This window comes from Aotus nancymaae, unplaced genomic scaffold, assembly GCF_030222135.1.
Source record: "Aotus nancymaae isolate 86718 unplaced genomic scaffold, 86718_ANA_hifiasm-v0.15.2.pri h1tg000016l, whole genome shotgun sequence".
NCBI lineage: Eukaryota > Metazoa > Chordata > Mammalia > Primates > Aotidae > Aotus > Aotus nancymaae.
This window is the reverse complement of record NW_026988428.1, coordinates 52,053,513-52,316,464: the sequence shown is the minus strand read 5'-3', so window position 1 is coordinate 52,316,464 and position 262,952 is coordinate 52,053,513. Positions and strand designations below refer to the sequence as shown.

Below are 262,952 nucleotides of genomic sequence, written 5' to 3'. Positions count from 1 at the left end.
AGGTCACTATAACATTTGCTTTATTAAAAATGCCATGATAGTCTTTGTTTCTTTATTCTAAGCCAACACGGTCACTTACATAGATTGTGTCAGATGTTTGGGGTCAGTCTGTTCCCTAGAACCCAAAGTAAATGGCAGAAAGTTAAGCCGAAGAAGCACAAATGACCCACCTTGCAGTACATGACTTGCTGAGGATAGCTCAGGAGAGTGCTCATTGGCTGAGAGTCTTAGCAACATAGTACGGTTACCTTCACTGACTGCAGCAAACAGTGCAGCTGCCTTATCAGCCCTAATTGGTCATGACCGCAGATAGCAATATGAACAATATCGTACGAGATTGTTATATACAATGTGGGGTTGCATCTTTAACTCACTCCAGCTCAGACAGGCAGATAGAAAAGTAGTGCTTTAGGCTGGGCATAGTGGCTCACACCTGTCATCCCAGCACTTTGGTAGGCTGAAGTGGAAGGATTGCTGGAGCCCAGGAGTTCAAGATCAGCCTGGGCAACACAGGGAGACACCATCTCTACAAAAATAAAAAAATTAAACAGGTGTGGTGGTGCATGTGTGTGGTCCCAGCTACTCAGGAGGCTGAGGTGGGAGGATCACTTGAGCCTGGGAGGCCGAGGCTGCAATGAGCTATGACCTCACCACTGTACTCCAGCCTGGGAGAGAGAGCCAGATCCTGTCTCAAAAAAGAAAAAGAGGTGGAGGAATTAAATATTAAGAATTTGATCATGATTCTATAGCATAGGAATAATTAGTTCACTGGAAAAATACATAAAAATTTCCAGGCCTTTCCATAGCTGGAAAGAAATAGTTGCCTAAATTAGTCTACTCCCTTACTTCTCATTATAAGGCACCTAAAAACTTTTTGCTAAGCTATCTAATTTCACAGGTACCTTGATGCAAAGAAGGAGATGTTCATAGAAAGGAAATGCATAGTCCAGGCAGATCCACCTTTCCAAATTAAGGAACTGATATTCTGGTGTATAAATCAGTCTCTTTAATTGGTTTTTTAAATTTATTATTATTTTTTGAGACGGAGTCTTGTTCGTAGCCCAGACTGGAATGCAGTGGCACAATCTCAGCTCATTGCAACCTCCAACCCCCAGGTTCAAGCGATTCTCCTGCCTCAGTCTCCCAAATAGCTGGGATTACAGGCACCCACCACCACACCTGATTAATTTTTGTGTTTTTAGTGGAGATGGGGTTTCACCATGTTGGCCAGGGTGGTCTTGAACTTCTGATGTCAGGTGAGCCGCCTGCCTTGGCTTCCCAAAGTTCTGGGATTACAGGCATGAGCCACGACACCCGGCCTTTTTAAAAAAAATGTTTGAGACAGAGTCTTGCTCTGTTGCCCAGGCTGGAGTGCAGTGGCACGACCACAGCTCACTGCAGCCTCAACCTATTGGACTCAAGCGATCCTCCTACATCAGTCCCCCAAGTAGCTAGGACTGCAGGCAAGCACCACCACACCTGACTAATTTGTAAATTTTTTTGTAGAGACAGGATCTCCCTATGTTGCTCAGGCTGGTCTCAAACTTTTGGGCTCAAGCAGTCCTCCTGCCTCAGCCTCCCAAAGTGCTAAGATTACAGGTATGAGCCACCATGCTTGTCCTCTTTAATTGTTTAAACAGCTCAATCCATACAGTTTTCTTAATTTCTAATTCTGTGATTCTAACTCCAGGGCTTTCGCATCTGGTACATAGGGTACTCAGTACATTTGTTGGATGAATAGATGGCCATACCACCATTGTTGTTTTGTTAGTTTCAATTTTTTTTTTCCCAAGACAGAGTCTCGCTCTGTCACCCAGGCTGGAGTGCAATGTCGCGAACTCAGCTCACTGCAACCTCTGCCTCCTGGGTTCAAGTGACTCTCCTGCCTTAGCCTCCTGAGGAGCTGGGATTACAAGCTTGCACCACCATGCCCAACTAATTTTTGCATTTTTAGTAGAGACGGGGTTTCACCATGTTGGCCAGGCTGGTCTCAAACTCCTGACCTCAGGTGATCCACCGACCTTGGCCTCCCAAAGTGTTGGGATTACAGGTGTTAGCCAGCGCGCCTGGCCAACATTTAAAATTTTAATGGTGGGTGGATCACCTGAGGTCAAGAGTTCAAGACCACCGTGGCCAACATGTGAAACCCTGTCTCTACTAAAAATACAAAAATTAGCTGGGTGTGGTGGCAGGCGCCTGTAATCTCAGCTACTTGGGAGACTGAGGCAGGAGAATCGCTTGAACCCGGGAGGCAGAGGTTGCAGTGAGCCACGATCACACCATTGCACTCCAGCCTGGTGGACAAGAGCAAGATTTAGTCTTAAAATAAATAAATAAAATAAAATAAAATTTTAAATTTTATGAATTACAGTCATTTTCTTCCCCATAGTATTACCGTGTAATGATTTGTTTCTGCAGAGGGATACAGGCTGACAGTTTGAGGTAGAGCTAATTACATTTAAGGCAGATTGTAAACATCTCATTCATTTCTTCACTCATTCAATTGAAACTTGCTAAGTGCCTGTAAACTTGGATGCTCAGCTCTGGGGAATACAATTATCATAATTTTTAAAAGAAACTGTCCCAGCTACTCAGGAACCTGAAGTAGGAGATCACTTGAGCCAGGGAGTTCGAGGCTGCAGTAAGCAGTGATGGTTTCACCACACTCCAGCCTGGGTGACAGAGCAAGACCTTGTCTCAAAAAACAAAACAAAAACTATAGCTCTTTTTTCTTTCTTTCTTTCTTTTTGAGACGGAATCTCGCTCTGCACCCAGGCACATGCCATCACACCTGGATAATTTTTGTGTGTGTATGTGTTTTTAGTAGAGACGGGGTTTCACCATATTGATCAGGCTGGTCTCAAACTCCTGACCTCACGTGATCCACCCACCTTGGCTTCCCAAAGTGCTGGGATTACAGGCGTGAGCCACTGTGCCCAGCCCAAAAACTGTAGTTCTTATATTTAACCACAGTGGAAGGTGGAAGGAGTTGCAATTGAAAATAGTTAGATGTTCTAAGCAGCATATTGAAAAAGGTGGGGAACCGATCCATGTGTACTTAGAAATGGGAGGAGACTAGTAATCATTAAATAGAGAGTTCTATTGATCTCCAGGGTCTCACTCAACCATCAGAGGTTTAGGAGGCAAGCATAAGGTTAAAAATCCCGGGCCTTTCCAGAAGACTGGGGAGCCACACAGACTGGTAAACCAAGAACTGTTGGACATTAGTTACTTTCCCATTGTTTTTTGCTATTATCAATAATGTTGTTTCTAGGCGTGATGGTGCATGTCTACTCAGGAGGCTGAGGCAAGAGGATTGCTTTAGCCCAGGAATTGGAGGTTGCAGTGAGCTATATTTGCACCACTGCACTCCAGCCTGGGCAAGAGAGCAAGATGATAATAATAATTGTCATCTAAAAATGATAATAATAATGCTGTGATAAACTTCCCTGCACAAAAATCCTTATGCAGGGCTGGACATGGTGGCTCATACCTGTAATCCCAGTACTTTAGGTGGCCAAGGCCGGAGAAATTACTTGAGGCCAGGAGTTCAAGACTAGCTTGGGTAGGGGCGGGCGAGGTGGCTCAGGCCTGTAATCCCAGCACTTTGGGAGGCCAAGGTGGGCAGATCATGAGGTCAGGAGATCGAGACCATCCTGGCCAACCTGGTGAAACCCTGTCTCTACTAAAAATACGAAAAATTAGCTGGGCATGGTGGCGCGTGCCTGAAGTCCCAGCTACTTGGGAGGCTGAGGCAGGAGAATCACTTGAACCCTGGAGGTGGAGGTTGCAGTGAGCTGAGATCGTGCTACTGCACTCTACCTGGTGACAGAGCAAGACTCTGTCTCAAAAAAAAAAAAAAAAAAGAAAAAAAAAGACTAGCCTGGGCAACAAAGAGAAACCTCGTCTTTACAGAAAAATAAAAAAATTAGGGCCGGGCACGGTGGCTCACGCCTCTAATCTCAGCATTCTGGAAGGCCGAGGCAGGTGGATCACCTGAGGTCGGGAGTTCCAGACCAGCCTGACCAACATGTTGAAACCCTGTCTCTAAAAAAATTAAAATAAATAAACAAACAAATAAATAAATAAGCATGCCAGACTCAATGACATAAGCCTGTAGTCTCAGCTACTCAAGAGATCAGGAGGCTGAGGTGGGAAGATGACTTGACCATGGAAGTTTGAGGCTGCAGTGAGCTATGATCTTGCCACTGCACTCCAGCCAGGGTGACAGTGAGACCCCATCTAAAAAGAAAATCTTGTTGCACATCTTTACTTTCTTGGGATAAACTCTTGAAAGTGGATTTTCTGGGTTACAGGGCACGAGTATTTTTGTGGCTACACAATTTATGGCCTCATAATGAATGTAAGAGGGTACTTGTTTTCCCACACCCTTGACAGAACTAAATTTGGAACATGGATTTGTCGGTGACTCTGAAGATTAAAATGTTTGCCAATTTTATACATTTAAAAATTTCACTTAAGAACAATTTCAATCCATTGGAAAGAATTGTAGAAAAAGGAATTTGCTTTGTGTTGTATTTCAGTGACTGCTGGGTCTTTTTTTTTTTTTTTTTTTTTGGTATTAATATTCCCGAGTTGAAGTAGAAGTGTTCATCAATGCTTTACCTTGTGGACTTAATAGTGAAGTGTGATACAAGGAAAAAGGGGTGGTGGAAAAGATTTTTTTAAAAAATGTAACAGGCTGGTTGTGATGGCTCACACCTGTAATTCCAACACTTTGGGAGGCCGAGGTGGGCAGATCACCTGAGGTTAGGAGTTCGAGACCAGCCTGGCCAACATGGCAAAATCTCGTCTCTACTAAAAATTAGGCGGGTGTGGTGACACGAACCTGTAATCCTATCTACTTGGGAGGCTGAGGTAAGAGAATTGCTTGTACCTGGGAGGCAGATGTTACAGTGAGCCAAGATCACGCCACTGTACTCCAGCCTGGGTGACAGAGTAAGACTCCATGTCAAAAAAAAAAAAAAAGTAGCATGATAAGAAATGAAGGCAGAAAGAACACACATGGGAAAGGAAAATGATGGGAAAGCAGATGGGTCTGGACTCCGGCTGCCACACGGGCTCTTGCCTGAACTTGCCCGTTTGCTCGTATCATTGCCCTGTCTGATGTTTTCAGTTTACAAGTTGAGCAACTGCAGCTTCCTTTATCATTAGAAGAGGAAATGAAAGAGCAAGGGTAAAAGAATTACTGGAGCCGGCACAGAATGTTTTTTGTTTGGTTTGGGGTTTTTTTTTTTTTTTTTTTTTTTCTGGCGCCTTGTTTTGTTTTTTTAGATGGAAAACCCATGTGTTGCAACTTGTTTGATCACCAGGATTTTAGTCCTCTGACCTTCAGACGTTAGTCATTCCTGCCAGTTAAACAGTTCCCTCCCTAGTTTTGTACTGGCCCTTGGGTTAAACACAACACCGCCCTTCTAACCTCTCAGAAAAGCCTGAGAAATGAATTCAAATTCTAATAAGCAGCATTTCTGAATGTTAAAATGTGTGTGAATTGGCTACATATTATTTTTATTTTTTTCTCTTTTTGCATTAAACAGGTACACCACTTACTAACTGATATATATGTTATAAGTTTCGTTCTCTCAGGATCTTTCCTATTTAGTGAAATTCACTGAGCTAAAATGTAATGTTAAATACTTACAAGAGGCTTTGGTTATAAAATGACTGAAGAGGAATTTCTCCATAAATAGGTTTGGGTTTAGAAAACCTACAATAGCAGTGGCTACACCTAATGACCAGAAAATGACACAGCTTCTCCTCTTCATCTTCCTCCTCCTCGTCCTCTTCCTCTTCATCTTCCTCCCGCTCCTCTTCTTCCCCTTCCCCTGCTAAGCCTGGCCCAAACTGGAAGCCCCAACAAGCCACGCCCTGGCGAGCGGAGGTCCCACAGCCCCCGGAAGCCAATAGACTCCCTTAGGGACTCTCGGTCCCTCAGCTACTCGCCTGTGGAGCGTCGCCGTCCTTCGCCCCAGCCCTCGCCACGGGACCAGCAGAGCAGCAGCAGTGAGCGGGGTTCCTGGAGAGGCCAGCGTGAGGACAGCCGCTCCCCCAGCCACAAGCACGGAGGGAGACGCCTAGCCCTCGGCCCACGCGACACCGCTCCTCCAGGTCTCCATAAATCGTCTTTGGGGGATTCCACCACACTCCATGCTCTGGAGCCACAGGGAGTGCCCCCTCTTCCCCCAGGAGAGCCGTGGGAGGGTCCTTCTCTGCCCTGCTTTGAGCCTTGGCAGCCCTTGGACGGAGGGCTCCCTTTCCTTCCCTTTTTTTCTTTGTTCCTGTGAAATGTTAATCTCTGTGAGTTTTTCCTGGTTCACATGTTCTGGGGGTTTTGGGGTGGGAGGGAATGCAGATGGGAGTTGGGGGAGGGGAGGATAACAGTTCAGGACACCCCAGCCTGGAGTCAGAAAGGGCCAAGGAGGCATGACCCCGCTTGGATCCAAAAGTTCCGAGGGTGATCGTGGTTTGGGACTGGAGGTTGTGTGAGGTTTTCTTGGAAGGAAGGGGCAGGAATTGGAATTAGTTGGTCCCTACTGCCCCCCATGAAGTTGTGTACCCCTCCCCACAATTTTTCTCATTTCTTAAAGGCATTTTGGTTTTTTTAAAACTGTACAGCAAGAGCAACTTTTTCTGTCAAATAAAAATGAGAAATGCAGGGAAAAAATATTTTCAAGCTTAGAGGCCATCATGCACTTGAAAAGTAAAGTTACATGGTTTTTATCTCACCATCTTACTTAAAAGTGATGCAGATAACTTAAAAAGTGATTTGAAAACATAACAGCACATAAAACACATAATCCATAAAACACAACACCTAAAATATGATAGAAAATTATTTAATAGAGTAATTTTAAAAAGTAAATTGTAGTTATTCTTAACAGAAGACTAGAGTCTTTGCCACATTTTAAAAACAAGTAAGGTTAAAAAGAAAGAAAAGTAAACTAGAGTCCAGACCATACTAGACCAGAACTTTTTCGGCAAAATTGAAAACAGTTATTTAGCTGATTGTGAAAAGATAAATCCCATGCATCATGTCAGAAGTACACACATGATCGCCAGGCAGGATGGCTCATGTCTGTAATCCCAGTGCTTTGGGAGGCTGAGGTGGGAGGATTGCTGGAGCCCAGGAGGGTGGCTTGAGACTGCAGTGAGCTGTGATTGTGCCACTGCACCCCAACCTGGGGCTCAGAGACCCTGTCTCAAAAGAAACAAAACACAAAAAAAATCCCACAACAACAATAAAAAAGAAGTTCACCATCAACCAGTTTATTGATTTACCACCATTATCTTCTTGGCCAAGTATCAAAATATTTTAAGCATGAATTCAGCTGTGACCCTTAATTCATTAATTAATTCGTTTACTTTTAGAGATGGGGTCTCACTATGTTGGCTAGGTTGGAGTGCAATGTCTATTCAAAGGCACAACTATAGTGCACTACAGCCTTGAACTCCTGGGCTGTAGTGATCTTCCTACCTCAGCCTTTCAAGTAGCTGGCACCACAGGCTCACACCATCATACCAGCAATTCATATATTTAATGAATATTTACTGGCACAGTGCAAGGCATTTGAAATATAGCCTGATTAAAACGTACATAACCCTTGCCTTTTTTGAGCTTGCAGTGTAGTAAAGGAGAAATAAAAGCAGCAAATAAATATATAATTGCAAACTGGGATGAGGCATTAGAAGGAAAAAACTGGGTTGCTAAAAGAGCCTAGTAAGGCTCCCAGAAGATTGAGAAGACTCTGACTGAGATACCATGAGTAATGATCACTTAATTACTCAGAACTGCAGCATTTTGGTACAGTTGGTGGTATGTTAATATTTTCTTCTTCATATATGTGTCCTTGCATAACCTTTTAATGCCATGTTCTTTGGCCTTTAAATTGAAAGCTCTGTGGTGAAGGGCACTATCTTCCACTTCTTCCTACTTTTCAGGGTATAGTACAGGGTGCTGTATGCAGAGGAACCTTAACTCATGCTCCTGACTTAATAAAGGACTATTTCTTTGAGTCTAATTAGTTGGGAAAGACCCCTTGCTTAGATTGCTTTGCCTAAGAATTTTGTATTCCTAACATCTAAGAGTGCCTGACGGCCAGGCACGGTGGCTCATGCCTGTAATCCCAGCACTTTGGGAGGCTGAGGCGGGCAGATCATCAGAAGTCAGGAGTTTGAGACCAGCCTGGCCACATGGTGAAATGCTGTCTCTACTAAAAATACAAAAATTAGCCATTCGTGGTGGTGGGTATCTGTAATCCCAGCTACTTGGGAGGCTGAGACAGGAGAAACACTTGAACCTAGGAGGCAGAGGTTGCAGTGAGTTGAGATCACGCCACTGCCCTCCAGCCTGGGTGGCAGAGCGAGGCTCTGTCTCCAAAAACAAACAAACAAAAATAAAGAAAGAGAAAGAGTGCCTGACATAATCAGTGTTCAATAAATATCTGTGGTATAGTGAATAAAATACCAAATGGATGATTACACTTTTCACTATACTGATATACCTCTTTTCTTTTCTTTCCTTTTTTTTTTTTTTAGATGAGGTCTCAATCCATCGCCCAGGCTGGAGATCAGTGGCACAATCATGGCTCACTGCATCCTTGACCTCCAGGCTCAGGTGATCCTCCCACCTCAGCGCCCTGAGTAGCTGGGACCACAGGTGCACATCACCATACCTGATTAATTTTTGTATTTTTTGTAGAGACAGGGTTTTGCCATGTTGCCCAGGCTGGTCTTGAACTTTTGGGCTCAAGTGACCTTCCCAGTTTAGCCTCCCAATGTGCTGGGATTACAGGTGTGAGCCATGGCGCCCAGCTGATACCCTGTTTTCACGTGTCCAGTTAAATCACTCATTTAATCATTTATTCAACAGATAATTATTGAACACATACTAAGAACCAGGCATTGTGCCAGTACAGTACTGGGGATAAAAAGGTAAATAGAAACAGACAAGATCCCACCCTCGTGGAGCTTATACTTTAGTAAGTACTCCAAAGTCAGAGGTAGACTATTGATCAAGCAGATATAGTACCTTCTTTATTGTCGAGAGAGAAAAGGAATGTGTCCATACCTTATAATTCCCAGAAGTTCAAAGCAGGGCTCCTTCATGAGCAGAAGCTGCAGTCTGTTATTAGGGCTGAGATGCAGGTAGCCACACCCTGGGGTGTGGTCTCTTGGGTTTAGTCTCTTAGAAAGCAGTGTGGTTTGCAGTTCTGTTATAAACAAAGAACAATGAACTGCAGAACTGAACAGTCCACTCTGTGACAAGTTCCTCTGTTTAGGTTGGTCATTGTGTGACTTTTCTAACTTCTATGATGGTCCAAAAAGGGGTTGCCTACCATGAAGGAGCAAACCTGATCTCAATGATAGGGACCTATTAAGCTAAGTTCCATCCTTCACCCAGTGCCTGTGGATTGGGATGGGTGGAGTGGGTGAGAGCAGGCTGAGAAGAAGCAAAGCTGCGACGATTCCACAGTGTTAAGATTAAAGAGAAGGATCAACACAAACACCTCGAGAATGTGATGTGGGGGGTGGTCTTATTGTTCCTTGTTTGGGAGAAGGTTGCCTTTTCTTACCAAAGCTGACAGCTGGGTTCCCTCACCCCTGAGGGTGATTGATGTTTGTTTCTAGAGAGGGAACTACATCCTTCTTGCCTGTCTATATAGGCCTTACAATAGGGCGTCATACCCTTGTAACATCTTTTTGGACCATCATGGAAGTTAGAAAAGTCACACAACCTATACAGAGGAACTTGTCACAGAGTGGACTGTTCAGTTCCGCAGTTCCTTGTTCTTTGTTTATAACTCAGAATAAGATAGAGCTTCAAAAAGAAGCAATGCATCTATGACTGCTCAAATTGAGAGAGGAACTTTTCAGGGGAATTATTCACAAACTCCTTTTCACTGAGCTTATGGCTACTATTCCTCCCTCAAATGACAGATTCCAATAAGGTATCAGAATGGCTTTGATAGCTTCCAGTTCTCCAGACCTAAGGCAAAGAGGGATAAATAAGATCACCCACCCACACACACACACACACACACACACACACTCTCTCTCTCTCTCTCTCTCTTTTGTATGCATTAACAAGGCAGTTTTAATCCACTGAGTGATTTTCTCTAAAAGAGGCTTTAAAGATTATGAGTGTAGGTTCTGTGGCCACACTGCCTTGGTGTTCTAGCTCTGACACCAGTTTCTGCATCTGTAAATGGGTTGTTGGCAAGGATTAAACATGTTAACACATATACTATTATCGTTTTTAATGATAATAACATGGAATCCTCCCTGAAGGCATTTTTTTGTTTGTTTTTGTTTTTGTTTTGAGTTGGAGTCTCACCCTGTCACCAGGCTGGAGTGCAAGGTGCAATCTTGGCTCACTGCAACCTCCGCCTCCCAGGTTCAAGCAATTAGCCTATCTCAGCCTCCTGAGTAGCTAGGATTACAGGTGTGTGCCACCATGCCTGGCTGTATTTTTAGTAGAGATGGGGTTTTACCATGTTGGCCAGGCTGGTCTTGAATTCCTGACCTTGTGATCCACCATCCCTCGTGATCCAGCCTCCCAAAGTGCTGGAATTAAAGGCATGAGCCACTGCACTTGGCCTCAAAGGCATTTTAGGGGCCATAAAAATACTGCTGTTATCTAGCCTGACTGCTCTCATTCTTGTCTCCCAAATGCCAAGTTCTGCCTCAGACGTTTTTCCTTGCCAGGTCATCTTCCCAGAAACTTCTTCCCAGTTTTGTGCATGGCAGACCTAGTTTCTCATCCTTGAGCTTTGGGCTCAGATGTTGCTTCCTTAGGGAAATCTTTCAAAAGCCGCCCCCAACCCCCAACCCCTAGTGTCTCCATCACATTCCCCTTGTTTATTCTCTTCATGGACCTGATTATCCTCTAAAGTCATCTTAGTCGCTTCTCTACTTGTTAAATGTTTGTTTTCTTAAAAATGTTACTTCCTAAACATTTGTCGTCTTAAGCTCCACGGGGACAGGGCCTTGTGGTCTTGTTTACCATGTCACCTAAAAGCTTAGGGCAGCTATTCCCAAAGTGTAGTTCATGGACCCCCAGAAGGGTCTCATGAGATGAGAGCTCTCATAATAATACTAAGGCTTTACTTTTTTTTTTGCACTTTTTTGACCTTTGCATGATGGCACAAAAGCAATGGTGCGTAAAACTGTTGTTACCTTAGCACAAATCAAAGCTGTGGCACCAGCTGTATTAGCAGTCATTGTTCATCACTACGTACTCAACAGTTTAAAAAGCCAGTTTTTCTTAAAACTCACTGAAGAATGTCCTTGAAGAAGCAGTCACAGTTACTAATTTTATTTAGTCCTGCTCCTTGAGTGCACATCTATTTAGTATTCTATATGATGAAATGGAAAGCACATATAATCACTTCCATACACCAAAGTATATCTAGAGCTAACATTGGTTATCTCAAGAATAACCTTTCTAGAGATTGAATTCTGTGCTGCAATACACTGCCTTTTTCATGGGACACCATTTTGACTTGAACAACAGTAAACTAATGGACAAGAGCACAGAATTAAAGATTTGGATATGAGAATTATCACCTTAAGAGATTATGATGTCTAAATGTATGCAACACTGTTTTACCCACTGGGGACAGACAAGTGTTTTGCTCCCACAGAGTTACTAAGACGATAAAGAAAGAATAGAGGTCAGAATCATGGTGTGTTGAATATTTGAAGTTGAGCAGCTAGGAGGAAAAAGGTAAGAAGGCAACAACTTTAGAAAACACACTAATGGGCTGAGCATGGTGGCTCACACCTGTAATCTCAGCACTTTGGGAGGCCGAGGCAGGTGGATCATGAGGCCAGGAGATCGAGACCATCCTAGCTAACACGGTGAAACCCCATCTCTACTAAAAATACAAAAAATTAGCTGGGTGTGGTGGCAGCACCTGTAGTCCCAGCTACTTGGGAGGCTGAGGCAGGAGAATCGCTTGAACCCAGGAGGCAGAGGTTGCAGTTGCCAAGATCGTGCCACTGCACTAGAGCCTGGGCAACAGAGTGAGAGACTCTGTCTCAAATTAATTAATTAATTAATTAATTAATTAAAAAAATAAGAAAATACACGAATGAAGCCGGGTGTGGTGACTCACTCCTATAATCCCAGCACTTTGGGAGGCCGAGGCAGGGAGATTGCCTGAGCTGGGGAGCTCAGACCAGCCTAGGCAACATGGAGAAACCCCATCTCTACAAAAAAAAAAAAATACAAAAAATTAACTTGGCATGGTGGTGCATGCCTGTGGTCCCAGCTACTTGGGAGGTTGAGGTGGCAGGATCGCTTGAGCCTGGGAGGTGGAGGTTGCAGTGAACCAAGATCATGCCACTGTGCTCCATTTTGGGCAACAGAGTGAGATTCTGTCAAAAAAGAAAGAAGGAAGGAGGAAGGGAAGGAGGGAGGGAAGGAAGGAAGGAGAGGAAAGGCAAAGACACGACAAGACATTAATAAAAGAAACATCTCTATAACACAGTACTGGTTTATTATTAGCAAAACAGAGTAGTCATGGGGGCTCCAAGCCAAAATGTAGAAACAATCCTGATCTAACTGTAGCTATAAAGGTTTTATTCAGCAAACTGATTATACTTACATAAGGAAAGGATCTTGCTTTTTTTCTTTTAGAGAGAATCCTCAGCATGAGAACATTCAGAATTAATTGCCCAGTGGCAATATGACAGATATCCCTAATTAGAAATACTTTGTCAAATCTACAATGAGAATGATGATTAATTTTTCATTTGTGTCACATACTTTTTTTATTCATTCCCAAAGTGATTTAAGTTTATATTATAATCACAAATCTTATACTTTCAAAAACAATGCTCTTAATAAACTCATCCTGAATTTTTCTTCCCCAGAGAGATTCACACCAACCACAGTATAAACAAGGCTTTCCCACTTTTCCCTACTGCTGTGAGTAGTGTTCAGTCAGTGTCAGCCCCAGGTCTGCCTCTGTTCCCTCTGAATCAACGCTCTGTCTAAAAGGCAGGCTTTGGAGAAGACTGACCTCCTTATCATAGGCTGAAGAGCAGCAAAGTACATTCCTTCAGCCTTAGGCCTGATGGAGGGAATGCTTCAAATCAGAAGAGAGGCAAGGCTCTCAGAACAGCATGCAGACATTTTTTAAAATCTTGAATAAAAAAGTGTAACTAGGCCAGGCAAGTTGGCTCATGCCTGTAATCCCAGCACTTTGAGAGGCCAAGGCGGACAGATCTCTTGAGCTCAAGCATTCAAGACCAGACGGGCAACATGGTGAAATCCCATCTCTACAAAAAAATACAAAATAAACTAGCCAGGTGTGGTGGTGCATGTCCATAGTCCCAGCTACTTGGAGGGGCTGAGGCCAGAGTATTAGTTGAGCCTGGGGGGTCGAGGCTGCAGAGAGCCATAGTCATGCCACTGCACTCCAGCCTGGGTGATAAAGTGAGACTCTGTCTCAAAAAAATACAAAATAAATTTTAAAATGGGACTTTAGAAATAAGATTTAAAAATAAAATTTTTGAGCAAATTTAAGTAAAAAGAATAACTGGTTTAGGGTTTAGGATAACCAGATGTCCTGCATTTTAGGAAGAATATTAGAAACTGGGGCCAGAGAAGTGGCCCAATTGTCCCTCCTGGTCCCTCCCTCTATGCTTTACAACATAACTCATTATTTATTTACTTATTTTTAATTTTTAATTTCACTTTTAGAGTCAGGGTCTCACTTTGTTGTCCACGCTGGCATGCAGTGGCACAATCATGGCTCACTATAACCTCAAACTCCTGGGCTCAGGCAATCCTGTCTCACCTTCCCAAGTAGCTGGGACTACAGGTGTCTACCACCATGCCTGGCTAATTTTAGAATTTTTTTTGTAGAGATGGGGGTCTTGCTATGTTTCCCAGGCTGGTCTCTAACTCCTGGCCTCAAGTGAGCCTCCTACCTTGGCCTCCCAAAATGCTGGGATTACAGATGCAGGCCACTGTACCTGGCCTCATATTCATTTATTAATTACATTTTATTCATTTATTTAACTTTCCTGTGAAGTTTTGCAAATGGCTTCCTCAATTCTCCACTCTTAAGCCTTTTTCCCTTCTCGAACCATGCTTATATCCTTTCTGGTTCCAGTCACATATTTTGGGTCAGACAGTCTAGTCCTCTCACTGTACTTTTAATATCACCTGTAGTGACTTCAGAGACTACTTTGAAGCCAGAAGACCATCTGGTTCAATACCAATATTTTGAATCTAATCACTATTCTAAAACATTCTCAATATTAAATATCTTAAAGATTGTTTAAATACTTTTTAAATTTAAATAAATGTATGGAAAACAAAAGTCTTTTCATTTAAAACCTACCAACTGCCGGGCATGGTAGCTCACGCCTGTAATCCCAGCACTTTGGGAGGCCAAGGTGGGTGGATCACTTGAGGTCAGGAGTTTGAGACCAGCCTGGCCAACATGGTGAAACCCCATCTTAAAAATATATATATATATATTAAAAAAAAACCCAAATCTACCAACTATAGCCAGGCATGGTGGGGCACACCTGTAGTCACAGTTTCTCAGGAGGCTGAGGCAAGAGGATTAGTTGAGCCCAGGAGTTCAGGACTGCAGTGCACTGATTGCACCTGCAACAGCCTGGGCCACAAAGACCAGTTTTTGTGTGTGTGTGTGTTTTTTTTTTTGAGACAGAGTCTTGTTCTGTCACCCAGGCTGCAGTGCCGTGGCACAATTTCAGCTCATTATAACTTCCGCCTTCAAGCGATTCAAGTGATTTTCCTGCCTCAGCCTCCCAAGTAGCTGGGATTACAGGGGCACGCCACCACACCCAGCTAATTTTTGTATTTTTAGTAGAGATGGGGTTTCACCATGTTGGCCAGGCCAGTCTCAAACTCCTGGGCTAAGTGACCTGCCCACCTCGGCCTCTCAAATGCTGGGATTACAGGCGTGAGCCACCATATCCAGCCACAAGAGTGTTTCTTTTCTTTTCTTTTTTTTTTTTTGAGATGAATTTCGCTCTTTTGCCCAGCCTGGAGCGAAGTGGTGTGCTCTTGGCTCACTGCAACCTCTGCCTCCAGGTTCAAGCAATTCTCCTGCCTCAGCCTCCTGAGTAGCTGGGATTATAGGCACCCACCATCAAGCCTGGCTAATTTTTGTATTTTTAGTAGGATTACAGGAGTGAGCCACCCCACCTGGCCAGCAAGACCCAGTTTTTAGAAAACAAAATAAAAAATAGGCCAGTGCTGTGGCTCACACCTGTAATCCCAGCACTTTGGGAGGCCAGGTGGGCAGTTCATCTGAGATCGGGAGTTCAAGACCAGCCTGACCAACATGGTGAAACCCCATCTCTGCTAAAAATACCAGAAATTAGCCAGGTGTAGTGGTGGGCATCTGTAATCCCAGCTACTCGGGAGGCTGAGACAGGAGAATCGCTTGAACCCGGGAAGCAGAGGTTGTGGTGAGCTGAGATCGCGTCATTGCACTCCAGCCTGGGCAGCAAAAGCAAAACTCTGTCTCAAAACAAAACAAAAACAAAATAAAAAATAAACCTACCAACTATTTGTAATATGATCTCTGTTCATCTTTACTGTTATAAATGTTTCTCAGGCACTTGAAAGGAGTGTGTGTTCTATGCTTGTTGAGTACAGATAACCTATTAGACAAGGTCACTAACTTCCCAGCTGCCTGCTCTATCAACTTCTACTAGAGGTGTTTAAAATCTCAATTTTCCTTTTAATTTTTACTGTTTTCTGGGTTGTTCATGATTGCTTATGTTTGTGGTGTATTGTTCTTAAAAAAAAAAAAAACCCTCTTTGATCCTATTAATACTTTTTGCCTCAAATTCTGTTTTGTCTGCTATTGATATTACTACCCTAAGTCCCCTTCCCTGCCATTTTTTTAAGACAGGATCTCACTCTGTCACTCAGGCTGGAGTGCAGTTCACCATCATGGTGGCTCACTGCAGCCTCGACCTCCCTAGGCTTGGGTGATCCTCCCACCTCAGCCTCCTGAGTAGCTGGGATCACAGGCATGTGCCACCATGCCTGGCTAATTTTTGTATTTTTTTATAGAAATGGGGTTTCACCATGTTGGCCAGGCTGGTCTCGAACTCCTGACCTTAAGTGATCTGCCCATCTTGGCCTCTCAAAGTGTTGGGATTACAGGAGTGAGCCACTGCACCCGACCTGCAGCAAACTGTTTATGGACTGGCACTGGTGCCCAGACCATACCTTGAGTGGTACTGGTCTAGAGGACTTAATTAATTGCATGATCCAGGAGTAGTTCATAAATTCTGTGATGGTCATTCTTTGGGTGAACTCCATTTCTAGCAGATTCCAGATAAGCAGCATAACTTCCTCTGATTCTCTGACACCTGAGGGTGGGGAAATTAGACTGTCCTACTTGGGTTGTGCATCTCCACTGGGGAAGAGGGTGAGACCAAAGTTGCGTTGGAAGGGAGATAAATGACAAAATTCAAGAGCTCCATGGTAATAGCCCTTGTTTTTCCTCTCTGGGGCCACACAGTGCAGTGTGGGAGAGGAGTGGACAGAAGGAATGTCAGCATTTCCTTGGCAGAATCTCTGAGTTTCAGAACAGCAGTGAGCTTTTTGGAGTTCTGAGAGAGTCAGAGGTTTGACATCCTGGTGAGGAATGCCGTTTGAGTACAAGTACTGGATGTCTTCATGACGTTCTGATTTCAGAATAGTCCTGTGTTTGGCTGAAAAGTTCTGCCTTCAGTCACTCCAGGCCAATAAGCAGACATTTCCTCCCAGCACAGCTGCTCACCAATGTTCATGGTCCTATGGTCCTATGGCACTGGGAGGCCGGATACAGCTCTCTCCCACTATGTCTTGTGAAATTCCTGGAACATTATTAGAGTGAGTTTTTCCTGATGATTCCTAAAGGAAATCCTCATTGAGATTCCAGGAGATTCCATCTCCTCAGTAGAATAATTGATTTTGAGCCTCCCACCTCCTGAATTAAGGCCCACCCATCCTTCTCCTGCACCGAACGGTAGACTCTTTTTTTTCTCACAAAAGTTTATCCTTAAATGTACAACAGACTCCAAGGCAACACTACATTGTAGCTATAGGTAGCAAAATATGTTATGGCAGAGAATCCAAATGTTTAAATAGGAATGGAATCAAAGGTCACCGCCCCAACACAGAGAAAATTTATTTTTTGCCAGGTTTCTTTAATTCCACCTGTGGCTGGGGAAGGCTTTCACTTTGAGCTCCTCTTTTTGTTTCCGGTGGAACATCCGATCTTCTTCACTCACTTCCTTGGCCTGCTCAGGCTGTCTCAGTGCTTCTTCTTGCCACCTTTGCAGCTGGACATGGCACCTGCCATAGGCCGCTGACTAATTTGAAACTGAGAAGAGGGGAATTGAGAAAACAGGAAACTGACTTTTTTGGGGGGGAAGAGTAAGATAAACAGGAAAAGGAAAATGAAGACACGTGGTTGATACAGATCGCTGGATTTCAAAAGGAAAAGTCTATGGATAACTGAAATAAATAAATATTTAGAAATATATAGACGTGGCTGGTTAAATAAATATCCATGCTTGTTCTTGTGGCATAGTAGTTATGAGTCATTTTTAGTTAAACGGAAAAATCTGAATTACTATGGTTTGGGTGATACGCTGTTTTCCAAATTAAAAGCAGCATAATAAAAACATTCACCAAATACTCATAAATAATTCATTGAATTAGCAATAATTCACCTCCTAATGACTTCATATAAAGTATAAGCAGCTTTGATACATCAAAAGAAATCCTATTTTCTAATAGGAGAAAGTAACATGAAAATTAATTATATTTAATGTGTCTCATATATGTTATAAAAATGTCATCTATGAGTAAAGAAATGCTTGTGAACAAGAAAATCGATCTTATAAAGGTCAAACAAACCAAACCTTTCTGATTAATTTATTTAAATCTTCTCTTAATAAAAGCAAATTAGAAATTACAATTTTAATCTGAAAAAGCAGAATCAGGGGATTTTGAAGTTGGACAGTCCCCTGGAAACTGTTTGGATCAAAGCCCTCATTTTGTAGGTGAAGAAACTGAGAAGTAAGGTTTGAGCAACTTGCCCAAAGGCTTTGCCAAAGGCTATACCAGCGAATGGCAGTCCGGACTGGAAGTCACAGTGCTGACATCCAGGCTAGACCTGTTCCACTGCACCCTACTTGCTCCCAGATTAAGACCGGCCTTTCTCTTGGCAAGTTTCTTTCTTTCTAAACAACTAATTTTTCTATTTTTTGTAGAGACGGGGGTTTCACCATGACGCCCAGGCTGGTCTCGAACTCCTGACCTCAGGTGACCCACCCACCTCGGCCTCCCAAAGTGTTGAGATTACAGGTGTGAGCCATCGTGCCCGGCCCACAGTTAAGAATTTCTACATGGCACAAATTAACTCAGCAGTTAAATGAGCTCAAACTCCTGAGCTCAAGAGATCCATCAGCCTTGACCTCTCAAAGTGTTGGGATTACAGGCATGAGCCACAGTGTCTGGCTCCTGTTTTCCTCCCACCTTTTGGTTCCTTCTCGGTTTCTTTTGCAGCATTATGTTCTATTCAGAGTTCCTCAAGCTTCAGTTATAGTCTGTTCTTGCTTTATGCTATCTTCTTCACAAACTCATCTTGGTCTGTTTTCCTCCCTATCAGGCATACCCTAGTAACTCCTAAGTTTTATCTCCACTCTAACCAAAAAATTTCCTGCGTTCTGGGCCTCTATAAACTGATTATTTCATTAGCATCTTTTTTTTTTTTTTTCCCTGAGACAGGGTCTCATTCTGTAGCCCAGGCTGGAGCACACTGGTGCTATCTCAGCTCACTGCAGCTTCTGCTTCCAGGATTCAAGTGATTCTCCGGCCTTAGCATCCTGAATACCTGGGATTATAGACATGCACCACCACACACAGCTAATTTTGTATTTTTAGTAGAGATGGGGGGGTGGGATTTCACCATGTTGGCTGGGCTGGTCTTGAACTCCTGACCTTGAGTGATCTGCCTGCCTTGGCCTCCCAAAGTGCTGGGATTACAGGCATGAGCCACCGTGCTCGGCTAACATCTTTAATTGGATATCTCAATATCAAGAAGGCCCATAATCTTCCTCTGCCTCATCCCTCTCCTAACTCAGTCCTCTTCTTGTTTCCCAGTTCAGAGAATGGCACCATTCTTTATCAAGCTGTGCAAATCACACATGTGATTTTGCTGTTTTTGTTAAGACAGGGACTCACTCAGTCACCCAGGCGATAGTGCAGTGGCGTGATCATGGCTTACTGAAGACTCGACTTCCTGGGCTTAGGAGATCCTCTCACCTCAGCCTCCCGAGTAGCTGAGACCACAGGCACGCACCACCACGCCCAGTTATTTTTTGTATTTTTTGTAGAGATGGGGTTTCATCATGTTGCCCAGGTGGGTCTCGAACTCCTGGATTCAAGTGATCCACCCACCTTGGCTTCCCAAAGTGCTGGGATTATAGGCGTGAGCCACTGTGACCAGCTGAAGTGTGATTCTTTTTTTTTTTTTTTTTTTTTTGAGATGGAGTTTCGCTCTTGTTACCCAGGCTGGAGTGCAATGGCGCGATCTCGGCTCACCGCAACCTCCGCCTCCTGGGTTCAGGCAATTCTTCCTGCCTCAGCCTCCTGAGTAGCTGGGATTACAGGCACGCGCCACCATGCCCAGCTAATTTTTGTATTTTTAGTAGAGACGGGGTTTCACCATGTTGACCAGGATGGTCTCGATCTCTCGACCTCGTGATCCACCCGCCTCAGCCTCCCAAAGTGCTGGGATTACAGGCGTGAGCCACTGCACCCGGCGTGATTCTTAACTTCATTCCTTCCCATGCCCTCCATTTCCGATCCATCTTCAGTCCAGTTGATTCCAGCTACTCAATTATCTGGAATATTTCTACTTATTTCAGTCTACTACCTTTCGAGCTACTGCCATCTCTCACTACAGTCATCTCCCAACTAACTGGTCTCCTGGCATCTCTGTGGTTCTCCTCCACTAATTTCAAAACAAAAAAAATTTACTGTGACAGTGCTCATAACACTTCACCTTGCTCTTACTAAAGATGCTTACCAGAGCTTCCAGGTGTTGTATGGTCTGAGGCCTATCTACCTTTCCAGGCGCATGGCACATTGTATCTCCCCACTCCCAAATTTAGTCTCCAGACTCCATCCTTTTTACAGTTCTTTAAAATCATCACGATTCTTCCAACCAATGGACATTTGTATGTGCTATTCCCTCTTTCCAGAATGCAATACCCACCCTTTGCCTAGCTAGCTTCCATATATCTATGATTGCAGCTCAAACTTTCTTCATGGACTCCCGCTCCAACTGTGAAGCCTGGGCCATATTCTTTCTTTTTTTGAGATGGAGTCTCACACTGTCACCCATGCTGGAGTGCAGTCGTGCAATCATCTCTGCTCACTGCAGCCCCCACCTCCCAGGTTCAAGCGATTCTCCTGTCTCAGCCTCCCAAGTAGCTGGGATTACAGGTGCCTGCCACTACGCCCAGCTAATTTTTTGTATTTTTAGTAGAGATGGGGGTTTCACTATGTTGGCCAGGCTGTTCTTGGACTCCTGACCTCGTGATCTGCCCGCCTCGGCCTCTCAAAGTGCTGGGATTACAGGTGTGAGCCACCACACCTGGCCAAGACTCCTTTGTTATATGCTCACAGAACCATGTTCCCTTTAGCTTTCACTGAGTTTGCTGTTTAATTATTCCTATTTGCTTTTGTTTAAGTAGTCCTATCTCTTATGCTAAATGCATGTTCCTTAAGATCATAGGAAATATAGGACTGTCTCTGCATAAAAAGTGTTTTATGTCCATAGTGCCTAGCACAGTACCTGGCACACAGTATATGCTCAATAAATCTTTGTTGAATGAATGAAAAAATTATCATTATATTCCTGACCTTAGCAGGTATAATCCAGTTAAAGTTTTGGAACAGAAATACAAAATGACTACATCTAATAAATATGGTCTCCTTTCTTTTATTTATTTATTTTTAGAGATGGAGTTGTGCTGTCGTTGCCCAGGCTGAAGTGCAATGGCATGATCTTGGCTCACTGGAAACCTCCGCCTCCTGAGTTCAAGCAATTCTCCTGCCTCGGCCTCCCAAGTAGCTAGCATTACAGGCACCCGCCATCATGCCCAGCTAATTTTTTTTTGTATTTTTACTAGAGATGGGGTTTCACCATGTTGGCCAGGCTGGTCTCGAACTCCCGACCTCAAAGGATCCGCCCACCTCGGTATCCCAAAGTGCTGGGATTACAGGTGTGAGCTACTGCACCCAGCCAAGGTCTCCTTTCTTTTTGGCCATTCTGCAAAGTCATTCACCCAACAGTTATTTACTGATGGAGTGCATATAGAGTGCTTGATGAATGTTGCTGCTTTATTTTTTTGGAGACAGAGTCTCGCTCTGTTGCCCGGGTTGGAGTGCAGTGTCGTGATCTCGGCTTACTGCAACTTCCACCTCCTGGGTTCAAGCCACTTCCCTGCCTCGACCTCCCAAGTAGCTGGGACTACAGGCATGCACCACCACACCTGGCTAATTTTTGTATTTTTAGTAGAGACGGGGTTTCACCATGTTGGCCAGGCTGGTCTCAAACTCCTGACCTCAGGTGATCCACCGTGCCCGACCTAAAGTTGCTGCTTTGAAATAAAATTTTAAAAAGTCATTAATCAGTTGAAAATAGCAAGATTTTAAAACTATTTTAAAAGGTGAAACAGAAGAATGCTTGCTTCATTTCGCAGAGACAGATTTCTCCTTTATGTTATTTTTAAAAGGAGATGGAATTTTGTTTCATTCAATTCTGCTTATTTGGACAGGCCAAATACGAACAGCTGAGCAGGCCAGCGTTACCATGCACATGTTACATAGATGCTATCCTTCTTCCATTGGCTCTCCTATGAAATACAAAAGTAAAAAGAGGTTCTCTTTATTTTTAACAGGTAAAAATTGAAGTTCAGTCATTTAACACAGAATAAACAATAATTACAGTTATACTGGTAAGAACGGACAGTATGTTTTCTTTGAAAGCACTGTATTCAGTATGTCTCCGTGCTTGGTCCTAGTATCTGGCACATTTTCCCTGGGTGTTTTCTTTTCAGTGGGATGATTATCTTCAGGGCAAAAATGTTTATCAGACTCAAGTTCTAGCAGTACTTATTTTATCCATTTATATACATGTGACCCCATCCTGTCTTACTCCAGTCTTCTTACTGCATTCCTACTGACACATATAACACTTTCCCCAAGTTCTATTTACAGTTAAGAATTATTTTATTTTTTATTTTTGCTTTGAGACAGAGTTTCACTCTTGTTGCCCAGGCTGGAGTACAATGGCACAGTCTCGGCTCACTGCAACCTCCACTGCCCAGGTTCAAGTGATTCTCCTGTCTCAGCCTCCCGAGTAGCTAGAATTACAGGCGTCCGCCACCATGCCCAGCTAATTTCTGTATATTTAGTAGAGACAGGGTTTCGCCATGTTGGCCAGGCTGGTCTCAAACTCCTGACCTCAGGTGATCAGCCTGCCTCAGCCTCCCAAAGTACTGTTATTACAGGCATGAGCCACTGCACCCAGCCCACAGTTAAGAATTTCTACATGGCACAAATAACTAAGCTGTTCTCAGTGCAGATGTCAAATGCTCACTGTGTTGAAACTTTTCTCAGCTTTTGGGAAATAATTACAATTTAAACATACACAGAATGTTTCTTAGACATAATACTCGAGGCTTATCTGGTAAAAACTAATTGCTCTGTCCTTCTTAGGACAAAAAACATATATCTTTGTAAAGTGAGAAGAATTGAAGAATATTTAAAACAAAACAGGAAGCCACACCACATGTACTAATTACACAAGAGACTGACTGACAAATTGGAATTCTCCAAAACAGATTTTCAGTGAGGATTCTCATTTCAGAGTCTAGGAAAAAAAAATCCTAAAAATCCCAAAGGTATATTATATGTGTGTATACAGGTTTTATTGTTAAAAAACATATAACATAACATTTACTGTCTTACCAAAAAGTATATTTTGTGGCTTTTTTTTTTTTTTTGAGACAGAGTCCAGTCTGTCGTCCAGGCTGAAGTGCAGTGGCATGATCTCAGCTCACTGCAACCTCCACCTTCTGGGCTCAAGCAATCCTCCCACCTGAATAGGTGGGACTACAGACACGTGCCACTAGGCCTGGCTAATTTTCGTATTTTTTGCAGACAGGGTTTTGCCATGTTGCTCAGGCTGATCTTTGTCCTCTTAAGAGTCGCTTTCTCCATCAAAGTTTACAAATAACATTTAGCAAAGGAATTATTTATTATAAGAGTAATGATCTGTCTCAATTTATTATATGAAATTAACAACTGCTTTTAATATTCAGATGTCAAGAATGTGAAAAGGAGAAACATGTGGCATTCCATTTCCTTAAGTGGAAATCATGTATTTCCTCTAATATCCCAATTTTTCTACCTAATGTCTATATGGCTTTTGTCCTGACTTGCTGTACAAGAATTTTCCCCAGCCACCTTAGAAAGGTTGCATATAGTTCACTCCAAATCCACAGTTCACTCCAAATCCTTCAGTACCATAGAAAGCTCCATGGAAGCCACAAATGTATGCGCTAGGCAATAGAAGCAGGGAGGTAGGATTAAGAAATTACTGGCAGGCTGGGCGCAGTGGCTCACGCCTGTAATCCTAGGACTTGGGAGGCCAAGGTGGGCGGATCACGGGGTCAGGAGTTCAAGACCAGCCTGGTCGACATGGTGAAACCCTGTCTCTACTAAAAATACAAAAATTAGCTGGGCATGGTGGTGGGTGCCAGTGTAATAATCCCAGCTACTCAGGAGGCTGAGGCAGAAGAATGGCTTGAACCTGGGAGGCAGAGTTTGCAGTGAGCTGAGATTGCACCACTGCACTCCAGCCTGGCCAAGAAAGCAAGACTCTGTCTCGAAAAAAAAAAAAAAAGAAAGAAAGAAATTATTGGTCAAGCGTGGTGTCTCATCCTTGTAATCCCAGCACTTTGAGAGGCCAAGGCAGACAGATGGCTGGCACTTAAGAGTTTGAGACCAGCCTGGGCAACATGGTAAAAACCCTGTCTCTACAAAAAATATAAAAATCAGCCAGGTGTGGTGGTGTGTACCTGTAGTCCCAGCTACTGGGAAAGCTGAGGCAGGAGGATTGCTTGAGTTCAGGAGGTTGAGGCTGCAGTGAACCATGACTGTGCTACTGCATTCCAGCCTGGGTGACAGTGAGGTAAAATAAAATAAAATTACCAATATAAAATGCTCAAACAGCTGGGGAAAATTACCAGGCTAAGAAACATGTTCAGTTTCATTTATAGTCTTTTCTTTGAGCCATTTAAACATAGGGCTTTTTTTTTTTTTTTTTTTTTTTTTAATGGAGTTTTGGACTTGTTGCCCAGGCTGAAGTACAATGGCACAATCTTGGCTCACTGCAACCTCCACCTCCTGGATTCAAGCGATTCTCCTGCCTCAGCCTCCTGAGTAGCTGGGATCACTAGCATGTGCCACTACGCCCGGCTAATTTCGTATTTTTAGTAGAGACAGAGTTTCTCCATGTTGGTCAGGCTGGTCTTCAATTCCCGACCTCAGATAATCTGCCCGACTCAGCCTCCCAAAATGCTAGGATTACAGACATGAGCCATTGTGCTTGGCTACTAGTTTGTTTTTTAACTCCATATATAGTTTCTATAGTTCAATGAAAACTCAAAGAGATGACCTATAAATGTATGAATAATGTATGACTTCCTACATCAATTTTCTACTAGAAAAAAGATTATACTTTTAGAATTGGATTTTGTCTTACAGTCATCTTTATTATACTTTATAAATGAGATTTCATTTCTATAAATCATCAGGAAGCTAAACTAAAATAGAAACACTAGATTTAAATTCTGATTTGAATACTCTGATCCAAATAACAAATCTCACACTGGGAAACCATCTATCAGCAAGCAGAGAACGACTGTGTGTCCTTCCTTAGAAGAGTATGAACACCGAGAACCCACAGCACATTTCCAGTACAGCAACAGCAATTCCTTTGTCATTATCATAGAACATTAATTTTCATGTGCTTTGCTTGGAATAACCAAACCATCCTCTCTCTCTATATATATATACACACACACACCTATATATATCTCCCACATATGTATATATGGGATGGTTTATATATAAATATATGTATGTATGTGTATACATATGTGTGTGTATATATATGTATATTCACACATACATACACACACACACAGACATATACACATATTTATATATATATAGAGAGAGAGAGTTAGAGAGACAGAGTTGCTCTGTCGCCCAGGCCGGAGTGCAGTGGTGCGATCTCGGCTCATTGCAATCTCCGCCTCCCAGGCTCAAGCGATTCTCATGTCTCAGCCTCCCGAGTCACTGGGACTACAGGCGTGCACCATGACACCCAGCTAAACATCCCATACATTTCATATAATCATCTCTGAAAAGAAGCATGAACCATTTTGGTTTTAGAGAATTAAGTTTTTTTTAAAAAGAGACTAAAAAAAAAAAGTCATTTTATGAATAAAATTTCCTTTGTGTTAATTCTTACAAATCATTCAATCATTGAATCAGTCACCATTTTTTTTTAGTAACTTGCACATTTAACAATTTTTTTTATCTTCTTGGGACAACATTCTTTTCTTCACAAAAAACGAATTAAGGACGTTGTGCCAGTTTACTCTTACTTCCTTCCTGTTCACTGAGCTTAAAGTGAGTATAGGCGAGAATGCCAAATAATGTACATAAAATGCCAAGGGCCTGATTAATGGACAGTGGATCCTTAAATAAAACATATCCTCCAAATAAAGTAATGCAGAACTTGAAGTGTCCAAACATGTTATAGCTGAGGTTTTTGGATAAGGATAAAAACGAGTAACAAGATAGATGTTATATTTACACACACACACACACACACACACACACACACACATAATGCATAAAACAACTCAACAGCGGCCCACCTCACATAAAGAACAATGGGACCAGGCGCAGTGGATCACACCTGCAATCCCAGCACTTTGGGAAGCTGAGGTGGGTGGATCACTTGAGGCTGGGAATTTGAGATCAGCCTGGCCATCATGGTGAAACCCTGTCTCTACAAAAAATGCAAAAATTAGCTGGACGTGATAGCGCACGCCTATAATCCCACTTGGGAGCCTGAGGCACGAGAATCGCTTAAACCCAGGAAGTGGAGGTTGCAGTGAGCTAAGATTACACCACTGCACTGTAGTCCGGGCGACAGAGCAAGACTATCTTTTAGCAATTAGAGACACAACACTGCCTCAGCCATTCCTACTGACCCCCAAAGAAGAGAAAAGGGATACAATATAAAAGGAAAGACAATCAGAACAAGGTCCAGGGAAGATATTTTGTACAGCAATTTATGATTGCCAATTTATGACTGTTTTGTAGTAGCGTTTCCTTGGCAAATGAGGGGACATATATAAGGTACCAGAGAGCTCACTTGAGTTCAGGTGGGAAAAGGGGTCATACTGATCACCAGTTACATGCCAAACACCATGCTGGGCGATTTACGTGAAATCATCTGAGTTAGGCATCACGTTTACCTTCACCGCAGGCTCACTGTTCCCATTTACAGTTGTAGAGGCTCAGAGATTTTAAGTAGCATGCCCCAGATTAGAGCTATTAAGTAGCAGAGTTGGAGTCCAAACATAAATGGGCCTATTTAACTCCAAAGTCCATGTTCTAATCCAATATACCTCCAGTAACATGCCACTGGATTAAGGTTTTTCCAAATCATCATTCATTTAAAAAGCAAACTAAATACACACATGCACACCTTTTAAAATTACTTATATTTAAATATAATTATTTTTCTATATAAATGAGTGCTCTCTTGTTCTTCAGATGTATGATGTGTGCCTATGTGCTTTTCCTAATTACAACACTAGAAACAGCTACCACTCTGTGCCTCAGTTTCCTCACTATAAAAGAGGGGCAAAATAATACTTCCCAGGGTTATTGTAAGGATTAAATAATATACACAAAGCTTCTAGCATATAGTAAGCACCATATGTGCTAGCTATAATAACAGTTACCAACGGCAGTACTTATGTGTCATAAACACCTGCCAGGTGCTTGACACATTCTCTCAAATACAACCACCCAACATCATAGATCCTACTTCCTCCACTTCATACATTTCCTAAGTGATCAGAGTGAGACCCTGAGAGTTCCCGCACTAGGTCAGGCCGACAGGTAGTGGCAGAGCTCGGTGCTCACACCTGGACCTGTCTGACCTCCAAGCCCTCTGAAGCAGCCTGGAAGTCCCCGCTGAGCAGAGGCAGTGCCTCAGGAGAGCACGGGCCATGTCACCAGGTGCATGTGCTAGCTTGATCCCATGGAGGTGACTTCCTGAGCCACAGAGGATTTTCCCAAGGTTACTGGCAATAATCAAAATAAAATATGTTTTATTTTCAATTATGAGCTTTCTTCATGTGCACTGGCTCTAACACTTTAAATTTCTTTACTCCTCGCCTTCTCTTTTAAGTATATTTATACTAGAAGGAAGGCAAATTTAAAGAAACTATTCATGAATCCTTCTGTAAAAATGACAAAAAAAGAGCAGTCTACATGTAGTATTTCCAGTTCTGCACTTTACTCCAGCAAGGCTGTCACCCCAATCCTCAGAATGTTCTGGTCAAACCCAGTGCCCTCCACCTCACTCAGCCCCTCATCAGTGACCAGTCTTCCCAAACTTGGCCTGCCAGTGGCATTGGACACAGATGCCAACCCCTCCTCCTCCTCACTGGGGTTCTGTACCACTCTCCTCCTTCCTACCTCTGACTGTTCCTTCTCGTCCTTCACCTAGTTCCTCTCATCTCTCTGAATTCCAAACACTGGACTCAAACCCAGCTCTCAATCTTTGGACTCCTTTTCTTCTACTTGTTTGCTTGGTAATCTCTACCAGTCTCACCACTTTAAACCACAGCTTCACACTGCTGACTCCCTGTGATGCCTCCTGCCAAGACGTCGCCTTCGAACCCTCAGACTTGTTTATCCAAAACTGAGCACCTGGCCGGGCGTGGTGGCTCACACCTGTAATCCCAGCACTTTGGAAGGCTGAAGTGGGAATATTGCTCGAGCCCAACAGTTCGAGGCTGCAGTAAGTCATAATCACGCCACTTCACTCCAGCCTGGGTGACAGAGCAAGACTTTGTCTCAAAAACAAAAACAAAAAATACTCCCCAAACTGAGCACCTGATCTTCCTCTCCAGCCCCAAACCTCCTTCTGGCTATCCTATCTTAGTTAATGGCAACTCCATTTTACCAGACGCTCAGGTCAAAAATCATGTGAATCAGTCTTGTTTTCTCTTTCTCCACATCCAACGAGGCAGCAAAACCTGTTGGTTCTTCTTAGAAATATATCCAGAATCCAATAACTTCTCACTATATCCACTGCTACCATCCTGGTAACCACTGTTACTTCTAAATTAGAATATTGCAGCAGTCTTCTGACAGTTTCCTGTGCCTCTTTCAGTCTACCAGTTCCCAACCATGAGTGATTCTGCTTTGTGGGCAGTATTTGGAGGCATTTTTGGTTGTCACAATTGGGCAAAGGGTATGTATGCTACTGGCATCTAGTGGTAGAGCCCAGGCATGCCGAAAACATCCTCCAGTGTATTAAACAGGCCTGCACTAAGAACCATCCAGCCTAAAAAATCAACAGCCCAGAGGTTGAGAAATCCTTCTTTAGCCTATTCTCAACACAGGAGCCCTGAGTGACTCCATTATTTATTTTGTTTTAAAAAACATTTTGTAGAGACAGGGTCTTGCTATGTTACCCAGACTGGTCTTGAACTCCTGGGCTCAAGTGATCCTTCTGCCTTGGCCTCTTAAAGTGTTGGAATGACAGGTGTGAGCCACTGTGCCTGGCCCACTGGGTGATTCTATTAGAACGTAAGTAAAATCATGTCATTTCTCCGCTCAAAATGCTGATGGCTTCCCATCTTACTCAGTGTAACAGTCTTTACGTAAAGGCCCTACTAGATTCAGTTCCGTGCTACTTCTCAGCCTACCACATTCCCTCCTTTGCTCAACCTGTTCCAACCTCACAGGCTTCCTTGGTTTTTTTTAGGGCCTTGCACCTGCTGTTGCCTCTGCCTGGAATGTTCTCTCCTGATCTGCATGGAGCAACTGCATTTCCTTCAGGTCTTTACTCAAACGTCACCTTCCCACTGAGGCCTTCCTGACTAGCCCTGCCTAGGACTTCAACACTGTCTACAACATTTCACATTCTCTTCCCTGCTTTACTTCTACTCCTTGGCAGTTAACACCATCCTATACTGCAGATAAATATTTGTTTTCTATTTCTAGTCTTCCTCACCAGAATTTAAGCCTGTGAGATTAAAGACTTTTGTCTATGTGGCTCATTACTGCATCGCTGGTGCCTGGCCCAGAGTAGAATGTTCGGTACATAAATATTTTAAAATGAATGAATGGTTTAGTGGGTATTCAATAAACACTTATTGAATAAATGAATGTTTTTAATCAGAGCACATATTTGGATGCCTTGTTTGGGTAGGATGATGTACAAATTTTGGAACTAGACTGCATGGGTTCAAATCTGGACATCCCATTTGTCAGCTGTGTGGACTTAAGTGAGTTAACCTCTCTGTGCCTCTATTTCTTCTAGAAACTAAAATGACGGACTTTACCTCACAGAGCTGCTGTGAGAGTTAAATGGACTAATATACACAAAATGTTTCTAACAGTATCTGACACAAAATAAAGAGTTGTTAAGTATTGGTTTTCCAAAAAACTTATCATCGTTTTTCATTGATAGTTGGCTAATATCCTACTTATTTACTTCCTGGAGAAATTCATTCTTTGCATTTGCCTAAGGGTGGGGGCAAAGTGAAATGTGAAGAGAAACAGAATGACAAGCAGAATGGTGTAAATGGACAGTTGAATTTGACCTTTAACATGTGACTTCCTTCTTTTTCTTTTTTGTTTTTGGTAGAGATAGAGTCTCCCTATGTTGCCCAGTCTGGTCTCAAACTCCTAGGCCAAAGTGATCCTCCTGCCTTGGCCTCTCACAGTGTTGGAATTATAGGCATGAGCCATGGCACCCGGCTAATGACTTCACTTCTTGACTTGAAATAATATTGAGAAAAACAGGTATACCCATATCCAAATAAGTACAAATACATACTCCATAGCCAGATGCCAGTGGCCTAAAATTATCTTTCGTTATTTGTTAATGATTCCTCTACTTTGTTAATATAAATACCTGAAAATTGTTTGAAAATCCAAACCTCTACCTCACTACTCATTCAAAACATATTTATTTAATTGCACTGTCTGTAAGAAATGGTACTCTAAGTTAATTTTTGCAAGGGAAAAGGTCACCTATTACATAAGAGAATTAAAAAACATTCATGACACAAGAAGCTCACCCATTTCCTCAGTTCATATTTCTTTGTTTTCTTTTCTTTCTTTTTTTTTTTTTTTGAGACAGAGTCTTCTTGCTTTGTTGCCCAGGCTGGAGTGTGGTAGCACAATCTTGGCTCACTGTAACCTCCAACTCCTTGGTTTCAGCAATTCTTGTGCCTCAGCCTAAAGAGTAGCTGGGATTACAGGTGTGCACGACCTTACCCAGCTAATTTATGTATTTTTTGTAGAGATGGGGTTTCATCATGTTATTCAGGCTGATTTTGAACTCCTGGCCTTGAGCAATCCACCCACCTCAGCCTCCCCAAGTGTTGGGATTTCAGGTGTGAGCCACCACACTCACCCCTTCAGTTCATATTTCTTTAAAATCCTTTAGTGTGTAAAGATACAGTAAAAGGCTAAACATAACTCTCTCTACTCAATTTAGACCATGCAATAGTGTGAGATTCAAATAAGGTAATAAATGTGAAAGTTTTGGAAAATATAAAAGATGATGCACTTGATAGTTATATAAAAAGGATACGTGACAGGTGAAGTGTTCCCAATAATCCAATAAATTGATAAGTTCACCATGAAAGCTATTACTCCAGATAGCAGCACCATAAGCTAAAATAAACCAAAAGAACCATTAATGCAAAGCACTGCAATCATTATAATTATCAAGCAAAGATACATTTCATTAGGCATCTTAAAAAACATTCAAATATCAACCATTAATAAATAAGATTAAAAAGAGAGTTTGGGAGACAGAATTGCAAGTAAAAGAGCAGAATGAACAGTGTTTAGAAAAAATACAATCTTTTTCACAAGAAAAAATGAAAAATATTGCATAACATCCTTTCTGTGACTGTCAATTTCCAGGCTCATTTTTCTCATTAATCTAAAGAAAAAGTATACATATGCATTATTATTATGATAAATCAGAAAATAAAGATAAGCAAAAATAATATAAGGAATTCTTATAATCCCAACCACCCGCACGTTAACATCTTGGCATATATCCTTCCAGATCTTTTTCCATTGAATTGCTCATTTTTATTCTTTTTTTTTTTGAGATGGAGTCTCACTCTGTCACCCAGTCTGGAGTGCAGTGGTGCAATCTCGACTCACTGCAACCTTCGCCTCCCAGGTTCAAGTGATTCTCCTGCCTCAGCCTCCCAAGTAGCTGGGATTACAGGCTAGTGCCACCATGCCCAGCTGATTTTTTTGTATTTTTCACTAGAGGGGTTTTTACCGTGTTGGCCCAGCTGGTCTTGAACTCCTGACCTCAGGTGATCTGCGCATCTTGGCCTCCCAAAGTGCTGGGATTACAGGGGTGAGCCACTGCATCTGACCTTATTTTTTAGTCTTATTTAGCTCAGTAAACTTTCATTAGATATCTACAAAGTTAGGGTAGGCCTTGTGAGAAACGCAATATGTACAAAGTTCCTGCCCTCAAAGAGCTTAGAAATCACTCGAGGACATAATCATGATGATCACAGCTTACACTTACATAACACTTGTTATGCACCAATAATTGTTCTGTTTTACATATAGTCACTCATTTAATTTTCACATACATCCACAAAGTAGTTGAAAAAATATTATTCCTTTTTATAGATTAAAAAAGAGAGGTAAAGTAATTTGCCTAAGATCACACAGCTAGTAAATGACAGTGCTGAGATTTAAGCCCAAGTAGTCTGGTTCTGGACTCCTTCCTCTTAACCTACTCTATGCTACCTCTCAATCACATGAAAGACAGTGCAACACCAGAATTACAGCTCAGACAATAAAAGAAAATGAGTCCTGGGTTCTACGTCATTCATAGGCAAACAGACAATAGATATGAATCTCAAAGCAGAAGAGATCATTGTGGGCTGAAATGGAGAGAGGGAAAAGTTTTTAAATCTCAGAAGTATGTTCAGATTAAAGAAGATGGGGTGGGCTGGGCATGGTGGCTCACGCCTGTAAGCCCAGCACTTTGGGAGCCCAACGGAGGCAGATCACTTGAGCTTAAGAGTTCGAGACCAGCCCAGGTAACATATAACAAGACCCTGTCTCAATATTAAAAAATAAAATAAAATAAATAAAGAAGAGAGGGTAGCGTTCCGAGTAGAGGGAACAGCACAGGTCAAAGTGTGAGGGCATGAAAGTACAAGATGTGTTTCTGTGATAGAAAATAAAGCAACTTGGCTGAGCACAGGGGGACAAACGGGTTGTACCACTATATACACAAACAACGTTCAGTTCAAATCTATCCCATGATTTTATCCAAAAAGTTATAGAATCATCTTGTTTCTGAATGTAGATAAAATAATATTCATGATCTAAACTATTAATAAATTAAAGGTCCAAAGAAAACATGTCATATTTGAAGATGCTTGTTGTCCCACACAGGGTTTTGCTGTTTTGTTTTTGTAAAGACAGGTTTTTACCATGTTGCCCAGGCTGGTCTCAAACTCCTGGGCTCAAGTGATCCTCCCACCTTGGCCTCCCAAAGCGTTGGGATTATACGCATGAGCCACTGTGCCCAGCTCCCTGTAGGTTTTGTCAGTTTTAAATTCAGTGCAGTCTTAAGAAGGCCAGAGGAACTGGATTTGTGTCTTACTTAGGTAAATATAGTAATACCTCATGTAATTTACAACAGAAGGTCTGTTGAATAGTCAACATAGAGAAATTTGCTTAGAGATTTTAAAAATAGTTTCTAGAAATATATCTAAAATATATCATTGCTAATTTTATTGAGTTCACAGAATGCTACATAACCTATTTCTTGATACTTGGTACACCATTAAAAATAAAATTACTCTACTTTGTTAGGGACTCCGAGGACTATAAAGAAGTTAGTTTTGGGCCGGGCGCAGTGGCTCAAGCCTGTAATCCCAGCACTTTGGGAGGCCGAGGTGGGTGGATCACGAGGTCAAGAGATCGAGACCATCCTGGTCAACACAGTGAAAACCCGTCTCTACTAAAAATACAAAAAATTAGCTGGGCATAGTGGTGCGTGCCTGTAATCCCAGGAGGCTGAGGCAGGAGAATTGCCTGAACCCAGAAGGCGGAGGTTGCGGTGAGCCGAGATCGCACCATTGCACTCCAGCCTGGGTAACAACAAGAGCGAAACTCCGTCTCAAAAAAAAAAAAGAAGTTAGTTTTATGAAGAACTTTATATTCCTTATATTCTTCAAAGTCCCTAACTTTGAAGAGGAGTGGTGAGAGTGGGCATCCTTGTCTTGTTCCCGTTCTCACAGGGAATGCTTTCAACCTTTCCCCATTCAGTATTATGTTGGCTGTGGGTCTGTCACAGATGGCTCTTATTATATTAAGGTATGTCCCTTGTATGTCGATTTTGCTGGGGTTTTAATCATAAAGGGATGCTGGATTTTGTCAAATGCTTTTTCTGCATCTATTGAGATGCTCATGTGATTTTTGTTTTTAATTCTGTGTACGTGGTGTATCACTTTTATTGACTTGTGTATGTTAAACCATCCCTGCATCCCTGGTTTGAAACCCACTTGATCATGGTGGATTATCTTTTTGATATGTCAATGGATTCAGTTAGCTAGTATTTCGTTTAAGATTTTAGTATCTATATCCATCAAGGCTATCTATCGATCAGTCTGTAGTTTTATTTTTTGGTTGTGTCCTTTTCTGGTTTGGTATTAGGATAATGCTGGCTTTATATGGAAAAAAAAGAAGTTAGTTGACATAATGCTCTACTTTGAGTCAAGGATGCCTCCTAGGGACATTAAGGAATGAAGGTAACTTTCCCTCACACTAAATGGACTCAGCCTGCTGTCTTGATTTCTTCGACTTTTTTTTTGTTTTTTTGAGACAGAGTCTTGCTCTGTTGCCCAGTCTGGAGTGCAGTGGCATGATCTCAGCTCACTGCAACTTCTGCCTCCTGGGTTCAAGCGATTCTCCTGCCTTAGCCTCCCCAGTAGCTGGGACTACAGGCGCCTGCCACCATGCCTGGCTAATTTTTTGTATTTTTAGTAGAGACGGGGTTTCGCTATGTTAGTCAGGATGGTCTCGATCTCCTGACCTTGTGATCCGCCCGCCTCGGCCTCCCAAAGTGCTAGGATTACAGGTGTGAGCCACTGTACTGACATTTTTTAAAATGGCTTTTCTGTTGCTGTCCTCTTTTTAAAACCTGTCAGAAAGGTACCAAAAAAATCCTCTCTCTTTGTAGCATAAGGTGTCTAGGCTGCAATGGTTTGAAATAAGTAACCAGGATGGCTAGGACTTTTGTAAAGTAAGTGGAAATATTATCTGAGAGATGGTCCAATGACCTCTACTTTAGAAAAAAGTATACATGGTAAAAGATATGAATTTGAAACAACTACTGGTCTACTTACAGGAAGCAGAGCGGAGCACTGAAGAATATAGACTTTGGAGCCAGAATGCATGGATCCAAATTGTGGCTCTGCTTATTAGCTGTGGGATCACAAGCCAGTTACTAACTCTCTATCTCTTGGTTTCCTTATCAATAAAAAAAAATAATAGTGATATAGTTTGGATGTTTGTTCCCTCCAAATCCCATGTTGAAATTTGATCACCAATGTTGGAGGTGAGGCCAAGCAGAAGGTGTTTGGATTATGGGGGTGGATCCCTCATGAATGGCCTGGTGCCTTCCCCAGGGTAATGAGTGAGTTCTTGCTCCATTAGTTCTCATGAGAGCTAGTTGTTTAAAAGAGACTGGCATCTCCTCCCCTCTCTTTCTTGCTCCCTCTGTCTCCATGTGACTGACGTGCCTGCTCCCCCTTTGCCTTCCGCCATGATTGTAAGCTTCCTGAGGCCCTCACTAGAAATAGATGCCAGCACTGATGCCTCTTGTGCAGAACCATAAGCCAAAATAAACCCCTTTCCCTTATAAAGTACTCAGTCTCAGATATTCTTTTATAGCATCACAAAATGGACTAATACAAATAGTATTAGTTTAGTATCAACCTAATAAAGTTATAAAGATTAAATAAGTTAATATTTACATAGTGCTTTGAATAGTGCAAGGAAAAGACTAAGGGCCACGTAAGTGCTTGATAAATTGATACATCAACAAAAAAGCCATTCCCATTGACTGTGTTCCAAAAGTTGTGGGAACTCTTATGGGAAGCAGGAATTCCTGATAAGTAAGGTGTTACGGACTGAACGTTTCTGTCCCCCTAAAATTCACATGTTGAAATCCTTACCCCCAGTGTAATGGTATTGGGAGGTGGGGCCTTCAGGAGGTGACTACGTCATAAGGGTAGAGCCTTCATGAACGGGATTAGTCCCTAAGATAAGAAGAGATACAAGAGAGCTTGCTTCTCCTCTTCCTCGCTGTCAAATGAGGATACGGCAAGAAGACTGCCATCTATAAAGTGAGAAAAGGGCCTTTACCAAGAACCTAACCATGCTGGCAGCCTGATCTCAGACTTCCAGACTTCAGAACTGTGAGAAATGAGTATTTGTTGTTTAAGCCACCCAGCCCATTGTAGTTTTGTTATAGCAGCCTCAACTGATTAAGATATAGAAGGATTATACATTCTAACTTAAAATGTCCCCAAAGCATTAGTTCCAGCTGCTGGGGAGGCTGAGGTGGGAGAATCACTTGAGCTCAGAAGCTTGAGGCCAGCCTAGGCAACATAGCCAGAACCTGTCTCTAAAAACTAAAAGTCCCCAAAATACATAAGCCCTTGATTTGCCAATTCCACTCCTGGGACTCATTTCCATAGGAAAAAAGGTATCAGTACATGAAGACACATGATGTACAAGGATGTTTATCACAATATTGTTCATAGTGGTCAAGAACTGAAAAAAAAAGTGAATATGCAAAGGGACTATTATACAGACACTGGCCGGGCACGGTGGCTCAGGCCTGTAATCCCAGCACTTTTGGGAGGCCGAGGCGGGCAGACCGATTGAGATCAGAAGGCCAAGACCAGCCTGGCCAACATAGTGAAACCCCATCTCTACCAAAAATACAAAAAAACTAGCCAGGCATGGTGGTGCACACCTGTAATTCCAGACATTGAAAAGAATGCTTTGGAGAGATTTTTAGGAGATATTATTAAGTCAGAAAAGCAAGATACAGAAATGCATATGTAATAGAATTCTACTTTTGTCAAAGAAACAGATATGTAATTGAGATATGTGTGTGTGTGTGTGTGTGTGTGTGTGTGTTTATATGGATATATATGGCATGGAGAAAAATATGGAAGAACAAGCACTAGAATGTTAACATGACTTCAAGGGGCATGGATGGGGGGTAATGGAATGTGGAAAAGTGTGTGGGTAGAAAGGCTGAGGAAGAGGAATCCACAATAAAAACAGCATCTATGATATAATTCCAGTATCTAAAGTTATACACACACGTGCATGTGTACCTATGTGTTTATACAAAAGAGATCCATGAAATGATCCTCACTAAAATGGTAAAGGTGATTACCTTAGTGTGACAGGATTCCAGGGGCCCTTCACTTTCTTTTGTTGTTGCTGTTGTTGTTGTTTTAGTTTGGCTTTTTTTGAGACAGGGTCCCTCTGTTGCCCAGGCTGAAATGCAGTGGTGCTATCTTGGCTCACTGTAGCTTTGACCTCCTAGGCTCAAGTGATTCTCCTATCCCAGCCTCCCACATAGCTGGGACCACAGGTGCATGCCACTATACCTGGCTAATGTTTTGATTGTTTTATTTTTTTGAGACAAAGTCTTGCTCTGTTAGACAGGTTGAAGTATAGTGGCATGATCATGGCTCACTGCAACCTCTACCTCCCAGGTTCAAGCAATTCTTGTGCCTCAGCCTCTCAAGTAGCTGGGATTACAGGCACATGCCATCAAGTCCAGATAATTTTCTTTTTTTTTTTTTTTTTTGACACAGAGCTTCACTTTGTCACCTAGGCCAGAGTGCGATGGCGCATTCTCAGCTCACTGCAACCTCTGCCTCATGGGTTCAAGCGATTTTCGTGCCTCAGCCTCCTGAGTAGCTGGGACTACAGGTGTGTGCCACCACACCTGGCTAATTTTTGTATTTTTAGTAAAGAAGGGTTTCACCATGTTGGCCAGGCTGGTCTTGAACTCCTGACCTCATGTGATCTGCCTGCCTTGGCCTCCCAAAGTGCTAGGATTACAGGAATGAGCCACCACGCCTGTCAGCTAACTTTTTTGTATTTTTAGTAGAGACTGGGTTTCGCCATGTTGGCCAGGCTGGTCTTGAACCCTTGAGCTCCAGTGATCCACCTGCCTTAGCCTTCCAAAATCCTGGGATTACAGGCATGAGCGAGCACATCCAGCCACTTTTTAAATTTTTTTGTAGAGATGATGTCTTCCTATGTTGTCCAGGCTGGTCTAAGACTCCTAGGTTCAAACAATCTGCCCACCTCAACCTCTCAAAGGCTAGGATTATAGGAGTGAGCCACCATGGCTGCCCTTTACTTTCTTTATATTTGTATGTATGTTCAAAATCGATATAATGATTATAAAGCTATATTTTCATTATAAAAAATTCTAATTTAAATGTCCAAATTATTTGTGGGCTCTAGCTTGACACGGTCAGAACAGTAACCAGGCATCAGAAGACATGAACTATAGTTTTGCTTTTACCACTGAGTAGCTGCTCACTCTAGGCAAGTCCCTTCATTTTTGTGTGCGTCAGTTTCTTCATCTGAAAAATAATCCTTACCTTACCTCCTTACATGGTAATTATAAAGAGTAAATGTGAGAATAGATTTGAGATAGTGCTCTGAAAACTAAAAATGACATTAATAATGGAGGGATTATTATTATACTTTGTTTAGACATCAAAACAATTAGAACTTACCAAAGCCGAAACTGACCAGGGACCAAATATTCCTCCTTCTCCAAACACTGGCTCGAAGAAGGGCACGGCGGCCAGCAACATGGCAGATGACATCGGAGCCTGGTAGTACAGCAGCTGCATTGAGTTCACTTGCAATTCATGCTGTTTGGCTCCTACCCACTGAAAATTAGGAGATAAACATGTCAGGCACAAAAAAAATAGCATCACTTAATCAAAGATGTGACAACTAGAGTCACAAAGATGGGAATGTGGGGTAATAGACTAGGGGAAGAGAAAATGCCTAATTATTCTACAGGATTTCAAAGACCAGCAAGCTATATGAATGTCCTTTAAGCATCTTGGATAAAAAGAGCTCTATAAATTTAATTTCTGATAAATCTAGTTTCTTCCCAATTCTTAGAAGGGGGAAAAGTTCTCCATTTCCTTCTACTTGATCCTAGTAAATGGGGAAAAGTAAATGCATATAAGGGCCTACAAGGATAAAAGATCTTAGGAAAATAAGGGAAAAATGGAAATTTAGGTGATTAGGAATACAGATGCAGTGTCGGACTTTGTTTCTTTCTAAAAATGGCAAAAATTTTAAAATGGAAGTCAGGAGCCAGGAGCAGTGGCTCATGCCTGTAATTCCAGCACTTTGAGAGGCTGAGGTGGGTGGATCACATGAGGCCAGGAGTTCGAGACCAGCCTGGCCAACATTGTGAAACCCCATCTGTACTAAAAATACAAAAATTAGCCCAGCGTGGTGGTGCGTGCCTGTAGTCCTAGCTACTCAGGAGGCTAAGGCAGGAGAATCACTTGAACCCAGGAGGCGGAGGTTGCAGTGAGCTGAGATCATGCCACTGCACTCCAGCCTGGGCGACGGAGCAAGACTCCATCTAAAAAAAAAAAAAAAAAAAGGAAGACAGGGGTTGGGGTTGGGGTGACAGGATGACAATGGGGCATGGGGCAGGTTAGAGGTGGCTGCCAATGCATGTGGCTTGAAAGGTATGTGGTCTTGTCAGTTGCTTTGGAAAACCTAATCAATGGTAGAAGAAATTTTCCTCTCTCTGGATGACTTTTCTGTGGATCCTATTCCTCATCCCCTACCAATATACCTAGATACATTAGATAATCACTAACCCTAAAATACCCCGCCATTCAGTAGAAACAACATCTCAAGACCTCAAATCCCATCTTTCCAGAAAATGCTTCACAAATATAACTGAAAAAGAGGCTTTGAAGAAGCTTTAACAGGACTGTTTGGATCAGATCTGGCAAGAACAGCCAGGCTTTTGAATGACTTCTACATATCTCTTTTTCCTGTAGGTTTGGGTATCTTGTTACATAAACTCTAAGTCTATAGAAATTCATCAGGACAAAAATAGAAGGGCAGGGAATTTGAACCATACTCCTGCCAGCTTTAACTAAGAGTCCTCTGTGAATATGAAGCACAAAGAACCGATTCTTCTGCTGCCTGCTCCTCCGGGCGCAGCAGTGAGCAAAAATGGATACAGAGGGTGGGTGCTCACCCCGCTTTCCTTTCGCAACCTCTCCAGGCAGCTGTGTGTCTCAGCCGCGGGACTGCCTGGAACAGCAGGGGCTCTCAGGCCTCCACTGTACTTCAATGCAGCACAGCCTGGCTCCTGCTGCCACCCCTCTAATGCTCTTTTAAGGGCACCATGACCTCCATGGCCACATCCAGACTCCCTGTGGCTCTTCCTGCGGGACCTCCTTGCAAAATCTGCAAGTTTCCCTTGGAAGAACTACTCTCTGGTTTGCATTCCTCCCTCACCACCTCCTGCACTTACAGTTTTTAAGGCAGACATCCGCCTTCCTCTTTGACTGCCCTGACTAATGTCTTTTACTATTTGCTGAGATCTACTGCTCTTCCCTCATCACTTGAGCATCCTTAACCTTATATCAGCCAGTCTCCTGGCCATCTCTACTTACATCATCTGCAGGAACTTGTTTAAAATCAACTAGTGCCTTCCTTCCACAAATGGGCTCCTCTTGTGTGGTTCCAATAATTGATGATATAATCTCCCTCAGGGATCAGAGCCTTCCTTTCCTCACTCTCACATTCAGCCAGGTCCTGCTATGTGTTTTCCAAAATGCCCCTGGAGTACCTTTTAACCTTTCCCTATCCATTTTCACTGCCCTAGCCCAGGCCCTTCCTGACTGCCCCTTGAAGCACAGGTTCCTGACTGCTCTGCCTTTCATCCTTCCCTCTTACGCACCCTTCATTGCTACCAGTTATTTTTCTTAACCAGGGGAATGACCGGTCACGCATGGTGGCTCATGCCTGTAATCCCAGCACTTTGGGAGGCTGAGGCGGGTGGATCACCTGAGGTTGGAAGTTCAAGACCGGCCTGACCAACATGGAAAAACCCTGTCTCTACTAAAAATACAAAATTAGCTGGGCGTGGTGGCGCATGCTTGTAATCCCAGTTATCGGGAGGCTAAGGCAGGAGAATCACTTGAACCCGGAAGGTGGAGCACGCAGTGAGCTGGGATTGCACTATTGCACTCTAGCCTGGGCAACAACAGCAAAACTCTGTCTCAAAAAAAAGAAAACAGGCCGGGCGCGGTGGCTCAAGCCTGTAATCCCAGCACTTTGGGAGGCCGAGGCGGGTGGATCACGAGTTCAAGAGATCGAGACCATCCTGGTCAACATGGTGAAACCCCGTCTCTACTAATACAAAAAAATTAGCTGGGCATGGTGGCGCGTGCCTGTAATCCCGGCTACTCAGGAGGCTGAGGCAGGAGAATTGCTTGAACCCAGGAGGTGGAGGTTGCGGTGAGCCGAGATCGCGCCATTGCACTCCAGCCTGGGTAACAAGAGCAAAACTCCGTCTCAAAAAAAAACAAAAAACAAAAAACAAAAAACGAGAATGATCAAGTCAGTCCCTGTCTGAACTGCTCTCCTGGTGTGTGCTCAATAAAGACACACTTCCGGGGCTGGGTGTGGTGGCTCACGCCTGTAATCCAGAACTTTGGGAGGCTGAGGCAGGTGGATCATGAGGCCAGGAGTTCAAGATTAGCCTGACCAACATGGTAAAACCCTGTCTCTACTAAAAATACAAAAATTAGCTGGGCATGGTGGCCCATGCCTGTAATCCCAGCTACTCAGGAGGCTGAGGCAGGAGAATTACTCGAACCTGGGAGGTGGAGGTTGCAGGGAGCTGAGATCGTGCCACTGCACTCCAGCCTTGGCGACAGAGCAGACTCTGCTTCCTTAGCACGGCTTCATAATCCTGACAGCTGGTCTCACCCACTTCTCAGCCTTGTCTTCCCACAATGCACCTACCTCACCAAACAAATCAAGTTCTCCAGAAATGCTCCAGACTTTCACACACACTGCAAGGAAAAGACCAGCTGTCCTTCACTGCTGAGCTAATTTCTGTGTGCCCCTCAATTTAAATAGTGCACTTTCCCCTAAAGTGTTACCTCACCGCCCCTCTTGCCACTTCCTCCTTGGCGTTCCTCAGAACTTTCCTCCTACCTTGGGGTACATACGCTACCAGCGGCCGCCACGTGTTTCTACACTGCTGGACTGTAGCTGCTTTTCATCTTTGTATCCTCAAGGGTGAACATAACACAGAAAAGATGTCTGCTGAATGAATGAATGAGTCAATCATCTTCTACAACTCAAGCTAATAGCTGGTCACTCGTCTTTTCACTCCTTTTAATGTCTCCAGCAGTATAAGAGAAGCAATACAGAAATCATGCCAAGATATAGTGGGCAGATACAACTTTGAGAGGAATGTTTTGGGAATATATGTATTTTGTAGTAATACCTTTACCATTTACTGATAAGAAACTGTCCATTAGTCTACAGTCATTCCTTGGTCAATCTCATTTCAAATATCTACCTTAGGGATACAGAATCTTTTGATTTTAATCTATAGCAATTTTGAGACTTGTGTGAACAAAAATGGTCATAGTGACATAAATGGTGAGTACTCTGAATCCATTACATATAAGGAGCACAATTTCTTGCTCTGTTTATTTAGCCTATACTAGGCAAAAACAAGTGCATTTAACAAGAAAGATGAGGCCAGGCGTGTCCCAGCACTTTGGGAGGCGAAGGTGGGTGGATTGCCTGAGGTCGGGAGCTCGAAACCAGCCTGACCAACATGGAGAAACCCTGTCTCTACTAAAAATACAAAAACATTAACTGGGCTTGGTGGTGCATGCCTGTAATCCCAGCTACTCAGGAGGCTGAGGCAGGAGAAGCACTTGAACCCGAGAGGCAGAGGTTGCAGTGAGCTGAGATTGTGCCATTGCACTCCAGCCTGGGCAATAACAGCAAAACTCCGTCTCAAAAACAAAAAAAGATGAATAGAAATATTCACTAGCCTCTCAAACAAACAAACAAACAAGAAAGATGAATAGGAATGTTCACTAGCCTCTTTCTTTCTTTCCTTTCTTTTCTCTCTCTCTCTTTCTTTCTTTCTTATTTTTTGGAGATGAAATCTCGCTCTTGTCCCTCAGGCTGCAGGACAATGGCATGATTTTGGCTCACTGCAACCTCTGCCTCCCGGGTTCAAGTGATTCTCCTGCCTCAGCCTCCCGAGGAGCTGGGATTATAGGCGCCTGCCACCACTCCTGGCTAATCATTGAATTTTTAGTAGAGATGGGGTTTCACCATGTTGGCCAGGCTGGTCTCGAACTCCTGACCTCAGGTGATCCACCTGCCTCGGCTTCCCAAAGTGCTGGGATTACAGGCGTGAGCCACCATGCTCAACCCTCTTATTTAAACTGCTTCTCTGTCACTGGAAAATGTATTTCACTGCAGAATATTTTCATAACAATGTCTCTGACATTATCACTACTAGAATGGTTAAGATGCTAGGGCTCTTATTGAACTCCTAATATTGCTAATAAGAATGCCTTAGTTTAATAACCAGTGAATGTTTGTGAAAAAAGTAAAATTGGTTACACATTTTGGATTTGATTTCCCATGCAGGCACACCCAGAATTTTCAGACCAAGGTTTTCAGTATAGAGAGAATACCGCTTCACTGTCCCCTACAGCAAGTTATTTTTTCCCCACTATATAAGAAACAAAAACCCTACTTGATAGGATTTTATGGTAATGAGGTAGGTGAATCCATGAACAAATTTTTAATGAACATCTGCTTTAGGCAAGGCACCATGCTTGCACAAACGGTAAAATATTCATTGATATAAATTACTCTATTATATTAATATTATAATAATCTATAGTAGATAAATTATTAAAAGCCAATAAACATATTGTAACAGCAATATAATTTTGGGGGCAAAAAAATCTAAATTTTTTGTTCCTCTTCAGATTTCTGGAAGTGTACTCACTCCTTCACAACATCAAAAGTAAAGAGTAAACAAAAAACATAAACTTAGGAAGTAAAAAGTCTTACTACATATTTTGTAAAGATTTCCCAGAAAATAACTTCACCCAAACTGAGATTGTTAAGCATGGATATTTTACACTTACAAACAGGTAGGTATTTGGTGAGCATCACACACCCAAGTTTCTCTGTCTCCTTTCTTCTCTTCACCTTGAGTCAGACAATTTATGCAATTATGCTTTCTTCCCAACAGTCTATTGTCTCTATACTGTATTTTCTAAACCTTGGAATACAGCTTCAAAATTTATGAAATCTGCTAAAAAGGCACATAAAGAAAAAAAATTACCAACCACTTGATAAAGAGATGTAACTAAAACACCAAGAGCAGCAAACACCATTCCAAGGAAATTAAACTTCACATCGTAATAAGAATTTAGGATTACACCTAAAGTTATAGGAATCTGTAACGAAAAAGAGGTAAATGTTGTTCAGATTAAATTCAAGAGACAAAAAGTTAGTATTCCTTTCACAGTGTCTTACAAGGCTAATCATAAACACATAACTGGGAAACGATGAACCTGTATAAATGTTTTCTTTTTTCACTTGGGAAAACTGGTTGTTAATCCTATTTCCTAAACATGAAATATGATAAATCTATATTGATGTTCACATTTAATTCCATTTTAAATTTGTGGTAAATACATTGCACTTTGCAAGAAAATACCACATGAATACAAAGGTGGGTAAATGGATCCCCAAACTAGTGTCTAAACAGCATAAGCATAAATATAAAACAATAAAAGCATAAAGATCTTAAATATAATAAGTTATTAAGTTCTAAAATTGAGTCCACCTCCTTTTATTTAAAGATGCAGACAGCTCTGCAGTATGGTGCTGCAGACATTTTGAGACCTACTTTATGTTAAATCTTTTCATGTTTATCATACACGATTTGATTACCCTGGGGGAGAAAGGCTGTTTTGCAGTTTGAGCTTTTGCAGATATCCTGATAACACTGGACTGTACCACCCAATACAGCCTTTTTTCTTAGGATCACAGTATTTAACGATTTCCATCAAATGGCAGCTACTAAAACTCACATAAGCCCACTCTTCTGGGTTACGAGCCCAACAGAGTGACAAGATGGACTTTTCCCCCTTCCCAAAATAAGCTTGAAGTTCACACGCTCACAGATGACTCATTTGTGGATTTCAAGATAAAGGGAAAGAGCGTGGCGAAGGGTTAACCAGTGTGCATTCGAATTTCCCGGGGCCGGTGCAGGAGGTGGGTCGGAAGGGCGGCGCCTGGAGAACTGAAGCTACTTACCAGCGTGAGCTGGATTCTGGTGGAGAAGGTTTTCTGGTAGCAGAAGGTTTGGATGGCTATGATCACCGGTGTGGTCATGGCCTTGGCCAGCTGATAGGTGCCTATGGTGTTGTTTTGCAGAGAAAGGTTAGTGAAAACCACAAAGCCACAGAAGCTGAGGGCCAGGAGGAAGACCCTGGAGGGCGGCAGACTTTTGGGAGCAAAGATGTCCAGCTTCTGGCAGATATACAAGCCCAGCCAGGTGACCACGAAGTGCACCAGAGTCAGGCTCATGTTGGGGAAGCCGTGGTGCACATAAATCCATTTGTTGAGGAACACGATGCAGATGGACACCAGCAGGTTGAACAGGAGCCCGACAGCGATTCGACCGTGGCCCCGCACTCGGTCCACCAGCGATGCCATGATCTCCGTGAAGCCGGGGCGGTTCAGCCTCCGAAGGGCCGCCTGGCCTGTCTCCGGCTGCCCTTCTCCACCGCCGCGTACTCGCAGGCGCCGACCTCACCGCCTGACCCGGGAAAGGCATGCACAGATCAGACCTCGGGCGAGTAGCACTCTTAAGGGAGGACACACGCCCTGCCGTCGCCCCTTAAGCCAGCGAGGTCTCGGCGGCACGTCCCCCGCCCCGCCCATCGCCTCCCGCGACCACGTGACTCGAGCTCCGGCGCTTACGAGGAGCTCCAGCGCTTCCGCCCTCGAGCCGCGGACTGAACGGTCGCTACCCTGCGCAGGCGCGCTGGGCCCTGGGCGCGTGACGCTGCGTCTTTGTATCCCATCCTTTCCGTCCCCGACCCTCTTGGTCACCTAATGCCTACCTGACTGGGCCATTCTTGACGTTTGTTTCCTGTGTGTCATTGACTCGATTTGCTAGACAACTTCTCTCTGGCTGTGCAGACACTTTGGCCAATTTTCCGTGTTGAATGCTGAGCAATTTAGTCCTCGCCAGAGAGGGGAAAGAAATTACTGAAAGCATATTTTTATTTTATTTTTTATTGTTGTAAAAAGATTAAAAATTCACTTTCCGGGCCGGGCGCGGTGGCTCACGCCTGTAATCCCAGCACTTTGGGAGGCCGAGGCGGGTGGATCACGAGGTCAAGTGATCGAGACCATCCTGGTTAACACGGTGAAACCCCGTCTCTACTAAAAATACAAAAAATTAGCTGGGCACGGGAGCGCGTGCCTGTAATCCCAGCTACTCAGGAGGCTGAGGCAGGAGAATTGCCTGAACCCAGGAGGCGGAGGTTGCGGTGAGCCGCGATCGCGCTGTTGCACTCCAGCTTGGGTAACAAGCGCGAAACTCCGTCTCAAAAAAAAAATTCACTTTCCAACAGACAGCATCATCGGGTACAACTGCAAGGGTTTCTCCTTAGATCATACATTCATAAAGCATTATTAGCTCAACAGTGAGAAAATGTGTTCTCTGTAAAGATGTCCCCTTGACATTATAAACGTGCAATTATTGTGTTCACTTACAATTCAAGAAACGCACAACTTGGCATAACTATATATATACGGCTGTCTCTAGGGGTGCATATGTATGTGTGTGTGTGTGTATATATATATATGTATGTTTTGGATCCTAAAGTCAGGCGCAATGACTAAGAGATAAAACTTTAAGTAACAGTCTTGATCGACATTGCAATAAGGTCCTTTCACACCAGAAGTCAGGTTCTTCCTTTCTCCTTCCTCCTTAAGTTGAATAGAGCAAGATTATATATTGTAGATACTACAGGTACAAAAGGGGATTTTTTTAAAAAGGAATCACAAAGGCCGGGGGCGATGGCTCACGCCTGTAATCCCAACATTTTGGGATGCCGAGGCAGGCGGATCACCTGAGGTCGGGAGTTTGAGACCAGCCTGACCAACATGGAGAAACCCCCATCTCTATTAAAAATACAAAAAATTATCTGGGTGTGGTGGCGCATGCCTGTAACCCCAGCTACTCGGGAGGCTGAGGCAGGAGAATTGCTTGATCCCAAGAAGCGGAGGTTGCAGTGAGCCGAGATCACACCATTGCACTCCAGCCTGGGCAACAAGAAGAGTAGTGGGGAAAAAAGGAATCACTAAAACATCTTGAATGTCCAGTTCTTCCTACCAATATGTCAATTCTTAGTTTTAAGACAGACTCTAGGATTAATTCAGCAGTCATAAAAAGAAAGACCGTGGTACAAAAATTTAAAATAATTAAGGAAGCAGGGCATGGTGGCATGGGCCTTTAGTGCCAGCTATTCGAGAGACTGATGTGGGAGGATTGCTTGAGCCCAGGAGTTGGAAGCGAGGCTGGGGAATATAGTGGAGACCCCCATTTCTAAATTAAATAAATGAGGCAGGGAAATTAAAACTTTCACACCCAAGACATGCCTGTTCCAACTTCAGAGCCTTCATGCAGTACTCAGGGAAAAGTCCTCATAATTCCTCAGCATAAGTCACGCCAAGAAAAGTTTTCAAAAATCAGTATATCAGAAGGCTGAGGCAGGGGAATTGAACCCGGGAGGCGGAGGTTGCAGTGAGCCAAGATTGCGCCAAGCGACAGAGCAAGACTCTGTCTAAAAAAAAAAAAAAAAAAAATATGTGAACCTGTGATAGGAAACAGGCCCTTCCCTGAGTTTCTTCTCTAGAATGAAAACCCACTTCTTCAATAGAGTAGGCACTGATGAACTAAATTAAGTTGCCTGAAATTTCCCACTCAGGTGCCCACCACTTCTGGTATTCAGGAAGACAGAGGCATCTGGGAATTGTGAGGATTACATTGGCACTCTTGGGCTCCAACTGAACTGTATTTACATAAACAGCAACACACACACTGACTCCCTAAGGACTCAAAAAAGTCCATTTGGCCGAATGTGCCCAGCATCTTAGGAGATTGAGGCAGGTGGATCATTTGAGGTCAGGAGTTTGAGACCAGCCTGGCCAACATGGCAAAACCCCTTATCTACTAAAAATACAAAAATTAGCGAGGCGTGGTGGCAGGTGCCTGTAATCCCAGCTACTAGGGAGGCTGAGGCAGGAAAATTGCTTGAACCCAGGAGGCAGAGAGGTTGCAGTGAGATGAGATCATGCCACTGCACTCTAGCCTGGGAGATGAGCAAGAGCCTGTCTCAAAAATAAATAAATAAATAAATAAATAAATAAATAAATAAATAAAAATAAAGTCCATTTGAGGGCATCCTAATTAAGAGTCTAAAGTTGAAATAATTTTGTAATTCTACAACCTTAGTTGTAGAATTCTACAACCTTGGTTGTTTCTTAAAGTACATTCAAAAAACAAAGCAAAACAAAAGATGAAGAGTGGGGGGCATGCAAAACAAGTTCCTAAATAGATGACAGACCTTGTCCATTTACATGGAAGCATACAATATTCCTCCTCATTTAAGCTAAGTAGTTTTCCACTGTGGTTCAACAAATAGGTGACAGTCTTTGGAAACAGTCACCCTAGGTTGTACAAAGTTTCTCTATATATGGTTTGTTGCAAGTAACAAAATTACTTTTAAGACTCACATTTCCTCTTCCTCCCCTCAAAATCTAGTCTGTATTTGTTCTGGTATGATTTTGTTTGTTTTTATTTTTTGCAAAGCAGCATAGCAACAATCATGATTATAGGACTGCATGAGCTTTAAAGATCATTTGCATGTCAGTAAGAATAAAAAAAACAGGAAGACAAGACGGATTTTTTAGAGAAACAACAGGCTGGGCTTGGTGGCTCACATCTGTAATCTCAGCACTTTGGGAGGCTGAGGCGGGCAGATCACCTGAGGTCAGGAGTTTTAGACTAGCCTGACCAACATGGAGAAACCCTATCTCTACTAAAAATACAAAATTAGCCAGGCATGGTGGTAGTACATGCCTGTAATCCAGCTACTCAGGAGGCTGAGACAGGAGAATTGCTTGAACCCAGGAGGCAGAGGTTGCAGTGAGCCGAGATTGTGCCATTGCACTCCAGCCTGTGCAACAGGAGCAAAATCCATCTCAAAAAAAAAAAAAAAAAAGAAAGAAAAAAAGAAAAACACCACCAAAACCACATCATGTAGAGTTGAACAAATTCTATGATCCCATCTCAGGCTTCCCAAGCCAGCTGTCTCTAGGGTTGGCATCTATAAATACATATTCAATAAATTCCTTAGATGATTAGCCAGTTTGGGTAATTGGTGTTTTCTATTAGAGTCACATTCTTTTGTCTCCTGTTTATAAGTCCTACGCTCTAGCCTATTTGATGTATTTGTTGGTTCATAAAAATGCCCAGCGCTTATCATTTCTAGGTCTTGCTCATACTGATTTCTTAATCTATAGAGCCTCATCCTTCTTGTGCCTCTCTTTGCTTTGCAAATTCAGTGCACTACTCAAACTCCAACCCACTACTACTTTCTGAGAGTCCTTTCAGCTGGAGATAGTGTCTTCCTGTTCACACTACTTGTACTTTTTTTGTTGTAGACAGTGTCTCACTCTATCCCCAAGGCTGGAGTGCAGTGGCGTGATTTCGGCTCACTGCATCCTTTGCCTCCCAAATTCAAGTGATTCTCATGCCTCAGCCTCCCCTGGGTAGCTGGGATTACAGGTGCCTGCCACCATGCCTGGCTAATTTATTTAATTTTTTTCAGTAGAAATAGGGTTTTGCCACGTTGGCCAGGCTAGTCTCAAACTCCTAATGACAGGTGATCTGCCCACCTCGGCCTCCCAAAGTGCTGGGATTACAGACGTGAGACACTTCGCCCGGCCACTACTTGCGTTTCTTAATGACACCTTTTAAATGTACTTACGGTATTTCCTCTTCTAGAAGAGCTGGATTTGTAATCTCCAATGTATTCCAGGCTTACTTGTGTGCCAGGTACTACACTTAGTCTTTATATGCTCTTATTTGGATAGGAAGTTTGCTAAATGAAAGCTAAACTAGAAATGTCTTCAAAATAACTAAAATAATAATAGCATGTTATATTAGAAAACATTCTTGTTATAGTCATCTTCTTAATTCTAATACTCAAAAAATACCAAATTTTATGATAAATAAAAAATCATGTACCTGGCTTAAAAATAAATCTTTCCATAATCTTTATGATTTTAAAATATCAGCTTACAGAAAAAACTAGAATAGGAAATTTAATTTTCTTATTACATGATAAAGAGACAATCCTGGAATTTGTAAAAACAGAAAATTTTAATTTTTATATAGTTTTATTAATAAGCACAGAGAAACACTGATATACATACATTACATTTTCAAAGCGTCACCATAATATTCCGAAAAGTACAAAATTCAAATGTCTAAATTTTACATGGTGCAAAAGAAAAAATTACTAATAACAAGTATATTTTATTAAAAACGTCATTTATCACAAAAATTAGTGAGATTACAAAGAGTAGATGAACTATAACTGAATTTCATATCCTAATGGGTCAAGTCCCTGGTCTAGGAGCATTAGCGAGGACTCTCTTAGCTTCTGCAGCAACTTCCTTAGCTCTTCCTTAGAAAACACCTGATTTTTAAAAAGAGAAATAAGAATGAGAACAACGACAAGTATGAACATAATTACCTAATCAATCTGATTAGCTTCATATAAGAAGAAATTCCTCTTTAAGATTTATGTAGCCAGAGGCTAGTAAATTAGAGTGGTTCAGGAATTTCAAGGCTGTTTCTCAGAGTCGGTCTATATATTTCTAACTGCTTACAAATATAAACACATTTTGGGAAAAAAGCACAAACATTAAAACTGGACTATTACTTTAAGAAAATTCAAGAACAACTACAAATGTAAACACATCTTCACCAAATTAAATATTACTACAGAGTATATAAAATCATTAAAATTTAAAACTACAATGCTCTAGAACTTACCAGATACAGTTTGTGGCGCTCAGAGGATACCATATCTGCTAACTGTAGACATTCCTGATACTGACCAGTACTATGCAATATTGTATGAAGCAGAAAACACAACATTGGCAGACAAAGCTTTCTGAGTAAAACCATTTGATGTGTTCTTTCATGGTCTTCTTCAGCATCCTACAAACAGATATCGATAAATCCTTTTAACAATTTAAGGTAAAGATCCTTATAAAAAGAAAAGCCAAGTGCTGAATCAAACCCAAAATGTAATTGGTAGACAAGATTTAACAGCACAAAAGTATAAAGATGAACAAAGTAGACTACAGTGAGGTCAGAGGTATGAGTGAAAATAAAATGCTTCTGAATTTGTATTTCTAATAAACTTACTACATCCTGAATAAAAACATGCATAAAATGAATGAGTTAGAAACTGAATACAATTAGAGCAAAAATCAGAACAGAAGACAATCACCACTCCCTTGGATGTTTACACAGACACATAAAGACAGCTCTAAGGAGGTCTGAGAGGACACACCAGACTGACAGCAATCACTGCTGCTGGGAAAAAGAGGATGTGGGGAGGGGCACACAGGAAGGGTCAACTTCATTGCAGATTACTTTGTTTATAAACAAGGAAAATGGAATTTATGATTTCCTTATATAATTTTTAAAAACAGAAAAACAGAATAGATTTGAATAATACAATTAATGAGTCAGAACATATATATGAGGAAAAAAAGGAAAAACAGTTGGCATTCCTTTATACATACATGGATCTTTCTTCAAATCTATGTGAAGAGTAAAAGTACAGAAAAAAGAGTAAACTTCTTATGCCCACTACATTTACTTACAACAAATCTGAAAATGAAAATAATTAAAAAGTACCCAACCACATGATTTTTTTTTTTTATTTCATTTTTCTTCTTTTTTGAGACGATATCTTGCTCTGTCACCCAGTCTGAAATGCAGTGGTGCAATCATGGCTCCCTGAAGCCTTGACCTCTGGGCTCAAGCAACCCTCCTACCTCAGCCTCCCAAGTAGCTAAGAACCACAGGCATGTGCCACCATGCCCGGCTAATTTTTTTTTTATTATTTGTAGAGTTGGGGTCTCCCTATGTTGTCCAAGCTGGTAATCAAATTCTTGGGCTCAAGTGATCCTCCTGGCTCAGCCTCCCAAAGTGCTGGGACTACAGGAATGACACATACAATTTCTGAAATAATCTTAAAAATAGAAAGGAAATCAACAGCAGTAATGCAGAAAAAAAAAAAAGAAAAAAAAAGGACGAGCTAAAATAATAACTGCTCCTTTGAAAAGCCTAATAAAATATTTAAAAATATCTTCATGTGAGAGGCTATATTAAAATGCGAAAGCATTTTTCAAATGGAGATATAAGTGGAGGGGTTAATCAATAACAAAATATAATCTGGTAATTATACCAAGGAGTAATTATACTAATTTAGCCTAATTTAGGTCAGTTTTCCACACATAGGAAAAATTACTATCAATATTTTGGTCCTGTTTGAAGCATAAATACATATGAGCAAGTATTAAAGTGCTTCTTTATAAGGGAAAACACCTTTATTTCTGTTCTCAAATAGATACTGGCTACCTTCAGAGGTGGATTTCTTTTTTTTTTTTTTAAAATGGGGTTTCACCATGTTGGTCAGGCTGGTCTTGAACTCCCAACCTTAGGTGATCTGCCCGCCTTGGCCTCCAAAGTGCTTGGATTACAGGCATGAGCCACCATGCCTGGCCCAGAGGTGGATTTAAAATACTTCAAGGTTTTACGTAAATTCATATTAGTGATCCCAACCTAGAACCCAGTAAGAATAAGAACTGCTTCTTTCTGGACCGTTCATTTGTGCTCCAATGTAATCCTTCTATGTTAAAGAGGCCAGGTGCCCCTGGTTCCTGACTCTGTGTTGCTTGAAAGTAGCAGCAGGTTACTTTCTCATCTCATACGATGGATCCTGACTTGCTTTTCCTAAATCCTGTTGCTGCCACAGTATCAGAGTGTGCTGCAGTTGATCTCTTCTGCTAATTATAATGAATTCCTATACTAGCAGGTGGGCTGCCAGCAACCATCCAGGGTAATGGCTGACATACCCAGCAATTTGCCACAAGGAAAAGCAAATAAATAGCTCTGCTACAACCAAAGACATTTTTCTCATCTGAATTAAGAAAAGCTTTGAAATAGCCCGTAAATATGTAAAATAGAAAGATTATTTCCACTAGAGATATATAGTGCCTTATGTGTGAGAAAAACTCATTACCTAATATGTGTTGATAGCAAAAGTTGATTGGTACTGATATTATAGCTATTCCTTTTATTTATTTATTTTTTTTTTTGTTTTAATTATTTTTATTTACAGAAAACTCATCAGTGTACATTTAACCCAGTTTTGTGGCAAGTTCTTTAGCCTTTGCTTTTTCAAGCTTGGCGATGCGAGCCACAGACTTGGGACCCAGGACATTGCCTCCCCAGTGACGGCGGATCTCATCGTATCTGTCATTGTAATTGGTGCGGATAGCTTCCACCAGCTTAGCCAAAGCACCTTTGTCTTCCGAGTTAACATGTGTGAAGGCGACAGTGGTGCAGGTCTTCCTGTGGACTAGACGTCCCAGTCTTGCCTTCCCCTTGATAATGCAGTAAGGTACTCCCATTTTACGACACAGGGCAGGCAAGAAGACAACCAGCTCAATGGGATCCACGTCGTGTGCAATCACCACCAGCTGAGCTTTCTTGTTTTCCACCAAGGTGGTGACGGTGTTAACTCCTGCTCGAAGGACAGGTGGTCTCTTAGTGGGGACGTCCCCTTTGCCAGCCGCTTTCTTCTCGGCCCGGGCCAACAGCCTCTGCTTCTTTTCTTGTTTTGTCTCTGGTCTATACTTGTGGGCCAGCTTAAGCAGCTGAGTAGCTGTTTGGCGGTCCAGGGCCTGGGTGAACTGGTTAATTGCAGGGGGCACTTTCAGCCGCTTATAGAGGATGGCTCTCTGCCGCTGCAACCTGATATAGCGGGGCCATTTCACAAAGCGGGTGAGGTCTCTTTTGGGCTGGATGTCCTGTCCAATACCAAAATTTTTAGGCCTTTTCTCAAATAGTGGATTCACCACTTTCTTGGCCTCCTGCTTCTTCACGACAGCAGGGGCCGGAGCCACCTTCTTCCCCTTGGCCTTCTTTCCTTTCGGCATCTTGGGCGGCGGGAAGCCCTTTTATTTTTATTTTTATTTTTTTAAGGTGGGGTTTCACCATGATGGCCAGGTTGGTCTTGAACTCCTGACCTCAGGTGATCCACCCACCTCGGCCTCCCATAGTGCTAGGATTACAGGCAAGAGCCACCGCGCCCGGTCTTAAACTCCTGACCTCAGGTGATCCACCCACCTCGGCCTCCCATAGTGCTAGGATTACAGGCAAGAGCCACCGCGCCCGGCCGATATTATAGCTGTTCCTAATCTAAAGACAGTATCTTCACCTCAGTAATGCAATATCATTCATTTACCAAATATCATTGAAAGCCTCCCATGTGCTCACCTCCCATGTGCTCAGCATTACTTTAAGTGCCAGAGTCAAAGAAATAAATAAAACAAGGTTACTCCCTTCATTATGGTTATATTCTAATGAGGGTAGACATACAAAAACCAAATAAACTAATATGTATTATATAAGATTGTGCTAAGTGCTCTGAAAAAAACTAATGTAGGCTATGGAGATTAAAAGGGACAGGAGTGTGTGTATATATATACATGCATACATGCTATTTTAAATAGGGTGGTTGGGTTGGGGAGAGGTTCTTGAGGGAGATGGCATTTGAGCAGACTGCTAAAAGAAGTACAAAGTATCCATGCAGATATCTTTGTGAAGGAGCATTCTAGGCAGAAGGGAACCAGTGAAGAGGCCTAGAAGGCTAGAATATAGTGAGGGGGGAACAGGACACAAGATTAGGGGGTTAGTTTAAAAAAAAAAAGTATGTATACTCTTGCACATCAGGAAAAGAAAGATGGATTTTATTCCAAGTGTAATAAGAAGGCATCAGAAAGTTCTGGGTAGGACGGTTGCATATATTTCATTCTAAAAGGTTCACTAGTACATCTGTATAAGGAACGGACTGTATAAAGAACAGTGAGAAGCCAGGGAAGACAGTAGAGGCTTATGCTAGAGGTAGAGGTAATGGAGGTGGTGAAAGGTAGGTAAAGATGAGCTGCCTGCTCCATTCTCCCTGACATCCCTCTGTGCCACCAGCCCTAACACTAAGGGGACTATTCTACAGCTATTTAAAAACTTGAGGCGTAGCTATATGAAAACACCGCATAATGCTAGGGCTATTGCATACAGCCGTGCCTTGCACAAGGGTGGCTGGCTAAGCAAGTTAGTGGGGCTGAAATCTAGCCTGTGCTCTGTTCTACATGTCGTGTGGACTGGCCATGGAACCTATTGTGTGAGGGAAGGGAATTACAATTTTTTTTTTTTTTGAGACAGAGTCTCCCTCTGTCACCCAGGCTAGAGTGCTGTGGCACAATCTCAGCTCAATGAAACCTCTGCCTCCAGGTTCCGTGGATTCTCCCGCCTGAGCCTCCCTATTAGCTGGGATTACAGGCACGAGCCACCACACCTGACTAGTTTTTTATATTTTTAGTAGAGATAGGGTTTCACCATATTGGCCAGGCTGGTCTCTAATTCCTGGCCTCATATGATCCACCTGCCTTGGCCTCCCAAACTGCTGGGATTACAGGCGTGAGCCACTGCAGCCAGAAATTACAATTTTCTAATTCACATACAAGTGACACGTGTTAGCAGGAGCCTTGAATAGTGCCCTACATCATCGAATATATAAGAGCATCAGGCTTGACTCAACAAAGGTGATTAAAACATCATTATTAATTATTTAATTGTTCAAAAAATCTCTTTTCTGGATTAGTTTTAAAGAAATAATTGAGATCAAACATTGATTTTAAAACCCTTGATGAAATAAAATGGTATCATTCATTGCCTTCTATCTAAACTTTATTTATTTTTTTTTTGAGACAAGGTCTTGCCCTGTCACCTTGGCTGAAGTGCAGTGGCACAATCTCAGCTCACTGCAATCTCTGCCTCCTGGGGGGTTCAAGTCATTCTCCTGCCTCAGCCTCCCTAGTAGCTGGGACTACAGGCATGAACCACCACACCTGGCTAATTTTTCTGTATTTTTAGTAGAAACGGAGTTTTGCCCTGTTGTCCAGGCTGGTCTCAAGCTTCTGACCTCAGGTGATCCACCTGTCTCAGCCTCCCAAAGCGCTAGGAGAACAGGCGTGAGCCACCACACTTGGCTCCATTTTTATAAGACCCCAGACTATTTTGTGGCTTTCACTACCTAATCTACTTAGATTAAATAATAATTAGAATAGCAAAGATTTACATACAAATAAAGCACTGAAGTCTTTTCAAAGTTTAAGTATCACTTAATTAGCATTTTGCAACATTAAAATTTTATCTTCAAGAGAATCAGCATAAAAACCTGTGCTTTTCTTATGGCACTTAATACTTCTGTAACTGGTTCTCAACACAGGCTGTATATTATATTAAAGCACTCCAGGTGATTAAAAAAAAAAAAAAAAACAAACTCCAGCCCTACCTCAGACCAATTACACCAGAATCTCTGGGAGTGGAACCCTGCAGTGTTTTTAAAAAGTTTGCCAGGTCATTAAAATGGACAGCCCAGAGGTGACAGCCCCTACCTCAGCTATCAGTAACTCAAGTTACCTTCATATCTGTAAATTGAGTCACATACATGTATAATAAATATTTAGGTCCAGATTTTTTTAAATTAGATTTTTGTATCCTGTGTAAACATAGTAAATGTGAACTAATAGTTTATCCAAGAATCAAATATTCCCATTCCCTAGCTAGTATTTTTGGCTTAGCTTAAAATATGGGATTTAGCTATATCTACAATTATATAAAATCTGTAGATGCTCCTATTTGGAGACAGAGCATTTACACATGGTGAGTGTTTTGGTTTCTGGCTATAAACAATGCACACAGCTTACCTCTCTAACATCCACAAGCCACCCTCCATCAACAAACAACAAGACGTTATACATTTTCTCCTTCACATCAGCAGTTAGGGCGTCTAAATGCCCTTTCCAAATACCAAAATCCATCTGCAAAACAAACATAAGGTAGACATATAATGGATAAAACCCAATAAATAATGTATTTGTAAAGTACAGACAGGAATATACATATAAAACATCATTCTCAAGAGTTGACATTTAAGTCTGCCAAATATAAAAATAAGTATCAACAGACTGCAATTAAATAAAATGCTGAATAAGGTTAACTTTGTAAATAAATGTTCATGTCACCTGAAGGCATTTTTCATGTTTGGTTAATTACCTACAGAAAAGTAAGTAAACAGATTGCGTCTTCCAAAGCAGGACATTAACAGGAAGATTATCTGTTATGATAGAAAGATAGTTGCTGAAGAAATGATCTCTTTAAATATATAACATACAGTTATAAGATGCAGTAGGTACATCCTAGATCCATATTTAACTTACTTCATATTTCTTTTCTTTGTGTTCATGAGCTACTTTCTCAGTAAAAGTTGGTTGAGGTATCAAAGTAGGTTTCTGTGGAACTGAATTCATGTGCTTAAACCACTCATTAAAGGTTTCATGGGCTTCCTAAAATGTAAAATAAAAAAACGCAAAATATAAAATAACCAAAGTTTTCACTTTTGTTTCATCAAAATTTTTAACATTTGATTCTTAATTTTGCAGCATCAAGAAACAAAACTGTTCAATATTTATTTTTTGCATACAAAAAGGTCATACCATGAATAAATATTTTGTCAAATGACAAACAACAGCAAGGTATATATATTGTGTTTTCTGGCATATTCTCCAATCTCAGCACCAGATCACATATTATCTTTACATTTATCAATCTGTAACATATGCATGTGTACTTGTCTTCTTAACTAGTCTATTAGCTTTTAGAAGGCAAGGATAGGGTGTTATCCACAGATTTGGCCCTACTACCTAACCTACTATAATTATGTAATTATTTATGGAATAAAAAATTTTTTTTTTTGTTTCTGAGACAGGGCCTTGCTCTGTCATCCAGGCTGGAGTGCATGATCTGATGAAGACAAGGCATGATCTCTGCTCACTGCAGCCTCAACTTCCTGGGCTCAAGTGAACCTCCCACCTCAGCCTCTCAAGTAGCTGGGACTACAAGTACATGCTACCATGCCTGGCTAATTTTGTTTTTATTTTTTTGTAGAGATGTGTGTGTGGGGGTGTCTCACTATGTTGCTCAGGCCAGTCTTGAACTCCTAGGCTCAAACATTCTGCCTTGGCATCCTAAAGTGTTGGGATTATAGGCCTGAGTCACCATATCTGGCCTTGAATGAATTTTGAATGAGTATGCTGTTATTTTAGTCATAACAAACCTACAGCAGCTTACTTTTTCTCAGTTATTGATAAAAGCAGAAATTTTAAGCTGAGACAAGCTTTTATAAAATCTTAAGAAAACATAACTTCCGGACATCATAGACACTGTCTACCATGTGAGATGATCCTGGTTGGTTAACAGATTAGAAAATCATGCTAATGAAGACAAGGTCACAATGTCAGACCCCCTGTGGATGAGTCAGCACTATAGTCACAAGAGAGGTAAGATGCATTAACACTACTTCTAGAAAAAAGTTCAAACTCTGAGAGTGAATCAGAAAAATCATCACGAAGCACATCTGTGGCTTTCTTTTATAGTCTCACCAAATAAGCTCTGATGCACAAATGTTCTCTGATAGCATTATCATCTTCAGCAGGAAGTGGACTTTCCATTCCTTGTTCCTCCCACTGATTATAGATTTCTGCTATAGAATCCTGAGGAATTTTCACAAATACTTCTTTTGCAGCTTCGTGCTTTTTTGATGCTGTGAAAAAAAGATACACAATTTTAAAGACCTATGGGCTTCTGTGTAATGGTTTCTAAAAGAGTCAAATCACTGGTTTACAACTTTTACAGTGACCTGTAACTATTTCAGGGCCTAAGGCACTCTGTTAAAGGTCTTGGTGATCTTTCTACCTAATAGACTGGCTTTTTCCTATCTCAATGTGATACTAACACAAAAGGATACATCAAATACAGTTACCTTTACATATTTCTATGTCTTAAAGAAAGCAATTACGTTTTTCAAAGTCTGATTATTACTATTTGCAAAATTGATTAGGACAATGAAAATTCACCATTAAAATGTTTTGTTTCATAATACCAGGTTTGATAGATAAATATCTAACTGGTTTTCTCCTCCCTAGTGGAAGGACCAAAAACAAAAAACAACCCCCCAAAAAATTTAAAAATACATGAATTTGAACAAAAAGTTTTTTTTTCAAGGAGACATGAACAAAATTATTTATTGGAGCATTGTTTGTAATGTAAGATATTAGAAACAACTTAATCATTCACTACTGAGAGCATGAATCAATAAACCTTGGCTTATTTCTATAACAAAACTTTATGCAGCAGCAGAAAGTAACACTGACTAAACTAGATCTATCACCTATCTATAAATATGAATAAATCTTTAAAAACTCGTCAAATTAAAAAAGAAAATTGCGTAAGACTAGTATCATGTAGTAATAGTAATCTAAATTTTAAGTACTTCAACAAATATTCTAAATACTCTCAAATAATACTATCTTTTTCTTTTTTTTTTTTTTGCTTTTCTTTTCATCCTCTCACCCCCTGCTATCCCTCCGTTAGCCCCCCACCCACCAACAGGCCCCAGTGTGTGATGTTCCCCTCCCTATGTCCATTTGTTCTCACTTTTCAACACCCACTTATGAGTGAGAACATGCAGTGTTTGGTTTCCTGTTCTTGTGTCAGTTTGCTGAGAATGATGGTTTCTAGCTTTATCCATGTTCCTGAAAAGGACATGACTCATCTTTTTTTGTGGCTGCATAATATTCCCTGGTGTATATGTGCCACATTTTCTTTATCCAGTCTATCACTGATGGGTATTTGGGTTGGTTCCAAGACTTTGCTATTGTAAACAGTGCTGCAAAAAACATATGTGTGCATGTGTCTTTATAATAGAATGATTTATAATCCTTTGGGTATATACCCAGTAATGGGATTGCTGGGTCAAATTATTTCTATTCCCAGATCCTTGAGGAATTGCTGCACTGGCTTCCACAATGGTTGAACTAATTTACACTCCCACCAACAGTGCAAAAGTGTTCCTATTTCTCCACATCCTCTCCAGCATCTGTTGTCTCCTGATTTTTTTAATGATCGCCATTCTAATTCGCATGAGATGGTATCTCAATGTGGTTTTGATTTGCATTTCTCTAGTGACCAGTGATGATAAGCTTTTTTCATGTTTGTTGGCTGCATATATGTCGTCTGTTGAAAAGTGTCTGTTCATATCCTTTGCCCACTTTTTGGTGGGGTTTTTTTTTTCTTGTAAATTTGAACAAAAACTTTTTAAAAAAAGAATAAAAGGCTAGGTATGGTGGCTCATTCATATAATCCCAGCACTTAAGGAGGCGGAGGTGGGAGGATTGCTTGAGGCCAGGAGTTTGAGACATGCCTAGGCAATATAGTGAGACACCATCTCTACAAACTTTTTTTTAAAAAGTAGGTGGGTGTGGTGGTGGGAGCCTATAGACCCAGCTACTTGGGAGGCTGAGGTAAGAAGATGAATGGAGCCCAGGAGTTTGAAGCTGCATAAAAATATAGCATACCCAAGAATTTTCTCATAATTGCATTGCCTTGTTTCAGTGCTTCTGCTCTCTGTGCTGGGTCAAATACCAACCAGTCGATTACATCAATTTTTAAGCGATCCTCCTATTTATTAAAGAGGAAAAAAAGAAAAAGGAATATCAGGTTTTTTAAAAAAGATATTCTACAAATTAGTAGAATTAACTTACACCTGTACTTGCAGTAAACATCATTTTTCCTCAAGTTATATGAAATGATGATAACATCTAACTTTTCTTAGTGTATTATCATATTTAACAGCTCTCTATTAAATTATAGAAAATACTGCCACACATGGTGGCTCACATCTGTAATCCTAGCACTTTGGGAGGCCGAGGCAAGCAGATCCCTTGAGCTCATGAGTTCAAGACCAGCCTGGGCAACATAGCAAAACCCTGTCTCTACAAAAAAATATAAAAAATTAGCCGGGCATGGTGGCACATGCCTGTAGTCCCAGCTGTTCGGGAGACTGAAGGAAGATGGCTTGAGTCTGGAAGGCAAAGGTTGTAGTGAGCCGAGATAGCGGCACTGCACTCCAGCCTTGGTAACAGAGCCAGACCTTGCCTCAAAATAAATAAATAAATAAAAATAAATTATAGAAAAAATTTACTGAATTATTAATTTGGAATTATATATTGTATGTCTCACCAACTTAACCATGTGATTCCTTTAAATGTTACTCTAAAATAGTTTTCTTAGATATAACTTTCTATTCCTTTCTGAAAATATGAGTAAGCAAGCTACATAAGTTAGTGATTAACAAGTATTTAAAATAACCTGATGAGCAACAAACCAAAGCTGAGATTTTTTTTTCTATTAAAGAAGCTTCCTTTAAACATACTATAAGTAATCCTTTACATAAGACTTAAAATTTGCTGCCAATTTTTATAATTTAACATGTCTGGGCTGACAAAGAAACATTCTTAAAAAAGAAAAACTAACATAGAATTTCTTTTACAAAGGGAGAAATTCACCAAGGAATAACATAAAAGATTATTAGAAGTTACACAACACCTTTGCCCCCCATCCTAAATTACCTCAGTAGTGCCAGTATCTAGGGCTGGGGCCAGGTCATGATGACTAAATTCACCGTTATCTTTCTTTCGAATATTCTCAACTACGGTTTTTGTTATTGTTGCAACATCCAAATCTAAATTATTTTTTGAAGAGACAAAAAACAAAGATTAATCATTGATACTAATATTCTCTAAACAGTCACAATGATTTGGTAAATTTGAAACAATAATTTCTTAAAAATGAAATACGTAAAATATGAAAGATATTTATATAAGAGAAAATGCCAAAATTAAAATATATTTTACATATGAGTTACAATGTAAGTAACATTAGTCCTAAAACAGAAATTCCCTGAAAATTCTATTACTTTTTTCCCCTAAAGAGAAATAAGATTTAAAACTAGGAAAAATATTACTACAGCCAAAATGAGTATTTGCCTACAAAGGTCAATAGACAAAGTTTTCAACCATTTTTACCTGCTTCTTTAGCCAACTCCAAGCAATGGTGGCGCTGCTCAAATTCTGTAACACTTTCCAAAAATAAAGCATAATGGGCAACAGCTAGGTCTTGAGGCAAATGACAGGTATAAAATGCTATGAGATTTGTATGTTTCTCACTTATTAAAAGCTAAAAAACAGAAAAAGATCAAAGTATGTCAGTAATAAAAAAGTTTACTTCAAAATCTCAAAGATATTCAGGAGAGGTTCATACAGATATGGATTTGTGTTGCTAAACATAATTTCATTTTATATTTGTTTATTTGAGACAGGGTCTCACTCTTGTCACCCAGGCTGGGATGTAGTGGCACGATCATGGTTCATTGAAATCTCTGCATCCTGGGTTCAGGTGATCCTCCCACTTTAGCCTCCCGAATAGGTGGGACTACAGGCACATGCCACCATGCCCTACTGATTTTTTGTATTTTTTTAGTAGAGACGGCTTTTCACTATGCTGGCTAGGCTGGTCTTAAACTCCTGGGCTCAAGTGATCTGCCCACCTTGACCTCCTGAAGTGCTGGGATTACAGGCATGGGCCCCTGTGTCCAGTCCAGAATAATTTTAAATTCTAAAAAGTGAGTGCAGTTGGCTCTTTAACAGCATATGTTTGAACTGTGTGGGTTCACTTACATGTGGACTTTTTTCAATAAATATATTGAAAAATTGGCTGGGTATGGTGGCTTGTGCCTATAATTCCAGCACTTTGGGAGGCTGAGGAAGAAGTATCACTTGAGGCCGGGCATGGTGGTTCACACCTGGAATCCCAGCACTTTGGGAGGCTGAGGCAGGCGGATCACATGAGACCAGCCTGGAGAACAAGACAAAAACCCCATCTCTACTAAAAATACAAAATTTATCCAGGCATGGTGGCACATGCCTGTAATCCCAGCTGCTCGAGAGGCTGAGGCAGGAGAATCATTTGTCCATTTCAGACAGACAATTCATCCTGTAAACAGACAGCATAAACTTACAGTACTATACTATAAATGTAGTTTCTCTTTCGTACGATTTTTATTATTTATTAATTTTTTAATTTTTAAAAGTTATTTATTAATTTTTTAACCTTTTTTAAAAAAAAGACAGGTTCTCGCTGTTGCCCAGGCTAGTCCTGAACTACTGGGCTCAAGTGATCCACCCACCTTGGCTTCCCAAAGTGCTGGGATTACAGGTGCAAGCCACCATGCCCGGCCTGATTGTTTTTTTTTTTTTTTTTGAGATGGTCTCACTCTCACCCAGCTGGAGGGCAGTGTGGTGAGATCACAGTTCACTGCAACCTCCATCTTATGGGCTCCCTCAATATTCCTCCCTCAGCCTCCCAAGTAGTTGGGTTTACAGATATGAATCACTGTGCCTGGCTAATTTTAAATAATTTTTTGTAGTAGAGAGAGGGATCTCCCTATGTTGCCCAGCTGATCGCAAACTTCTGGACTCAAGCAATCCTCCAGCCTCTGCCTCCCAGAGTGTTGGGATTACAGGTATGAGCCACCATGCCTCGCCCTTATGATTTTCTTTTTTTTTTTGAGACAGAGTTTCGCTCTTGTTACCCAAGCTGGAGTGCAATGGCACTATCTCGGCTCACCGCAACCTCCGCCTCCTGGGTTCAAGCAATTCTCCTGCCTCAGCCTCCTGAGTAGCTGGGATTACAGGCATGTGCCACCATGCCCAGCTAATTTTTTGTAGTTTTAGTAGAGACGGGGTTTCACCGTGTTGACCAGGATGGTCTCGATCTCTTGAACTCGTGATCCACCCGCCTCGGCCTCCCAAAGTGCTGGGATTACAGGCGTGAGCCACCGCGCCCGGCTGATTTTCTTAGTAATGTTTTCTTTAGCTTACATTATCATAATACAGTACAGTTGAGCTTTGAACAACATGGGTTTGAACTGTGCAGGTCCACTTATGCACGAATATTTTTCAACTCAACTTACATAGAAAATATAGTATTATCTGGATGTGAAATCTGCAAATATGGAAGGCCAACTTTTTATACATGCAAGTTGTGCAGAGCCAACTGTGGACATGAGTATACACAGATTTTGTTATATGTGGGGGTCCTGGAACCAATCCCCCAAGTATACTGAGGGATGACTGTATATAATACGTGTAACATACAAAATGTGTTAATTGGGTGTTTATGTTATTGGTATGGTTTCTCATCAGCAATAGAGTATCAGTAGTTAAGTTTTTAGGGAGTCAAAAGTTAGAGTGAATTTTTGATTGTGCAGCGGGGAGGGGTGTTTTCCTAATCCCAGCGTTGTTCAAGGGTCAACTGTGCTGATAATTAAAAGATCTCTTATGGATTCTGATGCTTTTTTATCATTGAGAATTAAAATAGTATTCTGATTTTTGTTTTCATTAAAATAGTAAAAAAGAGTAAGTTTGTAGGTTCTCAAAGTTTACCTGTATGTATGTCTTTAAAACTTCAATAGAAACTTCTTCCTTCATAGGAAAAAAAGACATAATAATTATAAATTCAACTGCTTATATTAAAGAGTAATAAAATTTTTAATACAAATTCTGCTATTAAATAATTTAATAATTGCAATGTTTACCATTGAGCAGTAACTATACACCAAGCTAAGTGCTTACCACAGTTCATCTACCGCATGATTTAACCTTACCATAACTCTTTTTGGCTAATTACTATTATTGTTCATATTTTACAGAGGAAGAAATTAATACCCAGGGAAGTTTTATTTACCCATAATTACACAGATAGAAGCTGCTGAATAAGGGTATAAATTCAGGACTCTTACTCCAAAGTCCAAGCTTTCAATTACTTTATCATTCACTTTGTACATGTACTCTGACCAAAATGTTATTATTATTTTTTTTTTAGAAAAAAAGCAACAAAACAACCAACAAAGTTTTAAAATCTCACATAGCACTTAGTTTGTTTAGTTAGCTTAGCTGGTTGATTTAAAGGTGGGTACAGACAAGGATAAAATTATGAGTTTATTAAAAACCAGGTAACCAACAGCATTCTGTGGTCACAGACTAGAACTCTAAAGCGTCACTCACTGAGAGTGAGTTATCGTTGAGTGACTATACAAGGCTATATGGAAGACATTTGATTCATTATCACCATTTCTAGAAAACAACAACAACAAAAGTAGTGTTTTCCTGACACTAGGTACACAGCATCAATATTATAGAGAAGAAATAGTTTCTTTTTATATACCTTGGTCTGTAGTCCCAGAGTACGGAAAAACAAAATGAGGTGAGTCATAAAGCGAAGAAGGTGTCCAGGTAGATTGTTTCTGCTTTTGGAAAGCCATCTGCTAAACTCATCCATCAAACCTACAAGCCATCAAAGCAAAGATTCAACAATAGGAATAAAATCAAAAGAAAAAAATAAACATTACCAAGAACATTTACTTCACTCCTATAGTGCTTTAAAGTCACTGTATTGGCCAGGCGCAGTGGCTCACGCCTGTAATCCCAGCACTTTGGGAGGCCAAGGAGGGCAGATCGCCTGAGGTCGACAGTTCAAGACCAACCTGACCAACATGGAGAAACCCTGTCTCCACTAAAAAGACAAAAATTGGCCAGGCATGGTGGCGCATGCCTGTAATCCTATCTACTCAGGAGGCTGAAGCAGGAGAATTGCTTGAACCTGGGAGGCTGAGGTTGCGGTGAGCTGAGATCACGCCATTGCACTCCAGCCTGGGCAACAAGAGCAAAACTCCATCTCAAATAAATAAAGTCACTGTCTCATTATTAATAGCCATGATATAACTCTACACTCTCTTAAACAGAGTCTGGGTAAAATCCAAACTTTGTTTTATAAAAACCAAATGACATGAAAGGTCACCTCTGACATAAAGAGTTGCATTCAAATAGGTTAATATTTATCAAGACGTGGTAAGTTACATGCATTGTTTGGATAACTTAAAAAAATTACCGTAAGACAATGAAGAACTCATACAAAGTAAAATAAAACGGGCTGGGCGTGGTCACTCATCCCTGTAATCCCATGCCTGTAATACACAGCACTTTGGGAAGCTGAGGCAGGTGGATCACCTGAGGTCAGGAGTTGCAGACCAGCCTGGCCAACATAATGAAACCCCATCTCTACTATCAACACAAAAATTAGCTGGGCGTGGCGGTGTGCACCTGTAATCCCAGCTACTCAGGAGGTTAAGACTAGTGAATAGCATGAACCCAGGAGACGGAGGTTGCAGTGAGCTGAGGTTGTGCCAATGCACTCCAGTCTGGGTGACAGGGTGAGACTTTGTCCCCGAAAAAAACAAAACAAAACAAAACAAAACAAAACACAACAAAGTAAAATAAAACTGTATCTTACCATCAATGTCTCCCAGGATAAGAAACTTTTGAACTATATGATAATGTTCTTGATTCTCTTCCAGAACTCTCTGAAAAAAATTTTTTAAATTTTCCATAAATCTTCTAGTGGTCATTCTGTAGTATATATTCATTGTTAAACTAAAAATGTTAAACTTTTGAAGGAACATATAGAAAGAAAAAGTTGGAAATTAAGGGCCTTAGGAATATCAAAACAAAATAAAACATGGAAAGGATACTGCCTACTGCCTTTGGAATATACTCACAGCTTACAAATCCAGAACTGAAAAGCATCTTTGAAAGTAGAGACTATGTTATAACAATTTAATCTCTCAATGGTATTAAACTTTTATTCTTATATTTTATTCCTATTTATCTTGATACTACACATGGTGTACCAGAAAGGAAGAACTCATGTGACCTAAGCAAAATAATTAAGATTTCTTTCAACATGAGCAGCAGTACTCGAAAGCATTCTTTGAGTATTCTCTTCTGTACACGGCACCAAGGATGAAAAAAACAAAATAGTGATCACATACAGAATAGAGAAAACCTTTTGTAAGTTATTTGCAGCTTGATTTTTTGAAGAAAATATTTCATTTTTTGTTGTCAAACTTTTAATTTTTATTTAGTTAGCTGTCTAAATTTTCTTTCAGCATTTGTTCATTTTTACATTCAAACCTTTGCTCTATCTGGAATTTATTTTAATTACATGGCATGAGGTAGGGTCTAACTTTGTTTTCTTCCAGATGGAAAGCCAATTATGCCAGCACCATTTATTTAAATAAACCATCCCTTTCCCTCTGAAATGAAACGTCACCTCTGACATCTGTTAAGTTCTCATACACACTTGGATCTGGTTTGGACTGTTAAATTCTCATATATACTTGGATCTAGTTTAGACTTTGTGTTCCACTCATCTGTTTATTTTCATGTCAGTTCTATACTGTTTTGTTGTATCTTCATAATAAGTTTTATTATTAAGGCAAGTACCCTATAATTATTTTTTTCCCTTTTTTGAGTGTGTTTTTTTGTTTGTTTGTTTTTGAGACAGAGTCTCATTCTGTTGCCCAAGCTGGAGTGCAGTGATGCAATCACGGTTCACTACAGCCTCTACCTCACCAGGCTCAGGTGATCCTCCCACCTCAGCCTCCTGAGAAGCTGGAACTACAGGTGCATGCCACCACACCTGGCTAATTTTAAAAATTTTTTGTAGAGATGGGGTTTTGTCATGTTGTCCAGGCTGCTCTCAAACTCCTGAGCTCAAGTGATCCTCCTGACTTAGCCTTCAAAAGTGCTGATATCAGAGGTGTGAGCCACCAAGTCCAGCCTATTGTTCTTTTTCAAAACGTCCTTGCCATTCTCGATTATTCTTTTACTTGACAACTTTCTGCCCAGAAGTAATATTTCAAAGCATTAGGTTTCTATGCTAATTTTGGAATAAGTGATATTTATATTAAATGCCCTCATCCAGGAACATGATATATCTATTTATTTCTTATTTTATGCCTTCAGTAAGAGTCTATAGTTTTTAAATGAAGGACTTGTAACCCTTGATTAATTTTTTATGTCTATATCTCTTTAGTTTTGATCACTCATTTAAATGGAACTTTTGGGGAGGGAGTACTAAATCCTTTTCTAAATAGTTATAACAAGTACAAAAGGCTGACTTAAAAAAAACTTTTGTATCTAGCTACTTTAACGAATTCTTTTGTTAATTCTAGTAACTTACTGAGCTTTAAGTTTCTAGACTAATATTTTCGTCATATGTAAATGTTCTTCCCTTTCTAGTATTTCTATCTGTTTCTTAATTTTCTTGTTTTATTTCATTAGCTAGAATCTCCAAAATAACAGACTGGTAATAAACACTTGACAGAAAAAGCATTAATTTCCTTGCTAAACCAAGTGCTCTTATATAAGAAAAATATAAAAGCCCACAGAAAAATAGCTAAAAGATATGAACAAAAAATTCACAAATGGTCAATAAACATAAGGGAATGCTCAGCCTTATGAACAGACAAGAAAATGTGAGTAGAAGAGCAAGTTCTTATTTCCTACCTACTCTGATGCATTGGCAAAACATAAAAAGTGTGACATTTGAGACTGGTGAGAATGTATAATTCAATAAATTCCTTGTGGAAGTATGAATTTAACTGCCACAACCAGGTAATAAATTAATTATTTTTCCATTAAAAAAAAAATTTTTTTTTTTGAGACAGAGTTTCGCTCTTGTTGCCCAGCCTAGAGTGCGATGTTGTGATCTTGGCTCACTGCAACCTCTGTCTCCTGCATTCAGGCAATTCTCCTGCCTCAGCCTCCAAAGTAGTTGGGATTACAGGGATGCGCCATCCATTTCAAAATGTTTCCTTATCTACCTATCTATTTAATTTTTCTTTTTTCTTTGAGATAGGGCCTTGCTCTGTTGCCCATGCTCACTGAAGCCATGACCTCCTGGGCTCAAGTGATCCTCCCACTTCAGCCTCTAGAGTAGCTGGGACTGCAAGTGGGTACACCACCACACCCAGCTAACTTTTTTTTAGGGATGAGGTTTTGCTATGATGCACAGGCTGGTCTCAAACTCCTGGCCTCAAGTGATCCTCCCACCTTTGCCTCCCAAGTGCTGGGATTACAGGCATGAACCACCATGTCTGGCCTTTTTATTTATTTTTATTGTATATATTTGTAATGTATACAACATGATGTCTTCAGAGAATTCATTCAGAAACATTGTATATATCATATACAATGTATAAAGCATATACTCATACTCCTTAACCCAGTAACCCTGCTTTCAGGACACTTGGCCTAAAGAAACAGAAGGACTAGTAGCTAAGTACACACACATATATAAGTTCATTATAGCACTAGAAATAACCTAAATATTACCCAAAGGGGAATGAATAAAATAAATTATACATTATTCTATAGAACATTATGTATTTGGGCTGGATGTGGTGGTTCATGCCTGTAATCCCAGCACTTTGGGAGGCTGAGGTGGGCAGATCACCTGAGGTCATGAATTCGAGACCAGTCTGACCAACATGGAAAAACCCCATCTCTACTAAAAATACAAAAAATTAGCTGGGAATGGTAGTGCATGCCTGTAATCCCAGCTACTCGGGAAGCTGAGGCAGGAGAACTGCTTGAACCCAGGAGGCGGAGGTTGAGGTGAGCCAAGATCGCACTATTGCACTCCAGCCTGGGCCACAAGAGCGAAACTCTGTCTCAAAAAAAAACACAAAACAAAACAAAAAAATTATGTATTTATTAAAAGGACTAAGGTTAAGTGAAAATGAATCAACTAAATTGGAGATTATCATTAAATGAAAAAAAAAATCAAGCTGCAGAGTAACATGTAGTACAATATGAAAAACACAAAATCAAAATTCTTGGAATATCTACATTATTTACACATATTTGTAAGATCATGAAAAGAAATACAGAAGGATACATATCAGTATGTTTTATCATCTCAAGGGAACAACCATAAAAAGGTGGAAAATTACTATAAAGGTTTTATTTATACATCCTTATATTATTTTATTGTAAACATCCTTAAATTATTTTACTGTACAAGTACATACAATATTACTAAGGTTCTTTAGGCATTTTTAAAATAATATAATTTTTAGAAAATATTAGATTTTAAGATCCAGGAAAATAAAGTCTTATTAATTTTCCATAATGTATTTTAAATTTTAAAAAGAAAGGAATAAATATAGCTTACGTGCATATACTTAGATGAAAGTAATCCTAAACAAAAAACTAAAAATGATATATCAGTTATGTAATTTTCTTCCTTTCAAAGAATGATTTTTATTTTTAGTAAGTGAGAAAAAGAAAGGAGAAAGTTCCACCTATTTTTTCCTTTCAGCTACAGTGTACAATAGAATGACATTGTTTCCTAATCCAGATATGTAACATGTTCCTATTAACATTTACCTTTTTGTCAGTAGCTTGAAGTTCCTCAAAAACCTTTTCTAAGGTCCAGCTTCAAAAGAAATGAGAAAAGAACAGAATAACATTAATAATATGAAAAAGGGCTGTAAAATGAAACATTAAAGAGCATGCTATAAATCACCATGACTCAAAACAATCCAACAAACTCACTTTACTTCCAGATATTCTCTAGGGAGTTCTTCAGTTTCATCCAGAGTTGCTACTGATGTCTGGATTTCCTGTTCTACCAGACTGTCCACCATCACCCGGAAGTAGGCCCACACTGTGTCTTCCCAGGTGTCACAGACAGGAAGCAGCTTTTTCCCCATTACAAAACAGAAATATATAATAGACATATTCAACAGAAAAGAAAGGAAAAGCATACATCCAATGACACAGACTATAACATCACTTTATAATGATATAAAACATGGTGGATTTTTAAAAAAATTGTGCCAAATAACCTTTCCCTCCCCAACTACATCTTCTAAGATGTTTGAACTGTTACGATTTTTTCATACTGAGTTTAGAACATCAGTTTTCCATGCTGATATGACATTTTAACTGATTATTATAGTATCCCTCAAGATAGCTATAATATGTAGAGAGTAGTGGGTTGTGAGAAAAACATGGATATGTAAGACAACCCAAGGACTCACTGTGCCTTTGTGGCACATATCTGCTAACAGCTATGAGTATTATAAGTCATCAATAAATGTGTGTTGCAGTTAAATTTACAATTCTTAGTTAAAAACTGAAATCTGATTTCATTCATTAAAACACCATGCACGTTAAGGAATACATCAAATTAAGCAGAACAAGTCACTATCTGATTCATGATTATCTATCATTGCTATATGTATGTATGTACATACTTAAGTATATACAGTTAAGTTTATATTTGTTATATACAACTGTTAGAGTATTTTATGTATGTAATTTTACTCCACAGAAAAAATTTAAACATTAAAACAGATTGCATACCTGCTTAAGATTCCCACTTAAGGCTGCATAAATTGCTCTCTCGTATCTATTAAAAAGCTCCTAAAACACAATGAATATAAACAATTGAAATACTGTTTTTCTTAGTATGTCAATTTTCCTCATAATCTGGAGTTATGCATTATCTTCTAGACTGAACCTATTTATTTGATAGTTTTTAAACTTTAGTGAAAGATCTAGTGGGACAATAAGAAGGAAGAACTTCAGTTTGATGAAATAATCAATGCTGAAATCTAGAGAAAAAAGTAAAACACTTAAATGTCAAATATTGGGTGAAAGCAGATCCAGCTCTAATGGATGGTTTGAATATTTTAATCAAATTTTATTCCATATAGAACCTACATAGGTATTTTCTCCCAGAATGTTTTTAAATACCTGATACTCTCCGATACTGACCTATGTACAACATCAAAACAAGGCATGCATCCATTTGCATCTAATTCCTATGTAGAACTAACTAATTTCCCCCATTTTACTTTTGGGATTCTATTAATGGTATTTCCAGTTTTCTTGCCATCCAAACAAGAAACTTCAGAGACTTTTACTGCATAACTGAGCCCACTTCTGCTTTCTGTTTCTAATCACTGGTCCCAACCAATGTTTCTCCCTTCTTTTCCATTCCCAACAATACTATCCTATGACAGACCCTTATGACTTAGTGTCCAAATAACTCTGACAGGCTCCTAATTACTTTCTCAGCCTTTTGTCTATCTAATTTTAAGTCTCTTTTTCCACTGCCATGCTGATCTTCTTAAAACACTTCTGTCATGTGCCCTAAAGCTTCTGCCACTTTAACATCCAATTCTACAAGATGCTTTAGGTCCTTTTCAAGGTAAAGTGTAGGGAATCCATGAGCCCCACACTTTGGTGCCAGAATGTAGGGATCCATGAACTCCACACTGGGCACCAGAATGTAGGGAGCCAGCCCTACATCATTTGTGGGTACCCCGAGTTCAGTAGCGACAAAAAAATGAGAAAAAGACAGATTAAGAGAAAAAGTGGGACCAGGGGGCCATCACTTCATTACTCTGGAGATGACAGTGAAGGTCCCGAGCTCTGATCATCCACACTATTTACTGATTACAATCACTTTGATCTATAGAGTAGGGGTGGAGTGATGGTGGGATGAACCAGTGAGCTGGAAGTCAATCAGTGAGCCAGAACTGGTGTATCATCCTAAGGATCGATAACAGTGGCAGTTTGGGAGTTTCACAAAACAAGAACATGTGGTTATCTTTAGCTGATTATCTATGTACAGCTAAGAGAACTCCTTACAAGGCATCTACAAGTCTGGCTATGTCATAGTGCTATGAAGGGGTTTTACATCCTTGAGCACAATGATTATGGTAACAGAGCCCAGGTCACCCTGCACCAGAACATGAGGCATGGAGAGGCCTTCCTCCTCAGAGGCCTCCTGTAGCCTTCCGCAGTTTGTTGTTCCTTGTTTATGTGTTACTCATAACCAATTTATGGAGGCACTCTGTAAGTCCTTTCTCCTTTGCAGTGTTTCCCAATAGTAAAGTGCCATGTTTATTGTAGTATTTATGTTTTTTTTTTTTTAGACAGAGTCTTGCTCTGTCACCAGGTGCCAGGCTAGAGTGCAGTGGCGTGATCTTGGCTGACTGCAACCTCCCCCTCCCGGGTTCAAGCAATTCTCGCCTCAGTCTCCCGAGTAGCTGGGACTACAGCCGTGTGCCACCACACCCAGCTAATTTTTTGTATTTTTTAGTAGAGACGGGGTTTCACCATATTGGCCAGGATGGTTTCTATCTCTTGACCTTGTGATCCGCCCACCTTGGCCTCTCAAAGTGCTGGGATTACAGGCATGAGCCACCGTGCCTGGCGTATTTATGTATTTTTTAAACTGTTTGTCAGTATATGTATTTTTAAAACTGTTTGACAGATGCAAAACCATGCTACCATTTTTATTAACTTTTTATTGTTTTACGTAACCCTAATGAAGTTTTTGAGTATTTTTCTCTTAACTCCATTTTCCTATAAGCCCTGTGGGGTTTCTGCACAGTGTTGCACATTGTGGCAACTTTTAGGAATACCTATGTCATGTTACAACAGAACTGACTGTATTTCCTTTATGAGCGCTCTACTCCAAGCTGGCAGATCTACCTCACTTTGAATTTGCCAATCTATATATCCTACCTAGAATTCCTTCCTCTTGTTTTCATTCCCAACAACCCAAATCCCAGTAAGTTTTAAAAGTTCAATTCAATTCTTTCCGCAGAGAAGCCAGCTTTAAGCTTTATCCCAGTACTTTTTCTCTAAACTCATTTGGTACCTCCTTTACATTTCTGCCTTATATCAGTGTTTAATTTTTAGTACTTAGTGTTTTAATAATTCCGATAAAACACTAAGTACTAAAAACTAAGTGTTAAACCTATTCCTCAATTTCACTGGAAGTTTTTGAAAACCAGTTTTACACTACTTTCAATGTTTTGCAGCTCCTGAATAGGCTTTCAATTAATTAACCTGGAGTTGAAAGCAGTATTACTGAATATTTTATTTATCTTACATCTTCTGCCATTCTCCAACAACTTATTTTCCAAATGCGTCTATATGGATTCCCTTCAACAGGTTCTAATTCTGTTCCTATAAAACAGTAAAAGAAAGAAAATATAGTTTAAAATGAGACCTCATTACAATCCTTTCTAAAAAGAGAAGCTACAGTTCACAAAGATTGGCATTTAGAGCAAAATGCCTTTGTCCCCAACTGTCAGAATAAAATCTACTAAAATACCTCCATTAACATTAGGGTCATGATACAGTTTCCAGCCTTCAAGTGTTGCAGCTCTCCATGCTTGACCACAGCGTTTACAGAGTCGTTGTGCCTTAGGAAACAAGAAAGAGCAGTCAGTCCAATAACCAGGGTGGCAGTGAAACTGTACTTGTGCTTTATAGTAAAGTATAACCAATATACGACAAGCTTAGATAACTTATAGAACAAATGTTACAAGAGATGGATGTAGGCAGTTAATAATGGCATTCTGACCGGATGTGGTGGCTCATGCCTGTAATCCCAGTACTTTGGGAGGCCAAGGTGGATATATCACCTGATGTCAGGAGTTCAAGACCAGCTTGCCCAACATGGTGAAACCCTGTCTCTACTAAAAATACAAAAATTAGCTGGGTGCACTGGCAGACACCTATAATCCCAGCTACTTGGGAGGCTGAGGCAGGAGCACTGCTTGAACCCTGGAGATGGAGGTTGCAGTAAGCCAAGATCGGGCCACTGCATTCCAGCTTGGGTGACAGAGTGAAACCCTTCCTCAAATAATAATAATAATAATAATAATAATAATAATAATAATAGGATTCTATTTTAAAACACATGCATGTCTTTCTGTGGCCTCTACCTTTATTTTTCTTTCTTTTTAAAAATTTTAAAAATTTTTTTAGAGACAGAGTCTCATCATGTTAGCCAGTCCTGAACTTCTGGACTGAAGGGATCCTCCTGCCTCAGCCTCCCAAAGTGTTGGGATTACAGGTGTGAGCAACCATACCTGGCCCTGTTTTTCTTTCTAAAAAATCCCTTTTCTGTTTGACTTCAGGCTTAACAATAGGTTCCACAGCACCCACTGGTATTTAATCCTGCTAGAAACAAATGGGGTTAAAGAGGTTGATGACCCCTGATTTATGAAAAACTTATTACAAAAACAGTCTCTGTGATGACCAGGCTGTTACTGCTCATTTAGTCCACGGATGATATTGCATGTTCAACTTGACCAGTAAGTCAGTAAGTCAATGTGCTTATATACCAGTAAGGTAAATACAGGCTTGTTCCATCATCCCTTTAGGGAATCACCATTTCCCCATTCTTAGCTCCTGTGTTTTGGACAGGCCTGATCCCATTCCAGAATTCTAAGGTTAGGCATGTGAGTTAACATGATTCACTATAGGACTCCTGCTGGAGAAACTGGTAAAGAAAATATACTCCTTTTGCTGAGATTGCTAGTTGGCAGGAGGATGTAAGCTTGGACCTTCTCATATTCATCTCTGATACAACGTAGGGAGTAGCTTTCTGGGAATGAAGGCACAGAGAGGCAGGTAGAGCTACGGGTCTTGGAAACAGACAGCTTCCTGGGGCTTCTCTGGAGTCCCTGGATCCTGCTGAAAGCCAGATATACCTTCTATACTTCCCACTTCCACGAGCCAAACAATTCTCTTGTAAGCATAAAGTAACTTAGGTTGGGTTTCTGTCACTTGAACGGAGAAATCCTGATTAAATACAACTAGTTAAAGAATAACATACCCCTAACATTGTTCTAAACTTAAAACCTTTAAAAACTATGAGTGCTATGTAAGAATTAACATGGAAAAATGTTTTGATATGGTATCTTAAAAAGGCAGGATAAAAACTCAATATAGAATCTTGAAAACATTATGCTAAGTGAAATAAGATAGACACAAAAGCACATTGTATGATTCCACTTATGCATGTAATGGTTACAGTTTATATTTGGGTTGATGAAAAAGTTTCAGAAACAGTGGTAATGGTTTCCCAATACTGTTAATGTAATTAATGCCACTGAACTGTACACTTAAATGATTACAATGGCAAATTTTGTTATACAATTCATTATGTAATTATACACTTAAATGATTAAAATGGCAAATTTTGTTATTTGATTCAAAATGTATTATACAATTCACAAAATGAATAATGTAATATGCCAAAACCACTGAATGATGTCACTTGAAATGGGTGAATTATATGGTATGTAAATTTTATTTCAAATTACTATTAAAGAGGGAAAAAACTTGAATGTACACTATGACTGCAACTATCTTAAAAAGGAAGACAAAAGAAAAAGGGCTGTAAGTAAATACAAAAAGCTTACTATCTGTGGTTTTATAAAGCTAGTGAGACCTTGAAAATTTCTATTTTTTGAGCCTTCAATAGTATGACTGTATTTTTGTTTTTTAAAATAAATTGCACAGCCAGGCACAGTGGCTAATGCCTGTAATCCTAGCACTTTGGGAGGATGAGGCAGGCAGATTGCCTGAGTTCAAGAACCAGCCTGGACAACATGGTCAAACCCCATTTTTACTAAAATACAAAAAATTAGCCAGGCACAGCGGTATGCGCCTGTACTCTAAGCTACTTGGGAGGCTGAGGCAGGAGAATTGCTTGAACCCAGGAGGTGGAGGTGGCAGTGAGCCAAGATCGCACCACTATACTCCAGCCTGGGCAACAGAGCAAGACTCCATCTCTACAACAAAAAATTAAATAAGTAAATAAATCCCTCATTACCATAACAATTTCTAGTATCTTGTACATTATTTGGCAGAGTGGCTGGGACTTATTTTCTGAATAAACAAATAAATAGTATCAACTACTTTTTTTTTTTAAATTTTTTAATAATAGAGACAGAGTCTTACTATGATGCCCAGGCTGGTCTCAAACTCCTGGCATCAAGTGATCCTCCTGCCTTGGCCTCCCAAAATACTGAGATTATAGGCATGAGTCACTGCGCCTGGCCAACTTCTTAATAAAAAAATAAGAATGTTGCTTAATAAACCAAGACTTATTACTGTAAGCAATTACTTAATATATGCTGATGGTTGATAACATAGGAGAGAACAAACAACACTTTGAACTAATATAGAATCTATCTAAAGACAACTGCAAAAAGTACGATAAACCAGATACAATATAATACTGAAGCCCGAAACTCCTACACATCACACTATCTCATCTAAAGAGCCATCTGGTAAACTGTCCAATTAGACACTTATCATTCTACATATAAGATCTTAACTATCACACACATTTTTAAAAGGTAAGGTTAAAAGGAAGAAGTTTGAGTGCCATTGTAGCCTTCAAGTGCCTAAATAGTATCACCTAGAATTAGGGTTAGGTTTATTCTAAACTCTGAAAAAATCAGGATTAGAAATAATAAGGATTGGGTCAGGTACAGTGGCTCATGCCTGCAGTCCCAGCACTTTGGGAGGCCAACAAAGGAGGATCACTTGAGCCCAGGTGTTCATGATGAGAACACTGGCAACAGTGAGATTCCATCTCAAAAAAAAAAAGAAAAAAAAAAAAATTAACGGTGATTGGGCCAGGCGCAGTGTCTCACGCCTGTAATCCCAGTACTTCATGAGGGTGAGGCGGGAGGATCACTTAAGGCCAGAAATTAGAGATGAGGCTGGGCAACATGGCAAGACCCTGTCTCAAAAACAAAAACAAAAACCCAAACGAAACAAAAAAAAATAATGAGGATATACCTAGAATATGCAGTGCAATATGGGAGAGAAAAGTGTGACTTATTACAAATAATTTTCTATTAATTAGAGTTGTACAAACAAGATTACATTGTTTTCTCAAGTTCCATGTGCCTTATCACTGGAAATGTTCAAACAGGAAGTTAGATCTAGAAATACCATGAATGGAATTGCTGCATTAAGAAAGCACACTAGGCAGCCACAGAAATCTCTTCCAGCTCAGAGTCTATGACTTTTTGAAATTAGACAAGAAGGGTATACATGACTAACCTCTTCTGTCATTCCAGCACGGATTAGAGTGAAGAGATATTTGAGTAATCTGACTTCATCTTCTCTATCCAGATCATCAAGAGGCATTTTCTGTCTTATGGGAGCATCAGGGTCCTGTAAGAAGAAAAAAAAAAGTTATCATCAAGCATAAATCCTTTCTACTTATATACCTCTTACATATCATCAAGAAATGATAAATCTATCCTGAGTTTATATAAAGTCAATTAATTTTCTTTTTTCTTTTTTTTTCCAAGATGGAGTCTTGCTCTGTTGCCCAGACTGGAGTGCAGCGGCACCATTTCAGCACACTGCAACCTTCACCTCCTGGATTCAAGCAATTGTCCTGCCTCAGCCTCCCGAGTAGCTGGGATTACAGGCACATGCCACCACACCCGGCTAATTTTTGTATTTTTAGTAGAGACAGGGTTTCACCATGTTGGCCAGGTTGGTCCCTGCCTCAGCCTCCCGAGTAGCTGGGATTACAGGCACATGCCACCACACCCGGCTAATTTTTGTATTTTTAGTAGAGACAGGGTTTCACCATGTTGGCCAGGTTGGTCTCGAACTCCTGGCCTCATGATCCACCTGCCTCGGCCACCCAAAGTGCTGAGATTACAAGCATGAGCCACTGTGCCTGGCTGAAATAAATTCAGTTTTAATTTAGTTAAGTAACAAAGGGAATAAAATTGTCAGAAGATTAAAAGTGTTCCAAATAGTCACACAGTTGTCTGCTTCCCCACTTAAAACATACTTGGTCCCGGGCATGCCTTGGTCAGGTAAGGCAGAAATACTACTAGCCTACCCCAGCCCAGGCAACACTAGAAGATGACTTGAGTTTCACTCTGTCATAGCAGCTACATGGTCAAGTCTAAACAGAATTAGACCCAGATGGAAGATAAACACGAAGCAAAAACCCAAGAAAGCTGCTCTGTGGCTACAAAGTGCTTAGCTGGTACTTTTTGAAAACATATGGGAAGAGAGCCTATTAAGACCTATTTTGGGATTAATACCATATAAAACACAACAATGCCTAATAAAAACATTATAAACAGAGTTCTAATAAATAAGTACAAATCCCCCGAAACAGTTATTTCTACCTACCTTTTCATGTGCTTCTAAGCACTTAGGATAATATATTGTTCTCACTTTACCAGCAAATAGCACACATGATCTACATGATGGATTTCAAATGGTAAACAATTTTAATGACTCAGAAAGGAAGTAATTCTTACTCTACATGTTACTTAGTGTGTGGTAATATGAATATCAATTCAGGAAATGGAATATATAACAGATCAATTGGCTATTTTCATAAATATTTTGCAGACATGTCATTCAATTTTTGGAACACGGTCTCTTTCTAGCAAAAGGAAATCACCACTTTCCAGCTGGTAAGAGTAAATGATTTTCAGCTGTTGCCTGCTACAATGTAATTTAGCTACAATCAGTTTTAAGCTGTTAGTTTCCAAACAATCAAACAATTTTCTTTTTCTCAATTTTCACCAAAAACACTTTGTTTCCAAACATACTTCCAGAAGTTTTTTCAATTGTTACTTATTTCTCTCACTTTTCACTATAAACCTTTCACATGCTCTACCTGTCATAAAGCTTCATTCCTTTGTTTCTAGAATAATTCAGCTTCAGATCTTTTCAAATCCATTATTATTCCTACTACTCTTATCCTAGAATAACCGTTCTAACCTCAAACTAATTCACAAGGCTTTAGTTTTTTTTTTTTACTTGCTTTCAACATAAAAGAGCTTTCATAGGTCACTATCTTATACAGGCAGGGTCAAATCTTATGAAAAGACCAAAATTAATTTGTTTTTAATGCTGGCAAGTTAGGTACACTTTGCACACCTTAGTATTTACAATTCAAAGGGCATGGATATGTTTCAACATATTCCATCAGATTCCAATGCAACTTAGTTGCTTTAGAGTAAAATGTTGTGCTCGCTTCGGCAGCACATATACTAAAATTAGAGTAAAATGTTAGTGTGTGCAAACCTTCAGGAGAGCAAAACAAAGATCCAAGAGAAAAAAATTCTCAGTCTGAAAGAAGTTAATTTTGAAGGCAACTTTCATTTCAAAGAATATTTACCAATTCAGTGACAAGTGGACGAACACTTCCAACGTAAGAAGCCAGCTGCCGTTGTTTTAAGGTATGCAGAGTATTTTCCCTGAAAAAAAAAAAATAAGTACCTACTTTTTTAAAAGGGGTAATAGGTCTACCTCAATCTCCCGGGCTCAAGCAATCCTCCCACTTCAGTCCCCTGAGTAGCTGGGACTACAGACACACCCCACTATGCCCAGCTAACATTTAAATTTTTTGTAGAGATGGGTTCCCACTATATTTCCCTGGATAGTCTCAAACTCCTGGCTTCAAGCAATCCTCCAGCCTCAGCCTTCCAAAGTGCTGGGATTACGGGTGTGAGCCACCACACCTGGGCAATGGTATTTTTTTTTAATGATACATCTTTAATTTTGATAAAGTCAAAACAATTTTTTCTCCTGTTGCTTTCTGTGAGCTAAGAAACATCTTATCTATTCGCAAGTTACTAGGATATCTTCCTATGTTTTCCTTAAAAAGCTTTATGGTTTTTAGCTTCTACGTTTAGGAGTATGACACATCTTGAATTAATTGTTGGGTGTGGAGTGAGGGAGCTGTCAAGGTTAATCTTTTTTCTCACAGATATCATTTTTCTGCAGTTTGTAAAAAAGGCATTCCATTCCCTGCAGGATTGCTTTGATGTCTTTGTTGAAAACCAAATGACTGTGTCAGTGTGAATCTGTTTTGGGGTTCTCTGTTCTGTTCTACTAATCAGCAAAAAAAGATTAACTTATTAAAAACTGTAAAAACCTAACTGGGCATTTTAACTAAAAACAAAACAAAACCAAAAAAACTTATTTCCTGAAAATGAAAATGTCCTTTCAGAAAAAAAAATCACAATCTTAAATGTTAAGATTTAATTTTTAACAAATGCTAAATAGCAGTAATTTCCTAGCTAAGCAGAGAAAATATATAATTAACTTACAGACTTTTTAACACATTACTGAATTCAAAGACAATCAGACCTTTTTTTTTCTTTCTTTTTTTTTTTTTTGTGAGATGGAGTTTTGCTCTTTTTGCCCGGGCTGGAGTGCAATGGTGTGATCTCGGCTCACTGCAACCTCCACCCACTGGGTTCAAGCGATTCTCCTGTCTCAGCCTCCCAAATAGCTGGGAATACAGGTGCGTGCCACCATGCCTGGCTAATTTTTGTATTTTTAGTAGAGACAGGGTTTCACCATGTTGGCCAGACTGGTCTTGAACTCCTGACCTCAGGTGATCCACCCATCTCCGCTTCCCAAAGTGCTGGTATTACAGGTGTGAGCCACTGCACCCAGCCGCAATCTGACCTTTTAAAAATCTTTTGCAAGTCTTGAAATAAAATGTCCCTTTAACTTAGGAGAGTTTTCTGATTTCAATCCATGGATGTGAAACCAACAAATACAGAGGGCCAACTGTATATTTGCAAATTAGCTATCTAACTCTCTTAAACAATGACAAATTCCATAAAGGAGAGGCTTTTGTTTTGCTCACACACTGAACAAAGTAAAAACTGAATAATGAAAGATGAATGAACAATATCAACATTAAGTGACCTCAAGAATAAAAGCTCGGTAACTTACCAATATACTGATTTTGCATAAAACTCAATATTATCAGAAAATTCTCCAATTTCATCTTTGGCAATACTCTCTAACCAATCTACCACCAGCTAAGAAAGAAAGGAAGAAACAGATTAGTGTTAACTACAAAATCTATCTGTGTTTTATTTGTAGTGGCACTACTACCCTTAATTCAAATAGTTTCTGATTTCAAAAATATCAAGTAACAATTTTTCCCAACATTATTTTTACTTTTTTAAGATAAATAAATATTATAGCAAAAGAATAAAATTTTCTATAGACATAATGGTTTTTAACAAGCTATTCCTGAAAATACTAGGGCTATTACTTAAAAATCAAAGAATAAGAATAAGGTTTCTAATTGTTGTTAATTACAAATAAAAAGATCAAGTACAAAAAAATTCAGAAAAAAGTTTTAAGTTAAAAAAACTTCAGTACTTTGGATGTCATTAACTTTTTCTCCATATTTCATAAAAATTTTTTAAAAATTCTAGTCATACCTGACTTTGTCGAACAAGTGAATCTCTCTGAAATAATGCTTCCACAACTGTTTTTTCACTGGCATTAAGAGTCTATTACAACAAATATTGAAAGAATAAAAAGAAATAAGATGTTGTAAGAAATATTATTTCAACAGAAAGATAAAAACCAGTAAGAAACAAGTACAGTTAATCACCCATAGATAAACAAACATTTTACCATATAATAAATCTGTATATTCATCATTGAAAAGTATACATTGTATAAATTCCAAATGGCTACATCAATTTGCAGCTGCTTTACCTATTTTTTTCTTTTTTTTGGAGATGGAGCCTCTGTAGCCCAGGCTGGAGTACAGTGGTGCGATCTTAGCTTACTGCAACCTCCGCCTCCCGGGTCCCAGTTCAAGCAATTCTTCTACCTCAGCCTCCTAAGTAGCTGGGATTACAGGCACGAGCTACCATGACCAGCTAATTTTTGTATTTTTTAGTAGAGATGGAGTTTCACCATGTTGGCCAGTCTGGTCTTGAACTCCTGACCTCGTGATCCACCCACCTCAGCCTCCCAAAGTGCTGGGATTACAGGTATGAGCCACTGTGCCTGGCCCTTACCTAATATTTTGATTCTTTATACTTGGAATTTTAAAATTCCATTTTCCCAAAGATGATGTTTTAGAGAAAAATAAACACAAAACAAAACAAACAAAAAACTTTAATAGGCTGGGTGTGGTCGCTCATGCCTGTAATCCCAGCACTTTGGGAGGCCGAGGCGGGCAGATCACTTGAGGTCAGGAGTTCGAGACCAGCCTGGCCAAAATGGTGAATCCCTATCTCTACTAAAAATATTAAAATTAGTTGGGTGGTGTGCGCCTGTAATCCCAGACACTCGGGAGGCTGAGGTTCGAGAATCACTTGAACCCAGGAGGCAGAGGTTGCAGTGAGCTGAGATCACGCCACTGCACTCCAGCCTGAGTGACACAGCAGGACTCCATCTCGGAAAAAAAAAAAAAAAAAAAAAGCTGAATGCAGCTATGTTACATGTTAGAAACTAAACATTTAAAAACTTTAAAATCCTTTATATTCTACATAGCAGAAGTTGATAAGTAATAAAAGCTAACAGCAATCAAGGCTTTTAAGGCTGACTTTTAAAGACAGTTTAACATAAATATTAGCAACTAATACTAAGCAGTATATTAAAAGAATAATATATTGTGACCAGTTCAAGAACTGGTCAAATCAATTAATTAATCCATTTTATCCATGGGTAAAAGGAGAAAAGCTACATGGACTTCTTGATAGGTGCCAAAATATTTCATAAAAATATCTTCACAAATTTTACCTTGTCATTTTGATGTAGAAAAAAACAGAATCTTCATAAATTAGAAGTAGACTAACTGAAACCTCTAGCAAATATGTAGTCTTCCCTTGGTATTCATGGGGGATTTGTTCCAAGACCTCTCATGGATACCAAATCTGTGGATGTTCAATTCCCTTATATAAAATGTTGTAATATATTTTATTAAATTCATTTATTTTTTGAGATAGAGTCTTACTCTGTCACCCAGGCTGGAGTGCAGTGGGCCTGATCTCGGTTCATTGCAACCTCTGCCTCCTGGGCTCAAGTGATTCTCATGCCTCAGCCTAGCCTCCCAAGAAGCTGAGATTACAGGTGCCTGCCACCACACTTGGGTAATTTTTGTATTTTTAGTAGAGATGAGGTTTCGCCATGTTGGCCAGGCTGATCTCAAACTCTGGCATCAAGCAATCCACTCGCCTTAGCCTCTCAAAGTGGTGGGATTGCAGGCATGAGCCACCTCATCCAGCCAAAATTCTGTAGTATATTTCAAATCATCTCTATTGGACCTGACTGTGATAAATAATGAACAACAAAATCATCTCTAGATTATGCATAATATCTAATGCAATGTAAATGCTACATACGTAAATAGTTTATATATTGTATCACTTAGGGAATAAAGATTTAAAAACGTCTGTACATGTTCAGTATAAACCCAATGATCCTTTTTTTGAGACAGGATCTCACTCTGTCACCTAGGCTGGAGTACAGTGGCACAATTATAGCTTACTGCATTCTTGACCTCCATAAGCGATCCTCCCACCTCAGCCTTCCATGTAGCTGGGACTATAGGCATGCACCACCATACCTGGCTAAGTTTGTCACTTTGTGCAGAGACAGGGTCTTGCTATCTTGCCCAGGCTGGTCTTGAACTCTGGGCTAAACTGAGGCTTCTGCCTTGGCCTCCCAAACTGTTGGGATTACAAGCATAAGCCTCACACCTGGACCATTCTTTTTTTTTTTTTTTGACAGTTGGCAAAGCTAACTGAGGTTTTATTTTGAAAACAACAACAACAAAACAATTCAATTGTTTTATAGCTGGAGGCACAGGCAAGCGGGGTATACCAGGCAGTAGTAAACTCCCCCAACAGGTGGGCCAAGGGTTAGGGCTGAGCCTCAGGTGGTTCTCCTGTTCCCTGTGCTCCTCTGCACAGCGGCCTCTCTTGGGCAGCCACAGAAGAGGTAGGCTAGGAGGGGCTGCCATGGCTGTTGACTTGGGCAGGATGTCAGAGAATTCAGACACCAGCTTCCCATCGAAGTTCTCGATTTTCACAACCCCGGCCCTGGTGGAGCTGGTGTGGTTGAAGGAGCTGGAGCCCATGCCAGAGACAAAGCTGGAGCCCAGGCCATAGCTGAGGCCAGGGCTTGTGAGGTCCTCATAAGCCAAGCTCAGTCCACCTGCATAGCCACTGGTGGTCTGCATATGGATACTCATGTTCTGCATCCCAGACTCCAGTCGGCTCTTCTTGTCCTCCAGCAGCTTCCTGTAAGTGGTGATCAAGATATCCAGGACGAGCTTGACATTCATCAGCTCCTGGTACTCATGTAGCTGCCGTGCCATGTCCTGCTTGGCCTGTTGCAGGGCGGTCTCCAGCTTGAACAGCTTGGTGTTGGCATCCTTAATGGCCAGTTCCCCATGGTGCTCGGCGTCTGTGATGGCAGCCTCCAGGGAAGCCCTGTGGCCTCTGAGGCCTTCAGTCTCAGCCTGGAGCCAGCTGATGTTCCCATTCATCTCGGAGATCTCAATGATCTCAGTCTTTGTGTGCCGAAGGTCATCCCCTTGCTTCCCAGCCAGCGTCCGCAGCTCCTCATACTTATCTGGTACATGTTCTCAGCCTCAGCCCAGCTGCGGTTGGCGATCTCATACTTTGCCTCGACCTCAGCGATGATGCTGTCCATGTTTAGGGAGTGACTGTTGTCCATGGACAGCACCACAGATGCGTCCAAGATCTGGGACTGCAGCTCCGAGATCTCCTCTTCATACAGCTGCCTGATGAAGTTGATCTTGTCAGTCAGCCCTTCCAGGAGAGACTCCAGATCTACTTTGTTCATGTAAGCTTCGATGAGGACTTTTTTTTTTTTTTTTGGTAGAGATGGGGTGTCACCATGTTGGCCAGGATGGTCTCGATCTATTGACCTCATGATCCAGCCACCTCGGTCTCCCAAAGTGCTGGGATTATAGGCGTGAGCCACCGCGACCAGCCAACATTCACCATTTCTGTACGCTTATTGATCTTATCCTCATACTTTTTCTTGAAGTTCTCCTCCAGCCCTTGCATGTTACCACGCTCTGCCTCCAGCTTCAGCTTCTCCTGGCCCAGAGTCTCCAGTTGCTGCCTAAGGTTGGTAATGTAGCTCTCGAACATGTTGTCCATGTTGCTCTGAGCCATCTTCTGCTGTTGCAGGACGCTCCACTTGGTCTCCAGGATCTTGTTCAGCTGCTCCAGGAATTGTACCTTGTCGATGAAGGAGGCAAACTTCTTGTTGAGGGTCTTGATCTGCTTCTTCTCCTGGGTGCACATAGCCTGGATGTTGAGGTCCACCTCCAGGTTAAGGGGCTCAGCAGGCTCTGGTTGACTGTGACAGTGGTGATGCCTCCCATACCACTGTCCCCGCCATAGCCTCTGCCCAGGCCACTCCGGAAACTGCTGCTGTCCACTCGGGAGAAGTTCAAGGAGTTGATATGGGCACCGGGTCCACTCGTGTAGGAGCGGCTGCTGAAAGCCTGGGAGCTAGAGGTGGACAGCTTGAAGGACTTCTGGGTCACCCTGATGGACATGATGGAGGCAGGAGTGAAAGCAGGCGGGCTGAACCAGATGGAGATTCGAGGAGCAGAGAAGCAGCTTCTCGGTGATTCTTTTTTTTTTTTGAGATGGAGTCTTGCTCTGTTGCCCAGGCTGGAGTGCAATGGCGCGATCTCGGCTCACTGCAACCTCCACCTCCCAGGTTCAAGCGATTCTCCTGCCTCAGCCTCCCGAGTAGCTGGGATTACAGGTGTGCACCACCATGCCTGGCTAATTTTTTTTGTTTTTTTTTTAGTAGAGATGGGGTTTTACCATGTTGGTCAGGCTGGTATCAAACTCCTGACCTCGTGATCCACCTGCCTTAGCCTCCCAAAGTGCTGGAATTGCAGGTGTGAGCCACTGTGCCTAGCCTCTTTTTTAAAAAGAATATTTTTGATCTGCAGTTGGTTAAATTCATGGATGTAGAACCCACATATGAGGAGGGCTGACTATACTTAACTATGAAGTGAAATATTCCCTTTAAAATCCAGAAGATGAAGAGTAAGAGTTTATTATTATTCAACATTACTTTGGAAATTCTAGCTAACATAATAAAACCAGGAAAATTAAGTTAGTAATAAGCATGGAAAAATAGTCAAAGTCATCACTATTTGTAGATAACAGAATTGTGCAGAAAACCAGAGAAAAACGCTGTTTTTTTTTTTTGAGACAAAGTTTTGCTCTTGTTGCCCAGGCTGGAGTGCAGTGGCATGATCTTGGCTCTCTGCAACCTCCACTTCCCGCGTTCAAGCAATTCTCCTGCCTCAGCCTCCTGAGTAGCTGGGATGACAGGCACACGCGACCATGCCCAGCTAATTTTTTGTATTTTTAGTAGAGACGGGGTTTCATCATATTGGCCAGGCTGGTCTCGAACTCCAGACCTCAGGTCATCTACCCGTCTCAGCCTCTCAAAGTGTAGGGATTACAGGTGTGAGCTACCATGCCCAGCAGAGGAAAGCCATTAAAACTACTATTTGAGCTCAATAAATAGCCAAATATGACAGTTTTCCTAAATGTTCATGTTACTTTGTCGGAATGAAGTATTTATAGAATAAACAAATTAAAAGATTGGAAAGATATTTAAAAATATTTTAAGTGAAAAAGTAGCCTTGGAGTTTGAGACCATCCTGGGCAACATAGTAAGACCCCCATCTCCATAAAATATAAAAAAGAAATTAGTCAGGCATAGTGGTGGCCACCTATAGTCCTAGCTACTTGGGAGGCTGAGGCAGGAGGCTCATTTGAGCCCAAGAGTTTGAGGCTACAGTGAACTATGATCATGCCATTGCACTCCGGCCTGGGAGACAAAGTGACACCATGTCCCTGCCGCCCTGGCCCCTCGGCCAAAAAGAAAAAGAAAGAAAAGAAAAAAAAGTAGTCTAACAGATACACACAAAATTATTTATTACAAATATATATTATCTCCCTTTTAAACTATATATACTTGCTTCAAATATGAATTACTTTTAGGCTGGACATGGTAGCTCATGCCTGTAATCCCAGAACTTTGGGAGGCCAAGGCGGGTGGATTGTTTGACACAAGAAGTTCAAGACCAGGCTGGACAACATGGTCAAACCCTGTCTCTACTAAAAGTACAAAAATTAGCCGGGTGTGGTGGTGCAAGCCTGTAATGACAGCTACTAGGGAGGCTAAGGCACAAGAATCTCTTGAACCCAGGAGGTGGAGGTTGCAGTGAGCCAAGATTGAGCTACTATACTCCAGCCTGGGCAACAGAGCAAGACCCTGCCTCTAAGGAAAAAAAAAAAAGCATTACTTTTGAAAACAGAAAATAAAGTAGTTAAACCCCAAAAAGGCATCTGGTCTTGGTAGTTTCACAGGCATATATGTGTATATATTTTCTGGAAACAAATACAGCTGGTTTATTTTGGAAACAGATCTCATCCAGAAATGTTATTTGCTGCATTTAAAAACATCTGAGGCTCTTTGTATGGTTCTTTCCCAAACCCTCCATCCAGCCAAGTCCAGTTTTACCACCCAAGGTCCTTTCAGATCCCAGGCCTGGAGGCTATAGGAGAGAGCACTGAATCCTAAGGGCAAAAGAATGATGTTCAGGCCGGGCACGGTGGCTCAAGCCTGCAATCCCAGCACTTTGGGAGGCCAAGGCAGGCGGATCACGAGGTCAAGAGATCAAGACCATCCTGGCAAACATGGTGAAATCCCGTCTCTACTAAAAATACAAAAATTAGCTGGGCATGGTGGTGTGTGCCTATAGTTCCAGCTACTCGGGAGGCTGAGGCAGGAGAATTGCTTGAACCCGGGAGGCAGAGGTTGCAGTGAGCCGAGATTGTGCCACTGCACTCCAGCTTGGCGCCTGGCGACAGAGTGATTCTGTCTCAAAAAAAAAAAAGAATGATGTTCATTTGTCCACACTTTCTCTCACACACATACATATGCATGAAGAAAAACATTCACTGCTTTTTTTTTTTTTTTTTTGAGACGGGATCTCACTCTGTTGCCCAGGCTAGAGTGCAGTGGTGTGATCATAGCTCACTATAGCCTTGAACTCCTAGGCTCAAGTGATCCTCCGGCCTCAGACTGACAAGTACCTGGGACCACAGGCATGTGTCTCTATGCCAAACTATTTATTGCATTATTAATGGCTACAGCAAAAATACTAGTTACAACCTAATATGTACAGTTTATATGTCTCAAGAAATTACAGTACATGAATACTCTGACATACTATAAAAAAAATGGTAGAACCTAAACGAATTGAAAAAAGAATTTTAAAATTCTCAGTATAATGTACAAATAAAATCATATTATATGTTAAAAAACAAATGTGTATATAAATATGTGTGTGTATGTTTGTGTATATGTACGTATCTATAAAGATGCATAGAAAAATGTCTGGTAGGATACATACCAAAACTGTTACACTGAATAGTCAGTGGGATAAAAAGGGACTTTTACCTTTATCTCTCTAATATAAATCAATATTTAATTATTTTATGAGACTGAACATTTTATTTACTTGTAAAACTTTCAAAATAAAGAAACTCAAGATGGAAGGTTGAAAATAAAATCCTGGCTGGCAGTGGTGGCTCACACCTATAATCCCAGCACTTTGGGAGGCTGAGGAGGGTAGATCACCTGAGGTCAGGAGTTCGAGACCAGCCTGGGTAACATGGTGAAACCCCATTTCTACTAAAAATTAGCTAGGCGTGGTGTCACACACCTGTAATCCCAGCTACTGAGGAGGCTGAGGCAGAAGAATCTCTTGAGCCCGGAAGGTGGAGGTTGCAGTAAGTTGAGATCACACTGCTGCACTCCCAGCTTGGGCAACAAGAATGAAACTCCGTCTCAAAAAAAAAAAAAATCCCATTAGTAAGTAACATTTTAATTTTTATGTATTTATAAAGAAAAAATTAATATAAAACTTACAGTAACTGCAAATACATTCTCCTCTTCTAATGCAGACTGTATTCTGTCTCTGGGGAAAAATAATACAAAATAAAAAAGCCTTATTTCACATGAATATATGAACTCACCACTGAGCACTGAGAGAAGGAAAATCTGGCTAAATTCTTTTAAAAAACTTCTATTATTTATTTTTTCAACTATATATATCTGTATTTTTACAAACAAAAGTGGGACCTCAGACTGGGCACAGTGGCTCAGGCCTGTAATCTCAGCACTTTGGGAGGTCAAGGCAGGCAGATCACTGGAGGTCAGGAGTTTGAGACCAGCCTGGCCAACAATGTGAAACCCCGTCTCTACTAAAAATACAAACATCAGGCCGAGCACAGTGGCTCATGCTTGTAATCTCAGAACTTTGGGAGGCTGAGGCGGGTGGATTACCTGAGGTCAGGAGTTCGAGACCAGCCTGGCCAATACTGTGAAACCCCATATTTTTAGTGTCTAAAAATTTTTGTATTTTCAGTATCTACTAAAAATTTTATTACAGGTGTGTGACACCACGCCCAGCTAATTTTTAGTAGAAATGGAGTTTCACCATGTTACCCAGGCTGGTCTCGAACTCCTGACCTCAGGTGATCTACCCTTCTCAGTATCTACTAAAAATACAAAAATTGGACCAGGCATGGTGGCTCATGCCTGTAATACAAGCACTTTGGGAGGCCAAGGTGGGTGGATCACCTGAGGTCAGGAATTCAAGACCAGCCTGGCCAACATGGCAAAACCCTGTCTTTACTAAAAGTACAAAAATTAGCCAGGCGTGGTGGCACACACCTGTAATCCCAGATACTCGGAGAGCTGAGGCAGGAGAATCTCTTGAACCTGGGAGGTGGAGGTTGCAGTGAGCCAAGATCATACCACTGCATTCCAGCCTGGGCAACAGAGTGAGACTCCATCTCAAAAATAAAAATAAAATAAAAATACAAAAATAAAAATATAAAAATTAGCTGGGCATAGTGGCCCACACCTGTAATCCTAGCTACTCAGGAGGCTGAGGCAATAGAATTGCTTGAACCTTGGAGGCAGAGGTTGCAGTGAGCCATGATTGCACTACTGTAATCCAATCTGAGCAACAGAGACTCTTTTTCAAAAAAAAAAAGCCCGGCGGGTGACATCATTTATATAGTAATATGAAATCAGTTTTTACATCTAACAATATATCATGAATATCTTTCCATGTCTATGAATATACACAAATGGTAATTTATTTATTTATTTAAGTTATTATTATTTTGAGATGGAGTTTTACTCTTGTTGCCCAGGCTAGAGTGCAACAGCACTATCTTGGTTCACTGCAACCTCCGCCTCACAGGTTCAAGCAATTCTCCTGCCTCAGCCTCCTTAGTAGCTGGGATTACAGGCATATGCCACCACACCCGGCTAATTTTGTATTTTTTTAAGTAGAGATGGGGTTTTCTCCATGTTGGTCAGGCTGGTCTTGAACTCCTGACCTCAGGTGATCTACCCACCTCGGCTTCCCAAAGTGCTGATATTATAGGCGTGAGCCACTGCCCCCAGCAATTATCATTATCATTATTATTATTATTTTTGAGATGGAGTCTCACTCTGTCACCCAGGCTGGAGTGCAGTAGTACAATTTGGCTCACTGCAACCTCCACCTCCCAGGTTCAAGCGATTCCCCTGCCTCAGCCTCCCAAGTAACTGGGTGGTAGCGCCCACCACCACACCCGGCTAATTTTTGTATTTTTAGTAGAGACAGGGTTCCACTATGTTGGCCAGGCTGGTTGTGAACTCCTAACCTCAAGTGATTCACCTCCCTTGGCCTCCCAAAGTGCTAGGATTACAGGCATGAGCCACTGTGCCCAGTCCACAAATGGTAATTTAAAATGGCTGCAAGTTATTCTGGTTGTAGTAGAGCTGCTATAATTCATTTAACCAATTCCTTAGTAGTAGTTTTCAATTTTTTGAGATTTAAAAGTTTTGTTCATATGTGGTTGCATAGATTTCTGATTATTTCCTTAAGTTAAATTTCTAGGCATAAAATTCCTAGATTCAAGGATGTGTACATGGTATAATCTTTGCCTTCTGGGGTTAATTTCTTTCAAACTTCCAAATTACATGAAATCTACCTTTCAGATCTTTTCTTAATTTAGCCTAAGTACTGCATTATTTTTAGTACTTTCCTTAAATCTTTACACATATCCAATTTTGGTAACTGTCAGCTTTATGATCTGATATCTTCATAACTCACTCCTGACAACTAAGGTATTAGAAATGATAAGCATCAAAAATAGCAAAACCTATTTCTAAGCATGCCCTAACTTTTAAATTAATTTGCCTGTTGGTTTATTACCTTATGTTTATTTCAGTTATGAATTAGACACCATTACCTATATAAAGAAGCCAGCAGCCTCCATGTGACCATCTCCTGTTGAAGAAGCCAGAGCATACTGGCTGTTTTAGAAAATTTTTGAAGTCCAGGTGTTGCTCGACTCACTATTTTACTCAGCATATTTACCTGAATAAAAAACACAGATGTAAAAAGGTTAATTTTCTACAATTCTGAGTCACTAAGTTTGTATTTGAACAGAGTGCTAAAATAATTGTATTTAATAAGTATATATTATAAAATTGTCTTCTCTGTCTTTTTAAGTTGAATGTAACATACCCACTAGAAATGGCCCTAATTTGGGACAAGGCAGTTTTATCTGAGTATATATATGTCTAACATACTCTTGATTTCAGATCCAACACTGGCAGTGATGGTATATATTTTTCTACCCAGAGGATAAATCAAACCTAGAGGTGAAAAAATCATAGCATAAGTCAACATTTTCACAATTAAAAATTTTAAAGTTATCTTTACATTATCTTTGAAAAATCTGTATCATGTAACTAATCAAGAATGATATTTTCCTAAGATTGGCAACAAAACATCATCATTTCTAAATAAAACTTTACCAAAGTCCCTCCTCATTCCAAAATAGTAGTCTTAAACTTTCTCAGAGACTGGGTGCAGTGACTCATGCCTGTAATCCCAGCACTTTGGGAGGCCGAGGTGGGTGAATTGCTTGAGGTAAGGAGTTCGAGACCAGCCTGGCCAACAGGCTGAAACCCCATCTCTTCTAAAAACGCAAAAATTAGCCGGGGGTGGTGAAGCGTGCCTGTAATCTCAGCTTCTTGGGAGACTGAGGCAGGAGAATCTCTTGAACCCAGGAGGGGAAGGTTGCCGTGAGCTGAGGTTGTGCCACTGCACTCTAGCCTGGGCTACAGAACGAGACTCTGTCTCGGGTTGGGGGGTGGGAACCTTTTCAGGACTGAGGCACGTGAAAATCTAATAAAAAACATGAATGGTCCCCTTAGAAACACACACACAATTGTTTATTAGGAGGTTTAATGACCTAGGGTAAGGAAAACATTTCTCAAAGGTTAACAGTATCTCATTATCTTGTCAAGAGTAATTAAGGAACAAGACTGCTCTCATTCAGAATACCACAATGGGTTTTCCCACCCCTTAATAAGTATTTACAAAGTAATGTTAGTACTGTCTTAAAATTAGTACTTCATAAAAGCATTATCTGTACTTCATTCATTTATTACATTCTCAGTTGGAATCCTGACTCCAGTGATTCACTAAGTGATTACTGTTGTTTTTGTTATTTAATGAAGCTACTGCATTTATAATAGAATAATTCAGAGGTCAATTATTAAAACATTAAATGATAAAAAATTGTCAATTACTATTATTTCAATTATTATTGAATGCAGTATTTTCTTGAAGGCTTTTCCTTTCTAAAAATAGACTTTTTTTTTAGCGTACTTTTATTTTGAGATGGAGGAGTCTCAATCTGTCACCTAGGCTAGAGTGCAGTAGCACAGTCTCAGCTCACTGCAACCTCTGCCTCCCAGGTTCAAGCGATTCTCCCACCTCAGCCTCCTGAGTAGCTGGTATTACAGGTGCCCACCACCACACTCAACTAATTTTTTTGTATTTTTAGTAGAGACGGGGTTTTACCATGTTGGCCAGGTTGGTGTTGAACTCCTGACCTCGGGTAATCCACTTGCCTCAGCTTCCCAAAGTGCTGAGATTACAGGCATGAGCCACTGCACCTGGTCTAGTGTAGTTTTAGTTTCACAGTAAAATGGGGCAGAAAGCAGAGTAGCCAAATATCCCTTCCCCTCACAAAATCACAGCCTCCCCCACCATCAATATCTCACACTAGAATGGTACATCTGTTACAACTGAGGAACCTATATTGACACATCATTATCCTCCTAAGTCCATAGTTTATATTAAGATTCATTCTTGGTGGTGTACATCCTATGGATGGATTATGACAAATGTATACTGATGTGTCACCCATGTATAGCATACAGAGTAGTTTTGCTTCCTTAAAAATCCTGTGCTCTGGTTCCCAAGTTAAAAACAAAACAAAACAAAACAAAAATACAAAATCCTGTGCTTGGAGGAAGACGCGGTCTCGTAGTTGTGGTGGATCATGGAACCATACACTCCTGCTCCTGACTCACTGCTGTTCACTCTCGCAGAGGAACAAGTCAGTTAGGAAGCTGCGCAGCAGCCATGGCTTTTAAGGATGCTGGAAAAACACTTGTGGAGCTAGAGGTGGCAATTCACCGAATTCGAATCACTCTAACAAGCCGTAACGTAAAATCCCTGGAGGTGTGTGCCGATTTGATCACAAGAGCAAAGGAAAAGAACCTCAAAGTGAAAGAACCAGTTCGAATGCCTACCAAGACTGTGAGAATCACTACAAGAAAAACTCCTTGTGGTGAAGGTTCTAAGACATGGGATCGTTTCCAGATGAGAATCCACAGCAACTCATTGACTTGCACAGTCCTCCTGAGATTGTTAAGCAGATTACTTCCATCAGTATTGAGCCAGGAGTTGAGGTGGAAGTCACCATTGCAGATGCTTAAGTCAGCTATTTTAATAAATTGGATTACCAGTTGTTAAAAAAAAAAAAAAAATCCTGTGTCCTGTGCTCTACCTATTCATCACTCCCTTTCAACTAACTCCTGGCAACTGATGAAGTTGTCACTGTTTCCAAGTTTTGTTTTTTCCAGAATGTTGTATAATTGTAATCATATAATATGTAGCCTTTTCAGATTGGCTTCTTTCACTTAGCAATATGCATTTAAGGTGAGCGTATGTTTAGTTTTTAAGAAACTGCAAACTGTCTTCCACAGTAGCTATAGCTGTTTGCATTTCCATCAGCAATGAATGATAGTTCCTATTGCTCCACATCCTCTCCAGCATTTATGTTTTGGATCCTCATCATTCTATTTCTTTTTTGTTTGTTTTTGCAAAGATGGGGTTTTGCCATACTGCCCAGCCTGGTCCTGAACCTCTGGCCTCAAGTGTTCCTCCTGCCTCAGCCTCCCAAAGTGTTGGGATTACTGGCGGGAGCCACAGCACTGGCCTGGATCTTCACCATTCTAATAGGTATGTTGTAGTAACTCATTATTTTAATTTGCAATTCTCTAATGACTAATATGAACCATTTCTGTTTTTTTTTTTTTTGAGACGGAGTCTTGCTCTGTCACCCAAGCTGGAGTACAATGGCTTAATTTGGTTCACTGCAACTTCCGCCTCCCGGGTCCAAGCGATTCTCCTGCCTCAGCCTCCTGAGTAGCTGGGATTATAGGTGCCTGCCATCACACCTGGCTAACTTTGTATTTTTAGTAGAGATGGGATTTCAACATGTTGGCCCGGTTGGTCTCGAACTCCTGACCTCAGGTGATTCGCCCGCCTTGGCCTCCCAAAGTGCTAGGATTACAGGCATGAGTCACCATGCCTGGCCAAAGCATTTCTTCATATGCTTATTTGCCATCTGTATATCTTCTCTTTGGTGACGTGCCTGTTCCCATCTTTTGTTCCTTTTTTAACTAGGTTGTTTATTTTCTTATTGTTGAGTTTTGTTTTGTTATTTTAAGTTCCAGGATAAATGTGCAGGATATGCAGGTTTGTTATATAGGTAAACATGTGCCATGGTGGTTTGCTGCACCTGTCAACCCATTACCTAGGTATTAAACCCTATTGTTCCTGATGCTCTCCCACTCCCCACCCTCACTTCTCATTGTTGAATTGTAAATATTCTTCATATATTTTCTTTTTTTCTTCATATATTTTAAATTTTCATTTCTTTATTTGAGACAGTGTCTACTTTGTCACCCTGGCTGGAGTGCAGTGGTGTGATCATGGCTCACTGTAGCCTCAAACTCTGGGACTCATGCAATCTTCCCACCTTAGCCTCCCAAGAAGCTAGGACCACAGGTGTGTACCACCATGCTTGGCAAATGTATTTCTTGTACAGAATAAGGCCTTCCCATGTTGCCCAGGCTGGTCTTGAACTCCTGGGCTCAAGTGATCCTTCTGCTTTGGCCTCCCAAAGCATTGGGAGCCATCACATCTGGCCAGATTTTCCTTTTTCAAAGCAGCAGAATCCTTTTGTCTCCCAAATAAATCCTGTATGGACCCTCAATATGTAAAATGCAGAGATGCTCTAGTTGACTTTCCCTCCATTCCTGCCACTGCTCCCCTAAGACATCTCCCTTAAATGCTATGTAAATTAGGAGGTTAATGCTGTTTATAAAAACTAAAAATGCTAAAGTTTGACTAATTAGCTTACCTGACTACTACAAATATTTTCATACTCTTCCACAAGATCAAAAACTGTACCCGAAGAGTGCTTCAGAAAAGACTGCAGGAAATCAGAAAACATACTCATGGATGCTAGAACACATAAAAAATAAAAAAAAAGGAAGAAAAGTTAAGTGACATACTTCTAGGTAATTCTGTTTGAAAATTTATTTATTATTTTTTAAATTTATTTTTGAGATGGAGTTTCACTCTTATTGCCCATAGTGGATTGCAATGGTGTGGTCTCAGTTCACTGCGACCTCCACCTCCCAGGTTCAAGTGATCCTCCTGCTTCAGCCTCCCAAGTAGCTGGGATTACAGGTGTGCACCACCATGCTCAGCTAATTTTTGTATTTTTAGTAGAGACAAGGTTTGACCATATTGGCCAGGCTTGTCTCAAACTCATGACCTCAGGTGATCTGCCTGCCTCAGCCTCCCTAAGTGCTGGGATTACAGGCGTGAGCCACCACACCCAGTCTGTTTGAAAATTTAAGTAGCTACAAGTCTTTTACAAATTCACTGCTATTTAAAAAAATTTAATTGGCAAAATACATGTAATATAAAATTTATCTTAATCATTTTTCTTTTTTTTTTTTTTTTTTTAAGGGGGGGTCTTGCTCTGTCACCTAGGCTGGAGTACAGTGGTGCAATCATGACTAACAATATCCTCAAACTCCTAGGCTCAAGCAATCCTCCCGCCTCAGCCTCCCCAGTAGCTGGGACTACAGGTGTATACCAGCCACTGTGCTCAGCTAATTTTTTATTAGTTTGTAGAGACAGGGTCTGCTACCTCCTGTCTCAGCCTCCCAAAGTGGTAGGATTAAAGGCATGAGCCACCATGCCCAGCTTAATCATTTTTAAGTGTATAGTTCAGTGTCAGTTAAGTACATTCACATTGTTGTGCTACCATCACCACTGTGTATCCACAGAACTCTTTTCATCTTGTAAAACTGAAACTCTGTACTTAATAAACATTATCTCCCTACTCACCCCAGCCCCTGACAACCATCAGTCAACTTTCTGCCTCTACACGTTTTGACTATTTTAAATATCTCATGTAAGTGGAACCATACAGTATTTGCCCTTTTGTGACTGGCTTATTTCACTTAGCATGATATTCTCAAGGTTCATCCATGTTGTAGCATGTGTCAGAATGTCCTTCCTTTTTGGCTGAATAATATTTCATTGCATGCATAGATCACATTTTGTTTCCCCCATTCATCTATCAACAGGCACTTGGCTTACTTCCACCTTTTGGCTACTGTGAATCATGTTATGAACATGCATATACAAACATCCCTTTGAGACTGCTTTCCATTCTTTTGGGTATATACCCAGAGGCAGATTTGCTGGATCATATGGTAATTCTATTTTTCATTTTTTTGAGAAACTGCCATACTGTTTTCCACAGCAGCTGTATCATTTTACATTCCCACCAATAGTGCCAAGAATTTGAATTTCTCCCCATTGTTGTCAATACTTGTTATTTTTCTGGGTTTTTTTTTTGTTGTTGTTGTTTGTTTTTTAGTAGCCAATCTAATGGGTGTAAGGCAGTATGTAGTATCTCACTGTAGTTCTGATTTGGATTTTCCTAATGATTAGTAATGTTGAGTAGCTTTTCATGTGGTTACTGGTCATTTGTGTATCTTTTTTAGAAAAGTATTCTATTTCTTTGCTCATTTTTAAATTGGGTTGATTTTTTGTTGTTGAGTTGTAGGAATTTTTATATATTTTGGATATTAACCCCTAATCAGATATATGATTTGCAAATATTTTCTCTCATTCTGTGGGTTGCATTTTCACTTTGCTGATTGTATCCTTTTATGCACAAAAGTTTAAAATTTTAATGTAGTCCAATTTATCTATTTTTTCTTTTGATACCTTGATCTTTTAAGATCTCAAAGATGTACTAGTTATTTTATGAACAATTACTTAAGAAATTGAGCCAGATTTAAAAATATCTGAATTATATTTTAAGCACACCATTACAAAGTAGCAGAGAAAGTTATAAGACATACTAAATGGCATGTTCCACTCTAGGAAAATACAGGCACTTCACCTAAATAGAAAGTATTTTGAGTCACTGAATATGAGTACCAATTCGGCCAGGCATGGTGGCTTACGCCTGTAATCCTAGCACTTTGGGAGGCCGAGGCAGGCGGATCACTAAGTCAGGAGGTCAAGATCATCCTGGCCTAAATGGTGAAACCCCGTCTCTAATAAAAATACAAAAAATTAGCTGGGGGTGGTGCCACACGCCTGTAATCCTAGCTACTCAGGAGGCTCAGGCAGGAGAATCACTTGAACCTGGGAGACAGAGGTTGCAGTGAGCTGAGATAGTACCACTGCATTCCAGCCTGGGCGACAGAGCGAGACTGCATCTCAAAAAAAAAAAAAAAAAAAAAAGAGTACCTATTTTTGACAGATACTATAAGAAAGTAGTTACCAAAGTGTTAACAGCAGGGCTCTGGGGCTAAACTGCTTAGTTTCAAATCCTGGTACTACCACTTCCTAGCCAGGTGATTTGAAGTAAGTTACTCAATCACTTTGAGCAGCAGTTTCCTTTTCTCAAAAATGGGAATAATTATTGTAACTATTTAATGGACTAGGATAAGCATTACATGAGTTAATGCTTATGCAGTGGTCATAACATTCTCTGGAAAAAAAAAAAGTATTAGGGTCCAGGACAAAACAAAACACATCAACAATGTTAGATTAAGAACTAAACCTAAAGAAATACTCTTTCAACAGTACAGATAAGAAAAAAATTAAAATATGAGACTTGTCTAATAATATAATGGGCTGCTATTTACATTAAAAGATAAAATGGCAAGATGCTGCTCTGAGAACTAAGGTGAGGTTTTCAACCTTCTAGTGATATTGTATCAAATACCACAGCCATAACTATAACTAATTAGCTTAATGAAAAATATATCATAGACAGAAGGCCATATGAAGACACAGGAGGAAGGCGGCCATATGTAAGCCAAGAGAAGAGGCCTCAGAGAAAACCAACCCTGCCAACACCTTTACCTAAGACATCTACCCTCCAGAATTGTGAGAAAATAAATTTCTGTTGTTGCCTGTAATCCCAGCACTTCGAGAGGCTGTGGTGGTAGAATCACTTGTGTACAGGAGTTTGAGACCAGCCTGGGCAACATAGTGAGACCCTGTCACTACAAAGAAATAAAAAATTAGGCTGGGCACAGTGACTTACGCCTGTAATCCCAGCACTTTAGGAGGCTGAGGCAGGTGGATCACTTGAGCTCAGGAGTTTAAGACCAGCCTGGTCAACATGGTGAAACCCTGCCTCTACAAGAAATACAAAAATTAGCCAGGCATTGTGGTAGGCACCTGTAATCTCAGCTACTTGGAGGCCGAGGCAGGAGATTCACCTGAACATGGCAGGCAGAGGTTGCAGTGAGCCAAGATTGTGCCACTGCACTCCAGGCTGGGCAACAGAGCGAGACTCTGTCTTAAAAGAAAAAAAAGAAAAGAAAAAATTAGCTGGTGGCCAGATGCAGTGGCTCACACCTGTAATCCCAGTACTTTGGGGGGCCAAGGCGGGTGGGTCACTTGTGGTCAAGAGTTTGAGACCAGCCTGGCCAACATGATGAAACCCCGTCTCTACTAAAAATAGAAAAATTAGCTGGGCATGGTAGCATGTGCCTATAATCCCAGCTACTCAGGAGACTGAGGCAGGAGAATCACTTAAACTTGGGAGACAAAGACTACAGTGAGCTAAGATGCCATCACTGTACTCTAACCTGGACAACAGAGAAAGACTCTGCCCAAAAAAAAAAAAAAAAAAAATTAGCTAGGAATGGTGGGTATGTGCCTGCAGTCCCAATTACTGTAGGAGGCTGAGGCTGCAGAATTGCTTAAGCCTGGGAGTTTGAGGATGCAGTGAGCCATGACTGCACCACTGCACTTAGCCTGGGTGACAGAGTGAGATTCTCCAGTCTCAAAACAAACAAACAAAATTGTTGTTTAAGCCACTCCCTCAAGAAAAAAAGAGAAAGAAAAGAAAGGGAAAAATATATTATAATTGATGTTCAGAAACAGGAGGAGACAGTTTCCTTGATATTAGTAAAGTGGAAAGCTACTTGTCACAAAGCTCAATGCCATTTTACCAGCTTCTCCAGGATCATCCTCACGTAACATAACAGCACTGATAGTTATATCTTCTGTTACACCGTGGGGCTCTGTGTTTGTGAAGACCCTGGAACGCTGTGATGAAAATGCAGCTGTCCAGTTACTGTCATCCAGATTAGTAACCTTAAAAAAAAAAAAAAAAAGAAAAAAAGAAAAAAATAGAAAAGTGATGCAGTTATTGTCACTGAGTGGATACTTTAAAAATAAATAAGGTTTCTAAAAATTATATGTATATGTCTTTCTTTCTTTCTTTTTTTTTTACATGAGACAAGGTCTGGATCTGTTGCCCAGGCTAGAGTGCAGTGGCATGATCATGGCTCAGTGTAACCTTTGCCTCCCAGGTTCAAGCCATCCTCCCACCTCACCCTCCCAAGTAGTTGGGACTACAAGCACGTGCCACCATCCCTGGCTAATTTTATATTTTTAGTAGAGATGGGGTTTCACCATGTTGGCCAGGCTGATCTCAAACTCCTGGCTTCAAGTGATCTGCCCTCCTCAGCCTTCCAAAATGCTGGGATTACAGATGTGAGCCACCATGCCCAGCTGCTATAGTGTATTTTTAATACTTAGGTGAAGTCATTTTTCATCACAGTTTACATAACATTTCTTTTGCTATTTTCAATACTGTTCCATAATAATTCCTAAAGTGTATCTCATCTATTTTTTCCAATTTTCTCTTTTATCCCCTTTGATACGTTTTATCTCTTCCTTATGATAATCTTCATCTACTACCCTCTGATTTCTCCTCTTGTATGCTTCAAAACAGGGATCAGATTTTATAGCCATCAGCAACCAACCACAGCACGTATTTCTTCTGGTCAGCAAACTGACAGATTAAAACATCTCATTTGCATCTAAAGGTTGCTAGTATCACCGTTTCCATCTGGGATATGAAATGCACACGGTTTTCAGTTTTTTAAATGTCTAATTATTTCAATCCATATAACCTAGTTATACTTTTATGATGATTTATGACTCAATATTCATTAAAAGGCTTTTAAGTATTCATTAAAAGACTTACATCAAATAACATACTTTTATTAAAAGGAAGAAGTTCTTTCTTCTCCCTCCCTTTTTTTTTTTCAATCATGGCTCACTGCAACCTTTGCCTCCTGGGTTCAAGCAATTCTCACATCTCAGCCTCCCAAGTAGCTGGGATTACAGGCATGAGCCACCACTCCCAGCTAATTGTTTTATTTTTAGTAGAGACAGGGTTTTATCATGCTAGCCAGGTTGGTCTCAAACTCCTGACCTCTGGAAGGCCAAGGCAGGAGAATCACTTGAGGTCAGGAGTTTGAAGAGTGCTGAAATTACAGGTGTGAGCCACCACACTCGACCCAAAAGGAAAAGCTCTTAGCCCTATTTTTCTACATACCATGGAGAGATTTCCCAAGATCCCTGAAGACTGCGTAAGTCGAGGCGACTTCCCTCCTGTTCCAAGAATGCAGGAAATATCCGGCTGCCTTAGTAAGCTTCGGTTTGTGGGGGTAACTACAAACAAAAGGTTGGTAGAAAAAACTTAAGGTGCATGAGCATTCATTATCAAAACAAAGTAAGCAAACAAACAAGGAAGAATAAATTTTTCAGTTTTCCATTATTTAGACTCTAACCAGATAAATACTTTAAATGTTAACATTTTCACAATACAAGGATTTAACTTATTTTTCTAAATTTGAGTTCTAGGTACTACTGAGCCTATCTGGAAAAATCTTACTGCAATTATGGATGCTTTCATTATAGCATAACTGAGCAGTTAAAAGCACTAATGAGTCAATGGATTCTTCATGTTTTATTTAATTTTATAAGGCTTACGAAGGCAGTGCATTGTAGTGGGCATAAACTTTGGAGTAAACAGATCATTGTTTGAATTCCAATTCCATTATTTACATACTTTATAGAGTCTTGCTCTTTCGCCCTGGCTGGAGTACAGTGGCACAGTCTCACTGCAACCTCTGCCTCCTAGGTTCAAGCAATTCTCCTGCCTCAGCCTCCTGAGTAGCTGGGATTACAAGCATGCTCCACTACACCAGCTAATTTTTTTTTTTTTTTTTTTTTTTTTGAGACAGAGTTTCGCTCGTTACCCAGGCTGGAGTGCAATGGCGCAATCTCGGCTCACCGCAACCTCCGCCTCCTGGGTTCAGGCAATTCTCCTGCCTCAGCCTCCTGAGTAGCTGGGATTACAGGCACGTGCCACCATGCCCAGCTAATTTTTTGTATTAGTAAAGACGGGGTTTCACCATGTTGACCAGTATGGTCTCGATCTCATGACCTGGTGATCCACCCGCCTCAGCCTCCCAAAGTGCTGGGATTACAGGCGTGAGCCACTGCATCCAGCCTATTTACATACTTATTGCCTATATTAGTTAACTTCTCTAAGTTTTGCTTTTAGTTTTGGTAAAATAGAACTAACAATACCTGTGTCATAGTTACTGTGTGTTTATGTAAAATACAGTACCTTGTACATGGCAAGAGTTCAACAAATAACTGCAATCATTATTATTTGCGCTTAATTATTGATATTGTAACCAAATACTATACTTATTGTTCTACAATAAATGTTAGCTGCTACTATAATTATCATTATTATTAAATTCTTTAAAAGCAAAAAAGTCTTACAAGGCTGTCGAAATGAGCTAGGAGTTCGAGGAATAACCTGGTTTCTTGGTGTAGTATTACCGAAATTTTCATCTTGAGATGGCTGAACTGTACAATGAGTTAAGAAAAGTTTTCCACATAGAAAAGAGATCATTAAAGTGAGAACTAACAATATTTTTACTATACAAATTATGTGAATACATTTATCAAGAATAAGGTATTTTATGGCTACTATTTTTCTATGCAAAGGGTAAATAATTCCTTCTGCCATTTAAATTCTCAGATATCAGTCTTAGATAACTATTGAACTAAATGTATTTAGTCAGTTTTCAAATAATAAAAGAAATCTAATCTCAGCAGAAGCTAACCACAATATGATAGCAGTAAAATGAAATATCTTTATTCTTAGGGAAACATAATCTCATTAAATTTCAGCATTATATTTACCAAATGACAGTTCCTCAGAGTGAAAAAAAATTTCTACAGGATTTTATTATAGCTAACATTTAATACTCTCATAAAAGAAAATTCTACAACACCGATTCCAAACAGGCTACAATTTTTATAATGATGCTTAAATTGCAAAGGATACTTAAAACTCTTTTCTGAGCACTCTGTTTCCGTGCAGTCCGTGTCACCTCTGCCTCCCGGATTACAGGGGATGATATATCTCCAAAGCCACTCCTAAAGTAGTATAATCAAGCTTACATAAGTGAAAGGAGAATGTAGTATTTGTAAAAGAATTTTATCAACACAGCTGGAGTAAAGGACTCTGAGTAAGTTATGGTATAGGTCATTCCAGTAGCCAAGTCTTAGATCTTTTGCTGAGAATGCACTCCTGGCTTCAAATCCTGCTTATTCTTCAAAGCCTTATTCAAATCTTACCTGCACAAAGACTTCTCTGACTTTCTTTCTAGTACTCACTATGTTATTTTCTCCTAAGGAATTATTTCAACACTTGGAATCTATAACACTGTTTTAGATAACTGCTTCATAAAAGTCAATCTCATTTCCCTTGTTGGATTGAGGAGTTATCTAATTACAGGAATTCTCTCTTAAAAGATTTTCTGCAGTCTCCAAAATGCTTTAAAACACAGGTACTACTGAAAAACAACCACCACCACAAAACAGAGCTTGTGAGATAAGAGGGTAAATAAAATAATTCGGGTAAATGAGCAAAATGATCCTTCAAATTATTTCAACCCAGGATGTCTCCTGTCCCATCACATCACTCCCTGTCATTTTCACTCAAAGGTCTAGAAATGAAATTGTGTGGACTAAAAGGCCTATGTTTAAGACAAGAATCTCATATGCTTTTCCTCCACTTAAAACCTTCAGATATTCCTTCAGCAGGAAAGTATGGGAAACAATAACCAAAGACACAATTTAAAAGGTTTAATTAAAAAACAAAAAAATCTTCAGATATCTCTCTCTGGTCTACAGAAGTACAAATTTCCTAAAATGCTATTTACAATGTGACCCCAGTTTAGGGGTTCAGTCTTATATTCAGCCAAAATATCGCTTTAAACATATTCTGCATGTGACTGCCGAGCTACAACACAAAGCACGTACTTTTTTCTATATCCTAACACCTTTGAATATGTTTCTTTTACAAAGACCTACAGTTGCCCCCTTGAGCACCTGGTCAACAACTACTTACTCCTCAAAGAGCCCCAGGTAGCCTGGAGACACACAGATGCAGGTTGGGAATTTGGTCCTTGTATTTACTAGCCTCCTAACTTTCAGCAAGTTCCTTAACCTCTGTGGTATCTATAAAAAAAGGATAATAGCACATATTTTCATAGGATTTTTCTTGTTCTGAAGATTAAATAAGCTAATAATATATATTCAAAGCCTTTAGAACAATGCAGTCACATAGTAGGTACTCAAGGTTTGGAGTACCAATAATGTACTATTATTATTCAAAGACCAGCTAGAAAGTTACCTTCTTTGAGAGGTCTTCCTGATAGTTATACAGTGACAGGGAGACTTAATCGTTCCAAAACACTTATCACTTTATACTGCTTGGTTGTCTCCACTATACAACTAATTCCCCGAGGTGAAGGATCTTGAATAACTGATCTTTGTTGCAGCCGGCTAGCATAGTACCCAGATTATAGAAGGAACCCAGTATCTGATGCTGGCACTTGTAACCAGAAAGTCTGGGCTGAGATCCCAGTATCTTCATTGACTGGCTTTGTGATCTCAGGCTGGTCACTCAGTATGACGAACGCCGGGCTACCTACCCCGCCCACCCCAGGAGCGAACAGTGTTGCTGCCCCAAAGCGCCGAATAGATCGCAGAACACAGTGAGAATGTAGGGAACCATAATGATCCGTATCCCACCCCGACGCAGGCCAAGCGACCTTTTCCGCATTTGTAGCCAAATTTCCTGGCCTGGGGAAGGAGTCTTAGGGGAAGCACCCGGGACCTCCTTGGCTTCCTCTAGGGGTCTAGTTTCACCTATTTCGTTTCGCCAGCAGGCGAGAGGGACAAGACTTCGGGCTCAGCTCCCATGATCAGAACTGACCTGTCCATGGCTAAAGCCTTTTCCATACAGAACCAAGGTTGGCTCCCGTTTAGTTACCGCGTTTTAGCCTTCCCGCTCTCCGGAAGCAAGACTTTTGACCTGGAAGCACTCTCCCTAAAACAGCCCCACAGAAAAAGCATAGTGGAGAAGCAGCAACGTTCCCATCTAGCGCATGCGCGACTTCAGCCTACAGGTGCAAGACCGGTGAGCGCAGGCGCAAAGTTTGCCAACTTGTGCCTGGCTGGACGAGACAGGACCGGGGGCGGGACCTAGTTGCGTTTAGCCCGGAAGCGTTGCGGCTGCTTTGCCTGACCAACGTCTGTGGGCGTGGAACAGGCATTGGGTTCTCCTACTGGGAAAAATGAAGTATATTGATAGTCTGGAAAAATGTGAAGTCATTTCCTGGTATTCTCTCTCAGAAAGCGCCTGTTCTTCAAATTCAGATATGTGGGCTCTGCATCGGGAGATTTGTTTCTCTCCCTACACTCAGTCCTTTGTGCTGTAGTTCCCTACAGTTTTTGAAATTATTTTCCATAACTGCTATTTGTTCTTTACTCGGTATTTTTTTCCTATTCAGGAAAAAAAGTTCACCTGTATTAAAAAGTAGAAAGGCAAGCATAAAATATGATGGTATTGCCCTCTATTCAAAGTGCCGTCTAGGCAAATAGTGGTTATATTTTGGTCTTGAAGGAGTCAGTCACATTTTTGTTTTTGTTTTTTTTTTTTTTTTTTCCTATTTGAAAGTAGTGACTGGTTATTAACTGACAAGATTACAAAAATAATATTAGACAGCTCAGTTTATGCATTTAATAAGACTGTTGATATGGTCTTTTCTGTTGCTGGCATTTATACCTTTCATTAATACAAAATAGGTAGTCCTTCATTCTACCTCGTGGAGAAGATAATTTGAAGGATCACGGGAACTTGAAGAATTTTTCAACAACATAGAGCTCACGAATCAGATTCTCCGGTCAGATGATGCCATATTTATCAAGAGATCTAGCAATCAAAGAGTTATCTCTGTTAAGGTAATTTGTTTATTGGTTTTACCATAACCAATGTGTATATCAGTTCATTTATTGATTTCAGGGTCAGGTGCCCCATGCAATATGTGGTTCTACAATCCTCAGCATTGTTAACTGAAGCCTTGTTGAGTTTAACAAAGGTGCCATTGACAATCTGGGGAAAGTGAACAAGTTGCCACAGACTTCTGGGCTCACACTATTGATACATTTGATCCTTATTGCAAATGGCAATTTGGGTTTCACAGATATGTAGAAATTGCCAGCTTTTCTTGCCATATATTCCTGGTGACAGTGCTGGCTTTTTTTTTTTTTTTTTTTTTTTTTTTTTTGAGTTTAAGTCTCGCTCTAGACCAGGCTGGAGGGCCGTGGCGTGATCTCGGCTCACTGCGAACTCTGCAAGCAAGGAGAAAGCTACATCTATGAAAAAGCTAAGCACTGTCGGGTGTGGTGGCTTACCCCTGTAATCCCAGCACTTTGGGAGGCTCAGGTGGGAGGATGGCTTGGGCCCAAGAGTTTGAGACCAGCCTGGGCAACAACATGAGACCCTGTTTCTGCAAAATATATATTTTTTGAGACAGGGTCTCGCTTTATTGCCCAGGATGGAGTCTGTAGTGGCGAGATCTTGGCTCACTGCAACCTCCACCTCCCAGGTTCAAGCAATTCTCCTGCTTCAGCCTCCGAAATAACTGGGATTACTGGCATGCACCACCATGCCGAGCTAATTTTTTGTATTTTTTTTTTGAGACGGAGTTTCGCTCTTGTTACCCAGGCTGGAGTGCAATGGCGTGATCTCAGCTCACCGCAACCTCCGCCTCCTGGATTCAGGCAATTCTCCTGCCTCAGCCTCCTGAGTAGCTGGGATTACAGGCACGTGCCACCATGCCCAGCTAATTTTTTGTATTTTTAGTAGAGACGGGGTTTCTCCATATTGATCAGGCTGGTCTTGAACTCCGGACATCATGTGATCCACCTGCCTTGGCCTCCCAAAGTGCTGGAATTACAGGCTTGAACCACAGCACCATCACAAATATTTTTTAAAAAGCTGGGGAGTGGGCATGAGAGAGAGACATCAAATGTACACTGTACATTGCAGGTCATTGAAATGTTACTTTTCTCCTTCAATAACCTTTTTGAAGAATTATGCCCTGGTGTGGTCTCATTCTCCCAACATCCTAATTTTCCTGTACAAAAGTACACTTGCTCTTATAGAAAGCAAAATTTGGTGCTAATGATTTTTGTCAGCGCTGGGGCAAGTTAATTCAAAGTGTTATCTGTGGTTCAGGTTCTTGCTCCATGTCCCTCAGCAATTGAATTCCAATGAGTTTTATTCATGTAATATAATTGAAGTGTACTTGAGGTGGTTGACCATGAAGCACACAGTAAGAAAGAAGAGCAGTTTGGGGCAAAAAAAATTAGCCCTGTGTTCAGTACATATGCAAAGACAGAAAACTTTTTGGAAAGTACACTGTGTTTCACTTTGACACATTTAATTAGTAGGCATGAACACCATACGGCCCCCACCAAAATTTCAAAACATACTCATTTCATTACCTTAAAGGATGTGGAATAAATTTCTTGTGTGGTATATATTGTATACATGGTAGCTTTAGGTTTAGTATTCTTGGTTGCAATGACAGAAATTGACTGTGATTAATTTAAAAACGAATTCACTGGAAACACATTAGGAGCTCTTGGAATTGTTAAGAAACTGGAGAAAAGGTCTGGGAAAGCACAGCTCCTCAGGAGCTGAAGACCAGGAAGCATCTATCCCAAAGACACTCAAATTCCAACTGTTCGCCCCGGAGCATCCTTCACTCCCTTATCCCCAACAGCTGAGGCATCAAATATCATTATTTGCACCCCCACCGCCCTGCCCCACCCCTTTTTTTTTTTTTTTTTAAACAGGCTATTTGGATCACTCAGGCTGGAATTCAGTGGCACAATCTTGGCTCACTATAGCCTCAATCTCCTGGGCTCAAACAATCCTCCTACCTCAGCCTCCTGAGTACCTGGGACTACAGACATGCGCTGTTACATCTAGCTAATTTTTTAAATTTATGTTTTTGTAGAAATGGAGTCTCACTATGTTGTTCAGCCTCCTGAGTAGCTGGGGTTACAGGCATGCGCCACCACACTCAGCTAATTATTGTATTTTTAGGAGAGATGGGGTTTCACCATGTTGGCCAGGATGGTCTCGATCTCCTGACCTCGTGATTCGCCCACCTCAGCCTCCCAAAGTGCTGGGATTACAGGCATGAGCCACCTTGCCCGGCCAGAATATATATATATATTCTTACTTAAAATCTATTATTAGGTAAAACTGTTACATCTTGCAAATTGATGTTAGTGAGTGGTTGGCAATGTTTTAGTCTTTTTTTTTTTTTCCTCCCTTGATGTTGACCAGCTCTTTTAATTTACTTTAAAAAAATGTGATAATGTGTACATGAAATTTACCATTTTAACCATCATTAAGTTTGTAATTCATTTACATTAAATACATTCACATTGTTGTGCAGGGCAATGTTTTATTCTTTTTTAAAAAAACAAACTTGAAGGACTTGTGCCTGAACAGTCCCTCCCTCCCTCCCTCTGTCCCTCTCTTTCTTTCTCTTTTTCTCTCTTTGTTTTTCTTTCTTCCTTTTTTTTTTCTGTCTTTCACAGGATCTCCCCGTGTTGCTCAGGCTGGAGTGCAATGTTGCAAACATGGCTCACTGCAGTCTCGACTCCTCCTGAGCTCAAGCGATCCTCCCACCCTCAGCCTTCCAAGTAGCTGGGACTACAGGTGCACACCACTATGCCCAGCTAAGTTTTGTATTTTTTTGTAGATACTGGTTTTCACTATGTTGCCTAGGCTGGTCTTGAACTCCTGAGTTCATCTCAAATTCTTGAGCTAAAGCAAGCCACCTGCCTCAGCCTCCTGAAGTGCTGGGATTGCAGACATGAATGAACCATCATGCCCAGGCGAATGTTTTCTTCTTTTTTTTTTTTTTGAGACAGAGTTTCGCTCTTGTTGCCCAGGCTGGAGTGCAATGACGCCATCTTGGCTCACTGCAACCTCTGCCTCCCGGGTTCAAGCAATTCTCCTGCCTCAGCCTCCCGAGTAGCTGGGACTACAGACGTGCACCACCATGCCCAGCTAATTTTTATATTTTAGTAGAGACAGGGTTTCACTATGTTGGCCAGGATGGTCTCGATCTCTTGACCTTGTGATCCGCCTGCCTTGGCCTCCCAAAGTGCTGGGATTACAGGCATGAGCCACCGCGCCCGGCCTCTATTTTTTTTTTAATAGAGACGGGGTTTCACCATGTTGGTCAGGCTGGTCTGGAACTCTTGACCTCAGGTGATCCACCCGCCTTGACCTCCCAAAGTGCTGTGATTACAGGTGTGAGTCACCATACCCAGCCATATATATATCTTTAAAATGATTTATTTAGTTTGGCTTCCTCTTAAGAAACATCAGATTTTTGTTTGTATGTAAGTGGCAGTGATATTGCAAAGCAGTTAAATATTGGTGATGTGAGGCAAAACAGTGCTTCGAATGTATTTAAAGAGGAAACTACAAAATATATATACATTTGGTTCAGATAGACCAGGCAGCACAAAAGATAGCAAAAACTGTTAAATTTCAAAAAGTTCGTGAGTCAGGGGAGGAAAAAAATATTTGAGCATGGAATGTAAGTTGTGTATGCCCTCAAAAACTCCCGTGTGCTATTTGAACTTCATGTATAGGAGAAAAGCTAATGGAAGGGCTCAACGAGACAGATAGGATTCTAGGAAAGGATGTGGTTGTGGTGATTATAGCGGGAAGCCATTGATTAAGTACATTATGTCTTTTCAGATACGACTTTTTTTGGGGTGGAGAAGTGTCTGCTTTGAAGAAAAATGCTTTACTTTAAGGTCAGATGGGTCAGAGTTTAAATGTGGAGCCTGGTTGGAACTTGTTAAATTGCGTGTCTTCCCAGTTAAGCAGTGTGATGTAGTGGGTAGGATCATTGTCAGTTAACTTTTGGTGAGTTATCTCACCTCTTTACACTTCAGTTTTCTCTTTTGTAAAATTGAGAAAATAAAAGTATTATCCTGAAAAATTTGCCCTGGAAACTAAATAATGTTTATGTAGCAGTTGAGATGTTGTACAGAACACAAAGACTCCTTAGATTGAATTCTGGGTCTCCTACTTACTCTATGGATCCTTGAACAAATTATTTTTCTATGGCTTTGTAATTTTATGACAGAAATAATAGTACCTCCCTCATAGATTTATTGTGAGGGTTAGTTAACATAAGTAAATTGCTAAGAACGGTGTTGGCATACAATCATAACTCAATAAATACTGATTAATATTATAATGCATAACATATAATAAATATTCAATTAAGTGTCTGCTATTTTATTTAACTCCAAGAAGGCAGGGACTGTATCTATTTTATTCACGTTCACCTATTGACACTTAGTAAGTGCTCAATAAATTTCTCTTGAATGAGGAGGTCATTTTCAATCAATACAATTGCATGCTATTCCTCAAAAAATACTCTAGCAAGAGTATCTACAGATATATAAAATCAGATTAATTTTTCATTTTTATTATATCACATATAGATATTTCACAGTACTCTCTACCACTTCAAATGATGTCTTTATCATCTTAATCTTGTGGTGTTTAAAAATAGCAATAATCGGCCGGGCCTGGTGGCTCCAACATCTGTAATCTTAGCACTTTGGGAGGCCAAGGCAGGCAGATCACCTGAGGTTGGGAGTTCCAGACCAGCCTGACCAACATGGAGAAACCCCGTCTTTACTAAAAATACAGAATTAGCCAGGTGTGGTGGTGCATGCCTATAATCCCAGCTACTTGGGAGGCTAAGGGAGGAGAATCACTTGAACCTGGGAGGGAGAGGTTGGGATGAGGCAAGATCGTGCCACTGCACTCCAGCCTGGGCAACAACAGCAAAACTCCATCTCAAAACAAAAACAAAAACAAAACAGGAAGAATCCTTGAACAATTTATGTTTTATAGCTTCTTTTCTTAATTCTTTCAAACTATGTTCAATTTGAAGAGGAAAATAGAATGGTGAAGTATAAAACTTTCTAATTTCAAATTACTTATATTACTGAATTGTGATTTAAATGCTGACATCTGCGAGATTTTTAACATAAAATCATAAATTACTGCTTCTTAGAATTCTAATGGTAAGAGTTAATTCAATATAAGTTTTCATTGTGGCTTATGCTTCTAATGTCTTAAGCATACAGTAGCTACTGACATTTTTGAGGTAGTGGTAAATTTGCTGACAAAAAGTTTGCCAGACAAATAAATCAATTGTAATTACTCTTCTTCACAGACATCTCAAGCCTCAGCAGTAATGGAAATGGTCTTGGGGTAACTGAAAAACTAAAATCATTATCCTCTGTTGATATAGAACATTATTCAGCTAAACCACAAAACTATTACTGCAACTTACGCATTTTGCTTTCCTGTTTTCATGTACTTCTTTGCTTGGCATAGAAATCCTGTAAATCTAACATACATCCACGTTTCTGAAGAGTGATTTATTAGGGCCCTTGGGAGAGCATTGTTTTGCTGTTTTCTCTAAATAGAATAATTTATACTCTTTTTATATTTTATTATGCAAATAATGTAGCTGGCATGAACCTTAACCCAAAAATTTGAGCAGGCAAGAAAAGTCGCCTTAAAAATTTTTTTCTTATGAGTTGTAGTTCTGACTGAGCCCTCATTCTGCCTGATTTGATAGGTTGAAGGCAGGAAATTCAACCTCACACATCACAAGGGCTGTCTCCTTTTCTCTGGGGTTTGCACAAACACTGAGGGGAAGGAGGAGTGGCTTCTGTGCTGCTAAGACACAGGAAAAGGCTTTTAGCTTTCATTAGATTCTGTCTACCTAATGCAGGTCATTGTCCAGGTCTCAGTGTTTGTCTGAAGATGGAAGGCATGTGCTGTTCACATCCTGAATGAAGTAGAAGAGGGTGATGTTAAGGGGGGATTGGCCTGAAAATACAGAGAAAACAAACAGACATCATTATCCGAATAAATAACTTTTTGAAAACAGTGTAACAAATAATTAAAAACTTGGATGGATAATCAGTTACCACATATGTATAGATATCTTTTTCTGTAAGCTAATATCTTCTAACTAAAGGATCTATGATAATGTATCTTTAAGAAGATGGATCATGCATCTATGATGCTATGAATCCACTCTTTAAAACAACAGAATATTCAAGGTGTATTTATTTTTTTTTTTTGAGATGAGGTCTTACTCTATTTTCCAGGCTGGAGTACAGTGGCGCAGTCATGGCTCACTGCAGCCTTGATCTCCTGGGCTCAGCCTCCCAGGTGGCTAGAACCACAGGCATGTGCCCCCACATCCAGCTAATTTTTAAATTTTTTGTAGAGCTAGAGTCTCCCTGTGTTGCCCAGGCTGGTCTTGAACTTCTGGGCTCAAGTGATCATCTTGCCTCAGCCTCCCAAAGTGCTGGGATTATAGGTGTGAGCCACCACACCTAGCCAAGCTGTTATTTTAATAATGGAAAATGTAGTATATTTAGTTCATAAATCAAGAGCATGAACTGACTTAAAATATTTCAAGCATATTTAGAGCTACAAACATGTTGACATATAAGAGCAAACTATGCAGCTTTTATAAATGGAAGTGCATTGAAAAGCATAAAATGATGGAATAAGTATTGGCAATGCAATATAATGCTAAGGAAAATTTGTGTCTATCATGAACACTGCCCTTGAAACTTGTTTGGAAGTTGAATCTGCTGCAAAAAGGGCATTTGGGAAAACTGTGCTTCAGAATCCATCCTGTCTACCTATTTGCAATTTTGTTTTTCGTTTTTATTACTCAAAAGTTTCATTTTTTATTTAGCTGTTTGACTCTGTGCTTGTACCTTCAACACTTTCACAATGATTTTCTGTTTCTCAATAAGGAAAGCACACTTGATCTTGTCATGAACACATTTAGCACACATGGAACCACCATAGGCCCTGCTGATGTGTTTCTTTGTTTTGGACAGTCGCATAAGAACTTTGGGTCTTACAGCATGAACCCCTCAAAGTCTGCCTGGGCACACACCACATGCAGATTTTGGTGCTTTCTCAGCCTTCTTGGTAAAAAGGTAAACAATTCTATTACCAGGAGTTTGAGACAGCTTAGTTTTGTTAGAGGCTGTACCGTAGGAAGGCCTATGTCAGTATGTCAAATGCTGGACCACTTTGAGTGCCTGCAGATGATGTCCTCGGAAGAGCTATTTGCAATTTTAAATGATTGCGTTTGCTTTTTAGGAAACCCAACATTCTCGGGAAGTCCTTCTGCTTCTTTGTCTTTCACAAGATCAACTGAAGTTCTCTAGCTGTGTAAAAAGGCTGAATTTCAGGTAAGGAAAGAAAGTTAAACTGCTTTGGTTTTTGAATGATTTTCTTGTTTAAATATAAAGTTTAAGTATAATGACAATTATTTTTAAATTTCTAAAATTAATTTTACTCAAAGATAGCATAACAATGTTAAGGAAAAGGAAATAATAATCCAGTCATCTATGTTACTGTTGCTAACACAATAATTTTTATTAATGCATATTATCTTCCCATGTATTTATATTCATATTTTACATGTAATGTGATGACATTTATATAGCTTTTTTTTATATTCCAGAAACTGCTATTTACTTGATACTGACAATGATATCTTTTCTATACTCCTTCGTATAGAAAGGGATATACTTTTGCTTTTCTTCTTCCACCTACTCAGATCCTTCACTTCCTCACTTCCTCACCCCTACTCCTATATCACCAAGTCAGGAAATGGATGTTAACAACTTGGTAAATACCCTTCAGCTCCTTTCCCAGGTGCCCACACACATAGCACACATACATCCTTCTCTGTATTTTGTTTTGTCACTTTGCATGGAAATTCCTCTAAGTCAGCCTTTAAACACCAAACTCATTTTTTTTTTTTTTTGATACGAGAGTCTTGCTCTGTTGCCAGGCACCAGGCTGGAGTGCAGTGGTGCAGTCTTGGCTCACTGCAACCTCCGCCCCCGGGTTCAAGCGATTCTCCTGCCTCAGCCTCCCGAGTAGCTGGAACCACAGGCCCGTGCCACCACTCCCAGCTAATTTTTGTATTTTTAGTAGAGACGGGGTTTCACCATGTTGGCCAAGATTGTCTCGATCTCCTGACCTCGTGATCCACCCGCCTCGGCCTCCCAAAGTGCTGGGATTACAGGCGTGAGCCACCTCACCTGGCTTATCAAACTCATTTTTAAATGAATGCATAATGTTCTATATTATGCATGAATCATAATTTATTCAATTATTCTATCAATGGGTATGCACTCTGTTTTTTCTTCTAGAGTATGGCAATAAATAATCTTGTGTATATATCCTTTATTTCTTTGATGTAAATATCAGTAGTAGAATTAAGGTCAAATATGCATATTTAATTTGAATAGATATCAGCTCTACAATGCACATTTCCATCAGCAATAAATGATTCATTTCTTGCCCTTTACCTCTCTTCTGGGATTGTAGTGTTCTCTGCAGTTTTCATTCATGTGTGGGGCTCATTGGTACTTTGGTTTGTATTTCTCTGGCTACAGTTAGAGCATCTTTATGTTGATGGACCACTTGGATTTGTTCTTCTCTAAACTGCCTAGTTATATCTTTCATCCATTTTTCTTTTGAATAGTTTATCTTTTATCTATGTTATATTTTCCCAAATTTGACTACAATATATTTTGCCAAGAAAATTTTAAATTTATATACACCGACAGCCTCTGACTTATGGTTTTCCTTATAATTTTTCAACTTTGTGATAGATTTACAGGGTATTAAATGCATTTTTGACTTACATCTTTTACTTATGATGGGCTTATTGGGACATAACCCCATTGTAAGCTGAGGAGCATCTGTGTGCATACACATACATACTTATTAACTTATTTACTTGAAAAATATATTTTAATTTTAAATATAGCTTGAGTTTTAAAAACTGGCTAAGAAGGTCTACCCTATCTCTAGATTTCCAGTCTCTTAGATTTCCTTCTAAGACTTCTATTGTTTTACATTATTATTTTTTTTGAGACAGTCTCACTCTTGTTGCCCAGGCTAGAATGTAGTGGTGTGATCTCAGCTCACTGCAATCTCTGACTCCAGGGTTCAAGCGATTTTCCTGCCTCAACCTCTTGAGTAGCTGGGATTACAGGTGTCCACCACCATTCCCGGCTAATTCTTGTACTTTTAGTAGAGACGGGTTTTCGCCATGTTGGCCAGGCTGATCTTGAACTCCTGACCTCAGGTGATCCGCCAGCTTCGGCCTCCCAAAGTGCTGGGATTACAGGCATGAGCCACTGCTCCTGGCCCATTTGCTTAATTTCAATTTCAAAACCTCACCCAAGCCTGGCACAGTGACTCATGCCTATAATCCTAGCACTTTGGGAGGCCAAAGTGGGAAGACTGCTTGAGCCCAGGAGTTTGAGACCAATATCCAGTCTATAAAAAAAAAAACAAAAACAACTCTCGCCCAGTTGAAATATTCAAATTGGAATCATATTATATTAACATGCTAATTTGGGGAAATTGATATTTTTATGATATTTTCTTCTCATTCAATACATTTTTTCAGATCTTATGTCCTTCAATAAGATTTTATAATAGTTCTTTCTGGTTAGCCTTATACCTTAAGACTTTTAGTTTTTGTCTGTCATATTTACCATCATATCAACTTCTAGGTATTATTTATAAAGAAAAGTATTGACTTTTGGCATACTTATCTTATATCCAGTTACTTCCCCAAGTTCCTGAATACTTCTAATAGATTTTTTGAGCTTTCAAGGTGCTCACTTATAATACAAGCAAAAATAATTTTATTTTCCAGTGTTTATATTTAACATTTCATTCTTTTGATATAATGCATTCATTAGCTCTATTAAGAGACTCAGCCCCTATATCATAGCATTGTTGTGAGAGTTAAATAACACATGTAAAGTGTTTAAGAGCAATAGGTGGCACATCTTAGGGTGTCCAAGAAATAACTAATATTATTTCTCAACTATGAGAGCTTATCAGTTCTTTAATCTAGAAATGTCACTTTCAAGCAGTATCAAGCCAGATAACTGAATATTAAGCTATCATTTGCTGGTTTTTCTTATTCTTTCATCATTCACCATTTTAATTGAATTTGGGGAGCCTACATGACAGCTGTCTTAAACTTCTATTTGTGATTCATAGGACAGCAGAAAAGAAAAGCTGAGAAAGTGTATTTGCAGGGATGATTTCAGATTGTTAAGGTTATTTCCCTTTGGAAAAGAAGTTAACGCCAAACTAGAGTTAAGGTTAGACACTAAATCTGTTTCGGTTTAACTCATGTAGAGTTTATTTTGTGCAGGTCAGGGAGACCTGGTCACCAAAATCTTTTGCTTCCCAGAATTTGTAACTTTTCTTCTTCGAAGAGTGAGATAAAACAATTGATCCAATTGTGACAAATTCCACTTGCTCCTCGAGGGAGTTTTAGTAGCAACTGCGCTAAGCAAACAGCCCTTCCTTATTATAATACTCTTAGGGAAATCAACACTGTGCAACTGGCTCCTCTGACACAGTATGGAATTAGGTGGTGGCACTGTAAAATGTCTTAACTTGCCAGGGCTAACCTAGTTGGCATTCTATATCCATCCTGTTTGGATGATATCCTGAGACCTGTCCTCTTTGCCCTCCCTTGAACAAAAGCCTTGGCAGGGGGCCTAGGGCAACCAAGTTATTAATTCTGCATATGTCATTAGCTACATCCTGCCAAGGAGAGAATGCCCTGACCATGAGAATATCCTGTACTGGTTCAGAGTGGAAGGATGGGGGAGGGGTAGTGGATGCCACTTCTTTCTTTGGTGACATCCTCTGTGAAAGCATTGGTGCAATAAAATTACTGGTATGATAGTGGCCAATGATGTCCTCCTATTTCTGAAAAATTAAGAGCTAGCTGTTAGCTGTTTGCTAACTAGTAATTACCAGATAGTTCAGCTTCTGCAAGGAGCCCAAGGTGTATTTCAGGAAGTATTATTGCTTTTTACTCTAAAAAATATGAGTTTTTATCAGATGAATTTTTATCAATTATGTATGTGTCCATTCCTTCCATTTCTTTTTTTATGTGCATCTAGATATACACTCCTCCCATTTCTCAAAAAACAAAAACAAAATAACCAAGCAGTAAATAAAACATTGAATTCAGTGCAGAAACAAAATCTTATAAGCACCACCATTTGGTCTCAGAAACACTAATTTTCTCTAATATGAATCATGTATGTCTGATTAAAGGTGGGAAGTGAGGTGAAGAGAAAAACCCTCTGGATATGCCTGAAAATGGAAAGCAAAGAAAATAAGTTTGTTATATTACTACTAAATCTAAGTAAAAGGGGGGAAGTTTCTGTCATAACTGATAAATATAAAATATGTAAGGTAGGCAGGATATATGCTGACACAAGTAAAAGGTAATTCTGTGGGATGACAATGGTTAACAGTATTCTATGGCCAGTATGTTGCTTCTGGAATTGTAAAACTAGTCCATACTAAACCTCTGATTGACTCATAAAAGTCTCACCTGTTCCCAGACTTCCCTCAGAATCCCTGTAGAGTAGCTTAATTCTGGGACTTTCCTAGGTCCTCACGATCTCTCTAGGGAGACCCGAGGGTTTGCTTATTAAGTTCAGAATGTTTTGAGTTACCTTGGAGCAGACTCATATTAGTCTTTGGTACCGAAAAATTGTTAAAATGTTTTGGTAGGTTGTTAATGGCTCCCAAAGTTATGTCCACATCCCAACCCCCAAACTTCTGTCTGTTAACTTTATTTGAAATAAGTGTCTTTGCAGATGTGATTAAGAGTTTTGAGATGAGATTATCCTTAAGTATTATGGTGAGCCCTAAATGTCAAAACAAATGTCCTTATAAGAGAAAGATGATACAGAGGAGGAGATACGAAGATGGAGGCCCATTGAGTGATGTGGCATAATGCCAAGGAATGGGTTCTCTCTGAGAGGCTCTAGGAGTATACCCCTAACACTTTGATTTTGGACTTTGACCTTCAGAACTGTGAAAGAGCACAAATTTGTGATAATTTATTACAGCAGCCCTAGGAAACAAATACATACTTTTAAACTAGGACACTAATTTTTTTTAGAAAATGAAAAAAATAGATCAACATATGAGAATCCAATTAAAAAGAAGCAAGAATTTTCTCCCTAAATATTTTGGGTAAAGCACCAAAATACTGCTTACAAAAATTGAGAAAAAATAGTTTATATTACTGAGAAAGTAGAGAAATACTGCAACAGCATATATTTGAAAGATGACTTCTCTTGGTACAGCTGAATTTAAATAGAAGTTTGCCAATACTGGCTCTGAAACCAACTTTATAGTTGCTGCAGATACACATAGACCTGGTACTAATTCAAGGATGGTATTTCCAAAAACTATCCCAGCATCTCCTTATATTTGTAGCAAATTCACCACCAAGTATATACAGAGAGATAAAAAAATGCTGAATGATTTTAGAGAATAAAATTACTGCTTGTCTATACCATGCTAGAAGAGGAACAATAGTATTTTGCTCTTTGCCATAAAACATGCTATATTCTCAATTGCTGCTCAGCTATTTGCCTTGTTCTCTGCCCGTGTCTTTTTTAATAGCAATCCTTCATATTCCAACCCTTCTCCCCAGCCCAATCCTGTTTAGGCCAGGGTTTCCTTATTATTATTATTATTATTATTATTTGGAGACAGAGTCTTGCTCTGTTGCCCAGGCTGGAGTGTAGTGGTGCGATGTTGGCTCACTGCAACCTCTGCCTCCTGGGTTCAAGCGATTCTCCTACCTCAGCCTTCCAAGTAGCTAGGACTACAGGCGCCTGCCACAACGCCCAGCCAATATTTGTATTTTTAGTAGAGCTGGGTTTTACCATATTGGGCAAGCTGGTCTCGAACTCCTGACTTTGTAATCCACCTGCCTTGGTCTTCCAAAGTGGTGGGATTACACTCGTGAGTCACCACACCCGGCCTTTATTACTGAGACGGAATCTGGCTCTGTCACCCAGGCTGGAGTGCAGTGGCGCGATCTCAGCTCACTGCAACTCCTGCCTCCCAGGTTCAAGCGATTCTCCTGACAGCCTCCCGAGTAGCTGGGACTATAGGTGCCCGCCACCATGCCTAGCTAATTTTTTATATTTTTAGTAGAGACGGGGTTTCACCGTGTTAGCCACGATGTCCTGACCTCGTGATCCACCTGCCTCGGCCTCCCAAAGTGCTGGGATTACAGGTGTGAGCCACTGCTCCTGGACCTTTATTATTTTTAACCCCATGTAATTATTGCTGACCCCATGTAATTCTTATGAAAATAATTTCATTCACACTCATGGTTTCAGTTACCTCTAATATGTCAATAACTCCAAGGTCCAACCATTCAAATCTGACTATGCACAGAAAATACATATTCAAAGGTAGCTGACAAGCTGGCTGTCTTAATTCTGGCTCTACCATCACCCTTCTCTTGGTTGTTTCACCCAGCTGGCAAATCTGTTGCTTTAGTTATATTAACATTTACTATTAAGTCTCATTTAGGACAGTAGAGGGCTCCCCATAACACCTGCTGAAGCATACCCCTCCGATTCTATTCCATTTCCAGTAGGGAAAGATACTTTTTTCTTTTTTAAGAGACAGGGTCTCCCTATGTTGCCCATGCTAGCCTCAAACCACTAGGACTTAAGAGTTCCTCCTGCCTGCCTTAGCCTCCCAAGTAGCTGGGATTACAGGCAAGCACCACCACACCCACTAATTTTTTTTCTGCCAGCTACAGTTTTTCATCATTGGTTGATTTGCCTAGGAAATCTAATTAACATTGACCTGTTAATGGTCAACTAAATGTAATAGTTGGGAATATAAATCAAACAGTCCATATATTTTACAAAATACAGTTTTTACTATGAATCAGTCACTTGCTTTAGTATGAATAGAACAAGAGCCACCTATGGTTAGACAAGTTATTAGATTTGATAGTTTATTTGACTAGTCTTCCCCACTATTGACTTTGTTAAACACCTTGCCAGCAGAGAATGGATGTTTGTTTGTGGTTTTTTTTTTTTTTTTTTTTTTTTTTTTTGCAAAGCGTCTTCTTACTCTGCTGCCCAGGCTGGAGTGCAATAGTGTGATCTTAGATCACTGCCACCTCTGCCTCCCAGGTTCAAGTGATTCTCCTGCCTCAGCCTCCTGAGTAGCTGGGATTAAAGGCACACACCACCACACCCATAGAATTTTTGCATTTTTAATAGAGACAGGGTTTCACCATGTTGGCCAGCCTTGTCTCAAACTCCTGGCCTCCAGTGATCTACCCATCTCAGCCTCCCAAAGTGTTGGGATTGCAGGCATGAGCCACCAAGCCAGGACAGAGACTGGATTTATTATATAATTTACTCCGTTCTACTCTCCTCTGGCCCAAGCCTAGTGCACTGCACATTAAAGTTTGACTGTAAGAGTTTCCTGTTCTGAAATTAGTGCTCACAAGGGACATAACTACCAGACTATAAATAGAAATTTGAATGGGTAATAATAGCAGATGACAAAAACATTAAAGGCTTTTGATCTCTGCCTATTTAAAAACTGAAACCTTCTGACTTAAGTGAATGTATTATTCACATAAAAATCCTGTAATATCTGTATGCGCTGTTTTTTTCAGGAAAAAAACCTGCATTTTGACCCACATGCTGAATTTGTATAATTATCTCATTTATGTGGGTCTGTAAGGAAAGTCAGGTTAAACCACAGGTTTAACCTGTAATTTTACTATGGTGTTAAAAACAACATAGTATAAATTGTCTTTGTACCCTTTTAGTGAAATCAGAAAAATTACTGATTACCTATGAAGAAAAAAATTTACATGTATGAAAAATGATAGCTCACTTTTCTAAAATCATTAAAATTTTCTCAAATGGACTGTTACCAGTAGAGCTTTGTTCATTTACTGTTTTCCCCCTCGTGGGCAGAACATCCCTGTTGTGCCTCTGGTATTGTGAAAAGCACCTGGAACACAGTAGACAATACGGAATGGATTTTGATTCTTAGATACAAATTCAGGTTGGTATCCCTAATTTTGGATGAAGCCTGTAATTCCTAAGGTCAGTAACCTGCAGGCCACCAACAGGGATGTTTTAAGGAAGCAAGTTTAAAATATGTATAACACGGAATACTTTATCCTCGATCTCCTGGGCTCAAGCAATCCTCCTGAATAGCTGGGACTACAGGTACAGACGTGTACCACCATGCTCAGCTAATTAAACAAAATTTTTTTCTTTAAGATAAGGGGTCTCACTATGTTGCCCAGGCTGTCAAAATTGTTTTTTAAAAAAATTTGAGTCTTACAAATCACAATATTAAGGCTCACTGATAGATTATGAGACAAGCCTGCAAACACTTTTAAGGTTTCTAAGGTAAAAGTAGTAAGAGTTGTTAATTGTAAAACACGATTATTCCATTTTACATTTCCAAGATTTAAAAAGGGAATAACAGATGGATTAAATTCAATGAAAACACAGATAAAGAGTTTGCCTCAAAGAAAAGTTGTAGTGATGAGTTTTGGTTCTAAGTTTGCTGTTCCACAACTAAAGATGGGATGATGTTTTTTGAAAAAGGCAAAACTTCATTTCATAAATAGAATTTTTAAAATTTCTATTCGTAATGCTCACATAAAGATGACCTATTTACATTTAAGAAAAACAACTGAATCAACAAGGAAGTCAATACAGGGCTTTTATACTTTTTAGAACAATGTAAGTGAAAAACACTCTGGTTTTCTCCTAAAACTCAAGTTTCTCCAAGTATCCTTGGGGACATGAAAAGGAACTTGTGCCTTTTCTGACTCAAGTTATTTTAGTATTTTTCCATTAAGCACCAGAAAAGTCCATCTACATGAGTTATGTTCCTAAACTGCAGTTATTATTTTGTATAGGAGAAAATGGTGCTTTTTGCCAAACCACAGCCTTATTCCTATCAGCATTAAAAAAAGAAGAAATTACATATATATTTTTTGACCTAGAGAATAGCACTGGCATTCATTTCACTCTAACTCCTATGAAGTAGGTATTATCATTTTCATTTTACAGATGAGGAAACCAAGACACCCAACCAAAGGCACATAGTAGGAAGTGGAAGAGGTGGCATTAGAAACCCAGGAAGTCTGGCTCCAAAGTTCATGTTCTTATTCACTATAGTAAACCATCCATCTTGTAACCCTAACACTCATCTGTAACGAATATGGTTTCCCACCAGAGCAGTTCTTAACCGGGGTGATTGATTTTGCCCCCCAAGTTCACCCCTCTCATCCCCCAATAATCCAATTGGAGGACATCTGGCAATGGCTGGAAACATTTTTGGTTGTCACAGCTTGGAGGCTGGGGTGGGGTTAATGGCATCTAGTGGGCAAATATTAAAATTCCTATAATGCACAGGAGAGTCGCCAGAATACATTATCAAACATAAAACATCAATAGTGCTGAGGTTCAAAAACTTTTCAATAGAATATAAATTCTAGGAGGGCAGCTATTGGTTGCTGCTATATCCTTAGGCCTAGAACAATTTTTGACACTTAAGTAATTAAATTTATTTGTCCAATGACTGAATATTTATAGCTGTTCTTAAGAGTCTAGAATTGTGCCTGGTACATAGCTGGTAGGAAGCAAACATTTATTAAAAGTAATTATTGAATTAATGGCAGTATTCTCAATGGATGTAACAGAACATAGTAAATTGAAGTAATTTTAGTGTTTCACTGTCCCAGATTTTTGGGCTTTTTTCCCCAAATAAGTATAAATAAAACCAGTTCTGCCCAAACAAGTCTCTTTGTGGAAATAATGACTTTTTTCTTCTTAACATGAAACCCTTTAAAAATGTATCAAACAGCATGTATTTAGGGGATTAGCAGTTACCCCTTTATTAGATAGTATCACTTATTAATTGCTCCAGTGCTGGCAAATACTTTGAAAAAGTTTATGTTAAGAGCTTCTTTACAATTTTTTTACATTTTTTTTTTACAATTCTATAAGAATTCAATTCTTACACAATAATTTAATGATAGCACATTTAAGAAAAATATTCTCTAAAAAGTAGTGCTTGAGTTTACATCACTCAAAGATTTTTAAAACCAGATTAATCTGTTTAATCTATGTAATATTCTAACTTCATCCTATATTTTAAAAAATCCATAGTGTAACATCCATCAAAGTATTTCACATCATTCCTCTTTTACCTCCTCAAAGAGCTACTAAACATTACCCAAAGGCACTTGTTCATAATAATGCTTGATTTACAAAATTATTTCAAGGAAAAGTTCAAAAGATGGTTATGTGTATATTCAAACAATACCAGAAAACCCCCAGCCTACTTATCATTCCTGTCATTAATGAGTCTGGCTTGCCCAAATGTCAAATTATGAAACCACGCTGTGTAAAATGCACCTATTACAATTAAAACCAGGGTAAACCCATATTTATTTACTAGCACTGTTAAAACATTACACAAAACACATTCAAGTGGCAAGTAATTATAATGCAAGCCCTTGCATGGCAATCCAAATTTATTGAACTACTGATGCTAAGTTATACAAAATTGCACCACTTTAATTAAGGCTTTTAGTTTACATTTGGCCACCTCAAAGTAGTTGTAACATTAGGTTGGTCAATTTAAATACTGTGGCTCCCTGTTGGATAGACACACAATCTTTACATCCAAACGTTAATGCACACAAAGCAACAAGGCATTGTTAAATAAAACAGCAATAGTTACTGCAAATTAGGCCTTGTGACCAATTACATATGATTAAAATTACTTCCCACATTCACATCCACAGTACTTGTCCACCATTTAACATCTCAACCAAAACGTTACACATGTGGAACAATCACTAACAGGCAAAAATACTAAACCTGTATATTTGGTATTGCAAATACACTTATGCATGAGCAAGCAAGGGATTCACAGTGAGAATCTACAGCTGCAGAAGCCTGAAAATGATTTACAAAAATTGTTAAATCATTAAAAAATTGTTTGAAAATATACACTTCTTGTTGTAGACCCCCACTGTACACACGACTATAAACATTGTTCCCTATGTAAACAAAAAAAGGAAACATATAATAAGAGATTTGAAAAGTCTGGACATTTCCTTCCCAACAGATATTAAAGGCAACGTCTTTAATCTAAGACATTATACTGAAAGGACTATCATATTTTAAAGACAAGATCACTGTCTCCACAGGTTTTTTAAAAATTAAAAAAACTATATAGCTGTGTTAATCAAAGCGCTTATTTTGTACAATAATAATGACCTTGAATTTCTTAAAAAAAATTACAATAAGCTACAAGTATCAAAGAAGCGAAGTTATCTGGAGTAGTCTATATAGGAGCTCTTTGGACTTTCTTTTATTATGCTAAAATAGTGGTGCTTTTAGGATTTACATTATTGTACTCTCCAATACAAAGTATGGGGCATGTTAAAGTATACAGTACACCATTTTCATACATGTACAACTGGTGGATGAAGAACGTCTCTTAGCAGTAATACTGGATGTAGCCTCTGGTTTTACCAGCTGCATACTCTAGGACTATTATATAAGTAAAAATCTCTCTTGTGATACTGGAAAGTGATTAGAATGTGCAAACTGATATAGTAGCTTTCATCCGCCTCTTAAAGGGTACCACCACAGGAAAGTCCATTTAAGATGTTGGTAGGTTTAACAAAGTTGGAATGCTGGCACTGTTGAATTGGGCAACAGTTCTTCAGACCTGTCAAAAGGAAAAAAAATTTAATTAAAAACAGGGGCTGGAAAAAATAAAGACCCAAAAGGAAACAGTTAAGAAAAAAGTCTTAAAAGTGTTAGAAATGAATATAATCTAGGCTCTTGTTCTAGTCCACACATTAGTGGCAATTTACCACAATTCATCCAGACCTTTTCATCTTTCCATTCCAAAAAGATGAAGTCTATTCTGCTACTCTTCTGAAAGTCAGTTAAATGGAAAATCTTAGAAACAGCAAGGGAAAGTAACTTTGCACAAATTTTTGTGCATTACTTTTCAAAGAGTAAAAAGGAAATAAAAAAATCACATTAAAATTTTAAGTCAAGTCAACCTTATTAGAATTAGGATTAAAAAGTCAGCAATATTAACAAAATGGGTAATCCTGTGTTTTCACAATCCTAGAATTACATCATAAATATAGAATGCACATCTAACCCAGGTTTCTAATATCAGATAATCAAGATCTTTCTTCCACACTCTTCCAATAAGAGTAGCTAAAAAGCACATTCAGAGAAGCAAATAGAATTTATTTCATGATGGTGTTTTACAGGTTTACAATTACGTTATATATTTTCTAATTCCACGTTTAAACATTCTATTAAGAATGATGTCAGAAAAAGCTGATATTATACTAAAATCACATGTAATTAAAGCTTTTAAAAAAAATTTTCTGAGTGATGTAAAAGTAAACTTAGAACTCAGTTAAATATGTACTTACTTTGAATAATTTTCTGCATACATGCCTGGGTTAAAAAAATGTTTCCTATTTATTTTTTTGGTGATCAGATTTCTTACAAGTCAGAGGAATTGTTAATATAGATGTGGCTGCTGAAATAATTTTCACAAATGCCTAGAAGTTTTAGTCCTCATTCTGAGTCTGAATGAAGTTTGCAATCAAGTTTTCTAAATCCTGGCAGACTGTAGCAAATTAGGAAGGACAAATGGAAGAGTGTCTGCTAAGAATGGGCATGTGGTCAGGAATTACAGGGTATCAGAATGAGAGGATATATCACTAAACAGAAAGCCCTAGAGGGAAGGTAGGAACAAAAACTCTAAAAAGGTACAGAATCAAAGTGCTATGGCAGTATTGGGTCCATTTACATAGGAAGAAACAAGAGTCAGAAATGTCAAAAGTTCTCAAGAATAAGGGTATAATAAATTAACAGTTTAATGACAGATGAAGAGGAAACCAGCAGCAGCAGCTAAGAGTTGAGTGTTAATTATGTTCCAGGCACTGATGGAGATCTGTGCAGCAAACCACCATGGTACACGTTTACCTATGTGACAAACCAGCACATCTGCACGTGTACCCTGGAACTTAAACTGAAGGGAAAAAAAAGTGACTGGCACATGATGAACGTGTATTTTAAATTAGGGGCAGGGTCTAGCTATGTTGCCAAAACTGGTCTTGAACTCCTTGCCTCAAGCAATCCTGCCTCAGCCTCCCAAAGTTCTAGGATTATAAGCATGAACAACTGTACCTGGCCATGTCAGGGGTTTTCATTAGCAATACTACCCGTATTTATCCTTTTCAGTATATCTTAATCAGCTTAAAGTAATCAAGAGTCAAGGAGAGAAGGTTGGTCTTATCTTATTCACCATTATATTGCCAGCACCAACCAGTATACTGAATGAACTTATTTAGAATATTCACTTGGTCGGGCGTGGTGACTCACGCCTGTAATCCCAGCACTTTGGGAGGACAAGGCGCGCAGATCACTTGAGGTCAGGAGTTCTAGACCAGCTTGGCCAACATGGTGAAACCCTGTCTCTACTAAAAATACAAAAATTAGCTGGGAATGGTGGTGCATGCCTGTAATCCTAGCTAGTTGGGAGGCTGAGGCAGGAGAATTGCTTGAACCTGAGAGGCGAAAGTTTCAGTGAGCCAAGATTGCAGCACTGCACGCCAGCCTGGGTGACACAGCAAGACTCAAAAAAAACTTATGTGGAATACCTTACTTATGATGATAGGTAAATAATTATTTTAATAAGATACCACACTAACTAATGAATATCTTATAAAACTAAAGTAAGCCATTTATTTTTTAGTACCAATAAAATGAATTCCATACTTGCTGTCCTGAGAGTGCCCTTAATAAGGTTGAGTGATTAAAAGTTGAGGAAAGATAAATGAACATACCTGGCTCAGAGCTACAATGCATCTAGTATATTAAAGCAGCTGACATGACGACTTTTTGCGAGCCTTCCCAGGCACTGGAGTTTTTCTGTTAATTTGCCGCACTAGGTCATAAAAGATCTGCAAATACATTATATTTGTTTTAATTTATAGGAGAAACACCCCATCCCCCTAAAATGAAAAAAGTGAACTGAAAAAAACAGAAATTTCCATGGATATAAATTAATCCCCAGAAAGCAACTATTCTGTTCAGCTAAGAAATGAGAATAAAATCAGGTGTTATAACTGCCAAGCTTTTTTTTGGGGGGGTGAGTGTTAATACTGTGCTCCTTAAAGTAAGGACTTAGTTGAAGGAGCTACAGAGATCTTATCTTAGTTCAATTAGAACATTTGCCATCATACAAAGAAAAAATCCTTTGCTGCTCTTTAAAACTGTAAGTTTTTGTTCTACAACATGACTTGGAGCCTTTCAGGAACCATGCATACCTTTTGGAATTTTAGTCTCTATCTTTTACGTAACATCCTTCATATGCCTGAAGTCTTAATCTGTCTTTACTGTCCAATCTTCCTTTTTTATGGTAAATATCAATGTACTAGTAGTATTTAATACAAAGACTGAAATAGTATTATTTACTACATGCGCGCATATATATATATATATATATATATATATATATATATATAAATGACATAAGAGGTTTTTTTTTTTTTTTTTGCCTGTAACATCAACACATCACCCTGAGTACATGCTAACTTGGGGTTAAGACACACACACATTTTCCATTAATCTTCAGGGTTGTACTTCAAATGAACAGCAATTGTAAGTATATTTGACCATACCTCATTAACATTTATTTTTGATTTTGCAGAAGATTCTAAGAATGCACAGTTGTTCCACTGTCTTGCTAGATTTTGACCTTGTTCCTTCCCTACAACTCTTTCATCTTCCAAGTCACACTTATTACCAACAAGAATCATTGGAACCTAAAAATACATTTGTGAGAGTAAAAATAAATAAGTAAATATGCTATATGAATCAAATCAAAAGAATTCTGAGTCAAATCTAAGAATTACTTTTCATATGCCACAGAAAAATATTAAATTAATAATGCATAATAAAATTTACAGGTAAAACATAAAAGCCTTAATAATTTGTAACACAAACATATTAACTTTGATGTCAATTATCTCCACTACCTTCTCTTTTCATGGAAATGTCAAATGATAACTCCAAAAGAAGAGAAAGAAAACTCTCATATATATTAAGTAAAATGAATACAACCTAGTCAATGTAGACATAAATAAGACACTTTTACATAAAAATTTGAGAAAACAGGCTACGATCCCGTTATGAGAGATGGGGGGAAAAGCCTTAGAATTTTATCATAATGGACTTATAACTACTTATAGTAAGCAAAACATATAGACTTTTTAAAACAAAGTACAAAGGGTGTTATGTGAAAATCCAATATATTTTAGCATTTTAAAATGTTTCTCTAAAGGATGTGAATCAACATCAAGTTTTCTGGTTTCCTGACGTGCATTTATTAAACTAAGCATTCCCAACTGCACAACACAAAAAGGAGAAATTTGGAAGGCTCCCAAAGTAGAATTTTTAGTTTCTTATAGTCTTGTATTTAAAAAGCCAATCAAACTTAATTTACTAAAATTCAAGACCACTTATTAAATGGATTTACAAATTTAAAAATGTTTCCTGAGGTTGCTGTTATTATGTAGGGTCTTCCCAAATTCCCTTGTTTCAGAAGTCCAGAAAATAACAGCATTTACCATGGGTGTCTCCCAGCTCTCACAGTATTTGCTATAATTAAACTATAGTACAGTGAGTCTTTTAAAATTTTATTTATTTATTTATTTTTTAGACAGGTTCTCACTTTGTCACCCTGGTTGGAGTACAGTGGTGCGATCTCGGCTCACTGCCAAACTCCACCTCCCAGGCTTAAGCAAACCTCCCACCTCAGCCTCCAAAGAAGCTGGGACCATAGGTGCGCACCACTATGCCGGCTAATTTTTTTTTTTTATTTCTGGTAAAGGCGGGGTTTTGCTGTGTTGCCCAGGGACGTCTTGAACTCTTAAGCTCAGGGGATCCACCACCTTGGCCTCCCAAAGTGCTGGGATTAGAGGTGTGAGCCACCATGCCCAGCCTGGTTCTTACAGTACTCAGATCACCATCACCAACACCACCTGGAAACTTGTTAGAAATGCAAATTCTTGGGCCCTAATGCAGACCAACTGAATCAGCTGCTCTGAGATTTCAGCCCAGAAATCTGTCTTAACTAGTCCTACAGGTGATTCTGATGCAAAATCAATTTTAAGAACCACTGCTATATATAGTGTGATAAGGGATTAAACTCCATTATGGCAGACTCTAAGAGACACCTAAATTAAAGTTAGAATCGAATGTATTTGTTATCTTTTTCTAAAAATTATTATTACTTTATTCCTTTTCTGTCATAGTTGGTGTTTGTTAGAGCTAGGTGCAGTGGCTCATGCCTGTAATCCCAATACTTTGACTAAGGTGGGAGGATTGCTTGAGGCCACCAGTTTGAGATCAGCATGGACAACATAGTGAGACAAAAACCTTTTTTCTAAAAAGGATTTTGATCTATCAGAAAAGTGGCCAGAATGTAATTTGCTCTATTAATAATGTTGCCTCCCATATCCCTCCCTCAAAAAAAATAGGAAGGGTATAACATTTAATTTTCACAGGATAATGGCAGAGGAGGAAATTTCTCACTTTCCATGATATATATTTGAAAACATGTATGAGTATTAAAGATACATTTTTGCTTTTCAAGGAAAAATTTTTAAAAAACCAACACTCCTTTCCCCACCAAAATACACGAGCTTTAAAATAAGTTTAAATTTAGACTTGTACTACTATTATAATCAGGTTTTGAAATAAAATTATTAGGAAGTCAGCTTACATCATCAGTGTCTTTAACTCGAAGAATCTGTTCTCTCAGGTCTTGTAAATCGTTAAATGTGGACTGTGCCGTGATGGAATAAACTAATGCAAAGCCTTGCCCATTTTTCATGTACAAATCCCTCATTGCTGTAAATTGTTCCTACAATAGAAAGAAAGGAACATTAAAAAACAAGAATGTTTTGACAGTTACCTTGGCAGTTTTCAAAGTCTGTAATTATAGCTCAATAAAGAATATTGCAGTATTATATAGCATTTGTTAAAATTATAATCTATGACAAGATACACTATTTGAAAAATTGGCATTTTAGGAAATAGGTTTATTTAAAAATAATACACCCAAGTAGATTTATATACAAAAAATATACTCAAGTGGAACAGAAATATCCTGTCCCCAAAAGTTACTAAAGGCAGCTTTTAAAATATATCATAATGTGTAGACCACCCCACCTGTATCAGCCAAGTTATTCTATATAGCTATAGCTCAAATGCTCTAGTTCTGTAGGGCTCCATCAGGATACATATCTAGACCATCTCATTTTCCCACACTACTTTTCCTTCACTAAACTGTGAGCATGTGAGGGCAAGAACACAGTGCCTGGCACCTATCAGGTACTCAAACATTAGCTGAATGAATACCATATACCAAGAACAACACTTCCCTTCATCTTCAGATACCTACAAATCTAGTTGGTCTATAAATCATTGAAGGAGGAGAGATACCAATCAAAATATTTCTTTTTTTTTTTTTTCCGAGATGTGGAGTCTCGCTCTGTTGCCCAGGCTGGAGTGCAGCAGCACAATCTTAGCTCACTGCGACCTCTGCCTCCAAGGTTCAAGTGATTCTCCGGCCTCAACCTCCTGAGTAGCTGGGACTACAGGTGCCTGCCACTGCCCCCGGCTAATTTTTCTATTTTAGTAGACATAGAGTTTCACCATGTTGGCCAAACTGGTCTTGAACTCCTGACCTCAGGTGATCCGCCCACCTCGGCTTCCCAGGGTGTTGAGTTTACAAGGCATGAGCCACTGTGCCCAGCCTCAATCAAAATATTTCATACAACTGCTGAGGAATGAATATTTGCCTGTATTATTTGAAATATGGTAACATACTGTTTTAAAAGTACTAGTGAGACTGAAAATCTTCCTTCTAACACATTTTCTAAACTTTTCAATAACTGACCCACTGCAATTACAAAAAGTGCAATATACATTTTTTTTTTCGAGACAGAGTCTTGCTCTGTTGCCCAGGCTGGAGTGCAGTGGCGTGATTTTGGCTTACTGCAACCTCCACCTCCTGGGTTCAACCTATTTTCCTGCCTCAGCATCCCAAGTAACTGGGATTATAATAGGTGTGCACCACCACACCAGGCTAATTTTTGTATTTTTAGTAGAGATGGTTTCATTGTGTTGGCCAGGCTGGTCTCGAACTCCTGACCTCAAGTGATCCACCCACCTCAGCCTTCCAAAGTGCTGGGATTACAGGCATGAGCCACTGTGCCCAGTCAATATAAAATTAAAAATTCAACAGAATAAAAAGAACTTTAAGATTTAAAGTTTAGCAACTAGTATGTTTTTACTTGCTCTGTCACCCAGGCTGGAGTACAGTGGCACACTGTAACTTCCACCTTTGCTCACTGTAACTTCCGCCTCCTAAGTTCAAGAGATTCTCCTGCCTCAGCCTCCTGAGTAGCTGGGATTACAGGCGTGTTCCACCATGCCAGACTAATTTCTGTATTTCTAGTAGAGATGGGATTTAGCCATGTTGGCTAGGCTGGTCTCTCCTGACCCTCAAGTGTTCCGGCCACCTTGGCCTCCCAAAGTGCTGGGATCCAAGGTGTGCGCCACCACGACCAGCTGCAAGTAGTACTTTTAAATAAGCTTGACTAGTATTTGTCTATAGAGTACTAACATTTATTAAGTCAATACTATATAAATGGTGCATATAGTTTGGTATTTAGTTGTACTTACCGTTCCTGCAGTATCCAAGATTTCAAGCATACACTGTTGTGCATCTACTTCAACTTGCTGGAAGAAAAATTAAAATACACGTTCATTTTTAAAATGTATGTAAGACTGCCTTAATATACACAAAAGCTCATATATCAAAAATAGACACACAGATTATAACAACTGTACCAACCACTATCAAGCAATACTTCAACAAAGCAGGAGGAAAAATAGCTAAGTAATTAAGGTTCAAAGACCCCCAAATTGTAATCAGGTTCAAAAGCCATGTGTTTTCAAGTCAACACAGGGAAACCTACGAGATCTAATCTCAATATGGAATCTCTCAGCATTTAATTCTAGAGAAAAAAGTTTCAAAAAAGCTCAAGTAAATAAACAAAACCAGCAATAGTTCCAACAATATCATAAGTAATTTTGTTTATCTCAATTCTCCCATAATACTTTAGATACACCTTATTTCTCTAGATAACTATATTGCCTCACCATACTGGAACAAGATTTCTGGCAGTAAGGAAGCAGTGCCACAGCTATTAAATAAATTACACATATATCCTTGTTACCCCTTTCCACCTACTATTTCCTAGGGAAAAAATAGGTATTAGAATTAGATGTAGAAAGAAAAGAGTAATACTGTCTCACAGCTGGGCTGCAAAAAAGTTTCCAGTTTTTTTAGTAGACTGTGGACATTGAGGGAGGAACACAGTATTTGTACAACAGCAGGGCCAGGCTGGCTGCTACATAAAGGTGGGGAGATAACTCTTTCTCTACTACTTTAAAAATGTCTACACAGTGTTTTATTGTCACATGCTGTTAGTGGACACAGGAATTCACCCTTCTATAGTCTGAGCATCCCTAAACTAAAAATTCAAAAACTGTAATGTTCCAAATCCAAAACTTTTTGAGTCATGTGTGGAACATCACGCTACAAGTGGAACATTCCACACATGAGCTCATGTGACAGGTCACAGTCAAAACACAGCCAAAACTTTGTTTCATGAACAAGAGTATTAAAAATATTATATAAGATTATGTGTATAAGGTGTATATGAAACCATGAATTGTTTAGATGTGGGTGCCATTCTATTTCATTATCTATATACAAATATCCTAAAATAAGAAAAAAAAATTTGAAATCTCAAACACTTCTGGTCCCAAGTATTTTGGATAAGGGATATTCAACCTACATTGTGAGCTGCGGCACTGCTTCCTTACTACCAAAGCTTCACAAGCAAATATAGGTTAATAAGTAGAAAGCTTAGGGAGACTTGTGTCCATCTATCTCTAGGTTAAAAATAAGGAGTAATCAGTCTTGCTACGTAGTGGGTAACATGGGGCTACTACTTGAAATGGATGGTCTGCTTTAAAGCTTGTGTGTCAAATTACAATTTTAGGGTCAGGATAAATTTAAAATTCTGGGAATGTGTGAGAGTATGAGTGTTTATGATCCTCCTAAACTGGTAAATACGCAATGCCAGAAAATAAGTGTAAACTTTTCTCACTAATTTTTTTTTTTTGAGATGGAGTTTCGCTCTTGTTGCCCAGGTTGGAGTGCAATGGTGCAATCTCAGCTCGCCGCGACTTCTGCCTCCTGGGTTCAGGCGATTCTCCTGCCTTAGCCTCCCGAGTAGCTGGGATTACAAGCATGCACCACCATGCCCAGCTAATTTTCTATTTTTAGTAGAGACAGGGTTTCTCCATGTTGGTCAGGCTGGTCTTCAACACCCAACATAAGGTGATCTGCCTGCCCTGGCCTCCCAAAGTGCTGGGATTACAGATGTGAGTCACTGTGCCCGACCCCCACTAATTTTATAAATTAACTCTGCCTCCATCCTACTTTGTATAAAACATTCAATAATTATGAAGCAAAAATAGTGTTTATATTAAAATCAAAAGCAAAAAGCCTTCCAAAGTAATATATACCTTTCTATAAGAATCTTCTATCGTAGGATCATATTTTTCAACAAAAATTCCTTGAACAAATTGTACAGTCTGAAAAAAAAATTAAGAAACCATTATACTTCTAAAGAAAAGAGTACAATGAATCTTTAAATTGTAAACTGATTTCACATAGGTAGTTATACCATGGATGAAAAAAAACCACAGCCAATACTACATTTGAATGTATACATTTGGTAAGAAAATTACCTCAAAAAGCTGTTTTCTTTTTTTAATTAATGACCAGTATGCTCCTTATTGGGTAACTCTAAGTTTAGAGATCATATAATAAAAGTGTCTCTTGTTTCAGTCTTTTTTTTTTTTTTCCTTGAGATGGGAGTCTTGCTCTGTCGCCCAGGCTGGAGTGCAGTGGTGCAATCTTGGCTCACTCCAACGTCTGCCTCCCAGATTCAAGCCATTCTCCTGCCTCAGCCTCCAGAGTAGCAGGGATTACAGGCGTGCACCACCACACCTGGCTAATTTTTATATTTTTAGTAGAGATGGGTTTCACCATGTCGGCCAGGCTGGTCTCGAACTCCTGACCTCAGGTGATCTGCACGCCTCGGCCTCCCAATGTTGGGATTACAGGTGTGAGCCACTGCGCATGGCCTTGTTTCAGTCTTAAGAGGTTAAAATGAAAGAGCAGTTCATTTCACATTGTATATATTTCTCAGTTTGTTCCAAGCATGTCAATTCTGAGCTAAGTGGCCCTTCTAAGTGGGCAAGTAAGATGGTTTATCTTATGAGGGAGGCAGAAGGTCAATCTATATTTGCTTGTCAAGCACTGGTAAACTCTGAACTATTCATCAAATTATTTTCCCTAAGTTTCTCCTCTTTCCCAACTCTGTTAGGAAAGTTGTGTCTTCATTCTTGCTATACCATTCCTTGATGCAGAAAACATGGCCATTAAAATAATGCAAAACTGGATAGTCAAAGGTAATATTTAAAGATGACTTTATAAACTTCAATATTTTCGTTTCTTGAGACGGAGTCTTGCTCTGTTACCCAGGCTGGAGTGCAATGGCGCCATCTCAGCTCACTGCAACCTCTGCCTCCTGGGTTCAAGCCATTCTCCTGCCTCAGCCTCCTGAGTAGCTGGGACTATAGGCACATGGCCACCACCCCTGGCTAATTTTTTGTATTTTTAGTAGAGATGGGGTTTCACCGTGTTAGCCAGGATGGTCTCGATCTCCTGACCTTGTGATCCACCTGCCTCGGCCTCCCAAAGTGCTGGGTTTTACAGGCATGAGTCAGCGCACCTGGCCAAGCTTTCATATTTTCTAACATAATAGGATAAGACTGTTCGAAAGAAGAGCAGGCCAGGCATGGCGTTTCATGCCTGTAATTCTAGCACTTTGGGAGGCAAAAGTGGGAGGACTACTTAAGGCCAGAAGTTTAAGACCAGTCTGAACAATATAGCAAGACACTATATAAAAAATTTAAAAAATTAGCCTGGCATGGTGGCATATGCCTGTAGTCACAACTACTCAGGAGGCTGAGGTGAGAGATCACTTGAGTCCTAGCCTGGACAACAGAGTGAGACCCTGTCTCAAAAAAAAAAAAAAAAAAGACCAAAATGTATTCCTATCTGGCTCTGAAATGTGAATACACACAGACACGTATTTATATGCTCTCAATCTATGTGCTTAGCTTTAACTGTATTCCAGCATACCTCATGTTATTCTCGAGTCAGTGTTCCAGACAGAATATGATCCACCCAGATACAATTAAAATTTGAATAAAATTACAAGAAAAATATCATATTGCTTCCAAAGTCATTAAGGGATTTTATCTTAACAAAGACAAATCATCAAAACCTAAAACTCAACAGAAAAAGAACATCTCGGAGTGAAAGCTTAGGTAAAGTAAAAATTACTTACCAAAGCAGACTTTCCAACACCTCCTGAGCCAAGAACGACTAGCTTATACTCACGCATGATGCAAACTTGTCAAAACCTAGTACCTTATTAAAGAAAAAAAAAAGAATTCTAAGTTTTGTATTCCTGTGCTTTTCACAGAAATAAAACATTCAGAAAAACATTTACTTAAAATGATTACAACACTAATATAAAGCACTCTATAAGTAGACTTACTAAAAGACGCTCAGAGGTAAAACTACATAATTACAGACATGACTTTCAGCCTGATCCAGGATACAGCACAGGTCTGAAAACAAATCCAATCTATCACCTGTTTTGTCACATGAAGTTTTACTGAAACACAGCCATACCTACTCATTTTGTATTGTCTGTGGTTTCTTCTGTGCTGTAACAGAGAAGTAGTTACAATAGAGCCTAAATATTTACGTATCTGGCCAACCCCTGGCATAGATAAATGGTAAACAGAAGTAAGTTGGTAGAGGAAGCAGAAGACCAGTATGTATTCCTGAAGTTGTGGGGACATAGAAAGAACCTGAAAATGGTCTAGAATCAGAGGCAGAACTGAAGAATATTGAGTTCCCAGACTGAAAACATCTACTTAAGAGTTTTGTTTAGTATGATGAAACAGAAATCAAAACAAAATAAATCCAGAAAGAAACAATCCATACCAAGGCTTATCATTATAAAATTTCAGTATACTAACAACAGAGGATCTTAAAAGATTCCAGGGTGGGAGTATTACATGAGTATAAAAGGCTCCAACATTCCTAGAAAAAAATAAAGGGTCAGTAGTTAAAATGGTACAAAAGTAGCCACCAGAACAGGTTTTAAACCTTCTTAATCAAGAAATGACATTTTTCGGTCATGGTTAACAAAGCTACAATAACTGGTTTAAATGATTTTAATCAGCCAATAACAATTTGCCTCAGAGAATATGCTCCTACAAACTAACCAATTAATGAGGGCTCCTTACTTCTCAAAATCAGACAAGAATGGCCTGTTATCAAACACACACATCCCAAAGCCAACCAATCAACAACTGTCTCACTTAAGTGACAGTGCTCCTATAGTTAACATTAACCTGCTCTTGTCTTTGAAAGTTTGCCAACCATTAAACTTCCTAATTCCTCAATTCCTCCTAGCAAGGCTGGGGAAATTAAAAAAAAAGCATGAGAATCGATTGAACCTGGGAGGTGGAGGGTGCAGTGAGCCAAGATCACGTGACTGGGCTTTAGCCTGGGCAATACGGTGAGATTCTGTCTTAAAAAAGAAAAAAAAGTAAACAAAAATGATTCGATAGGATACAAAATAATTCTTTGAAAAGTATTCTGTATATCTAAGGTAAAGACATGGGCTTTCTTTTTGTAAATGGGTTCAGGTCTGAAATAGGAAACTTAAAATGGAAAACTGGTAATTAAAAAAATCTACAATGGTTGAAATTTTCAGAGTCTTGCAAACAAGCTAGAAAAAACTATATAAAAAGGTCTTTGTTTCTGAAGAAATGAAAGCCTACAGATGAGGCTACTTGTACAAACAAAGCCATAGGAGGAACTGATGTTGCATGTTCATTAAGAAACGGAAGTACAATAATCCCAAATCTGCTCAATATTGCTGTTCCAAGGGAAATATGAGCATCCAATTCTCCACCCTTCCTCCACTGGGGGGTGGGAGTGGGACTGACTACATACAGTCACAGGAAACCTTTTGGGGATGATGGAAGTGTTCTAAAAACTGGTTGTAGTGATGGTTGCATAACTATTTATATTCACTAAAACCTCCAAACATAATACAACTGACTAAAACAACATAAAAACTACAATTTTAAAATACTGAATATAAGCCGAGCATGGTGTCTCATGCCTGTGATCCCAGCACTTTGGGAAGCTGAGGCAGGTGGCTCACCTGAGGTCAGGAGTTCAAGACCAGCCTGGCCAACATAGTGAAACCCATCTCTACTAAAAATACAAAAAACTAGCTGAGCATGGTGGCACGTGCCTGTAATCCCAGCTACTCGGGAGGCTGAGGCACGAGAATTGCTTGAACTTGGGAGGTGGAGGTTGCAGTGAGCCAAGATCACGTCATTGCACTCCAGCCTGGGTGACAGTGCAAAACTGTGTTTCAAGGAAAAAAAAAAAACAAAACTGAATATAAAAACTATACATTTACTAGAGGTGCTTTTCTTTTTTAAGAGATGTATGCCTTTATTTTCTTATTTCACAAAGGTGGCTGAGTTGGCTGTGGGAGTAACACTTCTTAGTGAGAAGACTGGGACTCTTTTCACTTGCTTCATTTATCCATGAATGAGTATTATTTGTTGCTAGAATGAGTCAGGTTATTGTATCTATCTATATTTTGTTCCTTTTATCACTATTGAAAACACTGTTTAAAGACTTTTAAGACTGGAATAACAGATTTTATTGTGAATGCCAACTCCGAATGACTGGGGTCATTATTAGTTCTGCTTTTAGGATGGTGTGGTTGCATTTTGTTTTGCAGAGAAGACAACTCTGTTCAATAAGCAACGTCATTGACTTGTGGACGGGGATAGAGTCGCAGCACTTGTATTTGTGACCTCCAGGCCTAACCTTTCTGTTCAAGTGTTCTTTTTCTGAAGTCCTTAGTTTAGGTTAAGAATGAGCACTTCGAAATATGTCAAATTCCCTAAAATTTCATGCACAGTTTAAAATGCAGACAGTTATATCAGATTTTCAAAGAGATTTGTGACAAGTACTATTTGATACATTGAGACTAATTGTTCTTCTTCACGGAACCCCCGAGGGGGATAATTTTGACAGCATAGTGTAGTGGCTAGTGGTACCTAAGTTTCAAATCCTGCCAGGCGTGGTGGCTCACGCCTGTAATCCAAGCACTTTGGAGGCCAAGGCAGGGGGATCACCTGAGGTCAGGAGTTCAAGACCAGCCTGACCAACATGGTGAAACCCTGACTTTAAAAAAAAAAAAAAGTTTCAAATCCTGATTTTCTATAATCTTGGGCAAATCATGAAACCTTTCAGAGCCTCACTTTCCTTCCAAAGGTAAAATGAAGATAGTAACAGCTACATGATTTTGTGAGATGGATTACAAATAATGTAAACTCCATAAGGGTAGGGATTTTTGTCTATTTTACTCACTGCTATATTCCCTGAAACAGTACCTGAAATATAGTATGTGTTCAATAAATTAAATAAGGAAAGAAATGTAATAATTTTTCAAAGTCACTGACACAAAACCTTGCATATACTATCAGTCAATAAAAGGCAACTTTTAAAATAGAGTAATGGCAATGGTTTGAGCTGCCACTCACTAGGGAACGGCTATTCCTTCAGTTGAGAATCACTGCTCTGCTCTACCTTGTAATCTACTAGCTCAATAAAACATGTAAGAACCCTCCATGTCAATATTAAAAGGCAAAAAAGATGAGCATACATAATTTTGAATCATTTAAAAATGTTCAGAGATAATGACTGGGAAATAACCCTCTTTTAAGTATTTAAAAAACACATTACTAAACAAAGATCCTATAATATTGGCATTATCTCTGACCCCTAATATTAACCACATAAGTCTTAATGAAATCTATTGTACCTCAAGTTATACAGACTGTAATTTTGACAGCCTAGGAGGAATCTCATTATTACAGTACTTCAAGGGTACTGAGAAAATCTTGAGATTATAATAGAAAACAGAAAATGAACTTCAATTCCCTGAAATAAAAAAAAGAGAAAAAACGAGACAAATCTGGCTAACACAGTGAAACCCCGTCTCTACTAAAAATTACAAAAATTAGCTGGGCACGGTGGTGCGTGCCTGTAATCCTAGCTACTCAGGAGGCTGAGGCAGAAGAATCGCTTGAACCTGGGTAGCAGAGGTTGCCATGAGGCAAGTTCAAGCCACTGCACTACCTCCAGCCCAGGCAACAGGGTGAGACTACATCTCAAAAAAAAAAAAAAAAAACCACATAAGGTGGTGGGATAGGTAATTGTTTTTCTTTCTGATAATTTTCCTGTTAATAAACAGGAAAACTTGTAAAACAAATGAAACAAAAACTGAAGGTAACAGGAATTGTGAAGCTGTTCTATACTGACTCCAACATTACAAGAATGTTGATAATTACTGCCATTTTTAAGAAATAAGACTTTTAGAAAACTCAAAAATACCGAGTTTGGCTACTCAACTCAGAGAGAGTAACTATAAAATATTGATGTTGGAAGAGAAAAATATTTCTTAGATTAATAAACTGATGGTGATGGTAACTATTTAAAGAAACAAACAGGTAAACATAAAAGAATTAAAGTGTAATTCTATCCTTTAAACCTTAATTAGTTCTCAGGTTCTCAGGAAACACTTCTCAAAAAGGGCTAAGAGATGCTTAACTACTGAAAATTACATTAAACATATTTAAAGTGCTTTATAGAAAAATACTATAAACAATGTAAATACTGACATTTTAAATGCCTATCTTACATCAATACAATATTTACCATTATATTAATACTTAGCAAGCCAAAAAGTTTATCTACAATCAAAAGATAAATATGGAACAAAGGACTTAAGTTAGTACTTTAACTGGTGTGCCACAGTAAATGAGTATATTCTGAGTGCTCATTTTTAACTATTTGTACATCAGCAGAAAATAAGGTTAAGAGTTCTGACTATTAGAAGGTATTACTGCCATGTACTACCATTTAAAGTGAAGAGATTTTGGAAGAAAAATAAAAACTATAATCCACAGAAACATAAACTCTGTAAGAAATTTTAGAATGAACAACCTTCAAGAAGTTAAAGGCAACACAAGTTAAATGAAGCTGTGTTAGCAATGACAGATACTGGCTAAATACTGTGCCTAAAATTAAGGTGCTATTGGTCTTCTGTATAACATTCTAGTTTGAATTTCCAGTGTAAGTGATAGGATTTTTTCATTTACATGTGCTCTCTTTATGGTATTCCTTGTAAACAATAGTATTTATTTGTAAAAACTAGATGCAGTTTGAAACTATCTGTAGAGTTAAGAATTGCTAGTTAACGATAATATGCCTATGTATGAATTAATCTGTAAATGCTGTACCTTTTTATTGCTCTTTAGTCTATGAATTAACCAATAATACAAACTAGTGAGAGACTCCCGGTTCTTCATTTTACTCAACCCGTTAAACAGAAAAGACTGTAGCATATATGCAAAATGAACTTAGGGGTGTTATCAATAGTGCAACTATACGATACTCCATCAGCAAGAAGGTGCAACTTTCACATCAAGTAGGCACATATAATTATAAACATGATACATGATTCACGTTGCCTCTCTAACACAATCTAACATTACAGATGAAGAAAATAAACTAAATATCTTTTTTTTTTTTTTTTTTTTGAGATGGAGTCTTGCTGTCACCAGGCTGGAGTGCAGTGGTGCAATCTCGGCTCACTGCAACCTCTGCCTCCTGGGTTCAAGCAATTTCCCTGCCTCAGTCTCCCAAGTAGTTGGGACTATAGGGGCACGCCACCACACCCGGCTAATTTTTTGTAGTTTAGTAGAGACAGGGTTTCACCATGTTAGTCAGGATGGTCTCAATCTTCTGGCCTCGTGATCCACCGTGCCTGGCCGTCAATTAAATTTCTAAAGAAAGCTACCACAACATTAAAAATTCCACTACTGTTCAAACTTAAAGCATTTTCTACACTATTTGTTTTTTTTTTTTAAGATGGAATCTTGCTCTTGTCACCCAGGCTAGAGTGCAATGGCACGATTTTGGCTCACTGTAACCTCCACCTCCTGGGTTCAAGCGATTCTCCTGCCTTAGCCTTCTGAATAGCTGGGATTACATATGCCTGCCATCACGCCCGGCTAATTTTTTTAATTTTTAGTAGAGATGAGGTTTCACCATGTTAGCCAGGCTAGTCTCGAACTCCTGACCTCAGGTGATCCACTGGCATTGGCCTCCTAAAGTGCTGGGATTACAGACGTGAGCCACTGCACCCAGCCTCTACACTAGTTTTTAATTTTTTTTTTTACCTTTGATTCAGAGGAACTGTGTAATACACTGATTTTTCAAATGCATAAATGTTTCTGCTGTTTATCTTTGAATACATTTTTGGGTAGTTTTTATAGTAGGTCTTTTAAAGATTCCTAACTTGAGTACTTATATAATCACCTAAAATTTGTGTGACTACAACTAAATTGATGAAAGTAACTGACAGCTTTTACACTTGACTATTTATTTTTTGCAAAATATCTACTTCCTTACTCATTTGTTCAAAAGCTGTTTACTTATTATTACTTCTACAGTTTTTTTCATTTACACTACAGACTGGAGTTTTACTTACATTGGTTCTTTTTTATCAGTTTAAAAAGTTGTTTAATTCTAGTTTCAGAGCAAACCACAGCAAAGACATAGAAAGACAAGAAAACAAAACCTCCTTTGGCATCTTCCAGAGTCAGGTTTTAGTGGCTGCTTCGTAACTGTTTGAAATGAAGGTGGAAGAAGGGGGCTGTGGCTCATGCCTATGATGCTAGCACTCTGGGAGACAGAGACAAGCAGATTGCTTTAACTCACAAGGAGTCTGACACCAACCTGGGCAACATGGCAAAACCCCAACTGTGGTGGCACACACCTGTAGTCCTAACTACTTGGGAGGCTGAGGTAGGAGGATCACTTGAGGCCAGGAGGTCGAGGCTGCAGTGAGCCCTGTTTGCGCCAATGCATTCCGGCCTGGGTGATAAAGCGTCTCAAAAAAAGAAAAAGAAAGTGGAGAAAAATAGACTCAATCATACTCTACATTCAGTAAATTTATCTAAGATGATATTTCATTAATCAAATTATTAACCAGTATTTCCACAAAACTCTAAAACAATAATGAATGCTATAATAATTCTGAGGTAGCAGAAAATCCTGAAGATTTATGAATCAAAGAAAATAAGGGCCGGGCGCGGTGGCTCACGCCTGTAATCCCAGCACTTTGGGAGGCTGAGGCGGGTGGATCACGAGGTCAAGAGATCGAGACCATCCTGGTCAACATGGTGAAACCCTGTCTCTACTGAAAATACAAAAAATTAGCTGGGCATGGTGGCGTGTGCCTGTAATCCCAGCTACTCAGGAGGCTGAGGCAGGAGAATTGCCTGAACCCAGGAGGCAGAGGTTGCGGTGAGCCGAGATCGCGCCATTGCACTCCAGCCTGGGTAACAAGAGCGAAACTCCGTCTCAAAAAAAAAAAAAAAAAAAAAAAAAAGAAAATACTTGTGGGGTAGTTTTCTTCATCTAAATATGTTCACTATATTAAAGTACATATCAAAACGCAAATAACTGATTTAATTATCCAACATTCTGGATTGCCTATAACATTCTTCATAAGACTCAACTGCAGATATATTACTGATCCAAATTATGAACTACAAGAGTGATTTTAAAAATCACTGAGGAAACTAAAAAGCATAACAAAATGATTAATTTATGTATTAAAAAGTCTATTAAGGTGAAATTACTCTATAATGCAGGACACAGAGTCCTGTCAATGGATTAAGATTAAATTCTGTTTTTAACAAGACTACCATTAGGCTTTGTCCTGTTGAGTATTTATTTCTTAAATCTCATTAATAAATGAAAAAGCTTGTAAGAATCAAATCCAGGCTGGGTGCGGTGGCTCATGCCTGTAATCCCAGCACTTTGGGAGGCTGATGCAGGAATGAGACCAGCTTGGCTAGAATGGTGAAACCCTGTCTCTACTAAAAATACAAAAATTAGCTGGGCATGGTGGTGTGCGCCTGTAGTCCCAGCTACTCAGGAGGCCGAGCACGAGAATGGCTTGAATCTGGGAGGCGGAGGTTGCGGTGAGCCGAGATCGCGCCATTGCAATCCAGCCTGGGCAACAGAGCGAGACTCCATCTCAAAAAGAAAGGAAGAAAGAGAAGAAAGAAAGAGAAAAGAAAAGGAAAGAGAGAGAGAGAGAAAGAAAGAGAGAGAGAAAGAAAGAAAGAAAGAAAGAAAGAAAGAAAGAGAGAGAGAGAGAGAGAAAGAAAGAAAGAAAGAGAGAGAAAGAAAGATAGATCCTTGAAAAGCAATAAGCAACATTTAACAAGTATGATTTCTTTCCATTAAAATATGTCAAAAAACAGCTGGGTGCCATGGTTCATGCCTGTAATCCCAGCACTTTGGGAAGCTGAGGCAGGCGCATGATCTGAGGTCAGGAGTTCAAGAACAGCCTGGCCAACATGGTAAAACCTGTCTCTACTAAAAATAAAAATAAAAAATTATCCAGGTGTGGTGGCAGGCACTTGACGTCAGTCCCAGTTACTCAGGAGGCTGAGGCAGGAGAATCGCTTGAACCCAGGAGGCAGAACTTGCAGTAAGTAGAGATTGTACCATTGCACTCCAGCCTGGGCAACTGAGCGAGACTTGATCTAAAAAAGAAAAACCTCTGCGTGGATATAACCAAAATAAAAATTTTGCAAAACATTGGTGACAAGTAGTTCTCCAGTCTCAGGCTATTTAGCTACTGCATTCACCCCCAACCCCAATTTGAAATTTGGTGATCCTAAATTATAAAAAGAGGCCTAAGCAGGCTGAGTGCAGTGGCTCATGTCTATAATCCCAGCACTTTGGGAGGCCAAGGTGGGTGAACTGCTTGAGGTCAGGAGTTTGAGACCAGCCTGGCAAACATGATGAAACCCCGTCTCTACTAAAATACAAAAATTAGCTGTGTGTGGTGGTGCATGTCTATAATCCCAGCTATTCAGGAGGCTGAGGCAGGAGAATCACTTGAATCCGGGAAGAAGCTGCAGTGAACTGAGATACCACCACTGCACTCCGCTACAGAGACTCCGTCTCAAAAAAACAAAACAAAACAGAAAACAAAAAACAGGCCTAAGCAAAACCATTTAAATACTGGTTCCTGAAGTCAAGTGACACTACTTCTCCCACTGCACTTTCTAGAAGGGAAGATACTTGATTTCTCCTTTCTGCCTCCAACTCCAAAAGTAGTATTTTAATAGCTAAAGAGGATTACTGTGTCCTTTTCTCATTCCCAAATAAAATGAAGTAATTCAACTGTCAGAAGGACCTGGTATGAATCTGCTGAACACAATGACAAGACTTTAAAAATTCTTTTTGAAGGAAAAAATAAGGGGCCCAAACACTACATCTCCTATCCTCTTTTAAAAATAAAGCTTCTAATAAGGGACTATAAAATTAATAGAAAGCTGCTAAAATGAAGATTGCATTTACTTTCTGAGTTGTCTTTGTCATAATGAGGACACATGGAAAACGTTCCTAGTCTTACTAATGCATTCTGCCAAGAAAGGTCTCCTGTGAACAAGATTTCTACATCTAGAAAGTATAAAATTTGTTTACTATCAAACTGTGTATAATATTTTCTCTATTCTAACCATATATTTATAATACCTCAAGGAGGAAAGAATTCCCTTGCCCTTTTCATGGATTAATACTGCTAGTAAATCATGTTTTTTTTTTTTTTTTCTTCAATTTATCACACCAACTTTCTCACTGAAATATTCAACAACATATAATTTGACATGCAATGTAAGGGTTAGCTTTTCCAGTTTTACTTCTGTAGTTAGCGTTCAGTTCAGTATTTGATCATGTATGGTAGACTATATTAACTAGAGTCTTAACAATTTACCAATAATCTGACAAATGCAAAAGAACCAGTTTAATAGATTTCTCAGCTGAGTCAATAGATAAGCAAAATAGTTAAGCGATTTTTTAAAAAAAGGAGAGACCAACAATATTTCAAAAGCAGGTTAAAAAAATAATGTAGTTCAAGATCACCTTATTAGTTTCTATCAGATTCTTCCAAATAGGTTGTATTGGTGTAGAACTCCTCCCTGCTCCCAAGAATTCTCTAGATGTGACTTAAAAAATGTCATTATTTTTTCTGTCATCTGAACTAGCTATAAAACCTAAAGAGATGCATACTGACTCAGTATAGGCTTTAGATCCCATTGTCTGGGTTGAAATAACTGTTACTAAGTATTAGCTGAGTGGCTTTGGTCTTGTTATTTTAAATTCTGTGTCTCATTTCCTCATTTGAAAATGGAAATAAAAGTATCTACTTCTTACGGTTCTTAAAGATTCAAATGAAATAACTTGCCCTATACAAAATATTCAGCACAATGAGTAACATGGAAGTAGCCAGTAAATGTTAATTTGCTATTTTTTAAAATTACATCTAGGTGTTTATAGTGCTTAAGACACCTAAAGGACTTCAATGGCATACTACTTTAATAAGTAATTGTATGCTTGGGAGTTGTCATGGATTCCTCTCTCTTCACCCCATTACTATGTCTGATTCATTCTACCTTGGTAACTCTGGAATCAATTCCATTCTCTCTACTCCACTGCCTTATACTGGGCCTTATTATTTCTCACACAGGAAAAGAAGGATACAAAAGGTAAATATAAAGAGAAAACATTACTTTGCTATACACCTCAATTTCAAATGACCAGATTAGAAATGTTAGTTTTAATTGTGACAAAGAGGTGATGTGGCCCAGAAATCTGAGGAAAAACAAATATGACAACTATATATTAAAGCCCAGAAGACACTTTGTTAGTTTTATAAATTAAAATGTTTACAGTGTTTGCACTGTGTTAGCTCACAATCAAGCAGGGTCTATAGAACAAAGTGCTTGCTATAGAAGAGAACAATTGCCTACCTATAAGGTCAGAGGCGGCTTCCTAAGTGGATATTCAAACTAGACCAGTGGATATATAAATCATTAGGGAATAGGGGAGTTTACTTGAAGGTGAGGGCACTCTGGGGAACACGATGAGTATGATTAAAGTCATCAAGTCATGGGTGGCAGGGGATTTGGTGGAGGTAGGTGGGAATTTATTCTGTGACAATAAATCTCAACTTAGTTTTAAGGTTTTAGATGTAAGATGTCACCCAATGAACTTTGATAATGTTTTTCCCAGCTTATGAGAAATAGAAATATGAACAGAAAAAATACTGCACAAAACTGAAAACCTTTCTTAGTGAGTGTCTCACAATAAAACACAGTGACTAGCTTGTACTGTACAATAAACCATGACATATAAAAATCACTTGCCAGCTGGGCATGATAGCTCCCACCTATAGTCCCAGCTACTTGAGTCTTACTTGAGTGGGAGGATTGCTTGGGGCCAGGAGTTCCAGACCAGCCTAGACAACATAGTGAGATGTTATCTCTAAAAAAATAATTAGCCCACACAGTGCCCATAATCTCTGAACTTGCTACCATTTCCTCTTTATCTGAAGCCTTTTGTAAAAAGGAGAGTAAGTATCTTACATCCTATTTTTAATTTCTCTAGCAATAGATATGACTGTTGTGGTCAAACCACTGTGACCATTTACTGCACATTCTTTTAGGGTCTACTTTAAAAAAAAAACCTGTGTCTACTAAAAATAAACCAAAACTACTGAAGAATCCCTCTGCTTGTGAAAAGGACATAATTCTTTTTCAATTTTAGTCAAAATTTTCCCACATTTTGGTCTTCAAGTCTTTTTTATCATCTGAATCTGATCTTTACATTTCTACATATTAATACAGTATTCCATACATTTGTTTAAAAGGCACAAATAATTTTTCTTTGTCAACTAAAATAAATTTTGTTTGGCTGGGTACAGTGGCTCATGCTTGTAATCCTAACACTTTGGGAGGCTGAGGCAGGAGGATTACTCAAGGCCAAGAGTTCGAGACCAGCCTGGCCAACACGGCAAAACCCTATCTCTACTGAAAATACAAAAAGTAGCAGACCGTGGTCACACACATCTGCAGTCCCAGCTACTAAAGAGACTGAGGCCCGAGAATCAACTGAACCTGGGAGGTGGAGGTTGCAGTGAGCTGAGATTGTGCCACTGCACTCCAGCCTGGGTGACAGCCAGACTCTCTCAAAAAGCAAAACAAAATCCATTCCCCCCCCGCAAAAAAAAACCCCACAGAAGTTTCCTTCCAGTTCATTTTGTATATTTATATTTTACAAAGAAAAAAACCCTGCAGCAAAGCACTGATACATAAAAAAGACAGCTACATCAAAAAGTGGAATCAGGGTAGCCAACGATCTAGGTTTAAGCACTGGAAGTCTCATGTCTGAGGAAACTCTATCCTGGGCAAACCAGAATGGTTGGCCATTTTAGGTGGAATACATTCTGACAAGAATTTGCTTCCTATTTCATATTCTTGAAGATGAACAAAACATACCTGCTTTCACAAACCTTACAATTTTGTAGGAAAAGATAGAGACATAAAAATATGAAAAATATCATTAGATGTACAAAATACTATGGGAGTTCAGAAGGAGAGATCAGGAGCAGATTTATGAATAAGGTGGCAAAAAAAAGTTACAACGTTTCAATAGGAAAGAACATACTAGAGATAAGAAAAGAGAAAGCAAAGTCACAAAAGACAGCATAATGTGGGAACATTAATACTTATAGCAGAAAAAGCAGTCTGACTGGCTCACAGGGCACAAAGGAATAGGAAAATAAAAATAGCAGTTTTCAGTTAAGATAAAGGAGATCTCTGAGTATCAGTCAAGAGCTTTGACTCATTTAATAAGCAACAACAGTAGACATTTTGAAGATAAACATGAATATTGAGAAAACTAAAGATACTTTAAATTAGGCTGGGCACAGTGGCTTACACCTGTAATCCCAGCACTTTGGGAGGCCGAAGTGGGCGGATCATGAGGTTAGAAGATCGAGACCATCCTGGCCATAGTGAAACCCCATCTCTACTAAAAAATACAAAAAAAAAATTAGCCAGGTGTGGTGGTGTCTGCCTGTAGTCCCAGCTACTCAGGAGGCTGAGGCAGGGGAATTGCTTGAACCCAGGAGATGGAGGTTGCAGTGAGCCGAGATCGCACCACTGTACTCCAGCCTGGGCAACAGAGCAAGACTCCGTCTCAAAAAAAAAAAAGATACTTTAAATTAACAAAAGAAGTTATAACAGTAGATGGCTAGACAATACATCTAGGCATGGTAAGCATTTCAGTAAAATAAGAGTAATATGTGGTCTATTTTCAAAATGCATTATATTGATTTGCAACAAAAACCTGTATTAAAATGGTGAAAAACAAAAAATGAGGTCAGAAATAGCAAACCAAATGGAAGAAACTGCAAGAAACTGACATAAGAATAGTTAAGACAACTGGTCATTTCAACTTTATTTAATATTATATGGATATTAAATATCTGCTATGTGCAGCCAGTATAAATATCAGATGCAAACATATTTGGTTCCCTATTTTTTTTTAGTAAGTTATTAATTTTGATACCATGGTATCTAATATCTAAGGCACAGTGAAGTTACATTTAGTTATACCACTATCACAGAACATGACTTGATAGGGTATTTGCCTAAGACCTCACATGTATTGACAAAGCAGATGCATGGGGCAAGCCACATTTTTCCCTCAAAAAAGTACATTGAATCTGCCAAAGTGCATGGAAAAAAAACACTCAGGCCTGATGCAGTGGTTGACACCTGTAATCCCTGGGGAATATGTTGAAACCCCACCTCTACAAAAAATACACAAAATTAGCTAGGTGTGGTGGCATGCACCTGTAGTTCCAGCTACCGGGGAGGATGGGAGGTGAAAGGATCATCTGAGCCTTGGGAGGTTGAGGCTGCAGTGAGCTGTGATTGTGCCACTTCACTCCAGCCTGGGCAACAGAGGGAGACTCTGTCTCAAAAAACAAAACCCAAACCCAAAACCCAAAACTGCAAAAAGCCCCCAAACCATACTCAGTTAAGGGTTAAATACCTCCTGACCTGGGGCCTACATGTAATGATTATTGCTATATAATCGAAGCTTAACACAGTGCCTGGAATGTGGAAGACACCTAATTATTCATTAAATGAATCAAAACCAGTTTCTTGCCCTAGAGGGGAGGTTGGCAAACTAGAGCTCCCAGGCCAAATCCCATTTGCTCCCTGTTTTTTTTATTTTTGTAAATAAAATTTTGTTGGAACACAGTCACACTCATAAAGTTTTAATGGAACATAGTTCATTCGTTATGTATTGTCCATGGTTGACTTCAGGCTACAACAGCAGAGGAGAATAGTTGTGATAAGAGATTGTATGGCTAATAAGGCTTAAAATAGTTATCTGGCCCTTTACAGAAAAAGTTTGCCAATACTTGCACTATAGGGTAAAGCCTGGAAGACACAAGGATAGACCTTGCCCATTAACTCAGAGGTAGCAAATGGGTTTAGCTTAGTCATCAACTCAAAATATTAATAGCTACCTATTAGCTAAGTGCAGTGTTGAGAATGATTTTTGAGACCAACTAGACTCCAAGGGCAAGCGTCCAGTTCTCAATTAACATTGGCTACTGTGGTTTAAGTGAAGGAGAGACATGGATGTATTAACGATTCCAAAAACATCTGAAAATTTCTGCTGTAGAATATTTTAAATATCTAGCACTGCTGTCTGACAGTTTTACAAAGATGAATTAATTAGCTGCAAAATATATGCCAAACAACCCTCCAAACAAATCAAAACACCTATAAAGAATTACTGAACATAGTCCTGCTGAATGCTGAAGTCTGTCTACCAAAACCAATGATTTCTGCCATAGCACTCATTTTTATAACACTTATTTAACATCTCTATGTGCCAGGCACATTATTCACTTAGTTAACAGATTCAGTTGTTTAAGATCATTCATGAGGATAAAATAGTATATATAAGGAGAACCCACAGCAAGAAGGTAAGCCCCCAGTATATACAAAAATTTTAAGATTTATAGATAAAATTGTAAAGGACAGCTTGGGTAAAATATATTTTACATTTAAAACGAAAATCTAATCTGTTAATTTTGTGCATTTAGATTCTAAGTGTTTAATATACACATGGTCTAACATCAAAGTATTCGTGCCACTGGGGATCTGAAGTTTCTCTTCAGATTATTTTTGAAAAATCCTTTGTTAACTAATAAATATATTTCTGATCTGGAACACTAACATGTCTGTATGGTGCTTTCAAACCTCCCATGTCCTTTCACATATTACATTTCATTTACTCTTCAGAGCAACAATGAAGATAAGGTATTGTCTTTAGATAAAGGATTTGGCTGGGCACAGTGGCTCACACCTGTAATCCTAGCACTTTAGGAGGCTGGGGTGGGTAGATTGCTTGAGCTCAGGAGTTCGAGACCAGACCAGGAAACACCGTGAAACCTCATCTCTACAAAAAAATTAGCTGGGCATGGTGATGCACGTATGTGGTCCCAGCTGCTCAGGAGGCTGAGATGAGAGGATTACCTGAGCCCAGGGAGGCTGAGGCTGCAGTGAGCCATGATTGTACCACTGCACTCCAGCCTGGGCAACAGAGTGAGACTTGTCTCTAAATAAACAAACAAACAAATAAAAAGATAAAGGATTTGAGGTTCAGATTACTTACCTGAGGTTGCGGAACCACAAGATTATAGATTAAGGACTAGAATCTAGACTAGTGCTGTCTAATAGAGCTTCCTGTGATGATGATGATAATGTTCTATACTGTATCTGGACTGTCTAGTACAGTAGCCACTGGCCACAGATGACTATCAAGCACTTGAAATGTGATTAGCATAACTATAAAATTAAAATTTTAATTTTATTTAATTTTAATTAAAGCTGTTTCTACACTTCTGAATTTTTGCTTATGAAACTACTGAATAAGGCACCTAGAGTCTCAATAGTCAAAAAAAGCTTGGATCTACCAAAACTGTCATCAGGGCCTCTTTATTTCGGGAAAAGCAGTTTGCCCCCGTCTCATTCTTGCACTTTTCTCTCACGAAGATACCACTCTTTTTCTTCAAGTAAATATTCCTTTGAAAAGTTTTTGCTAAATTTTCTAAACTCATGTATTGGACAAGGTTTTCTGTTGGAAGTTATACAAATCACATTTATATATGAAAAGAAGTAATTAAAAAATATCAAGCAACTCACAAAATTACTTTGGGAACTAGAGAACGAAGTTGGAAGCTAACATAGCCACAAACACCCAAAACCGTATTACAAAATTGGCCAGGTGAGGAAACTGCTGTCATATCACTAACAGTAGATGCTTCAGTTTACATCAGTTGTTTCTGCAGCAGAAAACTGATTTGTGGTGTACATCAATCAAGAGGAAAAGAGAAATCCATCAGAAATTTATCATCTCTTCCACCCCAAGTTAAAATACATGTAATTTTGTGGGGCCTAGGTCAAGTACTTGTGCCTTAGTTGAAAGGGAGGCTGGAAAAGCTAGTATCTGGACTCTTCATTTTCTTTTTTTTAAGAGACAGCATCTCATTTTGTTACCCAGGCTGGAGTGCAGAAGCACAATCATAACTCATTACAGCCTCAACTCCTGGGCTCAAGCGATCTATCCACCTCAACCTCCTAAGTAACTGGACTATACAGGTGTGTGCAGCATACCCAATTAATTTTTTAAAAAGGTTTTGCAGAGACAAGGTTTTGCTATGTTGCCCAGGCTGGTCTCAAATTCCTGGCCTCAAGTGATCCTCCTGCCTTGGCCTCCTGAAGTATTGGGATTTCAGGAATGAGTCACCATTGTCTGGCCCATTTTCATTTTCTATAAAGCAAGGCTATCTACCAAAATTTAGGTCTGTCTTTTCAGTATACCGGGGAGTCTCTCTAAAGATAAATGAATGTACCCATCGTACATCTACATGGTAAAAGATGCTTTTCATCAGATATTATGCTTCTGTTAGGTAAAGTCTGGCTGGTATGGGTCACATTCCAGCATGACATGAAGTAAGCAGCTATGCATGGGGTATTTCGAAAAGTGGGTAAAACAAAGTCACTGTTGAGAGTAACTAGAGGGGAAGTTTCAAGGTCCGGTCAAATTTAAATGTGAAGGCCCAGAAGCCTCGGAAAGCTAACCAATTTTAAAGTGGTGGTTGGCTACCAAACCATTTACATTTCTAACACTATTATGAGTAATATCTCTCATTCTCATAGGATTGGGTATATGTATGTGTTTTTAAAAAACACCCTGGAAAATTCTGATGTTACCTTCCCTCTTTCTTAAGACCTTTACCCCATCCCCAAAAAATCAGGGGCTGTCTACCACGATCATTTTATTCATCTTTTTGCCTATAAAATAAGTTTTCCCAATTTAGTACAGAAAAGAAGGGTCTCTGCTATTCCTCACATCTCCAGAAATCAGATTCTTTAGTAATATAAATAAACTACTCAAAATGTCTTAACTTCAACAAGCCACAGATTAAAAATGAGACACCACCTCCAAAGGGAAGACTGAGACTAAGGAAAAGGTTATTCAAGACGGTTCTCTATGTCCAAAATTTAAAGATACTGTGAAAAATGCTCTATGTTATTTGCTGAACAGGTTGCAGAGTAACTATAACCACCACAGAAATGTCCCCATTAGGGAAAATATCTACTTTCATATATTTCAAGCAAATACTATACTAAATGCAGTTTATAAGGTGTTGGGTAGAGGTATAAGAAATGAGAAGTGAGAACTTTAGTTTATCTACTAACTTTAGTGTTAGTAGATAAATAAAGGTAAGAACTCCAGAACAAAGCATACCCATTTTCATGAATGGAAGAATGCCATAAGTATTTCCTCAATATAAATGCTTAAGTGGGGTGGTGCTTTTGCAAACTACCACCGTCCACAAGGATGGGTGAATCATTTTTAAAACATGATTTTACAGTCTGTTTCAACACAAGGCCGAATTCAGAAATAAACAGAATTAGTGTCTTCCATGAGAAGAGAAACAAATGGCTCAGAAAAATATTTTATTTCATTTTACTGTTAACCTCACACCCAGGATCAGATGACAAGCTTAATATGACCACTCTCAAATACATCTGAAACTTTAAAAAAGAATGCCTTGATTTTAGATTGTGGGTTCATAATCTGCATGACTATATTACACATTCAAAATGAAACTTAAGGATCAGGACATTCCTAATGGAAAATTCCCCAGTAAACACCTGCTAGAAGTTCAGAGGGGAAAAATTAACCAAGTAACAAAACATAGTGGAAGCACAGGTACTTCCTATAATTTTCTCTAATAATAATTTTAGTATCTCAACTTAAGCATTTATGTTACCTGCTTATGTGTGCACTGGCTTATGCAACTAATTGTGTTATAAAGTTGTTTTTGACTAATTTAACAGTTCTTCCTTTTATAATCTACCTGCTTCAGTTTATTCAAAGATCCATTTAGTAGTCCATTAAAAAAAAAGAGAAAGGCACACCACACTTCAATGGAAGACATAAATAATGCTTGCATTTGGCTTTCACATATGAATAAATACTTACTTACTTGCATAATTACTAGGCCAGTAAGCACTTAAAAAAAAAGTAGCTCCAAAAATATGCCTGTCTTGGCAATTCTACAAGTGATAAGACCGTATCCAAAAATCATCACATGCATTAATGTGTGCATTCTTGAATATTAGTATATACACCAAACAAATGGATAAAGGCAATGAGAACCAAAGTCTGGGTGTTAATTAGGCTATTAGAATAAGCAGAGCATCTTAAGAAAGCACAGAAAGTGGGGAATCACTTCCTGTACTCAATTCTGAGTTTCTAAGTAGCCTCTTCAGATACTTCAATCCTTGTCACTACCAAATGGTTCCACTGAGGAATTTGTTTTTTTTTTTGAGATGGAGTCTCGCTCTGTCACCCAGGCTGGAGTGCAGTGGCGTGATCCTGGCTCACTGCAGCTTCTACCTCCCAGGTTCCAGAGATTCTCCTGCTTCAGCTTCCAGGGTAGCTGGGACTATAGGTACATGCCACCATGCCTGGCTAATTTTTGTATTTTTAGTGAAGATGGGGTTTCACCATGTTGTTCAGACTAGTCTTGAACCCCTGACTTCATGATCCACCCACCTCGGCCTCCCAAAGTGCTGGGATTACAGGTGTGAGCCACTGAGCCTGGACCGAGGATTTTTAAGTAAGGATTACATTAGTCCTGTTTATAATATTCCTAATTCTATTTTTCTATTGTATTCTTTATAATTAAATGTATTATATATTTCTTATTTATTAGGAGACAAAACGTCTAATATCTTATAAGACTAAAAAAATCATCAAGATGAAACTGTGGTTAAGATATGAGCTCTCAATATTTTAACATTTTAAAAAACTGCATTTTACAGGCACCAACTTTAACTATTTCCAAAGATTTAACTGGACTCTACAATTATGGAATTATGTGACTCTCCAATACCCTAAAAACTCATCACCCTCAGCAGTGCATTCCATTCTGAGTCAGGGTCAAACAGAATTCTTTGGCAGAGAGGGTTTCTAATGCCAGTTGCTTCAAAGTAACATTTTCAGACCCTGATATCTTCTCCAAACAGTAATGAATAAAGCCTTTTTAACTCATTTGAAACCAATTTCTTATAGAAATTCTGAAATCCTAAAAGCTCTGAAAACTCAAAAGTTCTATAACCATGTTGGTGGCAAAGCCTGACCTAATATATAAACGGCAAAACTTCATCTGAGCACTGATAGGAGACTATTTTTACCTTTTATTTATCTCACTTAGTGTGACTATCCATGTTTCACATTAATATTGTATTTGATTACTCTTACTAAAATCTAAAATAAATCTTTCCTCAAAATTCTGAAATCCAAAAATACTTGGCACCAAAGGTTACAGATAAGGGATTACGGCCCTATAATCAATTTCACAAACATCTACTAGAGCAAAACACTCTTTAATTTACTTCAGTTTCTGTAGTGTGGCTGAATGTAATTCACTGTTAATCTAAAACTTAAACTCCTTTAATATGCACAGATTCAATCTTATATTTACTGTCTTTTCTAACTACTAGATCCTAAGGGTTTCACTTCTTCCTTTGACTCTAATAAGCAGTAATCTATATCTCTCATTTGGATATTTTGAACTGCTAACAGTTTCATATTGGTTAACTTTTCATGTCTCTGCTAAAAACCTTTGTGCGAAATTACTTCCATTTATTCCTAACATATAGTAACTAAGAACAATTAGCTCTCAATAACATGCAATCGGATCTATTAGTGCTCAAGAGACAGATGACCTAAATAAATAATGAGGAATTATAGTAGCACATAGATACAACACTTTAAAAATTAGTTTAAGGCTGGGTGTGCTGGCTCACGCCTGTAAATCCCCAGCACTTTGGGAGGCTGAGGCAGGAGGATCACTCACTTGAGCCCAGTAGGTCCAGACTAGCCTGGGCAACATGATGAGACCATGCCTCTACCAAAAGAGTAAAGAAAAAAATAGTTTAAGGAGTAGCTTATGGGAATTGATATGGACAAACTGTTATACACTTTATGTATTTTTTCAATTAAAATAATTCTCTTGAGCACTCGCCAATTATTGAGCTAACCATTTGACATAGTGGTGGAAAAGTAACATGATGTTCCTGTCCTCCTGAAACAGTTCACAGGGGATGAGAGGTAAACAAATGGATAAATATAATTATTATGATAAGAACTATAGAGGTAATGAAGAGGAATGTTCCCTTATATAAGATGCAGGAAAAACTCTGCAAATGTGACATCTGAACTGAGATCCACTGTTGAGACTGAGGCAGAATTGTCGAGAGCTTGTAGAAGATTGTCACAAAAGAAGTACAGCAGGCTAGGAGATAAAGTTGTAAAGTAAGCAAGAACTGGATTATGCAGGACCTTGTGGGTCCTGATAAGAAACTGGTTATTAAGGGTAAATTGGGACCAGAGGGTATTACTACATGATCTGATTTACATTTTTACATTTTTAAAAGGTCACTTTGTATTCTAGGTAGAAAGTAATGTTGGGAAGGACAGGAATGAAAACAAGTTAGGAAGCTCTTGTAAGGGTCCAGACAAGAGATGACTATGGCTTAAACAAGGGCTTAAATCCAGAAACACAGAATTTGAAAGCCCAAAAAGAACTTAACAGCCATTTAGTCAAACTTTCTCTACATAAAGTCTTTTTATTTTTTATTTTATTTTATTTTATTTTATTTTTTGAGATGGAGTTTCGCTCTTGTTACCCAGGCTGGAGTGCAATGGCGCGATCTCGGCTCACCGCAACCCCGCCTCCTGGGTTCAGGCAATTCTCCTGCCTCAGCCTCCTGAGTAGCCGGGATTACAGGCACACACCACCACGCCCAGCTAATTTTTTGTATTTTTAGTAGAGACGGGGTTTCACCATGTTGACTGGGATGGTCTCGATCTCTTGACCTCATGATCCACCCGCCTCAGCCTCCCAAAGTGCTGGGATTATAGGCGTGAGCCACCGTGCCCGACCTCTACATAAAGTCTTAAGAGAGGAGGTTAACTTTTCAAGGTTTCATGAACAGTGCCAGAGACTAAACTGAAGCCTGTCACCTGAGTCAATGTTATCACCACTAAACCATGCTACTTAAAAGACAAAAGAGTACAATAAAAGGTTTAACTACTTAAAACAAGTACCTGATTTCTCAGATTTAATTTCACACCCAAAGGAATGAGCTAAAACATATGAGAACAATGAAATAAAGGTCTAATTTGAGCATCTGAAGGTCAAGTGTCTGCTGGGGAGCAGACCTACTGAAAGTGCTCTCCAGTCAAACTGCTTAGGGAGGAGACTTTAAGACCATAACCTCTAACTCAAAGATAATGCCAGTTTATCCTCTACAAAAGACGTTCTGATGGATAAGATGTATCTACCACTAAAGAACCACAAGTGTTTATGAATGTTGAGTTTATCATTCCTGTTGACCAGAAAACTGTGAAGTGAATAGCTTTTAACAGTAGTCCTACACACAAGACGAACCTCTTAATCACCATCCTCACTCACTTTTCTGCTCTACTTCCTGCTTTCACCTCTTCATTGCCTACTATCACCATCATTAACCATCATCACTTATCTAAACAGAGAAATGCTATAAATGTTTTTTTCTGTCCTTAAAAGCTTACAAACCTAGTCTTACTTCTTTTCTGTTGAAGGATGATTAAGTTGAGAGCTCCTGGAAGAAAAAAAGTACAAGTATAAAAAACTTAAATTATACCGGGCACAGTGGCTCATGCCTGTAATCCCAGCACTTTACGAGGCGGGCAGATCACAAGGTCAGGAGTTCGATACCAGCCTGGCAAATATGGTGAAACCCCATCTCTACTAATAATGCAAAAATTAGCGGAGCGTGCTGGCGCGCTCCTGTAGTCCCAGCTACTTGGAAGGCTGAGGCAAAAGAATCACTTGAACCTGGGAGGTGGAGGTTGCAGTAAGCTGAGATCACACCACTGCACTGCACTGCAGCCTGGGCAACAGTGCGAGACTCCATCTCAGAAAAAAAAAAAAGCTAACATAGAAGGATTTAATGCATTATTTCCAACTAGCAACTAACTCTCTATAAATAATAGTCCATGACAACCTTGTGACTAATTTGGATGTCCTGGACATAAAATATGATCTCAGTATGTTGCCTAATTCTGAACTGCAAGTACAGCTGACCAATTAATTATTTAATATAGGGAGCACTAAAGCTTCCTGTTAAATTCTCTTGCTCTCTATGGGATTAGCTCAGGTAGGCAGGAGTTCCATAATGCTTAATCCCTGAAGCTACCCTGAAGTTAGCATTTTCACATGTATTCCTTCCCTAAACCTTTTTCTTCCTCTGGTGTCAACTTTGTTCTTTGCAACACTGGTGTTCAGATTGAATTCTCTTTCTTTTCTCTCCATTTTAATATCTCTAGGGAAGTAACTGGCACTAAATCTCCAAGAAACTGAGTACAAATATAAGCTGTAACTTAACCCTCTTTCTTACCAATTTCCTAATCTGAAACTGATTACTAGATCCAAACACAGGTTAGTCTAAAATCCTTTAAAATTTGGAACCAGGCTGGTGTGGTGGCTCACTCCTGTAATCCCAGAACTTTGCGGGGCTGAGGTGGGAGAACTCACTGAGCCAAGGAGTTTGACACCAGCCTGTGCAACATGGCAAAACCCTGTCTCTACAAAAAATACAAAAGTTAGCCAGGTGTGGTGGCACACGCCTGTAGTCCCAGCTACTTGTGAGGCTGAGGTGGAAGGATCAATTGAGCCTGGGAGGTCAAGGCTGCAGTGAGTTGTGGTTGTGACACTGCATTCCAGCCTAGGTGACAGAGTGAGACCTTGTCTCAAAAAAAAAAAAAAAAAAAAGTAAAATAAATAAAATTTGGACCTATCCCATAAGTTTATAAAAACAGCTTAACAAGGACTACTATAAATGTTTCTAAATTAACATAAAAAAGAAGGCCACGCAGTGGCTTTACCCAGCACTTTGGGAGGCTGAGGTGGGTAGATCACCTGAGGTCAGGAGTTTGAGACCAGCCTAGCCACCATGGTGAAACCCTGTCTCTATTAAAACTACAAAAATTAGCCGGGCATGGTAGCGGGTTCCTGTAATCCCAGCTACTTGGGAGGCTGAGGCAAGAGAATCACCTGAACCTGGGAGGTGGAGGTTGCAGTGAGCTAAGATCCCACCACTGCATTCCAGCCTGGGTGACAAGAGCAAGACTGGGTCTCAGAAAAAAAAAAAAGAAAGAAAGAAAGAAAGAAAAAGAAAAAAGAAAGAAGAGAAAATAAAAGAAAAAGAGCATTCTCCTGAAAGGTTTAAAAAAAAAAAAGGATCATTCTACAGGTGTTTTTTAAAAGTGTCTACTTAATGTAAGACAACACACCAAATTCTCAGGTCAAAAAGACATTAGTAAACTTGAAAGAAACTTACAGCTTTACTATGGGAAAGTTACCAAATATTTTAAAATTGAGAAAGTCAACTACTAAAAATCTACTTAAGGATTATGTTAGAATTTGGACACAAGGGTATTCTGTCTATAGGTGAACAGTCAGGTCTACAAAACAAATATTAAAACAAAAAATATGCTTAAAAATAACAATTACTTAATCTATGACCATGACCAAAAGTTGAATGGATTGCTCACAGAAGACTACAAAGTTAAACATAAATTGATTATATATTAATAAGAGATTTGAAGATAAAGCACATGAAAACACTGCTTCACAGTTATCTGTGGTTCCCATTCCTGTTTCCAACAAAAATATAAACAATATAAATCAAAGAAGACATTAAACACTGAGAGCAAAGCATGAAAAAATGAGTAATACAAAAAGAATACATCAGAGAGTTGGGAATATTTTAACAGCATTTTCAGATAAATATGGATATTGGTCTTTGACACTATATCAAAACTCAGCAATTGGTTGCAATATGGAGCAGGATACTTTATTGATAAACTTTATGTTCTCTGTAACATTAAAATTGATTGGTCTAGCTGACATTTTGGAAAGATTGCTTACCAATGTATGATTTTTATAATACTATGCCTTGAACATTTGGAAATACTGATTCAGTTATGCAGATAATCAAGTAATGACAGATTTCATTACATGCTTAACAGCAACTGATACAAGCTTTCTAAAATTTTTGCTTACAAATCTAGGAACTTCTTTGGGAAGCCGAGGCAGGCAGATCACAAGGTCAGAGATTAAAAGATCAAGAACATCCTGGCCAACATGGTGAAACCTGTTTCTACTAAAATACAAAAAATTAGCTGGGCATGGTGGCACTCGCCTGAAGTCCCAGCTACTCAGGAGGCTGAGGCAGAAGAATTGCTTGAACCCGGGAGCCGAAGGTTGCAGTAAGCTGAGATGGTGCCACTGCACTCCAGCCTGGCCACTGAGCAAGACTCCATTTCAAAACAAAAACAAACAGAAATAAACAAACAAAAAGCCTGGCCACTGAGCAAGACTCCATTTCAAAACAAAAACAAACAGAAATAAACAAACAAAAAGCCTGGCCACTGAGCAAGACTCCATTTCAAAACAAAAACAAACAGAAATAAACAAACAAAAAGCCCTAGGAACTTCATCACTGACCATAAATACTATCACTATTTTCCCTAAAGCAAAGGCTTACTGTTTTCAATAAAATGTCAGCCTAGTACCCAAGTCTGAATAACCAGTTCATCAGGCATTCTTTTAAGCAAAAATGGCATTACACACAAAAAAATTACTGATTCAGCATTCGACTCCATCACACAAATGATTTCCCTAGAAACAACTATTGTATTTCAGTATGCAGCGAAGTGTTTTTGTTTTGTTTTTTGAGACAGGGTCTTGCTCTGTCACCCAGGCTGAAGTGCAGTGTCACAATCACAGCTAACTGCAGCCTCCAAATCCTGGGCTCGAGAGATCCTCCCACCTTAGCCTCCAGGGTAGCTGTACGTGTGCATGACCACACTGGCTTTTTATTTAAAATAGGACAGACAGGCTCTCACTACATTGCTCAGGCCTAACTCAGCCTCCCAAAGTGCTGGGAGGCTTGCCATCCATCGCCTCACCAGTGTTTTAAGCATATTTCTCATTTCATTACAGTGTATTAGAAAGATGTGTACAACGGTAGAGATTTAGTGTAAAATTTTTTACTTCCTCATCAAGGGCATTTAGGTAAAACTTAAAAAAAAAAAACAAAAACCTGAGTCCATGGCAGTGAATAATACAATGATTATAAGCACAGTGAGGTACTCTAATCTGGTTTATTCTAAAGTGCCAGAAGTTTTACCCACCACTGCTTTTATACCACTACAGGTATAAATGTCACTACAGTGAAAACGGCAAAGCATGTCTCAGTATCATTATAAAAATAGTTTTGTACTTGTAGACTCCCCCAAAATGTTGATGGGATTTCCAGGATTCCTTGGACCACACTTTGAAAATCACTGATCTAGACAATTCATTTGTTAGGCTAATCAAAAATCACAATTATTATTAGTCCCTATTCATACTTTAATGGGAATCTTAAGCAATGCCATAGGAGAATAAAAGCTTTATAAAACAAGAACTAATATGGCTGGGTATGATGGCTCATGCCTGTAATCCTAGCATTTTGGGAGGTGGAGGCAGGTGGATTATGAGCTCAGGAGTTCAGACCAGCATGGGAAACATGCCCAGGCTGGACTCAGCCTCCCAAAGTGCTGGGAGGCTTGCCGTCCATGGCTTCACCAGTGTTTTAAGCATTACTTCCCATTTTGTTACAGTATATTAGAAAGATGTGTACAATGGTAGATATATAGTTTATAATTTTTTTTATTTCTTCATCAAGGGCATTTAGGTGAAACTTAAAAAAAAAAAATCCTGAATCCAGTGAATAATACAATGATTATAAGCACAGTGAGGTACTCTAACCTAGTTTATTCTAAAGTGCCAGAAGTTTAGAAACTTCAAAACTCTCTTTAAAAAAATACAAAAAATAGCTGGGCATGGTGGTACACGCTTATAGTCCCATCTACTTGGGGAGCTGAGGCTGGAGGATAGCTTGAACCTGGGAGGTTGAGGCTCACTGAGCCAAGTTCGTGCTACTGCACTCCAGCCTGGGTGACACAGTGAGGCTGTCAAAACAACAACAACAATGAAACTACGTTACTATATTATGATTTATAAAATATTTGTGAGTAATACTGCATTTGATCCTCAACAACTCCAGCAACAGTATGTCATCACATTCACTGAGGAGGCAAGGAGGCTCGAAAGCTTCAGAAGGGAAGTACACATTTTGCTTCAAAAAAAAGTCATTGTAGTGATGGGATTACAGATGCTATTAATTTTCTTCTTTATATGTATATATATTTTTGAGATGGAGCCTCGATGTGTCACCCTGGCTGAAGTGCAGTGGCATGATCTCACCTTACTGCAACCTCCGCCCTCCAGAGTTCAAGCGATTCTCCTGCCTCAGCTTAGCTTCCTGAGTAGCTGGGATTATAGGCGTGCGCCATCAAGCCTGGTTAATTTTTGTATTTTTAGTAGAGACCAGGTTTTACTATGTTGGTCAGGATGGTCTCGAACAACTGACCTGGTAATCTGCCTGCCTCGGCTTCCCAAAGTGCTAGGATTACAGGCGTGAGCCACCACTCCTGGCCATATTTTTCTATATTCTGAACATTAGTAAGAAAATAAAAAAGACATATTTGAACTCAGCCAATCTGATAAACACAAATTCAGTATACTATCTCAAGTTCGTTAATTTCAGTATCAGGAGAAAATAACAGATAACATGTGTTATATACCTCATCCTTATTTCTCTTTATTATCTGTACAATACAGAATTCAAGGAATTTCTTTATTTTGCTATTGTATTGAGAAGCGTATGGACAACTTAAAATCTTAGAAGCATCAGCCAAAGATATGTTAGCACAATGTAGTAATAGGATTCCATAGTCTAACTGCAACTTTAAAACACAAGGTAACAGCTGGATGCAACATACATACCTTTTGACATGTAAAAACTAAGTAAAAATAGATTATATATAGTCTTTATTTTATTGATACCCTTTGAGTTTTACTGAGAACTTAAGAAAGTCCCCAAATTTAGTATAAAGTAACTTTGAAAAATATATTCTAACGTTAGAAGGATAAATTTTTAATACACAGATAATTAGAATTTTATTTAGCCCAGTGTTTTCCAATTCCTCTCCAGAAGCTTTCACCAAAAATTGCAACTAAACAGACAAAACATGTTTTCTTTCATCTTTTTGCCCTTCCTACAAGGGAAAGAAGAGGAAAACAGGTAGAGGCAATCCACCACTTTGGCAATCAGTTCACTGCATATTTCAAAATAAAGTTACTTAGTGAAATGCTGGGCCAAGCACAGTGGCTCACACCTGTAATCCCAGGACTTTGGGAAGCCAAGATGGGTGGATCCCCTGAGCCCAGGAGTTCGAGGTGAGCTTGGGGCAACATGGCAAAACCCTGTCTCTACAAAAAATACAAAAATTAGCCAGGCACAGTAGTCCCAGCTACTTGGGAGGCTTAGGTCAGAGGACTGCTTGACCCCTGGAGGCAAAGGCTGTGGTGAACTAAGATCCTGCCACTGACTCTGTCTCTCCAAAAGAAAAAAAAAAAGTCAGGCAGGGTGGCCACACCTGTAATCCCAGCAGTTTGGGAGGCTGAGGCGCGTGGATCACCAGTTCAAGACCAGGCTGGCCAATATGATGAAACCTCCTCTCTACTAAAAAATACAAAAATTAGCCAGGTATGGTGGCGTGTGCCTGTAGTCCCAGCTACTTGAGAGGCTGAGGCAGGAGAATTACTGGAACCCAGGAGGCAGAGGTTGCAGTAGGCAGAGATAATGCCACTGCACTCCAGCCTGGGTGACAGAGCAAGACTCTGTCTCAGAAGAAAAAAAAAATTCCAAATTATTTTTAAGAGTTTTTAATGGATGCTCTCTTCCTTTATTCAGTCTATTTGTACAACAGAAACATTCAAACCCCTAGTACTGGAAAAAATCACCTCACAAGTTATGAGATCAGAATCCAGTTTAAATATAAAAGGTCTCACTACTTTATATATATACTGATATATATATACGTATATATATAAAGTAGTATAACTACAAAAGTAAAAGTAATTACAAGTAAGCTTTAGGAAATGGTTTGATATAAAACAAACTCACAACATTAAATTACTCTCTATGGTCAGAGAGACAGATTTTTAACTTAAAAGCACATATTTCTAGTATGCAAGTACTGCATATACAATCAAATAATTTTAAGTCATATACCGATATTCCTGAATATAGTCCTCCTGTGTAATAAAAACCAGATGGAAATTCTGCAGTTTGTTTTGCAAATATTTTTTACTTTAGGGAATTAAAAATTTTTTTTTAAACTGGTACATTTCCCCTACATTTACATATTTTTTTTCTAAGTTTTAAGGTCCTTTGGAAACAGAGTTTTAAAATTTTTGACCCTCTACTGATGCAAAGGAAAAAAAATCTTTATAAATTGCTACTTAATCAGTTGTTACATACTCTTGATTTGACCAACATTAGGAATAAATAATCCAGTGTTAGGAAATATGGAAAATAAGTAATATGATTTTTTGTTGCTGGTGAATTTTAAAGTGATGTTTTTAAGGCAGCACAAAAGTTCCTGATATCTTTTCTCGTTTAAATAGACTCTCTACAACCAAAGAGACTTGCTTTAGAATCCAGTGCTCAACTGGGTTCAAAGTACAACAGATTATATACAAGTCAGTTTTTAGTGCAAATGGATAAATTCACTGTATTCTTTGTAGCTACTGCTTCCACTGTGCTCATGAGATTTACAAAGAACCAATGAAAGACTTAAGACTTCACATGGTAATTAGTACCTTTCAATACGATTGCAAAATATCTATGAACATAGAAAAACATTAGCCTCTAGCACGAGAGTAAGCCATGGTACAGTACTCCTGTTTATAGAGGGCTGAACTAAAAATTTTGTTCAATGTTACAATGAATCACTGCATCAGCCAAACTGTCTTAACTTGTTCTAAAATAAATTCAATTTGAAAGAATAACAATAAAAACTTCAGTGTAGTATCACGGAGTTCTCAATAATGACAGGAGAGGGGAAAAAAAAACCCGGGGCATATTTTTAGTCACAACCTATGTCTTAGAAAGTTTCAGAAAGCCCAGTCTTTAATTTTTCTATAGAGTGAACATGTGACATCACTGCTATAAAATAGCGGTGAGTAGCTAATTCATAAATGCTAAATTACTCCTAGTACCAGTCAAATCTAGACACTGCAGATCAATACCCAACCTCCTCTTTAGCAACACAAACATAGAGAGAAACACAGTATTTTATATCTTTAAGGAAATGATGCAAATCAATAAGAGCTGCTTGATAGTCGATAATAAAACAGCCTATTTAAACAATACTTTTGGGGAAAAGGTAAATGGACACCTTTGTAAAATCGGTCAGATTCGTTCTGTATCAGATCCAATTTCAGATTAATTTCACTACCTCAATAAATATTTATCGAGTACCTACAACGAAAGGCAAAAAAACCTGAACGTGAGCTTTTCATCCAAATCTTAGACTGCATTTAAAATAACATGTCTAATTAGTTACCACGTTATCAATCTCTGCATAGACCTTCCACCAACCTTGAATTAGGAAGATACACTTGAAAGGATCCTTACAAAAATGGATTTAGTTATTTTAATGATTCTTTACTAGAACCTCCTTACATGGTGGCTCTTTACTATGGGAGGGGTGTCACTTTACCTTTATACAGCTAAGAGAAAATACTGTAATTCACTGAAAAGAATTGTTTTGAGGATAAAACGAAAATTAATTTGTCAAGTAAAAGAGGTTCCAAAGCCAATATAGAAATGTTTTTTTTTTTTGAAGGACTACACTGTTTTCTTCAAATATCCTCTTTCAATGTTCAATACCATTAATCCCTAAATTCAAATGCTAGCCATTACACTGGGCCCAGACAAAGTGCTAGGAAGGAAGAATACTGTGAAGAATTAAACGGATCAAGTCCCTACCCTCATGGTACTTACATTTAACTGGTGTTGAGTTTCTATTGCAAGGCACCATGCCAGTGCTTTAAGGCATACAAAAGAACATGTATCTTGTGGTTGGAGTTTACAATTCAATGGATTAGATAACATGTAATGGTAACAGGAGGCAGGAAGTAGTGTGTGTCATAGAAAATAAGAGAGACGACTTTTAAGGGGTTGGGAGTGGAAGAAGGTAAAAGAGCAGACAATCATTTTCTTCCTTCTTTTTTTTTGGAGATAGGGTCTAGCTCTGTCACCCAGGCTGGGGTACAGTGGCGCAATCTCGGATCACTGCGCCCGCTGCCTCCCAGGTTCAAGCAATTCTTATGCCTCAGCCTCCCGAGTAGCTGGGATTACAGGCGTCTGCCACCACGCCCGGCTAAGTTTTGTGTTTTTAGTAGAGACGGGGTTTCCCCATGTTGCCCAGGCTGGTCTCAAATTTCTGACCTCAAGTGATCCACCCGCCTCAACTAGGCCTCCCAAAGTGCTGGGATTACAGGCGTGAGCCACCACGCCCAGCAAGAGCAATCATTTTCATACCCCGTAACACATTTTAAAATTAAGTCTTTTTAGTATTGGTTCTTCAGTTGTATTCTGATAACTGGCATATTAAAAACAACAAACTGGCTACATGTGTTCCAATGATTTACTTTATGGCTTCCTCAGATAAAGCAGCTTCACAAATTATTGTCATTTCCTTGTCAAACGAGGAAATGAAGTGAAAACACCTAATATAGTATAGATTAAAAGCACAGATGGGCTAAAATAAGACTATCATTCAGGCTCTGTGTGCTTAAAGTTATTTAATCTCAGTTTCATCACCTAAAACCTGAGGATGAAACTACCCAAGTGGTTTTTCCACACTATTTGACTAAGGTACCCACTTTTTAAAAGTGCGATATGGGACATTATTCTTAGGAAAATGGTAATTCACTATAAAATGTACTTCTTCTTCCAGGTTGTCTCTTATGCATAGATTACTGTCCTAAAGCTCAGTGGATCTAACTGGTTATCTTATCTATGCCTCAGTTTCCTCCTCCATAAAATGACAGGGTGGGACTGGATGATCTAAATAGTCCCTTCCGGCCCTTAAAAAGTCCCATGACTCCACTATGACTCAATAAATACTATTTCAAGAGTCAGCTTTTAAGAGTAATATGGGCTTGAAGTTAAACGAATGTCTCCCTTTTCAATTTATGTAAGTTACTTCTTGTTAAGATAACATCTTGTTAAGTCCAAACAGTATTCTAATTACAAAAAGAGCTGAAAAATAAATTTACCAGTCAGAGCTTTAAATTGTAAGTACTCCACATATATTAGATGCTGTCAGCAAAACCAAAATCCGATTAGACAGAATTAAGTTTAAAATACTAAAATCACAATCTTCATGTAGTGTCAACTTTCTACCCCGTAAAAATGTGATTTCCCATTACTGCAACACAGAACTGCTTCTATTCATACCAATCAGAAGTTACAGGGCCAAAACGTTTTTCTAAACTATTAAAGACAGTGGGAGGGAGAAAAAGCGAAGGGGAAGGGAACCATCTGCTTTAACTTGCAAGTATGATCTTTTCTCTAAAAGACTTAAGGGTTTTTCACAAGAAAAATCCGGAGGACCCCGGTTCATTGGGCATAGTTCTAAATAAAATTCATGGCGCTGATGGTTTTAGGATTAGACACCTCGAGATGGCGAAAAAGAGAAGAGGACAAACTTCCTGGATTTTCTCTCCCTCTGTAAAAGAAAGAGATTTCCTCTTGCTGCGAAGGGAAAGGCCCCTTTAACAGTTTTTCTCTACACAGTGGCTGCTGCCAGACTAGGTGGGGCTCCCTCCGCTGTCTTCCTCCTGCCACTTCCCGCAACAAATGGAGCAAGCCAGCCCCGTTTCAGGCAAACTTTTTCCCCGTCAGTCTCAAGCCCGCGGTGCGCCGGGGAGTGGTTTGCCCCTAAGGCTCCTCGCCCTAGCTCGGGGCCGGGGGAAGCTGACTCTTTGCAAAGGACAACTTTCTGGTTTCCGTTCTAACTTCCACCCACACCACGGAGGGAACCCAGGCGACAGGCGAGGGGGCTTGGGGCGGGGAGCGAGTGTTCGGGGGAGCCAGCGGGGAAAGGAGGGCGGCGAGAGAGGCTGCGGCGGACGCGGGCTGAAAGGAGCGGGCGGGTGGTGGGGGGGATCCTCGGGCTCTCACTTCCTCCGCCATATTTCAGACATTTGACCCCTTCCGCAAAGCGCGCTGTTCCCCCGCGGCGGCGACGGCTCCTCCTCGCCGGCCCGCAAGGCAGCGCGCTCGCCAGCCGGGCGCCTGTCCCTTGCGCCACCTGCCGCGCGCCGAGGGGCCGCCGCCGCCGGGGCCCCTGACCGCCGCGCCCGGCCCGCGCCTCGCCGCACCCCACCCGCTCCCCTTAGCCGGCGCCCGGCCCCCGCCCCGCGCGGTCGCCGCCGCCGCTTCCCTCATCGGCCACGCACGCACTCTGCGAACCTCTCACGCTGTCACCGGGTCCCCGCAGCCAGCGTCGCCCCGCGCTCCCTCCGGGTCGCTACTCTCGGCGCCACGGCGGTCCTGCCGCTGCCGCTGCCGCCGTCGCCGTCGCCGCTGCCGCCGCTCCGGCTGGTTTACACGCCTGACTCTGGGCGAGGTTTGGCGGTGTCGCCTTGACGTCAGGCGTTCAGCCTCGCTCCAGCTTCCGCCCGCGGGCGGGTCCTAGGGGGCGGGGCGAGGGGAACCGAGGGGGCGGGGCCGCCACGCGCCTGGTCTTCGGCGTCGGCCTCACGCCGGCCTCCAGCGCAGCTGGAGCGCAGGCCCTGCCCACGCGGCCTTTTAGCGGTCTCTTGGTGGCCTGTCTGCCGAGATTCTGCTCTCGTTGTGCCGCACTTTCAGGCTCGCTTCCGCAGGTTATCGGGTGGGTGGAATCCGCGCGTCGGTGTTCCCGACCCCAGCAGGTTCCAGCGGAACCCTCCGAAACCCAAAAGGCGCCGCCTCTTAATGCAAACCGTAGTTCAGTCACCAACTCGTCCAGTCTGTGTGTTCACGTCGTCCTTTGTGCTGGGCAAAGTAACCGAGAAGTAACGGAGAACGCGCAGTTTCTACACCTAGAGCTCCCCGAGGGAGCCTGGGCCCGCAAGTCTTTGCATTCTTGAGATGGCCTTTCTCTTGGAATCACAAATATTTTATCCATGGTGTCTTAACCTGGGCGAACCGTTTCCGAATTACCCTGCCAAACGCAGTTATCAAATTGATTTCCAAATAAGTTTGTACCCTGCACCTAAGTCAACGCTATTTTTATGACTAAAATAAATTGCGTATTTAAATGCATGGCCTGGACGCTTTAGTGACTTCATAGGATTACCCATAGGCAGGTAGGTTTATCGTGTGACTTAAGGGCACCAGAACACAGAAGTTCCAAAATGGCCGGGAACTTAACACGGGAATTTACCATTCTTACCCTTAGTGCAAGAAACTTACCAGAAGTTTTTGTTGAAGTGGTTTTGATGGTCGAAGAGATTAAGAAAGCAAAGTGCAGGGAAAAGCGGGGATTGAGGGTCATTTAAGACTAACTTTTTAGTGGTTCATAATTTAATCAGGCTCTGTACAAATTATTATTGAAATAAATATTAATAAACCTTGATAAATGGAATGTGACTAATTTCACTCCTCTTAAGAATATGTAGTGATTGAAAACTAAGCTAACCTAAGTAAAACGAGTAGATGAGAATGAATTATAACAGTTCTCCGTGTTTTATCATATTTTACCATTTAGGCTAATTGAATATATTACCTATTTCGATAATTTCTATTTCCTTAGAAAAAAATTGTTTTTTAAATTATCTACTGTCTGCATATATTGTGTACAACATGATCGTTTAAGTAATGTATACATTGTGGAACGGTTAACTCTAGCTAATTAACATATTACTTCACAGAGTTTTATATACATATAGTTTTTTTTTTTTTTTTTGAGAGTCTCACTCTGTAGGCCAGGGTGGAGTGCAGTGGTACGATCTTGGCTCACTGCAACCTCCACCTCCTGGGTTCCAGCAATTCTCTCTCAGCCTCTCGAGTAGCTGGGATGACAGGTGTGTGCCACCACGCCCGGCTAATTTTTGTATTTTTAGTATAGACGGGGTTTTGCCATGTTGACCAGGCTGGTCTGGAACTCCTGACCTCAGGTGATCCACCCGCCTCAGCCTCCCAAAATGCTGGGATTACAGGCATGACTCACTGCTCCTGGCCAAGTTACCATTTTTTGATGAGAACACTTAACATCCATTATTTGAGAAAACCCTTTTTAATTGAAAGTTTCAAAGGCAAATTTCAGAGCAGTCCATTGGAATTATTGTAACTTCTGAATGAATTAGTGAATTACAAATAAATTTGACTTCACTAACTTTTCAATTATTGTGTAAACATTTGAGAAGTCTGAAAGTCTGAAACTTTGAATTCACAGAAGTGTTACATGGGAACACTGTGCTCACTCTTTCTTTTCTTTCTTTCTTTAAAAAAAAACTCTTTGTCCTTTGGACAATTGATTTTTTTTTTCCAGAAAGAAATTAGTTTTAGAAGATTGATTTTTAGAGTTTGAGAGAATGTGTAAAATAGTTTATTTAATTAAAAACACATTTTCTCTTAGTAGACATTGTATTTGTATTAAACTGTTATCATTATGCAGAGAATACCATAATCTGCATCTCTTAGCACTGAATTCACTTTTCACTTTGAGCCTCTTGTTCCTATTTATTTCCTTGACTTCTTCTCCAGGATATTCCACTGGCAACTTGCACTGGTCATACGTGCAAACTGAACTCGTGGTCTTTGTAACCAAACCAGTTTCTTTTCCTTTTTCTTTGTTAATTGTATCACTATAATTTAAATTACCCAATCTTTATGCCTGACACGTAGTTCTCGGCTCTTGAATAATCCATCAATTGGCATATCTGTTAGATAGTAATTCGGCAGGGGGTTTCATTGTGTTTCCTCCTTTCCATTTCAACTAAGACCATACTTACTGGGTTTTCAGTTGCCAGCTTTAGGTTGGTACAACTCATCTCCAGGACTTTTGCAGCCTGGTGGCCTCCAGTCTGTTCCTGATTCTACACATTGTTGCCAGATGATTATCTTAAAGCATACCAAGCAAGTCACTCCCTTCCTCAAAAAGCCTTCAATTACTCACATACTCTACCAAAATAAAGTTAATCCTTGTGTCTCACTTTTCCCTTTCACTTAAAACTGTTTTACAGTCAGAATGGACAGTGGAGTTTTCATCTTGCCCAAATAATTTGCTTCCCCATCTCTCTGTTGTGCATAGGTGAATGATTTCCTCTGCCTGGAATGCCCCTTCCCACTCCATCTCATTCTGCAAATTCCTTGCCCATTATTCAAGGTTTATCTATGTTCTCTTAAGAATTAGCTTATTTTCTGATACTTCTAACCTTATGTGGTCTCTCCTGTTTTGAATCCCTGAAACATTTTATTGCTCCTTTCCTTTGTCAGTTGTGTTCTACCTTCCTGTGGATAGGGATTTGCAAACTTTTTCTGTAAAGGGCCAGATAGTAATTATTTTAGGCTTTGTGGGCCAGACAGATGATCTCTGTTGTAGCCACTGAACTCTGCAATTGTGGGACAAAATCAGCCATAGATAATACATAAAGAATAGACCTGGCTGTATTCTAATAAAATTTTATTTATGGACACTAAAATTTGAATTTCAAGGAATTTTAACGTGTCACAAAATATTCTTTTTTAAAAAATCATTTAACAATGTGAAAATCGACTAGGTGTGGTGGCTCATGCCTGTAATCCCAGTGCTTTGAGAGGCTGAGGCAGGAGGATCACTTGAACCTCAAGAGCTGGAGGCCAGCCTAAGAAACATAGTAAGACCTTGTTTCTACAAAAAATTGTAAAATTAGTCAGGCATGGTGGCAAATGCCTGTAGTTCCAACTACTTGGGAGGCTAAGGCGGGTGGATGGCTTAAGCCCAAGTCGAGTTCAAAGTTACAGTGAGCTATGATCAGCCTTCAGCCCTGATGACAGAGCAAGACCTTGTCTCGAAAAGAAAAGAAATGTGAAAACTGTTCTTAGCTCATGGCTGCACAAAAATGGGTGGCAGCCTGGATTTGGCCAGTAGGCCATAGTTTGGTGAGCCCTGTACTCAGGGGCAGCTTCACAGACATATGACCCATGCATGCAGTCATACAGAGCCCTGTACTTAGAAGGGTTCCATTATTGGGCTCTAATGTCACTCCTGACCTCAGGTAATCCACCTCCTCAGCCTCCCAAAATGCTAGGATTACAGGCGTGACTCACCATGCCCTGCAGAGTTACCATTTTTTTTATGAGAACACTTAAAATCCATTATTTCAGAAAACTTTTTTAAATGAAAATTTCAAAGGCAAATTTCAGAGCAGTCCATTGGAATTATTGAAACTTCTCAATGAATTAGTGAATTACAAATAAATTTATAATTCTAATGAGCTCTAATGTCACAGAAATATCTTGATTTTTTGCTGTAGTTGTTGTCTTGCTCTGTTGCCCAGGCTAGAGTGCAGTGGTGCGATCTTGGCTCACTTAAACCTCTGCCTCCCAGGTTCAAGCGATTATCCTGCCTCAGCCTCCTGAATAGCTGGGATTACAGGCATGTGCCACCAAGCTCAGCTAATTTTTGTATTTTTAGTAGAGATGAGGTTTCACCACGTTGGCCAGGCTGGTTTGGAACTCCTGACCTTAGGTGATCTGCCCGCCTCAGCCTCCCAAAATGCTGGCATTGCAGGCGTGAGCCACCATGCCTGTCCAGAAGTTTTACTTTTAAGGAATAACATCTATGCTTCATTAGTTTTATTTTTAAAAGTCCATATGAGTAGAGATCTTATTGCAAATTCAAATTTTGCTCTTTAAAAGACCCAAATTTGGCCAGGCACAGTGGCTCCCAGTATTTTGGGAGGCCGAGGTGGACGGATCATGAGGTCAGGAGTGTGAGACCACTCTGGCCAACATGGTGAAATCCCATCTCTACTATAAAGAGACAAAAAATTAGCTAGGTGTGGTGGCATGCACCTGTAATCCCAGCTACTAGGGCGGCTGAGGCAGTAGAATCGCTTGAACCCAGGAGGCAGAGGTTGCAGTGAACCGAGATTGTGCCATTGCACTCCAGCCTGGGCAATAGGGCAAGACTCCATCTCAAAAAAAAAAAAAGACCCAAATTAATTTTCCTAATTGACAGTTAATGATTATCAACATAAACAAGATTCATACTATTTGACTTCTAATTTATCATGGTTATCAGTAATATTAATGTTCCTTAACATTAAATCTTAGTATATTACTTCATTCAGAAATGAACAATATTGAATTTTATCCTTTCAAGGCACTTCCTTACTGGCTTTTCCCTCTGTTGTGTGTTTGTATGCATGTATTATATAAATCTATATATGTGTACATAGTGTATGGTATATAAATACAGTTCTGTACCTTTGCAACACCCTGCATGGCTGGGTTGAGAAGTTGAAAAGAATAAGAAGACTGCTTATTAGATGCAAAAGAAAAAAAACCATGGCTTAAATCTCCAGTTATTAGTTTGTAGACAGCTGGAAAGAAAGAGAAAGAAGGGAGGAAGGAATGAAGGAAGGAAGGAAAGAAAGAGAAAGAAAAGAAAGAGAGAAAGAAAGAGAAAAAGACCAGCCTGGTCAATATGATGAAACCCCGTCTCTACTAAAAATACAAAAGCTAGCGGGCATTGTGGCGGGTGCCTGTAGTCCCAGCTACTCGGGAGGCTGAGGTAGGAGAATTGCTTGAACCCGGGAGGTGGAGGTTGCATTGAGCCAAGATCATGCCATTGCACTCCAGCCTGGGCAACAGAGCAAGACTGTCTCAAAAAAAAAAAAAAAGAAGAAGAAGAAGAAAGAAAGAAAAAGAAAAAAAGATATTTTCTTGGTCAAAGATTGCTTTCCAAACTCAATGCAGTTATTTTACCACTTAATCACAGAGGAGACCAGGTAAGAGTATATTATTCCTTTGCTATTATGATAAAACAACTTAGAACTCATACTCTCAAAAAACTAGGGTAGTTTGTATTCCTCTAAGATTTCTGTTTGGGGAAACCATGTACTTATATATAAGAAAAATGAAGCAGCTTGGCATGTTTCTACTCTGTGTAATAACTGCTTATTTGTCTCAAGATGTACTTCAAATTCTCTCTGTTCTCAGTTGTAGCAGTTGTGGGCTTGACCACCAAACCTGCCTACACCACATTAAATAAATCTAACTGTCATTGCTAAGGTCTGTGATGTAAGGAACAGATTATACTTAAAATTTCTCTATCTCAAGCCTTAGCTGAGAAAAATCATAAAAATGAAAATGGCACTCCCAGAGCAATCATGTAAATGAGTGTTAAAAGCAGAAAACTATTGGAAAAACAAACTTCATAAAATATTCCCTATTATGAAATTTTCAAAAAAAAATTTTAAATTAAAAATCTTCAAAAACCACATATACTTTCAGAATCTGCGCTGTCCTGAAATCAAACAGTTAATATGCCCAACGTGCTCGAGCCAGGCATTTCTTGGGACTTTATTATTAGGATAGTGTTTAGCTTCTGGTTCCAGTTATATCCAAGTCCTGTGTATGAGTCACATATCTCCATAATAATTATTAAATTCCAAGAGGTAGGTTTTAATGACCCATTATAAATGTGAGAAAGTTTCTTCTATTTTGTATTTATCTAAATCTTAGTCATTCTTCAAGACCCAGTGGTCTCTCCCTTCTCTGAATTTCCCTAATAATTGTTGTTTGTACTACTCATTTGGTACTCATCAGACATTGCCTTACTTAAATTGCTTTTGTCTTCTTTCTATTCCGAGATCCTCAAAAACCGAAACTTTATTTTAAACTTCTTTGTACCTTCTATACTGCCAGGCATTACAAGTTAGAGTCAAATGTAGTTTGGGGAGGTCTTTCTAATCTTGGTTAGAGTCTCCAAATTAATCACAGTGGATCTGTGACCTCTGGCAGTTATTTAGCCTTTGCAAGTTTCTTTTTATTCATCTTTACTCTTTTTTAAATTTCAAGTTAGGGTCTTGCTCTGTCGGCCAGGCTGGCGTGCAGTAGCATGATCACAGCTAACTGCAGCCTCAATCTACCTGGCTCAAGAAATCCTCCCACCTTAGCCTCCTGAGTAGTTAGACTATAGGCATGTGCTACCATACCCCATTGAATTTTAAACATTTTTTTGTGGAGACAGGGGTCTCACTATACTGACCAGGCTGGTTTCAAACTCTGGGCTCAAGTGATCCTTCTGCCTTGGCCTCCCAATATGTTGGGATTCCAGGAGTGAGCCACTATGCCTGGCCTTTTTATTAGTCTTTAAAATGCGCATAACAATGTTTATAACATAGGGCTTTTAAAAGGATTTAAAATAGGTCATGTGTCAAAATGGAAGTAATACAGAGTAGTGGTTAAGCAGACCAGCTCTGATGTCATACTGTACATGTTGAAATACAGGCTCTACTCATCCTGAGGAATTTACTTCTGGTACTTCAGTCTTCTCATTAGTAAAATGAGTGTAATAATAGAACCTATGTCATGGGGTATTGTGAGGATTAAATGAGTTTACAATGCAAATAGAATAGTGCTTACCGCAGAGTAAGCACTCCATTAACTACTGGCTATCATCATCTAATGGATTATCAATATATGTTGCTTCCTGTTACATCCTCTGGCACAATAATACTTTGCATAAACATAGTAAGAATTTGACAAACATTTATTAAACTTTCACATTGCTTTGCTTATGACAGTCCTCAGAAATTGGTTGTGTTTATGTCAGTAGTTTGCAACTTGAAAATATATCTGCAATGAAAATGATGCTATAAAGTATATACCATGAGTACATTAACATGCTACATTAACATGATTATTTGAGAAGCTCAAAAAAAGTCTGTTTTATGCAGGGGGTGGTGGCTCACGCCTGTAATCCCAGCACTTTGGGAGGCCAAGGCAGGCAGATCACCTGAGGTCAGGAGTTGGAGACCAGCCTGGCCAACATGGTAAAACCCCGTCTCTACTAAAAATACAAAAAATAGTGAGGCATGGTGGCAGGCACCTGTAATTCCAGCTACTCGGGAGGCAGAGGCAGGAGAATCGCTTGAACCCAAGAGGCAGAGGTTGCAGTGAGCGGAGATCACACTGTTGCATGCCAGCTTGGGTGACAGAACAAGACTCCATCTAAAAAAAAGAAGTATATTTTAATTCATAGGTACTAAAAACATAGTTCTAAAAGTACTATTTCAATTACCACTAATTGACATTTATGACACTGTTCCGGCTGGGCGCAGTGGCTCATGCCTGTAATCCCAGCACTTTGAAAGGCTGAGGTGGATGGATCACTTAAGGTCGGGAGTTTGAGACCAGCCTAACCAACATGGCGAAATCCTGTCTCTACTAAAAATACAAACAATAGCCAGGCGTGGTGGCAGGCACCTGTAATCCCAGCTACTCGGGAGACTGAGGCAGGAGAAGTACTTGAACCCAGGAGGTGGAGGTTTCAGTGAGCCAAGATCATGCCACTACACTCCAGCCTCGGTGACAACAGTGAAATTCCATCTTAAAAAAAAAAAAAGAAAAAAAAAGAATGACACTGTTCCCTTAGTTTTTACAGCACTTCATTCTCATGGTTTTCTCCTTTTGCTGGCTGTTCCTTCTCAATTTATCTTTGGCCTATCCCTTCCTCCTTCTGTCCTTTAAGCTTGCAGTCCTCAGAGCTTGATCCTGGACTTTTTTCTTATATGTTTTTGCTGGGCAATTTTATAGTCTTTCCCTTGACTTTACATGCTATCTAATTGAATTACATGCAGTAATTCATACATACATCTGCAGTTCAGATCTCTCTGCTGAGCTCCAGATGCATAGAGCCAGTTGCCTCCTGGAAAGCTTTCCTTGATGACCTCCTTCAAGACTGCTCTTTCTCCAGGAATACTCCTATCAATAAATGGCACCAGCTCTTAGGAACAGAAATCTGTCACTTTCCTCTACCTTATTCCACATAGCAAATTCTTCACCAAATCCTATTGATTCAACCTCCAAAGTCAGTCAAATCTGACCACTTTTCTTTATTTTTATTGTCTGGTTGGTTTATTTATGTTCTTTCACTTTGTCCTTCCTCTCATCTAGTCCTAAATAGCAGTGTTAATTTGAAAAAACAGACAAAAAAAAACTTTTTCTTATGGCAAATTTTAAACATACATAAATAGAAGAGTTTAATGAATCACCACCATGTCCTCATCACTCCATTTCAACATTTAACCTCAGTTTGCTAATCTTGTTTCATCTATCCTCTCCTTTATTTTTCTCGTTGGAGTAGTTTAAAGAAAATCCAAGACATCATTTCGTTTTACTTATAAATAATTCAGTATGCATTTCCCACAGATAAGAACATTTAAAAAAATATAACCACAATGTCATTATCACATGTAACAAAATTGAAAATGATCCCTTAATACAATCTAATATCCAGGTCATATTGAAAAGTTCCTGATTGCACCAAAGATGGCTTTTACTGTTGGTTTGTTTAATTCAGAATGCAAACAAATCCAAATATTACATTTAATTGTTGTGCCTCTTAAATATCTTATTTATTTTATTTATTTATTTTTTTGAGACGGAGTTTTGCTCTTGTTGCCCAGGCTGGAGTGCAATGGCGTGATCTTGGCTCACTGCAACCTCCGTCTTTTGGGTTCAAACGATTCTCCAGCCTCAGCCTCCTGCGTAGCTGGGATTACAGGCATGTGCCACTACAGCCAGCTGTTTTTTTTGTATTTTTAGTAGAGATGGGGTTTCTCCATGTTGGTCAGGCTAGTCTTGAACTCCCAACCTCAGGTGATCCGCCCACCTCGGCCTCCCAAAGTGCTGGGATTATAGGTGTAAGCCACCGAGCCTGGCCTTACTTTGTTTTTTAAGAGTTGAGGTCTTGCCCTGTAGCCCAAGGCTGGAGTGCAGTGACACAATCATAGCTCACTGTAACCTCAAACTCCTAGTTTTAAGCAATTCTCCTGCCTCAATCTCCCAAAGTTCTGGGATTACAGGCATGAGCCACTGAGCTCAGCCTTTAATCTCTAACAGTCTCTCCTTTTGTTGAGTGAATGGCCATTCGTATTTTTCCTTTTGTGATGTCTTTCCTATTTTTCAGCTTTTGTATAAATGGCATCACTTCAGGTCAATACCTTCATAAACACTTCATAGAAAAAATTCCATGGCTTTTACATTACACAGATAAATATAAGACTGAGAAAGTAGGCCCCTTCTTCTATACACATACATTTTTATTATGCGAAGAAAACATGGAAGGTGGATTGAAAATCCAGACAGGAAATGCAGTTAGTAATTAAGCCACTGTTACATACATACCAGGAACTTATCTCATTTGATCATTTCAAAAATCTTTTGAGTTGGGTATTTTTATTCCCATTTTCAGATTAGAAAACAGGTTGATGGAGGCTAATTTAGAAATATGGGGCTAAGCCGGGCATGGTGGCTCACGCCTATAATCCCAGCACTTTGGGAGGCCAAGGCAGGTGGATCACGAGGTCAGGAGATCAAGATCATCCTGGCCAACATGGTGAAAGCCCATCTCTACTAAAAATAATTTTTAAAAATTAGATGGGTGTGGTGGTGCGTGCCTGTAATCGCAGCTACTGGGGAGGCTGAGGCACAAGTATCACTTGAACCCAGGAGGCAGAGGTTGCAGTGAGCTGAGATCATGTCACTGCATTCCAGCCTGGTGAGAGAGACAGACTCTGTCTCAAAAAAAAAAAAAAAGAAAAGAAAAGAAAGAAAAAGAAAATTAAAAAAAAGAAATATGGGGCTACAATGTCAGCCTGAGGCAGAAGCCTAGGTGCCCCTTTCTAGAGATGTCATGGTCATTCCTTTACGTCTGGTTACAGTCCTGTAGTAATGAAGAATGTAACGGAGTAATGAAGGATGGTTTAAATAGGGAAAAAGCTACCAAAGGCTAGTTCTGGTAGATGCTTTTTTTACCAGATAAAAAAGAAGAAAAAAAGAGTCGCACCCGGATGTGTGTTGTGGGCAGATATTTTGTGTGTTGTGGGCAGATATTTTGTCTTATGGTGAATATATTTGAGAAAACAATATTCAACTTGTTCTGAATTACTCAATGGGATTCCAATAAAAGTATAACAAAGTTTAATAGTGGCAGAGCAGCATCCTAAGGGCATATAGCTTTCAGTGCCCTGTGCTAGCTGATTCTGTCCATTTCTTTTTTCTTTTTAAAATTACATCCTGGTTGGGCACGACACTTTGGGAGGTTGAGGTGGGAGGACCGCTCGAGCCCAGGAGTTTGATGTAACATAGTAAGACCTACTTTCTATAAAAAATTAAATTGAAAAAATTAGCAGGGTGCAATGGCACACACCTATAGTCCCAGCTACCTAGGAGACTGACATGGAAGGATTGCCAGGGAGGTCAAGGCTGCAGTCAGCCATGAGTATGCTTCTGGACTCTAGCGTGGGCAACAGAGCAAGATTCTGTCTTTAAAAAAAAAAAATTACATCATTTTGCCTTAAGACTGACTTTAACATCACTAATGTGTTTGCACATTTCCTTCCTGCTTCATAGTAGACCTCAGAACCACAACTTTTTTTCTCTAGGATCCCTTTCCCCTTCTGTCTCTTATCTAAATTCTTCAGAGCTTGTCATGTCCTTAATGCTTGAAAAAGCACATCAAAAACTTGTTAGCCAAGAGAGGGAAATTATGTTTAAAATATATTTGGTCTGAAAATTCTATCTGGTTCACCAGTCTACCTGCATGTACCTACGTTTACCCAAGCTGTGAACCACCCCAGCCTCTTCTGACTGTTCTTCACGATACTGGCTTAAGATGACACACGAGAATTTCCCTAGATATTCACAAATTTATAATTGCTTCATAAGTGGAGATGTCCACAGAAAAAAAGGCAAAGAATAATTGGCCAACAACAAAGAGAAGAAAGTATTTAAAATATCTTAGTTAATGCCCCAAACAACTGAATCGAACTGGAACAGATATTTGCCCTCCCATGCTTATAGCAGTACTATTCACCATAGTCAGAAGATGGAAACAACCCAAGTGCTGATAAAGAAATGAATGGATAAACAAAATGTGTATGTATGCAGTGGAATACTGCAGATGCCAAACTCTATGGATGCTCAAGTCCCTCATATTAAAATGGTATAGTATTTGCGTATAACCTATGCACATCCTCTTGTATTCGTAAATCGTCTCATCTAATAATACCATGTAAATGCTATGCAAATAGTAGTTATAGTGTATTTTTTTATAATTTTTTTTTAGAACACTTTCAATCTGAGGTTGGTTGAATCTAAGGATGTGGCACTGGTGAATATGAAGGGCCAACTGTATTAGCCTTAAAAATGAAGCAAATTCTGACCCATGCTACAACATGGATGAACCTTGAGGACGTTATGCTAAGTGAAATAAACCAGCCACAAACAGACAAATACTGCATGCTTTCACTTATATGAGGTACCTAGAGTAGTAAAATTCATAGAGACAGAAAGTAGAATGGTGGTCAGGGGCTGGAGTGAGGAGAGTTTGTGTTTAATAAGTACAGAGTAAGTTTGGGAAGATTAAAAAGTTCTGGAGATAGATAGTAGTGATGGTTAAAGAACATGAATGCACTTAATGCTGCAGAACTGTATCTTTATTTTATTTGTTTGAGACTGATTCTTGCTCTGTCACCCAGGCTGGAGTACAATGGCGCAATCTCGCCTGACTGCAACCTCCACCTCCTGGGTTTAAGTGATTCTCATGCCTCAGATTTCCGAGTAGCTGAGATTACAGGTATGAACCACCACACCCAGCTAACTTTTATGTTTTTAGTAGAGATAGGGTTTGCCATGTTGGCCAGGCTGTTCTCTAACTCCTGACCTCAAGTGATCAGCCTGCCTCAGCTTCCCAAAGTGCTGGGATTACAGGCATGAGCCACTGTGCACAGCTGAAAAAGTGTACATTTAAAAATGGTTCCATAGGTACATTTTATGTATATTTTACCATAATTTTTAAGGAATGTCTTGATTAAGAAAGAACTTGGGGTTTCAATCAGAAAGTCTGGGTTCAAATTCTGACTTCATAATGTATTAGCTGTGAGAACTCACACTATTTCCATATCTTAAGTTTGAGTTTCTTCACAGAAAAAAATTAGTCTAAAACTGGTCTATAGTTATAGGCTTGTGAGGATTAAATGAAAGAATCCATTTAAAATCCTTTGCACACTGCCTTGTCCATAGTTAGCATTCAATGAATGTTAGTTATTTTGATTGTATTATTATTTATTTATATCTAGACTCACTGTTAAAGGTTATGTTGGTAGATTTTCCCATGAACTTTTATGATTTCAGTCCATACTTAGAATTCTTGATTCCGTGGTTCCCGGTGGTGATTTCAGTATTTGCCAAAGGTAGCTCATCCAGAGACACTGATGAATAGCATGAAGTTCTGAAATATTTGTGAGGTTTGATGGAAAGAACAAAGACATTGGAATAATTATAAAGTATTCTTTTATTTTTGGGAAAGAACGTTTTCAGCTACTTCCTCTCAACCATTGAAAAATAAATAGCAAGGAAAATAATATTGATTTAAAAAATATTCTGAAACTTTAGATAGTTTTTAAACTGTTTGGTAGTATTTGCTGCATAATCCAATAGATGTTATCCAAGTTGCAACTACAAGAAAATTTCCTCTAGCTTAGATTATGTTTTTTGGAAAGCAGGTACTGGGTATCCGCTGACTTGAATAATTACCGAGCAATAATCATGAAATGTGTCAATTTTACACTCAGAAGTATGATCCTGTTGTGAGTCATTTTGGTGTGTGTTTGAGAAACAACAGAAAGAACTATGGAGTTGCTGCCTTTGTAAAGGGGAAACAAATAATATAGGGGAGACAGTGTGTCAGGCTTTTTACAAATGAAACCTCCAACCCTTGAAGGTTGCCATTATTATCAACACTATTTTAAAGGCAAAGAAAGAGGCTCAGAACTTGCCTGTGTGTGCAGAGAGCCAGAATTTGAATATAGGTTGGTTTGGTTTCAAAGCCCATGCTCCATCCCTCAAACTACGTGCTCCAGACCACAACTCCTTGCCACTTATTGCTATCATTGGAGCTAGCTTCACTTTTGGAGCTGCTGCACGTTCTGAAATCACTTTGGAACTACTGCGCTGTCACTGATGGAATGTAGTGGTGGCTCTCTGCTCTCTAGCCTGTCCTCTGCTAAGGGAAAGAAGCTGCTGCATGTTCTGACATCACTTTGGAACTACTGCTGTCACTGTTGGAAGGTAGTGGTGGCTCTCGGCTCTCAGTCTGCCCTCTGCTAAGTGAAAGAAGCTAATGCCTAGAGGAAATAAATCATAGGGGGTGCAATGAGGCCCAGAAGTATTCCCTCTCTCTTATCTGACCTGAAATCGCCACTATTAAAGCCATTCTTGGTATACAAAAGTACCACTGTCTTCAGAAATTCCCTGTGACAGTTTACATATGCTACCTGAGAGTAAGAAGAGACAGAGTTTCTTCTAGCACTCTCATTAGCAGTTTAGTTTGTCAGTTAAACCAGTTGTCTCCTGGAAGGCCTAGATAGACTATGCCAGGGAAGACATACTTGACAGGTGAGTGTCACTAGTGCTCAGGACTCCAGGGCTCAGAGAGTTCAGCAGGTCTGGTCAGAGGTCCTGAATCCTGAGCAGTGATGGGGCAGATTGTGGACCCTGGACTGATAGAGAAAAGCCTCAGTTATGGCTGCTTATAGTAGTGATTGTTTGTTGTTTGCAAGAAGCAACCAACCTGACTACCTTAAACAGAATGGGAATGCATTAGAAAAATGCAGGGGTATCTCAGGAAATGATGGAATTATTGAATGGCCAGGCCTCAGGAAGGATAGAACCAAGGAAAGTCCTGCGACTGCAGTGGCAGTTGTTGGAGGCCCCAGCCAATACCATCCAATGATCTGACTTGATTCCCAATCCCAGTGTTTCTCAAACCTCAAGCAAGAATGAGAATATGATATGTGTAGCTTAGATTATTGTTCACTGTTGGCTTACTCAGCAATGGCTGTGCTATGGAGAGGGGCAGGGTGAGGTGTCATAGGAAGTTCACACAACAGAAACAGGAATCTTCCTTGTGGGCAAACTAGGCAGTTTCAGAGAAGAGGGGCTGGGGTGACACTATGAGACCCCCGCCACATACCCTCACAGAAAGAGATCTTCTCTGGGGACTTATTCTGTAGGCAAAATTGCTTTGGCATAGTCTAGCATAGTGGTTAAGAGTGTGTGTGCTTTAGAGCTAGATTGCCTGAGTTCAAATACCAGCTCTGCAACTTCCTGGGCAATCTACTGAAGTATTCTGTGTGTCTGTTTGCATACCTCCAGAGCAGTGATAATAATAGTACCTACTACCTGAGAGCATTAGAACTAAATGAATTATGCTGGGTGCAGTGGCCCATGCCTGTAATCCCAGCACTTTGGAAGGCCGAGGTGGGCAGATCACAAGGTCAGGAGTTTGAGACCAGCTTGGCCAACATGGTGAAACCCTGTTTCTACTAAAAACACAAAAATTAGCCGGGCATGGTGGCATGCACCTGTAATCCCAGCTACTTGGGAAGTTGAGGCAAGAGAATCACTTGAACCCAGGAGGTGGATGTTGCAGTGAGCTGAGATCGTGCCACTGTACTCCAACCTGGGCAACAGAGCCAAACTCCATCTCAAAAAAAAAAAAAGAACTAAATGAATTAATACCAGCAAAGAGTTTAAAATAGTGCCTGATATACAGTATGCCCTTGATAAATAACTATTATTATCTTGGCCTATGGTGCAATATAATATTTACTGAAATAATCAAATGGGTCCACCTCACTTAAAAGATACCCCAATGAAGCTCTTTTTACAAGTGATTTTACGAAAGAAAGAGGGGAAAAAAGATACCCAGTGAAGCTCTTTTTACAAGTAATTTTATGAAAGAAGGGAACAATCAGATAAACCTTTTGTTTTGAAATACAGATTTAGTTTAACTTAGGCATAAATATAGATGCAACAAAGAAAAAATATGAGGATATAAAACTACTAGGAAAAAACATAAAGCAAAAAAAGAAAAAGAAAAAAACAAAAAGGGATATAACACCAAAAGCAAAATTTATGAAAGAAAAGCTGATAAATGTGAATTCATCAAAATTAAAAGCTTTGCTCTTCAAAAGTTAAAATTAAGAGAATAAAAAACAGGGCCGGGGCAGTGGCTCACGCCTGTAATCCCAGCACTTTGGGAGGCTGAGGTGGGTGAGTCACTCAAGGCCAGGAATTCGAGACCAGCTTGACCAACATGGCGAAACCTCATCTCTACTAAAAATTAGCTGGGCATGGTGGTGCTGCCTGTAATCCCATCTACCTAGGAGGCTGAGGCATGAGAATTGCTTGAACCCGGGAGGCAGAGGTTTCAGTGAGCCAAGATTGTACCACTGCACTTCAGCCTGGGGACAGAGCAAGATTCTGTCAAAAAAAAACAAGCTACAGACTAAAAGAAAATATTTGCAAATTATGTATCTGATGAAATACTTGTATCCAGAGTGAAAAACAAAAAACTTATAACTCAATAATAAGAGGACAAACTACCCTATTAAAAAATGGGCAGAAGATTTGACAGACATTTCACCAAAAAAAGCTATATGAATGGCTAATAAACATATAAAAAAGATGCTCAACATCTTTGGTTTGGGAAATGCAAATTAAAAGTCATAATGAAATACCACTGTTTGACTGACTCTAGGAGATGTGGAGAAACTGGAATGCACGTGTTTGGAGAAACTGGAACGCACATTACTAGCAAACGTGAAAAGGTGCAGCCACTTTGGCAATATCTTAAAAAGTTAAACATAAATTTAGCATATAACCCAGCAATTTATTTCCTACATGTCTACCTGAGAAAATAAAAACTATATATATATACACACATATATAATGCTTTTATATACATTTTATATACATACATATATATATGCTTATGCAAAGACTCGTATAGAATTGTTCATAAAAGCATTACTTAAAATAGCTAAAAGGCCAGGTATGGTGGCTCATCCTATAATCCCAGCACTTTGAGAGGCCAAGGTGGGCAGATCACCTGAGGTCGGGAGTTCAAGACCAGCTTGGCCAACATGATGAAACTCCGTCTCTACTAAAAATACAAAAACTAGCCAGGCGTAGTGGTGGGTGCCTGTAATCCTAGCTACTTGGGAGGCTGGGGCAGGAGAATCACTTGAACCCAGGAGGCAGAGGTTGCAGTGAGCCAAGATTGTGCCATTGCACTCCAGCCTGGGCAATGAGAGCAAAACTCTGTCTCAACAACAACAACAATAACAACAATAAAAAGTTAAAAAATGGACACAATCCAAATGCCTATTGACTGGTTAAACAGAGTGTTGTGGTTTCTACAGTGGAATACTATTTGGCAATTAAAAGAAGCAAACTACTGATGTACATATGTGTGTGTATATATATATACACACACACATATATATAAAACAGGTGAACTTCAAAAACAGTACGAGAAACAAAAGGAGACAGACACAAAAGACTATGTCTTGCCTGATTCTATTTATGTGAAATTTCTAGAAAATGTAAATCCACAGAGACAAAAAGCAGAACAGTAATTGCCTGCAGCTCAAGATGAGAGTGGGAATTGACTGCAAGTGGGTGCAAGAGAAATTTTGGGGGTGATAGAAATATTGGAGAATTGGATTGTAATCTGCTAAAATCATTGAGGTGTACACTACTTAACAGGTGAATTTTATGGTATGTGAATTATACCTCCATAAAGCTGCTTCTGTCCTATTCTTCAGTCTGACTTACAGTAAAAACTACAGCTAAAAACACTTGCGAAAGAACTCTTTTAGTTCAACAGTATTTTCTGAAACTTTATTTTTGCTTCAAAATATATTATACCCGGTTCCAACCCATCTCCCATCTCACTTATCCGTCTTAGAGTAGTAACTTTATCAGCATTGGTAAATCGTGCATAGACAATGGAGTCTAACATTATTTCATAATGAGACTTTAGGTTTCAGTGTTTCTTCATTGAAACTTAAAAGAAATGCATCTGGAAAAGCCACAGGCACCCAATGCCAACCTATGAGAGCAGCTACGGGGGCTGAACCTGTGGTTCAACCCCTTAGTCTGTACCCTGAGATTTTAGGTTGAGCGTCTTTATGAATTGTATTTGTATAGGTCTAACTATTCCTATTCTGTTTGATACTGGGCAGATCCAAGTATTACTGAAATGTGAGAAATGATTCTCCAAGGAAAATTCACCATTGCTGATTTCTAGAGCTGCCGGTGAATACCCAGGAATTTATTTTTTCTGTCTTCAAAGTGCCATGCTACTCTAACCCTGACAGGAAGAAAACAACTTTCAGGTTGAGTATCACATCAAAAAGGCTTCTCCTGTTACAAAAAAAAAATTTTTTTTCCATTCATTTGATAGTTACTTACTTCCTGTGTCAAACTCTCAGATGTTCCCCCTGACAGCAGCCATCTGGAGGTTTGTTGTTTGTTTCATGCCAACATGTTAACATAAGGCACCTGGAGGGAACACCATCCATTTGTTTCCATATCCAGCCACCCAGCTATACATCAATCATCTACACATTCAATAATGGTTTCATACGTACCAACTATGTACTATGAGACTTTTAAGCCTCAACTCTTGCATTCGTGCAGTACATATACATGTACAAATCTCATGTCAAATTGTAATCCCAACTATTGCATTCTTGTATATACTATACGTACTCAAAGATGCAACAATGAGTAAGAATGATATAGTTTCCACTCTTACAGAAGCTAGTCTTTTTTTTTTGATAATAAAGGTCAGTAGTGGAGACACGTTTTTCTACTTTCCAAGTTTTCTTGTGCTGGCCTTGGCTCCCCTAGTGGCTGTACTGGTGACATCTCAGGTGACATGGTATATTAGTTTGTTCTCACATTGCTATAAAGAAAACATCTGAGACTGGATAATTTATAAAGAAAAGAGGTTTAATTGGCTCATGGTTCCACAGGCTGTACAGAAAGCATGGCAGCATCTGTTTCTGGGGAGGTCTCAAGAAACTTACAATCATGGCAGAAGGCAAAGTGGGAGTAGGCATCTAACATGGCAGGAGCAGGAATAAGAGAGAGAAGAGGTGCCACAAACTTTTGAACAGCCAGATCTCATAAGAACTCTATCATGAGAACAGCACCAAAGGGATAGTGCCAAACCATTCAGGAAGGACTATCCCCATGATCCAATCACCTCCCACCAGGCTCCACCTTCAACATTGGGGATTACAATTTGACGTAAGACTTGTCCATGGATATGGATGTGGTGCCAAACTATATCATTCTACCCCTGGCCATTCCCAAATCTCATGACCTTCTCACATTGCAAAATACAATCATGCCTTCACAAAAATCCCTCAGTTTTAACTCATTCCAGCATGAACTCAAAAGTTCAAAGTCCAAAGTTTCAACTGAAACAAGGCAAGTCCCTTCTGCCTATGAGCCTGTAAAATAAACAAGTTAGTTACCTTCAAGATACAATAGAGATATAGGTATTGGGTAAATACTCCCATTCCAAAAGGGAGAAATCTGCCAAAATAAAGGGGCTACAGGCACCATGCAAACCCAAAACCCAGCAGGGCAGTCATTAAATCTTAAAGCTCCAAAATAATTTCTTTTGACTCCTTGTCTCACATGCAAAGCACAATGGTACAAGGGATGGGCTGCTAAAGCCTTGACAGCTGTGCCCAAGGCTTTGCAGAGTTCAGCCTCCATGGCCACTCTCATGAGTTGGCATTGGGTGCCTTGTTTTTCCAGGTGCAGAGTGCAAGCTGCTGGTGGATCCACCATTCTGGGGTCTGGAGATTGGCATTCCACTTCTCACAACTCCATGAGGCAGCGCCCCAGTGAGGACTCTGTGTGGGGGCTCCAATACCACATTTCCTCTCCATACTGCCCTACCAGAGGTTCTCTATGAGGGCTCCACCCCTGCAGCAAGCTTCTGCCTGGATATGTAGGCTTTTCCATATATCCTCTGGAATCTAGGTAGAGGCTCCCAAGCCTCGACTCTTGCATTCTGTGCACCCACAGGCTTAACACCACATGGAATCCACCAAAACTTATGGCTTGTACCCTCTGAAGTAGCAATGTGAGCTTAACCTTGTCCACTGTTAGCCACAGTGGGAGCCAGATTGGCCAGGATGCAGGGAGCAGTGTCCTGAGGCTGTGAGGCTGCTTTGGGCAGCAGGGTACTGAGCCTGGCCTACGGAAACCATTCTTCCTTCCTAGGCCTCTGGGCCTGTGGTGGGAGGGACTATGGTGAAGGTCTCTGAAATGCCTTTGAGATCTTTTCCCCGTTGTCTTGGATATTAGCATTTGGCCCCTTTTTATTTATGCAAATTTCTGCACCTGGCTTGAATATCTCCCCTGAAAATGGGCTTTTCTTTTCTACCACATGGCTTGGAGGCAAATTTTCAAACGTTTATGCTCTGCCTCCCTTTTAAATATAAGTTCGAGTTTTAGGTCATTTCTTTGCTTATGCGTATGAGCATAGGTTGTTAGAAGCAGCCAGGCCATATCTTGAACATTTTGCTGCTTATACATTTCTTTCACCAGATACCCTAAATCATCACTCTCAAGTTCAAAGTTCCACAGATTCCTAGACAAGGGCACAATCCAACCAAGCTCTTTGCCAAGATGTAACAAAAGTGACCTTTGCTTCAGTTCCCAATAAGTTCTTCACCTCCATCTGAGAACTCATCAGCCTGGCCATCTCTGTTCATATCATTATCACCATTTTGGTCACAATCATTCAACAAGTTTCTAGTAAGTTCCAAACTTTCCCTCACCTTCCTATCTTCTTCTGAGCCCTCCACACTCTTCCAACCTCTTCCCGTTATGGAGTCCCAAAGCCACTTTCACATTTTCAGGTATCTTGACAGCAATGCCCTACTCCTCAGTACCACTTTTCCATATTAGTCCATTCTCACATTGCTATAAAGAAATACCTGGGACTGGGAAATTTATAAAGAAAAGAGGTTTAATTGACTCCTGGTTCCACAGGCTGTACAGGAAGCATGGCAGCATCTGCTTCTGGGGAGGCCTTAGGAAATTTACAATTATGGTGGCAGCGGGCAAAGTGGGAGCAGGCATCTTACATGGCAGGAGCAGGACCAAGAGCGAGAGGGGAGATATCACACATTTTTAAACAGCCAGATCTCATGAGAACTCTGTCAAGAGAACAGCACTAAAGGGATGGTGCTAAACCATTCATGAAGGACCACCCCCTGATCCAATCACATCCCACCAGACTCCACCTCCAACACTGGGGATTACAATTTGACATGAGATTTGGGCAGGGACACAGATCCAAACTATAACACATTGCAACTGCGATAGCTCTGATAGTGGAGGCAGGGAGCTCCCCCGTGCTGGTAATATGGTTTTAATACACTGACATTGGTTACCTAGTCAAGCTCTAGAGGGACAGGCTTGGAAGCAGATTTATCTCTTTTTTTTTTTTTTTTTTGAGATGGAGACTTGCTCTGTCGCCCAGGCTGGAGTGCAGTGGCACGATCTCGGCTCACTGCAACCTCTGCCTTCTGGGTTCAAGCAATTCTCCTGCCTCAGCCTCCTGAGTAGCTGGGATTACAGGCACCCACCACCAAGCCAAGCTAATTTTTGTATTTTTAGTAGAGATGGGGTTTCACCATGTTGGCCATGCTGGTCTCGAACTCCTGACCTCTGGTGATCCGTCCACCTTGGCCTCCCAAAATGCTGGGATTATTTATAGGCATGAGCCACTGCGCCCAGTGAGAGCTTCCTGTTTAACAAGGACAAAAGAAGCAGTGGCCACAAGAACATTGGCAGTAGTAACTGCTGCTCTGCTGGTGTCTCCAGCACCACTGCAAACTAAATAGAAGTCAAATGCAAATTTTATGTCTTTTTATGAAAATGTAGCTCCTGGACTTGGTTGGGAACACATCAGTTCTATAAAATAGAGCACTTTTGTACCCTATTTTTCCCAAGAAATGATGTCATTTGTTTCTCAAATATTTAATATTTCTGTAACTACATGGTAAATCAAGATTGCTTTTCAACTCTTGTGGTATTTTCAGCTTGGTGGTATGTGGTAGCTAGGCAATGACATTAGATAACATTGTTTTTAGAAAGGGAAATTAAAAATAATGTGTCTAGTTGGGACTCTACAGAGAAAAGAAGACAGTAAGTAATTAGTCAATTTATAACTAGGAACAAAAGATACAGCTCCAACCTTTACTTTTGAACAAAACAATGAAATAATATAAAAATAGAACAGTACTTTAGGTAATATAAATGAGTTAAAACGTTGGCCAGGGGCAGTGGCTCACGCTTGTACTCCCAGCAGTTTGGGAGGCTGAGGTGGGTAGATCAACTGAGGTCAGGAGTTTGAGACCAGCCTGACCAACATGGTGAAACCCTGTCTCTACTAAAAATACAAAAAAATTAGCTGGGCATGGTGGTGCATGCTTGTAATCTTAGCTACTCAGGAACCTGAGGCAGGAGAATTGCTTGAATCTGGAAGGCTGAGGTCTCAGTGATCCGATACCGTGCCATTGCACTCCAGCCTGGGCAACAAGAGCGAAACTCCACCTTGGAAAAAAAAAAAAAAAACACCCCATAAGAACATTATATTTGCTGTATAGCCTTTCTGGCCTAAATTATCTCTGCACATGGTAGAGTTTAAAGCTTCTTGAGTTATATAATTTGCGGAATGCCATGTTATTTCTTTACTGCATCAGTCACAGGGGACTGCTATGGTAGTTTCTTTTCTTCTGCCTGTCTGGGAGATTCCTACCATTGCAAGCACTTCCTATGAGGTCAGAAATGACAAATGTATTGCAGACATGCCTATGTCCAGGGGACCACCACTAATCCATTCCAGCACTGTTTGTTGTTGTTGTTGTTGTTGTTGTTTTCTGAGACAGAGTTTCACTCTTGTCACCCATGCTGCAGTGTAGTGGCGTGATCTCACTGCAACTTCCTGGGTTCAAATGATTCTCCTGCCTCAGCTTCCAGAGTAGCTGAGACTACAGGCACCCGCCACCATGCTGGCTAATTTTTGTATTTTTAGTAGAGATGGAGTTTCACTATGTTGGCCAGGCTGGTCTCCAACTCCCGAGCTCAGCAATCTGCCCATCTCAGCCTCCTAAAGTACTGGGATTATAGGTGTGAGCCCCTGCGCCTGGCCCCAGCTCTCTTTACCACTAAGCCCATGCATGACCTCAGAATCCTTATCAGTTCACCGTTCCAGGGCCCACTACCAATTGGTTGGAATTAACAGGAGATGAAACCTATTTGGTATCTTTTGATTAGGGAATTAAAACAGCAGCATTAGATCTAAAACAGCAGCATTAGCTTCCCAGTGAAATGAGGCTGGGCATGGTGGCTCACGCCTGTAATCCCAGCACTTACAGAGGCAAAAGTGGAAGGATTGTTTGAGCCTGAGAGTTCAAGACCAGCCTGGACAACAGAGAGAGAACTCGTTTCTACAAAAAATAAAAATTTAGCCAGGCAAGGTGATGTGTCCTTGTAGTCCCAGCCAGTTGGAAGGCTGAGGCCAGAGAATCACTTGAGCACAAGAGGTTGAGGCTGCAGTGAGCTGTGATTATGCCACTGCACTCCAGCCTGGGTGGCAGAGAAACACCCTGTCTCAAATGAATAAATAAATAAAGTGAAATGAATATATGTTACCTAGCAAGGAAGAGATTGACTTGGCCAAGAATAAGAGCTCTTGTTTTAATTTTTTAAAAATCAGCTTAATATCTGGGCCTGAAGAATCAGGAAAGAGAGTTTGAATATGAGAAAGCTAATAATAGTAATAACCAGGTCTGCGGTTTGAGGACCAGGACCAGGACCAGGGAGGCAGCACAGAGAAGAGTAGATAAGAGAAAAAGCCAAATTTGGCTTGTTTTGCCATTCCCTGGGATCATGATACTCCAGCTTGGTCTCTTTCTTAGTGTGGGTCACTAACAGTGACTCACCTGCCACTTCCTGCATTACCTGGACTTCTTGGAAGTCTTCCATCAAATACTGGTTAGGGCAGCCCAGCTCCAACCATCTTGTGACAACTGACAACATTGTGCTTGAAGCAAATCTTAATAAATAGTAAATCCCTGTGTTGATCATTTCTAGTGAAAATGGATATAAAGCTTTTAGTGACCTCAGAGACTATGAGATTTGTGGCTTTACAATGAATGGTCTGAGGTCATATGTGTAGCCAGCCAAATCTAGGAACTTCCACTTAAAGTTCTCTGATAAAGTCACTTAATGATGGGGATAATTTTATGGTCCCATTTAATGAAATGACAAGGACCATAATGCAGCCTTGCAAATTGCCACTTTCTTCTTTACTACCTATGTGACCTTGGGCAAGTCTTGCTATTTTTCTATTTCCTTATCTGTAAGGTAGTGTAATTATTATTATTTTTTTTAAATGATAGCAAAATTTACTGAATGTATACTGTGTGGAAGACATTGCAGATTGGTCCTGGGGAGTAATCAAGGCTGGAATAAATATAGACAGCACCTTTGAGGAGCTTATCACATAGAACAGAGACAAGAATGAGAACAACACAAAGGGGCCGGGGCGAGGTGGCTTATGCCTGTAATCCCAGCACTTTGGGAGGTTGAGGTGGGCGGAACACCTGAGGTCAGGAGTTTAAGACAGGCCTGGCCAACATAGTGAAACCCTGTCTCTACTAAAAATACAAAAAATAGCCGGGCATGGTGGTGCATGCCTGTAATCCCAGCTACTTGGAAGGCTGAGGCAGGAGAATCACTTGAACCCAGAAGGTGGAGATTGCAGTGATCCGAGATTGTGCCATTGCACTCCAGCCTGGGCAACAAGAGTGAGACTGTCTCAAACACACACACACACACACACACACACACACACACACACACACACACAGAGGCAAGGAGATGGGTCTTAAGAAAAATGCAAGAATTGAAGTGTTAGTGGATAGATCTCTGACTACTTACCAGTCATCTGACTTATTCTGATTGGAAAGGTGTTCAGTAAAGGCTGGTACAGGTGTTTTTGTTTATGTTAATGGAAAAATAAAAGGATTCCATATACTTTACTCTCTTGTGCATTATTCATGGAAGAACACAGTGAGCTGGTAAATAGTTTGAAATTGATATATATAAGGATGCAGTATATGTTTTAATATTGTAGAGAGCTCAACCACAACATATTACCAACGGGAAAGGCAAAACTTGTTCCGATATAAACCAGAAGCTTTGGAGCTAGTTATGGCACAAAATGCAAGTCTGCCATCTTCAAATCAAAGTGTTCATTAGAACAAAGATGCCAATGTGCAATTTTAACATTTTGTTACTTTGGAAAACATTTACTCTTCTTTTGACTCTGAGCTGAAAGAAGCACAGAAGAATTTTACAGCAACAAGCTAAAAATAAACTAATCTTCTGTAGTCCTCCTCCTTTCAGCAGTAAGAGTCTAACCCAACTTAAATGAAAATAAAATTGTGATCAGTTTTAGTTACTTTCTCCTCCTTCCTGCTGTTGAATCCCACTATAATTAGCATTTTAATTTTTTAATATCTAACTTTAGTCAAGAAAATGAAATTGAGGATGTAACTTGTGTAATGTTTCAGAACTTTTATTTTGTTGTCTGCTAATACACTCCCCCATCCAATGAACTTCATATTTCCGCAATTTTATACATGCTTTTTTCCTAGAAAATGAGGAATAACTCCAAGAGAAGAGACCAATTAGCAAGGAATTCACTATCTACATCTCTTATTTTTCAAAGTTATTATTATTTTAAAATTTTTTATTTGAGATGGAGTCTCACTCTGTTGCCCAGGCTGGAGTGCAGTGGCACCATCTTGGCTCACTTCAGCCTCCACCTCCAGTTCAAATGATTCTCTTGCCTCATCCTCCTGAGTAGCTGAGACTATAGGCATATGCCACCATACCCAGCTAACTTTTGTATTTTTAGTACAGATGGGGTTTTGCCATACTGGCCAGGCTGGTCTCAAACTCTTGACCTCAAGTAATCCGCCTGCCTTGGCCTCTCAAAGTGCTGGGATTACAGGTGTAAGCCACCATGCCTGACCTGCATTTCTTTTTATTTGCCTCAAACATAGAGCTAATTACTGTACTTGAAATATATATGTTTAGCCTCAATTCATCTTGGATATACTGAAGACAAAGTCAGATATAAGTGGAAAGAAATTATGTGGCTGATGTTTTATTTAAATTGTTTTTCTAAATAAATTGTTTTATTTTTGAGGCAGGTCTCGTTCTTGCTCTGTCACCCAGGCTGGAGTACAGTAGTGGGATTATGGCTCACAGCAGTCTCAACCTCCTAGGCTCAAGCGATCTTCCCACCTCAGCCTCCTGAGAAGCTGAGACTATAGGCTCGTGTTATCTGCTGAGAGTTTAGGTGAGTACATCCAGTTAATTTTTTAATTAAAATTTTTTTTTTAATTTTATTTTTTGATACAACACTTGAAGAAACTTGACCAACTAATTTTTAATTTTCTTTTTGTAGAAATAGGGTCTCCCTATGTTGCCCAGCCTGGTCACAAACTCCTGAGCTCAAGGGATCCTCCCACCTAGGCCTCCCAAAGTGCTGGGATTACAGGCCTGAATCACTGCGCCTGGCCTAATTAAGAATCTTAAATGAGCAGTGTAGCCTAATTGTGATTGTATCATCATTTCTATTGCATTAAAAGGATAGTTTACCCTAAAGCACATGGTAACTGAGTCAAAGCTGAGAACTGGTGATTTCTGACTAAAAGGGACACCCTTTACCCTACTACTTGTGCCATCACGTATTGATAACATTACTTGTGCAGTGTTCCACGTCCACAAGCCTGCGGACTCCCTCCCCAATTCCTACTGAAGCGATGTGTTTTATTTCCAATAAGACCACTTACTTTCCCTTCTCATTTGCAGGAATAGATTGGTTTGTTCTTTCATCCTCAGAGCTACAGAATATATACATGAATTTTAATATATATGATAAATAGATGAACACTGTATTCTTGTCTCAGTAAGGTGTTTCATTTCTTTCTATCTTTAAAGTTTTTGATAGACATCTTTAAGACAGATATTCTCCTTATTGTCTTGGATATATGTGGCTAAATCCTTTTGCCTGAGCTTGAAGCTTTTTTCCTTCTTCCTCTCCTTTTCCAAATCCTTCCCTTCCCTACCTCTCTACCTCCTTCCCTTCCTCCTTACTTCATTTCCTTTTCCTCCCTTCCCTTTCCTATCTTTCTTTTTTTTCCCTTTGTGGGATTAATATCATTTTATATAAATCAAATAACAACAAAAAAATTAGAAATCTTGGCCAGGTGCGTGGCTCATGCCTGTAATCCCAGCACTTTGGGAGGCTGAGGCAGGTGGATCACTGGAGGTAAGGAGTTCGAGACCCACCTGGCCAACATGGTGAAACCTCGTCTCTACTAAAAATAGCCAGGTGTGGTGGTGCACATCTATAATCCCAGCTACTTGGGAGGCTGAGGCAGGAGGATCTCTTGAAATTGGGAGTGGAGTCTGCAGTGAGCTGAGGTTTCATCACTGCACTCCAGCCTAGGCAACAGAGTGAGACTCTGTCTCAAAAAAAAAATTAGAAATCTAATAAGAGTCTCAGATGCCTAAATATTTTGCCCTAAAAATGTGACTAACCCTGATGCCTTTCAAGTTCAAGAATCAATTTCAGATTAAATTATTTAATTATTTGGCATAAAAGACAAAGGCAATAGCAATAGTTTATTTACCAAATGTCAGAAGAACAAATCAGTGGGTGAGATGCTCTCTCTGTCTTATACATACACACATACACACACACACACACACACACTCATAGCTCACTTGATAAATTGTTGGCAATTTTTATGGTGAATACCCTAGGGCATGCTATTTAAAACAGACCTTATTTAAAGCCTTTTTTTTTGCTTGAAGTGGGTCATTCTACACTTTTTAACATTCAGATACAATATTTCCTACAAAATTTATGACTTTTAAGATTAGAAATCAAGTTCACCTCAGTAAACAAGGTGTTAACCAGTTTCTTATTACAAATCTCTTAGAACATTTGTAAAAGTGAAAGAAATATATCTTTATTGAAGTTTGCTTCTGTGTCAGGTGCCATTCTTTGAGTTTAGGTCCTCAAGATAGACTGCCTAGGCAGAAATCTGAGCCGTGCACTCTCCACCTGAATGACCTGGGCAAGTGACTTAATTATGCTGTGCCTTTGTTTTGTCATTTGTTTGTAAAATGGGACTAATAACTCAGTTTATATGTAGAATATATGACTCAGTTTATATGTCGTTGTGAAGATTCATTAAATAATACAACAAAATATTTGGCACACTGCCTTATTCTTAATGAATAAATGTCAGCTCTGATTGTTGTAGATATCTTTTTTCTTTTTTTTTCTTTTTGAGACAGAGTCTCACTGTGTTGCCCAGGCTGGAATGCAATGGCAAAATCTTGACTCACTGCAACCTCCATCTCCCAGGTTCAATCCATCCTCCCACCTCAGCCTCTCTAGTAGTTGGGACTACAGACTTGTACCACCACGCCCAGCTAATTTTTATATTTTTAGTAGAGATGAGGTTTTACCATGTTAGCCAGGCTGATCTCAAACTCCTGACCTCAAATAATCAGACTGCATTGGCCTCTCAAAGTGCTGGGATTACAGGCATGAGCCACTGCACCCGGCCCCTTTTGTAGATATCTTTGCTTACCTTCAGGACTTATTATTTTTCTCTATAAAGCAGGCACTATTGCATCTATTTACCTGCTGAGTAAACTTAAAACCATAAAAGTTTAGTGACTGGAGCTCTTCACCAGCAGAGAAGCTCAAGTATTTGAACTTTCTTTTCTTTTTTGTTTTTTTGTTTTAGAGACAGGATTTACTGTGTTGCTCAATCAATCCTCCTGCCTCAGCCTCAGACATGCGCCATTTGTCCAGCTCCTAAGACCATGTACCACACTATACTGAGTTCTCTGTCTGTATACAGATTATAAATCATTATAGGATACATTTAGGATAAATCAGAAAATTTGAATTTATCAGGTATCCCAACAACCAATTAATTCTAGTAACAGAAATATTTGTAGCCACTGTAAATTTTTATTGTATGAGAAAAAACAGATAATTAAAAATCAAATTGTAAGGAAATTTAGCTAAAGAAGAAGAAGGGTGGCTGAGTGCAGTGGCTCACGTCTATAATCCCAGCACCTTGGGAGGCCAAAGCAGGCAGATCATGAGGTCAGGAGATCAAGACCATAATGGCCAACATGGTGAAAACCCATCTCTACTAAAAATACAAAAATTAGCTGGGTGTGGCGGCACGCACCTGTAGGTCCAGCTACTCAGGAGGCTGAGGCAGGAGAATTGTTTGAACCTGGGAGATGGAGGTTGCAGTGAGCCAAGATCATGCCACTGCACTCCAGTCTGGTGACAGAGCGAGACTCCATCTCAAAAAAAAAAAAAAAAAAAAAGAAGAATAAGAAGAAAGAGAAGTAGGAGAAAAAGGAGTAGGGAGGGAGGATGAAAAATACACACACACCATAAGGTATATTTCAAATGTGGGACAGGTTCAAATCACTCAACTCATTTACATTGTTCAGAATTGCTTTGGGGGCATCATAATGTAGCTTGAAGTACACAGACTTTGAAATCAGGTAGAATGCAGCTATTTGGATTCCAGCTCTGCTGAATTAGGGAGCTCTACCCTCTCCCGCTGGGTTCAAGTGATTCTCCTGCCTCAGTCTCCTGAGTAGCTGGGATTACAGGCATGAGCCTCCATGCCCAGCTAATTTTGTATTTTTAGTAGAGATGGGATTTCTCCATATTGGTCAGGCTGGTCTTGAACTCCTGATATCAGGTGATCCACCTGCCTTGATCTCCCAAAGTACTGGGCTTACAGGTGTGAGCCACCGTGCCTAGCCAGGGAGCTCTAAGCCTGAGTTTTCTTGTGGACAATTGTATCTATTTCACAGATTTGTTAAGAAGATTAAATGAGACTGTTTGTAAAATGCCGGTAATGATACCTAGGACAGACATGGTGCCCAGTGAACAAAGCATAATCAGGTTTTATAATAGTTTTTTGAGGTTGTATAAGGTTAAAAATGGGCCTTAATAACATTAAACCATGCTCAGTAATAGTGTAATCATAACACTGTGGAATTTTAGAGATGGATGGCCTTCTAACTCAATCACTTCATCTTATATTTGAAGAAACGGAGACTCAAAAAGACTAAGTGAATTGCCCCAAATCACACAGCTAATTATAATCAGGTTGGGACTAGAACCTGGCCTCTTAATTAATGGTTCTCTTAATTTAAAAAGTTATGAGTGAATGATCATGCCACTTGAGCAATAAATTATGAAATATGAATGTGAACAGAATTTAGAGTTCTAATCTTAGAATAAAGTTAGACATATATTTAATGATAGCCGTAATTATTATTTTACTGCATGATAACAAGGCATAAATGATAAGTATTTCATATTAACAAGTGTCATTGTAATTATTTTGTGCAACCAAACCAAGAAAAGGAAAAATAAAATGAAGAAGATCAGGAAACTGCTCTGAGGGCCTCTTCAAAGGCTCTGGAATCTATTACCTAGGGGGCCTAGCTAGCTGTGTTTTTCTGGCAAAAGATAAAGGGTTTAGAAGTGGTTTTGTTATTTTTTTGTTGGTATTTTTGTTTATTTATTTTTTTTGAGACAGAGCCTTGCTCTGTCGCCAGGTTGGAGTGCAGTGGCATGATCTTGGCTTACTGCAATCTCCGCCTCCCAGGTTTAAGCAATTCTCCTGCCTCAGCCTCCCGAGTAGCTGGGACTATAGGCATGTGCCACCATGCCTGGCTAATTTTTGAATGCTTAGTAGAGACGGGATTTCACCATGTTGACGAAGATGATTTGGATCTCTTGACCTCGTGATCCGCCCACCTCGGCCTTTCAAGGTGCTGGGATTACAGGCCTGAGCCACAGCACCAGGCCCATTATTTATTTATTTTTTTAGAGACAGAAACTGTTAACTGAAAAGCAGACACTTAAGAAAAGCACTCATTCATTTATTTAGAGACAGGGTCTCGCTTTGTTGCCCAGGCTGGAGTGTAGTGGTGTGACCATCTGCAGCTTCCAACTCTTGGGCTCAAGGGATCCTTTCACGCCTTGGCCACCTAAAGCACTGAGATTAGAAGTGGGAGCCACTACAGGCCACCTGAAAAGTGGTTTTGGAGGGAGGAGGGACAAGTGGTTGTTACCACTCACCTCCTCCCCTACTAATGGAGGAATCAGCTAGTGTTCTTCTTCTCTTTCTCAATCAACTTCTTGCTTGGATCTGGGAGTGTAAGCTACCAGAATCCAATTCTTCGCAGTCGGTGCCAGAGGCAATGCCCCAAACATGTTGATAGAATAACTGCTTTTAGCATGTTTAACATGATCATTACATTCTTTTTTAACAAAATTAGTGAAGTTTTAATTGATACCTATTAGATGTACATATTTTCTGGGTACATGTGAATAATTTGATACATTCCTATAATCAAATCAGGATAATTGGGATATCCATCACCTTAAATATATCTCTTTTCTTTATGCTAGAAACATTCGAATTATTCTCTTCTAGCTAGTTGAAATGTACAATTGATTCATGTTAACTATAGTCACCCTGTTGATTATCATTGTGTTCTGATTCCCAGTACTTTGTGGTCATTGCATTGATACACTCAAGTCCTTAAATAACACCGGGGTCATGGAACATCCCCCACCCCAGCCAAGTGGGGACACTTGGCTGCATAATTCCCTCTGTGGTCTTTAGAGAGAATCCCAGTTTTCCAATTCCTTCTTCTTTTGCTGCCAACAGGAGAGTGTTAGAGCTCCCTTTTTCTACACTCTATCGGGGGACCAGATCAAAGATGTGATTGAGGGAAAGGTTCTTGGCTCAAAGATATTCTTTCCATGGCACGTGGTTCCTATCAGATATTTATGTGGAGGTTTTCCTGAAGTAGGGTATCATTCATTATACTTGGTTATAGATTAATCTGATTGTTTTTCTAATACTGAAACTGAAGGGAAGAGATTTCTGATTGTGGGGGAGTGAAAGAGAAGAAGAACACAGAGAGGTACATTTGGAGTGGGAAGAGTTTTATGGGCCCTCTTTTTTGGGGTTCCTGTGGGGAAGTTTGGTTGCCCAGATAGCAGGAATTAGAGAGAAAATGTGCCAAGTGGAGGTGAGGCACAAATACATAGAGAAGAAGGTAAGATTCTAAAGACAAATTTCATGTGCACCACAAAATCTTTTTAGGACCTCCCAGACCCTTACTTCTGCCTCTCTTCTTCCTGCATCTTAAATAAAGTGGATACTTAAATCTGATCAAGTCCTGGACATGCCTCACTCCTGAATGGGTGAGACTGAACAAATTGCTCACTCAGGGATGATCTGTACAAAGATCTTTACAGAGACAAGCCCAAGACTACCTTTGGGCAGTGGGTGAGTATGTTTCTTAAAATGTGTATGAGAATATTTTCTGCCTGTGTCTGGGTGTGGATGAGCTGGAATTGTCACCTAGTAACATTTTCTCTGCACCTTGATACTTGGGTCTAATTGGTACTTACACTCATTGATAAGTCTACCTTCTGTATCCAGGTCACCCAGTAAGTATGCGTGTGCCTAAGTGGAGGGTGGGGAGGGTGAGGCTGGCATTCATTTTAGCATTGCACTCGGGGCCTCCTCTAGCTGCATGGTTTTGGCCTGCTGGCAAATGTAGGTTTCCTGCAGCTATTGTTACTCTCCTGGCTACCTTGTTGCTCTTGTCACTGAGGCTGCCATTTCTACTGTTCTTGCTTTATTATGACCCTTTTTCCTGTGACTACCAGTAACTTGTCAGCTACAGTGCTCCAGCTCAGTGTTGCTGTTCCTGCTCCACTAATCCTGGAGTTAGAAGGGAGATTTGCCCCAAGATAGTGATGGCTCTTCCTATCAACCTTGGCTAATTTTTAAAGAGGTAGATGGAATCGATTTTGGAGCTGGAAAGACTTAGGTTTGAATCCTAGCTTAGTGACCACTTAGTGACCTCTTTGACCTTGGACAAATTACTTAAAATATGAGACTTTGTTTCTTTACCCATAAATTGGAAACTGGGTGCAATGGTGTATACCTATAGTCCCAGCTACTCAAGAGGTTGAGGTGGGAAGATTGCTTGACTTCGGAAGTTTAAGGCTAGCCTGGGCAACATAGTGAGACCCTGTCTCAAAAAAAAAAAACAAAAAACAGACAATAATGCCTCCTTTACACAATTGCTATGAGAAATAGAGTTATTTTATAAAAGATACCCAGCATATAGTAAGTGCTTAGTTACCAGTAACTGAGACCATTATTTGAATGGCCACAGTTCTTTTGACCAGCATGTAACAGATAGCTCAGAGTTTCTAAAGTAAGTGTGGAAACTAGGTCACTGCTCATGACCTTGTTATAGTTGATTGGTGATTTATAGATGGTTTCTAGGATAATCTTTGTTCCTAGGGAATGTAGCTAAATCCAACGTTTAATTTCTAGATAATAGAATTTTATTGGAAAGCTTTTTTTTAAATCATTAACAAATTAACAAATAATTGCATCATTGCATCTTTTTCTTTTCTTTCTTTTTTTTTTTTGAGACAGTCTTGCTCTGTCACCAGGCGCCAGGCTGGAGTGCAGTGGCGTGATCTCAGCTCACTGCAACCTCCACCTCCCGGATTCAAGCAATTCTCCTGCCTCAGCCTTCTGAGTAGCTGGGACTACAGGCGCATGCTACCACGCCCAGCTAATTTTTGTATTTTTAGTAGAGATGGGGTTTCACCATGTTGGCCAGAATGGTCTCGATCTCTTGACCTCCTGATCTGCCCGCCTTGGCCTCCCAAAGTGCTGGGATTACAGGCGTGAGCCACCGCTCCCGGCCATTGCATCTTTTCTAATGAACCCAACTTGAGCACAGAAGTAACTGGACTTTTCAGAGTTGGGCTGGTGCCTATGAGGACTAAAGGCAGGCAGTGTGACTGTCTTAGGTGTAAATTGTTCCTTGCTGATAGGCAAGGACCTGGTTATTACTGAGGGATGGCTGTTTTATTAGGGCTGAATTGGGTTCAGCCTTATTGCCTGAACCCAAAGACAATGACATGACATCTGTGGCCATGACTGTACATAGTCATGGAATTGTTGGTTTGGGGTCCATTTCTAGGATCGTTATTCACCCAAAGAAAGATGGTGGGTCCCAGCCCTCACCTTCTTTAAGACATGGCAGCCGGGCATGGTGGCTTATGCCTGTAATCCCAGCACTTTGGGAGGCCGAGGTGGGTGGATCATGAGGTCAAGAGATCGAGACCATCCTGGCCAACATGGTGAAACCTCGTCTCTTCTAAAAATACAAAAAATTAGCTGGGCCTGGTGGTGCACGCCTGTAGTCCCAGCTACTTGGGAGGCTGAGGCAGGAGAATTGCTTGAACCTGGGAGGCGGAGGTTGCAGTGAGCCGAGATCACGCCACTGCACTCCAGCCTGGTGCCTGGCAACTGAGCGAGACTCTGTCTCAAAAAAAAAAAAAAAGGAAAAAGGAAAAAAGAAAGAAAGACATGGCAGGAAAGGAGCTCCTCAGAGCAACAGCATCTTGAGGAGGAACTCCTTTTTTTACATGCATTTCAGGATAACATCATACTATATTAATATCATTATTGATATCTAAACTAATACCAATGCCAATACTAACAGCAATTGTGTGTGTGTGTGTGTGTGTGTGTGTGTGTGTGTGTTCTTTTTTGTTGGAGATGGGATCTTGCTTTGTCTCCCAGGTAGAGTGCAGTGGCATAATCATAGCTCACTGCAGCCTTGAACTCCTGGCCTCAAGTGATCCTCCTGCTTCAGCCTTCCTAATAGCTAGGACTATAGGCATGCACCACCCCACTCAGTTAATTGTCTATTTTTTGAGGTCTTACTATGTTGTTCAGGCTATTCTCAAACTCCTGGGCTCAAGCAGTCCTCCTTTGGCCTCCCAAAGTGCAGCAATACTATATTATGCTAATACCAACATCAATTCTAATATCATTAAATGCTAATACTAATACTTCTACTATTTCTGATACTGACTACCATTTATTGAGTATTAAGTATATGCCAGACACTATGCCAAGAACTTTGTAGGTAACATTACAGTTAATACTCATAAGAATCTGTTGATGATAAATTGTAAAATGCTTAAGGTTTATCAATAACTGTTCTAGGTGCTTTACAGTTATTTACTTAATTCTCAGTGCAACCATAAGAGACAGGTATAATTTTTATTCCCATGGATGAGGAAATTGAAGATCAGAGTGGCTAAGTAACTTGCCCATGCTCACACAGTTAAACATGTGGCAGAGCAAAGATTTAAAATAGGTTTCTCTGACTCTAATTCTGGTATTATGTGGTGTACTTGTGTGTTCAAAATTGCAGCCAGGCATGGTGACTCATGCCTGTAATCCCAGCACTATGGGAGGCTGAAACAGGAGGGTCTCTTGAGCCCAGGAGTTTGAGACCAGCTGGGTAACATAGCCAGACCCATCTATACTAAAAATAAAAAATTAGCTGGGTGTGATGGTGCACACCTGTACTCCTAGCTCCTTGGGAGGCTAAGGTAGGAGAATAGCTTGACCCGAGGAGTTCAAGTTTACAGTGAGCTATGACCATGCCACTGCACTCCAGCCTGGGCAACAGAGACTCTATACCCACTCCTCAAAAAAAGTTGCCAAGATGCATTTATAAACTGTCACACAATATCTGCATCTGCTAATGAAATTTATGATAATAAACTGTCTCAGTAGAATGTGCCTTTTTGTAAAAAGATAATCTTACCCTCAAATTTTGCTCCATTTAAAAGTATCTTTTGAATTCAGAAGAACTTTCTTTTGATTTTTCTTAATTTCACTGAACTGATTTGAAGATAGTCTTCAGAAATGACTCCAGGGCTGGATTATAGTCCATTGTTATGAATAACTCTGAGGCTGTCTTTTAAAGTCTCCTGTGGCTTTGAAAATATTCAAAACATATTATTTGTGATAAGTACTTCATCATATTTTATTTGTGTATGTCTCTTTAATAGTAGATAAAGACATCAAAACTATTTCCTTAAATTGTTCTTGTCAAGCACCACTTTACTGTAGAACTGTCTTTTGCTAAATTGGATTTTGAGGAGAGCTTAGAGCTTAATGTTTATAGGGAATTTTCAAAGGAATTTGATTTTTGTTATTTTTCTTAGTTTCATATTTGATTTTATTGTTGAGAGGGATGTCCCAAATAAAGCCTCTGAGACTGATATCTTTTATCTGCAGATTGGCCAAAACATACTATGTACACAGTAAATGCATAGCTATTTTCCTGCGTCTCATTTCTCTGCAAAGGAGATGCTCAAGGGGCCCACTGATAGTTCATTTCTCCTTTAATCCATGCATTGACCATTAACTGCAGTCTAATCTCTTTTGTCATTTGCAGTGGAGTTAACATTTTACAACACAGGCCTTTCTGGATGACAATGACTAGAATCAGATATCTACATATGATAGCTTTCACCAGGTTCCTGAGCTGTGAAAGGTACTGAAATTGAGGACCAATCTTGCCAGTATCTAATTATACCACAAACCAGAACTCTTATGTGGTCTCTGATGGAATGCAGGAGTCATGCAGACTCTTTCATGATTTAAAGCAGTGTTCTAACCTGGGAACCATAGATTCCCAATGCATTTGTGCTTAGACTTGAGGGACCCATGAATCTAATGGGAAAAAAATCTCATATTTATTTTCAAAATCTCTACCTGAAATATGGTATTTTTTTCCATTGTGAATACAGGACACAAACTATGATTCAGTCTCTAATAGAAATCACATGTACTTTCCTTTTACATTACAGTAGTTACTGATATCTCAAAATATTATTTATCCTCCTCTCTACTTTAAGATTGTGGTAATTATTAGATTTACTGTGACATCTTGAAATGTGGTATTTTGAAACACACATTAACACAATTAAATTCAAATATTTTGATAACTGTATTTCAATATAATTGATTTGCTATCTTGTATCATATAGATTTAAAAACATTTTCAGAAAGGGGTCCACCAAACAGCCAAAGAAGTACATGGCACAAAATAGGTTAAAAATCCCTCAAGAGTTGGCACAAAGGTGTGTGGAGCAAAGGAACTCTGGTCAAATGCTGTCTCCAAGTCAAACTCTGTGTAAGATCCAGAGAATCTTATGAAAGAAAGAGACAGCCTCATTTGCCCTTCCAGCTTTCAGCAAGGATGACTGTTCCTGCATCTAACAGAGCTTAATGTTTATGGGGAATTTTCCTAGAAGTTGAAAAGAGATTCCTGAATCAGAAATCTTGGAACATAAAGAAAACTAGCCAAGCGATAGCCAGAGGTGTGAGCAGGTCCTGGAAGGCCAACCGAGCTTCTATCCATAGTATATCAGGCATGAGCCCAGGTAGACTGGAGTGTTTCCATGGACCATGCCACCTAACTACTCATAAGACATCTGCACGAGGTTACTATGTTGCTCATTACTTCTGTACTCAGTTTTAGGGGGATACTTAGAAATACTTAATATGTAAAACACGGACACAACTTTAGTCTTTATTCTGAAAGATATATATAGGAGAATCTAGCTTTTACTCTTCAAAATTTAGTGTGGATCTAATATCCAGAGGTTGACTGTGTCTTGGGACTACTATTATCTTGAGCTAATCACTGCATTCTCTGATTACTCATCGGTGAAAGTATTTATTTTAAAATGCATAATCTTAAAATAGAAATAATTTGGGAAAATTATGTGTATCAGTTAGAATTAAGATCTGCTGCATATAATTGAAAACTCTAAATCACAGTAGCTTAACAAAATATATATTTATTTTCTCTTATGTAAAAATAAAAAGCCTGATGTAAGAAGTCCAGGAGTAGCATGATATCTCTGTAAAGCCACCAACCCAGGCTCCCTCTTTCCGCTACTCTATCCATAAAAAGTGACATTTGTCTTTAAGTTGCTTCATGAGTCAGTATGACTGACGGAGCTCTTGCCATCACATCTGCATTCCAAGTAGCAGGAAGGAGAAAACCCAGGATAAAAGTGTTCTTTTCACAGCTGGTTGGCCTCTTTTTTGCAGCCTTCTTAGTAGGTCCCATTTGATACTTCTGCTTATATTTTCTTAACCAGAACTTAGTCACAGGGCCCTGCCTTCTTTAAGGGAGAATGGGAGTGTAATCTCATAATTATGTGTACTGTTGCCTCTTAAATAACAAAAACTGAGGTTCTATTTCTAAAGAGGAAAAAGAAGTGGATATTGGGTAGCAAGTTATGGTCCCTGTGACAGTTTATATAGGGAACATTTAATTAAGCATACACACGCTTCAGAGAAATACTCAAGAAATAGCACTGGACTAGCAGACAGTTGCCTTAGGTCGTAGTCCTGCCTCTACCTTTTATCTACCACACTTGGAGCAAATTACTTAGCTTCTTTGAAGTTTAGTTCTTTCATTTTTAATGTGGATGTGATAATTCTTTTCCTTTCAGCTTTTCAATTGTTGTGAAATATAATTGAAGCAATGCATATGAAAGCACTTTTAAAACTATAAAAGCATTGCATAAATGCAAGGTATTTTGATTCTTCAGGATACATGGGAGTTGTGATTAGAGAAAGGTCTGTTCAGTAGATCTCTCAGTAAACTAGTTACTCATAAAACCCTAAGCCAAGAAGCAATCCCCATCTCTATATTGACTTAGCAACCTCTGATAATGTGTTTTCTAAATTTAGATAGAGATTAAACTGTTGTGTCACCAGATCATTAAATGATGCCAGTTACATGTACTGTAACTGTGATATGGGTAAAGCAATAAATTTTAAATATAGTATTCTGTCTGATGGCCACTGTTTTCATGGGAATCTTGGTTACCACTAAGAGGACAGGATCAACTCTAGCTAGCAGAAGCAGAAAGGGACGCCTTGCAAGATTTAATACGGCCTGCAGAATCACTGGCGACAGGGAGTGGAAGAAAGAGTCCCAAGGCTGAGCTTCTATAGATAACTCCCAAAGCCCCCACAGAATTGTGCTGTGGCTCCTGCCATGATCAAGAAGCCATCTGTTAAATCAGGAGTCTTGCTCAAGGTCTTGACTCCAGAGTTCACACTGCTGCAGCTTCAATCAGATTCAGCCTGATCCACACCAGCAAAATGGTGCCTCCTTCTCTTTCTTACCCCACTTAACTCCATTCCAAAACACAGTCCCACATGATTGCGTTTGATTGATAGAACCTCCATCAACCCAGAACCCTACCTTCAAGGGAGTCTAAAAAATATAGCTTTCATCTTTGAAACCTCTGCTAGAAGCATGTTGGAATAGATGTTGTATGTGCTAATCCATAATGTCTGCCAGAATGAATGTTAATTGTACCTATGAAATGGAATGTGCTATTTGAAGCCCCCAAATACTGCTAATATGTCTTAGAAATGAAATTATTTCAATAAGGCATAATATAATCAAGGCAGAGGAAATTCATTTAACTGTGGATTGACTGAAGAGTCAGAAAACATAGAAAACATGCATGTATGCATAACTGCAGCATGCCATTAAGTTAATACATTTGTACTAGCATGCCAGGTCAGGCATGGGGATGTTTCATTAAGAATATTATTTGCTCATATAACAAATTTCTGTTTGTTTCCATTGATCAGGACTAGAATAACTTACTCACTTTAATGTATTTACACATCACGACAAAATCACAATAATTAAAGTTCAACATGCACATAGAGGTGATCTGAAGTTTTATTGACTAGGAGAGTTCCCAATATTCATCTTTCTGTTTGAGCAGCTTAGCTGATAAACACAAGGCATTCAAAAATAAGAATGGGTCAGAGTCATAGAAAAAGAACCACAGTTCTTAATTATTAAAAAAAATTGTAGAAAATAAAATGTATTCATTAGTGTGAGAAGATGGTTTTGTTGTCACAGGTCAGATCGCTTACTGAGAAAGGCAGACATCCAACCTGATAATGCAGAACTTCCTATGGCTACAGAACCATGACTTCTTACTGATTGGTGTATTGGGAAATTAGACGAAGACGGTCAATGGATGGAAGAATTAGACTGACATTTCTTTTTCTGTTTGTTTTTTGAGACAGAGTCTTGCTCTGTGGCCCAGGTTGGAGTACAGTGGAGTGGTATCAGTTCACTGCAACCTCCACCTTCCGGGTTCAAGCAATTCTACTGCCTCAGCCTCCTGAGTAGCTGGGATTACAGGCACGCACCACCACGCCTGGCTAATTTTTTAATTTTTAGTAAAGATGGGGCTTTGCCATGTTGACTGAGCTAGTCTCGAACTCCTGACCTTAGGCTTTCCACCTGCCTCGGCCTTCCAAAGTGCTGGATTACAGGTGTGAGCCACTGGGCCTGGCCTAGACTAACATTTCTAAAGACTGCTTGGGTAGGGCTTAAGCAGAAGGGAGCAGAGAAAGCAAAGACTGGAGGGCTCTTTGGTAGTAAGCAGATCCCTTTTTCTGAAATTGTTTTGTTTTTTCCTAGGAGAATTGTTCTCAAACTTTTTGGTCTCAGGGTTGTTTAAACTCTTAAAAATAATTGTGGCCCCCAAAGGGCTTGTGTTTATATAGATTATATCTATCAATGTTTATCATTCTCAAAATGAAAACTGAGAAATATAAAACTATTTGTTAAAAAAATAACAATATTAGGGTTGGGCACAGTGGTTCATGCCTGTAATTCTGGCACTTTGGGAGGCTTGTATGAGCCCGGGAGTTCGAGACTAACCTCAGTGACATAGTGAGACTCTGTCTCTACAAAAAATAGAAAAGATAGCTGGGCATGTGGCACACACCTGCAGATTTAGCTACCCGGGAGGCTGAGGTGGGAGGATTCCTTGAACCTAGGAGTTGGAGGTTGCAGTGAGCTGTGATGAATCCATAGCACCCCAGCCTGAGTGATAGAGCAAGACCCTGTCTCAAAAACAAGCAAACCTAACAACATTAAATCTATTACATGTGAATGTAAAGATTAGTTGCAATATAACTTCATGGTTCTTTTCTGGATTTGATTGGGTTTCAGTTGGTATCATGTACCTGCCTCCTTTGTGGAAACAGCATTATGAAATGGATACTGAAATGCTCTTGAGCTGGGCTGGGGTCACTAAGAAAATCACTATGTTTATTTTTCCACAAGTGTTTCCCTTTTCATGGAGTTGGACCAAAGTATTCCTGTACTGTAGTTTCTAGTGGCTTGAAGTGGGTCGGGTAGGGTGGGGCTTGGGTGGGGTGAATCTTGCCAGTAAACTAAATCCCAGGTAGGCGGGAAGTAGGGCGGTAATCTAGAAGGGTGAAGAGGAGGGTCCCTACCCCTTGCATATCAGGAAAGGCCTTTAGATAGCATTGTCCTGGAGATCAAGGCGCTCATGATTGTCAGGAACAAGGCTGTAGGATTATTTTCATGAGATTTTTCCCAATTATGGCTAAATGTAGCTGTTAAGAGGCTAAAGCAAGAAATCCACCAGGAATTGATTGAGACTGTGACGGTCACATTTGGGAAAGCTTTTTGGAGAGTCATGAGTTATAAAGTGGGTATGTGTTCTGAAACAGTATCATTAGAAGAATCTCACAATCGTATGTTTCCTCCTGTGAATTCTTAGAAATGCAGAAATAATTTCTTGAATGTAAAGAGCTTTCAGTATTTCATAGCTCAATTGTTAGAATTTACTTTAGCAAGTTAGATTTATCCATTGCAGACTTCTACTTGAAATTAAAGGACTCTCATGTGAAGCACAGGCGAATCTGGTTTCAACAGTGTTTCTGAGTTATCACAGGGAGGGCTCAGGTTTTGTTGACTATGAAAATCTTTTGATATTTCAGAAGACTTCTTATCTAATCCTTTCCTTTTTTTTTTTTTAATCTTGCTCAGGTTGGTCCTACCTTTCTTCATACTTGTGGTCACAAGATGACTAAAATATGTTTTGATCTCACCTTTCTTTAGTTTAATACACTATCTTAATCAAAGCCAGTTTTTCCCCCCCCCATAGTAAATAGTTGATTTTATTCTAGGCTTTTAAAAATTCAGAGTTTCAGACCTGACACAGTGGCCCATGCCTGTAATCCCAGCACTCTGGGATGGCCGAGGTGGGTGGATCACTTGAGGACAGGAGTTCTTGACCAGCCTGGCCAACATGGTGAAACTCCATCTCCACTAAAAATATAAAAATTGGCCGGGCATGTTGGCACATGCTTGTAATCTTGGCTACTAGGAAGGCCGAGACATTATAATTACTTGAACTTGGGAAGCAGAGGTTGCAGTGAGCTAAGATTGCACCACTGCACTCCAGCCTGGGTTACAGAGTGAGACTGTCTCAAAAAAATAAAAAATAAAAAATATCCTCTCATATTCAAGGATAATCAAATTTACTCTTTCATCTTGTGATTTTCTATGTAATAATATGTGTTTATTTCTTTTTCGGTCTGAGTGCAGTTATATATACATTTTTTTACTCTCTTATTAGAGAATCTAATAAACCTTCATTCTATCAAATGTTTCCTATATGGTATATTTGTAGTTGATATGATCACTAAATGCAGAAGAATGCTTCACTGACCAATACCTCTCTTAAATCATGATTCAACATCATTATTGTGATTTTACCAATATTTTTCTTTCCCTAAAATCCTAAAGATAGATTTTGATTCCCCAAAACATTTTGTCTTCTATACTTATACATCTCAATTTCCGTATATTTTGTGCTTTATATAACTATTTGAAAAAGTATGATCATAGGATGTCAAATGATGTCACAAGAAGAAAATACATAGAACTAGAGTCTTCTTGCATTTTATTGTGCTATTAACAGCAAACTCATTAACTGTGTTGTTTTTCAAAGTGTTCACAATGTTTGTTCATATTGCTAAGCAGAGAAACTGTCCTTTGGAAGAGAGTACAGATAATTTTCAGAAAGAACCGTCATAAAGCATGTTTCAGCTAGGAGCAAAAGCAAATAAAAGCTGCAAACGAACCAATAAAACAGAAAAAGAAAAGCATTTGCAAAATAAATTCTATGATGCACTTACAGAAGAGCTGTATGACATTTCCTTTTGCTGTTATAATGATATACTCTTTGGTTGACCAGCTGGCCAGCCGGCCCCTAAAGACTTCATATCCTGTTTTCCAATTATAGGACTACAAATTAATGCATCTCCAGTGTTGAGCAATGACATTTTGGATCATTTAACTAACTCCTTTACACAGGTTATCCTCCTTTATCAGCACCATAAAAACGAGACTGATGGCAGCATGTGTAGTCACTGCAAAGAGTAGCCTAATAAGCTGGTGAGTCATGACCTCATTCTTTCCTGTTGCCCAGCATTTCTAGCAAAGTTGAAACACTGAGGAAAAATGAACCATGGATTTTGTAAACAGAGAAGGAAATGTGCTGAGAGGTAACTCTGACGTTAGAGCTAGAATGAGAAATCATCTGGAGCCATAAAAGTTTGCCAATTTTTTTTCCTCTTAGAAATTGCCTCATGGACAGTGTAAACCATCCTTATATGGTATTTTAATAATTTAAGTAAGATGATCCCTTAGGTTATTAAATTAAATCTTTGTGTTGCTACTATTGTAACATTAGATGAATGAATAACATGAATCTGTGTCTGTGCTCTGCCATTGATATAGCTGGCATGGGAAAGGCTTCTTTCTTTGTTTTCAGGGCTTAAATTGTTCGATTGGACAGAATGGGAAAAATAACTGCTTAAAATACTTAATAAATTCTTTCTGATAAGATGATGCTTTCAAAGAAACTCAGACTCAAGATCCTTTTTTCTGAGGTTTGAATGATCAAAGAGGAAATCAGTATCTAAACCTACCTTTTTCTTCCTTCTTCTAGAAGAAAGTATATCTCATATATATATGTATATATTTTTTTCCTAGCTAATAAGGGAAAAAGGTCTTATCATAGGTAAGAGTAGCTGTATTTGAAAATGATATAAAATTTGGATTTATTTGTGCCATCCCTAAATTTGTTCATACATAGAGTTTCACTGTTGCGATGCATTCTGTGACTTGAAATGTGCATTTTTATTACTGGATTATATCACCATTAATTAATATTTTAGGATAAATCCTGCAATTATGAATATGACATTGTGTTGTGTTAAGTTTACATTGTGTTGTGTGTTGTGAGAAAGTCTACTGAAAGGGGTGAGATGTAATATTGTGCTGTGTGTGTGAGATCTACTGAAATCTCACCCCTTTTTTCTCACCAGCTTTCAGTGGTGGTGGTCATGGTGACAGGAACAGTTAAAAACACTTTGCTGAAGCTAACATTTATGCAATTTTTTGTAATATTCTTCATGTATTTCTTCCCTTTTTAATAAGATAAGAGGCTAAAAAGAAAAAGAGAGAAAAAGTAACTCTTTTTTTTCTTTTTGAGACAGAGTTTCGCTCTTGTTACCCAGGCTGGAGTGCAATGGCGCGATCTCGGCTCACCGCCAACCTCCGCCTCCTGGGTTCAGGCAATTCTCCTGCCTCAGCCTCCTGAGTAGCTGGGATTACAGGCACGCGCCACCATGCCCAGCTAATTTTTTGTATTTTTAGTAGAGACGGGATTTCACCATGTTGACCAGGATGGTCTCGATCTCTTGACCTCGTGATCCACCTGCCTCGGCCTCCCAAAGTGCTGGGATTACAGGCGTGAGCCACCATGCCCGGTTAGAAAAAGTAACTCTTTCTTGACACCTGAGAGGCTTTGGAAATAAATAAAAGGAAAATGTGAGAACTTAAATGATTTTTTCCTACACCCAACAATTAGGGAGGAGAAGTTGAAACTGAAAAAGAAAACGAAAAAGAAAGTAAGAAAGAAAGGAGAGAGGGAAGGAAGGAAGGAAGGAAGGAAGGAAGGAAGGAAGGAGGGAAGGAGAAGGGAAGGGAAGGAAGGAAAGGAAGGAAGGAAAGGAAGGAAGGAAGGAGGGAAGGCAGGCAAGAGAGACAGGACTAAAAATATCAAAATATGAATACCAGCTAGCCATGATCTTAAGAAGAGTTGATCACCTTTTGATTATCCAGGCACTGACTGGGTCACGGCCACATATTCCTCCTTCCCTTGTTTAAACTGAGAATGCCCTCTTTCAGCAAAGCCCAAATGCAGTTATGTTTGACCCCTAAACAGTGTTAGTTCAACACCAGGGAAGCTATTTTCCTTTTGGTATCCAAATTGTAAATAATGGTATTTTTCTCAGAAGTACTTCCTCCTGTTACGCCTTCAGTGTTGGCTTTTCTTTTTGTGGTGTTGTCTGTTCTCTTTTATGTGCATGACATTTTGCTGCTCCAAGCTCTGAGGCCAGCCCTACATATGCTAGTGTCCCCAGGCTCATATCCTTACCCACCCCTGTCCATAGAACCTACTCTAAGTCAGCTGTGGCATCTCACCAAATCTGCAGGGCTAACATATACTAAGTTACCAAAGTGTGGTTCCCAGGCAAAAAGCATCATTGTTACCTGGAAACTTGTTAGAAATGCAAATTTTAGGGGAAAAAAAAAAAAAAGAAGAAAAGAAAAAAAAAGGCCGGGCACAGTGGCTCACGCCTATAATCCCAGCAATTTGGGAGGCCGAGGCAGGTGGATCACGAGGTCAAGAGATCGAGACCATCCTGGTCAACATGGTGAAACCCTGTCTTTACTAAAAATACAAAAATTAGCTGGGCATGGTGGTGCGCGCCTGTAGTCCCAGCTACTCGGGAGGCTGAGGCAGGAGAATTACTTGAACCCAGGAGGCGGAGGTTGCCTTAAGCCGAGATTGCGCCATTGCACTCCAGCCTGGGTAACAAGAGCGAAACTCCATCTCAAAAAAAAAAAAAAAAAAAAAAAAATGCAAATTTTGGGGCCTGTCCAGGAAGAATCAGAAACTCTGGACATGAGGTCCAGCAACCTTTTAATAGATTAAAGCCTCCCAGGTGATTCTGATCCATGATAAAAAGTAAATACTTTTTAACAGGGAACAATATCTTTACATAAAGAAATGCATTTTTTGGTAGTAGAATTTCGGCATATCATTGACAAAGGGAAGTTATTTTAATGTCCCTCAGATTATAAAAGGGAAGTTATTCTATTGTCCTTCAGATTTTACCATTAAGTAACTTCACGTGTTATGAAATGGATGTTGCTTTGGGTTCAAATGCTGAAATAAATTATTTGAAGCTGCAATGAATCTCATGGTAGGCAAATAAGAGTGGCTATAGTTACATAGAACTATGTTGGAAAAAACTTGGTTTTAGGCCTAGCGCCATGGCTAACCTGGTAATTCTAGAACTTTGGGAGGCAGAGGAGAGCGAATCACTTGAGGTCAGGAGTTCGAGATCAGCCTGTCCAACATGGTGAAACCCCGTCTCTATTAAAAATACAAAAATTAGCCAGGCATGGTGGCGCATGCCTGTAATCCCAGCTACTAGGGAGGCTGAGGTAGGAGAATCACTTACACTTGGGAACTGGAGGTTGCAGTGAGCTGAGATAGCACCACTGCACTCCAGCATGGGTGACAGAACGAGACTCTGTCTCAAAACAGACAAATAAACAAACACTTGGTCTCAGTGCATTGGGATAGGGAAAAGATTGAAAGAGAATTTGTCACTTTATTGCAAAGATGGGCAAGCTTTGTTTCACTTTATCTTTTTGCATTTGACCTTGAATGATTACAAGAATGGCTACAAAGCCTCTGAAAATTAAAAGTCATCTTACCACAAAGGAATTTTTATGCAGAAGCTTTAATGTTGAACTTAAATTGATCTAGATTACAGACTGCATACTTTTAACTTTCTTGGTGGCTTTATGTAAATGAATTAATTTTGTCCCTCAATTTCTCTTTAAGTTGTAGATATTTTCAATCATGAGTATAGTATGGAGGCTGTTAGTAAAAACTATTGAAAAATGTTTCACAGTATTTTATTATTTCTAAGATACGATGATGACTATCAGTGTTTATATTTATACTGACATAAATAAAGCATATTTTCTCCTTGGTGTTTTTACACAGATACCTCTTATAAACTAAAGTTAGATTACCTAGGCAACTCTGAGGAATTATATGAATTACATACTATTAAAGCTATCATTGTGGGTAAGAGTTTAGGTGCTGTTTTCAGCCCTGGCTGTATATTGCAATGGTATGCAGATGAAAAATGTATAAATGCATGATCTTGTCAATAAGAACAAAATGAATTGGCAACGCCAATGACGGTTTTGTTGGAACCAATTCCCCCCTCCCTTTTTTTGTGGGAATATGTGGCTGGCACGCAGTAGTAGGGGTATGAATTGAACAATTTAATATTTTATTTAAATAAAAGCAAATTAAACAGAAAGGATTGAGTTCATCTTTAGTTAAGAATGTCAGTGGCTTGACTCTAGGAAGATGTGTTGGAGGGAGTGGAAAAATGGGATCACTTAAATGATTAAGTATATGAGGATCCATGAGAATTTCACTTAGACCCTAATAAGTCCAATTTGATTGTTTCCTGATTACATTTTTACATTCTTCTGAAAGGGTCTTCAGAATTAAAGAGAGTTTGAGGAGCAGGGAAGAATGAACAAGAATATCAAGTTTCCCAGAAGCTGGTGAAGTACTGCCTATGACTCTGATTGCCTTTAATGTCATGGAGGAAGCTCTAACCCCGCTGCTTCACATAAGGGTGCAAAGCTATGACAACTGAGGTGACTTAGAGCAGCTAAAGCAGTCCAGGTTTATGCCTGATCTATCTCATGGCATAATCATTCTTAAACAAAAAAAACAACAACAACTAGCATTTGCTTTCTAATTCTCTCAAAGCACCATGCAAGTATTTATTGAACTTCCCAATGTCTGATAAAGAAGATACCAAAACAATTTATTTTATAAATTATTTGTGAGTGGATGGGTGTGGCAGGAAGGAATTTAGTGATTTCTTAAACTTCAGCTTTTGAGTTCTAATTCTCTTTTGGTGCTATGGCATAACAGAGTGTAATAGAAAAAACACGTTTGACTTTCAAGTCAGAGCGATCTGGGTCTGCATTCCAAACCAATCACGTAATTAGCCTCGTGGCATTGAACAAATTACTTAACCTTTCTGAACCTCAGTTTCTTCATCTATAAAAAGAGGATGGTAATGCTAACTTATTGTAACCATTAAAAAGGCTGTGTGTAAAAATGTCTGGCACTTCACAAGCCCTCAACACCTAATAAAAGTTATAATAGTTCTTCTTTTGTGAAATTTTTTTTTTTTTTTTGAGATAGGGTCTCATGGTGTCACCCAGACTGGAGTATAGTGATGCCATCTTGGCTCAATGCAACCTCTGCCTCTGGGGTTCAAGTGATTGTCCCACCTCAGCCTCCCAAATAACTGGGACTACAGGCGTGCTCCACCACATCCAGCACATTTTTTTTGTATTTTTTTGTAGAGATGGGTTTTTGCCTTGTTGCCCAGGCTTGTCTCCAACTCCTGAGCTCAAGGGATCCACCTGCTTCAGCCTCCCAAAGTGCTGGGATTACTGGCATGAGCCACTGCACCCAGTCTTGTTTTATTAATTTTATCTTTTAGATCACATGAAGAGAAAATGCTCATGAATTCTAGCCTGGGGCATTAGGCATTTATTGCTTTCAGTAGATTTTCTCAATTGTGTATAGATCATGGTCCTGAATTGATGTTTTTAACCCCTCTGTCAAGGCATGATAAGGGCAAAAATTTAATTTTATCCAGGATGTATATGTTAGTCTGTGGCCAAACTCTTAGCCATATCTTTTGTAGGATCTTTTGAAAGTCCTAAAAGAAATAATTCATTTAGTATTTACACTTGATCACTTAAATGTTATGTATTTTAAGATTAAGCAACATCTGGAATTAACCTCTTATACAATTAATTTTTTTTTAAGCCAACAGATGACTCTTTTTGGCACTCTTCTGATAAAATTCTGTCCAGGCCCACAGAGTGATCATCTTGGGACTGGCTGCTCGCCTCTCCTAGCCTCCTCCAGTGTCACAGGCCCAGCTGACCTCTGCTGGGTTTCCTGGGGGTGGGCCTGCCCTCCTCCTGCTCACTCTGGGCCATTTGCCTTGACTTGCTTGGCCCACTCCAGCTGCTTCCCATTCATTTCCTGGCTTCTGAGCTTGCAGAGGGCTTGGAAATTCTTCCCAAGTCAGGCAGCGACCAGCATTCTTCCCAGCTGGCAGTTTTTCTGCTACATGGGAGTCTGCCTCTTACAGTGTCCTCCACCTGTCTGCAGCTATATTGCTTCTAGACATGTCCATGGCCATGGAGCTCAGTGCACATGTGACACAGCCTGAGCTGAATTTTCTGCTCAAGGCTGCAGGGGAGGCCACCAGCTCCACACTTTATTCAGGGCAATGGAAATCCCCTCTTCCCCCACTATGCTTCTCACCCCCAGTCAGCAGGGAAGCGTCCTCTGAGCGGATGGATTTCCGTATGTGCGTGTTTCTGCTTCCATTTCCCCAAATGAGAACACTACAGAAGGTCAGCAGAACTTGGAACCAGCTCACCAGGGTTAAGTCATGGAAAACACCAGAGATCCAGACAGGAAATAGGGGCCACGAGTAGTTTCAGATAGTGACAAAAAAAAGGAGTGGCTGAACATGCACCCTGTGGATAAGTGGAGTTGGACACCGCCTGATGCAATTTTTGTGTCTCTGAGGGTGGCTTCCATTGGCTTTACACAGTGCCTGAAGTTCTAGTTCCTAGCCCAACTTCCTCTTTCCAGTAAAAGCAGGGTGTGGTGCGGCATTTTCCAGAGTCTTCTGTGCAGCATGAATTCCCTGAGGTGCTCCTTGAGAAAAGGTTTTCATACTTGAATAACATTGTGCAATGCTGCACACTATAGCTTTGAGAAGACACAGAGTGCATTCATATATTAGACTATTCGTCCTTGGAAGCTGTGCTTTATCCAGAGGCTCTGAAAGTTATTGGATCACAGAATGCTTTTTTTTTTTTTTTTTATTGCATTTTAGGTTTTGGGGTACATGTGAAAAACATGCAAGGTTGTTGCATAGGTGCATACGTGGCAGTATAATTTGCTGCCTCCCTCCCCTTCACCTATATCTGGCACAGAATGCTTCTTTCGAATAACACTTAATCAAAATCAGTAAAATTAATGTTTAATGGACATACTGGGTTTTTTTTCTTTGAGACAAAGTCATGCTCTGTTGCTCAGGCTGGGCTCACCACAAGCTCCACCTCCAGGTTCAAGCAATTCTTCTGCCTCAGCCTCCTGAGTAGCTGGGATTATAGGTGCATACCACGATACCTGGCTAATTTTTGTATTTTTAGTAGAGACGGGGTTTCACTATGTTGGCCAGGCTGGTCTCGAACTCCTGACCTCATGACCTGCCCACCTCAACCTCCCAAAGTGTCAGGATTACAGGCGTGAGCCACTATGCCCAGCCTTGGGTTTTTTTGTTTTGTTTTGTTTTGTTTTTGAGATGGAGTCTTGCACTGTTGCCCAGGCTGGAGTGCAGTGTCATGATCTTGGCTCACTGAAACCTCCGCCTCCTGGGTTCAAGTGATTCTCCTGCCTCAGCCTCCTGAGTAGCTGGGATTATAGGTGCCTGCTACTACCCCAGCTAATTTTTTGTATTTTTAGTAGAGATGGGGTTTTACTATGTTGGCCAGGCTGGTCTCAAATTCCTGACCTTGTGATCTGCCTGCCTTGGCCTCCCAAAGTGCTGGAATTACAGCCATGAGCCACTGCATCCGGTCTGTTTTTTTTTTTTTAATGATTTCTATTTGAGTTGGGGTCTTGCTCTGCTGCCCAGGCTGGAGTGCAGTGATGTGAGCATGGCACACTATAGCCTTGAACTTATGGGCTCAAACGATCCTCCCATCTCAGCCTCCCACTACCATGCATGCTAATTTTTTCTATTTCCTATTTTTATTTTTTGTAGAGTCAGATCCACTCTGTATTGCCAGGCTGTCTTTCTCTCTTGAACTCCTGGGATCAAGCGATCCTCCTGCCTCAGCATACTAAAGTGCTGGGATTACAGGCTGGTCTTGAACTCCCGACCTCAGGTGATCTGCCCACCTTGGCTTCCAAAGTGCTTGGATTACAGGCGTGAGCTACCACGCCTGGCCCAACATACTGTTTTTCAAGCCAAGAACACACCTAACTCAAGGCCTTTGTCCTTGCTGATGCTTCTACTTGCTATGACCTTTCTATGGATGTTCACATGACTCACTTCCTCAACTGCTCAAAAGATGTTTTCTCTGAATATCCTATCTAAATGAGTCTCCCCATTCACTCCAATACAGTCATTTTCTATTTATCCCCTTACCTGGCTTTGTTATTTTCTATAGCAGTTATAACTCCCTGGCATTATAAATTATTTATTTATTATATAATAATTAATATATTTTTGACAAATGTATTGTAGTTAAAATGAAAGCTCCCTGAGGACAGAGGCCTTGGTTTGCCCTCTGTTGTATCCTCAGCTCTAGAACTCTGCCTCTTTCTCTCTTAGTAGGACCTTGAGCAAATCCCTTCATCACTTGGACCCTCAATTTATTTAGATAAGATGAAGAAAAACAATACGCATTGTGCTTCTCTCATGGGACCATAAGGAGGATCAGGTGAGAACTGGGCTGTGATAGTGCTTGTAAAAACTGTCAGGAGCTAAAAAAATATAGGTTGTTTATATATTATTAAATATATAGCTATGTACATAAAAAATACATTATTAAAGACAAAATGCTGTGAAAACAGACTAATATAACTACAAAGAAAAGAAAAAAAAAGAAAAGATAAAATGCAAAACAGAGAAGGGAGGTAATTCCCATGGTGAGATCAGATGAGCTAGGAACATGAGGATAGATCGTTGTGACAGAAGGGAGGGACAGGGTAGAACAAACTCTAAAGAGCTAGTGTGACCTAGAGAGAGGAAAGACCCCTTGATACTGTCCTGAATCACAGGAAATGGGAGAAATACTTAAGAGGGGGAAGAAAGTTTCAGGAGTAGAGGTTGTTGGTGTAATCTAGTAGTTACTGCTTTTTGGATGCTATCATCTCTCTGACACTTTGATTTTTAAACAAATTTTGTTTAATCCATCGGAGAGTCCTGTAGGGTAAGTGTCATCTAGATTTTATTCAGAAGGAAACTGAAGCAGAGGGACTTTCAATACCATACTCTACCCAAGGCCATATAGGGAGTGACCATCCAGGTCTCAATGCCAACCTGAGGCTGCCTGACAAGGCAGTCTTGGCTCCCATGAGCCTAATGGGTCTCCTCCTCACCCTGTTTGGAGGTGGTCCTGTAAGAGTGAGGACAAGGTTGACCAGAGAACTTCTATTAGCCTCTTCCTTAGCTCTCTCTAGAAAAACAGGTTTGAACCATAAACCTACAGTGGTGCCACACACCTAGTTGATGTATATAGAACCATCCATGGAGTCTCTCTTTATGGAAGGGAGCAGGGGAAGGAAGGAGGAAGGTAAGTAGTAGTTAAGGTATAATAATGGTGATGACTTTGTTATTTGAGGAAATGTACATATGTTCAGAAAATGAAAGTTGTTGAGGCTGGGCTGCATGGAGACAACTGTTTGTCTTGTTTACTTGTATTATTTTCTGCTGCCAGGGCTTATATCCTCTCATATCTTGTTTCTCTTTATTTTTAAAACCATGTGTTGGCTGGGCGCGGTGGCTCACGCCTGTAATCCCAGCACTTTGGGAGGCCAAGGCAGGTGGATCGCGAGGTCAGGAGATCGAGACCAACATGGTGAAACCTCATCTCTGCTAAAAATACAAAAATTAACTGAGCGTGGTGGCGCCTACCTGTAGTCCTGGCTACTTGGGAGGCTGAGGCAGGAGAATCTCTTGAACCAAGGAGTCAGAGGTTGTAGTCAGGGGATATCGCACCATTGCATTCCAGCCTAGCGACTGAGCAAGACTCTGTCTCAAAAAAAAAAAAAAAATTAAATAAATAAAATAAAACCATGTATCAATATTTTGTTTGCATTAACTAATTATCTGTGTGTCTCTATATGAGACAATCTAAAAATTATTAAAGACTTCAGTAGCAAATCTGGGAATTGAATGAAAGGAATGAGGTCTATTATAAAATTCTTCTCTGTGTTACCAAGGTTTGCCTAATAAGGTTTTACATCAACTTTGGAAACCTTAATTTATTTGGGTATTAAATTAAATTAAAGGTCTCCCGACAATCTGGCAGTTAGTCTTGAGGTGTGAAACTTGCCCTTTCTGAAGATGCTGGGACCTTTGCCCAAAAAAAGGAAACAATGGTTGAAAAATCAAATCTTGACAATTTTAGAACATGGGTTAGTTGAAATCTCTGGGATGAAATGAGCGTGACTAATACCATGTCTATTCCATAGAGCTCATTTTCCTTACATAAGTTGTCAGCGAGTGAGTCTGGAGGAAGGCTTTGACTACATGTGTGTAGCAGCAAATCTAAGCAATTGTCAAAATGATTCAGCCACCAAGAACTTTTACTAGAAATAAGCTGATATTTAGAGGTTAAGAATGGGATTGGGGAAATATTTTTCTCTCATTTTGAAAATAATGCTTTCCATGTTTTTAGTTTCAGTGGATGTTGCGTGCGTGTGTGTGTGTGTGTGTGTGTGGTGTGTGTGAGAAAGAGAAAGAGAGAGGTGAGGGAGATAAGAAAAGGAGAGAGGAAAGAAGTGGGAGGGGAGGACAGGCAATGTCTTGAAACATCAAACTCTGGGATAATTGAATAGTTGGATGAGAGTTTTGCTTCCTGTTAAGGGACAGTGCCATGTAGTGGTTAAAGGTTTTATGTCAGACACTTAGATTCAAAGCCTGGCTTAGTGTTTTTCTTAAGCTGTTCTCTGTAACTTGAGAGGTCATAGTGGTCATCTAGTGTGATTCTATTTATCTTCCAAAAGATCCTACTTGGGTCTTCTGGAGTTTTCCGTGATTGTATCAGCCATAATGAATCTTTCTGTGTTTTGAATTCCTGCAATAATGGCCTTGTAGGAGTTTTCTGTAACTGTATCAGCCATAATGAATCTTTCTGTCTTTTAAATTCCTGCAGTAATGGCCTTGTAATATTTGTGTATATGTTTATCTTGCCTATTCTTTGAGAGAAGACTCCCTGCCTTACCTGTCTTCCTATTTCACACAACTTTTAGTATAGTGTACTCAATAAATATTTGTTGATTGAATGAAAATGGATGAATGAAAAAATACTTTTGAGCAAAGCTTATGAAAGCTTTTGGTATAGTAGAGGTGACTTGTCTGAATTCTAAAATATGTTTTAGAACTAAAATATAGTAGAGGTGACTTGTCTAACTTCTAAAATATATTTTATTTTAAATTTTTTTAATTTTTAATTTTCGTGGGTACATAGTAGGTATATATATTTATCTGGTACATAGGATGTTTTGATACAGGGATGCAATGTGAAATAACCACATTCTGGAGAATAGGGTATCCATCCCTTCAGGCATTCATTATTTGTGTTATAAACAATTCAATTATACTCTTTAGGTTATTTTAAAATATATAGTTACATTATTATTGACTATATGGCTGGGCGTGGTGGCTTACCCCTCTAATCCCAGCACTTTGGGAGGCCGAAGCAGACGGATTGCTTGAGGTCAGGGGTTTGAGACCACCTTGGCCAACATGGTGAAACCTCATCTCTACTAAAAATAAAAAAAATTAGCTGGGCATGGTGGTACATTCCTGTAATCCCAGCTACTTGGGAGGCCGAGGCAGGAGAATCGCTTGAACCAGGGAGGCAGAGGTTGACAGAGTGAGACTCCATTTAAAAAAAAATTATTATTGACTATAGGCTGGGTGAGGTGGCTCATGCCTGTAATCCCAGCACTTTGAGAAGATAAAGCAGGTGGATCACTTCAGCCCAGGAGTTCGAGACCAGTGTAGGCAACATGGTGAAACCCTGTCTACACAAAAAATTTTAAAAATTAGCTGGATGTGGCAGTGCACACTTATAGTTCCAGCTACTTGGAAGCCTGATGTGGGAGGATCTCCTGAGCCCGAGAGGTGGAGGCTGCAGTGAGCCAGCCTGGGCAAAAGAGTAAGACCCTGTCTCAAAAAATAAAATAAAATAAATGAATTCTTAGACTATAGTCCCCCTGTTGTACTATCAAGTAGTAGGCAATTCATTCTTTCCATTTTTTTTCTGGACCCATTAACTATCCCCACCTCTTCTCTACCCCTTCACTCCCCTTCTCATCCCCTGGAAACCATCCTTCTATTCTCTATTTCCATGAGTTCAATTGTTTTGATTTTTAGTTCCCACAAGTAAGTGAGAACATGCACTATTTGCCTTTCTGTGCCTGGCTTATTTCACTTAACATAATGACCTTCAGTTCCATCCCTGTTGTTGCAAATGAAAGGATCTCATTCTTTTTTATGGTTGAATAGTACTCTACTGCGTATATGTGACAAATTTTCTTTATTCATTCGCCTGTGGATGGACACTTTAGGTTGTTTACAAATCTTGGTTATTGTGAACAGTGTTGTAACAAACATGGGAGTGTAGATGCTTCTTTCATATATTGATTTCCTTTATTTTGGGTATATACCTAGCAGTGGATTGTTGGATCACATGGTAGCTCTGTTTTTAGTTTTTTGGAGAATCTCCAAATTATTCTCCATAGTGGCTGTACTATTAATAATTTACATTCCCACCAAGAGTGTACGAGGGTTCCGTTTTCTCCACATCCTCCCTAGCATTTTTTATCGCCTGCCTTTTGGAGATAAGCCATTTTAACTGGTATGAGATGAAATCTTACTGTGGTTTTGATTTGTATTTCTCTGAATGTAAATGACCTTGCTCATCTTTTCATATTCTTTTCTGTTTGCCATTTGTATGTCTTCTTTTGAGAAATGTCTATTCAAATCTTTTGCTCATTTTTTGATCAGATCATTAGATTTTTTTTCATATAGAGTTGTTTGAGTTCCTTATATATTCTGATTATTAATCCTGTGTCAGATGGGTAGTTTGCAAATATTTTTTTTCTCATTCTGTGGATTGTCTCGTCACTTTGATTATTTCCTTTGCTGTGCAGAAGCTTTTTAACTGGATGTGATCCCATTTGTTCATTTTTGCTTTGGTTGTCTGTGCTTGTAGAGTATTACTCAAGAAATGTTTGACCAGAACAATGTTCTTGAGAGTTTGTTTAATGTTTTCTTGCAGTAGTTTCATAGTTCGAGGTCTTAGATTTAAGTCTTTAATCCATTTTGATATCATTTTTATATATATGAGGGGGGGTCTTATTTCATTCTCTGCATATGGATATCCAGTTTTCCCAGCACAATTTATCGAAGAGACTGTCTTTTCCCCAGTGTGTGGCCTTGGCACTTCATTGAAAATGAGTTCACTGTAAATGTATAGATTTCAGTTTCACTGTAAATGTATAGAATCCAGATTTGTTTCTGGATTCTCTTTTTGTTCCATTGGTCTATGTGTCTGCTTTTATGCCAGTACTATGCTGTTTTGTTTACTATAGCTGTGTAGTATAATTCGAAGTCAGGTAATGTGATTCCTCCAGTTTTGTTCTTTTTCCTTAGGATAGCTTTGAGTATTCTGAGTCTTTTGTGGTTCTATATAAATTTTAGGATTGCTTTTTCTATTTCTGTGAAGACTGTTATTGGTATTGTAAGGGTTATTGCCGAGTTTAAAATGAGGAAACTGAGACCAGCACAAGAAGACCCAATGCAAATTTATTCAGCTCCTGGGCGAGGTTCTGCGGTCCGACAGGAGGGGCCGGAGAAGTCGCACGGACTCCTCTCAGACGTGGAGTTTTGTAGGGAGTGGAGGCGTTTGATTGGTTGTGGGAGAGCAGGGTGTGGGCAGGGCAAGCTTGCTATTGGCAGGTAGGCAGGGTTTGAATGCTTTTGGGTAGATTTACAAGACTTGACTGCTATTGGGTAGATTTACAAGACTTGACTGCTATTGGGTAGCTTTACAAGACTCGAATGCTATTGGGTAGATTTACAAGACTCAACTGCTATTGGATAGATTTACAAGACTCGACTGCTATTGGGTAGATTTACAAGACTTCTTTTACCTTTTGGCGGAGTTCTTCAATGACTGGCTAGGTGCCGAGTGCAGAAGTGGGCGTGGAGTAATGATGTGGTTTCCAGGCGCAGATGGGGCATATCTGGGCTCCTGAAGAGGGAGAGGGTGTGGGCATGTCTGAGCTCGGGGGGGTGGGTGTGTCTGAGCTCCCAGTGAGGTGACTGGCCTTACAGGTATTTCTGTAGAGGTCGCATTGAATCTGTAGATTACTTTGGGTAGTATGGACATTTTAACAATATTGATTCTTCCAATCCATGAACATGGAATATCTTTCCATTTTTTGGTGTTCTCTTCAATTTCTTTCATCATTGTTTTATAATTTTCATTAGAGAGATCTTTCACTTCTTTGGTTAAGTTAATTTCTAGGTGTTTAATTTTATTTGTGGCTATTGTAAATCAGATTACTTTTTTACTTCTTTTTTAGATTGTTCACTGTTAGCATATAGAAATGCTACTGATTTTTGTATGTTGATTTTGTATAGTGCAACTTTACTGAATTGTTTAACAGTTCTAATAGTTTTTTGGTGAAATTTTTAGGTTTTCCCAAATGTAAGATCGTATCGTCTGCAAACAAGAATAATTTGACTTCTTCCTTTCCAATTTGGAAACTCTTTATTTTTTTCTCTTGTCCGATTACTCTAGCTATGACTCCTAGTACTATGGTGAATAACAGTGGTAACACTGAGCATCATTGTCATGTTCCAGATCTTAGAGGAAAGGCTATGGCCCTTGTATCAGATATAATCCTTTATTTAGGAGCTTTATTCATTTAGTCAGTGATTATAATCTGTTTTTATATGCTATGCACTGTTTCAGGGTTATAACCTTGAACAAGACTCCATCTATGCTCTTTTTTGTTAGTTTGCTTTGTCTTAAAGACAAGATCTTGCTCTGTTACACAAGCTGGAATGCAGTGATATGATCACAGCTCACTGCAACCTTGAACTCTTGGGTTCAAGGGATCTTCCCACCTCAGCCTTAAGAGTGGCTGGAACTACAGGTGCATGCCATGGTCTCCAGCTAATTTTTGTTTGTTTGTTTATTTTGTTTCCCGGGCTGGTCTTGAACTCCTGGGCTCAAGGGATCCTACTGCCTTTGCCTCCCAAAGTGTTGGGATTAAAAGTGTGAGACACTGTGCTCAGCCCCAATCTGTGCTCTTAGTTTGTAATTAGTGGGAAATTGAGATTTGTTTAAAAAGGCAATTACAAGATTTTGATTACATGGTGATTAATGCCACATAATGATAAGAGAGGGTGCAATGGAAGCATTATTCTAGTCTTGGGAGTGAAAAAATGCTTCTTAAAGAAAATGATTAAGAAATAAGAATAACATACATGAGTTATTTACTGAATAATACCAGCATGTTGTAGATAATGTTAAATTGGGAGGTAGGGACCATAAAATGCATTGTGCTCTAAGATAGGCTAATATAGCCAGAGAAGTCTTCAGAGACAAGCTTTGATTTATAAATTAGACCTTGCCCAACTGATGAATAAAATTTTAATATGGTTGTGATTAAAGATGGGGGAGAACATCCCAGGTAGAAGTTTCAATAAGTGTGAAAGGCTGAGCACCATGGCTTATGCCTGTAATCTCAGCACTTTGGGAGGCTGAGGCAGGTAGATCACCTGAGGTCAGGAGTTTGTACTTTGCATTAGATGCTAGGGACCCAATAATGAATCAAATCTGGTCACAGTCCAGTACAGCAAAGCATGTTTATAGTATTATAAGGAGACCAGTCTAAATAAAGCAGAGGTTTAGTCTTGGGGAGTAGTGGGACATCTGAAGAGACAAAGTGGGGCCAGCTATATTTTGACTAATGTCTTGGGAGTTCAGAGTTTAAGTCACTAACATTTTTTGTAGAGGAAATATATTTCCTGGCTAATATGATAGAGGAATTGTAATAAGAGAAAGGGCAGCAATTGTAGGCACAGCGAAGTGACAAAACAGGCTAGAGAATAGGCTAATTTTTGTATTCTTTCTCCATCACCACTGCAAGTATCCTGGCATAGCAGGTCTGAGTTGCAGGTGCCTTCCAGCTAGTCTCCCTGATTACAGCTTCTTGTCCACTCAAATCTAGTTGATAGAATGCTGCCATGGTATATTCATGAAACAACACCTAGATTCTCATCTGACTAAGAGACCTTCAATGAATCTCTTTTTATTAAACTAATAAGCATTTGTTGAGGGTCTATATATCTATCTATCTATTTCAGTTGGTGTTAAATTTTAGGAATCAAAGCAGAATAAGGTAACAGAATAGCAGAGATGGTACTTTTCTTGAATAAGGTTTTGAGGGTTACTTTTCCAAATAAGAAGAAACTTGAGTTAAGACTTGATTGGAGGGAGAGCTTTTGAGGCAGAATAGCAAGGGAAAAGGCCTTGAAGAAGAAATGTGCTCATTGAGTTCAAGGAATGAGAGGTGGTAGTCATGGCTGGAGCACAGTGAGCAAGCAGGAGAGTGATGGAAGGTGAGCTTGAGGTGGGTGAGTGGGTGGTGCCACTCACCTTAAGTCAAGTTGTGCTTTGTAGTTTATCCTAAGGACTTTGGATTTTGTTCTGAATGATATAAGAAGTTGGAGGGTTTTGAACAAAAGAGTATCATGATCTTATTTAGATTTGAAAAGGATTGATGGCTGTTGGCTGGAGATAGGCTCTAGAGGGGCAAAAATAAATACAGTGGGATCAGCTGAGGAAGTAACAGAAATAAAGTTGAGAGATGCTGGTGGTTTGGACAAGAGTAGTAGTGATGAGGATGTAAACAATGATTGGATCCTTGGGTACAACTTGTAGCTAGTATTAATAGGATTTGCTGAATGAAAATGGAAGAGTGAAAAATGACTTCAATTGTTTTGACCTGAGCAACTGGAGTAATGAAATTGCTATTGACAGGGAGGGGTAAGATAGCCAGAGTAAGTGGCCTGGAATATGATCAGAATCACACTTTTGAACTTATCTCTCGCGTGCTTATTAGCTATCTGAGTAGAAGTGTTGAGATATAAACAATTGGATATATGATTCTGGAATTATGGAGATACACATTTAGTAGTTGTATATAGATAATATAGATAATATTTGAAGCCACAGGCCTAAATGAGATCACCAAGGAATAAGAATAGGTAGAGAAAGACAAACTCTGTGGTGCTCCAGTGGTCAGAAGTGAAATGATAAGGAGGAATCAGACAAGGAGAGTGAGAAGAGTCAATCAGCGAGGGAGAAGTGATCTCTGAAAGCTGAGTGAAGAAAAGATTCCAAGGGGGAAAGAATGATCAACTGTGTTGAGCAACTGACATTTGAATTTTGCTATTGGACGGGGAGCAGTTGATAAGCACGGGTTTTCACATTGTGGTGGTAAAGGGGTTACGGACTTATTGGAGATTTTTCAAAACAGAAAAAATGTGAGGAAGTACAGGCAGTGAGTTACAACATTCCATCCTTTAGTTTAGAAAAACTTTGCTGTCATGAGAAAGTAAAATAGGGAGGTAGCTTAAGGGGATGATGTGGTAGAGGGAGGTTTATTTTTAATAAGCTAGGTAGGGCAAATTTCATGATAATGGGAATAATGATGGATAACCCAGGAGAGAGGGATCATTTGCTGAAGCAGTGTCATTAGTGTCCTTGAGAAAGTGAGAAAGCCTGGAACCCAGTGTCTGGTGAATGGGCTAGCCATAGATAAGAGTATGGAGAGTTCCTTCATCATAGAAAGTGTGGGCAGAATACATGGGGCATCAGAGGGATGTTTGTTGATGTAGTCTTGGGACTCTTTGGAAACTCTTTTCTGATTGCTTCTATTTCCTCAGCAAAACAGTAAGACTCTCAGCAGCTAGAAGGAGAATAACAAAGATGTTGGAAGTTTGAAAAGTAAGAATAAAGTATAAAATAGACATTTTTTTTTGAGATGGAATTTTGCTCTGTTGCCCAGGTTGGAGTGCAATGGCACAATCTTGGCTCACTGCAACTTCTGCCTCCTGGGTTCAAGCAATTCTCCTGCCTCAACCTCCAGAGTGGCTGGGATTACAGGCGGCCACTATCTAGCTCAGCTAATTTTTGTATTTTTAATAGAGATGGGATTTCACCATGTTGCCCAGGCTGGTCTTGAACGCCTGACCTCAGGTGATTTACCCGCCTTGGCCTCCCAAAGTGATAGGATTACAGGCGTGAACCACCGTGCCTGGCCTAAAATAGACATTTAGAAGAAGAGAATGTGATGATGAAGGAAATCTTCAAGGATTGCCATTTATATCATTTGTTATGGTATTTGAAGCTTTTCAAAAATTTTCTCCTGGTTCTCTCAGCTCTTCTATTCTCCACTCCCAGTCATTCCCCATGCACATTTCTGTTTTACCATCATGATGGTGGATGCAATGTAGGAGAATCCCTAAGGGCATTAGGCTGCAGTGAGCCATGATTGTGCCAGTGCAATCCAACCTGGGTGACAGGGCCAGATTCTGTCCCCAAAACAACAACAACAACAATAATAATAATAAATAGAATGCTTAGGGGTGGAAACTTTGGTGGTGTCTAACTATTGGAATTTGAATCTTGGTTTCACCACTGTCTTTCCTCTGGCTTTGGTTTCCTCATCCGCAAATGGGGAAAATAAACAGTCCTTACTTCTTGTGGTTGTCATCAAGATTATAGAAGCTAATGCATATGGAGCATCTGGCACATGGCAAACACTCAGGAATTATTAGTCAGGGTTATTTTTACTACTACCATCATCTCTGTCCTAAAAGGATGTGTGTCTTGAGGGAAAGGACTATTTTACTCAGCCTGTGATCCTCATGATACTTTGTACAGCGTTGGTGTTTAACAACTGTCTAATGGAATGCAATCCACATTTAAACAATACTCAGTGCATTGCAATTGGCCCTCAGACTTCCTGAAAATCTGACTATTATAATCAGCATGTTCTCTTTGTAGGTTGTTGTCAGGTGTCAGGTTGAGTGTTTGAATGCTCCACTGTCCTAAAAAGAAATTCTTCATGGTATTTCTGAAAAACATATTCTACACATGCAAATGTTGCCTTATTTTTTGAACATGAACTGCTTAGATTGGATCCTACTGTGCTGTGGTCTTCCCTGGGAGCCTGATTTTTATGAAGCTGGTAGGGGTCTGGGTGCATAAAGAGATTAACAGCTGAGGAAATAAGATGATTGAAGCTTTGAACAGCCTCAGTGAGAAAACTATTCCTGTTTCCTCTGTGCCCCAGTCTTGTCACCTGCTTTTCCATACAGTGGTCAAACAGAGGTAGAAAATTAATTTGGCAAGTCACTTCTATTATTATCCTAGAAAGGCCTCATATATCAGGCATTTGCTAAGGAGAACTGTTTTAAAAAGAGTACAGTCATTCAATGCCTGTCTGGGACAAATGACCCTTTGGTACTGGCTGTAAAAATCATCTAGATGGTGCAGATTGTGCTCTAGAACAGCATTTTATTGCAGGGACACTGCAAGAATTGAGTGTCTTATTAAAAAGCACTGTTATAATAAAATGTGATTTAATTACCAAGCAGGGGTCAAGAAAGGATTGGGGGAGGGGTTTGATCATGGAAATCCTGGCCCAGATGAATTAATTCTAAGGGTATTTGTGATAATTAGGCACAAATATTGGAATAATCACACCCCCAAGTTACGTGAAAAGTATACCTCTTTCAATTGCATAGTTTACACACCCATTATCAATGGAGCCAAGGAACATGTAATGATATAAAACCTAAGATCTTCATGAAATGGGTCCATAAAAAATGATAGTCAGCTTTTCATTTAAATTTATTTGTCAATTTCAAAGAAATCAAATTCCATTATATTATACACATAAACTATCCTGAAGACACTAGCTCCTACTGTTTCAGGAAGCCACCCTATATTTAGAAAATTTCTGTGGCTCCTAATAAATGTATTTCCTTTAGAAAAGCAATTCTCATGACTTAACCTAAGTGGATAGAGTAGTGGCTGTTTCAAATGAAACTAAGGAATTTGTGATGTCATCTTGTGTGTGGCAATCCGTCAATTAAGAGGGGAGGACTCAAAAATGCAAAACCCTATAGTTATACCACGTACTTTAAAAGAAATGAATCAAAAGCTCATATGCATGGTCACAGTTTGCAGCAAAATATAATCCTTTAAAAAGTGAAAGGGACTGCTCTTTTATGTAACTTGGCTCTGGAAGCCTGCGGTGACAACCACACAGATCAACAGTTCCCACTTTGAGCAAACGTGGAAAACCACTTGTTAGCTCCTCCCCTCTAAGCGCTTCTCCCTGTGGCTCCACTTTGTTTTTCAACTATTTTATTTTTGGTAAAAGTTAGGTTTACTAAGCTCTAAAATACATGAAATCTCCTGCTGTCTATTCTTACACTGGAAGCCGCTCCAATATAAAAATTGGTGCATCCGTGAAATAAGACGGAGGAAGGTTATTTTATTAACAGTTGGCACCAGAATTCCTCTCAGAAAGGGAAATGTAATTTCTTTGAAAAATACCCTGATAAGAGCTTCTAAAGTAGAAGAGATCCCAGGAGGGACCAGGGTGTGGGTGGAATGTTTCTGAGACAAAGGGAGCAATTTGGCTGTAACTTGCTAGGGGAGGAGGGGTGGGGCCAAATGGAGAACGTCTTCTCAGTGTAACTCTTCCTCTGCATCTTCCCGCACAAGTCTTCGCTAAAATGACTGAGTTGGCTAAATTACTTGGTGCAAGTAATTTTTATATTTTTAATTTTTTGTTAGAAGCTTGGGTAAGGATTGCGGTTGTGTCTAGATCAATTGAGTATAACAAGGTTGACGTGTATAGACTTAAGACTGGAGGCAAATAGACTCTTAAAATAAACGGTAGGTTTTTTTTTTTTTAATTATAGGGAGGCCTGTAGGTGCTCAGGGAGGGATGTTTGTTGATGTAGTCTTGGGACTCTTTGGAAGCTCTTTTCTGAGTGCTTCTATTTATTTTCTCAGCAAAACAATAAGACTCTAAGCAGCTAGAAGAATAACAAAGATGTTGGAAGTTTGAGGAGAAAGAATAAAGTATAAAATGGACATTTTTACCAAAAATACCTTTTACCAAAAGATTTTTGCCAAAAATCAAATAGTTTATATTTTATTGAATTTTTTTTTTTTTTTTTTTTTTTTTGAGACAGAGTGTCTCTCCGTCGCCCAGGCTGGAGGGCAGTGGTGTGATCTTGGCTAATTGCAACCTCCGCCTCCCGGGTTCAAGCGATTCTCCTGCCTTAGCCTTCTGAGTAGTTGGGACCACTTGCACATGCCACCATGCCCAGCTAATTTTTGTGTTTTTAGTAGAGACAGGGTTTCACTATGTTGGCCAGGATGGTCTCAAACTCCTGACCTCGTGATCTACCTGCCTTGGCCTCTCAAAGTGCCAGGATTACAGGCGTGAACCACTGTGCCCGGCCTTATTGAAATCTTTTAATGAAATCTTTGAGGGAGCTAGAGGGCCCCTTATGCCATCTTGGTTAAACCGGCTACTTTTTGGACAGAATCACTGTTGTCATGGATGGGAAGCTACTGTGGATAGTCTTAAGCTGCTTCATGGATGGTTACTCAGAAACAGGACTCTATATATAAATACAAGATATCATGGTTGTTTTGCAATCATTCAACTGGCCAGACTTCAATATAATATGTTTTTAAAAATTATTTATTTATTTATTTATTATTTTTTAGAGACAAGGTCTTGCTGTGTTGCCCAGGCTGAAGTGCGGTGGTGCAATCATAGCTCACTGTAACCTCAAACTCAAGGGCTTAAGTGATCCTCCTGCTTCAGCCTCTAAAGAAGCTGGGACCACAGAGTCCACCACTATGCCTAGCTAATGTGAATTTAAGAAGCTGATTGATGGAAAAAATGATTCTTTAGTAGACTAACAAAGAATTTTGAGATCCTAACCTTACATTTCAACACTAGTTTTTCAAAATTAATTAAAAGTCCGTGAGAATGAAGAATAAATTAAGAATCAAAATGGTATCTAATATTCCCCAAACAATTCTTCATTAGCCAAGGTTGCTAGAGTGCGAATGAAGGTGGATCAGCATATTGAACACTTTGCACACAATTATTTCTGTTCTAGGATCAAACCTAGAGGACCACAGTTGAAGCCAATGGACAAACATTAGAAATATATTTGACCATGGTTTACAGTGTGTCTTAGAGTTTTTTAAAATAAAAATAATGGGATATCACCTCACACAGGGATCCCAGAACCCCCGGGCGACAGTCTGTGGCCTGTTAGGAACTGGGCCACACAACAGGAGGTGAGTGGAGGGTATTTATTTATTTATTTTTTTGTGATGGAGTCTTACTCTGTCACCCAGGCTGGAGTGCAGTAGTGTGATCTCAGCTCACTGCAACCTCCACTTCTTGGGTTCAAGGAATTCTCCTGCCTCATGCCACCCTTTTGATTTCCTTCACAACACTTTTTATCATCTGAAGTGGTCTTAGTCATTTATTATTTTTTTATTTTTATTTTTTAGATGGAGTCTCACTCTGTTGCCCAGGCTGGAGTGCAGTGGCCAATCTTGGCTCACTGCAACCTTCCACCTCCCAGGTTGAAGTGATTCTCCTGCCTCAGCCTCCTGAGTAGCTGGGATTACAGGTGCGTGTCACCACGCCCAACTAATTTTTGTATTTTTAGTAGAGATGGGGTTTCACCATGTTGGTCAGGTTGGTCTTGAACTCCTGACCTCATGATCTGCCCACCTCAGCCTCCCAAAGTGCTGGGATTACAGGCGTGAGCCACTCCAGCCAGCCTTATTCATTTAGTTTTTAGTTGTTTGTGGTCTGCCTGCCAACCATTGTGATATGAAACCAAGAAAACAGGAACCCAATGTGCCTGTTTCATCACTATTTCTCAAGCTGTGGGATGCCTGGCACATAAATAATCATAGCTTAATAAATATTTATTGAATCATTGAATGCATTTCACTCAGCATCTAATCTGCAGAGATTATCAAAATCCTCATAGGCCACTACAAATATAGTGTAGTTACTTTTATAAAGGAAACACGTACTGAGGGATTCTAAGGCTGGTGTTTTGAACTAATTCCTTTTTATTATCAACCTAATCTTGGATCATGTAAATGATGATCCCATTATACCTGTCAGAATACTTTGCAAGAAAAATTTCACTATTATAGTCTCTCTGCACCAAAGTGAATCTAGAGATTCAATTAAATGATGGAATAGTAGAGTTCAGTTTTGATATGGAGAAATGTTTTGAAGTTATATTTTAGTTTGGGTTAATAGCATTATTTGATTATATTCTAGGGTCATTAAAAGCATGAGTTCGCTTTTATTTTTAACAGATGAAGTCTTGCTATGTTGCTCAGGCTGAAGTGCAGTGGCTATTCACAGGCAAAATTACAGTGCATTGCAGTCTCCTAGGCTCAAGTGATCTTCCTGTCTTATCCTTCTAAGTAGCTGGGACTATAGGCTCATGCCACCACACCCATCTCAACAGTTTTTTTTTTTTAATTTAAGAAAAACATTCTGTGGCAGAAGCTAGATAGTAATACCTATTTATAAGGTTTGACAAGATTTAATACTAATTTTGATTTAAAATTTATTTTATTGGTTGATTATGATGGAGTTTTACCTTGTCACCCAGGCTGGAGTGCAGTGGCGTGATCTCTGCTCACTGCAACCCCCACCTCCTGGGTTCAAGGGATTCTCCTACCTCAGCCTTCCGAGTAGCTGGGATTACAGGCATGTGCCACCACACCTGACTAATTTTTGTATTTTTAGTAGAGATGGGGGTTTTACTATGTTGGCCAGGCTGGTCTCAAACCTCTGACCTCAAGTGATCTGCCTGCCTTGGGCTCTTAAAGTGCTAGGATTACAGGTGTGAGCCACTGCTCCTAGCCTTAAAATTTATTTGAAAGCATAATTATGAATGGAGAATATATGAATAAATGTGTTCACAATGAGAACAAATAACACAAATTTCTTTAGCATTGTATTATGGATAATTAAGAGAAGTTATTTCAGAATTAATACAAATGCATTGTTTTAGAAGAATAGAACATTTTTTCAACTTCATACCATATTGCTTCCTTTTTTTTGTTTGTTTGATATTAGTTGTCTGTTTTTTTGTTTTTGTGTTTTTGAGACAGTCTTGCTCTGTCGCTCAGGCTGGAGTGTAGTAGCGTGATCTGAGCTCATTGCAACCTCCATCTCCCGGGTTCAAGCAATTCTCTTGCCTTAGCCTCCTGAGTAGCTGGGATTACAGACATTTACCGACATACCTGGCTAAATTTTTTATTTTTAATAGAGACAGGTTTTCACCATGTTGGCCAGGCTGGTCTCGAGCTCAGGGCCTCAAGTGATCCGCTTGCCTTGGCCTCCTGACATGCTGGGATTACAGGTGTGAGCCATTGTGCCTCGATGCTTGTCTGTTATATGTTGTCAAGAGACCTTGTTTTATAATGACTTGTTAGATATAAAATTATTAATTTTGTTCTAGGTATATTATTTTCTCCACTCTCATATGAGAAAAATAAAAAGAGCATTGCAATGCAGTACTGCTGAGTTAAACTGAGTGCATGAAAGAAAGTTATAAAATTACTTTTAAATTTAATTTCTGGAATTGGTGTGTGCATATTTATTGTGGGTGGAATAAAGGAAAAAGTATTTTCAGATGTTTACTTACATGCAAATTATTTTCTTCAAAAAATAAGTATATTAGTTATTTCTACATAACAAATTATTGCAAAATTTTGTGGCTGAAAATAAACATTTACTATTAATAACCATAGTAAACATAATTATATTATTATAGATAAATAAAGATTACTTATTATTTCTTTTTTTTTTTTGAGACGAAGTCTCACTGTTGCCCAGGCTGGGCTGCAGTGTCATGATCTCGGCTCACTGCAACCTCTGCCTCCCAGGTTCAAGCAATTCTCCTGCCTCAGCCTCCCAAGTAGCTAGGTAACAGGTGTGTAATACCACGCCTGGCTAATTTTTGTATTTTTAGTAGAGGTGGGGTTTCACTATGTTGGCCAGGCTGGTTTCGAACTCCTGACCTCAAGTGATCCACCCACCTCAGCCTCCCAAAGTGCTCAGATTACAGGTGTGAGCCACAGCACCCAGTCTGATTACTTATTATTTCTGTACGGAATTAGGGAGCAGCTTAGCTGGATATTTTTGGCCTGAGGCATCTCATGAGGCTCCAGTCAAAATGTTGACTCCCTGCAGTCACCTGAAGGCTTGACTAGGGGTTAGGGATCTGCTTCCAAGATGATGCACTCACATAGCTGGCAAAGTAGCGCTGGTTACTGAAAAGAGGCCTCAGTTCTTCACTATGTGAACCTCTCCATAGGACTGCTGGAGTGTCTTTACAACATGGTGGTTGTAAGACTTCCCCCAGAGCAAGTGACCAAGGAAGCAATGTGGAAGTTGTAATTTTTTTTTATGATCTAACCTTGGAAGTCACATCATCACTTCCATGATGTTCTACTAGTTACCATAGATTAGTCTTGATCTCATGTAAGAAGGAACTACATGAGGGCATGAATACAAGGATGCAAGGATCACTGGGTATTGTCTTGGAGGCTGACTACCATAGTAAGAAATATTAGGGTTAACTTGAATTCTACCACTCTTACGAATTTTGAATTTATTACTGTTGTTCTCTAAAAAGTGCTTTGCAAATTATGGGATGGACATGGTGGAAAATAGAAATAGCATTTCACAAAAAGGCCTAATAAGTGTGTGAATAACATCCCCTGTTTCCAAATATTATGAACAGTGCATATCATCACATTAGATAAAGCATGTATATAAGTATTGTCAAATCTGTTTCATAAGATTATGAATATCTTTTGCTTTTGGTGGGACACGAGATCAGATAATTGCAAAGAAAAGATGGAGAAAAGGTAAAGATTGAAAAAGAAAATAACAAGGACCGGAGAAAGGAAAATGAAGTAGAAAAAGAGAAGATAAAGGAAAGGGGATAAAAGGGACAAGAGAAGACAAATTGAAAATATAAGATACTGAAGATAAAAACATGCAAATAATAGGCAAAAGCAATGTGAACACAGAGGTGATCTGAACAAGAGAGAAGGAAAAAGAGAAATGATCGTGAGAAGGGGGAAAAGAAAAAAAAGACAGAAAAAAAAATTAAGGTTTTCATTCCTTTTCTCTACCAGCTTTTAGATCATTTTCCACTTCAGAACAGGCTTGTGGCCTCTTATTTTGTCTCTGTGTTTCCCAAATTCCTCTGGGAAATCCCTTTAATACCTGGTTCTCAGAACCCTGCTTTTCAGCTTGTTGCTCACACTGGGTTGGGTAAGTTTCTGGGGAGGAGAGTAGGTTAGCCATTTTATTTATTTTCCAACTCCTTGTTAAGTACACACTCCTTTGTTAGATAATATTTTTCTACAAGTATTGAAAAAATATAATTTCTTAGAAAAAATAAGACTCAAACAAATGATTTTCTGAGCGAATTTTAGTTCTGCAAAAAATTATTACCATATTTGGATTTGGTTCCCTTTGTATTTCTGGCAGATGAGTAGTTCTTTTTGGATTTTTGATTCAGGGTTCACTTTGGTTCAGATTTCTGCTTCAAGTCATGTTTCTGTGTTTGAAATAAAATTCTGGCAAAAAAAGTACCTAGCTACTAGTTTTTATTAGCCAACATTTCTTATTTTTCATGAGAACATTGCATAATCTGTGCTTCAATAATGATTAATTTGTGGACTTAAGAGAAGTTTGGATAAGCAGTTTTCATATACTGAAATATTAAATGAGCAATATGATTATTTTTTCTTATATTTTTAGTGTATTTTTCTGCTAAGTTAATGAAGGCAAATTTAATCAAAGCAACTAATATAATATGCAACCTTCTTTTCAGACCATCTCCTGCTGACTTACTTTTTAAAAAGCTATGTAAAATTCTTAAAATTTCAACTAAGTTACTTTTTAAAAAGCTATGTAAAATTCTTAAAATGTCGACTAAGTAATACATTCACAAAGTTCAAATTCATCTTTTGTTTGTTTGTTTGTTTGAGATCAAGTCTCACTTTGTCGCCCAGGCTGGAGTGCAATGGCACAATCTCAGCTCACTGCAACCTCTGCCTTCCAAATTCAAGTGATTCTCCTGCCTCAGCCTCCCGAGTAGCTGGGATTACAGGCCTGCACCATAATACCTGACTAATTTTTGTATTTTAGTACCGATGGGGTTTTACCATGTTGGCCAGGCTAGTCTTGAACTCCTGACCTCAAGTGATCCTCCTGCTTGGGCCTCCCAAAGTGCTGGGATTACAGGTGTGAGCCATGGGACTGGGCCTCAAATTAATCTTGATTGGGATTCACTGGACTTCTTCTTCTTCTTCTTTTTTTTTTTTTGAGACAGAGTCTTACTTGCTCTGTCACTAGGCTGGAGTGCAGTGGTGGAATCTTGTCTCACTACAACCTCTGCCTCCCGGTTCAAGCAATTCTCCTGCCTCAGCCTCTCGAGCAGTTGGGACTACCGGTGCACACCACCATGCCCAGCTAATTTTTGTATTTTTAGTAGAGACAGGGTTTCACCATGTTGGCCAGGATGGTTTCAATCTCTTGGCCTTGTGATCTGCCTGTCTTGGCTTCCCAAAGTGCTGGGATTACAGGTGTGAGCCACCGCGCCTAGCCTCACTGGATTTTAATTTGTAGTTGGTAACCTTCATCATTTGGTTGAAATAGATAAAACCCTTTTATCTATTTTCTCTTCAAATATTGTCTCATTCTCATGCTTTTTTCCTTCTGGAACTCTAATTAGAGGCATGCTACTTTCTCAGTCTGTCCTCCATGCCTTTTAATCTTTCTTTTATGTTTTATATCTCTTTGCCTCTCTGTGCTTCCTACCAGGCAAGTTCTTCTGGCCTATCCTCCATTTCAGTATTTTTTTTTTCTCTAGCTATGCCTAATATGCCATTAAAATCATTCATTTAGTTTGTAATTCTAATAAATGTAATTGTCAGTTCTTGAGGTCCTATTTGATTCTTTAAAAAAAATCTACTTCATGATTTTACAGTTTCTTATTATCTGCCTTTATTTTCAAGCTTGGCTATTGAATAATCATAGTTGTTTTGTAATCTGTATCTGAACAGTCTAGTATTAGATTTTTTCCAGTCCTGTTTCTACTTTCTGTTATTTTTGTTGCTTCTTGCTGTAGGACTTTGTCTCTTTAATGACTGAGAGCATTTTCTTTGGAAAATTATTTGTGAGCATTCTTTGAATCCCGGGATGAAGTAGATTCTTCCAGTGGGGGAATTTGCTTTGGCTGTGTGCCTGGAAACAGTACCAGTTCTTGACTTTTTCTTGGATCATTCAGTTTATATTAATTTGGACTATAAATCCTCATGAGGGCTAACATGTCATTGCCACTTATTAGGGAACTTCTCCTTTACTCTCTTAAGTGCCTTTACTTATAGTCCCCAGGGCAAGGGCTGTGGAATTTATTTTTGATTCATCCTTCTACTAAGAGTTCATCCTTATACCAGTCCTTTGGGATCTGAGTATCCTATTAGGTTCCCCAAGCAGTTCTGGGCTTTATCTTTTGTTCTCCCACATGTTCTGTAGCCATGGAAATCAAGGTTGAGATTGGCCAGGTTTGGCAAATGCCATCAGTGTCTGGCTCCCTTCTGGGTTCCCATCTTCACTAAGATTTTGGGTTAATGATTCCTTCTTGACATCCCTTTGATGCTTTTAAGGTTTTACTAGTATTTTTTCTTGTATTTTTAGCTGGAGAATTATTCCAGTTATCTAGCCTTCTCTATTACTAGAAATAAAAATCCTGGTACAAAATTTAATAGGTACAAAGGATATACAGTAAAATGTTTCTCTGTTATTCCTGCCTTTCTGATCACCATATGATCATCTCAATAGATGCTGAAAGCACATTTGATAAAATTGAAATCTCATTCACACGTTCACCACACATACACACACACACACTCTCTCTTAGAAAACTAGGAATAGGAATAGAAAAGGAAATTTTAAAAAACTAGTAATGGTTTAATGTCATATTTTGGTGGTAAAAATTTGGGGATATTCTTGTTTTTTATTTACTCCAATTTCTTTATTTTTCAATGTAAGACGAAATCCCGGAGAGGAAACTTGACACACCTAAAGACCGGTGGTCTACCCAGAAAAGCAAAAGCTATTTTATTTATTTTTAAAGGTATTTTGTAAATGTGATTTTTAAAACTAATTTCAATGTTTATTTGAGATTCAGGGGTAAATGTGCAGGTTTGTTACATGGTTATATGGTGTGACACTGAAGTTTGGAGGATGAATGTATGAATGGCCACATCACTCAGGTAAGCATAGTACCCAATCGGGAGGTTTTCAGTCCTTGTCCTTATTCCTCTCCCCTACTAGTAGTCTCCAGTATTTATTTTTCTCATCTTTATATCCATATCCAATGTTTAGCTAGTGCTTATAAATGAGAAGGAATATGCAGTATCTGGTTTTCTGTTACTGCATTAATTCTCTTAAGATAATGGCCTCCAGCTGCATTCATGTTGCTGCAAAGGACATGATTTCATTCTTTTTTATGGCTGTAAGGTATTCCATGGTGCATATGTACCACATTGTCTTTTCCAATCTTCTGTTAATGGGCACCTAGGTTAATTCTGTGTTTTGCTATAGTGAATAGTTCTACAGTGAACATATAAGTGCATGTGTTTTTTTGGTAGAACAATTTATTTTCTCTTGGTTATATACCAAGTAATGAGATTGCTGGGTCAAATAGTAGTTCAGTTTTAAGTTCTTTGAGAAATCTCAAAACTGCTTTCCACGGTAGTTGAACTAATTTACATTCCCACCAACATAGTCTTCGCTTTGTTGCCCAAGCTGGTGGGGGCATAGTTATTAAAGTGTTCCCTTTCCTCTGCAGCCTTGCCAACATCTGCTGTTTTTTTACTTTTTAATAATAATTATCCTAACTGGAGTGAGATGGTATTTCACTGTGGTTTTGATTTACATTTCTCTGATTATTAGTGATGTTGAACATTTTTTCATGTTTGTTGGTCACTTTTATGTCTTCTTTTGAGAAGTGTCCATGCATGTCCCATGTCTACTTTTTAATGGGGTTGTTTTTTGCTTGTTGAATTATGTTCTTTATAGATTCTGGATACTAAACCTTTATCAGATGCATTGTGTGTGAATGTTTTCACCTATTCTATAGGGGATCTGTTACTCTATTGATAATTTCCTTTGCTGTGCAGAAGCTCTTTAGTTTAATTAGGTCTCACTTGTCAGTTTTTGTTTTTGTTACAATTGCTTCTGAGAATGTAGCCACAAATTTTTTGCCAAGAATTTTCTGTTTCCCTGTTATTCCTACATTCCTCATCACCATATGATCATCTCAGTAGGTGCTGAAAGCACATTTGATAAAATTCTAAATCTTTCACACACTTACCCATACACACAACCTCGCTCTCTTAGAAAACTAGAAATAAGAATAGAAAAGAAATCCAAACAACAGAGTCAACCACAGGAGATAAGTCAGAAAATCTTGGCTGGGTGTGGTGACTCACACCTGTAATCCCAGAACTTTGGGAGGCTGAGGTGGGTGGATCACCTGAGGTTAGGAGTTTGAGACCAGCCTGGCCAACATGGTGAAACCCTGTCTCTACTAAAAATACAAAAATTAGCTGGGTGTGGTGGTACATGCCTGTAATGCCAGCTACTAGGGAGACTGAGGCAAGAGAATTGTTTGAATCCATGAGGTGGAGGTTGTAGTGAGCCAAGATCATGCCGTTGCACTCCAGCCTGGGCAACAAGAGCAAAACTCCATCTCAAAAAAAAAACATTAAGTCTTTGTTTTGTTACCTTTTATTTTATTTATTTATTATTATATTTTTAAGAGACAGGGTCTCACTCTGTCACCCAGGTTGGAGGGCAGTGGCATGATCATAGCTCACTGCAGCTTTGAATTCTTGGGTTCAAGTGATCCTTCTACCTGAGTCTCTTGAGTATCTGGAGGATTACAGGTGCATGCCACCATGCCTGACTAATTAAAAAGAAATTTTTATAGAGATAGGGTTCTTCTTTGCTGCCCATGCTGGTGAGAGTATTCTTACTAAAGTAAGAGCAAGACCAAGAGGCTTTTGTCATTTTGTCACCGTTTCTATTCAACATTGTACTGGCAGCTCTAGCAAATGCAGTGAGACAAAAAACGAAAATAAAAAAGGAAGGAAGGAAGAAAGAAAAAAATGGAAAAGAAGACATTGGAAAGATAAAACTTTTTTTTTTTAATTTGTAAAAGATATGATTATTTATAGAGATTCTAAAGACTATCTATTAAAACCAATGAGAATTCAACAAGTTTGCTGAATACCATAGCATTTCTATACTGGTAATTAGTGTTTAGAAAATTACTGAAAAATATATAATTCATAATAGCAACAAAACTATATCTTCAAATACATCTAATAAAATATCTGTAATACTTTATGGAGAAAGTAGAACACTACTGAATGATGCTAAAGAAGTTCTAAATAACTAGAAATATATACCATTTTCATGAAAAGGAAGATTCAACCTGATAAAGATGTCAATTTCTCCAAATTGATTTATAATTTCGAGGCTTTTGTGGATCTTGTCAGACTGATTCTAAAACTCATTAAAAAGAATAAAGCTAAGCCAGTTTTGAAGAAGAGTTTGGGCTACTTTGTACTACCAGATACCAATGCTTATTATAAACCTAAGATTAAAATAATGCCATATTGGTGTGAGGATACACATATACATCTATGGAACAGAATAGAAATCCTGGGAAAAAACCACATGCAAATATCAGGGTATAATATAGGACATTACAAATTAGTGAGAACAGGACTATTTAAAACATTGTCATCAATCAGCTGGTTATTCATATCAAAAAGAAAATTCTTGTATCATACACTAAAGTTTTAATTCTAGGGGTATTAAAGACCTAAATATGAAAAGCAAACCTTTTAACATCATAGGACATTTTAAGAGAAAGCATAGGAGGTATATTTTTAATCTTGGTGTAGGGTGAATTTGTTAAGTAAAGCACTAAAAGGGATATACCATGAAAGCAAAGATCAATAAAATAACAAGTCTCTGTTTATCAAAAGACACTGTAATCAAAGTTGAAAGAAAAATTACAGAATGGGATAAAGCGTTTATATTAAAGACACAAACAAGCTATTTACAGACAGGGCTAGTGGCTACTGTATTGGGTAGTGCAGCTCTAGAGAAAATCCATGTACACAAGAAGTTCCATCATAGAACTACATTTGGAAACACCTAAATGTCTGTCCACAGAAAAATTAACAAAAGTATAACATGTTCATACATTGAAATACTATGCCCCCACCAAAATAAATAAACTAGGGCTACATGTATCAATAATTATAAAAGCCAGGGGCTGAGCATGGTGGCTCATGCTTGTAATCCCAGCACTTTGGGAGGCCAAGGCAGGCAGATTACCTGAGGTCAGGAGTTTGAGACCAGCCTAGCCAACATGGTGAAACCCCATCTCTACTAAAAATTCAAAAATTATCCAGGCGTGATGGCACATGCCTATAATTCCAGCTACTTGGGAGGCTGAGGCATGAGAATTGCTTGAACTCAGGAAGTGGAGGCTGCAGTGAGTCGAGATCACGCCACTGCACTCCAGCCTGCGCAATGGAGCAAGGCTCTCTTTTAAAAAAAAAAAAAAGCCAGGCATAGGGTTACGTGTTTGTTGTACCTGCTACTCAGCCAGCTGAGACAGGAAGATTACTTGAGCCTGAAAGTTTAAGTCTGCGGTGAGCTATGATTGTACCACTGTATTCCTGAGTAACAGCCTGGGTGACAGAGTGAGACTCTACCTCTAAATAAATAAGCAAATAGGCTGGGCACGGTGGCTCATGCCTGTAATCCCAGCACTTTGGGTGGCCGAAGTGGATAGATCATGAGGTCAGGAGTTCAAGACCATACCGGCCCACCTGGTGAAACGCTGTCTCTACTAAAAAATACAAAAATTAGCTGGGCATGGTGGCTTGTGCCTGTAATCCCAGCTACTTGGGAGGCTGAGGTAGGAGAATTGTTTGAACTGGGACCAGGGAGGTGGAGGTTGCAGTGAGCCGATTGCACCATTGCACTCCAGCCTGGGCTACAGAATGATACTCCATTTCAAAAATAAATAAATAAATAAGCAAATAAATACAATAAAAATTTGAACCCCAAAAAGCAAGCTGCAGAAAAATACAATATAATGCTTTATATACAGTTTGAAAAATACTATATGGTACTACATATTATTTTATGAGCTCTTCAAATGCATTAATAGGATAAACAGCCATGGCAATAATAAACATTTAATTCAGGATAGTGGTTATCCCTGAATAGGGAGCAAAGGGAATGGAGTCTGTGAGAGGTACATACATATGTAAGGAACTTTGGGTCTATCCATAAATTTTCATCCTCCCTCCAATGAGGTAAATACAGCCAAATGTTAAGATTTAAGAAAGATCAATGGTGAATACACACACATTTAATTAATACTATATTAACAGTCTCTATTAAATATATAGAATAAATATTAATATAATATAAATATACTGCATATTGTATTTTTTTGTATGTTTGACACAATTTCATAAGAAGTCATAGAATGGAACCCTGTAAGAGGATGGTTTAACATTGGGAAATATTTTATTGCAATTCATCATGTTAGTAAACTAAATTAATAAATTAGAGAAGAAATGTTTAAGAATATATGAGCAAGAAATGGGTATAATTTGTACAAAGAAAACCACAGAACTAATGAAGGGCATAATATAGTGCCTGAATAAATGGAGAAACTACCATGTTTCAAGGTAGGACAAGTCATATTGTAAAATTATCAATCCTCTCCAAGGTAATAGCGAAACTATTGGGCCATTCTTGTGCTGCTATCAAGAAATATCTGAGACTGCGTAATTTATAAGAAAAGAAGTTTATTTATGCTTCAGGTCATATAGGAAGCATGGGGCATCTGCTTCTGGGGAGGCCTTGGAAGCTTCCAAACATGGCAGAAGGTGGAAGTGGGAGTTTGCGTGTTGCATGGTGAAAGCAGGAGTGAAAGAGCAAAGTGGGAGGTGATACACACTTTTAAATGACTAGATCTCACTAGAACTCACTATCTCAAGGACAGTACCCTGGGGGATGGTACTAAACCATTCATGAGAAACCATCCCCACAATCCATTCACCTCCCATCAGGCCTCACCTCCAACAGAAACTTAATGCCATTCTAATTGAAACTTCAGTATTTTGAGTATTTTAAATTAAAGAGGGAAAGGTGAAGCTTTGCATTGGCTTTCCATTGGGAAAAGAATAAAGCTGGTCTATCTTACCCAATTTATAAAAATAAATTTCTAATAGATTAAAGAGCCAAATGTGAAAAATAAAATTACAAAACAATTAGAAGAATTTATGGCAAAATACTTTTAAAATCTTGGGCTGAGACTGGCCTTTCTAAGCATGATATTAAAACCTACAAATCACATAAGAAAAAGATTGACAGATTTAACTGTACACAAATGAAAAACTTCAGCATGGTGAAAAACACAATAAAACAAAATAAAAAACAAAGAACAGAATGGAAAAAAATGACTGCAGATAAATGATTCTTATTCATTCTGTTCAGTGACTTATCAGCCACTTTTCTATGTGCCTGGCACTGTTCTGAGTGCTTTTTCATTTTAAGTGATTAAAAGTCTCACAACAACTTGAAATGTTCCCAACACATAGAAATGATACATACTCAAGATAATGGAGACACTAAATACCCTGACTTGTTTATTACACATTCTATGCATATAACAAAATACCACATGAACCCCAGAAATATGTACAAATATTATGTGTCAATAAAAAAAATCCCACAACAACATTATGAGCTAGGCACTATTGTTATTTTTATAGGTGAGGAAATGGAAGTACAGAGCGGGTAATTCCTCCAAACTCACATGTTGACTTAAGTGGCAGAAATGGGATTTAAATATGGATTGACCTGTTCCAACATTTTGTTCTCCTAACTACTCTCCTGTTTATTTATATAAAGCATTTTAAAAAATAGAGTAACCCAGGCTGGGGGCGGTGGCTCACGCCTGTAATCACAGCGCTTTGGTAGGCAAGGCTGGTGGATCACAAGGTCAGAAGTTTGAGACCAGCCTGGCCAACTTGCAGAAACCCCGTCTCTACTAAAAATACAAAAATTAGCCAGGCGTGGTGTGTGCCTGTAATCCCAGCTACTTGGGAGGCTGAGGCAGGACTATCGCTTGAACCCAGGAGGCAGAGGTTGCAGTGAGCCAAGATCACGCCACTGCACGCCAGCCTGAGCTATTAGAGCAAGACTTTGTCTTGAAAAAGAAAAAAAAAAGAGTAACCCAGTTGAAAAATAGGCAAGAAGAGGAAAGTAGAAAATTCATAGAAGAAGAAATACAGTGGCCTATAAATGTGTGAGAAGATGCTAAGCTTCACTAGTTATCAAAGTAATGCAAATTAAAACAACATGAACTGTCACTGTTGCCCTCAGGTTGGTAGAAAAGTTTTAAAGAGATTCTAATAAATAGATACAACTTAAATGAAAATTATAAGAAGAAGCAGGGAACGTGTCTTCTACTTTGTTAGTAGTAAATAAATTGCTATGACTGTTTAGGTGGGCAATTTGCCAGTATTAATCAAAATTACAAATTCACATACCTTTAGATTAGCAATATACTTTTTGGAACCTAGTTAACTACATCCTAGTGATACACACATAGATGCGATACAGTTATACACTAAAAATGCAACTTAAACATTAGAAATATGCACACAGATGTGGTACAGCTATACAAATGTATAATGTTTAAAGTGCAAATTAAACATTAGAAATCATAGGTGTAGATCTGTATATTCTGATGTGAAAAATGTCCAAAGAAGAGCAGTGATGATAGTGTTTGGGCTAAAACAATTAGGTTAAGAAATACAGACTTCTGTGTTAAGAGCAAAACCCTGTGTATAGTCTTGGGTCCCAGGTGCTTTTCTTGGAGTCTCTGTGGTTGCCTTTTAGCATGCCCCTGACTGCAAGTCACATCTCCAAGTCTTTGTCCCTACATGTAAAAGATTATATTATTGAGATTCTCTGGGGTCTCCTGTGCTTATGTTCCCTTTGGACATAGGATCCTTTCTTCAATTCAGATGAAATCTGCTTCACGTCCCGCAGTGTCTTTGATGTTACTACTATGTGCTTATTACTTTGCCCTAGTTTCTATTGCCGATGTAGGTTTGTTCATCTATGTGTATTTTCATTTGCTTGGTCATTTCAATGAGCTTATGGGAGGCGGCAGCTGGAAATGCATGTTCAAGTCACCATATTACCTGGAATAATTTTAATACCTCCATTTTCAATAATTTCTTTTGCATTTTCTCTAATTACTTAGGAACATTTTAGGAGTTCTCATGCCAAATAACTAAACATTTGGAAGAGTGCATATTTGGGAATTTTGCCAGAACCAATTAGAAAAGCAAAGTTTTGATAGAAATGATAGACTCTGGTAAAAATTAATGAAAACTTGTTTAAGGAACAGTTTATTTTGCATAGTTAGAATGGACTTTATTTGAACACTTAAGACTGTGCAATGGTTTTAATTGAATATATGTCTCTTACTGTTTCTGAGGGTATAGTGTGTACTAGAGTAACGAAAGGATCTGACTGCAGTGCCAGTGACTGAAATAGGTCTGTTTCTTACAGAGCTGTGATGTACAGTGATTATCATTCAACAACGCCCATAGAAAGTGAGGATATCAAAACGGTCCCTATGAAGACAAGGGACCATTACTCAAATGGGTGGTGTATCTATCAGCCTTGCAAATAATGAAAGATACTAAAATCATAACTGCATAAACATATGGAGAGCCCTGCATTTTAAAACACAAGTGCATATTTGTATATTTCATCAGAGTTTATAATGGCTTTCACATGTTTTCTCCTCATAGAATTCGCACAACAATCCAGGCAAAGTGGACAGTGTAATCTTATCCCTGTTGTACAGATGAAGACACTATCAGTCAAAGTGATTAAATGATTTAAGTAAGGTCACACATTCAGTTAGTAGAAATTCTCATATATAAAATCTTTTAGATCATATCAGTTTATTAAAAAATGATTCATTCAACAGCTGTAGGGGCAAATCAATGCACTGTGATATTTTATACTCCTGTTAACAGTGTTTGAGAGTCAGCATTTCTTAGCACACTCAAAGCAAAACAGTTCTATGAAGACTTCCTTCACAAGTGATTGCCATGTCATCTGTGCTAATTTCCTGAAAACTTATGGTCATTCATTAACAATCATTGCCATTTTACCTGAGGCTTTTCATTTCTGGCTTATCTTTGTTATAATTTACATGTGTTCTTTTAAAATGTTTTCTAAGCCACAGCAAACCAATAAATGCACTAGTAAAACTAAGATTTAATTTCTTAGATAAAATTGAGACAGGATGACAAACTCAGACTTGTGGGAAGATTGGAGAGACGGTTGCCTGGGAAATATTTAATGAGTCATTGTTTTTAAAACCTCCAGAGCCAGGAAGAAGGGGCTGATCAGCTGGGATGGGCTATCATATTTCTATTTCATATATTTCTAGAAACAGCACAGTTTTGTGCATGTGTTCAAAGGTATAAAATTAATAACTTCTAGTAAAATTGAGAGATGAGCTACTTTAGACAAATTTGGCCCCTCTGACCTAGTCATGAACCTTTATAAATAGGATGAAAAGTCTTCCTTCAGCTATTTCTTATGCATATATGTTTATCTGTGCATATGCCTGTCTCCCTCACTGGCTAGTAGAGTTCTTTGAGCTAGAGAATGAGTGTTTTCATCTTTGTTTTACAGCTAGGACTTGAGAGCAATACCTGTAATGTAATAATGCAGATGAGCAGGGCGCGGTGGCTCACGCCTGTAATCCCAGCACTTTGGGAGGCCGAGGCGGGCGGATCACGAGGTCAAGAGATTGAGACCATTCTGGCCAACATGGTGAAACCCCTTCTCTACTGAAAATACAAAAATTAGCTGTGCGTGGTGGCGCGCGCCTGTAGTCCCAGTTACGCGGGAGAATGAGGCAGGAGAATTGCTCAAACCCAGGAGGCGGAGGTTGCAGCAAACCGAGATCATGCCACTGCACTCCAGCCGAGCACCTGGCGATGGAGCAAGACTCTGTTTCAAAAAATAAATAAATAAATAAAAATAAAATAATAATAATGCAGATGAATACCTGATGCCTGGCTAGAAAAGGGATTTTTAAAGTATAATAGCAATGGAAAAATTCCCAAAGGAAATTATTGAAATATTTGAATTTATAAAAATAAAAAATATCTCTGCACTGCCCCCTTCCTCCATATAAGTCTAAGCCATAAGCCAACTTAAATAACAAACGAAATAGGGGAAAATATATTCTGTAAACTTGTTAGCGAGAGATTGAATACCTTTATTATATAAAAAACTCAAAAATATCAATAAAAAATTGAAAGAGCCCAATAGTTAAATGGGCAAAGGATATAAATACACAATTCACCAAAGAGAAATAGAAGTGACTAATAAATATAAAATGTCAACTTTCACTTTTAATCAAAGAAATGCAGAGCAAAACAATCAAATACTATTTCTGATCAGATGAAAAAAAATCCTTTTTCTTGAAAAAAATTATAATGAATCTGGCAAAGACAGAAGAGTATTTTGGTACAAACTTTTTGGAAAGCAATTTGGGAATATTTATCAGAGCTTTAAATATATTAAAATTATTTGACAAAAGAGTGCCACTTTTATTTAATTAATTTATTAATTGAGATGGTGACTCATTATGTTGCCCAGGGTGGAGTGCCATGGCTATTCACAGGTGTCATCATAGCACCTTGCAGCCTCGAGCTCCTGGGCTCCAGCCAGCCTCCCACCTCAGCCTTCCAAGTAACTGGGACTACAGGCACAGGCCACCAGCCTCGGCAAGAGTCCCACTTTTAGAAATTTATCCTAAGAAAACAATATGAAATGTGAGTAAAGGCATTCTACACAATGTTATTTATCTGAACAACTACTAGAAAAATTTAAAAATCCAATTGTAAGGGATGATTAAATAAACAGGCTCTTTATATGTCCTTTGAAGTTATGCTAATGGAATTAAAAAATATATAACATGGCAAAATACTTATGGTATAATTTGAAATGAAAAAGTATTTTTAAAATAGACATTTATACTTAGTTGTATATATGCACAGAAAAGTTACTAGAAATAAATATATCAATATTTAGCAAGAACTATTTCTAGACAGTGGAATTGCAAGTAATTTCTTCATACTTCTATGTGTTTTTTGAGCTTTTCACAATGATGATGTATTCTCCAAATCTGGGTGGTGGCTCACACCTGTAATCCCAGCAGTTTGGGAGGCTGAGATGGGTGAATCTCCTGAGGTCAGGAGTTCATGACCAGCCTGGCCAACATGGTGAAACCTCATCTCTACTAAAAATATGAAAAAAATCAGCTGAGCATGGTGGCAGGTGGTTGTAATCCCAGCTACACAGGAGGCTGAGGCACGAGAATAACTTGAACCCAGGAGGGGTTGCAGTGAGCCCAGATCATGCCGTTGCACTCCAGCCTGGGCAACGGAGTGAGACTCTGTCTCAAAAAAAAAAAAAAAAAAAGCATTGCTCCTGATAATATACTACAAATCCAACTTGAAGTTATGTCCATATTTTAAAGAATTTACAGTGTGTACATGTACATAACTTAAAGAAACTTGGTTGTTAAAAATACCAAGGAATAGGTAACAAGTAGGAGTTTCTTTTTAAGATAAGAGACATTTGAAGGCTGCATGCCTTGGGAAAGAGCGGAAAGGGAGAAATTGAAGATACGGCAAGATACAGGCAAGACTGAAGATAGAGGCTCTCATTGAGGGCTGAGGTCCTGGTATAAAGAGTAGGGTGAGACCTGGGTGGTACCCCTCTTCCAATGAGGCCTGAAGGAGGAAGATGCAGACTAGTTAGGCACTGGGGATGAGAAAGTAGAGAGACTCTCACCTGATGACTGCTATTTTTTTTCTGAAGCAAAGAGGTGAGATTCTCTGGTGGGCGTCTGAGCAGATGCTTGAGAAAAGTGTGAAGCTTTGAAATAGCCACTGAGAAGAAAAGAAGGCACTCTTGTGCCATTTTCCCTTCAAAACCTGTTTTCATTCCTCTAATCAATGATTGGCACCAATGATTCAAGATAGAATCTGGAAATCATTCTCGCATTCCTATTGATCAGTAAGGTTCTTGTAATTCAACCCCCTCAGCATCGTCTCTTGAATCAACCTTCTCTCTTGTCTGCTTCATCTTCTTGCCTGTATTGCTGCAATAGTTTCCTAATGGTCTGTCTAGGTTCATTTGTTTCTTCCTACTCTCAATCTTTCTATTATACTGTTGGCAGGCCTATCTCCCAAAAATCCAATTAGGAATTTTGTTACGACCCTTTAAAAAATACTCCAATTGCCTTTAGGATGAAATCCAAATTCCTCTGCAGGATATACAAGGCACTTCTTTTTTAAAATTATTTCATTTTTTATTTACCTATAGTTAATTTTAAAAATTTGAACTTACAGCTTGGCATGGTGGATCCTGCCTGTAATCACAGTAACTCAAGAGGCTGGAATGAGAGGATCATTTGAGTTCAAGACCAGTTTGAGCAACCTAGTGAGAACCCATGTCTAATAAATACATAAATAAGTAAAATAAAAATTAAAAAAATTTTTTTGAACTTATACAATGTTTAGTAATAAAGCACAAGTTTTAACCTACTGTATATGTTAAAGATCTGTGAAAGATTTTGTTTGAAAAAGGACTCCAATGCTTTTTAAATTTTAATTTGGCTGGGTGCAGAGGCTCACACCTGTAATCCCAGCATTTTGGGAGGCTGAGACAGGTGGATCTCTTGAGCCCAGGAGTTCAAGACTAGCCTGGGCAACATGGCAAAATTCCATCTCTACGAAAAATACCAAAAAAATAGTTGGGCATAGTGGTGCATACCTGTAGTCCTATCTGTTTGGGAGGCTGAGGTGGGAGGATTGCTTGAGCCTGGGAGGTGGAGGTTGCAGTGAGCCAAGATTGTGTCACAGCACTCCAATACAATGCACTTCTTGATTTGTTTCTTATACATTTTCAACTTACTTTTTCTCATCATTTGTCCATTCAGCCATTCACTCCATCCATCATCCATCCATTTTTCCATTCTTTCTTCCTTCCATTCATTTACCCTTCCGTTTACAAATGCCTTCAATGTGCTGGCAACTGCATAGGCTGGGTGCTAGGGAAATAATACAAAGAAGTCTAGACATGGTGTTTGTGCAAGAGAAACTTAAAGGTCTGGTGAGGGAAAAAGACATAAATAAGTGTGATAAACATTACTGTCATTAAAATATGTACAGCATGCAGTGAATGCAAAAAGGAATGAATGATAGGTCTCTAAGGTGCAGGTCAGGCAGAGTGATGGAGTCAAGGAAAGTTTCCTAGAAACTAAAATGACTCGGGTTTCTGATAATGTATGTTAGTTACAGAAAGCTACAGAAGCAACCTTTCTCTCCCCTGCTGCCCCACCCCCCAACCAAATGATGGTAAATTCCCACTCCCCTATCATTTTGGGTTGCACTTGTACTAAAAAAAATGCATTTGGGGAAACATATCAGAATCTTTCAGCCTCTACGTTTTTTGTATGAACCATTTTCTCTACCAGAAACATTCCGTATTCACTTCTCCAGTTGGCTAATAGTTAATATAAAGGCAAATGTGAAAGCATTTATGTATCAGCTAATGTGCTAAATTCTTTACATTCATTATTTCATTTAATCCTCATAATAATCTTGTGAAAGAGGGATCTCTTTGTAGATGAGAAAACTGAGGTTCAGAAAGTTTATGTAACTTGCTCAAGGTTACCCCAACTAGTAAGCTGATAGAGCTGGATTTTGAACCCAAGCAATGAGACTCAAGAATCCATGTGCTTAATCATGACAACAAAGTGCCTTGTCAAGATTCAGTTCAACTGTCTCATCTTCCAGAAAGTCCTTTCTATTACCCTTTTGTAATGGGTGCATCTCCTTATTCCCACAAAGCACATGCATGCAAATTCATCATGGCATTCGCCATACCCTACTAGAAGCATTTGCTGCTCCTTTTCTGTTCATTAGCTGCTTCCCTTTCTTTTTCATGCTATGAGCTCCTTGAGGGCAGGAAGAATTCCATATATCTGATTCCTCAATCCAGAACACAGTATCCAGTTTTCTATAGGAGCTTGATCAATGTTTGTTGAATAAATGGAGGCATGAAAAAACATGGCATATTATTAATGGGAAATTAGACGGGGCTCGAAAATAGAGTGTATGGGATAAACCTGTAGAGGTAGAGCGAGGTCAGACAATGAAGACTGTTATATACTAGTTTAGGAATTTGCAAGCGGCAGTCACAAGATCTTTTAAAAATATTTCCACATCCATGGATATTATACTTTTCAATTCTATAACTCTGTAATGTGGCTCATTAACCGTGTGTGTGCTGGTACCTGTTTAACAATCCCCTACTAAAGTCCTGTTTGTAGTGTTTTTGATTTCCATGGTGTACATGTTTCTTTAATCATACCAAATTTCAAGTTGCCAATGTAATGTCATTGAATGTGGAAACAGGAAGGGATGCACAGTAGCATGCCATTGTATTTTCACCCCATAGTTAAAATAGACATAAATGACCTCAGGGGTACAGATAATAATGAAATGTAGTGAAATAACTAGGAAATGATGAATTCTAAATGTTTATTACTTTTATTTTTAATATAAATCTTTATTTAATATAAATCTTTAACTGTTTATATAATTTAATTTTTAATTATGTCCATGTTTAACAAGCTGTCTTACAAAATTCCTTAAATTTTTATTGACATACAATAATTGTACATACTTAGGGGGTACATGTGATATTTGATACATGCATACAGTATGTAATGATCAAATCAGAGTGATGGGATATCCATCACCTGAAATATTTATCATTTATTTGTGTGATGAACATTTCAAGTATTTTCTTCTAGCTATTTAGAAATGTACGAAAAATTATTCATAACAATAATCATCTACTGTGTTATTGAACACTAGAACTTATTCCTTCTATCTAACTATGTTTTTTGTATCCATTAGCCAATCTTTCTTCATCCCCCTTTCTTCTCCCTTCCCAGGCTCTGATAACCATCATTCTACCCCTACCTTCATGACATCACCTTTTTTAGTTCCCACATATGAATGAGAACATGAGATATTTGTTCTTCTGTACCTGACTTATTTCACTTAATGTCTTTCAGGCTCATCCTTGTTGCTGTAAATGATACGATTTCCTTCTTTTTATGACTAAACAATATGTTACATTTTCTTTATCAATTCATCCATTGAAGGACACTTAGGTTGATTTCATATCTTGGCTATTGTGAATAGTACTGTGATAAACATGGGGGTGCAGATATCTCTTTGATATTCTCATTTTCTTTCCTTTGGGTATATACCTAGCAGTGGGATTGCTGGATCATGTTATTTTTATTTCTATTTTTATTTTGAGACCGAGTTTCACTCTGTTGCCCCGGCTGGAGTGCAGTGGTGTGATCTTGGCTCACTGCAACCTCCGCTCCCATGTTCAAGTGATTCTCCTGCCTCAGTCTCCTGAGTAACTGGGATTACAGGCAGCCGCCACCACACCAGACTAATTTTTATATTTTTAGTAGAGACGGAGTTTCAGCACATTGGCCAGGCTAGCCTCGAACTCCTGACCTCAGGTGATCCATCTGCCTTGGTCTCCCAAAGTGTTGGGATTACAGGCGTGAGCCACCATACCTGGCCCTGTTAGTTCTATTTTTAATTTTTTTGAGGAAATTCCATACTGTTTTCCATAATGGCTATACTAATTTAAAATTTCTTAAATTTTAATGATTGGCTCTCATGAGCTGGTAATGAGTTGGCTCCAGCACACCACTGTCACTACTTCCTGTACATGCAGATTTGTTCCAGCTCAGCTCCTAGGACCAAATTTACTCCTAAGCAGGTGACTATAAAAAGCTCTGGGTCAGTGGGTTCTCAAGGTAGCACTAACTCTCTTATTGTCTGCTCTAATCTTTGTGTTCCAGTTCCTCAGTGCTCATGTTTCTGCCTCGTTTTGCAGAACGTTCCCTGGAGATATAACCATTTTTGCAGAGACTAATTTTTATCCTTATTACTAGTTTCCCTCTGACTCCTTTTTGAGGCAGGGTTGATCAAGTTGTGTAAGTTCTGACCTGCACAGGGGTCGTCATTCATATATCGACTGTTTGCTTGGACGACCACATGTTACATTGCTTATTATTTACCTACCCCAGTAGTGCTTGAATACATGCCCTGGCATTTGGACTTTCTTTGACTCCAGTGCATGGATGGCTCTTCCATCCTGCTTATCCTCTTAATTTTGGATCTACCTTTGGAATCAAGATTCTGTATTCTTTCTGCTTCAGTGACTGACACCTGGCCTTCATCCATGAACTGATTGCAGGGCTACCTGGCTTCCTGGCCTTGGCCTAGCCAACCACAACTCAAATCCAAATGCTAATAAATGGCAACATGAGAAAATAAGCTGATTAAGGCAGATATTACAATTTTAATGTTATCAATATCTGCCAATAGTTGCAAAGACCATAATTGTCTTACCTAAACAATTCATGGAGATTCAAGACTGCTGAGAGTTTTGAAGAGTGTCTAGATTAAAATAATGAGGCAAGTGAATTAAATAAATGGTAGTTTTCTCCTGTCATTTCAAAGAGGGCTCATAGAAGATTGAGTGAATACGTGGATCTTTCATGGATTGAGTTTTCTCCTTTCTATAGCCCCACAGCAAGGACATATGGGCTAAATCTATGCTAAGCAATATACGTTTTTGAAATAAAACACACTATTCTTATGCATAGTCTGTTTATTTGCTATTTGAACCTAACAAACTCAAGAAGGAAGACTTGGCATTTCTCTTTATGTTCAATAGTTATTAACATTGTGTATCAGTCCATTTTTACTCTGCTATAATGAAATCACTGAGACTGGTTAATTTAAAAAAGAAAGAGGTTTAGGCTGGGCATAGTGGCTCACACTTGTAATCCCAGCACTTTGGGAGAATGAGGTGGGCTGATAACAAGGTCAATAGATCGAGACCATCCTGGTCAACATAGTGAAACCTTGTCTCTACTAAAAATACAAAAATTAGATGGGTATGGTGGCACACGCCTGTAGTCCCTGATACTTGGGAGGCTGAGGCAGGAGAATCTCTTGAACCCGGGAGGCAGAGGTTGCAGTGAGCCAAGATCACACCATTGCACTCCAGCTGGCAACAAGAGCAAAACTCCATCTCAAAAAAAAAAAGAAAGAGTCTTATTTGATTCACAGTTCATATGGCTGGTGAGGTCTCAGGAAACTTACAATCATGGCAGAAGAGGAAGCAGGCATCTTCTTCACAAGGCAGCAGGAGAGAGAAGAGCAGGGGAAACCACCTCTTATAAAACCATCAGATCTTGTGAGAGCTCACTCACTATTACAAGAACAGCATGGGAAAAACTGCCCGCATGATCCAGTCACCTGCCTCCCTCGACACATGGGTATCACAGGTCCCTCCCTCCATACATGGGGATTACAATTTGAAATGAGATTTGGATAGTGACACAGAGCCAAACCATTTCACGTTGGTAACCTAATATTGACACAAACTGATGTTAATAGATTTCAGCCTTGAGCATCCTTGAATGATCTAAGAATCAACTTGAGAAAAACCATAAGGGAAAACACGTTTTAAAATACTCATTTGGTTCCCTCAAGGGGAGTGGAAACCTTGAGTTCCTAGTTTAGGACTCATGCTCTTGGTTGAGGGTAAGAGTTGCCCTTTGCCTCAGGCTTCACTGATATTCTGCCCCTGCTGAAAGGTGGCTGGGGCAACTCTCAGTCCAGGAAAAGATTTCTGTGTTTATTACTGAAAAGAATGAATCCTTTTGAACTCAAAGATTATCTGATTTTTCCACACTCCAGGAGAGCTGTTGTGTTCAAAGACACAGAAAAAAAAACTCCCTTAGAACAAGAAGTTGTTTTTCCTAAGAACATTCTAATTCTCAGATGCTTTCCAGAGAAAGGGAGTTACCTTAAATCTTTTCCTGGACAAGGTAGGGTTTAAAACAGATATTCCAAGAAATAAATAAATGACTGAAGAGAGCTTTCTGTTTCCAAAAACAGAGAAACAATGCCATGTAAGGCTGGCTTCAGGGACATGTGACCTGTGTCATTGCACAGAATTCTGCACTTAGAGGGGTCCACACTGGATTTAAGATGTGACTGTTGCCATTTTGAAATTCTTAATAATTTTTGAACAAGGGAGTCCTGCGTTTTTGTTTTTCACTGGGTCCTGCAATTCACGTAGCAGGTCCTGATGGCAGGAGAGCTGGAAAAAGACTTCCAAAGAGGAACGTTCTCTGCAAGAATGCGCCAGGACAATACTGAAAACATGTCTTGAAGAAAAGTTAAAATTGTTATTTATGTAGCCAGACAAGAGTAAACTGAGAACACAGATACCACAAGTGGTGCTTTATAAACATCCAACTGTATCAGTAGCTATCATTTATATCATGCTTACCATGTGCCCAGCTCTGCATGTGTTTAACCATTTAACTCTTTTAACCATCATTATATCTCCCCCATTCACAGTTGAGCATATGAGGCACAGAGAGGGTAAGAAAAGCTCCAAAAGTCACACAGGCAAGTAAATGACAGGGCCTAGATTCAAACCAAGGCGGTATGGCTCCAGAAGTTTGTTTTAAATATAATGCTTCTCCTTACTACTAAATGGAGCAATGACATTGGTCTGCAAGAAGATATTTTGTACTATCTCTGATTAGTCTAGCTATTACTTTTGAATTCAGAGAAAACTGATGAGCTAGGACCTTTTAAAGGCTTAAGTCAATGTGTCCTTGAAAGCTAATAGTGAATTGTACCATAGAACAAACACATTCTTTCCTCTGAAACGTCAGCTACTGACTATTTTATAAAGGGGAAAAGTACTAACATATTATACTTTATTGTCTCATGACTGGCATTCAATTTTGACTCAGATTTAAACTATAGTACTCAGCTTATGTGCTAGAAGCAACATGTTTATCTTTGGAAATTTACACTATCTATATTTTATTCCTTTCAGGGAATTGGGGATTTGGCTCTTACTTGCTAAATATGTTATATGATCCTGTAAAGCCATTTTTAAACTAAAGAGACTTTCTTTGACTTTATTTTTAAAAATCTTTGTAGGTACCATAGCAATTGGTTGAAAGGATGGGCTCTAGAATCCCACAGCTGGTTTTCTGGCCCTTATATTTGCATCTGTAATAAAAATAATAAAAAACAGACACCTCACATGGCTGCTATGAGATTAGGAAGGACCTAGCACTTCCTAGAACATAGTTAACCTCAGGATATATGAATAATGATTTTACTTATGAACACTGGTATAGAATAGTGCAGTAGATGGATCTTGGGGAGATAACTTATGAGCCTCAGTTTCTTCAACATAAGTTAATAACACCTATCTCACAGATGGTTATCTCACAGGGGGTTATAAGGATTAAACAAGATACTGTATAAGAAATGTGTACTTAGCATGGGGCCTGGAATATAGTTAGCCCTTATTAAATTGTAACTACTATTATTCAATTTGAATAATGCAGGTTTCTTTAATGCAGGTCTAGGTAATTCCACAGTGAAATTTGGAGTTGAGAATAAAGCCAGTTTCATATTTTTCTTCTAGGCCATACTCTGTTAGAAGAATGAGATAAATATTGGTCTTTATTGTACAGTGATACTTTTATGTATTAATTATGCATTTAAAAATAAACTTAGGAAAGAAAAATTGGTCTCTTTCCAATGGTCCTTTTACAAAAAGCTATTAAAAATAAGGCATAAAAGAAATCACATTCATTCATTATTAATACCTTGTAGCAGTGATTACATCAGCTCAGTCTGCCCGTCAATCCGCCTCAGAGCCCTTGCCTCAACTGGAGCTCAGAGAGCAGACAACAGCAGAGAGGAGACAAAGAGCACATCTTCTCCCAGGTCCTTCAGATCTTGCTCCCTCAGTAAGGCCCATCTTCTGCACCTGCAGCTCTCCTCTTCCATTGATTTCTTTCCCTTGGCCGACCAATGTGCTTGAGTCTTTTTCTACCTTATGAACAAGAAATAAGACAAACTATATTCCTCTCAAACTTGCTGCTCCCTTGAAGTGCTGTTTTATCTTTCCCTTTTCTTTGACTGCTAAACTTCTGCTAAAAGTGGCCTTCACATCCTTAAAGTCTCCCACTTTTTACCTGCTCCTTTCACCCTTACGGTTTTCCAGAAACTGTTATTTTGAAAGCATTAAGAACCTCCTAATCATCAAGGCACTTGACTTTTAGACTTCATTCTTCTTGATCTGTCTGAAACGTGATACTGTTGAAATCTTGACAGTCATCAGAAACATTGTACTTTTTTAAGTTTTGTGCCTTGGTTTGCTCATAGAAAATGTAATGATGTCAGCTTTGCAGGATGTTGTAAGAATAAAACAAGGTGATATTATTCACATATTTAGCAATCAGCAAAATTAGAGTCACTTCCCCCCAAGAATGTAAGTCTTACACTTTGCAGATGACTTTATATCTGTATTTTTGTTTTAGCCTTTCTCTGCATGTTCATTCTTCCTTTTTCACAGACTAACTGTACACATATTTCTACTTGTAATAATAAAATCATGGATGGTTAGAGCTGGAAGCATTCTTAGAGAGATCACTCTCAATTTACAGTGAAGGAAATGGTAATGTGGAGAGTGAATTGATTTGAGCCAAGGCTGCTTGGTCAGTAAGGAAGACTTTGGTTTCAAACAATAGGAATCCCAATGCAATTGGCATAAGTATATGATCTGCCATAACAAGAAGTACAATACTATGGTATGCTAGGGTTGGTTAATGTAGCAGTTCAATGACAACATCAAGGGCTCAGGTTGCTTCCCTGGGCTACCACCCTCGGCACATTGGTCTTTCTATAGGCCAGCTCCTGGAGGTTACATGGCCTCAGCAGTTCCTGGTATCTCAGGTAGACGTGACAATGAATGGAGAGGCCATCTTTTCCTGTGTGGCTCCTTTTAAGAGTGAGCGTACGCTACTCTGCAGCACACTGCCGACTTTCCTTCATGCCTCATTGGCCAGACTTGTGACATGCTCTGATTGACTCAGACCAATTAGAATTCACCGTTGGAGTCTGAGTCCCATCTCCTCTGAAGTATATGGCACTACCAAGTTAGGTGGATGCAGAAACTAAATCTGGTTTATTAGAAAGGAGGAAGGTGCAGTGAGATATGGTGTTGGGTAGGCTTTGACAGTGTCTGCCACTGTCTCATAGTGACTTTGTGGCAGTGTCACATCTATTACCCACTATCCAACCTTCTTTCAATAATTCTTATCACCTCTGAACACTTGAACCAGACTCACTATGACCAGCATCTGACTGATTACCCTTCTACCTGGACTTGCTCAATACAATATTTTCCTATGTACTGATCATTTTCTTCTAAAGGTGTGTGATATGGTTTGACTGTGTCCCTACCCAAATCTCATTTTGAATTGTTGCTCCTATAATCCCCACATAACTGGGAGGAACCTGGTGGGAGGTAATTGAATCATGGGGGCAGGTTTTCCCATGCCGTTCTTGTGGTAGTGAATAAGTCTCATGAAATCTGATGGTTTGTTACCTATAATGATTCACTCTCCAAATCTTATTTAATCTCAATTAAAAATCTTACATATTCATCATTTTCTTTCCATTATTGCTGTTATCTCTAGGCTACATATTTATTATATAAGTTAGATTATTATAATAATCACATAACTGATTTTCCTGATGTGACTTTCTAACTCTCATTTATCCTTCAAATCACTGGTATATTCATTTTCTTAAAACATTCATCTCACCTTTGTGAAAACTTCGGTAGGGGGTGCCAAGTGAAACTAGGCTGTAATAATTTTTTAAAATTGGGATAAAGTATGAATTCAGTAGCTTTTGTTTCTGGTGTTAGAATTTATTTATTTATTTGAGATGAATTCTCACTCTGTTGCCCAGGTTGGAGTGCAGCGGCACGATCTCAGCTTACTGCAAACTTCACCTCCAAGGTTCAAGTGATTCTTCTGCCTCAGCCTCTGGAGTAGCTGGGATTACAGGTGCCTGCCTCTATGTCTGGCTAATATTTTTGTATTTTTAGTAGAGATGGGATTTCACTATGTTGGTCAGGCTGGTCCTGAGTTCCTGACCTCAGGTGATATGCCCACCTTGGCCTCCCAAAGTGCTGGGATTATGGGCATGAGCCACTGTGCCAGGACTCTAGTGTTGCATTTTACATATTTCTTTGGAGTAGATGTCCTTTTACTTGAGAAGAATTGCTCAAATGGTCTCTTTCAGGTAGATGTGATGTCTAAAGTTACGATTGTTCAGGGGAAAGTATGTCACAGAACTTTTGTCTTATATTGACAAATACTGTGCTGGGAGATGTAAAACAACAACCACACAGATAAAAACAAGAACAACAATAACCCTCCATGGGTATATTTGCATAAGGTCTGAGGAGCCTTCTGGGAAGTAGTGGATAAAACACTGACACTTGCCTTTTGAAGTTTAATATTATTACTAAAATATCAATAGATTAAGATGGATCCAATTGAGGTCATTTAACAAAAGATATCAGATGCTTTAGAGGAGAAACTCACCATAGGAGAAAAGAGAATTTGGAGAGGTAACCCAAGTCATACCCCTAAAGGCATTAGAATGGAACTGAGGAGGCCTCGCTTCAGGAGGGGTTTGGCACAGCATGTAAGCATCTGCAGATAATGTTATCTGTCCTTAAGAAAAGAGGCTTTGGAAAAGTGCTGTGTGTATATAGGTATGTGTAGGTGCGATATGGTTTGGCTGTGTCTCTACCCAAATCGCATCTTGAATTGTAGCTCCCATAATTCCCACATGTTGTGGGAGGGACCTGGTGGAACATAATTGAATCATGGGGCGGTTTCCCCCATACTGTTCTTGTGGTAGTGAGTAAGTCTCATGAGATCTGATGATTTTATAAGGGGAAAACCCTTTTGCTTGGCTGTCATTTTCTCTCTTTGCTGGCCACCATGTAAGACATCCCTCTGCTCTTTCTTCGTCTTCTGCCATGATTGTGAGGCCTCCCCATCCATGTGGAACTGTGTGTCAGTTAAACCTCTTTCTTTAAAAATTACCCAGTCTTGGGTATGTCTTTATTGGCAGCATGAA

The 262,952-nt window shown here is 39.5% G+C and overlaps 4 protein-coding genes, 1 long non-coding RNA gene and 3 pseudogenes across 7 annotated transcripts; 2 read left to right on the top strand and 6 right to left on the bottom strand.

Annotated features, from left to right (window-relative positions):
* Positions 1-21,935: 21,935 nt before the first annotated feature.
* SLC35E3 (solute carrier family 35 member E3) lies at positions 21,936-45,499 on the bottom strand. The gene is made up of 5 exons (XM_012444902.2): positions 44,900-45,499; positions 43,924-44,034; positions 38,263-38,421; positions 31,017-31,099; positions 21,936-25,922 (listed from the first exon to the last, which is right to left on the bottom strand). The coding sequence occupies exons 1-5, from the start codon at positions 45,299-45,301 to the stop codon at positions 25,736-25,738; spliced, it is 942 nt and encodes a 313-aa protein (XP_012300325.2). The 5' UTR covers positions 45,302-45,499; the 3' UTR covers positions 21,936-25,735.
* A 4,522-nt stretch (positions 45,500-50,021) lies between these two features.
* NUP107 (nucleoporin 107) lies at positions 50,022-105,472 on the bottom strand. Of its 2 annotated transcripts, none has more exons than XM_012444903.2 (28): positions 105,364-105,472; positions 103,426-103,517; positions 102,855-102,941; positions 101,614-101,729; positions 100,217-100,361; positions 96,073-96,176; positions 91,813-91,940; positions 89,429-89,477; positions 81,904-81,975; positions 81,404-81,492; positions 79,833-79,911; positions 77,732-77,845; positions 73,974-74,064; positions 73,749-73,825; positions 71,204-71,263; positions 70,391-70,536; positions 70,223-70,271; positions 66,282-66,351; positions 65,157-65,275; positions 64,376-64,414; positions 61,958-62,108; positions 61,502-61,614; positions 60,449-60,551; positions 58,475-58,635; positions 57,254-57,379; positions 56,741-56,854; positions 50,724-50,891; positions 50,022-50,364 (listed from the first exon to the last, which is right to left on the bottom strand). In XM_012444903.2, the coding sequence occupies exons 1-28, from the start codon at positions 105,387-105,389 to the stop codon at positions 50,257-50,259; spliced, it is 2,796 nt and encodes a 931-aa protein (XP_012300326.1). In that variant the 5' UTR covers positions 105,390-105,472; the 3' UTR covers positions 50,022-50,256. The 2 variants fall into 2 exon arrangements, with proteins under 2 accessions (XP_012300326.1, XP_064233385.1); XM_064377315.1 differs by lacking the exon at positions 105,364-105,472 and adding an exon at positions 104,494-104,553.
* Positions 53,097-53,924, bottom strand: LOC135275402 (large ribosomal subunit protein eL8). The gene has a single exon (XM_064377317.1). It carries the CDS (start codon positions 53,906-53,908, stop codon positions 53,108-53,110), a length of 801 nt encoding a protein of 266 aa, XP_064233387.1. The 5' UTR covers positions 53,909-53,924; the 3' UTR covers positions 53,097-53,107.
* Positions 83,016-86,147, bottom strand: LOC135275278 (keratin, type II cytoskeletal 8-like; annotated as a pseudogene).
* Positions 94,005-94,370, top strand: LOC105711997 (small ribosomal subunit protein uS10-like; annotated as a pseudogene).
* Positions 105,473-105,707: 235 nt separating the features above from the next.
* Positions 105,708-194,887, top strand: LOC135275401 (uncharacterized). Of its 2 annotated transcripts, XR_010343009.1 has the most exons (4): positions 105,708-105,768; positions 106,236-106,391; positions 113,695-113,786; positions 194,771-194,887. It is a non-coding gene; the product is annotated as an uncharacterized LOC135275401 (long non-coding RNA). The 2 variants fall into 2 exon arrangements; XR_010343008.1 differs by having other exon boundaries at positions 105,725-106,391.
* On the bottom strand, positions 113,271-113,657 carry LOC105711963 (large ribosomal subunit protein eL34-like; annotated as a pseudogene).
* On the bottom strand, positions 123,902-168,930 carry RAP1B (RAP1B, member of RAS oncogene family). The gene is made up of 8 exons (XM_012444904.3): positions 168,876-168,930; positions 136,088-136,170; positions 134,193-134,261; positions 132,276-132,332; positions 130,309-130,449; positions 128,204-128,347; positions 127,367-127,483; positions 123,902-125,214 (listed from the first exon to the last, which is right to left on the bottom strand). Exons 2-7 carry the CDS (start codon positions 136,142-136,144, stop codon positions 127,397-127,399), a joined length of 555 nt encoding a protein of 184 aa, XP_012300327.1. The 5' UTR covers positions 136,145-136,170; positions 168,876-168,930; the 3' UTR covers positions 123,902-125,214; positions 127,367-127,396.
* Positions 194,888-262,952: the final 68,065 nt, after the last annotated feature.

Excerpts from the sequence above, each read along its gene's own strand:
- RAP1B (XM_012444904.3), bottom strand. The coding sequence starts at position 136,144 with ATGCGTGAGTATAAGCTAGTCGTTCTTGGCTCAGGAGGTGTTGGAAAG. Across the intron at positions 128,348-130,308 it reads GAGTTAAAGACACTGATGAT|GTTCCAATGATTCTTGTTGG; the intron begins GTAAGCTGACTT and ends ATGTATTTTTAG. Across the intron at positions 127,484-128,203 it reads CAAAAATAAATGTTAATGAG|ATCTTTTATGACCTAGTGCG; the intron begins GTATGGTCAAAT and ends ATGTATTTGCAG.
- NUP107 (XM_012444903.2), bottom strand. The coding sequence starts at position 105,389 with ATGGAAAAGGCTTTAGCCATGGACAG. Across the intron at positions 103,518-105,363 it reads AAGGCTTTAGCCATGGACAG|GAGTGGCTTTGGAGATATAT; the intron begins GTCAGTTCTGAT and ends ATACTACTTTAG. Across the intron at positions 102,942-103,425 it reads TGCTCAGAAAAGAGTTTTAA|TTCAGCCATCTCAAGATGAA; the intron begins GTATCCTTTGCA and ends CTCATTGTACAG.
- SLC35E3 (XM_012444902.2), bottom strand. The coding sequence starts at position 45,301 with ATGGCATCGCTGGTGGACCGAGTGCGGGGCCACGGTCGAATCGCTGTC. Across the intron at positions 31,100-38,262 it reads CCTGGTCAGTTTCGGCTTTG|CTTATGGTGCTGCTATCTGG; the intron begins GTAAGTTCTAAT and ends GGTTTATTTTAG. Across the intron at positions 25,923-31,016 it reads GGGAACACTTCACCTGTCAC|CTATAACATGTTTGGACACT; the intron begins GTATCCTTTTTA and ends CAAAAACCTCAG.
- LOC135275402 (XM_064377317.1), bottom strand. The coding sequence starts at position 53,908 with ATGCCGAAAGGAAAGAAGGCCAAGGGGAAGAAGGTGGCTCCGGCCCCT.